The 243,793-nt window shown below is 38.5% G+C and overlaps 6 protein-coding genes and 1 non-coding gene across 14 annotated transcripts; 2 read left to right on the top strand and 5 right to left on the bottom strand.

Annotated features, from left to right (window-relative positions):
• Positions 1–16,342: 16,342 nt before the first annotated feature.
• Positions 16,343–18,244, bottom strand: Actl7b (actin like 7B). The gene has a single exon (XM_005329732.5). It carries the CDS (start codon positions 17,597–17,599, stop codon positions 16,343–16,345), a length of 1,257 nt encoding a protein of 418 aa, XP_005329789.1. The 5' UTR covers positions 17,600–18,244.
• Positions 18,245–20,554: 2,310 nt separating this feature from the next.
• Positions 20,555–21,963, top strand: Actl7a (actin like 7A). Its single transcript, XM_005329731.4, has one exon. The coding sequence runs from the start codon at positions 20,555–20,557 to the stop codon at positions 21,875–21,877; it is 1,323 nt and encodes a 440-aa protein (XP_005329788.1). The 3' UTR covers positions 21,878–21,963.
• A 3,328-nt stretch (positions 21,964–25,291) lies between these two features.
• Positions 25,292–82,720, bottom strand: Elp1 (elongator acetyltransferase complex subunit 1). Of its 2 annotated transcripts, none has more exons than XM_005329729.5 (37): positions 82,480–82,720; positions 79,097–79,301; positions 77,993–78,145; positions 76,312–76,393; positions 75,484–75,564; positions 73,307–73,392; positions 70,295–70,391; positions 69,879–69,969; positions 68,464–68,587; positions 67,719–67,812; positions 63,521–63,751; positions 62,265–62,435; positions 60,598–60,697; positions 57,858–58,040; positions 56,956–57,062; positions 56,444–56,547; positions 55,461–55,514; positions 55,269–55,374; positions 54,616–54,731; positions 53,950–54,023; positions 52,989–53,067; positions 52,820–52,899; positions 51,552–51,689; positions 51,360–51,445; positions 50,908–51,056; positions 49,199–49,322; positions 48,267–48,364; positions 46,935–47,136; positions 44,507–44,568; positions 36,574–36,636; positions 36,212–36,272; positions 33,933–34,046; positions 32,808–32,919; positions 31,568–31,695; positions 30,957–31,111; positions 28,986–29,061; positions 25,292–25,920 (listed from the first exon to the last, which is right to left on the bottom strand). In XM_005329729.5, the coding sequence occupies exons 2-37, from the start codon at positions 79,244–79,246 to the stop codon at positions 25,856–25,858; spliced, it is 3,996 nt and encodes a 1,331-aa protein (XP_005329786.1). In that variant the 5' UTR covers positions 79,247–79,301; positions 82,480–82,720; the 3' UTR covers positions 25,292–25,855. The 2 variants fall into 2 exon arrangements, with proteins under 2 accessions (XP_005329786.1, XP_077904042.1); XM_078047916.1 differs by having other exon boundaries at positions 25,896–27,216.
• Positions 35,610–35,743, bottom strand: LOC120890170 (small nucleolar RNA SNORA42/SNORA80 family). The gene has a single exon (XR_005734417.1). It is a non-coding gene; the product is annotated as a small nucleolar RNA SNORA42/SNORA80 family (small nucleolar RNA).
• Positions 82,655–89,839, top strand: Abitram (actin binding transcription modulator). The gene is made up of 6 exons (XM_005329730.5): positions 82,655–83,032; positions 84,484–84,535; positions 85,224–85,353; positions 88,004–88,080; positions 88,195–88,264; positions 88,355–89,839. The coding sequence occupies exons 1-6, from the start codon at positions 82,954–82,956 to the stop codon at positions 88,490–88,492; spliced, it is 546 nt and encodes a 181-aa protein (XP_005329787.1). The 5' UTR covers positions 82,655–82,953; the 3' UTR covers positions 88,493–89,839.
• A 389-nt stretch (positions 89,840–90,228) lies between these two features.
• Ctnnal1 (catenin alpha like 1) lies at positions 90,229–156,754 on the bottom strand. Of its 2 annotated transcripts, XM_078047923.1 has the most exons (19): positions 156,507–156,754; positions 135,913–136,102; positions 129,634–129,821; positions 127,385–127,504; positions 124,562–124,651; positions 123,377–123,547; positions 120,342–120,542; positions 118,314–118,400; positions 114,787–114,945; positions 114,355–114,447; positions 109,977–110,127; positions 104,542–104,579; positions 99,855–99,905; positions 99,611–99,765; positions 95,299–95,347; positions 92,364–92,420; positions 92,106–92,219; positions 91,385–91,468; positions 90,229–91,253 (listed from the first exon to the last, which is right to left on the bottom strand). In XM_078047923.1, the coding sequence occupies exons 1-19, from the start codon at positions 156,636–156,638 to the stop codon at positions 91,188–91,190; spliced, it is 2,196 nt and encodes a 731-aa protein (XP_077904049.1). In that variant the 5' UTR covers positions 156,639–156,754; the 3' UTR covers positions 90,229–91,187. The 2 variants fall into 2 exon arrangements, with proteins under 2 accessions (XP_077904049.1, XP_077904050.1); XM_078047924.1 differs by lacking the exons at positions 90,229–91,253; positions 91,385–91,468; positions 99,611–99,765 and having other exon boundaries at positions 92,136–92,219.
• Positions 156,755–157,957: 1,203 nt separating this feature from the next.
• Positions 157,958–241,761, bottom strand: Tmem245 (transmembrane protein 245). 6 transcript variants are annotated; one of them, XM_078047917.1, is made up of 19 exons: positions 241,118–241,759; positions 233,540–233,657; positions 231,943–232,044; positions 223,840–223,956; positions 221,115–221,351; positions 219,041–219,210; positions 217,603–217,626; positions 213,319–213,423; positions 206,100–206,182; positions 201,942–202,032; positions 194,729–194,827; positions 192,415–192,546; positions 191,374–191,409; positions 186,285–186,407; positions 186,011–186,156; positions 173,258–173,358; positions 171,625–171,799; positions 170,050–170,244; positions 157,958–163,098 (listed from the first exon to the last, which is right to left on the bottom strand). In XM_078047917.1, exons 1-19 carry the CDS (start codon positions 241,697–241,699, stop codon positions 163,053–163,055), a joined length of 2,682 nt encoding a protein of 893 aa, XP_077904043.1. In that variant the 5' UTR covers positions 241,700–241,759; the 3' UTR covers positions 157,958–163,052. The 6 variants fall into 6 exon arrangements, with proteins under 6 accessions (XP_077904043.1, XP_077904044.1, XP_005329785.4 ...); XM_078047918.1 differs by lacking the exon at positions 217,603–217,626; XM_005329728.5 differs by lacking the exon at positions 191,374–191,409.
• Between the last annotated feature and the right edge of the window lie 2,032 nt (positions 241,762–243,793).

Consider the following 243,793-nt stretch of genomic DNA (forward strand, 5'->3'; position numbering starts at 1 on the left):
TACCACACCCAGACAGAGGGTCTGTGACTTCAAACATAAATCCCAGCTCCCACTCCTGCCCCTCCTCTGCTTCCCTTGAGGCTGTGCTGACCTTTCCTGACAGTTTGCATCCCGGGTGGGCCTTGTGTCCCACATATCTGATTTTAGAAAAGTGGGAGGAGTCTGTGAAAAGGAAGAAGTCAGCCCCGGCTGAGGTCTGGCCCTTGGTCCCTCTTCCAGATTGCTGTATCTGTTTTTTCAAAGTGTCAGTTTTATGTTGTTTCCTCTGTAAATAGAGGAACAACAAAAGAACCCCCATACACTACAGTGTAGCTGAAACTAGTGCCCCAAGACTTGCTGAGATGCATCTGAGCAGAGTTTATCTGAAGCACGCGAGTGCCTCACATAACTGGGTGCCCGAGTTCTAGAACCACATCCTGGAGCCATAGCACAGTGACAGTATTCCTCAGGGTAACAGAGTCCCTGAACAGGAAGGTGAACCCAAAGTCCCCCCTCACAGCATCCAACCTGGCAGATCCTGCCACTCCTCCTAGGCATTTTAGATCCTTCCATTCTTCTCTGGATCTTACTATTTTCTGATTTCATCCTTTCATCAAATCATAAGTATACAGTAGTGCAATTTTCCCTTTACTCCACCTACAACCCAGATATTAGTGGGGTCATCCTTTACCCTCTTGGTCATCTCAGCTCAGACCCTACCCTTTAAAGGTAGAGTTTTTGATAGTCTGGATTCTCTCAAGAATTTCTGCTAATTCCCAGGGATTTACATTTTCAGAATGTGCTCTGTCCTCAACTCCAGCTTCTCACCTTACATCAGTCCAGAGGATACAGCCCCACTTCACATTCACCCCCAAAGAGTTCACTTCCAGAGAAAGCACTAATGTACAATACAGCCACCAGAGAAGACACTGTAAAGCTGGTGACAAGGGCGAGAGACAGGCCCTGTCCCCCAGTCCAGCAAAGGACGTCAAAAAAAACCCCCCAGCTGCTGATTTACGCACTCAACTGTTTCCTAACCAAAACAGCCCTTGGCCCAGGGCACCTGATCCTTTCCTACTGTATGATGAGGCTTTGCCAGAACTGGCAGAAAAACTAGGCTTCAACTTGTGCTATTCCCCTCCGTCTATTTTGGCTAGATCCTTCTCTGATGCTGCCTAGCCCCCAGATTTAGATCAGTGCTCCATTGCAGCCTGTACTTCTGTGGCTTGTTCTGTTTTCCCCATTAAGCTAAAAGCCCTGAGAGAGAAGTGTCAGTCATGCCATTCAGCACTACACCCAGTTCCTAGCTCAGAACTTAACGTGCTAGTCATACACTATGCATTTGGGATGTTTGGATGGTTGAATGGATGGACAGGCGAGTTCATTTGAGATGACTGTGGGGCATCTAGGTGAAGCCTTCCAGTAAGGAGATCTATGGATATGGAGCTCAGAAGAGAGGGCTGGACTGGAGATGAGCCAAGTTCAGCCATGTACGTATCAGTGGCTTTCTCCTTGGAGATGTCCCATTGATAAAGTACTTGAATGTCAGGAGTACTGTGCCAGACCCTGGTTTCAAGTGTATTGATCTTCATCCCCTGAGATCACCATCCCAGCCCCTGGTATTCCTGGTCCTGAGCTCACTACAAGCCATGGACTGTTTCCAGCCACTTTATCGTAACATTTTCCTTGAGGTCATTATCCCTACTGTACAGGGGAAGAAGTGGAGGACATGAGGTTTTCCTTCACAGTGATTCACAAGGATCATAATCAGTGTGAGGGAAGCTATGAAATGGCTACTCACTCTGTGTTCCGCCCTCTGCTGGAACTACACTTGTCAGTAACCAGTAGCTACATGTAACTTCAGCATGAAATAATTACTTAAAATTCAGTTCCTGAAATTGGACTAGTCACATTTCAAATGCTCAGTGGTCACATTTGTTTAGAGGTTACTGTACTGGACTGTGCACATAGAGGCCATTTCCCTCAGCATAGAAAGTTCTATTGGACAGTGTGGACCTTGACTGCCTTCCTGTAAGGCAGAGCTTACAAAGCTCAAGCTGTGCTTCCCACAGTCTTTGCAGGCTTACCTGCTCAACATACTTGTATGAGTTTGATGAGGCCAGATGAGTGGGGGTGGCTCTTCTGCAGCTTCCTGGGTGTACAGCTGCGACACTGGCATTGGACTGGCCAGCAGGGGCAGCCATCTCCCAGTTCTCACTTCTTTATCTCTGGTCAGAACTACATTGAAAGGTTCTTGCACTAACACTTGCATGTGGCCGCAAAGGAGGTAGCTTTTCTGGTGGGCCATTCCTGGTGAGCCATTTCTGTCGTATTCTACAGTCACCCCTGGACACCAGAGCCACAGCCAGCTCTCCCACCACACTCTTGGTAAGCAAAATGTGTTAAGATTTCATGTGTTAAAATGTCTTCCTGCTTAAAATAGGCAGAACAGATTCTGTTTTCTGAACCAAATTCTCATTGGTTCGGTGCAGAGAAGACTTACAACATAGCCCTTGTGTTTCCAGATCAATCCCCCGAGTTCCAAACTCTGTAAATACAGTCCTGTCTCCTAGCAATTGGATTGGGTAGCCAAACAGCCAGAACCTTTTGAACTTGTTTCTCCACCTTATTGTCCTTCAACATATTGTTTATGCCTTACCATATTAAACTTAGTCTGTCTGCAAGAAGTAAATGTGGTCAATAAAATAACCTAATTTCCTGGACTAATCCAAGCATGTTTGTGGATCACAAATGCACTGTAATAAAATGCACTGTGTAGAATACAACTCTGTCAAAGTCCACTGTTGTGAGAGGGGTGAATTTTCTCAGATAGGAATATTCCAGTCAGTGTAAATCAGTTCAATGAGATCGCTTATTTCTTCCTACATGGAATGAGCTATACTGAGGGGTTAGAGGATTTGGCTGAAATGAAGAGGAGGTGGCAATCTGAGACCTGGTATGTAGCAACCCAAAGGCAAGGGAGGCCAGAGCACAGGGTGGCATGAGCAGGGGACATCTGGACATCGGAAAATCATAATCTCTACCATGACTCTTTCCTTGCTCTTTGTACCCAGGCCTGAGACTATAAGTCGAGAGGTGTCTTGAGAACTAGTCTGGACATGTGTCACCATGAATCAACGATGATTCTGTGGAATCATGTTGATTCTCTGGCATGGCCAGAGTTCCAAAGAACAGTAATATAAACTGGTCATTTATAAATCGGGTACATTCTGAAATAGTTTCTGCTAACCTCTTCCTGTATGAAACAGCCATGCCCTTTTTATTTATAAGATTAAAATGTTAAAAGCACCTGGCATAGTCAGCACCTGCTCAGATGTGTCCTTACCTGTTGGGAGGGGCACCATGCTGTAAAGCACAGAGCCTGGACTCCAGGGTTGCAGAGACCCAAGGTCAAATCATGGGCCCATCGTTTATTAGTTCAGTGATATGGGATGCATAGCCTCCCCACTATAAATCTCAATTTTCTGAACCTGAAGATGGAAGAAAACTCTGTTCATAGAATTTTCATGGTTATATGAGAAAGTCAAGTTGCTTACTAAGTAAATTTTCAGAAAAGGAAAAGAAGGAATAGTTCTACAGAAAACTTAGCACCCCATCCCATAATTTGCCAAAAGTAAGGGACTTTACCTGCTCTGCCCTAGGATCCTTGGTATTGTGCTAAAAATACCATCCCCTTCCTGTTGTTTGTGACAATTCAGAGTAAATTTCTAATTCCAAAAGCCTCCAAAACTTCTTATAGTCTAAAGAAGGCCTCCAAAACTATTTAGTCTAAAGAAGATGGAGGCTTGTTTTTCTGTCACTAATGGTCCTGAGGACCAGATTGGCACTCTGACTCCACACAATCATTGAGGAACCCAGTTTCCTTCCATCCTATTGCCAGGCCCAGGCATCACCCTTCTCTGCATGATCAAGGCTGGGTCACAGGCACATTCATGTTTCAGCTCAAGAGAAAAGAGAGCTGCTCCAATACAGGAATTTCTTTTATTTGAAGGTGACCCAGCAGTTGCACATAGCACTTCATGCACACCACGTTGACCTCAGTGTCATGTGCCACCCAGAGCTGCAAGGGAGGACAGTAAATGCAGCCAGCTGACATCCATCAGAAAATCCATTACTGCACAGGGGAAGGTTTTACTGGACAGCTGTCAGTCTCAACTATGGCCACCTTCCTGTTTGACCCACCTTCTCAGCTTGTCCTAGCTCTGACCTTTGCCATCAGTTCGGGTCTGTTTTGCCATTACATCTCATGACGAAACAGGATTGGCCATTTAGGTTCTTAACATTGAAGGAAAGAGTGGGGCCCAAAGAAAAATTCCTGGGAGCTTAGGTAAGAACTCACCTGAAATTTGGCCATTTTCTAGAAAGGCAGTTTTGATAGATGAGGCCTTTCCTCCCCTGGCATGGCTTACTGGGTGATCACTGGAGGGGACTCAGACTTGCTCTTTTTAGAGGGAGGACAATCACATTTTTCCTGCAAAGGATGTGCTCCCACCAAGTAACTGGAACCTGCAGCAAGTCTGTTCCCTGTGAGTGTTTTTAAAGAACACACAGTGCAAAGATTCTGGGTGTTCTGCACCACGCAGAACTGAACTAGAAGCTCCAATGGTGTGGAGAGTGTGAGACCAAAAACCAGAACACCTTGATGCTCTTGCTCCTCTACTTACCAGCTGTGTGACCTTGACAGGTTGTCTCCAAGCCCTGGTCTTTGTCCCAGACTCCTGACAATGCACCTCATAAAACCCTTGAAATCTCTGGAGTGCTAAGAATACCTTCCATACACTGGATGACTGTTTGAGGGGTCCTAGATAGCTTCAGAATGGAGCCTGGTTTGCAGACCAAGGCATGATTGGAGGTTTGAAGTTCCTTCTTTCCCATCACTCCTGACCCCCAGGGAGAGGAGAGAAGCTGGAGATTGATCAAATCATTGGCCATTGGTGGTTAAATCAGTCAGGCTTAAGTAATGTATCAAAATTCCTATATGATGAAGGGTGTGTTAGCTGTTCATCACTGTGACAAAAATACCTGACAAAAACAACTTACATGGAGGGAGAGTTTATATTTGGCTCACAGTTTCAGGAATTTCGTCCATGGTGAGCTGATTCTATTGCTTTGGGTCCAAGGTGAGGCAGAACAACATAATGGAAGGGCATGGCAGAGGAGGCTGGAAAGCAGAGAGGCTCACCCCCAGTGACCCTCCTCCTGCCCATCCCACCTGCCTCCAGTTGCCACCCAGTCAGTCCATTCAAAGTAGGATGGACTGACTGGGTTTCAGCTCTCACCATTCTTAATGCAAGAATATTTTGGGGGATACCTCATATCCAAACCCTAACAATGGGGTTCAGAGAGCTTGAGTTGATGAACACATGTAGGCTCAGGGAGAGTAGCATGTAGAGAGGGCAGGACACTCCATACCCTGCTCCCATACTTGTCCTCTGTATCTTTCCCTCTGGCTGTTTCTTCATAATAAACTGGTAATAAACAGTAAGAAAAGCACAGTCCTGATTTTATGAGTCATTATAATTAATTATCAAATCAGTCAGGGATCATGGAACTGCTGGTTCATTTATGGTCACAAAAGCTCAAGAAGAGATCTGGGACTTGCAACTGGCCTCTGGAGTGAGAGGAAGTCTGGTGGGACTGAGTGCTTAATCTCTGGTGGCTGTGCTAACTCCAGGGAGTTAGTATCTCAATTGGATTGGATTAGGACACCCACCTGGTGCCCAGGAATAGGAGAATTAGTTGATGTGAGGAAAAATTTCACATTCAGTGTCAGGAGTTTCACGAGTAGAAGCAGTTCATTTCCATGACCTCCTCTCCTGTCTTGTTTGGAACATTTCAACAGTGACTTTAGGGGAAAGACAGTTTCTCCCTTCTCATTCTGTTTCTTCCATGTCCATTACCAAATGTGGGAAAACCAAAGGTCTCCAAAGCTCCCTCCATCTGCCAGAATAGCAGTTGGCAATGCAAGAGCAACGGTGAAGTAAAAGTTCAAATGCACTTCCTGGGGACCAGAATCCTCAGCTGGCATTTTGGGCCATTCTCAGGTGTCAAAAGGCTGATTATAGTTCCCATGATCCAAGTGCATGAAGGTGGAGATAGCAGGCACAAAAATAAATGAAAAATATGTGCAATCCAAGAAATATCTCCTCCTCAAGCTCAGAGTCTGTAAACACATCCAAAGCATGAGCGAGGATGCCTGAGGCCTAGCTAGTTTCTTGTGTTCAGGAGTGAAAATTACCAAACCCATAGATGTCCATAGAACATTCCAGAGTGACTAACAAGTGAATTGCAAGTGAGGGCCACCTTTTGCAGGCTCTTACACCAATTTACCACATTTTCCAGTTTCTAAATTTTCTATAAAATTTCATTTGAATCCGTCATACATATTTAAGATAAAAACAAAAGCAATTAAAAGGTACATAGCAAAAGTGAGCTTTTCTCCTACCTCAGTCTCTTGGTTCCTCCAGGCCTGCCTTCAAGAGTAGCCCGTGCCCACACAGGCATTTATGCAAGTCTGTAGCTTTTGAGAAGTTCACAGTCTCCCTGGTATTTATGGGATTGCCTTACTGAGTGTGAATATAATTAACTATTAAGAACATCTGAGTTGCAAGTAGAACATCATCAGGATGATGCCCTTAGCAGCTTCCTCGCCCCTCCTTCAGTCTTTGGTCAATTTTTTCTTTTTTTTATACCAGGGATTGAACTCAGGGGCACTTGACCTCTGAGCCACATCCCCAGCCCTTTTGTGTATTTTATTTAGAGACAAGATCTCATTGAGTTGCTTAGCGCCTCACCATTGAACTCTCAATCCTCCTGCCTTAGCCTCTAGAGCCACTGGGATCACAGGCGTGTGCCACTGCACCTGGCTTCTTTTGTCAATTTCACCCACATCCTTGGTTCTCCTTACCTCCATCCTGAAGCCTCCCAGCCTTCCACCTCTGCACCATGTCCCCCATCCACCCCACTTTCTAGAGCCTGTGTGTGCGTTCCAGCCATACTGAACAATACTTTATTGAAAATTCTCTTGAACTCAGCTCACTGCATTGAACAGAAGTCAGGTGTTCTGAGGTTCCTTTTACCTGACTTACTAGCCTTCATCCTTCCTGGGGGTGGGGGGCACCAGCATGTCCCCAGTCCTCCCAGTGTGCCAGGCACAATAACTAAATTCAATAACTAAATTCAACACATCTCTGAGGTTCAGTTTTCTTACCTGAAAACTTTCTTACCCAGTTTTACTTCTAGGCCACCTGTGAAGATTAATTGCCACAAGGGAGGTGTAACTGTGATTTCTAACAGGAAAAAAAATACTATTACTAGTATTAGCAATTCTGATTTAATGATAGGGAAATATACAACCTGTACCTAATTCAATTTTTCAGTAGATTTAAATATTGAAGTCTACTAATTGTTCACTAAGGAACAGCATAGCAGTTGGCAATCTAAGAACAAGGGTGAGGTGAAGGTTCAGACAAGGTGGGGAGCAGGTATTGAGGTGAGACGAGTCGGGGTCCCCTGATAGACAGCAGTGTGCATTGGAGACCGGAGCAGACACTGCCTGGATAGTGCCCTGATAGGTGCCCCTGCACAAACCCCAACCCTCAGGAACCTACTGCCATGCCAGGAAGCTCACTGAAGATTGCCAAATGGTTTTCTATATGTGCCAGCTCCCCAGTATAGGAAAATAAGACCAAGGATGGTGAACACCATGTGTAACTTCTTCAAGGCATAGACATCCTTAAGTTGGGACTGAATCTAGCCATTTCTCAAGATCTGAGCCAGGGGAAAGGCTCCTTCTTTCGGAAGGAAGGAAGGAAGGAGGGAGGGAGGGAAGGGGGGAAGGGGGAAGAAGAAAGAAAAAAAGGGAAGGGACCATAAAAAATATCCTACTCTCTTTTTCGTTATTTCTTCCCCAACCCCTGAAGATGCATTTGGTGAGTTGTCTCCAATTCATTGAGCCAGAACCCAAACAGAGATTAAACTGCATTAAAAAAAAAATGTCCTTTAGAGGTGGAAAGACGGTGGCTAGTCCATGCAAAGCTCCCAATTATTGGAAGACTGTTAAAGAAATATTGCTGGGTAGTCAGCATTGAAGCTGATCCCTGTTCCACATCCACTTGGGAAGCCGAAGACCTTGAATTACTGTCTCTCCTTACACACACACAGTTGGTCAATCAAGTAATTATCTTAACAATCCAAAAAGCATACTAGTTATCCAGATACTCCTAATACATACATCAGATTCTAAACATAAATCCCTTGGTTCTCTGATGTACTTTGAAATGGTGATCCCTCTGGACTTCAGTGTTACAAATGTTGCAATCATTTAATTTACTTTTTTTAACAGAAACACATGAAAAGGTGACAGCCCTTGTCTTTCATGTTGGCATTCTTTTTCTTTCATGAAAACCTGATGCCAGACTCAGCCTTTCCATTTGAATGTGTTTTTAACTATCTTTGTAATGAAACATAGGCACTAAGTGGGATTTAATATTTGCTGATGAGATGACACAAGCCTTAGCTCATTCTTATCCCAGGTGGCCTCTCCCTTCTGGCTTCTTGCTGGGTGTGAATTGTTTGGAAGCCAGGTGCTCTCTTATTTTAATGGCCATTTTTTTCTCTCCTGCACTTAGCTTCACCTCTATCAGCAAAGTGAAGAATTCAGACTATCACCCAGATAATTCAACCAAAATTGCCCTTACAGGAATTTTATTTGTTTCCTAGAAGCAAAAGGGAAGATAGGGGCTTACTTTTAAACCTAAATTACTTTGTCAGCTACCTTTGTTGGGCAAACCCATGTCTGGTAGACTTCTGCTGGAGCAGATCTATTTCTATTCCTAAGGTCAGAAGTGTTATTCTGTTTGTTTCAGGCTCCTCTCTAAGTTCAAAATTCCTGCATTGCTGGCTTGTTGATGCAGTCAAATGAGATAATAAGAATGAAAATTTCTGCATCCAGTAGATATTAAATTGTGAACTGAATTGCATTCTGATGTCATATACAACAAATTAGAATAAATAAAAGAAAAAAACATTTATTGAGTTCATGCAATGAGCTGGACAGCACCAAGCTCTAAGGATGTTCTGTGAATGACACAAAGTCTAGATCATGTTCCTAATGGACATTAAAGTTGTCAAAAAAAGAAAAAAAAAATACTTCTTAAAGATGACCATGTCAACATGAAAAAGTTTTTGGAGCCAAAAACATGACCATTAAGAAATGAGAGAGAGAGAGAGAGAGAGAGAGAGAGAGAGAGAGAGAGAGAGAATGCTAAATGGAATCACATCTGTGATCTTTGGGGTTGACTTTTTCTTCTCAGCATAATTCCAGGTTGCAGCCACCTGTAGTTAATTCTCCCACCACCACCTTGGGGGTCTTCCAGAAAGAACTGAAAAACTTGCTAAACAAATTCCTGAAAGAGCTGCCCCACTAGGTTATTTTTTTACGGGCCAGGTAGTACTCCCTTGCATGGATACACTACAGTTTAACAATTCACCCGCCCAAAGGCATGAGTTGTGCTCTGTTTCTAGCTATAATGAACGAAGCTAAGCTGTTCTAGACATCTGTTGGGGAGGGGGGTTGTGTGAAGACAAACTTTCATTTCTCAGGGACAAACACCCTGCGGCCACTACTGGAGCACATGGCAGCTGCACATTCAGTTTCTCAAGAAACTGCTGAAGTACTTCCTGCAGCAGCTGGACCTGTCACATTCCAGCAGCAATGCAGGGTATTCTGGTTTCTCCTTGTCCTGCCCACTGCTACAGTAGTCACCCCCCCACACACATATACACACACACACACAGATACACAGTGATCAATCTGTGTTTAATGGCCTTCCCTCTTGGTTACTGAGGTGGACTATGTCTTTCCTGTGTTCATCTGCCAACTGTGCATCCTTTGGGGTGCTGTTATGTATTATGTCCAGTTTTAATTGGATTTTAAAAAAACTATTTGGCTTTGAGGGTTTTTTGAAATTTCAAAATACTAGTACTTCACGCAAAACACGGTTTGCAAATGTTTTTATCACACTCTGTAAAGTGTCTTTTTCTAAATTTCATTTTAAAAAATTTTCCTTTGAAGGGTTTTAGATTTACAGAAAAATGGAGCAGACAGTAGGGTTCCCATAAAGCACCCCACCACACACATGTGCACACGCACACCCATACACATACACACACAAACTCACATTAATTCTTGCTTTCCAGGGTACCTTTGTTATAATTAATGAACCAATACTGACACATTATTATGAATCAGAGTCCACGCTTCACATTTAGGTTCACTCTGTGTGATACACTTCTATGGGTTTTGACAGGTACATGCTGTCAGGTATCCACCATTACAGGTCCATACAGGACAGTTTTACCACCTAGAAGTCTCCTTGACATCACCCCTTCATCCCTCCACCCTCTCCCCTAGCATCCACTGATTTTTTTACTGTCTGTATAGTTTTCTCTCTTCCAGAATATCTCATGGCTAGAATCATATATGATGTCGCTTTTCAGGTGGGCTTCTTTCCCTTAGCACAATGTATTTAAGTTTCTTCCACGTCATTTGGCAGTGTGGTAAGTTTTCTTTATGGGCAAACAAAATTCCATTGTTTGGATATACCACAGTTTGTTTATCCATTCACTGACCAAAGGATATTGCAATGTCATCCAGTGTTTGATAATTATGAATAGATTATGTGTGCAGGGTTTTGAGGAGACACAGTTCTCAACTGAGTTGGCTATACAATGGTTGGATCCCAAGCCAAGAACATGTTCAGCATGGTAAGCAACTGCTAAGCTCTCATTTAAGGCAGCTGTGCCATTTTGCATCTTTAATATATGATGTTGACAATCTTTTCATATATTTATTTGCTCCCTCTATGTCTTCTTTGGTAAAGTGTCCAGATTTTTTGCCCATTTTTAAATTGGGTTGTCTCCATACTATTGATTGAGTTTTAAGTATTTTTTGTGTAATTTGGATACAAATCCTTTCTGAAGTTTCAAACCTTTATCTGTTTTCATTTCCAGTCTATTTACAGAACTTCTTTTAAGGATAGGTTTGCTAGCAAAAAACAAAGCAAACAAACAACAACAACAACAACAAAAACAAATAGCTCAATCTTCCTTCATCTTTAGATGCCTTTACCTCTCCATCATTCCTGAAGGATACGGTTTCTGGACATAGGGTTCATAGTTGACAGTTCTTTACTTTGAGTACTTGAAAAATGTTGATCCACTTCTTTCTAGCCTCCATGGTTTCAGGTGAGAAGTCTACTGGTATTCAAATTACTGTCCCCTTATAAGTAAATCATAATCTCTCTCTGCTTTCAAGATTTTCTCTTTAGTTGTCAGAAGTTTAATTCTAATGTATCCTGATATGGAATTATTTGGGTTAACCCTATTTTCAGTTTGCTAATTTCTTTAGTCTTTGTCTTTTGCCACATTTGGAGAGTTCTGGTCATTATCTCTTTGAACGCTCTTTTTGTTCCACTCTTTTCCTCTCTCCTCTCCTTTTGGAACTCTCATGATATGAGTGCTACTTTTATTTGTTTGCTGGTGTTATTGTTGTTGTTGTTGTTATCTCACAGGTCTATGGAACTTGATTTACTTTTTAAATCTATTTTCCCTCCATTTTATTCCTGTTAGGTAAATTATATTGATTTGCCTTCAAGTTCACTCATTCGATGAATTTTAAAATCTTGTAGTTCTATAATTTCCATCTCTATTTTTATAGCTCCTATTTTTTTCCCAAGATTATTTTCTATGCTTTCATGTGTCCCAAGATAATTTGTAATTAATTAGAAATAACTATATGATGCTATTTTAAAATCCTGGTCAGATCCCACTCCTTGCTCATCTCACTGTTGGAACCTACTCACTGTCTTTTCTCATGCTCATTGCAGCTTTCCTGGTTCTTGCTATGACAAGTATGAGAAGTAGACAGCACAGCCCCCAAGCCCACCCTAATTCTGACACCCAGAACAATAATTCCCTTGAAGGATTCCCAGGACTCACTGAAAGCTCTTACGGTTATGGTCCACCACCCTCCCTGTGTGGAGTCAGGGAACATTGTTGTCCTGGCATCAGCATGTGATGATGCATGCAGAGTGTTGCCAGTAAAGCAAGTTTTCCCAAGTCTTGGTGTTCAGAGTTTTTACTGGGGCTTCATTACACAGACCACATGGTTGATCTCAGCCTCGAGGTCAACTGCCACGGTGTGAACTAAAAGCTCCTACCCTAAATTACATTGTTGGTCCATCTGGCATAGTTGGCCTTCACCTAAGATTATTGGGTGTGGTCACCCTTAGCCTAAGATCCAGTGTGGCCACTTCTTCCCTAAACAAAGGCATTTCTATGGGGTATGATATAGATTGCCTCTCAGACACTGAGGGCAAAGGCCAGACATACCCTTGGGCAAGGCCAATTTCTTTACTATAGAATGAATCCCATTGGATTGAATCTTGGACATTTTGCATGACATTCTGAATCCTACTTAATAGTTTTCTCATTGGATACCTCCTCCCCCTTCACTGAGGTACAGTTCAATGGCCAGATGGTCAGGGAAACCCAGCTTGCTACTGTGCCTCACTAATACCTCCAATGCAAAGGTGAGGTGCTGACTCACACTACCTTGTTACAAATGTGTTGTGTGAAAGTTCAGCTTCCCTCACAACTCTGCTAATACTTTCTCAGCAAAAGCCAGTCACTGACTCCCAGTGTTTCATTCTCTCCAAGTGGGAGGGTATAAGATCAGTACCTTAGTGAGCCCCACCATCAGCAGAGGATGGGGGTGGGATATGGCAGAAGCTGAGTGCCAACTAGCCTTACCTCTCATTACCTTGTTCCATCTCATGGGCGCTGGGTGGGGATGAAGGTTTAGCTCATCACTGGACCCACTGATGCTGCCCCACTGGGGGAATCTGAGCATGGCACCTACTCCTATGAATGGGAGAGCGGGGTGCAAGATCAGTTTCTCATACAAGGTTCCCCATTGAAATCACAGTTCTGGCAGGGAAACTGGGCATGTTTTTTCCCACTGGTATTTGGATAGAGAAGAACAGTTACTGCCAATTTTTTTTTCTTCATTGCTCTCAATTTCTCTATCTGCAATTGCTCAAGGGAGATCCCTAAAGCACTGCTTTCCTGCCTGACTCCCAGACTCTATTTATTTTGCTATGACTTATTTGGTTCCTAGTTGTTATTTTACATATTTCTATAAATGCAGAAACCAAGAGGAAGGAAACTCTTTCAAAAGCCCGTGGAATGCTAAAGGATTGGCATCTCAGGAAAATAACACTTTCCTAGGCTGAGAGCTGCCTGATCAGCTGGTGTTTCTGGCTGTGAAAATGAAAGCCCAGGCCCTGAGGCTTCCCTACAGCAGTGGTTCTCAACAGGGCGCTCGGGAGAATTACTTGGGGGCCCTTTAAATCCCACCCATGCTTCTACTCCACCCCAGACATTCTGGTTTAATTCAGGGGAAGCATGAGCACTGAGATTTCTTTAAAAGCTCCCCAGGTGATTCTAACATGCAGCCAGAATTGAAGGGTTGAGAGCTGATACCCTCAGGATCCCGAGAAGTTCTGAGAAGAATGAGCAATAAAAAGCCGAGGACTAGCAAATACAAATTGGTGCCTCAAAGCAATAAATTCAGGGTGCGTTCCCCCAGACCCTTGCCAGGAGCCAGCCTGCACCTGTGCTGCAGAGATGGCCAGACATGGTCTCTGTCCTTTCTGTGGAGGTAAGCAGATGACAGACGCCAAGGCAGACACACCCAGGGTCACAGCAGTATAAAGGGACGCGAGGAGGAAGCCTCTTGCCTGAGCATATCGGGAAGCATGTTCCAAGGGAGCAGAGTTGAGTAGCATTTCGAGCAATGAATGGAGCTTGGACAGGGGCAAAAGGTGTCCCAACACCAAGGAGCAGCATCTCCTGGTACCTTTGGTTTGTCCCACCATCACAGTTCCTTGTTTACTTCTAAACATTCACACTGTGCTGAGCACATGCCACGCACGTTTCTGAGCGATTTGTTTAATAGGAGTGTCTTTTTAGAATTATCTGAGGAACTTTTCTAGTACAGGTTCCTAGTTCCTCTCCAGACCTACTGAACTGCAGTCTAGGGAGGAAGATCCATAAGGGTTGGGTTATGGGTTTTTTTAGAAACTAGCTCCCTAGATGATTCTGAACTTGCCCTGAGATTTCCCGGTTAAGAATGCCAGTGTTTTAGCAAAGGAGGGACATCTTGCCTGAGGTTTCCAGAGACGTGAGCAAGTGTTGGAGTGACCTCGAGTGGTGATGTCCTACTACTTGGATGGGTTGAGAGGCCACTCATTCTCTTTGCCTTTCTAGAGAGTCTGATCTCTCCCTGCTCAATGTTTATTATCAAGATTGCTCTTGTGGGGTTGGGGGTGTAGCTCAGTGGTACAGCCCTTGTCTAGCATGTGCAAGGCCCCAGGTTCCTTGGTGGGTCAGCGTCAAGCTGACATCCTTTTGGGATTAAATGTTGGCCCAGAGTTGTGGGACACAGCCCCGAGCTCACATCAACCTCCCAGAGAGCACGTGTCCCACTCTATGGCAGGATTGAGTTAACCGTTTGCTCTGGAATCAGACATTAGGGCCAGGGAGGTGGCTTGGCCTGACTGGCTTGGCCTACATCGCATGCCCTGTCCGCCCCGCCCTTGGAGCTGAGGGGAGGTCATCCCTGGGCCACATCTGGTCCCCATATAAGAATGGGAGTTGTTGGGAAGAGATAAGGAGAGAGTGGAGACATCACCTCAGGAATGTCAACGAGACCTAAAATGCACTCCCAGGTTGGAGAAGGGGTGTGAGGGCCAGGCAGGGTTCATGATCAGCTCTTCATACATGCCCTCTTCCTCTTCCCTGAACTAGCGCCACCTTGAGAGACTTCAAACATCTTCCTGAGAAACAGTCACATACCAACTGGTACCCTGGGGTGTGGGAGGGGGGCTGTGCTTCCAAACAGAGTGCATTACAGCCCTCCCCCATCCTGTTTCACCTCCATGTCCCTCCCCACTGGGCATTTCCAAGTCCTAAACCTCTGCCCATTCTGCACAACAGGAAGTGTCCTGCAGAGTTCAGGCTGCAGCCTTTCTGCCTTGTTCTTTCCTGAATCCACTCTCCTTCCAGAATCTGGTGGAAATCTCCACTGTCCTCTTCATCTGTAGTGGGACTACACATTTAGTTCCTCTATCATCACTTTACTGGCATCTTAGGAGATGAATGCACATTCATTGGGTCACTGACCCACCCCCAGATTAAACCTCCTGTCATGCCTGTGGCTGGCTTAAGTTCACGTCAAGGGTTGATTTGCTTGGTGCTCTACGTCTCTGCCACACAGGAATGTTTTCAGAGATGACCAAGCAGGAAGAGAACAGAAGCTGTGACCAGACACAGCAGAAGCTGCTGAGGGCGTGGGAAAGGTGAGAGAGGGGTGGGGAGGGGATAGACATAGACATAGACATGGTTTGGGGAGATCTTCATGACAAGTCTGGGGCATATCACTTTCCCCTCTCTGCACCTCATTAGGTTTTTATGATCAGTATTAGTCATTTATGATCAGTACTGAGTGGCAAGAAACAGAAACTAATGCTAGTTATGTTGAAGAAGCAGGTACATACGTATGAAGACATCATTCAGTAGGGACCTCGGCATCGAAGAGAATGAGGGCCCCACTAAAGAATTCACATTTAAGAGGAAACTTTATACACTGTGCCAGCCAAATAAAATGTGTCTATCTTCAGGCTTCCAATCTGCAACATCCCTCTACAAGAAGATTCTGTGCCTGGCACTGAAGTCTGGCCAGAGCTGGATACTCAAATTTCAGGCCAGAAGATGGACCTTGAGTAATAAAGAAGGTCTATTGAGCATGGCTTAGGTAATAATGACTGTTCTGGTTCTTTCCCAAGCTCACAGCCCTGGCACTGGGTCCAGGAACATTAAGACTAATGCCAGGAATCTAAGTCTCCTCCAGTTGCCAATCACCCTCGCGGGCTAGTCCCTTAGCAAAAGCTATTTCCCTCTTGGCTGACAGTTGAGTAAGCAATTCAGAGTCTGTTGAATCCAGTTTGAACCTGGAGGATTTAATGGAGTAGCACACCACACTCTAAGCTATGAGCTGATATCACCTACTGAGAGAAGGAAAAGGGAGGGGCATCCACAGATTGGCCCCCACTTCCCACTCCCATCACCCAGCACCAAAGGTGCAGATCACTTCTAAGCCCAGCTGCCCACACCTTCTATTATCAGATTAGACCAAGAAATTCAGACCAGACAAGAACCATCGCAAGTTAAAATTTTATGTGAAATTCTGTAACTGTATAGTGGCCTGGGGACCCGCCCCTCAGCACTTGCTGTAGATGGCTGCGCTGCCCCGCTCCTCGAACTCTTCCTTGCTGACCCAGAGCTGTTGGAAGGCCTGCAGGGAGGCCAGGATGGAGCCGCCGGTCCACACGGAAGTCTTCCTCTCAGGAGAAGCAGCCACTGTGGGGCTGTCCCCAGGGCACAGGAGGCTCAGCTCCTTCTGGAAGCGCTCAGGGAAACCATCTAGCATGGTGCAGCCGCCACACAGCAGCACGTTGGCGGCCATCTCTTCCTTGAAGCCAGTGTCCTGGCAGCGGCCCAGGCAGGCAGCTGTGAGCGCCGGGAGGCCTGGCTCGTGGCTGCCCATCAGGGAGGGCTTGAAGAGCATCTCGGCACAGCGGAAGCGCTCCTGGCCGATGGTGATGACCTTGCCGTCGGGCAGCTCGTAGTCCACCCGCAGCTCGTTCAGGCCCAGGCTGAGCTCCTGATCCGGCAGCAGAGCCGCGTAGCAGCACTTCTTCTTGATGTGCTCTATGATGTGCAGGTGGTCATCGGTGAACTTGTGGCCAGACTCGTTGAGCAGCTGCATCAGGTAGTTGGTGAGGTCGCTGCCTGCGAAGTCGGCGCAGCTGGTCAGGCCAGGCAGCAAGTCGCCCTCAGAGATGGGCACCACATGCGAGACCCCATGCCCGCTCTCCACCACCAGCCCCGAGGTCTTGCCGTACGAGTAGATGGACAGCAGTGCCTGGGATGTCACATGCATGGCAGGGATGCCAAAGGTCTCGAACATGAGCTCCGCGTACTTCTCCCGGTTGCTGCTGGGGCTGAGCGGAGGGTCGGAGACCAGCACAGCGTGCTCCTCGGGGAGGATCTTCATGGCTGTGTGGAAGATGTACTCCCAGATGCTCTGGACGCAGTCCCAGTCCACCACGATGCCATGCTTGAGTGGGTTAACCAGCTTCAGGGGTGCCTCCATGTTGAGCAGCTCATGGCCTACGTAGGTCTCCTTGCGGGTGTCACCTGCGTCAGCAGCTGCCTCGGGGCTGCGCTTGCCCACAGTAGAGGAGATGAAGTAAGTGGGCCTCGGCTCTCCAGCATAGCCGCACTTACAGTACTGGGAGCCCAGGTCAATGATGAGTGCCTTGATCTTGCGCACCTTCTTGGGCTTCATCTTCAGCTGAGCAGTGGAACCTGAGTCCCGAATGCTGGCATCAGGACCTGGCAGGGTTCCTGCCTCTCCCGGGTCCCCCTGGGCGGTGCCCATGGGCATGGGGCTGGGGTTGTTCTTTGTCGCCATCTGCCTTCCTTTCTCACATCCACATCCTAGAGCTCCCTAGGGAGAAATGAGAGTCCACCTCCAGTAGCGTCTTGGCAACCAGTTAGGATTGTGATGTCACTGGAGCTGGTCCATTCAGGCACTCTTAAGCGGGGGGCCTGGTCTTGTCACCTGCCACCCCTATCCTTCTAACTTTAGTTTGCTCCAGGCGGGAGCTGGTGGCCAGCAGTTTTAGTAATCCAAGCACAGTAGGGCCTCAGATTTCTGCTCCTGTGGGAGGCCATCCTCGCATGTGATTTGAGTTACCTCCCTGGCTGGGTGAGAGGCACTTAAACACAGCTGTGTCTGAGCCTGCCCCACCCTTTCCCAGGTCTGAGGGCTTGTCCATGCAGAGGCGTGTCTGGCTACTGCCCTGAAGACCCAATCGTCATCCTTGACCTTGGGATGCTGCCCCCCTTAACCTTCATTGGATGAGATTTTCCTTGGAATTTTTTGTTCCCCAATAAAAGCTCACTCCCTGGCGTGCTCTCCCTCTCTCGCTAGTCTCTTCTGTAAACCTCGCCACTGCATTAGGTGGCTGGAGGCGAGAGGAGAAGCTGTCTTGGAGCTGATATTAAAGGTAATGAGAGTCTGTGTCTTTAATTTAAAACTCACTAGCAATTTCTTATGAACCGAACCTTCTTTCATGAAGCCCGCTCTGGTTGCGTGGCAGATGCTCCCTCCCCTAACTCCACACCTAACCCCCTGTTCGTTGAGGACCCTCTGCTGAGAATGATAAATATTTTATCTCCTACAGTAAGTCAGGCACTGTACCAGGTACTTTTGTTATCGTTATGCTTATATTTTTCCATATTTTATTGGTATAGTAGAATCATACATAATAGTGGAATTTGTCATTAAATATTTGTACATGCACATGATATTGCAATAGTTTGGTTGATATCATTGCCCTTGTACCAGGTACTTGTTATGTTGCAGAATCCTGGGAGGAAGCAGAGCTGAGTACAGAGGTTCAGAATCCAAATGATGAACCTAAGAGCACACTGCAAATCCAAGTTCATCCAACTCCTACCCACCGAGCCTCCTTAGAAATCTTGAGGGTCCAAGAGTGCTTTCTTTCCGTTTGGCTGTCCCCGTCAGACAGTTACAGAGCTCGTAAGCCTGTCCTTGATCCTTTTCTTCTCACACCTCACAAGGCCAAGAGCACCCCCACGACCTCCTTATAGGGGAAAGTCCATCATTGTAGCGGCTGCCCCCTTAAAGAGCACAGGGCTGGGTGTGAGGTTCAAGGTAAGCAGAAGACTGGATTCTGGGTGCCCAACAGTGGCAGCCTCAGCATCAACACGCCCAGCTTCAGAGAGTGGCTGCCAGGCGGTGTCTGAGCAGCCTGAGACCGTGTTAGGTCTCATTGAGGTGTGTCCAGCGCACCCCAGGGAGGCAGCTGGAGCAGGAGACCTTGGCCTCGCCGGCTGGATACCTTGGTTACCCCCTACACCTTTACGCCTCCATTTCTCATTAATGGGACTCTGGAGAGTCCAATTTCCCTGCTGACCCCATGACCCTGATAAAGGAGAAGGTGTCAAATATTATGTCCAAAGCACTCCTCTTAGGATTGTCCTAAGTGTCTGAAGTGAGGGTCTGAAGTGAGACAGAAGAGCTTGGCACAGTCACCACAGCAACAAAGGCTCCAGCTAAAATGAACCTCAGATGGCATCAGTCCTCTCCTCTCAATTGTCTGGTGTTTTCTCATCTCGCCTGGTCAGGGCCAAAATCCTTGTGATGGCTTACGAGGCTCATGGGAGCTGGTCACCTTCCGCCACCCACTTTCTTCTCCCCTCCCACTGGCTCCTTCCCGCCTCCCTCTACAGGCGGCACTGGTCTGCTGGGGAGGGCCAGACAGTTGGCATTGATTTTCATTCAACTTTTAGGGTCATGCAGCCATGCAGAGGGGCTGGGGTTGTGGCTTAGTGACAGAGCACTTACTCAATGCCTGTGAGGCAGTGGTTTCAATTCTCAGCACCACATAAACAAATAAATAAAAGGCACTGTGGGGCTGGGCTTGTGGTTCAGCAACAGCAGACTCACCTAGCGCTAAATACAGGTATTGTGTCCAACTAAAAAAAAATATCTTTTTTTTAAAAAAGGTACTGTGTTTGTCTACAATAAAAAACTTTCAGACAACCAAATCTGCAGGCTGGACCCGGCTGTGTTCTGATGGCCTCTGCCCCACCTCATTAGCCACATGACAGCCTCAGTCCTCTTTACCTTGTGGCTCTTCCTCCCTCAGATCTTTGCACAACTGCCACCATCTCAGGGCCCCGCCCAGGTCACAATAGCCTTGCCACTCCTTTCTGTACTATCTCTTTTGCTCTGAACACTTTCTAACATGTATTTGTTTTGTTTTAACAAATAGCATTTTGTTTTTTTGTTTGTTTGTTTTTTTAAAGAGAGAGTGAGAAGATCTTTTCAATATTCACTTTTTAGTTTTTCGGCGGACACAACATCTTCGTCTGTATGTGGTGCTGAGGATTGAACCCGGGCCGCACGCACGCCAGGTGAGCGCACCACCGCCCGAGCCATATCCCTAGCCCAGCATTTTGTTTAATACGTAACATTTATTGTCTGTCTCTCCCTCCAACCCCCACCTACAAGAACATAAGCCCTACAGAGGCAGATTTTTCTTTTTTTCCCCACTGCTGTATTCCCAGATGCCTTGCCCAGTGCAGTCCCTCGATAAACATTCATCGATATGAACAATCAGTTCATTACAAAATTTAGAAGGGGTACCATTTCAAAAACAATTCTCCAAAGGTGCTCTAACATGCGACAAAGGTCCCTAGTACCTAGAAAACCCTGGATCACTGGATGATGTCACAATCACCGATGTCATCATTGGGAACATTGCTATGTGGTCCTCTGATTTAAGCCTCTCAGGCCTTGAACCCAGTGGGAGTGAGGGGCTTTCTCAAGAGCAGTATGGCTCTTGACAGTGTGTGGGCTCCTCAGGCAGCAAACATAGGGGATGGGCCTGCCAAGAAAGCAGGGGACCAGGTCTCCATGCAGACTCAGGTCTTACAGACTGCATCCTTAAAGGAAGGCCCCGCGAAGCGGGCAGTGTGGGTTGGCCGTAACAGTGCAGAGCCGGAAGAATCTGTGAAGTCCACGGCGCCCAAGCAGAGGCCCAAGGTAGAGGTGACCAAAGCAGTGGTCGTGGACCTTGGCACTGGCTACTGTAAATGTGGCTTTGCTGGACTGCCAAAGCCCACCCACAAGATCTCCACGACGGTGGGCAAGCCCTACATGGAGACGGCCAAAACTGGGGATAATCGCAAGGAGACCTTTGTGGGGCGGGAGCTCCTCCAATCAGATGTTCGTCTCAAGCTGGTTAACCCTCTGCGGCACGGCATCATCGTGGACTGGGACACAGTGCAGGATATCTGGGAGTATCTCTTCCGACAGGAGATGAAGATCATGCCCGAGGAGCACGCAGTCCTGGTGTCAGATCCACCCTTGAGCCCACACACCAACAGAGAGAAGTATGCCGAGATGCTGTTTGAATTCTTCAACACACCTGCCATGCACATTGCCTACCAGTCCCGCCTGTCCATGTACTCCTACGGAAGGACCTCTGGCCTGGTGGTGGAGGTCGGCCATGGCGTGTCCTACGTGGTCCCTATATACGAGGGTTATCCTTTGCCCAGCATCACTGGAAGGCTAGACTATGCAGGCTCCGACCTGACGGCCTACCTGATGTGCCTGATGAACAACTCGGGGAAGCACTTCACCGAGGACCAGGTGAGCATCGTGGAGGACATCAAGACAAAATGCTGCTTTGTGGCCCTGGACCCCATCGAAGAGAAGAAAATCCCTCCTTCTGAGCATGAGCTTCAGTATACTCTGCCTGACGGGAAGGAGATACACCTGTGCCAGGAAAGGTTCCTCTGCTCAGAGATGTTCTTCAAGCCATCTCTGATCAAGTCCATGCAGTTGGGCCTCCACACTCAGACAGTGTCCTGCCTCAACAAGTGTGACATCGCCCTCAAGCGGGACCTCATGGGGAATATCCTGCTCTGTGGGGGAAGCACCATGCTCAGTGGTTTCCCTAACCGTCTGCAAAAGGAGCTGAGTAGTATGTGTCCCAATGACACCCCACAGGTGAACGTGTTGCCTGAGAGAGACACTGCAGTATGGACTGGTGGATCGATCCTGGCTTCGCTTCAGGGTTTCCAGCCACTGTGGGTCCACCGCTTTGAGTATGAGGAGCACGGGCCTTTCTTCCTCTACAGAAGGTGCTTCTGAACTAAGGAGGCACTACTTCAGCTCTGCTGGGCAAGCACCTACCTTACTTTCAGGAGCTGAGCCAACATGTTCATCACTGTTTCATTAAACACCCCTCATATTCCCCTCCAGAGCTTGTCTATTTCCTGACAACTTCACAGATGCAGAATTGGCCTTAAGATGTGCATTTGCCAAAATAAAAGCAGGGGTGGGGGAAGGATGAATGAAATAGGCATTATATGTTGACTGGTTAAACACTTTACTTTCTTGGGAGAAACCAGACCTAAAATTAATGTGTCCCTTATGGTGCGTTCTCCCACTTTGGGAGCTACTTCACTGTTTAAGCCAGCTTTGGAAGGGGCTATGGAAAACTCTTTCCATAACACCAGCAGGAAGTATGCTGTAAAAGTACAATCTCCCACAGAGCAGCAGTGTGTATTTCATACCTTGCCAGCAACTCTGAAGACTTGGAAATTGCTGAAGGTAGTGAACCCCTGCTTTAACTATACCTTCTTTCAATTCCCACAGACACTTAAGCCTCAATTCTAGTTCTTATTCACCATTGTGGTGAGTGCCCACGGTGAATATTATCAGCAAGGTATGTGTACATGTCCTAAGGGACCAACTCTTCAGAAAATGAGTGTTGTATATATACACACTCCCTTTTAGTAAGTGGGCAAAGACTTACCTTCAGTTGAGCACTGAGGTCAGGGATGAAAGTCTAGAATATAGTAGGAATTTGGGGTGGATCAGGATGAAAGCTGCAAATTCTGGGGCTGATGGTGTGGGTTTGTGGACAGACAGCTGCTCTATGTTGGTTGTTCTAATCCAGCTTAGGAACCCAAAGGAATTAGCAGATCTTCAGTTGGCAGAGAAGCCTTCCCAAGTCCCAGCAGGCTCTGGGGTATTATTGCAGAGGGAGTTTGTAATTCGAATACACCAAATTGGAAAATCTTTAGGATGGTCCCTAAGGACATTCTTGTCCTGCCTTTAAGATTCATAATCTAAACACTAGCAGGTAGCATAAAACAGTAGAAAGGACAATGGCTTTAGACTGTGAAAATTTGAAACCCTATTATGCTATCTATCTTTTTGAATCTATTTGCTTACCTATAAAACCAAATACCTCACAGAGCTGACATAAAATCAGAAACAAACTCCCGAAAACAAGAATCTGGCTCACAATGTCTAGCCAGAACCTTGCAGATATCCACCTTTTATCTAGAAGCCAAATGTAATCTTCTGCATACTTACAAGTTATCCAAGAGCAATTTTGAAGCCGTTTAAGCCCAGTAATTTGCAACTGGGGGGAAATTTTGACAATATCAAAACTATTTTTGGTGGTTACAATGGGGATGTGAGTGTGCACTACTGATATCTAATTTAGGGAAAAGGCCAGAGAAGTACCTAAACATCCCACCACACACAGGATAGCTACCCCTACTCCCAAAGAAGGTTGTGACAATATTAGAATTTTTGCTGCGAAGTCCTGTTTAGCTGGATGACAGCAAGACTCAGAAGAAACAACTGTGTCCAAGACACCAAGCTGGGTGGACCCAAAGCTCAAACCCTTGCTCTTTCCTTTATGCCATGAGGATACCTACTGTTGTTGATGTTCCTGGTGGTCCTTTAGAGCCAACAGAGTAACTGCAGACACAGGGCACAGAAGCACAGAGCTCAGGACCCAGGCAGGCCTTTAGCACTGCCAAGCAGCACCATGTGGGGTGTGGCTGTCTGTGATCTTGTGGACATCTGTAGTTAGTAAGCTTCTAAGGTTCCCACCCTCACCCTAGGTACTAATAAATAACAAGACAAGGATGGACACTCAAAGAGTCTCAAGGACTTGTGCAGATGGTACTTCCAGAGAAGCCAAAATATTTTACAGACTGGCACAAAAGGAGGGGAAAAAAATCTAATTTTGCTTCCCAAACTTGCAGACTCTTTAAATTACCAAGAATTGTCAGTTTTATTTATTTTCTAAAAACACCTTCTTGTTATGGCTATGACAAATTTCCCGATATGTGTGAATGTTTGTGTATACACACAGACACAGAAACTGATTTTAAAATCTGTGGCAATGCTAAGAAATTACACCTATTTATTCCACAAGGACACAAATTTCTCCTTTCCCCATATACTCAATTTCTTCCCCACAAATTCTTCCTTGGCTTTGCCTTCAACTTAGAAGGTCTGCTCCTGTCTGCTGCTTCTCAAGATGAAGAAATTCAACCCTGCTCAGATGAGATGGTATTGATAGTAATCTGCAATCACACAGATTCTTTCTTGCTGTTTCATTATATTATTTTAAGGAAATTGAGCATTCAAGAAAATTCACACTATTATCAATAAACACATTCACTTCTATTTCTAGTTCAAAGCATGGGTCCTTTACTATTATTCAAAGCAAGAGCACTACAATATATTAAAATGCTATAAAAGTTACCATGTTCATTTATCCATGCTAAAGAGGAATCACAAAATATAGCCCCTCAAAGGTGAACTGCGACTTGTAAACCTCTTATGCCAACACCATCTAATTATAGTAAATCCATTATGAGTTTTGAAAAGTAGATTTCCTGTGGCACACAACTGTTATTCCAATAGCTCAGGAGGCTGAGGCAAGAGGATCACGAGTTCAAAGCCAGCCTCAACAAAATCGAGGTGCTAAGCAACTCAGTGAGACCGTCTCTAAATAAAATACAAAACAAGGCTGGGGTTGTACAGCTCAGTGGCTGAGTGCCCCTGAGTTCAATCCCCAGTACTGCCCCCGCCCCAAAGCAAAGTATATATCTTTTCTTTTTTTCTATTTTATGAAAAATTTCAAATACACAATAAAATTAAGTTATACAGCGAATACCTCTGGACTCTATAATTAGCATTATACTATAGTAAAGAATTTCTTCTGAAATGACAGTTTGGAATAGATCTATAGTCTGATAACCAAAAGCAGCATTTCCTATTATTCATATATAGAAATAAGGGTCTGGTTTTGGTATTAAAAACTTTTTTTTTAAAACTTCACCCAAGGATTAGCCACAAAACTGTTGTCAAAATAAACCAGCCTTTTTCTAGACTTGCCAAAAAGAGAAAACATTTTCATTTTTCCAAAGAAAATAAAAGTTCTTTTGAGAAACTGAATAAAACAGAGGTCAGTTAAAAACCATAAAATAATAAATAAATAAAATGGCCTAGACATTGAGATAAACATTTCAGTTAAAGGAAGCAGTATCTAGAGAACAAAGAATAATTTTCAGTCACGCATGCCAGACACCGTGCACTCACCCAAACCAAAGGTACATGATACTGTTTTAGAAATTCTGATGCATTCCAGCTCTAACATTGCTGACTCTCTAGCAGAATAAACATGGGCAATGAAACAGTCCCTAACAGTGTAACTATAGGAGGCACAGCCCAATTAAAACTCAATCACATGACTTAGATGACACATTTGATTTTTATTTTGCTTTAAAGTGAAGCCAGTTAAGTGTCTACATCTGACTGCTGGTAGCACTACTAGTCTTTGTTTATATATAGTGCTCTCTTCCAGTAACATAAAACAAGTAAGTAACATTACTTGTCTTCACATTTTTGAGGTAGAAGCCATGAAACATCATTCTCTATTAACAGATAAGAACAGAGGTACAAATCAATTGCGTGACATGTCCAAAGTCCCTATATAAATCAGACTTGTAGCTGGAAATGAGACCTAATCTCATGATTACCATAAATAATAATGCTCTCAAACAGCATTAAGTACAAGAGCAGAGATTCTTTAAGAAATTATGATATATTGGCTACAGCTCAAAGTTTTGCTAATGACTAAGATGTATCCTCTCCAAGGGAAATAAAAATAGAATTGCCTGGTGTCTGCTGAGGTCTGTGACTATAGCAGCTCTCGGCAACACTAGACAGATCAGAACACTTCCAGTTCTCCAATGCCAGGCCTCAGGAACATAGGGTGGAAGGAGTCTTCTCTGCTGGGGACTTCCTAATGGTCAGTCACTCTAGCAAGCTCAGTTTCCACTGGGTTCTGTCCATCTTTGGTGGTATAAAAATTTCAGCATCTAAAAGAAAGGAAGCGAAATTGTGATAGACTTATAGTCACTTGCTGGTGGGAAATGAGCCAGTATCTCTTCCCTAAACAAACTGGGTGACTAGGTTTTACAACAACAAGAAAGCATCACAGCCTTAGTAAATGTGTCTGCTACCCTTGTACCCTCTCTCCTGATCAGGAAAAACAACCTGGAGGGCCTTCCCTGAGAAGAGGGACTACATCCAACTTCAAGAATGCTTACCAAGTGATCCAAAGTAGGAGATTTTCTATTATTTCAACTCGGAGGGGCTGGAAGTGGTTGCATGGCAGTATATACATTTATTAAAACTTAAATTATATACCAAGATTGGCATATTTTATTATATATAAAATTTACCACTGTTTTTAAAGAGTTAAAAAACAAAAGCAAAAGTGTGGTAGAATGTAAAGAACATGCTGATTCACTAAGATGCCCTGCTAAAAAAGAAAACTAACAAAATGTATGGGGGGATGCCATCAGAGGGAAAAACCTGTCCCTGTAACAAAGACTCTCAGGTACTCTTTCATTTAGATCTGTGGAGTCCTTTCTATCTAGGAATCATATGTAGAAAGCAAATACAAAAAAATATGTATATAAGAATGTTATTGCTCAGCAATTTTGATGATATTAAACTTTCAGCAGTATATGGGCAAATATGCATATGCAGATATTAAAAATGGTTTTCAAAGAACATTTAACAATGAGAAAAATCTCAAGATTTTCTTAAAAAGCATAATGATTTTCATATTATATATAAACACATGCATAAACACACATACCATATGATTAAAAACCATCACATTTTACTTTTCTTTGACATACTTTACAATGCAGATTTTCTTCAATGATCATGTCAGTTTTATAATTACACATGCAACTATTACTCTCCACCCTCCCGATGTACAAAAGAACTATATAAACAAAAGTCCACCAGAGATTTTGTTTGGTCATATATTAACTGTGAAAAAAAGACTATATAAATAAATTCATGGTTAACAGCATCCATAAATTTCATAAATAGTGATTAAAGTTTGTATATAATCTACCTTATTTTAAAAATTAGACATAACTATAATTATATTTGAGTCTAGACTTAACTAAGAATAAATATCAGGTGTTGGCTTTTTGGTAGAAAAGTAAAAATTCTGACAAACTGTTATGATAGCAAGGTGTGATGGCTTTCACATTTCCATTATGGAATGAAGAGTCATTTAAAAATAAGGGGCTGGGGCTGGGGCTCAGCAATAGAGCACTCACCTAGCACATGCAAGGCCCTTGGGTTTGATCCTCAGCACCACATAAAAAAAATAAATGAAAAATAAAGGTATTGTGTTCAACTACAACTAAAAAATTATTAAAAAAAAAAAAAAAAAAAACAACCTTAAGGGCTTTTTAATTTTTCCAAGGACCTCAATTGTAACAAACCCAGCCTAGCTATGATTTAAGCACTTTTCTAATATCAGTTTAATGCATTTTATACCTTACATATTTGCAAGACTTGCAACTGCCCTGCATGACCATGCACCCACTGAAACATGACACCACCACAGAAAATGACCCAGCAAGTTGCTAATCCCACAGGGGATTGAGAATCCATTTAACCATGCTGGCTGGGGAAGGGCAGTTTAGGAATATTTGAGTGGGACTAATTTTGCAAACAGTTTATCAAGGCCTGTTTTTAGATAATAAGAACCTCCCTCTTCCTACCCGAGCCACAGGGCACTGTTCCCAAATACTAAGATGATAAGGGGCCCTCAAGAGTCTTTAAGGGTTAGTTGGAAAATAGAAGTGCTCTTTGATGTGGAAAACCAGTTAGAACACCCCGGGAATGGTGTGTCTGGACCTGTCCTGAAGGTCATTCTCAGCTTTGCATCAAGAATCGAGGGATGGAAGGGTCTGGGGGTTAGAGTACAAACTAAACAATTACCAAATCGCCTCAGGTCCAAAATGAATTTTTAGCACCCAGAAATAAGTGTGTGTTGAAGCTGCCACCGAAAGCAGCCCTGCAAACTCGAGGAGGAAGGGGAGCCAGGCTGCAAGTGCTGCTGGGCAACGGCATGAGCTCCACTGGGCAAGAGTGAGCCCAGCCCGAGAGTCAAATGAATCTGAAGCCCCAAAGGCCACATGCCATCAAAATGCTATTATAGTGTAGCATTTAAATGAAAAATCTCAGATGTTGCCCGTCACATGCTAGAAAATGCAAATTAGAGTAGTAAAAACTGCCAAATGTTCTCAAAGGGATCACCAAATTTTCAAAGAGTACGCTTAAGTGATCCACCTGAAGAGCAAATGCTCAGGCACCAAATTTATCTATCAAAAGTTTCTAGCCAACTTTCAAAACAAAGCCTTTACGGCTTGTAACTCTTAAGAATACATAAACTAATTGAGAACCATCTCCCCAAACAATCAAAACATTTTAAGTATAATAACTAATTTCAAAATGCAGATAAAATGCTAATATTCTTTAGTTTTGCCTTCGAATTATATTTTCATAAAGGTGATAAAAAGGTCCAATGCATAAAGAAGGATTATGAACTTGTCCCCAAGGAGCTGGGGCTGTGGCTCAGCAGCAGAGCGCTTGCCTAGCACATGCAAGGCCCTGGGTTCAATCCTCAGCACTACATACAAAATAAATAAAATAAGGTATTTTTTTCCAACTACAACTAAAAAAATAAATATTAAAAAAAAAAAAAAAGAAAATGTCTCCAAGATGTAATGTATAACTGCCAAGCTAAAAATGATGATTTGGAAGAATCTTCCAAATATATGTGTAAATGTAGACTGTTCAAATTGTAACTGTGAGGTGCATGAACAAGAGTATTTTAGTGTTGCTAATTTTTTTTTAAAAAAGTTAAACATTTATTATCATGTTGGATTTTCCCTTACCAGGGCTTGCCACAAGAAGCACTAAAGTAATCTTACTAAAGATGAAGTCTCAGAATGGAGGGGGAATTTAGTTAATACCCAATCTCTCTTTGTACTGCTGACCTTCAAAGCACTTATGATGGATAATCCTTTTGCTCAATATTTTCAGAATTCATAGGGAAGGTACTAACCAAGAACAGGAACTGGTGTCTTCTGCTGTTGGTAAGAGGCCATGATGCTATTTGCAGTGGAATTGGGACCTAGAACCTAAAGAGAAAATAGAGTGTATAAGCAAAGGTTGACTTATTCTTCTGATTTCTGCAAAAATTGAAGGCTCAAATTCTTATAGCAATAAACAACCTAACATTTTTTATTAGTATTGCATTGACACAGTAATTCTCTTTTTCTATGTGATTTTTTTTTTTTTTTTGGATACCAGGGATTTAACTTGGGGCACTCGACCAATGAGCCATAATCCCAGCCCTATTTTGTATTTTTATTTAGAGGCAGGATCTCATTGAGTTGCTTAGTGCCTTGCTTTTGCTGAGGCTGGCTTTGAACTCATGATCCTCTTGCCTTAGCCTCCAGAGCTGCTGGGATCATGGGTTTATAACAATGCGCCCAGCTTCAATGTGGTTTTAATTTGCCAGACCTTCAAATCTCCTTCCTCCTAGAAGAATAAAGTAATAATGGGGGGGGGGGCGCGGGGGGGACTTTACAATGATATATACCTGACTTTTTCCAAATGAGCAAGCCATATCCCAACACAAGGGAAAAATATCAGAAACTATATAATACAGAATAACATTTATACTTAGTCATGGGAAACAGTCATTTTAATATTAAATACAAATATGTGTATCTTACAAGTGGAACACAAACTCCACACCCATGTTAAAGCATAAGACTTCACAGGAGTTTCAGGACTTCAACAAGCCTCTGGTTTGCTCTCATCTCACCATGCAGTCCCTGAGAAGAACATTTTTAGAAGTAATCCATGCACTCAAAAGCTTGTGGCTCAGGATATCCCAAACGTGTCTCATTCATTATACTTTTACTAACCAAAACAAAAGCACAGATTTCTGAAATGACTGCAACCTCCTCACTGAAAGAAAGAACCCCATTCTTATGCAATGCTTGTGAAGCTGGGGCTGGGGCCTAAAAGCACAGTCCTCTCTGTCAGCTGACTCCTTATTATGCTCCACCAATAGGGGACACCAGAGGGACAGTGCAAGGCTGGAGGAAGAAGGGATTTGCTTGCTTTCACCCCAGCAGCAGCTGTTCATAGTTTCCATTTATTTCAGTACATTTAGAACCAGCCTTGTCACACCCCCCAGAAATATCAGATTGAGCTGACCAGAACCCTCTTCTGTACGTTCAAGAACCCAGGCTGTGGGGCGGTGGTTCAGGGGGAGAGTGCCTGCCCAGTATATGCCAGGCCTCTAAATTATAATAATCTCTGAAACTCTTCTACTCTTCCCTTTGTTCTCCAGCTTTAGGAGTAGCAAATGTTATCCTCTATCCTCTAGTTACTATCTCAGTGTCCCTCCGTCTTCTGTGGTCCCCTCTTGCCTTTTCAGTTCCCCAACATTTTTTCACCAATCCATGTATTAAATTCTCTGTGAGGAAGTAACAATTGTGGTTTTTATTTTCCTTACTGGACCCTAAAAGACGGGCCTTTCTGAATCCAAACCAAAACTTTTTACAACAAACCTCAAGGGTCAGAGTGAGCAGAGGTATTCTCAAAAAACAGATGACTGTACATGAAAAATCCTGATGAGACATGAAGCTGCTTCAGTCCCAACCATGACTTCTCAACTGGGAGATGAAAGGTCAATTCTGATCCTACTTTCTCCTCTCCCCACTCCATCCTCTATGCTCAGGGAAAAAATTTCCAAATTCTCAATGAAAGTTACTTATACCCAGAAAGGAGAAAGAATATCTCACTTAACCTCTGCCTATGTGCACTAGCCACTGAATGGGCAAAAGTAAAATCTTCTTACTGACAGCCTAAACAACAATCTAAGATAATTTAAGGAGGGCATATGGTATTTTAAGAACAGTAAATTTCTTAAGTGCTTTGACTTTTAAGGGATTGTGTGAATGTAATGACCTATGAATATGATGAAAGAAAACTGCACACTGCCTTGGAGAAAACTTACAGGTGTGGTGGAATTCTGCTGATAGGCGAGAGTCCAAATTTCTGGCAGTGACCTTTCCATCAGCTGCAGAGCACCCTCAAAGGCCGTCTGTAATTCCCTTCCTTGCTCATCAAACTCAAAGAGAAAGAGCATCTTTAAAAGATGATGTACTTCATCTAGAGAAGAAATTTGAGTGAGTGGCAAGCTGTGTCCCCATCTCCACAGAATCAGACCACAGTTTCTTTCTCAAGCAGAAAATTTCTACAAAATTTCACATTACAGTTGCTTTCTCTCACATTTACTTCTTTCCTCCCAAATGCTGAAGTAATTAAACACATCTACTGCAAAAGGAAAAACACTGGGGCCATGCAGGAAGCAGGGCCACACAGTCCTTTGTCCTGGCTTAAGTGCTCACCTCTCATAGTTGGGTGAGGTGGCCCCAATGGAGGAAGGCGTGCAGGCTGCTGCTGAGCAGGGCCGTCACAGCAGCAGCCCTTCCTGCTGAAAAAATTTCTTCTTCTCTCAAATTGGGGAAATAGTATTCACTGAAAATTGTCATCTATGGAACTAGGTTGGGTGCCCATTTACTAATTTTTTGTGATCAAGAATCATCATCAATGTTAAGACTATACCTTTTAATTTTTCTGTGCTTTGTACCACTTCACTCAATGCCTCCAACAGGGCCAGATCCTCCTGTGGACTCCCTTCTTTGAGGCTGTGCTTCTTCCGCTCTGCCTTGCGGCGATTCTTAGATGATCTCCTGTCAGAAATTAAAGAAATGTTTAACAGGTGCTCTGCCTGTGCTGAGTGGACTGAAATGAATGCCCACTGGCCACCGATGTTCTGGGAAACCAGAGTCTACAGATGTCCACGTATTCTGGCAGAAGTGGTATTAAGGTGTTAAAGCTACATGTTAACACATAAAAGGGGGCTGTGCGTGAGTGTTGGAATAAAGAAGATATAGGGAAAATCCTATTCAAGGATATAACCCTTACATAAGATATAAGAAAGTATCTAAAGAGTGGTATTTTTCCTTAAAGTTTTGATTAAAATACAGAGTGAAATGAAGCTATATTTTATACCATCCTGTAATAATGAGCAGATCAACCAACTTGAATTTTACACTAGCTAAATAAATGTGAAAGCAACAAAATAAAATTTAAACAAGGAGATATGACACGCCAGTTTGATATATAACAGAAGACACATGAATTCCATTTCTTCCTGATGCAGGGCTTTAATCATGTTATTTGGTTTTTCTAGAACTTTTTCTCTCTGACTCTTAAAAAGTCCATTCAAGTTGTCTTGTTCCAGTTTTTAATCACTCAACAGACCTCTGCTATGAATAAGTTCACTTTGAACAAAAAATCTTGTTTTGTGTCTTCCAAGCAGGACTCCAAGATCTTATGATTCAAATCTCCTTGTAAGTATTTGGTAGTCACTGCACTGACATTCAATACTTGTGACAAACTGACACCAAGTCAAAGTGTAATGCCTTATTTTATATTCACAACCTCTTCCAATCTGGATTCTAAAGAAACCTGGAATTTTTGTGTTTTGTTTTGTTTTTTCAAAATATTTTCATTGTAGTCACTCATTCTTTGTTAAACCAATACAATCAGATGTTATATAAATTGACTAGCCAGTGAAGTACCTCCTGGGCACTAGGCAACTCATAGGCCATGAAGCTGCAGAGAACAGTTCAGTGCCAAGTCTAAGCTCACAAATACATCACACAGGTTCTTGCACAACTTCCACTTGGCCTGGAAGAACATTCCTACTGAACTGTAATAGTAGAAAACCAACTTATGTGCTTCTACTTTCTCCATTTACACAGGGGATGATCAATGTACTGAGCAGAGTGATACGTACGCTGATATTCTGGAGTTACTGTGGGAGTACCTGCCACTCATCTCACTGCCGCTCACAACACTGCTGGTTTCAGAGAAGAGGTCTGACTCTTGACCATGGGTTACCTCTTCCTCTAGAAAAGAAGAACCACATGCAGATGAAAAATTCCCTGCTAACACAGACTTACCTTCAATGGGATAAATGGATTACAACCAACTAGTAAGTATGACAGATGAAAATTATTATAGTCAATCTCAAATAAGTGAGATATTGAACACAAATTATTACTACTGTGAATCAGTAGTGTACCAAACATTTTTCCTTTTCTTCTTTGAAATGAGGAAAACTTATTTTGTGAAACAGAAACAAGTCACTGCTGGTTGGATGGGGATGGGGGGGGATACTTGGCATAGCTCTTGTGTTTCATGCTTGGTTCTGACCCCAAGACCTTCTCTAAGACTCAGAAATACAGACATACATAGCTCCTCAGGGGCCTCAGACTCCACATGGTACAGTTAAAAAAAAAAAAAAAAACCGCTATGGTTTGAATATAGCTTGGTCCAATTCAATAACTTATTTTGAGACTTAATTTCTCAAAGGGACAGTACTGAGACCTAAAGTGGTAATGAATTTAAGAGACTAATGCTTTTCTTGCAGGAGTGAGTTCTTGTTCCCATGAGACTAAATTGGTTGCTGTGATACTGAGCTGTTATAAAGTGCACCTGGCATAGCTCCTCACTTTCCTGCACACATGTATTTCTTTGCAGATGTCCACTTCCCTTTCTGTCATGAGGCCCTCACCAAAAGCTAGGGGCTGGGGGTGTGGCTCAGCGGTAGAATGCTCACCTCGCACATGTGAGGCACTGGGTTGGATCCTCAGCACCATATAAAAATAAATAAATAAAATAAAGGTATTGTGTACAACTACAACTAAAAATATATATATATATAAAAAAAAGCCAGGTAAATGCTGGTGCCATGCTAGAACTCTGACCCAATAAATCTCTTTTCTTTATAAGTTACACAGCCTAAGGTATTCTATTATAGCAATAGAAAATGGACTGACAGACACTAAGCAGCTTAGACAATGTGCAGTGGTGCTAGGCCCATCCCACAAGTATTGACAGGCTTCATGCAGGCACTCACCCAGATGCGCCTGTGGCGCTTGCTCCTTGAGCTCTCGAACCACCAGCAAGCGATTTTTATGGCGACTGAATATGGCTGTTTCAGAGTCCAAAAATGCCATGTAATTTTTCTGGGCTGAGGATGCAGAATGGAAAATAATTGGAATGTGATGTTTAAGCAAAGAGAAAAAACTAAGGGGAATGGAAAAGCAGTCAGGAAGAATTAAAATTCAACAAAAAGAGAAGATGGGAGGGGAGGGGAGCGGGGATAGTAGGGGATAGGAAAGGTAGCAGAATACAACAATTACTAATAGGGCATTATGTAAAATTGTGGATATGTAACTGACGGGATTCTGCAATCTGCATTTGGGGTGAAATTGGGAGTTCATAACCCACTTCAATCTAATGTATGAAATATGATATGTCAAAAGCTTTGTAATGTTGTGAACAACCAATAAAAAAATAAAATTATTAAAAAAAAGTAAAACAATTAAGAAATTAAAAAAAAAATTCAACAAAAAGAGATGACAAATTTTTCCAGCAGGATTTTTTTCCTTAATGAGCATTAATGAACTGGAGACTTGAGATTCCAGATCTGAGTTCATCAGTATCATTCCAGCATACCTACCACTACACTGTAAAATCCTCTGAACAAAGACTTGGAATCTATCCAAAAGATTGGCAAATAAAGGGAGAGTACAGGAAGCTATTAACAAAAATAAGAAGAAAGTTACTTGAATGTTTCTTCCTAAACATAGATCAAAATGCCTAGGGGTATAGAATAAATGAACCTAAGGATTTTTGAAAATTATCTTCCAATGAAAAATAATAAAAGAAAAAAATGTCACTAGCCGAATATATGAAAAAAAATCAAAATGGTCCTATCCAAGGACCAATGTTATTAATAGGTATTAGGCTTGTGCAGAGGAATTATTAACATATTTTTATGTTCTCATTAGTCATGTAGATCCAGGTAAGAGCTGGCTAAATGAATTGTTACAGTACCAGGAAGGATGCTTCGTGTATCCAGTTAGGGACAATTAAAGCGAATAGTGCAAAAAGTACCCCAACAACAGTTCCGGTGAGGATGGGGACAGGAGGAGCAGGAAGGCAGAGAATGTAAATAAATGCAAATGTCAGAAAGGTCAGACGTCCTTATGAGACAGACTGCTTAAAAAGTAAGAGATTAAAACCAATGTGCACTCCTAAGATTTCTAGAAGTCAAATTGATTTTGTTTTCTCCCATCTTGTTAAAGGATCCCAGTGGCTATCGGAATATTCTAGACTTCTAATATTCACTTATTCTCTAGGAACCATACATAAACATCATGTACAAAGGTTCTTTTTATTTATTTTTTATTTCTAGTTTTATAAAAATCACAATAGTTTGACACATACATCCTTCACATAGATTTACCAATTGTTAACATTTTGCCTATTTTCTGCCTGTTTCTCTGTGCATGTGTGTTCCTGTGTACACATATGTGCATCACACACACACAGCTATAGAACTTTCAGATATTATCTTTCATTCCCAAATACTTCAGCATTTATCTCTTAAGAATAATGAGGATATTATCTTATAAAGCCACAAGATCAAATGTAGAAAATTTATCACTGATATAATACTATTACCTAATGTAGTTCATACTCAAATTTACCAACTATTCCCCCAAACAATGATTCCTTTTTCTCCCCTTACTGGGCAACTTACTTCAGTACTAGCAGCCCACAAACACAGAGGCCAAACAATGGTGTGCAACCTGAGTTTGCTCTGGCAGAGGACCTATGACATGCTCAGTGACCCAGGCCTGCCATAATCCAAACCCATACATTACAAAGATTTGTGGGTTTTTGTTTTTTAAATACATAGGCACTTGACCACTGAGCTATATCCCCAGTCATTTTTATTTTGAGACAGGGCCTTACAAAGTGACCAGGACTGGCCTTAGACTTGTGATCCTCCTGCTTTACCCTCCTGAGTCACTGGGATCACAGGTGTGTACCAGTCTGGCACAAAAATTCTGAATTGTGTTTTATCATAGTTACACTTAAAAGATTTAAAACATTAGAACCTAATAGTTCAGCATAGTTTTAAAAATTATGATTGAGTATATATAACATATGCTTTTAAAATGCAGTCACAGGGCTGGGGATGTGTCTCAGTGGTAAAGTGTCCCTGGGTTAAATCCCTGATACCAAAACAAAACAAAAAAGAGTAACAAGAGTATCCCTGCATCTTTCTTCTCCCCTTCTCTATACTTCCAAACAGGAGAATGCTATCTACAATGTAACCCTCACCTTCTAAAATGGAAGGCTTTATGTTGGTCTCTATAATATCCAGTCTGTTATATTTGTATACCTAAGAGGAAAAAAAAATAACAGTTTTAGGCAAGAAAACTTCCTGTGTACACATACACGTGCATCACACACATACACTTGTTGATACATTCACTGAACTTTTTAAAATTTTAATTTAGGTATTATCCTTCACTCCCAAATACTTCAGCATATCAAGGATAGTTTCCTGAAGAGCAGGGATCCTCCCTAGCAGCCAAGAAATTCAACTCACTTTAATAAAAAGCAGTCAAACTTTATTTTGTCTCCCTTGCTGCTCTCTCTCATTAGCACCCAACATAGGAAGATTTCAGAATTTCTCTTACCAATCTCAGAGCCTCTTCCCAGGCAGCTCCTTCTAACAGTAAGAGCACAGCTTCTTCATAATCCTGGCAAGGAAGACAAGCAGCGAAGGGAGTAAGTGTGTCAGATGAAGCCTCACCCAACCACAAAACTTTCCTGAGCTGCCTTCACATCCCTGGCCTACCTCGCCACTCAGACCCCTCAGAGTCACAGCTCGCAGGTTCCTGACATGCTAAGACACTCTGGTTTTACTCTCTGTAAGCACTGGTACAAAAGACAAAGGAGGGGTGGTGCTCCTCAACATGATGACAAAACACAGGTAAATATGACCTCTTTACGTTTCGTGATATCAACACCACCAGGCAGGTCTGTTAGCAATGCCCATTTCCCCAGCTTCACCACCAAAGTTATTTCAGCAAAGACACCACACTCCAAAAAACAACAGACCAGAACTACTAATCTTAAAGTCTTTTTGCTCTTTTCAACATTTATTTTTTTTCTCCAATATTTTCTTTCAAAAAATTTCAAACCTTTAGAAAACTGAAAATGACTAATGATAGTAAACATCTTTTCATGTGCTGGTCATTTATATATCTTCTTTGGAAAAACAATCTATTCAAATCCTCATTTTAAAAGGGTTTTTGTTATTGTTGTTGAATTTTAAGAGTTCTTTATATATTCTGGATATTAAACATTTATCAGATATGATTTAAAATATTTTATTTCATTCTAGAGATTGTTTTTTCACCGTCTTGATAATGTCTATAAATATAAAAATTCTTAATTCTTATGAAACCCAAATTATGAACTTTTCTTTTGTTCCTTGTGCTTTTTGTGTTAATTTTAAGAATCCATTGCACCAAATACAAGGTCAAGAAGGTTTACCCTATGTTTCCTTCTGAGAGTCTTAGAATTTTAACTCTTAAATTTAAGTTGTTGATCCATTTTGAGTAGCCTGAAGTTTTGTTTTATTTTATTTTTTAGTCATCAATGAACCTTTATTTTATTTATTTATATATGGTGCTGAGAAGTGAACCCAGTGCCTCACACATGCTAGGCAAGCATTCTACACTGAGCCACAAACCCAGCCCCTTACCTGAAGTTTTTGAAAACTTAGGGAATGTCAAAGAAAAATTTATATTTCTAACTTCTCTTGAAAGAGAAGAAATAATAAAAGATGCTTTTGGCTTATACTGAAATATTCTTAAACAATAACTAATCATAACAATAATAATTATTACAGAGTTTATCATATGTGTAGAATTAAAATGTGAATTATACAAAGGATAAGAGTGGGGAATGTAAGTATATTCTTGTAAGGTTCTTACATTATACATAAAGTGGTATATTATTAGCTGAATATATACTATGATAAATGATTATGGTATATACTGTAACTCCTTGAATAACCACTAAAATATTCAAAGCCAGTAATGGAGATAAAATGGATTTATGAAAAAATACTAGATCCAAGAGGGAAGAAAAGAGATAAAAAGAAAAAAAAAAGATCAATTAGACAAAACAAAACAAAAAAACCAGTGAGACAATAGGTTTAAACCCAATTATACTGGTAATCTCTTTAAAAGCAAATGGTCTAAACACTCCAATTAAAAGACAGCAAATGAGCCTGGATGTGGTGGCACATGCCTGCAACCCCAACTGCTTGGGAATCTGAGATCAGCGTGGCATAGTCTCAAAAAATAATAAAAAGGAGCAGTGAGGCTGAAGTTGTGGCTCAGCAGTGGAATGCAGCGCTTGCCTAGCACATGCAAGGCGCTGGGTTAGATCCTCAGCACCACATAAAAATAAATAAAATAAAGATATTGTGTAGGGATGTAGGTTAGTGGTAAAGCACCCCTGGGTCCAATCCCTAGTGCTGGGAAAACTAAAATAGAAATAAAAACAGCAAAGATTGTCAAATTATATTAAAAAACAACTACTACTACACGTTGTCAACAAGAAGCCTACCTTAAACATAAAGACCAAATACAGAAACATTAAAAATAAAAGAATGGAAAAAATACACCATAAAAAGAGTAGTTAAAAGAAAGCTGAAAGGGCTACCTTAATAACACAAAGTGAATTTCAGAATAAGAAATATTAACAATGATAAAGAATAATCCTTCAAAATTAATTCATCAAGGACAGGCATGATGGAGACACTGGCAGAATGGAAGGAGAAACAGAAAAATACACCACTGCAGATGAGGATTTAAACATTTTCTCTTCCAGCACTGATAAAGTGGTGAAAAAAAAATCAATGATGACAAAAAAACCAGAGCACAATCAATCAACCTAATCTAATGAACATGATAGAACACCTCATCCCATCACAGATGTCATATTCCCAGGCACACAGTATTCTTTAAAACAGACCACACTGGGTTATAAATGAGGACTGAATTAACAAAAAGTGTGCTCTCTAATCATAACAGAATTAAAGTAAGAATCAATAACAGAAAGATGGCTGGAAAATCTCCAAATACTGCAAGCTAACCAACACTTCAAAATAACTCACAGGTCAGTAAAGAATCACAAGGGAAATTAGAAAATGAAGATACAATATGTCAAAAATTGTAGGTTGTAGCTAAAACAGAGCCCAGGGAAATCATGGCAACATGTGCTTAAACTACTAAGGAGGGAAAGGTCTCAAATCAGTAATTTTTAAGCCAACACCTTAAGAAAATAGAAAAATAAAAAACAAATTTAACCCAAAGCAAGCAATAAAGAAATAATAAATTAATGAAATAGAGCGTGGAGAAAAACACTGAAATAGCTAATTTTTTAAAAAGATCAATAAAATTCATCAGCCCCTAGCCAATAACAACAACAACAACAAAACCAAAGACACAAGTAAACAATATCTTTCTGGACTGAAAGATAGGACATCGCTATGGGCCCTACGGACAATAAAAGAGTAAGACAACATTATGCATGACTTTATGTAAATAAATCTGACAATTTAGATGAATTTCTTGAAGGATCCAAACTACCAAAGCTCACTCCAGAAGAAACAGATAACTCTAACAGGCATATGTCTACTAAAGAAACGTACAGTAAGACATTTACAGCAAAGAAAACTTTAGGCCCAGATGGCTTTACTGATAAGTTCTACCAACCAAACATTTGAGGGGAAAAGTATGTCAAAAGCTGAGCAGGGAGAGAGAGATGTGCTGCCAAGTGTCAGAGGAGCTGGCCAGAGTACCAAGCCCAAATGAAAGCTAAGCCTGGGATAAGCAAGAGGCTAACCCCAGAGAAACCACCAGCTCCTCTTCATTCTCTCCCAGGGAACACCAGAGCACACGGGTCCAGGTCACCTGGCCCAGCACAGATGTGCGGGTTCTATCACTAATGAGGGAGCCCAGAACAAAAAGCTTCAACAGTATTTTATGGACCTTGGCAGAGGACAGAAAGGGGGAAATGGCTAGCAGTAGAAAAGTACTGGCTAGCCATATGCTTGGGGGAAAGTGTCTTTAAGTGTCACCTCTCCTTCACTGCACCGCAGAGGCCAAGGAAGGGGTGCCTAGAGATGAACTTGGCCCAAGGCCTCAGATAAATAGACCTAGAAATGAAAGCACCAGGGCTAGGAACGCACAAATGGGAAGAACAAGACCGCTAGGGGCCGGATCCTTGGCTGCACCCCCTTTAGCACGGGCAGTGCACCAGGCAGGGTGTGGGAGGGGCTGCTTCTCCTTCGAGGCTCCTACAATTGCTCAGTCAGGTCTGAAAACTCACACAGGAGTCTTTAACCAGGAGCCAGATTCCTAACATAATTATACACAAACTCTTCCAGAAAAAAAAAAAAAGGAATAAGGAACACTTCCCCTCATTTTATAAGAACAGCATCATCCTAATACCGAAACGAGACAAAAACTTAAAAAACGCTCACGAGCACAACTACAAATCCTCAAGCAATCCTCTAATCCACCAATATAGGAAAAGGATAAGAAATGATAGCTGAGTGGTTTAACCTAGAATGCCATATTGGTTTAATAACTGAGAATCAAGCAGCGTAATTTATTATCATCATTGGACTAAACAACAACAACAACAACAAAAAACAGATCATAGTTGAAAACACACTGGACAAAATTCAACACCCAGTCATGATAAAAACAACAAAATTGCTCAGAACTAGGATTAGAAGGGATTTCCTTAATCCAAGAAAGCAAAAATTGCCATATTTTTCCTGTTTAAAGGCTAACAAGTAAATATTTTTGGCTCTGTGGGCCAGACTATCTCTGTCACAACTCCTTAGCTGTTATTGGATTTTCAAAGCTGCCTAGACAAAATGTAAACAAATGGGATGGCTGTACTGCTTTATTTACAAAAACAGGTGGCAAGCTGGATTCACCCCGTGGAAGAGATAACACTACAAAAAGAAAAAAATAAATCCCATATTTAATGACAGGTGGGCTTATACTTATTGCTTTACTATGCAAGTCTTAAATGAGTCATTTAAAATACTCACATAGCAATTTACTATTCTTTGCATTCCTAGGGATTAATCAGTACAGAATATTAAAGGCCCTGATGTTCAGATCCAGAATGTACATGATAAGGAAATGCCAATTCTTCATGATAAGTATGTTTTTTAAACTTCCTCTCATCAGTCCAAGTAATAGTGATACCCCTATAGGATTTCACAGAAACAAATAATTCATGACATTATAGATCTGTCTACTGTGTCCTACTCCACTCTCACTGCCTAGAAGACAGAAACAAAAAATATTGCTCTAGAACACATCACTTTGTTCCCCTCCTAAAGAACTCAGTTTGTTACTGAATATGTATGTGTGTATGTGTGTATATGTATAAATATATATATTTATATATATATATGTATGTATTTATATACATTTATCTTAACAGTTGAAGCTGACCCAAAAATGTAATAAATACCATAGGAGTATAGACTCAAGGAGGTATTTTCTAAAATCAGTTTTCATTCAATTACTTTCTACTCCCATTATTGAATCTGGTTATCTCCTAAAATGTGAAAAAATCAATTACTACTAATGATAAGCCATTTGCTCATTTAAATGTGAGGTTCAACAAGTAATATGTTATTAATTCAAGTGAGATAATAAGCCCTTATTGTTTCAAGCAGCTGAATTCTGAGGTAGACTGTTACATGGCCATAGACAATCCTCCCAGTAGTGGCAGCTGAAGGTAACACACCTGGTGTTGCTGTACTACACATCATTGGTGGGAACACAACCAATCAGAGAAGTCCTTCAGCTCCTTATAAAGTCAAACACTGAATAACCACAGGATCCAGCATTTCTACTCTTATCCCCACAGACACATGTACTAAAATGTTCAAAGCTGTTTTATGCTTCTTCTTCTTCTTCTTATTATTATTATTACTATTATTTTGTAGTTGTAGATGGACAGAATACCCTTATTTTATTTCTTTATTTTTATGTGGTGCTAAGGACTGAACCCAGTGCCTTACGCATGCTAAGCAAGCGCTCTGCCGCTGAATTACAGCCCCAATCCATGTTTTATTCTTTTTCTAAAATAAATTTACTTATTTATCTTAATTAGGTCTATATGACAGCAGAATGCATTTTTATTCATTGTACACAACTGCAGCAGAACTTTTCATTTCTATGACTGTACACGATGTAGCATCACACCATATGTGCAGTCATATATGTACCTAGAATAATACGGTCCATCGAATTCCACCATCTTTCCTGCCCCTATACTCCCTCCTTTCCTTTCCTTCCCCTTTGCCCCATTAAAGTTCCTCCATTTTTCTCATGCCTTCCCCCATTATGGAATCAGCATCCATTATCAGGGAGAACTTTCAGCCTTTGGTTTTTTGGCATTGGCTTACTTCACTCAGCATGACATTCTCCAACTCCAATCATTTACCTGCAAATGCCATGATTTTAATCTCTTTTAATGCTGAGTAATATTCCATTGTGTGTATATACCAAAGTTTCTCTATCCATTTATCTATTGAAGGGCATCTGGGTTGGTTCCAAAATTTAGCTATTGTGAATTGTGCTGCTATAAACATTGATGTGGATGTATCCCTGTAATATGCTGTTTTTAAGTCCTTTGGGTATAGACCAAAGAGTGGGATAGCTGGGTCAAATGGTGGTTCCATTCCAAGTTTTCCAAGGAATCTCCATACTGCTTTCCAGAGTGGTTGCACCAATTTGCAGTCCCACCAGCAATGTATGAATGTGCCTTTTACCCAACATCCTCACCAAAGCTTATTATTGTTTATATTCTTGATAACTACCATTCTGACTGGCATGAGATGAAATCTTAGTTTTGATTTGCATTTCTCTAATTACTAGAGATGGTGAACATTTTTTTCATATATTTGTTGATCGATTATGTATCTTTTTCTGAGAAGTGTCTGTTCAGCTCCTTAGCCCATTTATTGATTGGATTATTTGGTTTTCTTACTGTTAAGTTTTTTGAGCTCTTTGTATGTCCTGGAGATTAGTGCTCTATCTGATGTGCGTGTAGTGAAGATGTTCTCCCGCTCTGTGTCACATAATTGATTACTTCTTTTGTTAAAAGTCAGGATCTAATCTGACATGAAGTTTGGGCCTACTTTTTCCTCTATTAGGCACAGGGTCTCTGGTCTAATTCTGGGTCCTTGATCTACTTTGAGTTTTGTGCATGGTGAGAGATAGAAGTTTAGTTTCATTTTGCTGTATATGGATTTCCAGTTTTCCCAGCACCATTTATTGAAGAAGTTATTTTTTCTCCAATGTATGTTTTCGGTTCCTTTGTCCAATATGAGATAACTATCATTATGTAGGTTTGTCTCTGTGTCTTCTATTCTGCACCAATGGTCTATGTGTCTAATTTGGTGCCAAGACTATGCCATTTTTGTTACTATAGCTCAAAACTGCTTTATTCTTTAAACCCCAGAATGAAAACAATCTAAGTGTACGTCACAGTGAACAGGTCCACAAATTTTGATACAGCCATACAATGGAATACTACTCCACAATAACAAGTAAGAAGCTACTAATTAGGCTACAACATGAATGAATCTCAAAAACATTACAATAGATAGTCCATTTTTAGCCAGACTAAAAATGGACTATCTATTCCAAAAGGCAGAAATCCCTGGCATCAACTGGGTATCTGTGTCCTATTAGTTCTTGGCCAGTGTCAATGTACACTTTTATTATTTTTACAAAAAATTCTACAATTCTAGCAAAAGCTCATATGGGTACTTATAATATGCTGTATAAGTGAACTCCTTAAACTGCCAGAGGCAAAAAGAAACATTTCCAACAGAGAGAATGGTAAGAAAAGCCAAAAGCGTATCTAAAGTTGAATTACTTTGTTATATAATGATCCTTTTCTCACTGTTTCTACTTTGGTAAAGTCAACATAAAAAGCACAACTACCTTGAGATGAATTTAGTACTTTTTACCAAGATCAGATTACTAGCATGTATTATACTAGAGCTCTAAAGGATTCTAACCCACAAAATTTGAAATTATATCTTGAGAATCCCTTATGTGAAGGGCTTAGAATCTGAGTATTTTGGATTTCTTCAGGTTTTGGAATATTTACATATACACAAAGTGATATTTTGGGGATATCATTGATACTTGTATACAGATTATACATGTCCTGAAAGTAATTTCATACAGTATTTTTGGTGTGCCTGCATTTTGACTGCAACCTATCATATGAGGTCAGGTGTGGAATTTTCCACCTGTGCATCATATTGGCACTTGAAAAGTTTCATATTTTGAAGTTTTTAAGATTTGGAATTGGGATACTCAATCTGTATTTAGAGATGTATTAAACTGAATTTCTAGGTCAAGACAGCAAGATAGAAGACCCTCCCACTATCTTAGGACCTAATGATTACTCACAGTTCCTTTAATTTTCACTATCAGTAAAGTGCAACCAGCAAGCCCCTTCTTGCTGACTGGGGCTCTACAGGGAAAACAGTAAGCTCACCTGGGCATACTGTTCCAGAACTATGGCCGCATCACTGTACTTCCTCTGCTCCACGAGCTTTCCTGCAAAGATAATATTTCACAATATTATCTTATGCACTTTGTAAGTCTCTATGAAGGGAGTAAGTTCACATACCATGGAGTCCTATCTTAAACAGCAGTTAAAAAATCTAGTAAAGAATTTGAAAATCATATAGTCAAAATTAACCTTCAAAATGCATGCATATGGGAATTAACAGGAAGAGGCTGCTGTTTCTTTGGTTGAGCACTAGATGGAGGTAGATGGCTTATGTTTGGGGGTCATACAGTGTCCTTAGCTCCTAGAATCAATCAGCCCAGATGAGATAAATCGCCCTATGAGGGGCATATGTAACCTACATCTTACTAAGAGGCAGGCTTATCTCCTATCTCATGCTCACTCCAGGGCATATTATCACTTAAAACAAAAAAAAGGTAGGATCATCTCCACTATTTAAATCGTTTTCTTTTTTCTGTTAGTTTGTGTAAACTGCCTCAGGTAAATGGGCACATAAAGTGACCCTACTGTACAACAATGCTCAAGACCTCTGCCCACGGCTCAGCACACCTTTCATCTCAGAGAGTCAGGTATGCTCCATCACAGACATGGTAAACAGTAGGCTAAGAGTTGTAAAGAATATCAGAGAAGCTACTAGATCCTCCAAGAACAGAGCTCAAAGGTATGAACTACCAATAGTGTAATTTCTAAAAAAGTAATGATAAAGCCAGAATAATAAAAATGCCCAAAATAACTGTCAACATTTGTAAAAAGAGGGATTATAGAGAAGCCTACAGATCTTAATAATCAGAATAAGAAAAATGATAATCTCACACATTTTCTAATCCCACAGAAAAAGGAATAATACAAATAACAAAAGAGAATATGTATATAAATTCAATAAGCTATAATTAGGAATTTTTTCAGGACAGCTTATTTTCTTTTGAAACCATAACAGTGTTTACAAGGCTTTTTGAATATGGTTTATCCCCTCAGAATCTCATGTTGGAGTTTAATCCCCATTGTAAGGTTAAGAGTGTGAAAATTTAATCCAACTATGGCATTTAGAGGTGGGACTTTGGGGACTTATTAGAATTAGATGAGTCATCAGTGTGGATTTCATGATTGAATATTAGTGGTGTAATAAGAAGTGGGAGAGAGATCAGAAAACACAAGCGCGCGCGCCTGCACGCACGCACACACACTCACAATTTTTTGTTTGTTTGTTTGGTACCAGGGATGGAACCCAGAGACATTAGATTTTTATTTTGAGGCAGGGTCTTACTAAACTGCTGAGAGTCTCATTAAGGCACTGGGTCTGGCCTTAAACTTGTGATCCTCCTGCTTCAGCCTCTGCAACTGCTGGGATTTACAGGTGTGTGCCACTGCACCTGGCTTCATTAACACCCTTGGAAGCACACTCAATCTCTCAATGTGACAGATGCGTATACCCCCTCAGTACTGCCAACAAGAAGGCCATCAGCAAATGCGGGCCCTTGATCCTGAACCAGAACTATGAGCCAAAAAAACCTCTTTTCTTTACAACCTAGTCTACAGGTAAGTGATACTGTTCTATTAGCAACAGAAAATGGACTAGGAGAGAAAGGCAGGGAATAATATACCAGTCATTCCTTTATTTCAATCACTGCTGGGAAGGCCAGGGCCCTACTCATCTCCTCTCACAGACCTCCTCACCCTCTCCTCCACTCAAAGAAATGAGACCCTGGTACTAACCCTAATCCCTAGACCCCAAAGCCAGCAACCTGCCTCCACTCTTTCAGGCTGCTTATACATTTGGCCTTTTCCTACACTCCATTCTTAGAAATTTCTATTATGGACTCCAACAATCAACGTCTATGCCAGAATGCCTCCATCCCAAAATTCATCTTTACCTTTTTACAAAGCACATGGCCACCCAGCTACACTGTTAGGTGTGGCCACAGATAGATGTTTGGTAAATGATAGAGTAGAACTAACCGTGTAACTTCTAGGTCATTTCCAAATTAAAAATAAATGTCTTCCTATTACTCTCCGCCATTTCCTCAAGAACTGGAATATTAGATGGAAAGAGAACCAAGCTGTAACCATCTAAGAAACTGACAGGCTCACAGAGGAAAGATCTATGTACCAGTCCTTACATGAAGAGAAACTACCAAACTGCCTCCACTTTCAACAAGAGTCCCAATACATAGCATTCTAAAGAAACTACTTTCTTTAGAATGCTATATTTTGGGACTCTTGTTGTAGTAGTTTAACCTTTACCCTGCTTTACAATAGAACATTCTAAATTAACTTTTGTCAGTGAATATGAGACTGACTCAATGTATGCTGCCTCAAATTTATTTGCAAAATTTCCAAACCAAACAATAGAAAAAACCTTTTAGAGAAGTAGAAAATAAATGACTATGCTCACCTGCCAGAGTTCTACCAAGGTCAGCCAGCTGGTCTTTGGTCAAATCAAGCTGAGCTGCCACACAGAGGGCTTGCTGCCAGCTGCCACAAGTCAGAAAGGCTGAGAGCGCTTTAGAGTGGGCACCACAACGGGCAAACACAAGCCCCGCTGGCTCATGCAGCTGCTCCTGCACCAGGTGTTCCCCATAAGCAATGCTGATAGCCTGTGACAGGAGATAAGATGGTAAGGAAATGTGACAATTTCTTCAAGCTTCATAGTAGGCTGCCTTAAGTACTAATAATTGAGTCTCAGGAATCACTTGGGAAAACCCTATGGTTGACAAGTTAATTCAATCATTTTCCATGCAAAACCTTACTGGAGATGTACCATTTATTTATTCAACGATTACTAGATACCTACATATGCACTACTCTAGCCAGTGAACACAGCTATGCAAAAAATAAAACCAAACAAATGATAAAACAAATAAGAACTGCCACCAAGTTCCTGCTCTTATGGCAACAGAGAATGAATTGCCAGATAAGAATAGGGTCCTCTGGGAGATCAGTGTTTGACATCTAATAAACAATTGCTTTCTAGAGAAGACAATTTCTACAAAAATTCCTTCACATGAAGGAAGGGCAGGGCAGAGTGCTGGCAGAGGCACTGTTACAGAGTGTAATATCTGTAGAACTATTTCCAAGTAACAGGGACTGTGGAGAGTGGAAGAAGCTGGTGCTACCAAAACTAGCAGGAGAGGCATGTGTGTAATCTGCGAATGAAGAGAAAATCCCGACAGCAGCATGCTGGTTAATCATGCTGCTGATTAATCGCAGGGACCTGGAGGTCAGCCTGGGCCCCATATCCCAGGTCTGCTACTTTGTAGCTATAGCAGATTGTGTCCTCATGTGTAAGTTGTCCACAACACCCTACCAGGTTATGAGGATCACATAATACATTGAGTTTATAAGCAAAGTTGTTTGGAATATAAAGAATAGCTAAATACTTATTTAAAAAAAAAAAACAAAAAAAAACTCCCACCAAACCGACTCCCTTTCTCCTGAAATTAACAGGAAAGATGTGTATTTTTCAAACGGATCATCATACAGCATGAGGCCAGACCAGAGAAGGGCAGGAGGGAAGCAGCTATGATGTTCTAGGTGAGCAGTCAGGGTCAACCCCTTGGTCTCTGCCCCGAGTGATTCTTCATGACAGGTCGGGCCATCTCCCTAGATGAGAAGTTCAAGATGAAGCTAACTAGTGTCGGGACAAAACTGGAAACCAAGGACATTATGGTCTCAGGACCCTCACTCACCCCTTTCCAACCAAAGCACAAAGCCTTATTTCACACACCTGGTACTGCTGGGAGTTTGGCGGATATAACTTCAGAGCTTCCTTATACAAATTTTTATCTTTTATTAAATTTAGGCATTCTGGGAAGTACTCAGGTCCTGCAGGAATAAGATTCACACAAACAAGGTTTAAGATTTTGGAAGCAAAATGGATTTCATTTCTACCAACAGTCCCCAAACAAAATTAATGTGGGACCTTTTTAAGACTTTACATAAACTAAGTACCTGGAGAAGGACTTAAGGAATTTTTAATGAGCACCATTGCAGATTCTGAGGCAGGAGAAGCACTGATTGGGACCAGCATTCTACTAGGAATTCTTCCCACACTGTTCACCTGGGGAGCTTATTAAACATATACCTTGGTCCTCCTTTAGACCAGCTGAATTAGTCTCTCCAAATAAGCCCAGAGCTGAATGCTTAACAAGCACCCTAGGAGATTCTTCCTTGTCCCCAGGTCAGACCTCAGTATAGAATCCCAACTGCTCCAGCACAGGTCATGGACCAGGTGAAGGAGATCAATAGGCACTGCTCTTTTTCTACTCTGTCATTACCAATTAAAACTGTGTCTTCTCAGGGCACTAGACAGGGCCCTGCCACCCACTCCAGACATGTCAGGGTTCCTTCCCATGGGGCCAACACTACCAGAAGGGTAGTATAGTGCTTTGATTGAGGTACTGAACTTAGGAGGTGCTCATAACCCAAAAAGGATCTGATCTACATTCCTGGGTAGGAAGAACCTCCTAGCCAATTTGGTGTACCCTCAGCCTTTCAGAAAATAAGGCAAAATAAGGTGAGTAGATAACATGGTTACAGGTTTCAGGAGTGGAAACTGAAATCAAATCAGTCTCTTTCTAAAATAACCTTTAATTCATACCTTGCCTGGTTCCAAAGAAGATTTGAAGCAAAAATAAACATACTAATCCTCAAGCTTACCACACTTGCTGAGGTGGCCAATGGCCTTTTCAAACCGTTTCAAGTGTTTATCTATAGTGAACCGCTGGTAATTAGTTTCCATTTTCTTAAGTGTATTAAGAAATGGAAGATATTCTTTGGGATCCTAAAAAAATAAATGAGAATATTATTACTTTTGATATTTACATATGAAAATAGATATATAACATTTAACCATAGCAATAAACTCAGAGCAATATGATTTTAAATACATTAGTGCACTATTGTGTTAATTATATATTATATAATTACCTAAAATCAAACTACATTGAAGAAGTTTTTGGTAAAAATGCTTTCCCATATAGTGTTATTAGTTCATATATGGAATACTAATGACTACTCCTTAACTACGTCTCAGAAAAGCCACTCACCTCACAGGTTTAGGAAAACAAGGTTGTACTATATAAGTGAGGCAACTAAGGCACCCAAGTTTCTCCTAACAGTGCACGGCACTGCTCTTGGTACTGTTTTCATGACATTCTGTGTCCCCCATTTACAAAGAGCACAGGTAAAACAAAGGTAAACCATACTGAGTTGACACAAAACTTAGAGGCCCTACAGACCTAGCATTTATTGGCACTACCATCTTCATATCATTTCTAACCCTGTGCCATGCCCTAGAAGTCAATTGTTTTTCTTCCTAAAGAAGAAATGCTTTCTGTTCATAAAACAAATGGATGAATACATGTAACAATATTGGGGGAAAAATGGAAATAATTAAATGCTCATGACTGTGATCTGGAAGTAACTTGGGCCAAATTATTTCATAAATAAATATTTATTAAATATTGGATAAGTACAAAAAATGAAACATAGCCCTTCACTTCAGGAAACAGCCACTGTAGGAGACTATGCTATGCAGGGATAGGCCCTGGGTGTCCCAGAAGAGCATCTCACCCAGTCCTTGAACAGGGGCAGGGCAGGAAGGGTTTACTAGGAGAGAACTAGCCAGGCTACCAGGGTAGCGGCAGTAGAAGCCTACGCCCAGGTGGCAGACACAATGCTACCTAAACAAAGGCAAGTGGCAGTGTGCAGTGGGGGAGGATAACAAAGCACTGCCTCTCCTCCATGAGCGAAGAACAAGATGTGCTGAGAAGAGAACAGAGAGGTACACAGATTGCAGATTGCGGGAGGGTTCGAAAGCAATGTGTTGACTCCTAAATCACATCCGAGTGGAAATAAAGAGCTCATGAAGAATTTTAAGCAGAGAAATGAAGGACCAGAGTTTCCTTTTTGGAAAGAACAGTTCTAGGAAGAGCAAAGAACAAATTAATAGGGGAAGAAACGAAGACTTAAAAGAAAAACTTAAAAAAAAAAAAAAAAAGTGGGGCTCAAACTTTTTGACTGTAGCGTATACACAAAGGTGGAAAAGAGAACTGCAGTGGAATATGAAGTACTCAGAACATTTCCTTTACAAGATAATAGTTCACACATTTGCGTATAATATATCTTAGAAATAATGACATATTTTTATTTCACCTCCTCAACCCCAGAATCAAAACACTTTGATAAGCACAGAACTACGTCAGAGGATGAGGCTAAGTGGGTGGGCTCTAGAGACTCACAGATCAGCCTCAGCCCTGTACCCATAGCTTATCGACAAGACGCTATACTCCCAGAAGCTGGGGTTCACACTCTTATGATTGTACAAACAAGACCCCAAATGATGCAAAAGCAGTAACTCCACATACCTTTTGTGACTTTTCAGCTACCATGAGGACCAAGTCAAAGTCATAGGTTCCAAGGGAATGATCATATAATTCATTAACATCCACCAGAAGCAGTAAGTATTTTAAGGCCTCCTCTGCACTTACAGCATCAGGAACAGATGGAGCATTTTCTGTTGGTGTTTCAGAAAACAAAACAGATCAAAACCTGGGGACAAAACCCCACAGACCTAAAAACATGACCAAAAACATGGAGTAATAAGTTTTCTGACAATTGGATACCAGATGAATATATATTTTTGACTGTTTTGTCATGTTTTGCAAGGCACCACTCAAAAACAACAACAGGTCTTAAAATGGTAACCAAAAGGCCATATGTTACTCTGGGATGTGACAATTATGAGGTGATGGTCATCTCAGAAGACTAGTGACTAGTGAGGCCATGTTAAACCCTCTATCTATGAGCAGGTCTCTACCTTGAAGTTCGTGTACCTTCTGCAGGACAATTTCCAATTCTGGGGTAGTTTTCTTCACATGAGATGTGAGTATGGATAGGCAGTACCTGAGGTAACAAGTGAAGAACACCAGAATGAGAGATGAATAAGCTGGACAAGGACAACTACACATCTCCATTATTCAAAAGATGCCAATAATGACAGCACCCATACTTGTGAGGGTTTATGTTCTCCATGGCTGCTCGCATAGCATCACAGATAAGGTCAAGTTTTTTCTCACTGGTATCCCTGGACAGTTGGATGCTGCTGTTGACTGGTGGAGGGTACATAGTCTTTGTGACATCTTCTTCCCTAAGAAAAAGTGAGTATAACCAGGTCACTAACTTAACACATGGCCCAGTGATCAAACTACTAATGTGTATCCAGCATACTTATAAGAAAAAAAGAAATGGCTTTGGAAAACAGTTTAATTATTAAAATATTGAAAAATGAAACGTCCACAAAAGACTTGTATAGTTACATTCATAGATTTATATTTATATTAGCTCCAATGAGGGTGCTCCAAAGAGGGTGCTCCAGGTGTCCAGTAATAGGAATAAATAAATGGTACTACATTAACACAATGGCATATTGCTGAGCAATAAAAAGAATGAACTAATGATACATGAACACAGATGAACTTCAAGACAATATGCTGAGTGAAAATAAACTCTGTCTACACAGGAAAAGTACATACTATTTGGCTCCATTTATATGAGGTTATTGAACAAGTGAACTGATTCCCAGTGAAACACTTGGAACAGGGATGGGACGTGAGGACTGACTGAGAAGGAATTCGAGGGAATTTTCTAAGAAGGAAATGCTAACTTGCCAGGGGCTCAGGTTACAGAAAGTATACATTTGCTGAAACTTGTGCCTTTCACTGCAGAAAAATTTGACCTTTAAAAAAAGACCAAAACCAGCCGATACTCAAAGAATATACTCTAATAACACTATGCAAGGTGAAATCCTAGGAGGCAAAGAACTGATGTCTAAAGTCTGATATGTGTCCAAAACAAGATGAATAATAAATGGGCAGATTATAGATAAAGCACATACAGGAAAATATAAACTGGACAATCTGAGTGATGGTACAGGACACTTTCTAGACAACTCTTTCAGTTTTTCCATGTTTAAATTATTTCATTAAGATCTTACAAAAAAGGTCATTGCAGAGAAATACAACATTTGATTTTAATCTCCTAAGAATAAACAGTTTTATATGTAGACCTACAAATCCAGTCAAATAATTCTGAATGACAGCTTATCAAGTCTCATAGCCTTAAGTAGGCTGTTCTTAAAACAACAAAAAAAACTTACTGGCATCTAAGAGTCATGGGAAATTTTGAAAACTCAACAATCTTTTTCTTCTCTATTTGTTTGATTTCATTAACAAGAAAAAAGTTATGGAAATGATACTTGGGAATTGTCAAAATACTTACTTCAATTCTGTGAAAAACAAATTTATATGATTTACAGAATCTATCTGTCTTATGAAGGTTTCCACGTTTTCAAGAAACACCTACCAAAAAAAATGGACAATATTTTAGTTCAGATCATATTAGTAAAAGTAATTAAGTAAGCCAGGGTCAAGGTCAGATTTAGAGTTACCTTGGGGTTATGATCATGAATCAGGTTGAGATTAATTCTTAGTTTTCTCATGCATTCAAATGCTTCTTTGAACATAAGTCTGTAAGGATACAGAAAATGGATAGGGTATTTCACAGAAATTTTTATTTAAACCAATTATAATGAGATTATGGCCTAATTGTCAAAAACAACTACTAGTTGATTTGTACTCTGAAATTACAGAATGAAAAAATGAGGGCTGGGGATGTGGCTCAAGCAGTAGCGTGCTCGCCTGGCATGCATGAAGCCCGGGTTTGATCCTCAGCACCAAATACAAACAAAGATGTTGTGTCTGCTGAAAACTAAAAAATAAATATTAAAATTCTCTCTCTCTCTTTAAAAAAAAAAAGAAAAACAAAAAATGAGGTACCAGATTATTTGTCTTCTTAAAGGTGTGACTGAGTCGTCATGACACTCTTAAGGACCTGTAATGCCCCTACATACTGCAGAAAATCATCAGAGAACTGAGATCTACTATTTTAACAAAAGATTAATATAATATAAACTTTCAAAATACAAAATTTGCTCCAAACAGATTCAGAAATTCCATCATTTCCTTCATGACAGTGACTCAGGCTTTCTGGATCAGTGGCCCAACTGTAACCCTGTAGAGAGCTTTGGCTTTCTACCTGGATGAACACATATGGACATCTGGTGCACAATTTCCCGGGGTTTACAAGCCACCTACACCCATGGTTAAGCCCAGACATCCCCTGGAGTTAGGAGGAGCCCCTTTGTGTGATAAACTTCATGATCCTTCTGCTAAATATCTATTAAAATCTGAAAGTTAAAAAAAAAAAATGTAGGGGGAAAAAAACACAAAAGCTTGAGAAATCTGACTGAAGATATCGATAGTGAAAGTTTCCCATACACCTAAATTTAAAGTACTTGTTGTCTACACACAATGTACGAGGAGCTAACTAGTCAAACACATGGCACTTACTTGTCCAGCCACTTCCGAATCTGAGTTAAAACAAGGGCTCGATGATGAACAACTTCTAAGTTTCCCCTTGGCATCTTAAAATAAACAAATTAAAACAAACAGCATTATGAATTTAATGAAGTAGAAAACATTTAAATTGCCAATTTTACCTATTCTTCAAAAAAAAAAAAAAACTACTATAATTCTATAAAATAAGAATGCTAGTGGTAGATTCTAGTTGTGCTCAATATGTATCTTGATTTAGGGGGAAAGCTTCCCTTTGAGCCTTTCTGGTCAGAACCTGTATTTACACTCTCTTTTTTTGGGGGGGCAGGGGGATTACCAGGGGGGGAATTACTCAGGGGCACTCAGCCACTGAGTCACATTCCCAGGCCTATTTTGTATTTTATTTAGAGACAGGATCTCACTGAGTGGCTTAGTGCCTCACTTTTGCTGAGACTGACTTTGAATTTGCGATATTCCTGCCTCAGCCTGGAGAGCTGCTGGGATTACATGTGTGCGCCACTGCGCCCAGCTTTAACACTTTTTTGTATAAAGTTACAGACAACCTAGCCAGAAAGGTTTATGATAAATGATTAAAAATGATAAGAGAGCCAAAAATACAATCTGCAAGACTAGTTTGGTACTGACTAAAGGAGAATCAGCAAACCTAAAACATCAGCTTACCTGTAATATAAGCTTTGTGTCCTGGGGCACAACTGTGACAATCCGTGAACCCCTCTCCACCTTCCGTAGAACTTCCCCATTAGATGTGTGATTACTGCACAGACCTGCCTGTAATGCTAAAAACAGCACTGGCCTTAAAAAAATTCTCCTAACAAGCCACTTTGTATCAATTGCACTTGAATCTGCACATGTTATCTAAGAGTAATTAACCATGTTCCTCTGCTCTCTCATTCAACTCCAAGTTCATCAGCCCTTTTATAAACAATTTCATTCTGTGGTGGCCCACCCTCACCCAGAATCATCATATATATTCACATATATAACTTCTCAAATAATTTGGAAAAATGCAGGGTGACTGGGACAGCCTTTCTATTTTTTAGCATTACTACTATAGTCTAAGCACCATCAGTGGAAGGAAGTCCCAGTTTGCTAGTAGCAAAGAAAATAAACCAACTTTTCAAATAAGGAAAACACACACACACACACACACACACACACACACACACACACCCCTCTAGTCTAGGACTCCATGATAAAAAACTAAAGTAAGTGAAGAATTTAAAAGTGATCAAGACTCCAAAAAACAAAAAGATACTGGAAAAGGGGCTGTCATACACTAAATGACATACCCATTTCATACACTAAAAACTTACTTTTAAGTGAAGCATCCCTCAGGGGAAAACACTGGCATGTATGGGAATGGGTTGTCAACAATAAAAAATCATCATATACTGCAAATGATGTGATATTTGATGCAACCTGCAATGAGGCAAGGGAAAAAGCTAGCTTTAGTTCTTGGAGCCAACACTAGGAAGAGGATCCAGCACCAAATCAAGCCTTGATACCTCAGTGTCATTGATGAAAAAGCGACACCGATCAGTCAGACCAAGGACACATTCCTGCAAAGAAATAAAGTTGAAATAAGCAAGTTTATTTCAAACTCATTAAGCCTAACTTCTTTACTACATAGTTTTACTGCACTATGATTCTATATCTATGTCTTTGTAATCAGGGCTAAATGTATGTGAGACATGAATGTCCAATGAAAAATGGAGTACAATGCCATCCTGCCATCAGCAGCCACGTCTCCTCTACCTCAAATACATGTCCTTTCTCCTCCCACGGACTCCACTCCAATAGTCTCTGTGTTGATTCCCCATTCCATCTCATCCTTCCCACCTACTCTTCTAGGAAGCCAAAATCATCCATGAAGCAGAACATATTATTCTGGGATTAAAAATCATGAATAAGTTTCTAACCTTTATTGAAAAAATCCAAACTCTTTCCAATGGAGTCTCCCTCAGCTCCAGCCAAGATCTTACCAAGCTCAGGGTATCTCTATTTCCTTCTCCCTGAAACTCTTTGTTTCTAAGCAGAGCTTTCTTTACATCTCAGCACATGCACCAGAGCAGGGATTAACTCAGTTGTCTCATTTTGTAATCAGTATAACCTTCCATTCACCCCAATTACAGACATTCTAGTATATATATACAGACTAATATTTGTTGAATGACAACCTACTTAAGACTAATTTTGAGACTGCATTTGTGCTTTCCTCAAGAGATATTTAATAAAATAACTTTGAATATTCTGTAAACTAAGGATAAAATTTGCAAATTACATACATTATCTCATTTAATTCTCCCCAGGCCCCTGAAAGACATTGATTTTTCCCTTTTCATTGATGAAAGAGGTGTGACTTGGGAAAGGAAGTTAACTTCCCAATGATGACCTGGGATTTAGGAGACGCATGTCTAACTCCAAAGTCCACATTTGACTCTGAATAACTTTTTTAAGTGGTAAATATTCCCACCCTATGTTCACTTACCTCTCCTCCTATCATGGCCAATTCTATCTGTGTACATGGATAAGGAAACTGAACAGGAAATCCACCAGGGTTCTTCCATGGTTCAACAGTCAGAGAAGGTGACTCTATAAGATTGGCAGGTTTGGTTTATAATCACTTACTACTCTTAAAACAACAACAATAAAAAAAAAAATACCACCACCAAACATGTTGTATTTGGGATATCATTAGGATATTATGTTCATTACAAGAGAAAACAGTAATAGAATACACCTGCCACTTCTGGTCTGCAGCTTAAAAGTTTTCCAGGGTAGTTAAAAGACCTCTAACAATTGAGTTGAGGGATGTCGCTCAGAGGTAGAGCATTTGCCTAGTATGTGTGAAGCTCTGGGTTCAATCCACAATAATGCAAGGGGAAAAAAAGAAACCCTAACAACAACATTATACTGACAATCTACTCCCAAGTACATGTTCTCAGAAACTGAAAATTTACATAAGTCATAAACATACTTTCCTAAAACTTTGATACTCACCCCAAAGGTACTTCAGTATCTGGCCATCAACCAGCTGCACTGCTACTGATTTAGTCTTGGGACTGCAACACATACTGATTATGATCCCATCCACTGTCACAGAAGAACTGAAGAAGGTTAAAAAAAAAAGGGGGGGGGGGAGTTTAGAGGGATAAACAGCCATTATTCTCAAAAGTACTGACATCTTACTGATTTTGCAAATCAGAAAGAGAAATAAGCATTGCATATTTAAATAAGCCCTTTGATGCTGCACTGATTCAATACAACATACACATACACACATACATTTATGGAAACAGAGAGATGCGAAATAAACTATTCTAAGTCTAAACCTAGATAAAGCAGTTACTTGTTACTTAGCTCTATTTTCCATAAAACCAATCACCTAATTGTCTACATTATAAAGTTACCACTTCCTTATTTATTGGTAGTTGTCCTACTTTTCACTGCTTCTGATATATTTTAAAACATTTTTTCAGTTGTAGATGGACACAATATCTTTATTTTTATTTATTTATTTTTATGTGGCGGGAGGATTGGACCCAGGGCCTCATGCATGCGAGGCAAGTGCTCTACCACTAAGCTAACCCCAGCCCATGTTTCTGATATATCTATTAATCTGTTTTTTTTTTTTGACATGACTCAAAACTTGACTTATTCCTATTTATTTATTTATTTAGTGCTGGGGATTAAGCTTAGAAACTCACATATGCTAGACAAGAATGCTACCACTAAGCTTATACCCTAAGCCAAGACTTAACCCACTCACTAAATCTAACAAGAAAGCTATTGCTTCTCAGCCTTGCTCACTAGAAGTTAAAAAGAGATGTACCTTCATAAAAGACAAAAGCATAACTGCATTTGCTTATTTAATGTATGAAACACAGGAAGTACTGCAATACCTGACATTGAGCTGTCCTTGCTCCTCATCCATCTCAGAAGGGACCATAGTCAAATGGTGAATGACAGATTGTGAGCTGGACTGACTATGACTTATGGCCAGGAAAATGTCTTCTTCAATCCAGGTGAGAAGGCTGAACTTCAGTGGGTTTACTTCTTGGTCTTCACTATTCTCAAACTGAATTCTGGTTCAAACATTGAAGAATATCCAAGACATGAATAAAACTAACTTTAAATCTTTCCTGAATGAACCATCTCATATATAGGCAAGTCCTAATTATTTGGAGGAACAAAACCTGAGCTAATACCAAATAGAAAATCCAAAAATAATATGTCTGGCTTAAGAATCTGGGTTTGCATTTATTCTAAATTAGATTCGAAGAGAACACTTCAAGAAACTGGCTGTATAAGAATACTAACTGTCCCAGTGTTATACTAATGAGTCCCAGGGCTGTCCCACTTCCCAGCATTCAAAGACACCAGCAGATGATACCTGGGTCTCCACCGAATAGTATTTTTCTAAGCATCTCATGTCAAAATGACTTATTAGCTTGGGAGATGGTTTCCCTGCCTCTCATACCTATAAAGCTGACCAGGACTCTGTCTTTGCCACTTCTCATAGGAATCCATAAAAGCTACATCCAGCTGTTTAGGTCGTGGCAACTCTCAGCTCTCACTTAAGAGGCTGGTTGCTATGGTGATCTTCCTCTTCAACCAGCTCTTCCTGGACTCTGTCTCTCCACTGCATTCAGCTTAGGCGTTCTCTCTATACAAGATCACTCTCTGATTCTCACTGACACTCTCCCAGTCCTTTGCCAACCCCAAACCAAACCATTCCTCCAGGATTGAGATACGAATTCATGTTCTTCATGAACCCTTTTCTGAATGCCTTGGCTGTTATCCACCTAATTATTATTATTTTTTTAATAAAACTGTTTTCTCAACTGTCTCACCCTTTCTAATTTTCCTTACATCTCTATCCTCAGGTAGTTTCAGCTCTCTGTGCTAACACTGGGATCTAGAATGATCTTCAAAGGCCCATGTGTTAAAGGCCTGGTTCCCAGGGAGTGACACTTGGGAAGTGGTGGAACATTTAAGAAGTGGGACCTAGTGGGAGATTTTTGGTCATTGAGGACATGCTCTCAGAACTCTTGGACCCTGGTCTCTTCTTTTTTTTATACCCAGCCATTAAGTGGTCAAGCCTCTTCTACCACACTCTATTGTCATGATATTATGAGCTGCCATAAACTCAAAGCAAGAAAGCCAATTGGTCATGGATTGAAACCTACAAAACTGTGAGCCAAAATAAATCTTTCCTTTTTCAAGTTGAATTAGCTCAGGTTTCTGTTACAATAATGAAAACACACTATAAAGTAAAATAAGTATGTAAATGTTCTTTAAAAATGACTAAGCATTTACTTGCAAATGCCATTTTATTCTTTTATTGCTGAGTAATATTCCATTATGTATATATGCTGCATTTTTTTTATCCATTCATCTACTAAAGGGCATCTAGGTTGATTCCACAGTTTAGCTATTGTGAATAGTGCTGCAAATGGCTGTGTCCCTGCTGTTTTTAAGTCCTTTGCGTATACTGAGAAGTGGGATAGCTGAATAAAATCATGGCATTTGCAGGCAAATGGATGAAGTTGGAGAATATAATGCTAAGTGAAGTTAGCAAATCCCCAAATACCAAATGCCAAATGTTTTCTCCAATATAAGGAGGCTGATTCATAGTGGGGTTGGGAGATGGAGCAAGGGAGGATTAGACAAACTCTAGATAGGGCAAAGGGATGGGAGGGGAAGGGAGGGGGTATGGGGTTAGGAAAGACAGTGGAATGAGATGGACATCATTACCCTAAGTACATGTATGAAGAATGGTACATGTATGAAGAATGGTGTGCATATACTTTGTGTACAACCAGGAAAAAAAATTACTTATACCTATTAAGTTCAATGGATGTTTATAAAACCTGTTATTTATTACATTCTATTATTTACTATGCTAAATTTTTGGTTTATTTAGTAACAGATACTACCAAGAGACAGACTAGGTCAGTAATGAAGAACACTGGACTTATCAAATAGAACAAAATTAAATCCTGGATTCTCCAATTATCAGATCTATGATCTTGGACAATTACCTATCCTCTAACTTCGTCTTCTTATCTGTAAGTACTCACCATACAAAATGTTTTTCAAAAAAGGTTTTCTCATAGAAGTGATATTATCATTTGGCTTTTGGGTCATTTTGTAAATCCTATACTGGACGTAAGGTACTCAATCATGCCCAGTTGTTTTTAATACTGTTTCAGTAGGAAAATACATTCTGATTTAACCCTGAGAGCCTCAAAATACAATACCCAGAAGTTCAGGAGTCTGGGATGAGGCAAAGAGAGAACTGCACTGGGTCATCCATCTGTCAACAGGAAAATGTAAATGTGCCTTATTATCTTCACCTTCATCTTTCCTATGTGATTTTTCCCTGGAAAACCAAGGGCTGTTGTAAGGAGTGAGCTCTGGGCCAGCTTATGATTCCCATTGCTTGCCATCCATTGAAATGTAATGCACTCAAATAAATAAAGTGACGATCCCCTCCAACTGGCCTGAAAAACCAGAGGCTGGCTATTCCATCTACTCTTGTTCCAATGAGCAACAGGCAGTAAATAATACTAGGCTACATTTAAGACAAAATGCTCCCTGATTCTGTTCCCCAGAGGCCCAAGATAATTAAGAACCTACGTGTATCTCTTTTCCAGATGAGGTGTTCTAAGGGCAACTTTAAATCCATTTCCACCCACAGCTCCTAGTTTCACTGTGGGGTCCACACTTGGACTATCACCTAGGAAACAAAATTACAAACATTATCATTTGTAAACTATAAATATTTCTCCTAATAGTACTGGAATAGATTCTCACAGTTATTGAGTTCTATAAGGCAAATGAATTAAACTAGAAAATAATTACATTCCAACCTCTTTTTCTTAAACTCCTTCAGGTTTACCCAAAACCTGCTGTCCCATAATACCATGTCAGACATGATCTTCACCAATGAAGGCCACATCTCAGCAAGACCAGGTAGACATTTTTTCATTCTTTTTTTTTTTTTTAATGTTTTTATTAGCTATTGATGGACCTTAGTGCCTCACATATGCTAGGCGAGCGCTCTACCACTGAGCCACAACCCCCACGATTTTTCCATTCTTGACCCAGTTTATTCACCACACAGCAGCCAATACAATCCTTAAAAAACCCAGTCAGGACATTGCATCCTCTGTTCCAACCCCTACAACTCAGAGCAAAAGCCTTTAACGATCTGCGAGAGCTGCTGCCATCACTCTATGCCTCCTTGGCTCTGCCGCAGTCCCTTGGACCTCCGGGCTAGTTCCCACACAGCAGGAGTCATCACAGTTGCTCTCACTTGGCCTGGGATGCTCTCACTCCACAGGTTTGCATGGTTCCCACTCTGATTCTTACCATGTCGCCTTCACAGAGAGGACTTCCCTGCTCACCCTAAAAACAAAAGCTCCCTTCCTCCAACAAGCCCCTAACTCAAGCCCTCCCTATATCACATCTTGCTTAATTTTTCTCCATAGCACTTGCCACCCAACAGATCATATGGCCTTGATAATGAACACACTTACATTATTTTATAAAAGATATTTAAAGCACTAAAGAGGAACCATAATAGCATTTTACAGAGTAAAACTAAAATCAGAGGAACTGATACATTCAAATAGGATTTATATAAACAGCAAGCTGTTGATTTAACAGGAAAGCTGAACTGAAGGTTTCCTACCTTCAGAATGAATTAATCAGTTTTTATTATTCTCTTCAGCAGCTATCTAGGCTTTTCGTAGCTGATAATCTAGAAGATACTGCAAACAAGGCTACCACTACTGTATGCCCATTTACTCTGACACTACCACAGAACTCACAGATAAAAACAAAATTTCAGGTTTTCCAATACGTCAGGAAAACAAGGAACTGACGCAGCAGAACTGTGGAAAGACAACTGGAGTAGAAGCTGGAACACATGCACTAAGGTCCCTGCCCGTTCTTGCTCAAGTAACTGCAAACCCTCTGGCACTAGCACCATCTGTGACACAGTTCCTTGGAGATGTATGCACAGTCACCAAAAACACTAAAGCATGTTAAAGATGTAATAAGACACTATGTTATTCCCAGAGTTGGAGATTATTCTTAACTGACTCTTCAAGTCAGTAAGGCAAAGGAAATGCTCTCATAAACTAAAGTAGAATTTAGGAAAAATAACAAAACACAAGCCAATGAAATTTCATAATAATGATGAAATAACTTCAAAATTTTCTGAAACATCTAATTAGAATTTCGTGCAGGTGTAGGGGGCACTTGATTCAGAATATTCTGCGAACAGTCTTTTAACATACCACATTTATAAACAGAAATCTGGTTACTGGCATCTAGAACAGCAAGGTCGTTACTCTTTGTAGGGTGTGCAAAGAACATGACTTGATTCGCTGGGTGAGGAAGCAGCAGTCGGTAGGTGCACATGGGAGGTGGAATTACAGTCTGCCGGAAGACTGTCACCAATACCCTGTCTACACATGAAAAACAAAGAAAAAGATTAGACGTGAGATAGTCATTCTGAAAACAAAGCATCTGAACATAACTATACCTCTAAGAAATAATGGTGGCAGAAAAAAAAACAGCAATTCTTGAAAACAACTTATGGTGTTTCTTTCATGAATAAGTTTAAAAACATCATGGGGGTGAGGGTAAGTGTCACAAGCTCTGTCTGTATCTGGTTATTTTCACCTCCAGGCCTACAATAGTCCATCTCTGAACCTGGAAGTTTCAGATATCAGAAACTAAGGCAAAAAGGCTGAGATATCAGAGTTTTGGCTTTAAACCTCTTATCTGGGCCTGTAGCTAAGCCAGCCCAAACCAACAGCTTCAAAATCTTTGATGTATTTTCCTATGCGTGTATTTGATGATAAAGTAGAACTAAGAACTGATTAAGAAACCATGTGTTCTCAATAAACAGAATACATGATTATAAAATCAATATTAGACCACTACATAGAACATGAATTATATACCAACTCAGGTTACCATCTTATAAGCAAGAGTGCCTGTATGACATCAACAATAAGTAAACTATCAACTATGTGACTCATCAATTCAGTTACCCCAAAATCCTCTCCACCTAATTAATTATAAAATACTAATCTCATCCTCATACTAGACAGATGTCTATGACCTAAACTGAAAGAAAAGGGATATAATTTGCAGATGTTTATGTCAGGAAACAAAGCAACATAGGTCAAGGGGAGCCAGAGTCAACATTGAGTCTTTGTCAGGGCAGACAAGACACAACTAACACAGCCACTCCCACAAGACTCTGTTATCTTTTCTACAAAGGTCAAAATTTGCAAAGTCTTCAAAAGCCAAACAAATCAACTATGAAAGCCAGGTATACAGAACAAGAGGGAAGGGGTTGGGAGAGGGGAACTACAGTTCTCAAGAGAGCACATACCCCACCAAATGGCATTCAAACAGACAAATGAGTAAATAAAAAGCAGACAACCCAAACAAAAAATTCTCTACAATTCTGGTCAAGCCACCACATCTGCAGGGCCTGGGATCCCCTGCAGACTCATGGCCACACTTCCCAACAGCTTACTTCCATCAATGACAGCCACATTTGCCAGGTCACTTGAATTATCTCCTGAGCTCCGGTCAGTGGTCCAGTGCCAGTCATAGCAGAGGTAATGCCAGCCCTGACAGAGAACATGCAGCCGGTATGGAGTCACCGGGTCCCACATAAGAGACACGATCTTACTCTTCCCACTGGTGCTGAAGGGCAGACTCTGTTTGAGATACCAGTGATAGTTTCCAACGGTCCAGAGCTGAACTGCAAAGGAAAACGAAAGGAAGGCTTTTAGACAGGGAACCAGACTCATGTAAGTCTGGTTTTTTTTTCTTCTTTAAATAATCCTCCCTGCTCAGTCTCTTCATTAAAATAATACTTTAATAATTGTTAAAAGACAGTTATTGATGGAGAAATTGTCAAGCATTAATAAAATCAGAAGTACAAAAAAAAAAAAAAAAGATAAGAAGTACACATTCTATTTTAATACACCTCTATCTTCAAACTCCAAGATCAGGAAAGAAGGCTACTAGAACAAGGCAGTGTTTTAGTAAGTGTTCTCCATGAAGAGTTGAGAAAAAGATAATCTGGAATCATAAAAGTACAGTCATGTGTCACTTAACAATAGGGATATATTCTGAGAAATGCACCATAAGGAAATGTCACTGATGCACAGCATCAGAAAGTACAGTTAAAAAATAAGATGGTTATAGTGTCCCTGAGTGATACACTCTCATGGGACCACTGCTGAATATGTGGCCCATCCTTGATGGAAATGCCCATTATGTGGCATATAACAATACTAACTAAAATATCCAACCTAAGGTCTGGACTAGCATCACTGTGTTGAATTAGTCTTTAGATGATTATTTTCTTATCAGTGTTTGCTGCAATTGTGTCCCAGACTGTTTTTAACAATGATTTAGCTGCCCAAAGACGAGCATGCTCGAAATTATCATTTTCTAACAGGTATTAAAAGTACAGATCATGCCCAAACTAACACCTTTACTAAAAGATGAAGCATACAAATTAAAATCTTCATTAGATTAAGAAATGTATTTTCTTAACCTGCCTGCTCACTAATTCTTAACTTTGTGATACCAGCATATAGAACCCAGCTCTCTAATCATTCCACTACAAGACCTCCACAGAGCCATGAGTTAGCAAATCAGATCACAGGTTCATGCTCCATGATGACAAATGTAGCTTTTCCCATGCAACATTTTTATCCTGAGCACAACATAATGCTGTTCACTGCTAACCTGGTTAATCAGTGGTTCTTAACTATAGTGACTGTGTTAAAAATCACTTGAAAGTTTGTCTTTATTTTTCATTTTTCAAGGCCTTGTTTTACAGTGCCAAAAGGAAAGAATTAATTAATTAATTACTGAGATAGAGTCCCTATCCCAGTGCACCAAATCCAATTCTGAAATGACAACTGGATGTCATTTTTTTTTCAAAATGTGCCATCAAGATTGAGAACTACTTGTTGAATGATAAGTGAATTATTGAATAAATAAATGAATTTCCTAATGACATTTCAGTTTAAAAAGTTCTACTTACAATTATCTTATATTAGACAAAGGCGCCAAAAACATGCATTGGAGAAAAGACAACCTCTTCAACAAATGGTGCTGGGAAAACTGGAAATCCATATGCAACAAAGTGAAATTAAACCCCTCTCTCTCACCATGCACAAAACTCAACTCAAAATGGATGAAGAATCTAGGAATAAAACCAGAGACCCTGCATCTAATAGAAGAAAAAGTAGGCCCTAATCTCTATCTTGTGGGATTAGGCCCCAACTTCCTTAATAAGACTCCTTTGGTGTAAGAATTAAAATCAAAAATCAATAAATGGGATGGAATCAAACTAAAAAGTTTCTTCTCAGCAAAAGAAACAATCTGTGAGGTGAACAGAGAGCCTACATCTTGGGAGCAAATCTTTACCCCACACACATTAGATAGAGCACTAATCTCTAAGGTATATAAAGTACTCAAAGAGCTGAGCACCAAAAAAAATAAATAACCCAATGGATAAATGGGCAAAGGACCTGAACAGACATTTCTAAGAATATGATATACACTCAATCAACATATATATATGGGAAAATGTTCATCATTGCTAACAATTAGAGAAATGCAAAACTACTCTAAGATTTCATCTCACTCCAGTCAGAATGGCAGCTATTATGAAGACAAACAACAGTAAGTGTTGGCGAGGATGTGGGGGAAAGGCACACTCATACATTGCTGATGGGACTGCAAATTGGTGCAGCCAATCTGGAAAGCAGTATAGAGATTCCTTGGAAATCTGGGAATGGAACCACCATTTGACCCAGCTATCCCTCTCCTTGATCTATACCCAAACGACTTAAAAACAGCATGCTACAGGGGACACAGCCACATCAATGTTTATAGCAGCACAATTCACAATAGCTAAACTGTGGAGCCAACCTAGATGCCCTTCAGTAGATGAATGGATTAAAAAATATGTGGCATATATACACAATGAAATATTACTCAGCAATAAAAGAGAATAAAATCATGGCATTTGCAGGTAAACGGATGGAGTTTGAAAAGATAATGCTAAGTGAAGTTAGCCAATCCCAGAAAGCCAAATGCCAAATGTTTTCTCTGAAATAAGGAGGCTGATTCATAGTGGGGTAGAAAAGGGGAGCATGGGAAGAACAGACAAACTCTAGATAGGGCAGATGGGTGGGAGGGGAAGGAAGGAAGTATAGGGTTAGAAATGCTAGTGGAATGTGATGGACATTATTATCCAAAGTACATGAATAAAGACATGAATATACTTTGGTATGAATATACTTTGTATACAACCAAAGATATGGAAAATTGTGCTCTATATGTGTAATAAGAATTGTAATTCCGCTATCATATATAAATAAAAAAATAATTAAAAAGTTCTACTTACTAAAAAGCTTAAAAATACTTAGGCAAAAAGATTAATAAAAACATTTCAATATCTTGCTGTTCACAATAATGAGAAATTAAACTAAACGTCTAACAACAAGCAATTTAATAACTGGCACAAAATACTATACAGAAATTTAAAACCATGCAAATCTACACCAGCAATGGAAACAAGCTTGTGATACATTATCCAAACTAGTCATAAAATGGCATGCATGATATTTATACTTTTAACAAAAATAAAATCATAGCTCTACTGAGATACTCAGGCAAAGAAATCTAGAGAACAAGAAAATTTTAATAGTGCTCATTACTCAGTATTAGAGGATTTTCTTCCGCATCTTTATTTTCTAATGTTCTTATATATTATTTAATGTTTAAAAACACATATTTTAAAATTCTAAAAAAGATCATTACTTATATCCAATCTAAATCCTTTCAATCCTATAGTGTTCCTTTGGTTAGTGTTTCATTCTTGTTTTGTTGTTTGGGTTTTTTTTTTTTTTTTTTTTTGCAGTACTAGGGATTGAACCCAAGGGTGCTCTATCACTGAGCCATATCCCCAGACCTTTTTACTGTTTGACACAGAGTCTTGCTAAGTTGCCCAAGATGGTCTCAAACTTGCAATCCTCCTGCCTCAGCCTCCAGAATCACTGGGATTACAGGTGTGCACACTGTGCCAGGCTTGGTTAGTGTTTTGACTGTCTGCAGCAATGCCACTTGAGAAAGCCCTGATGATTTATATGTCACCTTGGCTATGGCGCCCTGATTGAATAGTGGTCTAGATGTTGCTGAAAAGGTTATTTTGTAGATCTGAATAACATTTACAAGCAGTTAACTTTAAATAAAGCAGATTTCCCACAACAATATGGATGGCTCATTCAATGAGTTGAAGACCTTTTTTAAAAGCAAAGACTGAGGTTTCCCAGAAAAGGAATTCTGCCATAACATGATAACACAGAAACCCTACCTGAGTTTTTAGGCTGTCAGGCTCCTCTACAAATTTCAAACTTGCTATCCCCTTCCTAGTGCATGAGCCAATTCCTTACAATAAACCCACCTATCTCTCTCTGTTTTCCACACTCCACCCCTCTCCTATTGTTTGTTTCTCTAGAGAACCCCAACTGATACACCAGTGAAATCCCTAGGATTAAAACCCAACCTCTCCCCTATCTCTTATTACTTTAGCTTTTTTGATCCCACTAAGGGACCAAACAGAAGGGATGAAGGAAAATTCACACCCTCTACTTTCAACTACATTTTATGAAACATAAGCCAAGATACACCAACTGTCCTACCATAGGTTTTCAAAGCAGAATGTTCTTCTCTCTGAAGGTCTTCTAGCCAAACAGCAAGCACAGAGGAGTCTGCATTCCAGAGTAAGTCATTTACCTAGTAAGGAAAAAAAGGTCACTGGCCTTTAGCTACACATTTACCTCAAAATCTTTCCAACAGCTAAATTCCCTGCTCTCACACACCAACTCATCCCATACTACTTGAACTAATCCCCAGCTGTAAATTATCAACCAACACTACAGAGTGCTTAAACAAATCTGTGAGATGTCATTAGATATAAAGGACTTAAAAATAAATGCATTATGCTTAAAGATAAAATGTTAATTGTGGAATTATGGTTATGTAATGAAAAATATTCTTAATGTTTAAAACTTTACATAATTAAAGATTACCATTTGATGTGTTTCTGCTTTAACAGGATTTTACTAGCATACAAACTGCTTAAGGTTTAAATGTTACAAATGATTACTGGAAAAATTATGGTTTTATCAAAAATAAAAAACAGCATTTCTATTTCCTTTCTGTGTTTTATATAGGAGCAGAAATGCTCTTCTTTTTTGCAAAGTCTCCTTGGAAAAACAATCTCTCTTTCATTTAAACAAAACAAAACAAATCAGTCACAGAAACCACTGCTTCTATTCCTATCTACTCTGGATGGAGCTTCCGTTTATACACTCCAATCAAATATAAGCTCCTCGACAGCTGAGGAGAGTCCTCTAAATTTAATTGGAAACAACTGACACCTACCTTGACCTCATCTTTGAAGAAAGGAAGTGTAAAATGTCCATGAAGAAGTCCATTTTTCTCAAAAAACACAACATCCTGCTGGTTGGGTTTATCTTGTGTAGATGCAATCAAACTACCTGAGGGTCTTAAACCAAATCCAAGTGTCAGCATATCCAAGCTCAGCCAGCAGGCTCAAAACAAGATGACTTCAGACAAGAGAATTTTTTCAGTAAAAATCAATCAACAAAAATCCTCATATGTTAAATCCCTTGTGTCTCTTGTCTCTTTGCAAGTGAGTTACTCCAGTGTGGGGCTGCACCTGCCCAGGGAAAGGATACCTCTTCCTCATTTGCTCAAAGGCTCCATCTGCCTCCAAGCTTTACAGATTTAAATTGCACTTAGATGACATTCTTAATAACCAGTAAATTTTCTAAACCACTCCAAGTATACTGTCCTAAAAACTGTCATCTATTTTCTCCTTCAATGATGACGTCAGTAAATATTCTGTGCTTAGGCAGGTATTTCTTAAGACTTACAAACCAAAAACACCCCTTGTCTTATTCACATTTGTTTTAATTCAACAACACTTCTCTCTTGCTCTATTATCCAACACCACTCAAATATTGACTAAAAAAACATGATGTCTGAAACCCAAAGATCTAGCGGTTTTGCAGTAACAGAATGTCCTGAGAGATGCAGTATTTCTTTTACCTACAATTTACATGCAGCTGCATAGGACAAGCAAGAAGTGATGTGCACAACAGCACTGGTCCGAGGAAGTAAACAGAAGGAAGGAGCCCAGACCCAGCCTGCAAGTTTTTCAGCAAAAAGATCCCTTGCTGTAGGAATCTGCACCAAGGAGCTCTCTTCCTAGTTTTCATAAAAGCTCCATTTGCCCCACAGAACCAAGCAGGACTTCTCTTCTAGGCCCAATTTTGTTTTCTACAATGGCTTCACAGAGGCCCTAACCATAACCTTTTAGGAAGTAGGAAGGCAAAATGCATGGGGCTTTCGAGTGATGAAACCTGTGAAGAGGCCAGAATCTATCAATCATATCAGATTCAAAGCCAGGCAAGGTGCAAGCCTATAATTCCAGCTATTTGAGAAGCTGAGACAGAAGGATTGCAAGTTTAAGGCCAGTCTTGGAACCTTAGCGAGACCCTGTCCCAAAATAAAAAATAAAAGAGGGCTGTGGATTTTGCTCAGTAGTGGAGTACTCCTGGGTTCAATCCTCAGTACTACAGAAACAAAAACAAAAAGAAAATTGGACTTAATGGAAGAAAAGAAAAGAAGAAAACTAGATAGAGGTTTACAGGTAAATGAACAAAAGGCAAATATCCTTCTATGTCACAGAAACAACACTCAGTGGCATCACCAAGCCTATGTTTCTAAGAAAATCTCTAAGAAAAAGTCCCGAGGTTTCTTCTCCCACTCACTTCCAGGCCAAAGCTGGTCCCAGTCCTGCCACAGGCTCACTGGTTGACTGCAAAGCAAACTCTCGGTTCCACACTCTGACCTTGCGCGCCCCTGTGCGGGAAGGAAGTGGAGTCAAACACACTTAAAACATGAAGACAACGCTGACAAGTCACAACTTTTCACTTTCTTATAAATTAAGCTGTTGTGGTTTTATAAAGCAAATTAGGTTAATCTTATTAAAATTTTTTATCTAACAGGTAGGAGGCTGGCCAAGAAGGCCACAGAGGACTCTTCTAATTCTTAACTCTAAATTCATTTAACACCTATAGCAGCATATTTTTATCTCTTCTGTAAGACTAAAGGAAAAGGAAGACAAATTTCTATAATCTAAATACAGTTTTAAAAAAATGTTGTTAAATTGAATTTATTTCCATACCTGTTTCTGGGCAAACAACACTCACAGCAAAAAACTGCCCATCTCCACGCCAGGTGACACGTGGTCTGTGGTCATCCCAGGGCAGCGCAGACTCATGCTAATAAACAGAGGAAGAAACACCACTATTACTGAGGGACTTTTGCAGGGCCTAGAATGAAACAACCTTCTGCCATTAGATATAAACCTTTCATATGAGTTGCAGCTATCTAGAAAAACAGCTTCAGGGAATCCTCAGGAAATTTTCTAGAAAGCTTTTAGACCCAGAAATCAACAAGAAAATACTGAATTCAAAAACAAAACAAAACCCTTCTTTGGGCATTAATAGTTATAGATCTAGATAATAAAAGCAATAAACTAAGGAACCTATCAGAAGACTATGCAAGGAAACAAATGCTGTTTGTCTAAATTTAACAGGGTAGAGTTTGGCTTCATTATGGTGTGAGCTTTACAACAGGGCACAGAGAGTAAAGAAGGTGAGAGGAAGGTGGGCAGGCAAGAGCCACAGAGGTGGTAAAAGCAGCAACAAACAAGGAAGAAAACATTCTATGCTCTGCAACAGGAGGAAGAAAGGCCTCCAACGCCACAGGCATCTCACAGCAGCCCTTCTGAGTTAGTGCTACTGGGCACTAGGAGAGCAAGGCAGGGAACACACTGCGGGCTGGAGTAACACAACACAAAACCAAGCCATTCCCAGGAGTACTTGTATCTGACTAGTACACGGTTGGTTGGTTGGTTGGTTGGTTGGTTGGGTTTTTTCCCTTAAGATGGGGTTTCACTATGTTGCCCAGGCTGCCCTCAAACTTCTGAGTACATGTGATCCTCCCACCTCAGCCTCTCAAAGTAGCTGGACAACAGGCACATACCACCACACCCAGCAAAATCCATGTATTTTGTTTTGTTTTCCGAAAGTTGGCTGTGAACTTTCAAACCAAGTTAAGTCCCTAGAAAGTCTTTAGAAACAATTCAGGAACAAAAGTTAGAGCTCTTGAACAGTATGTCAAATATTAGAATCCATTCTGGGTTTTTTCCTCTTATTATCTGAATCATTTTATGTCATTAATAAAACCTAATTTTGGCATTTTTAGGCAACTCTTGGTATCGTGGGTACCAAAAGTAAAATGTTTTCTACAGAATTTAACAGAGTATGGAAAGCTGCCTTATTCTGAATACTCTATTAATGTGCAAGGTTCAAAGTTTTTAAATGTATTTTAGGAGTTGAGTAATCATTACCATAATCTAAATTTTGAATATTTTCATCACCCCAGAAAAGAAATCGCATGCTCATTTGTAGTCATTTTTTTCCCTGCCCCCACAACTCCCGGTTCCTGGCAACCACTTATCTACTTTCTGACTACAGATTGATCTATTCTTAGCATTTATATATAAGTGGAACTATACAATATGTGGTCTCGTGACTGGCTTCTTGCACTTAGCCTATTTAAGAGGTTCATTCATGTAGTGGTATACATCAGTAAGATTATTTTTAAATCTAAAATATATGATCTTAGAAAATTATAGCATGTTTACTTGTTGCTAAGAGGAAAAAAACACACAAATGAGCAAGAACTATTTCTTTGGTTAAGTTCCTTCAACCCCTGATCCCTGCCCATTTTAGTCCTTCTGCAACATAATAACAATAACAACTAAAAAAAAAAAACAAAAAAAAACAGGGTAACATAAAAACTAGTTGTCCTGATTTGGGTAACTGTAGATGTTTATCCTAAGGACACAGGTTGTACTTCTGACCTTTAATAAACCTTCACTGATTCTAATGGATCAGCAGAGTTTTCAGAATGCTAAAGTAGATCCACCACTCACACTTTGCTTACAACTACTGTTCTGAAATAAAACTTATGCTTTTAAGCATAAATAAGGACAATAACTATTATCTCAGTACCTAATATCTGTCCTGTGCCATTTCACATACACTACTGCTTCCCAAACACAACCCATAAGGGATGTCCTTATGTCCATTTTACAAATAAGAATACCAATTATCAGAAATGTTTGAAAACTTGCCAAGGTCACATAGCTACTCAATGTCTAATAAAGACATATGCTACCTGTGGGGGTACCTGACAATATGCCTTAATATACACAGGGTATATCTTCTTGGCACATTGATTTTACTCAGTGGTAATATTTTAAAATTAATGCTCTTAAAAGTGTTTATATTGTACAAGTTTCTAAAACAAAATAGTTTCTAAAACCCTAATGTGATAGCAGGCTCTGAGGCTACTTCTCCAGGTGCCCCCAGCATGTACTATGTTCACATATGTTCTCTGATGGTCTCTACACTAGAAGATTGAAATGCAATGTTTGGGGCCATTAAGACACCAGTGTGTGAGCTTAAGAATGTTCTATTCCATTAAAAAGGAAAAAAGAGGGCTGGAGATGTGGCTCAAGCGGTAGCGCACTCGCCTGGCATGCGGGCGGCCCGGGTTCGATCCTCAGCACCACATACCAACAAAGATGTTGTGTCCGCCGAGAACTAAAAAATAAATATTAAAAAATTCTCTCTCTCTCTCTCTGTCCTCTCTCACTCTCTCTTAAAAAAAAAAAAGAAAAAAAAAAAAAGGAAAAAAGAGTTTCATCCAACAGGAAAAATACCTAGAAAAAGAACAAGAAAGAAAGAAGAAAAAATATCAACATCTAGAGGAAAAGTATGAATACACACATGTGAATGATCAATAGTTAGTGAGGGATATCAGTCTCTCTGGAGAGGATGGGGAAGGCATCAGGAAAAGCTACCGAGGTGGCTTCATTTCTATTTGTCAGGTTCCTATACTTAAAAAAATCATACAAAACAGCTGGCAACATGGGGGTGGGGGGGGAAGGATCTTTATAAAGAGACTCACTCCATGAGGGTTCTGAACAGCTACAGGTTCACTACAACAACAAAGAGATCAGCCCATTTATTGGCCTGTAACTGGTGATTTGGGAGTTTTTGCTGGGCAGTAAAACTTCAATTTATTCCAATCAAGGTTCTTTAAACCATCAGATCAACCTTACCAATTGCATCTGAAAGGCTGCTTGCCTGCCTTCTGATCCATGGAACTGTGTCTCCTTCTTGCCCCATCCAACAGTGACAAACTTGCCTGCAGAACAATTTGTTCAGAACATGCAAGACAACCAATAAGATGAATGAAATAAAATAAAAGCAATTTATCATTCTTCACAAAGTTAGCTTCTGATAATTACTTGGATCCTCTAAGACCTCTCAATAAACTGACCAGCAATCAATACTGGAAAAAACCCGTGTTCCATTCATATACAGTGATGATTTGTAGAAATTTGAAAGCTATTATTTTGGAAAGCATTTAACTATCACCTTATACACTCTAAGTTCGCTTTATGACACAAGACAACAACCTCACCCTCACTTAACACATAAGAAAAATGAAATATGAAGAATTTATACAATATGTCCATGGGAAACAAATCAAAAAAACCCTCAAGAGCTGAGAATAAAATTCTAAATTCCAGCTTTAAAGTAACAAATGTATCCAACCTTCCTTCTGGTGGAAAAGGGTACTACAGATCTCAAATCCAGTTCCTCATACAGACTTAAAGACTGAGATCCCCTTATGGCAAAGCCAAAAATCAGAACACAAGTGTCTGCCATCCGGTGGGGTTCTTTCTAAATATAGTTTCTTTTATATAAAATATAAAGTCAGAATTGCTGAAACAAAGCAGCTCTTCTGTTTCTAGAAGTGTGATCCAGAATCCATCTACAAGAGGTAGTATGATGACGGACCTGAAAGCATCAGCCAGCTGCAGGACCCAATACTTCCCTCCTGCTGTTGATTCTGATTCTGATGAAGCAGGACTGTTCATAATTTCTGCAAATGATTGGTGAACATGACCGTTTCCTGTCTGCTTTGCATGGGCTTGTTCCAGCACTACAGTCATCAAAACACACCCTGGTGCCGTGTGCAAAGATCAGTACTTATCCTAGTGCACACCCGTGGGCTTCTATCTGCAAGTTTCCACAGAGAAGTAAAGGACCAAGGAGTAAAGCAAGAGAACTTTCCCAACGGGATCAGACAACAAGAGATGGGATTACAGCAGGGACCTGCAAGTTACAGCCTAACACCTGCATCACAGACAAACTACTGGGACACAGCTGCACTTTATTTTTGTCCACCACTGCTTTTACATTGCAACAAAAAGAGTTGAATAGTTGCAACAGATTGTAAAACCTGCAAAGCTAAAAACATGCTAACTCTTGATAAAACAAGTTTGTCACCCCCTGGATAAGAGGGGTTAGAATTTTATTCTCTTCCCTTCCTTCTGCTATCCTAACACCTACACACAATATCAACACTCCTTACTCATTTTTAATTATCCATAGCATCAAACACATTGTTGGATTCATACTACCTACTAAAAAGTTGTTTCTGAACATACTGTTTTTTGAATAACTAAATAAGTAGCAGTTGTCTAAATATTTCTCAACTTGATGGAGCAAGAAGGAATGAGGTTAGACCTAAGCAACAGTTGAAATGCCTTCTCCCCCAAAACCTCTTGTCAACTGGGCTCCTTCCAGTAGGCCAGAGCTTCTTTTACTCAATACGCATCTCCTCTCACCTCCCTCCTACAATAGTCACACAGCCTCAAAACCTAAATTAGCTTGGCCAGATCTTTGCAAGAAAACAATCTGATTGTGTTCATGAAGTTGTAAATACAGATCTAGTAAAAACAAAAATTTAAATCTTCTCTATTTAAATCTTCTTTGATTACCTCATTAGTTGTCAAATCTTTAACATCAAAATGAGTTTTAGTATCGCTAATACTAGGGTAATAATACCAGCTTACAAGTATCCCACCTCTCTTGTTTTTTTCTCCCCAAAACTGTACTCTAGAAATGCTCTCCTTTTTCTAGCTTTAGACAGACCCTTTCAGCTTAAGCCTTTCCTAGGGTTAGAGCAACAATTATCTAGGTGACCTTAGGCACAGATTTCCATCTCCTGGATTATCAACAAGGCCAACCCTCAGACCTGGAGAGGCACCACAGTCAGCCTTTTAAGATCTGAGATGTGTTGAAGGAACAAGGCTTAGATCTTCACTTTGTTGAAGATCTAAGCTGTACAGTTTTCCAGGCTTATGATGTGGCTATTAGTGTAAAAGTAAATGACTAAAACTGAGGAGGAACTTTAGGTCACAAAATGTTCCCAAGTTGTACTCACTTTCACCAAAATCATCCTGGTGGATTTGCTGCTCCATGATTGGTTCAAAGTCTCTTGTCATCATAATCAAGGTCTGTTGACCTTAGAGGGGAACAAACAAGAATGATTTTGTTTTCATGTAACAAATTGTCATTACAGAGGCATCTGTGGCACTGTACGCTAAACCAAAATGGAGGAGGAGTTATAGTCAGAAGCAGGCAGAGAGAATGCCTACAAAAGTTTTTGACTAACAAAAAAAAGCTTATCAGTCACCTGGTGCTTATCCACAGATATTCATGTTTGTAAAACTGAATAAAAAAGTCCACACAACCCCCGCCACTGATTTCAACGTTCCCAGCTTCCACTCTTCACTATCTACCTCAGCAGTTGACACTGCTTTGCCATGCTCATCTGGAACAAAGAGATTCAAGGAAAAAACCAGGAGCAAAAAGGGGTTTTTAGACTCCATTTACACCAACTCTTACTCATGGAGTAGATTAAAATAAATAATGTTGAGGGCTGGGGTTGTGGCTCAGCGGTAGAGCGGTCGCCTAGCATATGCGAGGCCCTGAGTTAGATCCTCAGCACCACATAAAAAAATAAATGTATTGTGTCCAACTACAATTTAAAAAAATAAAAATAAAATAAATGTTGAAATTTTTAACTGCAACTGTGGACTCGGTAGCCACCACAGGCTTCATGACTTGTTTTCTATTCCTAAAGACCAAAAAAAGTTATTTTAAACATCTTTTTATAACTATACAGAGATAAAACTTAAGTCAAAAAAACATTCACTCCACACTATAACACAGGCATCACTGTTCAGATGGGCACCAAGGACCAACTCACCTGTGGCAAGAAGCACCAACTCTTGGTCAGGACTCCAGCTCATGACAGAGATGCCACTGGCCACACTCCCAACACATTCCAACTGCCAAGAGGAAAATTAAAAAGGGAAGTTAGAACACTAGGTTTGTTGGATAAATTTTCCTTCATATGCTTGTTTTTTGTTTTGATTGAGGCCATAGTAGGGACACTAGATGAAGGAAAATTTATCCAACAAACATGTCTTCAGCAACCAGAATGATATTAGGCACAGGAGTTAAAGTGGACACCCCTCTTCCCCAGAGCTGTCTCAGGAGGGGGAGAACACCATGACTCTAGGTCTCTAGGAAGCAAAGTGGGTGTCTCAGAAGGAATGACAAGCAGCTCAAAAGAGTCCAGCAAAGTTTTTTGTGAAGTTCAGAGTGACAACAAAAGGAGAAGAGAAAGATCAGGAGGAAAAACACAGTGTTGAGACACAAAGGCATAAAGGGCAGTCAAAAATCAACAGTTCCCAGAGCCTAAGGTCCACATCTACATAGGAATCAGGGAGGCATGAAGGTCAAAGGCAGCATGGGGATCAGGGAATTAAAGATATTATAAGGCAATGACAAACACAGACTCAACTTACAGATAATCAAAAAGTCACAAAGGGACATGAAAGGCCCCACTAAGTGGAGATAAACGGAGGCTAGTTATCAGGAAAAACTATACAAACCATTTTGAATGTTAACACCCACATTTTAAATATGAGAAATATAAAACTGTGATAGCTTTTGATACTTTTCACCATGAACTAAACATAAAGCTTATTAATAATGTTCTAAATGCAGTGATGATTAAAAATAAAGATGCCATATTTAGACTGCAAGGGTTCAAATTCCAGTGTGATCACTATGTGATCGTAGCCTCCTTATGAAGTTCTCTGTGCCTCAATTTCTTCTTCTGAAGACTAGGAAACAACAATCTACCCCAGAAGGCCAGAGTAAGAACAAATAAAGTTTTACATGAAAAGCACTTGAAAAAGTGCTTTTTTTTTTTTTTTTTTGCAATTGCACATTGCAAATATTTAATATGTATAAGCTGGTATTATTACCCTAGTATTAGCAATACTAAAACTCATCTCAATGTTAAAGAGATAACAACTAATGAGGTAATCAACAATTTTAAAAGATTGTAATTAGAATCCTTGTAGTTAAAAGGTTAAAATGGAAATTCAGAAATTTGACTTCATGGTAGAGAAAGAAGCAACTGGTTTAAATCTATCTCTGCTGGTAGTCTTAAAATATACCTGCAGTGACAGTATATCACTATAGTGCTTGTAGTTCAGGGACTCTACAGATAGTCCACCAAAATTTATAACAGAAAATATTTCAGTCTTCCTAAACTGGGAAATAAAAATTAGAACCCAGGATGAAATTCCGACCACAGAATTTCAACAATACACCATACAAGAATGGTCAGTTTTTATGTATTTAAGTTCTAATTCAGAATGACCCAATTGTTTTGATCAATAGATGCAGTAGACAAAACTGAATTTTTTAAAAATCCTGAAATATAGCAAAAGCCTTTCCTTATACAAAAAAATACACAATGGGAAGATTCTAATTTGCAAAAGCTTAAATATTATCACTATGGATTGAAAACCTCAACACAAGTAACTCAGTTGGGGATGCTTGTGATTTCCTCCTCACTGGACTCTTCTCACCTGGTGTGTGCCGAGATTGCAGAGTATGACGTCTCCAGAGGCTGTTGCCACACACACAGATTCCTGATCCAGCAAGTCCTGAATACCAACAATGCAGCCACTTCCATCCTCAGGAAGAAAGCCTTCTGCCACCAGAGGAATTTCATTTTTCACCTTTCACCAAAGCAAACACATAAGCAAATTAACATAGTCTACTCTGGAGAACAATCATAAGTGCCAGAAATAAAATATTTTCTAATGCTTCTTTCATAACATAAAAGTTTTAAAAATTTATCTCTAGATTAAAGCCCAAACTTTCATTTGAGAAATATTATAACTCTATCACCTTTAACAAGAAAAACAGGCAATACGGCCTTCTTGTCAAACACAAAACAAACGAAAATAAGAAATATGGTCTCTTTTAACATGTCTAATAAAACACCAAACCAAATACTGTGGCTTTTCTCTTCTGGTATTAGGAATAAAACTCAGGGCCTTTGTGCATGAACTGGGCTTTATCCCCAGCTCCATAACTCTGGTTTTCTAAGACTTCTATAATAAGGGGGAAAAGCAATACAATGTAATTTCCCAAAACACATAAATAGCAAAATATAACAAGGGAATATATCAAAACTAACTCACGCAACCTTCAGAAAGTTATACAGTAAAACTCAGCACTGAAGATTGGGATTCAGCTGGCCCAAACATATTTTCAAAAAGCACCATAGACAGGGCCTAGGAGTATTGCTCAGCGGCAGAGTGAGTGCTTAGCATGCAGAGGCCCAGGGTTCAACCCCAGCACCACAGAATAATAAATAAATAAAATTAAAAAGTTCAAATTTTCCTGTTCATTCTTAGATGAAAACCACTGCTATAATAGTTCTCACACAGTAGAAAGGGTAAAAGGGAGGCAGCCCATGTAAAATATAAAGTAGCTTAAAATAGTAGCAGAGGTTACTATTTAAGTTATATCTAGTATGCTATCTATAAAAAACAAATAGAATGTTTATTAAGGAAGATGTAAATTCATTAAGATATAAAAGAAGACTATTTGGGGGGAAAAAGTCTGAAAGAAAACAAATTAAAGATCATATCAAATGCTAGCATTTTCCATCAATAACTTACTTCTCTTGTGACAGGATCTACTTCTATCAGTCCGCGTTCTGAGCCAATGAGCACTGTTCCTTGCTCGGTTCGGAGAGAGAAGCACTGAGGTTTCCCTGGTGCTTGAATATCCCTGAACTCCAGACTCCGAAGCAACTTTAGATTTCGCATGATGAAGCAATGCTCAAGAGGAAAATACAAACTTCCCTTGATGAAGCATTAATTCCTAAAAGAGAAAGGAACAGCTTAACAATGGCAAATGTTCACACTCACAAAGTCTAATGATTCCGGTGAGGTAGAGAAATAGTAGAAAGAACAAGCAAGAGAGAACTTCTCTGAACATGCATCTCTGTGCAGATGTGGGGCAGCAAGCTTACTGCAGGGCTCTGGTCTACAAACTGGGGGATTCTGAAACCTATTTTCTGCTCTCACTCTGTAGGAAGGCCAAGAGTCTCAACTTCAGTTTTTTTCTTGAAAAAAATATTTAAATATCATTTACTCCTAAGGAAAGTGGAAAAACACAAAATAAATGGGAAAACATTTTATTTTTGCATATAGAATATATTTATAACCTGACAGATTTATGAAGTTATAAGGAAAAAAAGATATCCCGTTGATAAGAACTATATAAAAATCTATGTATGAGGGCTGGAGATATAGCTCAGTTGGTAGAGTGCTTGCCTTGCAAGCACAAGGACCTGGGTTCAATCCCCAGCCCCCCCCACACACACACACACAGACACACACATATACAAACTATGTATGTATACTGGCAATTGAAAGGAATCTGTAATAAAACAACTTTCATATTCACCAAGACACATTTACTAGTAAACTGCTTTATATACACAAAAAATAAAAATTTAAATAAAAGCATTTACTGCTTTCGAGTAGAAAAGAAAATATTGTGAAATGACAATTTGCTTAAAAATGATGACCAACATCTTGAAACATTTGATGGCCTGATGGAAATACTTAAAGAAACTTCATTTTCCTGGCCAAGCTTTTACCAATGCAACAGAAAAGATGAGAAAAGCATGCTAAATATGACATCTACTTTGTCTGGCAAAATCAGACTTTCTTTAACTCAACATTATTTAAGTAGGGAAAAAATATTAATGTGCTGGGTATTTATGCTTCAATCCCTTTAAGGGTTATGACTGAAGTCTGTACATGTTAAGGATGGCAATTACACAGGTCACACTGGCCTGTCACCTTAATCCAAGGTGAATTCTCCCATTTGGCATCTCATGCATATGACACTGCAAGAATAAAGATGAATCAATCCTTATGGTATTAGGCAGATGTCAAGTGTAACAGGAATAATATAATATATGAGGATTAAGAGAAAGCAAGATCATATATGGTGAGAACCAAAGCAAATAATGGCTTTATTACATTTTGGTGACGTTATATTCAAGAACTTCTGAAAATTACTTGAACCAAATGATACCATGCAGGTTTTTCATTTAAACATAATTACATAGGGTATGGGTTTTTCCAATCATAAAAATCACATCTTTTATCTTTCAAGATGGTCACTGGCATACAACTGAAAAGCGGATGTGAGAAAAGAGAATGCATGGCAAAGGAAGTAAGCCAGGTACAGAGAGCAGATAAGGACAGGCAACAGAGGCCACTGTGCAGTGTCCTAGTGGGTTTTCACACTGGTTTATCTGATACTCATGCTGTCACCTCTTAAATGGGAAGTTAAAGCAAAAGAAAATGACCGATTTTTTCCTATTATCTTGTAGTTCCTGTCACTTTCACCCCAGTAATGGGCCCTCACCCTTGCAGGGGCCTTCTATCCCCCTCCCCATCTCTAGCACTCCCAGAATCAGCCTCATCAATTCCAGCCCCAGAGGCAGAAGCATCCCTCAGGCAGGCCTCACCCACCTCCAGGCCTCTGAAATCCAAACCAGGGGCATCTCCTTGGAGTTACTGAGTTAGACACCTCAAGTCTGAGGCTTTGCAGTGCCTTTGTGCCAAGGTTTAGGACCTGATGTCTCCAGCACTGTCCCTTGTTTTGACCCCCGACCTAGCTGCTTCATTCAGCTTACCTTTTGTCACTGCGCTGCTAATGTTACTTTTGGTTCCTCCAGCAAGCATTTAACCAATTCTTCACATTCAATGCTCCTGAAATACTGTCTGGTTTCTACTTTTCTGACTGAACCCTGACAAACACAGCAAACAACTAGGGTTCTGTGATCACCATGTTTTCAAAATCAGTGAGTTCACAGCTAGCCAAAGCAAGCTCATCAATCCCCTCCACCCTAATCCCTTTAGTCTGAAAACAAACTTTCTGAAATTTCCCACCCATCATCCTACTCCCTTACTTTTCAGAGGAAGACATAACCCCTGTTCTTTTAAGACTAGGAAAGGCACAACCTCCAAATGCCCCAGGACCTTAGCATGTTAGTACTCTTTGACATCTGCAACCTCCAACTCCCCTGCCTCCACAGATTCAACTTATTCCAGCCCTTCAAACTGCTAATGATCCTTCCACAGCACTGATCAACCCTGGATCTCCGAATTTTCTGAAAGCTCCTTCATTTTCTTCCTTTGCCCTTCACCTACCAATCTCTGGGCTAATCACATTGTACCCATGACTACAAGTACTAAGTAGATCGCTACTATGATGATCAGATAGACTAAATACCTAGTCCTGACTGAACTTGTCTCAATTTCTTGAAACCCACATTGTTAAGCCCATGTTGTTATCACAAGCATATCAAAAGCAATGTGAAAAACGAAGGGCTTGCTATTCTTCCACAAAACAATTCATCCTATTTTGGGAATTAGCGTTTTTGCCCTGTCCCCATGCTAAAATACCTTATGCTACGATCCGGGTTTGTGACATCAAAACCCTCTAAGTGCTAGGATGTGAAGATAAAGATTACAGTCACTTCCATAACTGTTTAGCGGGAAAAGGGGGAGTAAGCCACATAGTACACCACACTGGATGGAGAAGCACAGGAGACACTACTTACACTTACACACACACACACACACACACACACACACACACAAGAAAATCTCAGACGCGAGAAGAGGACCCGCAGCACAATTCCCGAACCTCCAGTAACCACTGCCTTCCACCGAAGATCAATCAATTCACCTTGGGCAGTTATTATCTACTCCCTGCAAAGAATCCGCAGGCTGGGTTGAGCGCAACAGAACAGCAGCAAGTCCCGCCCAGGCTGCAACGCCCCGAAGCGCCCCAGAAGGCCGCGGGGGGGGGGGGAAGCCTGCAAGAGAATTCAAGGCTCGAAGGAAGAGGTAGCCCACGCCACACTCGGCTCCTAGTCTGCAGCGGGCCTCGACGTGCACAGCACCGGGAAGCCTCGGGGCGGACAGGGCCCGGTCCCATGCCGCAACTCCAGATACCGCGCTCGAACGCTCACCTACGCGGCGTTCCGAGGCCCGCAGTGTGCGCACGCCCTCCGTCCGGGCAACCGAGCTCTCGCGGCGCACGCTGACCCTCTCTCAGTGATCACCCGACCTCAGGTGTAGACGCTATAACGTGGCTGAGCAGCAAACAGTGCGACCGAGACTCAGGAGCATGGCGGCGCGGGAGTGACGTCACGCAGCGCAAGGGGCGTGGCCATGCTGGGGGGCGGCGCCCCGGATCAATACCCGCGGCCTTCTCTGAAGGAGTTGGAGCATTTCCGCTGGCTTCCTTCCTCCTGTACCTTCTGTTTTACTAGATCCCCAACTTGACAATGGAACCCACGCACGGTAATTGACAGTGGGCGGAGACCGTGGGCTAGGGAGCAGCGCACGTGCGCATCAGGCGAGCCGCGCGCCGGAAGGACTTCTCTGGCCCAGACCTGCGGAGAGGAGCCTCAGGGCGGGGGGCCACGACGCGGGAGGTCGCCATGGCTACAGAGCCCGCGACTTCGGAGCCCGCGGTGCCGTCGCTCGTGGATCGTTACTTCACTCGCTGGTACAAAGCGGGTAAGTGCGGGAAGAGAGCGATCTCCGCTGCGCCACTTCGGCCTGATGCTGCGGGGACTACTGCGACACATCGTAAATCACGCGCGCGTCCTGGCGCTTCCTCCCAGCATCCGAAGGAGCCGGACGTTAGTGCTCCCCTCTAGCCCGGGGCAATGACATTTGCAAAGACTTGGAAGCCTGAAATACAGCCGGGCGCGTTCTAGGTTAGGCTCAGTGGGTTGCTTGTTAGACAACGCGCAGGCTAAACAGGTACTCCAGGCTGTTAAACTCCTTGAGTGCCAGGGGAACTTGAGGGGCTATAGAAAAATAGATTCTGTAGATCTTATAGAAAGTAGCCAGTTCCTTAAAATTAGCAGTAGAGGCAGAGGGATGCAAACATGCAGAATCTACAGTTTTGTTGTCCACTGGTATTGTCCATTTTGCCATACAGAAGCAGGCATTCTTGTGGTAGTGCTTTGTGTAACCTGTAAATACCAGTGGGAGGAGCATCACTGGGGACTCTAACCTAATCCCTACTTTCTCCCTTTCAGTCAGGAATAATGGGTGTCCTCATTTATATTGTAAAGGTCCGGGGAGCATTGGAGGAAGAGACCACCAAGAGATTGTCTCATGCAACAGCAAAGAGTTTATTGGGGGTCCAGCATGCTGGGGCTCAGAGCTCACTTGAATAGAGCAAAGAGAGAGAGCCCTGAGAACAGCTTAAGCAGAGCTTATATACTTTTCTTGGAGAGGGCAGGGAGGGAAGTTCATTGATGGGTCAGAGCATGGGTTGCACCAAGTGAGGGAGTGCATTCTGCAGTTTGGCAGTTGGGGACAGCACATTCTGGGAACAAGATTAGCAAACAGTTCTCAAGATTTCAACGGTGTTTTGTTAAGCATACAGAAAAACGGAGTGACAAGTACCTATTTTATTAACCTTTCAATATTATAGCATGTTTTTCCATTGGTCAAATTTAGGGTAAACAGCCATCCTGGTCCACACAGTATTGAGGGATTTCCTGGAATGTGAGACTTTCTCTGCTAACATCAGGATAGTTTCAGAAATCACCATCAAAAAAAATAAAACAAACAAACAAACAAAAGGCCAATGTAGGATAAGGAATGTGACACTAATTGTATTTCTTTAACAGAAATAATGGGTATAATCATTTTAAAGTGAGGACAAAAGCTAGAGAAGCAGGGGTTTATCACCTTAACATTAAATAAGTGATCCTCAGCACCACATACAAACAGAGATGTTGTGTCTGCCGAAAACTAAAAAAAATTAAATAAATAAACATTAAATAAGTGATTCTTGTGGGTCTGGTTCCATTTAAATACTTTTTTTTAAAAAAAACTTTATATTTTTTAATTGATTATCTTCATAATTAATTTATCTCAGTGAAACAAAAAAAATATGTAATGGTAGTAAATACTGATTTAGCAACCAACAAACTTTTTTACTCTTCTAGATGTCAAAGGAAAACCCTGTGAAGATCACTGTATACTACAGCACTCTAACCGGTAAGCCAGTCAAAAATTATAAATTATCAGACATTTTCTTTTTTCCTGGTATTTAATTGTATGGTCTTGGATTAAAGAGCTTATTAGGCTGGGGCTCAGTGGTAGAGCTCTCACCTAGTACGTGTGAGGCTTTGAGTTCAATCCTCAGCACCACATATAAATAAAGGTATTGTGTGCAACTACAACTAAAAATAAAATAATTTTTTTTAAAAAAAGCTTATTAAATGAACATCACCAAATTACCTTCCACTGTGTGTTGAAATGGTATTATTATAGGAGTTTGGTTGGCAGAAATTGAACATATAATTTTGATTAACTAAACACTCAAATGGAATACATCTTCAGTTATCTGCTACCTAAAGTAGCCGCTGCCAGAGCCCATGGAGACCATCACAGTAGAGGCATGTGTGGTATCCTGTATACTTTCCTCTCTTCTACTCCAGTGCTACCTAAATCCCTGTGCTACTGTTCACTTTCCTAGAAAGAAAATTCAAATCCACTCTCTCATCTATTATTGAATTTCCCATACTGTAGTTAGGCTCTAATAATAGCCAAAGGAAAAAGCAGGGGAATGATAGTTTTACTAAACAAATGTCAGTTCATATAGATTAGTGCAGGTGGGAACACTGTTACAGGAGAAATAATTATACCAAGAATTAACACAAAATCATTTTTTTTCTTCCTGTAGAATATGTGTCATCACATTGGCAGAATCTCATCCAGTTCTTCAAAGTGGAAAAACAATTAAAAGCATTTCCTATCAGATCAGTACCAATTGTAGCAGACTTCAGAACAAGGTCTCTGGGAAATTTAAGCGGGTATGTCCCTATAATTCTCTGATTATTACCAACCAAAATCCTCTATATTCATGATATAATAGATCTAGTCTACCTTAGGATCCAGATATGTATGCTCAGGAATGTGTGTATCCATTCTTTTCTGGAAGTTCAGGGTGTTGATTTTAAGATACTCCAACCATAAAGAAATTCTCTCAACAACAACAAAAAAATAGGTATTTCAGGAGGTGTGGTATCTATCATGTTAGGTTCTGTATCACCACTCCTCTTGTCCCAACTCTAATACCAAAATAACAAGATATTTTGTCTTTTCTAGACTTATTAAACTAGTATCTCAAGTTATATAAAATTTAAGTGATTATTCTATACCATGTTTTCACATGTAAATTAAAAGAAAAAATCCTGAAACAGTAGGAAAAAAATCAGTCTGAGAAAATAATGTGGTGTTTTTTCCACACTAAAACATTACCAGTCAACACCTATTTACCCATGTCTTTCACCTCCACTACCACCCAGTGCTCAGACTCTACAACTCTAGGCAAAACAAACTCTCTAATAAAAGGATATCATGCCGAGTACAATTTAGTTACATATTCAAGTGTCCTAACAAACCCATCGGATTGGGAAAGTTTCTCAAATTATGCTTACTGTCCAGGACACTGTAATAGCATACTTTATAATTCCTGACTTTTCAACCAGAAACAAATGGACATTAAAAAGCATATACCTTTCTTAAAAGAAAAAACTCTACAAATACATATAATAGTTAATGCTTATGGATCTCTTCTCAGTGTCCAAAATAGCAACAATACTGTTATTAACAAAGAACAAAGGACCTGCATATTGAACCCAGTACAGATAAGTTTTAATTGTATATCAACTGCTAATCATTTATTCTCTCAAGGGAGGTGATAAGAATGGGTCAAAGCACTTCTCTTTTGATACAAGCCCAATTGTAGACAAGCCCTCTGGAACAAGTTCCCACTTCCTACTTCCCCAAAGTGGAGAGTTACAGTGACACCTGTATTTTGAAATGAAGCCCCCCCCCCAAGCAGAGGGGTGAAACCAATGTAGTAATAGTCTCTGAATACAATCCTGTAATGTTTTGAGAGGTAAATTAAAAAGTCATAAAGAACAGTATCTTAAATGCCTGTTTGCTACAGGAAAAGATCCTGAAAATAGGGCAGCACATGAGATGTGCCTGCCTTGACTCCCATGAGCCTTCTTGTAGGTATTTGTCAGACCTCCTCAGATTCCTCCATCTAATGGGAGTACGTGCAACAGTAATCTTGACATCACAAACAGATGTACCAAAATGTGGTATTAATTTAGGGGTTACAGGATAATAGGTAAATCATTTTCATGTGGCTAATTAAAACTCTTTTCTGCATTTCTCTTAAATGGCATATTTTAAAATTTTATTTGTTTTTAACTTTTTGCAAGACTGGAGATGGAACCCAGGAATGCTCTACTACTAAGCTAAATCCCCAGCCCTTTTAATTTTGAGACAGTCTCACTAAATTGCCCAAACTGACCTTGTAGGAACTTGTAGTCCTCCTGTCTCAACCACTTGAGTTGCTGGGATTACAGCACACTCAGCTTGTTTATTTTTTTAAATTAGAAAAATCCCCTCTTCAGAAAGTCTGAGTGATTAACCCTGATAAAGGTTTCTTTAAGTTCTAATGTTTTTACAATAGGTAGGAATCTTTTTTTAATATTTATTTTTTAGTCTTAGTTGGACACAATACCTTTATTTTGTTTATTTTTATGTGGTGCTATGGATCGAACCCAGGGTCTTGCACGTGCTAGGCGAGTGCTCTACTACCGAGCCACAACCCCAGCCCCTAGGTAGGAATCTTAATGAAATTAACTTTTTACACTATGGCTATCATACCCTGTCATGTTGAATTTTATATTATTATTTGTGGTAGATTTTCCCACATTTTGAAATCTTAACACATGACTATTTGTAACTTTCTCATTTACAGTTGAGAAAATATATTATTAGTCTTGTTTTAGTCAGCTTTTTTACTGCTATGATCAAAAGACCTGATAAGAATAATTTTAAAGGAAGAAAAGTTTATTGGGGGCTCATGTTTTCCAGAGTCTCAGTCCATAGATGACTGATTTTGATGCTCTGGACCATGGCAGAAGAGTATAAAGGAGGAGAGCAGCTCAGGACATGGCCAACAGGAAGCAGAAAGAGTCCACCAGAGACAAAATATATACCCCAAAGGCATGTCCCCAGTGATCCACCTCCTCCAGCCACATCCTATCTGCCTGCAGTTACCACTAAGATCCCCATCAGCAGATTAATGCACTGATTAGGTTAAAGTTGTCACAACCCAATCATTTCACCTCTCAACTTTCTTGCATTGTCTGACACAATCTTTTCCAGGACATCCAATATCTAAAGAGTAACAAGTTTATAACTAAATTACGTATTATCACATAGCTTAGTCAACTGTTTAGTGTAAGATTGGTTCCAAGCACATAGTAGGCACTTAGTATGTAAATGTTTGAATACATGAATGGTTTCCATGTATTTAAGTGATTTTTATTTAAATTAACACCAGTTTCAGATGTAGATTGTATTTTAACACTGAGGGCTGCCTCTCAAAGGAAAGTGGAATGTATATCAATTAATCACCTCGCCCTTCTCATTTCCTAGGGGGCACAATTTCTAACAGAACTTGCACCTCTGTGTAAGATTTACTGCTCAGATGGAGAGGAATATACCATATCTAGGTGAGTAACTTTTTAACCACAATTTAGGGGAAAAGCCACAAATACCGTCATTTACTTAAGGAGAAGTAACTATAAAAATTTGTTGTTTCTTAAAAATAATTCTTTTTTAAACAGTTGTGTTAGAGGACGGTTGATGGAAGTGAATGAGAACATTCTCCATAAACCATCTATTCTTCAGGAAAAGGTAAAAAGAGGAGGAAAATATCCCATTCATGTACCTTTCTTCAGCCCTTTGAATCATTTGACAGTATTAAATATTCTGTTTCTTTTCCAGCCATCTACTGAAGGCTACATTGCAGTTGTGTTACCCAAATTTGAGGAGAGCAAAAGCGTAACAGAAGGGTTACTGACACAAAAACAATACGAGGAGGTCGTGGTGAAACGCATTAATGCCACAACAGCTACATCATGAGGATTGAGATGGAGTGAAATGTGCTGTAGGACACTTACCCACCCTGGCCTCAAAACGTCAGTGCACTAAAGGAGGAAACCCAGAGTATGTGAAGCATACTCAGCACCCGCCATCAGCTAGGGAGGCCTAATCCTTCCTGTCACCTAGTTTCCCTTTTGTCTTCATCCTTCAAGATCTGTCCTGCCTGGGGACTCACTGTGTTGTGTCTATCAACTGACAAGCAAGGGATGTTTTTCTGATTAAAAACAACAAATCTCTTTCAGGAAAATTGGAAAATGGAAAAATTTTAGGTAACCAAGTAAAAGCAATTTATCTACCGTATCTATGACATAGAGGAATACATGCCATGTATTTATCATTATTGCCTGAGTTTTCTGTCAGTTTAATATTTTTATTTTAGTTGTAGGTGGACACAATATCTTTATTTCATTTTTATGTCTCACACATACTAGGCGAGCACTGCACCACTGAGCCACAGCCCCAGCCCTCAGTTTAATATTTTGAAAAAAGGTACCCAGCCTTTCTTCAGTAACATTACCAAAAAGTCTCATCCCATCCCTTTTGCTTCAACTCCTCTGCCTTTAGGTTGTAGAGAAAAAACTGAAGTGCTAAGTATATCTTCTTGGCTCCCTATGGAGATGGGCCTCCCCTCTACAAGGAATGAGATCTCTAAAACCGATTTCTTAAATTGCAGATACAAAAAAGGCTTTGCTGGAGCTTTCCTAGCAAATGGAAATAGGACAGTGTTCATCTGGTTCTTGCAATACGTAGGTTGTAGTTCACTCAGTCTCACACATTTTAGGTACAGTTAATGTCTAGCACAGAAATGACAGAATAGTTCACCCAAAGGCATAGATGCAAGAACTTCACATCTTATTTAAGGTATGCAACACATACATAGATATATAAAGGGAAAGAAAATCACTTGATGTGTAGGTTCCGTTGGTTCTTTATCCTCTGATGCTGTTGAAATCATGCTGTCCCTTTCCCATCCCCACTCACTTCCATGAGAATATTCTCAGGTATCTAAAAGAGTATTTTGTAAATAAAACTTTAAAATTATTTTTAGTTCATAAGAAAAATGTCTTTAAACCTGAATGTCAACATGATTGTCCTCTATATATGACCCCCGACAGGTAGCAACTCCTACAGTGATTGTGCTGAGCTGAATATATAAGCCCAAGCCAGGAGATCCCCACCTCAGCATAAACACTGATTCTTGAAGTCTTCATACAGCAATACTAGAGACAGGAACACTGGGTGTCTTATTTTACAAATAACATTATATTGTTCAATTTTTATTGTAATTTGAGACTTTTGATTTCACAGAATAAAAATCATGTTTGATGACTTGATTATTTATTTAAATAGATATTTTATGAAGGTCATTAACAGCTGAGTGCATCCCATCCGCCCCCCCAAGACTACAGTAAAAATATTTGACAAATACCAACTAGCTAGTTGGTGACAAAATGATTTTTTAGAATCTTTTGTGAACATGGATTGTGTTCACTGACACAGATAAAGATCATGATCATCAGACCAGCTCATATCTACTGCCTTTTGCAATTGATGACATGACTGATTTCAAAATGAATTTCAAAGTGTTGGGGTATAAGCTGACACCATTCCAAAACAGTGTTAACTGTACAGTATCACAGGGAGAAAACCCATAAACCAGATCCTTCAATCAAAGATCCATCCCACAAAAACAGAAAAAGCTTCAAACACTAAAATTAAAAATACTCAAAAAGATGTTTATTTGTTTTATGATGAACATTACCATGCCACATATATAAAATATATTATTATTCAGAATTTAAACAGTTCATTGGTTCCAGTGTCCTTTTTACCTGCCATTCCGCCAACTAATAAGAAGAGTAGTTAGAAATTGTTTTATAAGCCAGTAAAAAAGACTGAGGATTCCACCTAGTAGGGCACATTGACCAACTATGCTAGAACTAGAACCAAAAGAGTTACCTTTGGCTGGGAGTGTAGCTCAGTGATGAAAGCTTACCTAGCATGCACAAAGCCCTGGTTTTGAGCCCCAGCACTGCAAAAAAATTTAAAATCCATCTCCTCCAGGAGTTGCTCCAGGGTTTTGTGAGTGACTTCCATTACCTGCCTTAGAGAAGGGACACATGGCCTAATAACCCTTACACTGAAATGCTTGTTAGAAAACAACTGCCACTAGCATGGGGGGTCTGCTGGGGCATCCAAGGGGCCCCTGTCATACCTGGACAGGGAATGAAGGAAGAGTCCAAAGGTTAAAGGAAAGCCCTGTGTTCACCCAGGTTACTGTATATTTTCTCCTGAAATTGGGGTTCTAGAGAATAAGCTTAAATAAAATAGTTAAGGTACAATATGCCAAAGTTGAGCCCTTATTCAAAATAGCTTCTTTGGATTGGATTCAACTGTCATTAAGACAGTCGGGGATATTTGGTTTAATGTTTAAAGAACATTATTAATGCAATGTCACATTTTAAAATCATACTGCAGTTAGAATTCTAGCAACTACCATGGCATTTATTAGTTGTCAGAAAGCATCACAATCTGAAGATCAGAAAATAAAGCAAGATTTCAGTGCTGCTTTCATTATAAAACTGTTGAATTTCTGAAAATATAAAGAGTCGTTTGCTTCTTAAAAATGTCAGCTTTGCCACATGATGTTCCAGAAATCTGGCCCCAGAGCTTCTCAATTTTTTATGTCCACAGCGTCTTTATTTGTAACCGAGACCCATCTGTTATTTTCCATCTGAAGCTGGAAAAGTTAAGACAATTAGTTTCTGCTTTACTTGAAACAAAAAACTTAAAATTAAGTAGTAACTATTATTTTCTTTTGCATTTTCCTTTAAGCTAATAAAGTGAGTTTAATATAGAAAACTGCCTCACCTTCTTCAGCAATTTGTAGCAAAGTGAGAGAAGGTGGACCAAGAGAGCCATCATGGATCTTGTCTTTGTAATATACTTATCAACCTACAGTGACAGAAAGCATGCAAATTAGATTCCAAAACTGGTACTTCTAAAACTTTTATCATTTATTTGGTTTTAAAGTGATAACATTTTTCCACTGTGGAAATCTAACAGATTGAGAAAGGTATAAATGTATGATCAGACTTGAAGTGCAGAACATAGGGCAGGGTTTGTTGCCCAGATCTCATGCCTGTTTCATGAACCCCAGGAAGAATGGGTGGAAAAGCAATTCATTTACCTCCAGCTCTTTAGGAATTTTTTAAAGAGCTCTAAGTAGGGGCAGGGAATCCCCCACTTTATAATTCCTCCTGCTCTGCTCTGTGGACATAAGCCTACATTTTCTCAAATAATTTATGGGAGCCCAGACTCAGGCGTTTGTGTCTTATGTGAGGCCTAGGGTAGCTGCTCTGTGTTATGGAATTAATCTATGTCCAAAAAGCTAATTTAATTGGTTAGCCTGTTCCTTAGGGTCAGTTATAACAGCAGATAATAAATGAGTTTTTTCAGTCAAGGAATGAAAAATGGAAATTAGCCTTCTATATCCTACTTTATTTTTAAAAAAAGGGTCTGGAGTAACTTGATGAAGAACAGGTGTGCAAGTTTCTCAAGTGTCTCCCTGAGTAATCCCCCTCTCTTTTACCTTTAGAAACATTTTATTCTGCAAAGATGCTTTAGTTACTGTCTGGAGCTGGTGGCATAGAGGAATTAACTTGTTTATTTCCAGAAGAAGCATAAGCTTGTCATCATCTTTCAGCTGAAATATAATTTAGGAAGTTACAATAACCCCAACAAAACTGCATCTTCTAATACTTTAAATACCTTTATATCTTAATATATTCCCAAAGTGGGTATACATGATACCACCACCAGTACTAGACAGGGAGAAGGCAGGTGTTACCTGTTTTGAAAAAGCTTGTACACTTGAAGTAAGCTTTAAACCCTCTGCAGCAAAAACCTGGTAGAATGAAAACAATCACTATTTTAGATCGATGTCTTATGGGTTGGTAAGAAATATACACATTAATATTTTCATATAGTTTGAAAAATACGACCTATACATTAAAAGCAAGTCACAGAACTCCTACATTTTTTGTGTACCCAGGAAACGGGTTTACCTGAATTCAGAAGTTTTCCTGGACCTGATACAAACTAATCACTGGAGAGGCTCCTCTGTAGCTGGATACTTTCAATTATTCTGAAGGGTTACACACATCTGTGATACTCAAATTATGTCTGGTTTTGGGAGGGACCCTGAGCTCAACTCATAAAATCCCCAATCATAAAAAGGTGATGAATCTTGGTGCATGAGGTCAAAAGGGCTAGAACTTTCTTACTTACATTTAACCAAGATTAAATGTGTCACCTATACACTTTCCATCACCCAGCCACTTGAGAGGATCGACTCAGTTGTTGGTTTTGTTATTGTTTTCTGACGGCCTCTTCACCATGCATTTTATTTACAATTTAGTGAGCAGGAAGAAGAACATGAAAAATAGGATTGGACAAGTAAGACAGGAATATTCAGGACATCATATTAAAATGGTGTGAGAGGTACTGTGGACTTAAAGGGACGAAAACTGTTTTAGGTGGCAGCAGAAATAAAGGAGAGAATGGAGCAAATATGAAAGTTATTTATAAATAAAAATAACAGATCTTTGTAATAAACTAGATTAAAAAATAATGAGGAGGAGACTAATCCAAAGTTAACTTTCACCCTTTATTCAACAGCCTTGACACCTTGCTGCTGTTGGTGAAGTGGTCTCAAGGATAAGAGTCCTTGTTTCCTTCCCTGCCCTTTGAAAGGGAAACCACAAACTACATCCAGAGTCTAACTGAATGTCTCACTTCCCTGGGTGCTCCTCACCATTCCACATTACCACTCTCTTCTGTATATCTTCTCTTTCCTTTTCAGTCTGTAAACTCCTTGGGGTCAAGATCCTTGCCCATCTTACAGAATAACATGGTTTTAAAACCACCTTAAAGCTGATAATGGAGAGGTGCTCTCTCCATTCCTGAACTACCCTGGCACTAGCCCTGTATATTCTACTTGGCAGTTATAGTTAACATGAGCAAAACAAAATGCTTGATTTCCACCTTCTAAATCTGATGTTCTCCTTCAGTGTTCCCTTGCTTAGTAAATGACACTATCATTTACCATGTTGGCCAAGCCAAAACCTTTAGATTTAAGTCAGATGATGCTACTGCTTCTGAAAACCCTCGGTGGATTTACCATCATGCTTCACCACTTTCCTCTGACTCATTCCACTCCATCCAACATTGTTCCCTTATTCTTCTTCAGACATATGTAGCCCTACCCTTACACTTCAGGGCCTTTGCACTGGTTCTGCCCATCTGAAATACTCTACCCCCACTTATCCATCCAAGTCACTCTCTTGCTTCATTAATGTCTCTATTCAGATGTTACTACCTCCTTAGAGAAGTCTCTTCTATCCTATCACCTTGATATTCTTGTCCTACATGATTTTATCTACAAGTACTTATATATGTGCATTACATACTAAACTTCCTAATGTCTATTTCCTGACACTAAGATATAAGCCTTATGGGAGCAAGGGATTTTCTTGTTTCACTCTTCTCCCCAGAGTTCTTACCCACCATCTGACATGTAGCTCAATAAATATTTGTTGTGTGAAACATGCCATTTTATGTTCATCTTAGTTTAGAGACAAAACTTAGTTTAGACACAGGTTTAATGCATATGCTCACACAGAAGGTGAGTAATAAGCAGTATAGAATAGAATGAACACAGGCCAAAGAGAACAGAATGAATCCAGAATTTATTGCAGTTGTGTTAAGGGGGAAAGTTCATTTTTAAATCTAATTTATAGAAAAATCCAGAAAAAAAAATATGTGCTATGATTCTTCTTTGTTGACAATCACGCCTTTTAGCTGAAATCCTTTTCCTGAAGTGGTGCAAGCAGAAGGATAGGTATGCCAAAGGAAACTATGTGAGAGTGAAACAGTGATAGAAATTTCAGATTTCAATGTAGGAATTCTCTTGGAAAACAGGCTAACATAGGGAGGGTAAAATAGGAAAGGAGGAGTGGTGTGGTGATGGTATGTGTCTGGAGTCCCAGCTACTTGGGAGGCTGTGATGGGAAGATTGCTTGAGGCCAGGAGTTCCAGACCAGCGTGGGCAACATAGCAATACCCCACCTCAAAAAAATGAAGAAAAGAAAATAGGAAAGAAATTTTACAACACACTTGCCAACCTAAAGTTTCTAACCAGAGGAAAGATAAATGGAGACAGGTTTACATGGAATTCCATTAGACACAGGACAAAAGGGTGGTACCAAAATACCTCTCTCCCTAAATTCCCTAAACTATCATGAACATGGAAGAAAAGAAGGAAACTAACAAGTACTGAGTACCTTCTAGTGGTCTTCAGTCTATTACTTCTGAAATTTTTTTATGTGTTACCTCATTAAATCAATATCATTCATCCAATGCAATTATGAAGAGGCCAAAGAACTTTTCTAGAACTCTGGAAGATATAAGGGATTTGCATCTGCTTTCAGGATATTTTCATCTACTTGGGACTTGCATCTGTTTCAAGTTTGCAACATTGCATCTGTTGACTACCAATCAAGCCTATTCTGCTTTATCCCTATAATATTTTGGTTTCTAATGAGATAACCAAGAAAGCTTGACAAAACATTATGCAAGCCCTCTTTCTTTCTACTTGTCTGCTGTTCTCTAAAGCACAGGTATATACATGTGCAAGTACACAATATACTAAATCACTAAGAACCCCGTTAGAATCCACTTTTAGCCCAACATTAAAACAGTATAAAGTAAAAAATAAAACATACCTCTAGATGATGAATTAAGTCCTGGGAAGTTTTCAGTGGCCCTTCTCCTCTAAAATAAAATGAATTATTAGTAAGGTTAAAAAATTGTTGGCTGAAATTGACTGCAAAATATAATTTCAGAACATTCTGTGTATTGACAGATCCCAGGAACAGACCAATAATATTGGAACATTTAATCTTTATAACTTTATAATCTTTATAACTTCTTTGTGCACTTTTTTTTGTCCATGCAAACATTATATATGTTGATTTTATAATGTAAAGACATTTAAAATTAGAAAGTTATATTTGAGTTCTATTTGTCCTTTTTAATCTTTTTTTGTGTTGCTTCATGAATTAAATATATGAGATTTATAATATCTTAACAAAAAGTTCTTTGTTATATAATGAAAACAGAATCAGATCAAAGTCAGAAGATTCTATTTCTAATTTCAACTCTGGTAGGAACTCAGTTATTCATTTTTAAAAAGGCATATTATTGGGGCTGGGAATGTGGCTCAGGCAGTAGCGCGCTCGTCTGGCATGCGTACGGCCCGGGTTCGATCCTCAGCACCACATACCAACAAAGATGTTGTGTCCACCGAAAACTAAAAAATAAAATATTAAAATTCTCTCTCTCTCTCTCTCTCAAAAAAAAAAGGCATATTATTTAAGTTTCAACTTTGAATGCATAAGATAATCATGATAATTCTTGTGCTACCAGTCTTACCAAGAAATTGGGAAATATCAAATTCAAAACTACCAAAAAAAATTAACAACTCTAAAAGATGAAAAGTAGATTGCAACAAAGAAAATAACAGAAAGAACATAAGACCAGCAATATACTAGACATAAAACAGAAAATCTGTACTCTAGTAGCAACCAGTACTTCCACTTAATAGCTTTGTGACCAAATCATTCCTGATCCCTAATAAATTGTTGATTCTCTAAAGAAATCATAAAGCAAAAAATGTGTTAAAAACCAAAAGGCACAGCACTAAAAAATGACAAAATCATGGAATTTACAGGGAAATGGATGGCACTAGAGCAGATTATGCTTAGTGAAGCTAGCCAATCCCTAAAAAACAAATACCAAATGTCTTCTTTGATATAATGAGAACAACTAAGAACAGAGCAGGGAGGAAGAGCAGGAAGAAAAGATGAACATTAAACAGATACATTAGGTGGGAGGGAAAGGGAGAGAAAAGGGAAATTGCAGGGTAATGGAGGGAGACCCTCATTGTTATACAAAATTACACATAAGAGGTTGTGAGGGGAACGGGAAAATAAACAAGGAGAGAAATGAATTACAGTAGATGGGGTAGAGAGAGAAGATGGGAGGGGAGGGGAGGGGGGATAGTAGAGGATAGGAAAGGTAGCAGAATACAACTGTTACTAATAGGGCATTATGTAAAAATGTGGATGTGTAACCGATGTGATTCTGCAATCTGTATTTGGGGTAAAATTGGGAGTTCATAATCAACTTGAATCTAATGTATGAAATATGATATGTCAAGAGCTTTGTAATGTTTTGAACAACCAATTAAAAAAAGGCACTGGTACATTTGAAATGTTTTCAAACTAATAGGCATTAGAAAATTTTAAACATATAAATTAAGAAATATAAATTATTGCTTATAACTTATTAGGAAACCATATACATTATTATAAGAAAGTTCAACAACAGCCTGAGGAGAGGTTTGAAACTGCCTGAGAAAATTTCAAAGCTAAACACTGTGAAGATTCACAGTCAGAAACAAGGACATAGATGAAGTTGGCAAACCACAGGTCTTAAGGGAAAATAGAGACAACTATTGAGGAAACAGGCAAACAGTGTGGGTACAAAACAAAACCAACCTAGGATGTTATTACAAGGAGGTAATTGAATTACCAAGATTTGTTTAAATGATACAAGGTGTTTCTCCATTACAGAAAATCCATCTTCTTGTCTTAAACTTCATTTCTGTCAAATAACCATATTCTAGCAACAAGTCCCATTCCACGGAGTTTTTGTTTTATTTGGGAACTGGGGATTGAACCCAGGGGTGGTTAATCACCGAGCCATATCCTCAACCTTTTTTATTTTTTATTTTGAGACAGGGTTTCACTAAGTTGCTTAGGGCCTCCTAATTTGCTGAGCCTGGCCTTGAATTTGTGATCCTTCTGCCTTAGCCTTCTATTTTGCTGAGATGAGCACCATCATGACCAGCTCCATTCCACAGTTTTAGGAATTCCTACCACTGATGGGACAGCCCCTTCACTTCCCAGTCTTGTTGGGATGGACTCTGTCCATATCCAAATCCACTATTCTGACTTAATAACAAAAAATCCTTATCATATTTTCCTGACATATTCTGAAATAACAAAGAGCAGATATATCTTTTAAAAAATCGGATAAACATTTTGGGAATGTTTACATACTACATTCATTAAATTAATAATGTATTTCTCTAACTTTTATTAGCCAAAAACTTTTTTAAAAAAGCATGATCTTCGTGCTAGTTAGAGATAAGTAGCATGATTCAGCCAAAGGTTGAGATTTCAGTTTCAGCAATCTATAGAAATTGGTTGTTGTGTGAACACAGGAGTTCATTTTTTATGTTCCTTTGTGTGTGAAGCGGGGGAAAGGGAGACTAGGAATTGAATACAGGGGTGCTCTACCAATGAGCTACATCCCCAGCCCTTTTTATTTTGTTCAGGCTGGCCTCAAACTTATGATCCTCCTGCTTCTGCCCCCTAGGTAGCTGGGATTATAAGTGTGTGTCACAACAATCAGTCCCATTTTATGTTTTTTTGTAGACTTAAGCCATCAAATTTTTTAAAAAAGTAAGAACTAAGCAAGAAGATCAAAATTATTGCTGGGAAGACTCAATTGAGAAGAAGCTCACTAAACACAATTAAAAACTAAGAAAGGAAACCACCAAAGAGGAATGGTATCTAATGATGGAAAATACGGTAAGGTATTAACAAGAGATTATTAGTTAGCAGAAAAATTTCACAGAAGACTCCTATCATTTCACAGAAGACATCATCAAGAGGCAATTGAAGCCTCTTCCCTGTGGAATGCTTTGCGACCTCTCCTGGTCTTCCTTCCACATGAAGGAACTCCACAAACATAACATCCCTCACCTCTGTCTGCCATGTCATTTATTCTACCCCATAAGATGGGCAGACACTCATCTTTTCAGTCTTTGTGGAGACCCTGAAAAACTCAGTTGGAATTACAGCCTTTCCCTCTCTCCTTTTTCCCTGGGAGTGAAATGCCTTTGGGAGCCACTTGCACTTCCATGTGTTTTAGAGAACATCCTGCCCCAGGAGGCAAGACTGCTTCATTCTGGGGATCATTTTTAAAGCCCTACTTGCCTGCACTCTTCAATTCTACTTTATTAATCTTTTCAAAGCCAACATGAGTAGGAAAGGAGCTACCTAGGAGATACTCAAGTATCAAAACCTGATTTTCCAAATTTCTGAAAAAGAAAATTTCAGAAAGTGAATAAAAGTTTGAAGTCATTCCTTGAGGAAAAAAATCTAGAACAGATTATTAAGCAGATAACTGGTTTTAGCTAAGCAGAATGTGTATGATTTAATATAGCAAAAGACTGGAATATGATCAAAATTGACATGAATAAGGCATTTGATCAAGAGCCTTATAACATGGATAAGACAGAGAATACAGAAAAAGTAATACTAAAGTTAGGGAAAGTCTCCTCTCCATAATGAGAGGTGACTCATGGAGATTTGGCAATCAATAGAGATAGGTCTTCATAGATCTATTCATTAATCTTTGTCTAATCATTACTTGTATAAAGATATAAAAGGTACATTATCTAAATATACTGGTGTTGGCTGAGAGATATGATATATAGGTTGACAAAAAGCAGAATGTAAATTATTTCAAAATTCTGGAAAGAATAGGATACAAAACTAGAAAAAGATCACTTTTACATCTAACTCTCAATTAAATAGATGTGTCTTCTTCTTGTACCTGCTGAAGTAAATTGTCATAGTAAGTACTTCCAGTCTTGTGGGGGGGGGCGGGGGTGTAAGCATACAAGGGATCAAACTCGGGTCTTCACACATACTATTCACTGAGCTTCATCCCTGCCATTGGGGACAAAGTCATCCAGGTTGGCCTTGAACTTGTGATCCTCCTACCTCAATCTCCTGAGTCCCTAGGATTAGAGATGTGTACCACTGCACATGGTTTAACTACTTCCTGTCTTTTTACCATGCCTTTGCTAGAGACTTTAACCTCATAATGATTTTACATGGCACTTTTTCTTTATACCAAGTATCAGACTAATTTTAAAAGATCAAAATGTAACCACATTACCTAGTAAATAAATATAGAGAATAGGCCATCCTGGACATGTTCCGTCCATATTGAACAATCTCATTGTCCTGATCCTCCCACTTCTCAATTTCGCAGTCAGCATCAGAGGTGAGCAAACCCAACTTAAGTCCAAGCTTTGCTATCTTGGCTTGCTCCTACAAACATATATTTTAATCACAACTTGGTCATTGTTGATGCAAAAGGAAGAATAGATGTAAGATTATTACAAAAGAAAAGGCTTTACCTCAGAGTCAGGCTTGTCCAGCTTTAATGATTTCAGGTTTGCATTATTCTTCTGTGACAATAAAAAAATTGAGATTTCTTAAAGGCAATACATTTAATTGTGAGGAAATATAATAGTAATAATGTAACAAAGTCTAATTTTAACATATCTAGTATATAGCTAAATCATATTAAGTATTTTAAACTAAACAAACAATTGCTGAATTGCATGCAGCTTTGAACAGGTCGTTGGTTTGCAACCTGGAGCTAGGGAAAGCAGGTGAGTGTCCTGTTTCACAGTGTCCTCTGTGTCTGCAGTTGCTCTCCTCTTTGCATAAGGGTTTTGGGGACCTCTCAAGACACTTCTGCAATATCCTTGGGAAACAATAATAATGTCCCTCAAACCTCTCTGGCTTATCTATTGCAACAAGATTATTATATGCTTGAATTATTCTTATGAAATGATGTATTAAAAATAACCACTGGGCTGGGGTTGTGGCTCAGTGACAGAGCACTTGCCTAGCATGTGTGAGGCACTGGGTTCAATTCTCAGCACTGTATAAAAATAAATAAAATAAAGGTACATTGAAAACTAAAAAAAAAAAAAATTTAAAAAATCACCTGTAAGTACTTCATACTTTCCCAATGGTTATGACTCCAGAATTAAATTCCTTTAAATAATGTGCCTTTAGAAGGCTAAATTTCAATACCTTTGTTCCATTGTCATCACAACTGTTCAGACTGTATCCCAGGTTATAAAGATTACATTTAGAATTTAAGATTTAATATGTAAACCAATGTTCAATGGTTTCCTATTTTTGAAAGAGCAAGTTTGTTTTTACATAAATTATTTGGAACTCAGAATATATTTCTTCTAGAAGGGGAGAGATCTCTACCAGTTAGATCTATACAAGTTCACAGATAACTACTCATTTGAAGAACAGGGTACCAGGATAGACCCTATAGTACTAACAACCATGTTTCTCCAATACCTTTAAGATGTATATATAGATGCCCCTCAACTTACAAGGGGATTATGTCCTGATAAACCCATCATAAACTGAAAATATCAAAAGTCAAAAATGTATTTAACATACTTAACATACTGAGTCTCATAGTTTATCAACATATATATGGTAGAGTATCAGCTGCTCCCCTCATGATCACCTACCTGGCTCACTGGAAGCTTCGGCCCACTGCCACTGCCCAACCAGCATTGTACTACTTACAGCAAGCTTGGTAAAGATCAACAATAATGTATGCTTTCTACTGAATGGGTATCACTTTTGCACCACTGTAAAGTGATAAGATCACATAGTCAAGGACCATCTGTGTGTGTGTGTGTGTGTGTGCGTGCGCGCACATGCATGTGTGTACATATCATGCTCCGTGTAACATTTGGGTTAACTAAATAATGCATATACGATGGGGGTTCCAGTAGATTATATCACCTAGCAATGTCATAGTCATCTTAGTTCAAGTACACTGTGATATTATTATAACCATGAAATCACTTAATAACATATTCCTCAGAATATGCTCCCCACTGTCAAGTGATAGGGGTCTGTGTGTGCGTGCGTGCGTGCGTGCGTGCATGTGTGTGTTTCGGGCTCCTTTTTTGTTTCCCTTGTTACAACCTGACTTGTTACTTCTGTGTGTGTGTGTGTGTGTGTGTGTGTGTTTCCGGCTCCTTTTTTGTTTCCCTTGTTACAACCTGACTTGTTACTTCTGTTACCAATTTCACTTCAGAACAAAACTGTTCCCTTCTTTTCCTATTCCATAGTTTAGATGCACTCATTGAACATAGCCATTCTGAGATTTTTTAAATTATGTTTATTTTAAACACATAAATGAGGTAAAAGGACATGAAATAAATATGCATAGAGGAACTACAAAATTATACACATACATGAACACATGCAAATGCAAGCTGGCTCTTGTGCTTATTAGAAAACAAACAGACATGATCAATGATCTCTAGCTTCTCCTTCGATAGTCATATCATCTTTATTTCCTTCTAGCAATCTATAAATCAAATCATAAAGCAATTGAGAAAGTTAAGAATATTCTCAAGACTTTTCGGCCTTATTTTAGTTAGAATTTTTACATCCCACTGTATTCTTTGACATTAGCTGTATTTATTTATTATGTTTTTAATTTTACAAATTGTTATTAAAGAGTTTAACAAAGACTACAAGAGAATTGACCTATTCTTTTCATCTTACTAATGTGACCTCGCTTGCCATCTAGTGGATACTATTTTAAAATGCAGTCAGGTGCAATAGTTTGAATTGCTTAAGGCTGAAGACTTTGAGCCTCTGAAAAGAGAGCTACAAATTTCTAGGAATACAATTAGCTATGTTATCCTCAAATAAGAAGATGGTTTGTGATTCTGAAATTATTTCTTCCTAAAGATAACGCTATTTAGTCCAATAAAATCTTTGCTACATTCCACCTATTAAAAGCTGTATGATGACTGGGGCTGAGGTTATGGCTCAGAGGTAGAGCCCTTGCCTAGCATGTGTGAGGCACTGGGTTCGATCCCTGGCACCACATAAAAAATAAAGACAAATAAAATAAAGGTATTGTGTCCATCTAGAACTAAAAAAAGTAAAAAAAAAAAATTTAAAAAGCTCTATGATGTCTCTTCTAACCTCAAAAAAATATTTTGTAATAATCCTAAGTTATAGGAGTTGAAAAAAAAATTCAAGCTATCCCTATTTGCTTAAACCCAATAGGATATTAACTATAATATAAACTAGTAGAGTTAAGTAGGGTTAAAAAAAACAACAAAAAAAATAGACAAATTTCTATCTACGCCCTGAGGATAGTTAAGGCATAGAAGCTCTTTTCAAACACACACACACACACACACACACAAAAAAAAAAAAAAAAATTATTTTGCAGTGTTATATTTGCTTCTGCACCAGCTACATTGTTTTCAAATACTAATTTTCAATATTTTTTATTTATTTTTTTTTTTAGTTTTAGATGGACACATTACCTTTGTTTTGTTTATTTATCCATTTTTATGTGGTGCTAAGGATCGAATCCAGTGCCCCACATGTGAGGCAAGCGCTCTGACACTAAGCCACAACCCCAGCCTCTGATTTTCAATATTAAATGCCGGTTTTCTTTTTAAAATAAACTAATTAAGTATATGCCATTTTTTAAATCTGGGGGTTTGCTTAATCATTTGCACTTCCCCTACACCAACAACCATTCCCACTGTTACTTCTACATCCCAAACATGGGCACTTTACTCTCTCTCTCTCTTCATTGCCAGTTCTCTCTTCTGATACTCACCATCTGTTCTTCTTGATAATCATTCACATAAATTCTCTTTCCTCTCTATTCATTTTATTTTTCTGTGAGTTTAAACCTGTACTCTCCAATAGAGTTAGCCACATGTTGCCATTGAACACTTGAAATATGGCCTGTCTGAATTAAGATGTGCTGTGTAAAATACACACCAGGCTTTAAAGACTTAGGCTGACAGGAATACTTCAAAAAGGTTCTATAGTTACATGTTAATTATATGTTGAAATGATAATATTTGGGATATACCAGATTAAATATAATATGAAATTTCACAATTTTCTTTTTAAAAATATGACCACTTAAAATTTTTAATTACGTGTATGCCTTGAATCATATTTCTACTGGACAAGTCCAAGCTAGGCTGGCTGAAACCAGCCTGCCTTTTTCATTGACTAAATTATTGCATTATTTTCTAAGTGACATACTTATATAGGCAGTTCTAGGAAAACGGAAAACTGCACTTAACAAAATGTCTTTAAAATCCCCACCTGCAGAATATATATTTTAGCATCTTTTTCATCATTACTGCACCAGTGCCTAGCCTACTGCCCAGCAAACAGAAGATGGCTAAGGAGTATTTAGTGGTTGAACAGATGAACAGATGAATTTTTTTTGTCTCACACGAAACATTGACCTGTTATAAGAACTTTTAGCTGTAAAAATTACCCTTCTTTGTGACTAGGGAACTGGGTATAATTTTATGTGGGGAATAATTTACCATTCTTTTATTTTCTCATTTGCCATTGTTTTCCCTCTATTTCTGAAGTCAGAATTATTAGGACACTTGATGATTCTAGAAAAATATCCTTTTTGATAAATGATTTTTTGTTACTATAATCTCTGCTTTTCATACCTTGCATTTTATTCAAAACTATAAATTTCTATAGAATGATCTCTATAAACAAATTGCTCTGGTCCTCAAAACATCACCTGGGTTACATGACCGATGTTAAAATGCTATCAGCCAGAAGACAGGAATTGGTCATTCCCAAAATGGACCTTAGGACCAGTGCCCAGCTCAGTTACCCCTCTGTATCTTTCCCAAACACATGGTATGTTTTCATCTAGGTAGAAAGTGTATTAAAAATTTTAATTTACAGAAAATGAATCCAACAAAACCTAGCAAATTAGACCTTAATTTGACTTCTGACCTTAGATTAGGGTTTATTAATCACAAATTCTGTTACCCATCCTCTCAAATCCTCAAACCCAACACAAATATTCAGAGTATGGGCCACATGTAGATTGCTACCAAGAATAACAACTCTGAACAAAGTCTAGTATCCTAACCTTTTTCTTTAGGGAAGGAAAGTAGCTGCCGTAGGCAACAAGAACACAATCTAGATTCTATATAAAAAAAAATCTGAAATGTACATAATTCTACTTACCGCTGGCTTTGGAAGTGAAAGGTAGCCATACTTCTCTCCTACAAATAACATATATAACTTAAAAATTTTTTTCTAATAATACATTTATATTATACACATTTAACTTTTACCAAAGATTAAATGAACAAGAATGTTAGTACATTCATTTTGATAGCCTATTAATTACATGTCATTCAGAAATCAGATCATAATTTGGTAGGCAAAGGTGAAGACTGCAAACACCTGCATCCCTTAAGGCACTGGAGACGTCTGGTCTCTCCCAACTCAAAAGGGAGAAAAGCAAAATGCCTGACCACATTGACTTTCACTTACAATTAGCTCCATTCATTCAGTGCTCCTCTTACCACAGCCTGCCTCTACTAAAACCAAAGTCCTCTTTTAGTAGCACCAGTATCAGTACTTCTTCCTTTTCTGCAAGTACCAGACCAAATCATTTACAACTAACCTCATAATGTATTCTCAGTCAGGGAAGAAGACAACCTCAGTGTACAAGATAGAAAGATGATTTTTTTTTTTTTTTTTTGTGGTGCTGGACATTGAACCCAGGGCATTGTACATGCTAAGCAAATGCTCTACCATTGAGCCACATCCCCAGCCCAGGAAAATGAAATAAAGCAAACAACAGAGTTTTTTGGCTGTGAATTGACATATGGCATGAAGCATAATAACTCAGGAAAGGAAGGAAACAGGCAATGTCCTCTTCATCATGGTCTTATTATTTTCTAGCTCCCAGATCATGTACAGACTTGGTTACAATAAATAATAAATGATTTTTCAAAACTAGTTTGTGGCTTCTGGTGTAAGAATTTAAGATGAAATTTGAATAGTATTGCTTTTTGAAGGAAAACAAGTGTATTCAGCTATAATATATCAAGTTGAGCCAAATTAAAGTGTTATCATATACAAACACTTGGAAACTACAAAACAAATTTCATATAGTCTAACCTTATAAAAGAAAACATAAGAGCCCTTAATCACTCATTTTCTTATAGAATGACTATTATATGAACAAAGCACACCTGTTGGTCTCAGAATAGTTTATACAAATATTAAAAGTTTCATCTAGAATTGCCCTAGTGAGTATGGAATCAACTAGCCACAAGTGACTATGGAGCACTTGAAACATGGCTAGTCTGAATTGATATGTGCTGTAAATGTAAAACACCAGATTTTAAAGACAGTACAAAGGGGGAAGAAGGATGTAAAATATCTTCTTACTAATTTTAAAATATTGATTATGCACTGAAATAATACTTTGAAAATACTAAGTTAAATAAAACCTATTATTAAAACAAATTTCACCTGTTTTTTTTAATTTTTCTTGTGTTTTCTTGAAAATTTTAAATTATATATGTGGGCTGCATTCTATTTTTATTGGACAGAGCTGATCTACAAAATGAATTATTGCATGGCATATATACACAATGGAGTTTTATTCAGCTATAAGAGGAATGAAATTATGTCATTTGCAGGAAAATAGATGGAACTTGAGAACATTATGTTAAGTAAAATAAGCCAAACTCAAAGTAACTGGTCATGTTTTCTCTTATATGTGAAAGCTAGAGAGGAAAAAGGAAAAGAAAGGTATATGTGTGTAGGTGGTGTCATGAAAATCAAAAGGAGAATAGTAAAGGAAAGGGACCAGGGAGAGGGAGAAGGGGAGGGACAGGGTACATACTGAGGAATGGTATTCATGAAATTATATTGGTATATGTGTGTAAGTATGAGTATATAATAACAAATCCTACCATTGTATACAACTATAATGTACCAATAAGAAATATGGAAAAGAAAAAAATGAATTATTGCTAAGGGTCAGCCAGTGGTATTTCAAAATAATTTGATTTAAATAATTTCTCTGTAATATCAGAATTGTAAGAGAACTTTATTAGTAGTTTTTTGAACTCAGAATTGTTAAGGGATCCAGGTGTGGTGGCACACCACATGGTGGCTTGGGAGGCTGAGACAGGAGGATCAAGAGTTCAAAGCTAGCCTCAGCAAAAGTGAGGTGCTAAACAACTCAGTGAGACCCTGTCTCTAAATAAAATACAAAATAGGACTGGGGATGTGGCTCAGTGGTTGAATGCCCCTGAGTTCAATCCCTGGTACCAGGAGGAAAAAAAAAAAGAATTGTTAAGGGAAAACCCCTTAAATGGGAGGCTATTTTCATGTCTTATAGCCAGGCTCTAATATAAAAAGTGCCTGACTTAGCTGCACGAAGACTAACAGAAAATAATGTTCAGGTCACTTCAAATGTCAAAATTTACCACCTAGCTAATTCAAAGTCTGAATATTATCCATAAGATCTCTAAAATGGGGCCTTAATAAGCTATGAAAAGGAGGGCACAATCATTACTTAAGGATAACTAGCTCAGGCAAGGAATCTTGTATTATCCAGGCTTGACGTTCCATAATGCCCAGACCATGAAATGGTCACATCTATTCTCCAAAAGGGGAGGCAATTATATAATCTGGCTAGCTACCATTACCACCAGCTAGTCATATTTATCACAGGGAAGTTCCAATCCCTGTAGTCTGCTTTTAAGTACCTGTTTGTTTTGCCCTCTATTCCTATCCAGCTTAAAAGTAAAAAAAACCACAGTGAACATGTGGTCCAAAACAAGCACAAGATTCTTCCTGTTTCAGTTCTGTTCTATCCACAGTGAATGGTAGAGTACTGTGTAGAGAAAGAACGGAGGTCCATGTAATAAGCTCAGTGTGAGAAAAATTCAAGATCAATCTGCAGTATTTGTCATGGGACAAGAATGAGGAGTGGCACTCATTCTGTACATACTCGTGCTGTACATCTGCCTACTCTGATCTAGTCTAATGCCCTTATTATTTGAATATAGAGGATTGAACCCAGGGTGCTTAACTACCAAGTTACATCACCAGCACTTTTTATTTTTTGAGACAGGGTCTCACTAAGTTGTTCAGGGCCTTGCTAAATTGCCGAGGCTGGGGGCTGGGGATGTGGCTCAAGCGGTAGCGAGCTAGCCTGGCATGTGTGCAGCCTGGGTTCAATCCTCAGCACCACATACAAATAAAGATGTTGTGTCCGCTAAAAAAAAAAAAAAATTAAAAAAATTCTCTCTCTCTTAAAAAAAAAAATTAAAATAAATAAATAAATTGCAGAAGCTGGCCTTGAACTTGCAATCCTCCTGCCTCAGCCTCCAGAGTCACTGAGATTACAGGTGAATGCCATCATACCCAGCTAAGGCCCTTAAAGATGGGAACCTGAGAAACAGAGGTTAAAGGACTTCTTTGAGGTCACCTAATGGTAAAAACAGAAGAACACATTACTTGCCATTTATATATTGCAAGTACCATGACAAATTATTTCATTTATGGCCATAAAGAAACTGAAAATAAGGCTGGGATCACGACTCAGTAGTACAGCACTTGCCTAGCACATGTGAGGCACTGGATTCAAGTCTCAGCACCAAATAAATAAATAAATAGATAGATAGATAAATAAATGTATTGTGTCCATCTATAATTTAAAAAAAGAAAAGAAAAAAAAGAAACTAAAAATCAAAGGGCCAGGTAATGTGCCTAGGCTGCCATTACTAATATACTATATACCCAATCATATCTTCTATAATTTAGACGGCCCCATCATCAGCTAATAAGTAGCAGACTAAAACAAAGATCCAGTCTTCTGGCCCTCAACTGCTTGCTCCTTGCTCTAAAGGTTCAGAGCAAGGACTATAACACCATCTTTGGGATCTCCCAGCCATTTCTGGAAAAAATTCAAAGACAAGAGTAAAACCCTGCATGGCAGTTGTGGGCATTTTTCACAGAATCAGTTCATTCCTATCGTGATAAGAGTGGATGAGTGGTTGATAATATTTATCTTTGGCTTCATTTAGATGAAGCACAACTCCAGGCCTCTGTAGCTTCTTCACTGTGGGACACTGACATTACTTCTTCAAACCTCAGTTTTATCATAAATAAAATATGGAAATATAATCTTATAGAGTCACTGAGAAGATGAAATGAGATAATGCACGTCTAGCACTTATCAAAGAACCTGGCACACAGTAATTTCTCAGTATTTCATTTGTATGTTTATATTATTATGATTTATATGCCTCCAAATATAAATATAAATATCATATTTATAATGTTACCCACACAGACACTAGTAGCTTGTGGTTTTATTTTTCATGGAATCTCATTCGCTCAAAGCTCAAAAGGATATCAACTTCATGGAGCACTCACAAAAGACTTTTAGAATTGGCAGAGCTTCTGAAACCGCTCAGCTGATGGCCTTCGTCACTGAGCTGAGGACACTCACAGCCAGGGCAAGAAGTGCTTGCCTGAGTCCAGCTAGAGAAGGAGCTGGGCTTAGAGGTGCTCTGGCTCTCCCAGACCAGGTGTCCTTTCACCACACCAAGCCACTTCTCTTCATTTCCTAGCAATCCCTATGGCTAAGTGATACTTCCTTAAATGTGGACCTAACCTTTTAACATACAAAACTTGCCTCACATAAAGATCCCTGTAACTATAAATCCTTTAGCAAAGCTTCAAAGTGATATACCATCCACACTAGCTATTGCAGAAATCTTTAAATATAGAAGCACAGTAAATATTTATTATACTTTACAAATGTTGTTATAACTAGAAGGTCTATCATTCCCTGATTTCTAAGCAAATAACATTCATTTTGAATGGGTCTTTCTAATGAGGTGTTTAAATATTCATCTTCAGTGAAAGTAAACATGTAATTTGATATTATAACTTTAAATGACATTTTATTTTTTTAAATCATGCTTTGACACTAACAGAAATCATTCAAAGGGAAAAAAATATATGTATATATACATAAAAATGCATAAACAAATAACAGAACACACAATACAATGGAAAAATAAAATTCCCAGTAGTTATGAAAATAATGAGCAAAAATGATGCCTTCCTATACAATGTATGGTACTAGTCTATATGTTGTAGAAATACCAATGAACTTACCCACCACAGGCAATATTCCAAGTTTATGTAGTCATCAAGGAAAGAGATTCCATCCAAGTGGAAGGAAAGCAATTCAAAAATCAAATAACTACATTCATTTCATTATGAAGTTAGTAGAATTAAATCAGAAAATCTCTGTATTATAGAAGAGCTTTTGTACTAAAATTAAAAATGATTTAGAAGAAATTTTAAAAATAATATTTCAATAGGAAAGCTAGAATGTTAATTCAGAGAAACCTACTACGTTATAATACCACAAATTGTACTGTTTAGACACTAAAAATAAAGACAAAATATTTTTATCATTTTTCTGTGGCAGATATTCAAGAAATTATTCAGCTGAGTTATAACATGATAATTCATTTTGCATCTGAGGCTTCCAATTAAAAAACTTATGGAGATATATTAAAATAATAAAACATAAAGGAGAAAAATCATAAAATATGTGGATAGTTTCTCACCTCGTCTTCCTTCAAACACATCATTGATTTCTCTCAGCAGTGTTGACATGTCACTAATCTGAGATTCCCAAGCTTCACAAAATACATCAAGGTTTTCTTTAGCAATTTTACTAGATGGATGCAATGTCAGTGTTTCGGCAGCAGAAATTATCTAAAGAAACACAACATACACAGGCATGGATTTTTAAATCTTAGCCCTCAGAATCACATTGGAAACCAAACTTTAGTCTGTACTGTTCAATTCAATTCAAAAAACAACTATTAAATAATTTCTACAAGCCCTATGTTGAGTAATATAGAGATACACAATAGAATAAGACGTGGTGTTTCTTAAATCCGACTTACAGATACATTATTGCCCCTACATTCAGGGGGCAATTATCTTTATTCAAGGAAGACTATTTCAACAAAGTTATTTCTGTAGCACAATTCAAAGACATACACTCTGACTACAAATAGTGTACTGTATATGGTAGTAGAAGAGAAAGTAATAGTGGTGAAGCAGCAGGAGTAATGGTAGGTAGACCGTAGTACTGGTAGTAGTAACATGTACACACACCTGTGAGTACATAGTAGATAATAACATGCTCGAAACACTGTGTCTTATAAATGTTTGATGTACATTAATCCTCAAAAACACACAAAATATTACCCTTCTCAAATAAGCATTATTCCCATTTTATAGCTAAAGAAATTGAAGCTCAGAGATGCAAAGTAACTTTTCCAAGGACCTGTATCTAGTATATGCCGAGCTGATGAGTGAACTCAGATCTACCTGACCCACAGTCCAGACTCTTTCCACCACATCATCCTGCCTCTCACAAAACAGTAAAATGGGCAAGAATCTGCCTCATACTTTTACATACCACCATATGGGCTAAATAAATGTGTGAATAATTTAAAGAATTATTGTAGAGACAGTTATGTTTTCATCAAAATCTTGTTACCACCCTGCTCCCGACACAAAGCAAGATTATATTTCCCAGGCTCCCTAATAGAGGGGTATCATGAGCAAGCTGTATCATTAACAGAGACCAAACGTGTGTCTTTCCACAATGTCACAATTTCTTGAATAACATTATATTCATTTTCATTAATGGATGAATACTTGCAAGTCACTTGATAGTCATAAACTGGGCAAACACAAGTTCTGTTATTCCAGCCTTAATTTCAAACAGCTAATACATTCAAGTCACATATCACACCTTACACAATTATATGTATAATTTACATAAAGGCTAAGAAAAGGTTAAGAAAGCCACAGGGGTTCAAGAGGCTGAACTGAGAGCAGCAAACAGAAAGGTAACGAGTCACTGTATGTGGTCAGATGAGATTGGGAACCAGACAAAAAGCTTGTTCAGGGGACAGAGTTATCAAAGCATAGGATTTTATTTTAGGTCAAGATCCTGCAAGAGGATAAGTTTCAGAGTGTCAGCTAGGAATGGTCTTTGCATGGTCATAACAGGCAGGAGAAACTACCCTCTGCTGAAGTCCAAGGAAGAGATTTGGAAGTTCACTGCTGTGGAGATTTTCTTGGGCAAGAGTCACAACAAGGGATTTTTTTTTTATTAATAGTTGTTCAAAACATTACATAGCTCTTACATATCATATTTCATACATTTGATTCAAGTGGATTATGAACTTCCATTTTTACCCCGTATACAGATTGCAGAATCACACTGGTTACACATCCACTTTTTTACATACTGCTAAACTAGTGTATGTTGTATTCTGCTGCCTTTCCTATCCTCTACTATCCCCCCTCCCCTCCCCTCCCCTCCCCTCCCATCTTCTCTCTCTACCCCATCTACTATAATTCATTTCTCTCTTGTTTTTTTTTTCCCTTTCCCCTCACTGATTCTTGAAGTCACAGTGTGGCTATGTCTAATGTGAGGAAGTCAGAGTGTGGCTGTGTCTAGAGTTGGGGTGCTCCTCCTTTTATGGGTCTTAAGCAAAGGGATAGCTTCATTTGGTGGTCTAAAATGTTCAATGGGCCTGGTTTTTCCAGTATGAGTGTGATACACCCATGCATTCATGTGCTTCTGACTAATTCAATAAGTCACAGGTGGTCATTTTTGTTACCACAATTAATTTATTTAACAGTTTGTGCCTTATCACTGTACTAAGCAGATGGTAGTTGTTAACTTGTCAAAATTAAGTATAGAGTCACTCCACCACAGCAGTGAACTTCCAAATCTCTTCCTTGGACTTCAGCAGAGGGTAGTTTCTCCCGTCTGTTATAACCATACAAAGACCACTCCACCTCAGCACTTAAAACTCAAAATGGCTTATGGTAAAACTACTGCTTTATAAAATGGAGTAACATAGATTTAGGCACAGTCTGAGAACTACTGGTCTATACATGGTGGAGTAATTCAGCAGGATAGCCTGCTCTCCACAAGGGGTATGGCCATTGACTAAATTCTATTCACTTTAGCCTGGGCCACCACTTCCATGCCTGGCCCATTCAAACCTCTCTCATGCGCCTCAGTGCTCTCTCCCTGCCCCATATGAAGGTTCAGTGCACTGGACCCAGCAGGGAGTCTGAGGTCCTGCAGGCTAGCAAGTCACAAGATGAAGCCTAGGTTGCCAAGAGGAGGAAAGCCATGCCACCAATCAGGACTATCAATAGGGAGCAGCCGATTGCTTTAAGCCACTGTTATTTGGGTATTTCATGTTTGATCTTGTATTAGTTGCTACATGAATGAATTAATGAAACAGCTAATATTTTATCTTTCATGTAATAATCACTCTCTAAACAAAGTACTTAAGAAATGCTATTTATAACATAGGCAGAAAACGGATGGCAAATAAAGCCTGAGGATAGGAACAAGAACTGATTGCACATGGCAAGAAAGCCAAACACTCCAGTTCAAAAATATATTAGTTACCAAGGCAAGTGGGCTGACCCTCATGTGTACAGACAGATATTAAAGCCTTGGTTTCACCCGCTAAGCAGAGATGCCCTGTTTGTAATAGTATTCTGCATATATACGATCATTACGGAAGCTGACTCAGGTAGCTCCTACTTCCATGATAAGCTTTTGACACAGATCTCTAGAGGAGGCATGTAATCTCCCTCTAGCATCCAACACGCTAGAGGACTACAACTTAACTGTCTCTAGGTTACTTTTACTGTTATTGGATATAACTCAAATATTCAGAAACTTGACATCCATCATTCAAAATTGCAATTTAAGAGCAAGTTCTTTCAGTTGACCATGATAAATTAAATAAGAACATCTGGAAAACTATTTTAGAGCTTGGGCTCAAAAAAAAAAAGAAGAATTTTTTTTTGTCTTTAGGTTATAAAATTTGACAGAGACAATATTAAATGGAATATCTGGCTGAGTGCAGTGGCACATGCCTGTAATCCCAGTGATTTGGAAGGTTGAGGCAAGAGGATCACAAGTTCAAAGCCAGCTTGGCAACTTAGCAAGATCCTAAGCAACTTAGTGTGACTCTGTCTCAAAATAAAATATAAGGAGTCTGGTGATACAGCTCAGTTGGTAGAGTGTCTGCCTTGCATGCACAAGACCCTGAGTTCAATCCCCAGCAGAACAAAAAATAAATAAATTAAATAAAATATAAAAAGGGCTCGGGATATGGCTCAGTGGTTGAGTGCTCCTGAGTTCAAGCCCGAGTATAAACAAATGGGATATCAGTTTTTAAAAGGCTTTTTAAATTATAAAGAATAAGTAACACTAATAGAAAATTTAGAAAAATAACTCGTAATCTAAATAGGGAGAATTTTAATTTCTGCATATTCCCATGTAATCATTTTCACGGGTATGTACATTTTGTATAGTAGCAATTATAGAATATACACAAATCTGTGTACCACTTCTTTTAACTTTGTAACAAAATATTTTGATGTTGCTAATTCTGATTATCATATTATTATTTTAACATTATAATATATTACAATTTAATATTTTCAAATATTTTGCCTAATTTAAGAATAGTTATTGTTTCAATTGAATTTTATTATAAATAATGTAACAAGAATTGTTTTGTTTTTTAAATCCCCCTATACCTTTAGGAATTATTAGGTTGAAATGTGAGATTATTCTTATGGTTCGTTACATAATGGTAGTTTACTTCCAAACATGTTATAGCATTATAAACAGCTTCATTTAGAATAGATATAAACTAGAATTTCAGGGTGCCAATCTTCAATTTGACAGACAACTATATAATCCAATGGAATGTCAGCCATATTTCCAGCATTTTACCAATGAAGAGTCCATTATCTTGCTTTCTCTTAGTAGATCTGGCCTCTAGTTATGCAGAACCCTTTACACCTTCCTTCCTCAAAATTCGTTATAGCAATCAGATAAGACATAATATGGAGGAAAGAATCTGCTATTAAGCCTACCTGTTGGCCAGTCACTTGAAATGTCTCCTCTGCATGTATACAGGTTATTTCAAGAGGTTCTGTCCCAGATACATGTCTCAATAATCGACAGGTCTACAAGAAAACAAGTCTATAGTTCAACTTCCATACTCATATCCTTCACAATTACACTTCATAATTATTACTTCATAATTATAAAGAAAGTTAAATTTTACAAATAAAATTTATTAAAATCTATAAGAATACATTTGCATATTACCAAAATTATTAAAAAACTATATTGTTTACCAACAGACTCTCTAGGGTCAAAGTGGGAACAAATTAAAGCATAGCATATTATCTCTACTTCCAATCTGATCAGGACTTTAACCAAAAACTGTACTCAACATTTTCTCCTGTTTAGCTGTTGTATCATAAACTACAATTTCTTTAGCAAGCAAACCTATTACTCACCTCAACAAGCTGTTCTTTCTGTTCAGAGAGTTTACAGGCATATTCAGCCAAAGCTTCTAAATTTCCTTCTACTCCAGTAAGTTTTAATGCTTTTAAAACCACGTGGTCAGCATGGTATTTTAACAGATCTGCTGCCAGCTGCATTGCTGTACTGTGAAGCTGCAGATGTTGGGTGTGAAGGGCAATGAAGGAAAGGAAAAAAAATACATTTTGTCACCAATCACCTGACAAGCACTTAGAACTACAGAACAAAAGCCCCAAAGCAGTCCCATTTGATGGGCTGAGGTAACAGAAGTTGTGGAGCCCTGGAGAATGTAGTCCCTCCCAAGGACCAGGTGAGGTCTTTTCCTTTTGCAGCTCCTGGGGCTGGTGATACTGCTGTCTGGGGAAGGTGACCTGGCCATCCAGTGCAGAGCAGCCAGGGCTCTTTTCATCCTATCACCAATCAGCTCTTTCCCACACAGCTTCTCTCTTGGTCAACAGTGTTTTTGCTACTCTTAAGAGTTAGTGAGGAATTCACAGTATTGAAAGTATTATAGTCAGAGTGCTAAGAGGAAAAATCAAATGGCAGTTCATGATCACCAAGAAGTCTTTTAGCACACTTTTGAAGAAGTGTCAATGTTAGATTCAATTAAATATTTAATGAAATGTTATTAAATACCCATATTGTGGCAGGCACTGCCCTGGAGGCTAGACATGCATGACAAGTAGGACCCAGTCCCTGCTCTCAGTGGTGTACAGTAAATGATGGTTGCTATCCAGAATTTTACTTTCTTCTCTAATAATAAAGTGGATCCCGATGGAAATAACAGATACAAAGGTATCCCAAACTCTAAAGCAATGATTGACTTTGTGGGGGAATGGATTTTAAGCATGGCTCACTATCTGAATATTTCTGAACACTATTAACTCTAAAAATGTTTTCTTCTTATCTTACCTCTTTTTTTAAATAATGTAACAGGTGATTTGTTGTCCTGAAAGAGATTATTTTTCATAAAAATATCATTCTAAGGAAAATTCGACTTGAATTAAGCCTATTTAAATGAAGCAATTTCTTTTTTCCTGGAAATAATCCAACGTTAATTCAAATTACAGGACTTTCTACAAAATTAACAATAGGATTGTCTGCATTCAGCAACCAAGTGAGAATAATAATAGCAAGAAACAAAGACATTAAGATCTGTTTTCCTTTAAAAACTAAAGCCATGTAAGAATTGTATAAGGTTTTGTTTAACCAGCAGGGCTTCAGAGAAGCCTTTATTTTGCCAACCCTTTATTTTTCTGACTATGAAACAGGTCCATAGAGATTGAGTTACTTGCCAAGGTCACATAACTCTTACAAATGGTTCTGGGGACAAGCCATTAACAACCATTGGGAAGAAAAAGAAAAAGAGACAAACATGCTCTGTGCCATGTCCTGAAAGCAGCTTTATATACTTCAGCTCCCTTAATCCTTATAGGTTGATGTGGTTATGTCCATCTAAGAGCTAAGAAAATGAAACCTATGAAAAGTCCCTCAGTCTATCACCAAAGGATTTCACGCTGCATTGAGAGTACAGGATTTCAACAATAGTTTAGCTAAAATTGAATAGGATGAAATAGTATGGGTAGGCTTTGTTTTAAGGCATAGAAAACCATGACCTTCTTCTAAGTTCAATGAGGGGTTTGAATGGAGGTTTCAACAGAGGTGTCAGAACCAAGTTGAAATGTGAAACAGATCATCATGCACATAATTTACATAAGAAACATCCAAAACCCAATTTAAGCCTTTGACTCACTTCAAAAAACATAAAAGAATTATGAAAACAGAGATAAGGGAGAAATTTTTATGAGGAGGATCTCTCTGAAGAGCTTAAGTGCTTATTATGAGGCCCTCTTAAAGCACCCTTCAGAGTAGAGAGAGTAATAAGACTTGGCAGTTATAGTGTTGAGGAGAACCTCTGAGGGACACACACAAGCATCCATGAGACAGAGTCTGCTTCAAGGGTCTACTAAGGCCAAAGCCGTCTTACAGCGGAACTAGTCCTTAAGAACTTTCTGCCTCATCTTTCTCTTTTCTCTCCCTGTGCCACAACCTGCAAAAATCAGTAACAGCAGCTACACTGTGGAGGATGAGGGGAGTGGAAAAGAGAAGAGAACACATCTCTCCCAAAAGCTCTGCCAGGGGCTGGGAGCAGCAGTGAAGTCCTACCACTGAATGAAGACTGGAGTGAACCTTCTGATTTCTGAACTGAGATTGTGCTTTAACACTGAAAGTAAGGATTGGCACACATTTTCTATAAATGGGCAGATAGTAACTATTTTAGGCTTTACAGGCCACACAGGCTTCATTTCACTCTCCACTGTGCTATTACAGAAAGAAAACAGTAGATAGCCTTCACACAAAGTGGGCAGAATTTTGTCCCAAAACACTACTTAGGAAAACAGACAATCCAGAGGTAGTTTGTGAACAAATCCCTGTCTTCAAGTAACCACAGAACTTCCAATTACCTGAGTGATCCAATAAGTCATGAGTTGACCAAGTTTTTATTTAAGAACAGGGAAATCTCTAGTGAGGTTTATTTAAATATATCCAACTTAAAGGTACAGTTTTATGAGTTTTTTTATTTTTAAATTTTTTTTCGTTGTTATGGACCTTTATTTTATTCGTATGTAGTGCTAAGAATCAAACCCAGCCCCACATATGCTAGGCAAGCACTCTACCACTGAGCCACAACTCCAACCCAGATTTATAAGTTTTGCAAACACATAAGCCATATAACCCTACTATGACCAATATTATATTATTAGTTTATTACTCTATAGAGGCTTCCTATGCCCCTTTGTAGTAAATATCCCCAGTTTCTTTTCTTTTCTTTTTTGTTTTTGTTGTATGTTGTAGTAGTACTGGGAATTGAACACAGGGGCCCTTAGCCAATGAGCTACATCCCCTAGCCTTTATGTATTTTGATTTTTTTTTTTTTTTTACTCTTTGAGATGGGGTCTACTAAGTTGCCAAAGCTGATCTTGAACTTGAGATCCTCCTGCCTCACCTCCCAAATCACTGGGATTAGTCTTGCACCATTGCATCGGTTAACATCCCTCAATTTCTGACTTCAGGCAGCCACTAATCTTGATTTCTGTCATTAAAAAATAGTTTTTCCTTGTCTAGAACTTTTTTTCACAATGTAAACATACACACTTTTGTGCCTGGCTCTTCTTCCCTTTAATATAGTGTTTTAGTGATTCATCTAGATTGCTACATACTATTCCTTTAAGTTGCCAAGTACTACTTGGTAGAGTTACAGAAAAAGTCATTTATCAATTCCCTTGTTGTGGAAATTTAGGTTGCTTCCAGTTTGGGGCCATTAAAAATGAAGTTGCTGTGAGTATTCATGTATAAGCTTTGAGAATGATAACACATATAAATGGTTGCTTCAAACTATGTCAAAGGGAAAAATTTTATCCATTTTCTAGTCACACATTAATACACATGGATTTCATTCATACTGAAAATTAAAAGAGGCTAAATTTCAAACCATACTTACTTCTTTCTTAAGTTCATTGAGACTGTGACTGATTTTCAAAACAGTAAGTTCCAATTCTTCAGCAATACTTTTTGTTTTGATGCTTTGCTAAAAATTTTAAGAAGTACATGTATATAATGTTATGTCATCTTTTAAATCTAGCATTCAAATTTCATTTAAATTGTAAATTATAATAATTTATATCTTTTGATATAATAAAGTATATTGTTAAAACGTACCTGCTTATGGTTAAAATGGAAAATAAAATTTTAGTTATTTTTCCATACTAATTATAAACACGTGAATTTTTAAAAACCCATTTTCTTTAATAAACTCGTGTCTAAACTAATCTCTTTCTATCTGGAATGTTCATCCCCTTCACTCTTAACCTAGTTAAAAATCAAAGTACTATAAGACCTTACATAAATGTCACTTTCTCAAAAAGCCTTCTCAGGTTATTTCCCAATCTAGATATGAACCTCTTTCAAATGCACTCTAAATTTTTCTCTAAGAAATCATTCCAGTTCACAATTATATATTTCATTTTTAAAAGCTCTCTTCACCATTAGGCTTATGAAAGTTCCACAAAGACTAAGATCACCACTGAATCCATAGTACCTGGCACAGTACATGGCAGGTCTGAGGTGTTCAATTCTTTAAATAAATAAATCAAAGTAAAATGTCAGTGCTTTCATGAAGTCTTCTTGATTCCTCTTGCTAAGCACAAACTTATCCTATTGCAAACCCTCTAAACACATGTTCTTACAAAAGATTTTTTTTAGAGGTATCTTATTCTTCTTTAAGTTTCTGGTGCCTGGCATATAAAAGGCACTCAGTAAGAACTGCTTAAAAAAAAGAAGTATATCTGGTACAGAATTGGAGCTCTGAGTGCTTGTGAAATATGTGAAGGGTGTTAATCGCAAATATAAGAATTGGTAGAATCGGGTTTCTAACAGAGCATTTCAACACAAGAAGCTCTTTATAATGTTTAATTTAAAATTTAACAGTAATCTACAGTGTTAAATGTCACATAGATAATTCAAACTAAATACAAAATATTGCTTGAGTCTTTTATACCACTCTACGGTAAGATTCCTCCTTAATGAGCATCTGCTCTGTTGTGATACCAATAAAATATCTGAAAAATCTGTAATTCATATCTACTCTTCATTAATAAATCAATTCAGTTACCATAAAGTAGATGGCTGCTTCGTTTTTCATGATCTCAACCATATTCACCTTCCTTCATCTTTACAGCCAAAGCTTTTGTTTGTGACTCTGGATTAGTTCTGTTTCTGCTGTGTGTTATATGTCATGTGAAATACTTTTCTGACATACCCTAGGTCTAAGAAAAAACATATAAATGGTGCCAACGACATGCCTCAAGCCTGTCCCTCCATTTTGCAATCCACTGCTAAGAAAGATGGAGAACACACTTGCTGTTCTCTTTACCAGTCATGCCCAAAGAGCCTCCCATATTTTAAGCACACTAATAACCTATTTGAGGTCCACTAAACAGCTGCCAATGGATTTAGACCAGGAATCTGTCTAAGAATGAAAGATTTTTACTTGCTAGAGGGATCTACCCTTGTCTTCATTGCATCTAAACCTCAGCAAATGTCCTATAGCACTGTGTCTATCAATCAGCTGTCCTCGGAGTTAAGAACTGTACACATCTGCATGGCTCCAGCAGTAAGAGTCAGATACCAAGAACCTCTAGGTAGGAATCTACCCCTCTGTGCTTCACTCTGAAGAAGCATTCTGGGAAGAAATTTTGTAGAGGTGAGTTTGGTGGAAGAGTGGAAACAACAGGGCAAACTAAACATGGTGACAGTAGCAGAGTCCGGACTGGCCTGGAAAATGTCACATACTGTGAATGCTGGGTGGGAAAGATGTTTTGGCCAACTAGGAGGGAGAAAAGAGATGGGACATCCTCATTTCATGTTGACCAAATTCATCTTCCTGGTGATTATGTTAGCCTCCACATGTCTCAAAACATTACTGAAAAGCTACTATATAAGATTTACTTTGATGGAAAAAAGTTCTTACAGCTTGAATCCACACAGAAATGAACTGCTGCAGTTCCATTCTCGCCTGAGTTGACAGTTCCAAGATGCGTTCCCTATGCTCATGGCTGGTGTAAGCAGAATCCGTGAAATCCTCCGTGCGCTCCAAGATGACTTCCAATGTTGCAGAAAGGTTCTCTTTGGACTGAAAATAAGGGTTCTCCCGTACAGCTTCAATATTCATCTGAGAATAAAAAGAATATACATTCCTGTGAATCAATATTCCCACCTGATAAAAATGGGCTAAACACTATCAATTTCTTTCCCAGCTGAGAGGAAATATAGCCTACAGTGATAACTATACTTTTCACTACCCCAGGAGAACACATTGTTCAAGAGTCATCAGGGACATGCATAGCCTCATTCCTAGAGTTGTTAATATAATGACATTCCCAGGAGATCAGTGACTGCTAAGACAAAAAGAGCAACATCACATAGCAACTGGCAGGAAAAAAATGAAACAGCCTCCACTTTAAAGTCCTGTCACAAATATTGCAAGTTAATCCTACGTAAGACCCATTTTAATATGAACCATGAAAATACAAAAGTTTGGGAAAATCAAGAGATTATATGGGAGTACCAAAATTCAGTAAATCATTCCATTCTAGGTATACAGGATTTTTTTCTTTTAAGCTAAGAAAGAACATGGATTATAGTGAGGTATGGAATCAATCGTGAGCTTCTGAATTTAAGAACTTAACTAATTAAAATTTAACTAATTTACATCTGAGAAAATGCCTAAGCAAAGTTCTGTAAGATATGTTACACCCAAACATGAATATGTACTGAGCCCGGGGGATAGTTGTGGAGGGTAAGAGAGACTGGGAAAAACATCAATTTTCCTTTATTAATTCATAAAAAAACTTTCCTAGTCATCTAATTGGTCTCCCTACACTTTGTTTTATGTCTCCAATAGACCTCAATGATTCAGATAACCTCAATCAGAGGGGCTACATAATCTTTCCAAAAACATAAGCCCTCTTCTATTGCCATATAACCAAAATTCAGTAAATCACTCATTCTTAGGTTTACAGGATTTTTTTCTTTTAAGCTAAGAAAGAACATGGATTATAGTGAGGTATAGAATCAACTGTGAGCATCAGAATTTAAGAATTTAACTAAAACATAAAAAATAGTCATGTTGATCTCACATTGTTTATAATAAGGTTTTTACTTTCCTTTTCAAGAGAACATGTATATTTTTAGACAGCAACTTAGTAGAGTTTGGTAGAACTTTTTGAAGGCTAGTGATTTATGTTTCCATAAGATTTGTCCATTTATACATAATACCAAATACAGAAAAGTACCCAATTTCCCTGTACAGATTATATTCCCCATCAGAAAAAAAAAAAAAATGCCAAAAGGAAGCCACTGACAATGAGCCTCTGCCCTCTGAAGTGCCTTATCCTGAAAGGGTCAGCAGCAAGGGCAGTCAGCAGCAGAGGCAGGCAAGCACTGTTCCGGCTTACTCTAAAACCAGAAACGAAGAAGCAAGGCTTAGATCTCCTTCTAAGCCCACTTGTTTCCCTAGTTAGCCTTCGATGCTTGGCAACAGATCTCCTCCCTCGGCACTTGTAAGAAGAGGGAATCAGAAAACTAATCTCTCAGATTTGGCAACAACATTTCTAACTGGTCCTTGCAGCTTCTGTCCCCTCAGGAAGAGATGCAGGAGTAGGACTGGCATCAGAGAAAGAAAGAAACCTAGAGGTGTAAGCTGAAAGTTCAAATTTGAGAACTAGAGTATCTGGGATCTACAGAAGGTCCCACTTCCCTTCTTTACCATTCATTAGCTTTCTTCCTAAAAAAGGGGGTGGGGACATAAATACATCCACCCAAAAAAGGCAGTGGGGGATTAAATACAATATTTATAAAGAACATGGCCTCTGCTGGGCATGGTGGTTCATGCCAATAATCCCAGCAGCTAGGGAAATTGAGGCAGGAGGATCATGAGTTCAAAGCCAGCCATAACAACTTAGTGAGGCCCTAAGCAACTCAGCGAGATCCTGTCTCTAAGTAAAGTATAAAAAAAGGGTTGGGGATGTGGCTCAGTGGTTAAGCATCCCTGGGTTCAATCCTAAGTACCAAATAAATAAATAAATAAATAAATAAATAAATAAATAAATAAATAAATAAATAAATAAAATATTCTGCTACTTTCTCTACTTCATACAATTTTAAGTATAGTAAGCTAGAAAGAACACCATTCCTGTCTCAGCCCTGTTTATGAGGGGTGGCGTAACTCTCAGCATGTTGGAAAACTTCTCAGGGCCTTGGTTTTTGCATCTGCTAAATGAGAGCACTGTACTAGATGTGTTCCTGGGGCCCTCCTGGCTCAGACACTGCCCATGCCCAGAGAACACCTTTATCTTTCAGACTTTCCACAATAAGTCAGACTGCCTGGAACCACACTTCCTAGCTTCAAATCCCAACTCTAGTACTTTCTAGCTAGTTAGTTAATCTCATCTGTGTCTAAGTATCCTCAGCCATACAATGGGGGACAATGACAACAGTTCCTGTGATGCATATAAGTTCACACATTTAAAGCACTCAGACCAGGACTGGCACAGAGTAAGAACTCAATAACTTTTAGTATTATTGCTTATTTTAAATTTTAATTGTTAATACTATTATAATATTACAATCTCAAATATTAGCCTTATGGCACAAGGAAGAGCAGAGATCCTAGCAGAAATGATTTGCTGACTGTTATCACCATGGATGGTATGGAATTGCTCAAAAAAGGGGGGAAAGATCATTCTTCTAAACAGGAGGCTATGACTAAACCATACAGCTCAACAGGGCCAGAGCAGCTACTATAAGCAAAGACCATTATCTTTTGTAAATAAAATACTAAGCCAAATGTTACTGAATATTAGGTTTGTATATAGTAATGCTGCTATAAAGAAATAAATTTGCTTTTGTGAAGCATCACTATAAATCTTTACACAAAAATATGGTACCTTACATAACAATACTTCCTTAAAATGAAAGAAAAAAATATACTTTCTTTATTCTTACCTTGAATTCTTTAATTCCAGTAAAAATACTGATAGATGAAATATCAGACTCTCCATTTGGTTTACAGTCAGTCACAATTTCAACGACCTTATCCAATGCCACTTTCATTCGATCAAACACTCCTTCTTTGTTTTTATGAGCTGATTCGCAGTTGGGGTGCCTGAGACATGTCTTCAAATAATAGAAAATCTTAATATGTGACCCATTCATGACCCACAAAATCTTACAGAGAACATGTCATGCTAATAAAAATGGTTCTTTACCCAAGTCTCCTGGGTCCCTGGCTCCCCCAGCTGCCTCTCCTCACTAGAGTGGAAGCAGGATGAGTAAAAAGCGATAGCAAGGTTAAGTGAAAAACGCAGAGTGCAAAACTGTATCTGTACACTTCAACAATAAGCTTGCCTGAAATTCTTTGGGGTAAATAAAACTATTTCTGCATTATGATTAAAACCATTTTTAAATGTTGCCTTACACATGCAAGAACTAAAAAAAGAATGAAGAAAAATAAACAAGATGATACATGACTACAGCTACAACTTGGACTTTCAAAAAATGATGTGTGTGAAAAACTAATCAAGGGCCTAAATATGAATGGAGCTGTCTGGATGGGCTTCATTAAGTCTCTGTTTTTGTGGCCTCACTGATCCCAGCATAGAGTAAGTACTCTAGCAGAGAGGTGGTGCTAAAAAAAAAACTGCTAATGAGACACTTGCTAGTTCATTCTTGAATTGTACCAATTTGCGGGCCAACTGCTATTTGGAAATACAAGCTCCTGATTGTTAATTTTGTAAAAAGGAGATAAAGGAATTAGAGGTATGAATTTACAGAATAAACAAACTAAGGGCCGATTCACATTGCACTGTTACTTGACCAATCCTAACTTGCCCAGCGTTTTTCTAGAGCACATGGGCTGGCTCCCTGCAGGAGCAAGCATGTCTGGCAGCCCTTGACTCACACTACCCTCTCCACCTAGCTGCTCCTCCAAGGCTGACACGCAGATTAATCACTGTTTGGAGCTGGAACAGAAAGTCAGCATTCTTGCAAATAACTGAGATTTGACTATTCAAGGCCTAGTTTCTAAGTCACCACTTTAATCTTTATAAAGACATGAAATAGATAAATTAGATGTACTTAATGGGTTTTCTGAATACAATTTATAACACAGTAAAACAAAAACCTTCTTACCTTTGAAGCTGTGAGAAGCATCATTGTACACTTTTCAAGAACTGCCCTAGCTGCTGCCATTTTTGCCTTTTTCTTTTCATCTTTCAAATCCTAAAGATGAAATAATATCACTGAACCGTTTAAGATCATATAAACAAACCCATTTCTGAAAAGTCATTTATTCAACATTACTTAAAAATTCAGTAACATTGGGGGGGGGGGGCCGCGGGGGAAGAAACAAAGAAAGAAAAAGAAAAAGAACCCCGGACAAAGTTTTATGAACTGTTATGGTCTCCTTCTAAACACAGTAGTCCCCACACCCATATCCACAGTTCCATTCTCCAAGGTTTTAGTTAACAGTTGTCAATTTTTGTTTTACCATCTCTTCCCATTCTCACTAAAATGTAAGCTCCAAAAATAATAATAAATAATGAAGAGTACGTGGATAAAAAAGAACACACTTACACTGTTGGTGGGACTGTAAATTGGTACAACCACTATAGAAATCAGTATGGAGGTTCCTCAAAAGACCAGGCATGGAACTACCATATGACTCCTTGATACTTATGCTGAAGAATTAAAGTCACCACACTATAGCAATACAGGAGGAGCTATGTTTATAGCAAGCACAATTCACAATAGTTAAACTATGGAACCAACCTTGTCCATCAACAGATGAATGGATAAAGAAAAGGTGGTAGGTGTTTACACACACACACACACACACACACACACACATTGTAAAGTTTTATTCAGCCAAAAGAAAAAGGAGGGGCTGGGGATATGGCTTAAGTGGTAGCACACTCGCCTGGCATGAGTGAGGCACTAGGTTCAATCCTCAGCCCACATAAAAATAAAATAAAGATACTGAACCACCTAAAACTAAAAAATAAATTAAAAATAAACTAAAAAAATAGAAAAATTAAATTATGTTATCTATAAGAAAATAGATGGAACTTGAGACAATTTTGTTAGGCAAAATAAGCCAAACTCAGAAGGTCAAGAGTTGTATGTTTTCACTCACAGATGGAAGCTAGAGAAGAAAAAGGGAAAAAAAAGTTGGGGGAGGGGTGATTTTATGAACATCAAAGGGCAATCCATGGGGAAAGGAGGAAAGAAGAAAAAGGAGAAATATTGGGGAATGATATTGGCCAAATTATATTGTTACAGTATGTGTAATGTATGAATATGGAATGACAAATCCCATCATTATGTGCAACAATAAAAAATATGGAGGAAAATAATTGACTTTAATAAACTAATTTTTTGTAAAAAAAATAAATAAATAAAATAAAATCTAAGCTCTGTGAGGGAAGAGGGGTTTTTTTAAATCTCTTTTATTTACTATTATATCCCCAATACCTAAAGTAAAACCTGATTCAGAGTAAGCAGCTAATGAATACCTGCTAAGTGAATTGAATGAATGAATCTGACCAACATCTATTTTCAACATATTCTAACTATACTAAGGGAGAAAGCATTTTTACCCTGGACATATTCCATGAAAGTGATCCAGAGATAACACTTATCAATCACAAAGATGCCAAAATTTCTGCTAATAAGTTTTAGAGGTCCCGCATCTGAAGAGTTAAATTTTAAAACAGATACTTCAGTTAAGGCCCTCGACCCTTTTAAAACATTGGATCATATTCTTAATAGTCTTAGGAAAAAATATACATTCTCCATACCAAATTTCTAACTACAAATTAAAATAATGGTTAATTTTCCATATACATCCAGATGCCAAAGATCCAGCAAAAAGCATAACTGAACAGAGGTGGCTTTGAAACCTAAAAATCACACCATGCTTGCATCGAGAAAATGTTAGATAATATATAATTATCATAACAATACTCATGCTAATAATTTTATGGGGAAGAGGAAGATGAAGAAGATGGAGAGAGAGAAAAAGAAATAAAAGCAAAAAATGTTTTATAAAAACAGAGACAGAGGAACAGAAAATGAAGCAGTAAGGTACCTATATAAAGAGCTTGATTAGAGCCTAACACCACTGTCCAGCCTGCTCTTTCCAAGCCACCACTCATCTCCCAACTCTGCGGCAACCAGGAAAGTTCACATCCAAAACTAAGGAAGTGACCTATATGGCCATTCCTAGAAGCATCTCAAGAATCTGCAGACAGATGCACAAATTCCCCAACAAGGAAAAGCCAGTCCCGAATATAATATGGGTGTCCACATCCCCAAATTTAGGAGATTATGGTCTGAATTGGGAAACAAATCCATGAAAAACAGATATTATGTTGTAGTTTGAGAATGGCAGGCTTTAAAATCAGATTTAACTGAGTTCATCTGTCAGCAGAGTGACCTTGAGAAAGCATTATCATCTCAGGTTCAGTCCCCTCCTGTGTAAGACAATAATAGCAATACCTACCTCATAAGAATGTCTTGAGAATTAAATGAGATCATGTGTATTAAGGACCAAGCATATAACAGAGCCAGTGCAAATAAATAATGGGTTATTACCATTAACCTAATGTGCTAAGAAAAACAGAAATATATAAGAAAATACTCTAAGAATATGAATGATGGCTCCGTTTGTTTATCTGAGCCCTGGTAGAGGAGTCATTAGAAAGCTTCACAAAAGAGAAAGTACTCGAGTTGGGCCTTGCAGGCACGTATGAGTGTTCCTAGTGAGAATAAATTTAATGGTTACATGTGTCCAATAATGATATGCTGGCCAACTAACTACACCCTGGCTCATTTATGAGGTGTTTTTAAGACCAAGGTTATAGATTAATAAGCAAGGGATTTCAAAGACCACACCTTATCCAAACGAAAAATTATGCCTTTATCTAAAGATTCTGAAGTGTAGTAGATACCTACATTTTGTCTGTCTCCAGTTAAATGTGCAAACTCCACCATTTCATTTCCAAACTGACTGAATATCTGGACAAACTCTTGAAAGCTATTAACTTTCTCTAGTCTTTCCATAGTTGCGAGAACCTGCAAAACAGAATATTTTATTATTAGATAATAGATATAAAAGAGACTGAGACTGTCAAGGCTGAGGAGAGTGAAGAAAAAAGGAAGATTCTAAATTCTAGAGGGACGCTGAGGAGGAGGAACCAGAAAAGAAGACAGGAAAGAAAGTGCTCAGAGAGGCTGGTTCAAAAGTCATGATCTCTTAGGAAATGGCGTGGTTTGAGGATGAGGAGACTTGGGCTTACTTGAAAATTAAAAGGAAAAAATTTCTAGATGACTAGATTTACAGCGGAAAGATCATTTATGTAGCCAACAGCAAAGGCGAGAATGGGGTGGACTGTGGTCGCTGCTACAGCCTGGATGTGGTTTCAGTGTGTCCTAAGCTGAAAGGACAATTTCTAGAGTGTCAATGTAAGAGGTGGTGGAACCTTTAAAAGGTGGGCTTACTAGAAGGTGGTTAGGTCACTGGGGATGCTTCCCTGGGAAGGGATAAATTCATTCCTCACAAGATGCCTTTCCTTGAGAGCGGGTTGTTTTGAAGACAAGACAGGGCCCCTCCGTGGTCTCTGGCTTCCTGTCTTGCCATGTGATTCTTCTGCACATTCTTCCACCATTGTAATGCCAGCCACCAGGAAGCTCTCACCAAAGGCTGAACAAATGGGTCTGCCTGATTGTGTAACTTCAGCTCCAAAACTGAGCTAAGTAAACCTTTCTCTTTATAAAGTACCAAGCCTCAGATATTTTATTATAGTGGCAGAAAATGGACTAATACAGTAATCAAATCTGAGAACTAAGAATGTAGTGAAGATAAAAGACAACACAGAAGCTGTATGGTTCACTGAACCAGAACTGGAGGAATCCCAATCATGTCAGTAAAATGGAAGGAAGGTCATCAGCAGAATGAGGAATAGAAAAGGAAGTTCAGGATTTATGAGCAGGAAAAAAGTTTAGATTAGTCAAGAATTATCAATGTTAAATAAATTCATTGCCTAGAACCTTCAGAGATCAGGAGTGAATAGAGACATGTGAATCTATAGCAGAGCCACAGATAATGTATTTTCTTGATGTAAGAAATGATGTAAATAGATGTGAAACATATTTTCAAATATATTTCTTTAAAATAACAGCACTGAGTTAGCTTTAGTCAGACCTAGAGAGGTTAAGAAAACACAGATATCCTGTGTTTACTTATTTTTAATGAGAATATGATGGATATTTGTCATGTTAAGCTGCCCTAGCAGCTCAGGAAGCACAGGAAACTAATAGAGATAAGGAAGATTTCCACACCAAGCAGAGCCTCCATCTTTCAAAGAGAAGACAGTTGATTCTGATCCTCTAGCACTGCTTGATCCACCTCTCCAATTTCTTATTCTCTTTAAAGTTATACTTTCTGATTTACTCAATACTCATCAGGTGGTTTTGTCTTCAGACTGTACTGGGACAGTCCCTTCCCTGGCTGACTGCCCTCCTTCTTGGCTAGGGAACCATCCAAGGAAAGAAATTATCATATATGCCCCAGGTTCCTAGATGACCAAGAAGTATAACCATCAACTAAGACACTGGAAGAGTTTTGTAATTATTCAGGAATGTTTAGGGATGCTACACACAGAAAATTTTATTACTGTGGATGATTATAGTCTCGGATGATTTAATTTTGTCTTAAGCTTATAAATTGTTACATTCTGACTTAGAAAAAACATACTAAAGAATTCAGCATTTTTACCAACTAGGTTTCTACTACATTTTGCCAGTAATCCTTAGCAAGCAGACAATGATTTTCAGAGAAGAAACTATATTTGCATTCAAAAGTTTAGGCCTTGTTCACACATTACTTAGAAATGACAGGCAAGGACAGAAGAAACAGGGCTGGGGTTGTGGCTCAGTGGTAGAGTACTTTCCTAGCATTCATGAGGCAGTGGTTTGAACCCCAGCACCACATAAAAATAAACAAATAAAATAAAGGTATTGTGTCCATCTACAACTAAAAAAAAAAATTATTTAAAAAAAAGGACAGAAGAAACACTACTCTTTAAACTGTACACAATTAGTACTATTAATGATTATAATAGAAAAGTACTGCCGAATTATATGTAATTAACCCAGAGAAACACTTTTAAACAAAAGTATTATAATATCAGAAAAGCAAGTACCTTATTTCTTGATGCTATTATCTGTTTGATAACTACTCGGTCTGCCAGCAGCAACACTTTTGTTACAGAAGAGAGAAGTAATCTTGCTGCCTTTATAACTCCTGTTTTGTCTGTAAAAATCATGATCTGGCCTTCAGATTCTGGATGATTCAAGGTGGTCACATCTGTAAGCGCTGCAATTGTTTCTCCTAAGAAAAGTGGGGGAGGAGTTACATTGGGAACGAGACACTTAAGTAAAAATCCAAACTGTTTTCTGATCTTGGATGTCACGCATGACAGAGGAAAAGTTGACTCTGCAGCATTAGTTCAAGAACAAGACATGGTTTCTCTTGATGATTGGAGAAATTATCAAATGAAACTTTCTAATAACAAAATAACAGCACACTCTTTAGAACTGTGACAAACTTAACTGACAAACTTTTGCTTCCACCCCATTTACAAAACAGAATTTTTGTTTCTAGTAGTATGTCCAACTCTACAATTTAACAGCCTCCTTCTCTGCAAGACAGTAAAATAAGTCATACGAGACCAAAACCAAAGAACCTAAATCCAGAATAGAAAGCAGAAGCTTGGCCTGAAATTGCTTAGGTTTATACAGTCATCCAAGGAGAGCAGAATGACAAGGCTTTGGGCCCCAAGGGTTGATATCGTCAATGAGAAGTGAAGACTGTCTGCTCATCAGCCTGGACTTGGGGTGGGGAAAGCAAACAAAGAAAAAACCTCCCCCTCCGCTCTCCCCATAAGACTTCAAATCCTGGGCTGACCCTCTCTCTTAGGCTTTCAGGTGGAGTTCACACTTCCTGTGGTGCCCAGTGCACATCACTCTACCAAACAGATAAACTTCCAACCCTCTAGAAAAATTCTCTTATAGGCCAGGTGAAGTGACATAATCCTAATAAACAAAATAACAACAACAATTTTGGGAAGCAGGAGGATCCCAAGTTTGAGGCCAGCCTTAGTAACTTAGCGAGGCTCTGACTTGAAAAAAGGCCTAGGGATGAAGGTCAATAGCAAAGCACCCCTGGATTCAATCCCCAGTACCAAGAAAAAAAAAACAAAAAAGAAAAATTGTATTCATTGGTATCATCAAATAGTTTGGTTTCTATTTACTTAGTGACACAAGGATTGAAGCCAGGGGTGTTCTACCAGGGGTGTTCTCCCAGCTCCCACACCATTCATTTTGGTTCTTTCTTTTTTGCTTTCGGCTTTTTGTTTTTCTGAGACAGGATCTCATTAAATTGCCCAACATGGCCTTGAACTTGCAACCCTCCTACCTCAGCCTTAATCCTCATGCCTCACTCCCAAGTCACTGGAATGACAGTCATAAACCACTATGCTTAGCTCTATTTCATTTCTATAAAGCAATATTCATCAAAAACAACACAAATGTTTATTCTCCTCAAAGACAAAACCTAGAGTAACCTCCAAAACTTCTTGCTATTAAAGTCAACAAGATTTTTAAAATATTGAATTATCATCTTGTAGTCTTCAAGATAATTTTTAAGTTCTAAATAAACCTGTGTATCTAGTGATCGATTTTCATAAATGCTCTCCTGTCAATTTTACTCCATACATGCAATAATGTCTCAGCCAATAGGCTAAGGATCTTGCAAAAGTACTAGATAGAACCTTAAAGGACAGATCACAAGCATAAAACAAAGTCAGTATTTAGAAAGGCATATCTGGTGGGAGCACATAAAATGGACTGGAAGTGAGAGACTCAACACTAGACTACCACTGTAATCATGGTGGTAAGGACTTTTGAAATGACAGCCACAGGAACAGAAAGAAGACGGTTTGAGAGAGACTGAGAAAAGAAAATATAAAATTAGTACCTGGCCAGTGATAAAAAAGAAAGGAATAGTGAAAAATGGCTTCAAGGTTGTGAACCTTAGTCACTTAAAGAAAATCAGAAGGGCATGGAAAGGAGATGATCAATTTAGTTTCAGAAAACATGAGTTTTAAATGATACAGGAATACACAAAACATAAGCCCCCAAATGCAGACTAGTCAGCAGATTTGAAAGTGACAGTATAATTGCAATAGCTGAAGCTTTACCAACAGATAAAGCCTATGGTAGCCAGTCTCCAACATGGCCCCTAAGGATCCCCAACTACTAGTATTTACATCCTCATGTAGCTCCCTCTCTCATCCAAGCAGGGCTGGTGTAAAAGAAATGATGGTCACTTCTGATGTTAGGCTATTAAAAAATTAGAGACAATAATCTTGTTCCCTCTCTGAGGGAAGCCAGCTGTCATATCATAAGCAGCCCTCACCACAGCAACACCTGCACAGTGAGAAACAGGCAGCAAATACAGCCAATCCATGATCTAGTCAAGGAGCCTGGAAGCAGATCTTGCAGTCTCATTCAACTGTCCCAAATGACAACTTGATTGCAACCTGGTAAGACCAGTGACCCAAAACCCCTGCCCCACCAGAAATCCTGAATTCCTGACTCTTAGAAATTGAGGGAGAGCCAGGCTTTGTGGTGCATGCCTGTAATCCCAGCAGCTCAAGAGGCTGAAGGGGGATCATGAGTTCAAAGTCAGTCTCAGCAACTAAGCAAGGCCCCAAGCAACTCAGCAGGACTGTCTCTAAATAAAATATTAAAAAGGGCTAGGGATGTGGCTCAGTGATTGAGTACCCCTGGGAGGAGAAGAAGGAGGAGGAGGAGGAAAAAGAAGAAGAAAGAAGAAGAAACTGACAGAGATGATACTATTTTCAACTTTATGTTGCTACCTTTGAGCTAATTTGTTTTACAGCAATACAAAGTTTTTATTAAACAGTTTTTATGGCAAAATAAACAAAGCACTTAGAATCAAACCCAAATGAACACAGAAAGGGACAGGAAGAGAAGTATCAGTTTGTATACTACCAGCAATAGCTGAAAAAATAAAAACATTTCCTCTGTTTCTCTGGAAAAAATTTATCCTGTTAATCTCAATCACCAAAGATATCACGTAAGCTTACACATATGTATTATTTTAACCCTTCCTTTTTTCTGACTGAGCCCCAGGTGTTCAACTCGTAAATACATGAGATAGTAACATTTGATCAACTCCCAACATAGTCAAATACTTCCTTAATGTTGTTCAGAGTTCAGAGTAGCCTATTCAGAAATTAGTTCTCTGAAAAAGCACAAAGCTATCTTACAGCTTCATGGTTGTAGTTTCTTTTACTATGCAACCAGTATTCTGTCTTAAAGTGAAAATCCAAAGCCACTCAAACATTTAAATTAATTGATCCTCCATATAAAATATAAACCTTGCCCAGTAGCCAAGGAAAAAGTAAAAATACAACGCAAGAGTTCAACACAGTGAAAGAATAAAAACTAATTATAATGACACTAATATTTATTGAACATTATTATGTGTCAAATGCATATATGCACTACAGTAAGATAACTCTATAAACAATAATAGCACTATTTTAATTTTTTTTCCAGTATTGGGGATTGATCGCAGATTCTTATACATTCTAGGCAAGTGTTTTACCACTGAGCTACATCCTTTGTCTTTATTTTATTATTTTGTTATTTTATTATTTTACTTTTTCATTATTTTGAAATAGTATCTTGGTAAATTGTCAAGGCTGTCCTCAAACTTGCAATCCTCCAGCCTCAGACTCCCTAGTAGGTGCAATTATAGGTGCATAACATCACCCCCTGCTAAAAGCCCCATTTTACAGATGATGACACTAATTAGTAGCTTGTGACCCACAATGGGGAGGAGGCATGGGGACAATGGAGGAACTTTGATTGAGCAAAGCAGGGAGGGACGGGGATAGGACAGATGGTAGAATGAGGTGAACATCATTACCCAAGGTACATGTATGACTGCACATGTGATGTAACTCTATATCATGTTAAACCAGAGAAATGAAAAGTTGTGCTCCATTTTTGTCCAATGAATTGAAATATACTCTGTTATCATGTGTAACTAATTAAAACAAATAAAAAATCAAAAAAATTAGTAGCTTGCCCAAAGTCTCTCTGCTAGCATTGGGAAGAGTGGGATTGGCACATGGGCAATCTGACACTCAGCTCTTGTGCTCTATCACCACTTTCATTATTCCCCTCAGACGAATGCTGAGTTGTCCAGAGGAGAAAATGGTTCATATGTACTAACTGGGTCAGAAACATTTCAGTGATGTAAGTCTTAAATCTACACACATTAAACAAACAAACAAAAATGTGGAGGTTCCATTCTCATTCTCTTACTTGAGTGACAAAGTGACTATGAGAGAAAAGGGCACCTTGAATAAGAAGAGATGATGTGTGGCATCCATGACATCTGGTGGCTTCCAAAAGATTCCAGCTAAGCAGCTGCCTGAGCTTACAGTACTTGCAGAGAACTATACTCCACCAGAGCTTGTCACCATTTCCTGTCCTCCTTTGTGCTTGCCCTATCCTAAGCACAATGGCACACCACAAAGCCAATAAAGATAGAACTCCGGACACCCTTTCATTATAGGGCTTCACTCCTGCTTTTATCAATAGTTGTTACAAGAAACAATATGAAGAATGGCTCTGCATTTTCTGTGCATTTTCCCCCGTCTTATGTAATGGCTTTTATAAGTGCCCACATAATAATTTAGTGCCAGGAAAAAATTGTCTCTCTCCTCTCACAAGCTGGTTTGTTTCCTTTTAGCAAACAATAAGAATTATATAACCCTTTGTTACTCACATTTTTGTTTTGTCTTTCAGGAAGTACAAAGATAAATTTCATGCTTAATTAAAATAATCATGTTTGCCAAAGTTTGTGTTTTTTTTTATTATAAGCTATTTCAAATCCTTTTTTAAAGTAGGAAACATAAATTATGAATAGAATAAGTCTCTCTCTCCTGCCTCTCACATAAGACCTATTCTGTAATCCAGCAAATAGCCAGAAGCCGAAAGTCAAACCAGATCTTCCCTTTCCTTTAGTCAAAAATCTGGTTCCATCGATCCAACAACCTTCATGAGTATTTTGTGCCCTCTCTCCGCTCTTTATAACCCTATTACACTGTCTTGGTCTGGCTGTTTTTATTGTAAAGTTTCCATTTTAATCTCTCTGCTTTCCTTCTCTCTTATATGCATCTACCATCACAAAGATTTCTAACAGTCTCTCTCATCTGGTTCAAAATTCCTCAATGACTCCCTATTACTGATAGAAGACTATATTACATCATTCATATACCATGTATGAACTGGCCCTCTATATTTACTTAGTCTTATTATACCTTTCCCCTAAAGACCCTCCCAAAATACCTGCTCCTCTCTCAGGGTTGTTCACCTCAGGAACTGGCCATTCACCAGCTGTCCATACCCCAAACCTTGCAGTATGCACATCTCCTCTTTCTGTCACATTCTATCCAAAACATCAGCAAGTTCTATCTGCTTCACCTGACAACATAGTCAGATGCTACTGCCTTGCACCACCTCAAATGCATTCACCTAACCTAGCTCACCATTATCTGTCACCTGGACCACTGCAACAGCCTTCTGACTGACTTCTCTGATTCTACCATCAGACCCCCTAAAATGTACTCTCTTTACCAAAACCACTAGTTGCCTTTTAAGATACTTAAGATCTTTTTTGTGTGTGTGTGGTGCAGAGGATTTAACCCAGGACCTTGCATGCAAGGCAAGCACTCCACCAACTGAGGTATATCCCCAACCCTATATTTACTCATATTTACAAGCTCCTTGAGGGCAGACTTTTGTACATGGATATACCCCTACAGCCTAGAATAATGCTTGGCTATTGCCAGCACTCAGTAGATACTTATTGAAAGAATAAAGACATAAATGATAGTTTAACAAAACTGAACTATTTGTAGCCCTCAAAACACCCCGGGTTCTGAAATGCTTCTGGACTACGAGCTATATAGAGAACTATAACAATATAAGATCTGAAGCCATGATGATTTGTCTGTCATAGGTATGGACACACACTCATGTTGTAACATTTCCTACATGGCAGGAGGTAGGCCACCCTACTCCTTGAGGACAGAGCCCAGGCTTCACACTTTGCATCTCTCTCATCTCAATAGCTGATGGTGAGGATGACATGTCACCAGTGTGACCAGTGAAAGAGTCCTATGTTTCAGATTTAGAACTTGAGCCAAGAAAAGCTCAATATTCCTGGAAGCTAATCCAGGTCCTCAATGTCCTGGGCATCTATTATCAGAAGGCCCAAAATCGGTATACATTTTTACTCATAATAAAACAGTAGTCTGTCGTCATATCCAAAGCAATAAAACTGGTATAAATAGACTTCAAAATCAATATTCACATACCTGCTTGTTTAGCTTCAATACAGGCAATACTTATTTCTTCTTTCAAATCCCAGTTTTCATTGGCTATAGCTTCCCCCACTTTAACAAATCTTCCAACTGCCAGGTTGACGGCTTGTCCCACACGCTGAATTGCTTGCAGAGTTTTATCAGACTTTTTGGTGTTATCTTTATGATTAATAAGTGTGGTAATCTAAAAAGATAAATGCAACTAGCTTTAATTTTTTTTTCTTTGAGACATAATATTTGTATTTATTTTTGAGATAGAGCAGAACAATTCAAGACACAGACATGAAGACCAAACCAGGCTAACAAGCATGTTTATCTCCTCAAACATCATCATTTCTATGTGACAGGTATGTTGTTAAAAGTTTATGCATGAGACCAGACTTTTTTCTCTTTGTTCTTTTTAGTTATACATGACAATAGAATATATTTTGACATATTATACATACATGAAGTATAAACTTCCCATTCTTGTGGTTGTACATGATGTGGAGTTACACTGGTGATATATTCACATATGAACACAGAAAAGTTATGTCTTGTTCATTCTACTGTCTTTCCTGTTTCATGACCCTCCCTTCCACTCATCCCCTTTGTCTAAAATCCAAAGTACTTCTATTATTCCCTATAACCCGCCCCCCCCACCCGTTGTGTGTTAGTATTCAAATATTAGAGAGAACATTTAGCCTTTGGTTTTGGGGGATTGGCTTATTTAGCTTAGGAAAATTGTCTCCATTTACCCATCCATTTATGGGTAAATGCCATAATTTCATTCTTCTTTATGGCTGAGTAATATTGCATTGTGCATATGTGCCATATTTTCTTTATTCATTCATCTGTTAAAGGGCACCTAGGTTGATTGTATAACTTAGCTATTGTGAATTGAGCTGCTATAAACATTGATGTGGCCTCGTCACTACAGTATGTTGACTTGAAGTCCTTGAGTATATATCCAGGGTGGGATAACTGGGTCAAACGGTGGTTCCATTCCAAGTTTTTTGAGAAATCTCCATACTACTTTCAGAGTGGTTACACCAATCTGCAGTCCCACCACCAATATATGGAGAGTGTACCTTTTTCCCCACATCCTCACCAACACTTATTGTTATTTGTATTCTTAATAAATGCCATTCTGAATGGAGTGAGATGAAATCTCAATGCAGTTTTAATCTGCTTTTCTCTAATTAAACTAGCTTTAATTTTATCTCAACTTTTTAAGATGTATCACATAAGAAAATCAAGCATAGCAGTGGACTAGCCAAATAGATTAAATCAATATATTAATAATTTTAGATATTTCAACCCAGGGACAACCAGCAAAGTATCTTGCATCATTCCTCAGAACAATACTTCCATTAATTACGATTCCAAGTGCACCTGAGGGCAATTATCTGGGGCACACAGTTCTAGCAGCTCTCCAGATCGTTCAATAAAATCTTAGGCAGGAGAAAAGAAGGAGAGGCTAAATCATTACATTCACAGAACTCACAGAAAACCAAGTACTTCAGGTCTAGCTTCCTCTGCCACATCCTGAGCCACTGTGAAGGTGAAGCCACCTCTCCACTGCAGTCCACACCATGGCCTACCATAGTACATGGGTTGTACCAAGTAGTACACGTGCCACATGTAGTTACAGAATTAATTAAATATTTAGCATGACCAGTGTACTCTATGTTTTGTTCTCTCTCAATTTTGTTGCACCAGTCTCAAAGTAAAATAAATACCAAGGGTTTTAACACTTGGTCTCAGGTCCCCAAATTTAAAAAAAAAAAAAAAAAGATAACAAGTTCAGATCACTGAAACATATTTTTTAAAAAATATTCAGAAAACTAATACATGAACCATGTGAAGTATGAAAAATATTTATTAAAGAACATTGCATGAGGGTTGGGGGTAAAGTTCAGTGGCAGGGTATATACCTAGCATGGATAAGGCCCTGAGTTCCATCCCCAGGTTCATGAAAAGAAAGGTACATGAAAAACATAGATTCTAACTATTAATGTATGCAGAATTTAACTTTGAAATTATTTATATAGCACATTAACAAAGACCACAATAGAGAATTAAGAGAAGAGAAAGGGAATCACTCTTATCCTTGTATGTCAGGTATTAAGAATTTAGAATAGAAAGGCCTCGATTTGAATCTTTTCTCTGCCATTATCTAAATGACCTAGCAAAATATCCTTAATCTCTTTAAATTTCCACATCTACAATGTTTCGCAACATAGTTTTAGTATCTACTAGTTGCCCTGAGGGGGCATGGGTAAGACTCATAGGATCCTGCTTCCATTAGGTTTACAGTATAGAAGCCCAATAATTCCATCACACATAATGTATTTGCTGCACACTATCATATGCCAAGTAAAATTTTAGGCAATGATGAACAGTGATGAAGAAAACAAAGCCACTGCTTTCATGGAATTGGCGTTCTAATGGAGGAGGTGGGGAGATACAATAATTACATAAAGGGGTCACCAAAAATTTTAATGCCACCTTGAGGCCCTAAGCAACTCAGTGAGACCCTGTCTCTAGGTAAAATACAAAAAAGAACTGGGGATGTGCCTCAGAATGCCCAAGTTCAATCTCCAGTATACCCCACCCCCCAAAAAAATGTATAGAGGAGGTATGTACAGACTTAAGTAGCCCAACTTCAACTTTTGAAAACATATTCATTTATTTTTAGGAAATGATTTATTTTAATAGAAATCTGTAAAATGAAATAAAAGTTGAAAAAAATAAGCTCATATGTTAAATGTTAAACCCTTTAATCCACTAAGACCAAGCTAGTAAATGCAAAGACTAAGAACAGAGAAAGCACAATCATCAGCAGTGAGCCGTTGATTGGTATCCCTTTATTGGAAAGCAAGTTGACGATTTGTGTTAAATGTGTTCATAACTCTTCACACAAAAATTCCATTTTGGAAAATATTGATAAATAAAATAATATAAAGTATGGAAATAATAAAACAATGGGAAATGAAAAAAACTTTAATGTAAATGCTATGGAAAATGTTTAAATAGAATAATATGATTTAAAGAATCTGTGTAGCTGCTTGAGATTGTTTGTCTTCCTTCTGTGAGGAAAAGAAATTTAAGCAGAGATCTAAATAATAGCAGGTAGCCAGGCTGGTGAACACCAGGGAATAAAGCGTTCTAGGGAGCAGGAACAGTCAGGGAATGAAGGGTAGGAATGAAGAGCAGGGGTAGGAATGAAGGTCAGAGGTGGTCAAAGCACATTGAGCAAGGAGGCAAGTGTAAAACCGATGTCCAAGACAAGCAATGGTAAGAACTAGCCATGGAAGGCTGGAAATTGGAGTCAAGAATCTGTTTGATTCTATGCATCACAGGAAGCTACTGAAATGTTTTTAAGTGGTATGATCTCTGTAGTGGTATTAAAATGTCTTCATAAATTCTCTCATACTTTTCCCTTGAAAACGTGGAGCCTCATCTCTCTCCCCTAGAGTGTGGGCTCATCTCAAATAACAGACCAGAATGGAAGCAATGGGGTACTTCTGAGGAAAGGTCACAGAACACACCCCGACTTCCACCTCACCTGTCCACTCTTTAGGATCAATCACAGTAGGAAAAAAAACAACAAAACTGCCATCTCATGGAGGCACTCAAACAAATCCATGGAGAGCCCCACAAGGTGAGGACTTTGGACAACAGGAAGGAAAGGACTGAGGTCTCCTGCCAACAGCCAGATGAGCAAACCGGGGAGCATATTTCCAGGCTCAGTCAAGCCTTTGAACTGCTACAGGCCCAGCCAAACATCTTTATTGCAGTTTCAGGGCAGACTTGAATCCAGAACCACCAAGTAAATAACTCCAGAATTCTTGGCCTACAGCAACTGTAAGATAATTATTATTTTGAGGCATTAAGTTTGGGGGAATTTGTTTCATGTCAATATACAACTAATACCAATTTTGGAACCTGGTTTGAAGTAACTCGATAACAAAACCTAATATGTAAAAGTAGCTTTGAAATTGGTATGTGGAAGTTGAATGGACATTAAGGAGTGAGTCAAAGCACCAAATGTCCATGGTGGATGTAGTTCAGTAGTAGAGCACTTGTCTGGCATGCAAGAGGCCCCGGGTTTAATTCTCTGAATAATTTCTTAAAAAGCTAGAAGATTGTTGAAGAAATTTTGTAGAGCACAGTAATTTGTGCTCTACAAATCTGCACACAACAAAATATCTTACACTGGGTAATTTATGAACACCAGAAATTCATTACATAAGAGTTTTGGAGGCCAAGAAGTTCAAAATTAGGGCTCCATAAGACTCAGTGTTTGGTAAGGGCCAGCTCTTGGTGGATGGTGTCTTGGCATGGTAGGAGGGGGAAATAGGCTCCTTCGGCCTCTTTTATATTAGTCTCATTCATGACCTAATCACCTCCCAAAAGTTGATAATAGCACCAGGGCAGTTACAAAATATCAGTTGTGGGAAGAAATCAAATCATTATAGACGTTATAAGAGAAAGCTTAATGAAAAGTGAGAAAAATCTCAATAGAAAACAGAAAAGGGGATCCTTCTTATGTAGTATAGAAAGAAGAGAGTGTATCTAATGAACTCAGTGATCTAGCTAAGGAGATGTCAAAGAAGACTTGGAGGGTGCTACCAGGCTTTTTCCTACTGATTACAGTAAAATCCAAGAGAAGAGAAAAGTTAAAGGAAACACTGTGAAATAAAAGCAAGAGCTGGCTCAGAGGTAGAGCACTCGCCTACCATGTGTGAGGCACCAGGTTCAATCCTCAGCACCTTATAAAAATAAAATAAAGATATTGCATCCACCTATAACTAAAAAATAAATATTTTTTAAAAAGCATGCCAGAACTTACTCATTTTGAAAATTTATAGCCAAATAGTACAACATGCTAAAATTAAGAAGGGCTTCTAGGCAAAAATCTGTCAAGAAAGCACGATCTAAAGACAAAGGTAAGGATATAACTATAAATCTTATGCTACAATCTCAGTATGAGCCAAAGAAACAAGTTTCCTAAGACACTTAGAGGTTTTGTTTCTAAGCAGTTCCAGCAGAAGCCCAGTTAGAGAAGAGCTTATCTCAAAGAGACTTGTGGATATGGCTTTTGTCTAATTAATACACTGAGTCCAATATGACTCAGAGACCAACATCATAAATATAATTATATTGGCAAAAACATCATCAACTTGAATAGAACAAAAAAAAGATTGATACAAAATGAAAGGAAGCTTTTATACCTCCAAGCTTCCATGAACAAGCAGCAAGCTGAGAAAACTATCAACTGCAAACAAGGGCTACCTTTCATGAAAGAGGACAATGCCAACAGGATGGCAAAAGGAGAAGGCAATGCCAAGAGTGATGAAACATTATTCTTAGGACTTGAGTCAAAACCAAGGAACTATCAGTCTGTGCCCAGGGGGATTTCAGAATGCTATAAACCAAATAGCACACCAAGCTAAAATTAAGAATGGCTTCTAGGCAAAAATACAATACCTATTCTCTCAACTTCTATTTGCCCTCTAAAAAAAAGAGAGAGAGAGTCTATAGTGGTTATCTTATAGAACAACTACATAAATAAGATGCCTCATCTCACCAAGCACAGTGGTGCACACCTGTAATCCCAGCAACTCTGGAGGCTGAGGCAGGAGGTTTGCAAGTTCAAAGCCAGCCTCAGCAACTTACAAGATGCTGTCTCAAAAACAAAAAGGGCTGGGGGTGTGGCTTAGTGGTTGACTCTGTGTTCAATCCTCAGTACCAAAGAAAAAAAGGAGGAGGAGGAAGAGGAAGAGAAGGAGAGAGGTAAGGAGGAAGAAGGGAAGGGAGGAGCAGAAGAAAGAAGAGAAGCAGCAACAATAGCAGCTATCACCCCCTTGTTTGGACCAGATCTAGATGCCAATATCCTGGATTTCTAGTTGATGCCATAGCTTTGGGGAGGGCTAGGACAGGAAGAGGCAGTTAGCAGATGGGATGAAAGTAAATAATGTATAACAGAAGTTGGAGTATGGAATCTCTAAAATATGTCCAGAGTCTCATGCTCCTCTTCCTGACTGCAGGCTGAACTTAGCCACTTGTTTCTAACTAAAAGAATAAAGCAGAAGTTACAGTGTACCCCATCCCATGAAGATCAGCCACAAAGTCACCGGCAGCTCCCTTTTTGTCTCTAAAGTTATTCCCTCAGGGGAAATTAGTTCCTATGTCATCAATACACTTGACCAGCCCAAGGGGAAGGCTCCTGGTAAGGAAATGAGGTTTCTGCCAATAGCTACCAAGACTCTGAGACCCCATTTAACAGACACGAGTGATCCAGAACAACCCAAATAAGCCACTCACACATTCCTAACTCAGAGAAACTGAGATAACAACTGGTTGGTGTTTTAAACCGTTATGTTTGGCAGGGGTTGGGGGTACTTTGTTATGCAACAGTTAACAACCAACACAATATTAAATGTAGGGTTTTTTTACTTTTTAAATTAATTTATTGGGGGGGGGGGTGTGCCTTGCATTGAACCCAGAGGTATTTAACCACTAAGCCATATGTCCATCCTTTTTATTTTTTATTTTTGATACAGGGACTTGCTAAATTGCTTAAGCCCTTGCTAAATTGCTGAAGCTGGCTTTGAACTTGAAATCTTCCTGCCTCACCCTCCTAAACTGATGGGATTTAGGCATGCCTCACCACACCCAGCTCAAATGCAAGTGTTTTAAAAGAACTCTCTGGGGGCTGGGGATGTGGCTCAAGCGGTAGCGCGCTCGTCTGGCATGCGTGCGGCCCGGGTTCGATCCTCAGTACCACGTACCAACAAAGATGTTGTGTCCGCTGAGAACTAAAAAAACAAATAAATATTAAAAAATTCTCTCTCTCTCTCTCCTCTCTCTCCTCTCTCACTCTCTCTTTAAAAAAAAAAAAAAAAAAGCTACCAGAGAAAAGAGACATTCAGGGGTAAACCAATTAGGTTAACGACTGATTTCTCAGCACAGACTTTGAAAGCGAGAAGATCCTGGAACAATGTATTTCAAACGCTGAAAAATAATGGATTTCAACCAAGAATACTGTATCCAGCAAAATTGAGCTTCAGATTTGACAACGAAATTAAAATCTTTCACGATAAACAAAAGCTAAAAGAATTTGCAGCAAGAAAACCAGCACTGCAAAGCATTCTGAGCAATATACTACAAGAAGAGGAATTGAAAAATAGTGCCCAAAACTAACAACAAGAGGTATCTCAGTAAAGGAGGAGGAAAATAACCAAAAAAGTAAAACTAGCCAAACTAAAATAAATAAATAAAGAAGCATGACTGGAAGTACAAATCATATCTCAATTGTAACTTTAAATGTTAATGGCCTAAACTCACCAATCAAGAGACATAGGCTAGCAACCTGGATCAAAAAAACAAGTCCAACAATATGCTGCCTTCAGGAGACTCATATGATAGGAAAAGACATACACAGGCTGAAGGTAAAAGGTTGGGAAAAATCATACCACTCACATGGCCCTCGGAAGCAAGCAGGAGTGGCCATACTCATATCAAATAAAATCAACTTCAAACCTAAGTTAATTAAGAAGGATAAAGAAGGACACTATATACTGTTAAAAGGGACCATCCACCAACAAGACATAACAATTATCAATTTGTATGCACCAAACAATGGAGCTGCAATCTACATAAAACAAACGCTCCTCAAGTTCAAGAGTCAAATAGACCATAACACAATAATTACGGGTGACTTCAACACACCGCTCTCGCCATTAGACAGATCCTCTAGACAAAAGCTGAATAAAGAAACTATAGAACTCAACAGCACAATCAATAACCTAGACCTAACTGACATATATAGAATATACCAACCATCATCAAGTGGATACACGTTCTTCTCAGCAGCACATGGATCCTACTCAAAAATAGACCATATATTATGCCATAAGGCAAATCTTAGTAAATATAAAAGTGTGGAGATAATACCATGCACCATATCTGACCATAATGGAATGAAATTGGAAATCAATGATAAAAAAAGGAAGGAAAAATCCTACACCACATGGAAAATGAACAATATGTTATTGAATGATCAATGGGTTACAGAAGACATAAAGGAAGAGATAAAAAAATTCTTAGAGTCAAATGATAATACAGACACAACATACCGGAATCTATGGGACACAATGAAAGCAGTTTTAAGAGGGAAATTCATATCCTGGAGTTCTTTCATCAAAAAAAGAAAAAACCAACAAATAAATGAACTCACACTACACCTCAAAAACCTAGAAAAGGAAGAACAAAACAACAGCAATTGTAGTAGAAGACAAGAAATAATTAAAATTAGAGCAGAAATAAACGAAATTGAAACAAAAAAAACCATTGAAAAAATTGATAAAACTAAAAGTTGGTTCTTTGAAAAAATAAATAAGATAGACAAGCCCTTAGCTATGCTAACAAAAAGAAGAAGAGAGAGAACTCAAATTACTAATATACGGGATGAAAAAGGCAATATCACAACAGACACTACAGAAATACAGAAGATAATTAGAAAGTATTTTGAAACCCTATATTCTAATAAAATAGAAGATAGCGAGGATATCGATAAATTTCTTAAGGCATATGATTTGCCCAGATTGAGACAGGAAGACACACACAATTTAAACAGACCAATAACAAAGGAAGAAATAGAAGAAGCCATCCAAAGTCTACCAACCAAGAAAAGCCCTGGACCTGATGGGTATACAGCGGAGTTCTACAAAACCTTCAAAGAAGAACTAATACCAATACTTTTCAAACTATTTCAAGAAATAGAAAAAGAAGGAGCTCTTCCAAATTCATTCTATGAGGCCAACATCACCCTGATCCCAAAACCAGACAAAGACACTTCAAAGAAAGAAAACTACAGACCAATATCTCTAATGAACTTGGATGCAAAAATTCTCAATAAAATTCTGGCGAATCGAATACAAAAACATATCAGAAAACTTGTGCACCATGATCAAGTAGGATTCATCCCTGGGATGCAAGGCTGGTTCAATATACGGAAATCAATACATGCTATTCACCACATCAATAGGCTTAAAGACAAGAACCATATGATCATCTCGATAGATGCAGAAAAAGCATTTGACAAAATACAACATCCCTTTATGTTCAAAACATTAGAAAAACTAGGGATATCAGGAACTTACCTCAACATTGTAAAAGCTATATATGCTAAACCTCAGGCTAGCATCATCCTAAACGGAGAAAAACTGAAGGCATTCCCTCTAAAATCTGGAACAAGACAGGGATGTCCTCTATCACCACTTCTATTCAATTTAGTTCTCGAAGTACTAGCCAGAGCAATTAGACAGACAAAAGAAATTAAAGGCATAAAAATAGGAAAAGAAGAAATTAAATTATCGCTATTTGCAGATGACATGATAATTTACTTAACAGACCCAAAAGGATCCACAAAGAAGCTGCTAGAGTTAATAAATGAATTCAGCAAAGTGGCAGGATATAAAATCAACACGCACAAATCAAAGGCATTCCTGTATATCAGCAACAAAACCTCTGAAATGGAAATAAGGAAAACCACTCCATTCACAATATCCTCAAAGAAAATAAGATACTTGGGAATCAACCTAACAAAAGAGGTGAAAGATTTATACAATGAAAACTACAGAACCTTAAAGAGAGAGATAGAAGAAGATCTCAGAAGATGGAAAAATGTACCCTGTTCATGGATAGGCAGAACTAACATCATCAAAATGGCAATATTACCCAAAGTTCTCTACAGGTTTAATGCGATGCCAATCAGAATCCCAAAGACATTTCTTGTAGAAATAGATAAAGCAATCATGAAATTCATATGGAAAAACAAAAGACCCAGAATAGCAAAAGCAATTCTAAGCAGGAAGTGTGAATCTGGAGGTATAGCGATACCAGAGCTCAAACTGTACTACAAAGCAATAGTAACAAAAACAGCATGGTACTGGTACCAAAACAGGCAGGTGGACCAATGGTACAGAATAGAGGACACAGAGACTAATCCACAAAGTTACAACTATCTTATATTTGATAAAGGGGCTAAAAACATGCAATGGAGGAAGGATAGCATCTTCAACAAATGGTGCTGGGAAAATTGGAAATCCATATGCAACAAAATGAAATTGAATCCCTTTCTCTCGCCAGCCACAAAAGTTAACTCAAAATGGATCAAGGAGCTAGATATAAAAACAGAGACACTGCGTCTGATAGAAGGAAAAGTTGGCTACGATCTACATATTGTGGGGTCGGGCTCCAAATTCCTTAATAGAACGCCCGTAGCCCAAGAGTTAATGACAAGAATAAACAAATGGGACCTACTTAAACTAAAAAGTTTTTTCTCAGCAAGAGAAACAGTAAAAGAGGTAAATAGAAAGCCTACATCCTGGGAACAAATTTTTACCCCTCACACCTCAGACAGAGCCCTAATATCCAGAATGTACAAAGAACTCAAAAAATTAAACAATAAGATAACAAATAATCCAATCAACAAATGGGCCAAGGACCTGAACAGACACTTCTCAGAGGAGGACATACAATCAATCCACAAGCACATGAGAAAATGCTCAACATCTCTAGCAATCAGAGAAATGCAAATCAAAACCACCCTAAGATACCATTTCACTCCTGTAAGATTGGCAGCCATTATGAAGTCAAACAACAATAAGTGTTGGCGAGGATGTGGGGAAAAGGGCACACTTGTTCACTGCTGGTGGGACTGCAAAATGGTGAGGCCAATTTGGAAAGCAGTATGGAGATTCCTGGGAAAGCTGGGAATGGATCCACCATTTGACCCAGCTATTGCCCTTCTTGGACTATTCCCTGAGGACCTTAAAAGAGCACACTATACGGATACGGCCACATCAATGATTATAGCAGCACAATTCACAATAGCTAGACTGTGGAACCAACCTAGATGCCCTTCAATAGATGAGTGGATAAAAAAATTGTGGCAGCTATACACAATGGAGTATTATGCAGCACTAAGAAACGACAAAATCATAGAATTTGCAGGGAAATGGATGGCATTAGAGCAGATTATGCTAAGTGAAGCTAGCCAAGCCCTAAAAAACAAATGTCAAATGTCTTCTTTGATATAAAGAGAGCCACTAAGAATAGAACAGGAAGGAAGAGCATGAGGAAAAGACTAACAGTAAACTAAGACGAATGGGGGGAGAGAAAGGAAGAGAGAAGGGAAAACATATGGAAATGGTAGGAGACCTTCAGTGATACACAAAATAATAAGAGGTTATGAGGGGCAAGGGGGTGGGGGGAAAAAAGGGGAGAGAATTGAACAACAGCAGAGGAGGTAGAGAGGGATGTTGGGAGGGGAGGGGAGGGGAGGGGGGATAGTAGGGGATAGGAAAGGTAGCAGAATACAACAGTCACTAATATGCCATTATGTAAAAATGTGAGTATGTAACAGAAGTGAGTCTGTATTATGTATTTGGGGAGTTCAAAACCCAATTGAGTCAAATGTATGAAAGATGATATGTCTTGAGCTCTGTAATGTTTTGAACAACCAATAAAAAAAAAAAAAAAAAAAAAAAAAAACTCTCTGGCTCCTAAGATTAGATTAGATTAGTTAGAGAGCTGTTGCAATAGTTCAAGCAAAAGATGATGGTAGTGTGAAATAAAGTGACAATAGTCAAGGGGAAGGAAAACCGGTGAACTGGGGAATATCTTGATGGATTCAATTGGTTTGTATCAAAGATGACCCCTAAATTGTGGTATGAGAAACAGACTAGATGGAGTAACACTAACATCTCTATGTGGCAGGCGCATGAAAGTATCTAATTTAACCCTCATAATAATCTTAGGACATAGGTACTGTGTCCTTTATACAAATAAGGAAAGTGATGCTAAAATGTGCTTATTTAAAGTCACACAGTTAATAAGGGATGGAGTTGGAATTTGGAATCAGGTTGACTCCAGAGACTGTACTCTTGAACACACTACCCTGTAAAGTTGCACAATGACTCAATGAAAGGAGTACTATTATTGTCCCCACTTTACAAATGAGGAAACTGGACATCAAGGAGATTAGAAGAGTTAGGAATTATATACAGATATTCTACTTGCAGAGCCCAGTTTTAACTACTGAGCTACACTCCCTTCTCTGCCTTAATGTTAACAGGATTTAATGCAGTGATGAAAGCATGGGGTATAACTTACTACCCAATGCATGGTAAGCATTCAAAGGCATACTGTGTTTTTTCTCTTTGATCCTTATATATTATTAAAGAAAACAGGCTGAGTAAAATCAAGCACTTGGCTTACACAACTAATAAGTAGACTAGAATATGAACCCAGGTTAATCTGACACCAGAACCATCCAGTACTCTTTCCTTTATTGGAGATTTTCAATTTTTATTATTAGTAGTATTATTATTGAAATAGAATCCTTTCTTCCAAATAAACTAAGAAACAGGAAATAAAATAAAAAGTTACCTAAAAGCCCACTATGTAATCACATCAAAGAAGAATTGTTACAGTTCATTTTTGTGGATGACTGTGGGTCATGGTGCTGGGAAGCAGGATACAATTACGAAACGTATTGGCACCACCTATGCCATTCTCCACACCTGGTGAGTTTTACCACCACTGACTATTTTAACCTACCACCTTGGAAGATTCTGGAGTGAAAAGGAGTGGAAGTTGTTGCTTGGACTGAATATGTCCCCTCAAAATTCACATACTGAAATCCGATGCCCCACTGCTCAGGCATTAAGAGGTGGGGCTTTGGGAGGTGATTGGGTCATGAGTATGGAGCTCTCAAGAATGGCTTTAGTGCCCTTATAAAATAGTCTCCAGAAAAAACCTTGCCCTTTAAGGACAGTGAAAAGACTCCTGTCTGTGATCCAGAAAGCAGGCCTCACCAGACACAGAGTCTGCCAGCATCTTGAGATTAGACTTCTCAGAACTGTGAGAAATAAATTGCTTCAAATGGGGTAATATGTCAAGATCATTGTAATGTTTTGAGCAACTAATAAAAAAATTTAAATAAATAAATAAATTGCTATTGTTTAAGATACCTAGTCTATGGTCTTTTTCTTATAGCAGCCCAAAGTATGAGAGTTGTGTTCATTAAATCTTTTATTTACATAAAGTTTTAAATTTTCAATGATAAAGGAAAGATCCTGCAATCAGGCTAAAATACCAACCATTGTTCAGTTCCCAAGCACACACTTGGCTTTCACTGCAAGCATCCTCCCCAGTGCATTATTAGGTGTGGCTGTCTTCCTCTTACTCAAAGCAGTGTGGATAATGTTTGATCTAAATACAGATATGACATTTAGGGGAGCTAAGTTGACTCAATACATTACTTATTAAAAGAACTACATTTGCCAGGTGCCATAGCTCACATAGTCAATTCCACCCACTTGGAGGCTGAGGCAGGAGGATCACAAAATCAAGGCCAATCTGGGCAACTTAGCAAGACTCTGTTTCAAAATAGGAAATAAATAAAAAGTGGTGCTGGGACTGTGGCTCAGTGGTAGAGCATTTGTGTAGCATGTGCAAGGCCCTGGGTTCAATCCCCAAAACCACCAAGAAAAAAAAAAAATCTTCTTATTTCCTAAAATTATTTTCAATCTTGTATAAAAAGGGAGTTTTAAAAGTTATACATGATTTCATTCAAAAGAGAAAATAAAAAATATAGGAAAACTTCAGGAAATAAAAATCACTAATAATCCTATAACATTGTGAGCATTTTGGCATAATTCTTTCCAGTCTTGTCAGTCTTGCTTTATAAATATACAAACTTAAATATATAGTTTTATAAAATTTAAATTAAACTTCAATTTCCTTAAGCAAAAAATAAAACTAGCTAATATTTATTAAGCACAACAGTACCAGGCACTAGACAATAGATTTTAAGGCTTATATCTCTAATGTCTAATAGGTACATAATACTACTACCCTCATTTTACAGATAAAGAACATGAAATTTGAAGAGATTAAGAATTTGCCCAAGGTCACAAAGCCAGGAAGCTGTCTCTCTTACCTACAAGGATCAAGGGGGAAACAGCTATGAGAGTGCTTTGAAAAATCATATAAAATAAAATTTCAGCTATTACACTTGAAAAATAGGCAGCATATTAAATTGAGAGTCACAAGTTGGAGTTTCCTGACAAATCCTAAAAATGTTCCAGAAAGAACATCTAAATGAGCCAGAAAAGAGGGCAGAAAAGGCATCCCATGGAGAAAGAAAGAGGATCTGATGTATTAAACTTTGCAATGGAAGAAAAGAATAAGAAATAGGGCTTACTTGATACCTTCTGACAAAGTGTGTCATGAAGTACAAATTACAAGAAAGTATATGCTAGCAGTTAAAAGCATGGACTCTGCCTGGGTTTGAATCCTGGCTCTGCCTCATGACCATGCAGCTAGTTCTTTCTGGGACTGTTGTCATCTTTAAAAATGGGAATACTAATAGCATCCATCCCATGAGGTTATTGTGTGGAAAAAATAAATGAGTAAATGTAAAAGACTGTATTTAAAATAGTGCTTGTTATACAATAAGCGCAACCTAATTGTTATACATCATTACACTGGTTAGATTTCTAGAATCTCTTCTTTACTCATTTTTGTGACGTTTTTAATTTGTAGGAAAACTGACGGCAAATCCTAGATTTAAAAGGACTTTTTTAGTTTATTTACTTACTTGTGGGGAGTCAAGAAAGCAAATTAAGGAAAAAAAGAACAAAGCCAATTTACTGTTTGGCTTTTTTTATCTTTGCAATTAAAAACACTTATATCTACATACATAAATTGGCAAACAGCAGAGAAGACCCCTCATCTACTTTCTGAAAAAAGGATTCTAAGTGTTTCCATGGTGATACAGAGAGAAAAGGGAAAATGAAATGAGCTACCTTAGAAATGTAAAGGGTCTAGAAATGGTGAATGCAGGACATCTATCACAGACAGGAAAAGACCAGTAAGTAGTAGAATAACATTCCGCACTAGGGTGGAGCTCTGTGGCAGATATCCTTCTTCCCTTCCTTGGATAAAAACATTTTAAGACCTGGAATGTGAGTTTTGATAGGAATAAAGTGATTATTAAAGGAGGTGGGTAGTTGCTGTGCAGAACATATTTTTGGTTCTTAGCCTGGGGCTTTTCAAAATGTGTTTGAATTTTAAAATATGCAACAGACAAGTACATGTAATATAAATATGCACAGTTTAAAAACATGAAAGGAAGACCCAAGTACCCACCACCTAGTTTAAGGGGGAAATGCCAATACCTCTGAGAGCCCATGTGTCTGTCCTGCAGGCTCCTCCCTGTCTATATCACTGTCCTCTCTCACCCCAGAAGATACCACCTGATGTAGCATTCATTACTCCCCTAAAACTGTTGCACATACAGTGCAGCCTTAAAGGATGTATGATTTAATTTCACCTGGCTTTGAACCCTAATTTTTTTTCACTCAACATTATTTCATCCCTATTGATAATTACAGCTGTGGTTCATTTTACTGGCACAAAGTATCCCCACTGGATGAACACTGCACGATTTACTCAGATATTTACTGTTAAAAGACATCTGGGTGGCTTCCAGTTTGGGGTTATTACAAGTAAAAAATGCTATCCCTATTCCTAGAAATTTTTCTAATATGTATGCAGGGGTTTCTCTGGAGGTAAAGACTTGGAAGTGGAGTTACTGGGCCATTGGTAACACCAACTTTTATATTAAGTTTACATTTATTTTTGGTTTATTTTTTATAGTGCTGGGAGTCAAACCCAGGACCTTACCCATGCTAAGCACACTAAGCACACCAAGCTACATCCTCAACCTCTACCTTCAATTTTAATAGATTACACCAAAATGTTTTCCAAAATGGTTCTGACATTAATGTTTCCACCATCTCCACTTTCCCCACCAACACTTGTTCTCATTGTGGTTCATATTTCTAATGAAATTGAATTTCTTTGTAATTATCTTTTATCCATTTGTTTCCTCTTCTGTAAGATAACCATTGGTTTTAACAGCTTTCAACATCTAATCTTTTTATTTTTGCTTCATTGGAGTATTTTATTCTGGACTACTAATCATTTCTTGGCTATCTGTGTCGCAATCATATTCTCCCACTTTATGGCTTATCTTTTCACATTCATAACGTCTCTAAGTTTTCATTTTTGAGTTATGGGGATTAAACCCAGGGCTTCCGACATGTTAGGCAAGCACTCTACCACTAAGCCTTGTCCCTCACCCTTTTTGTTTTATTTTTAAGACAGGTCTCTCTAATTCAGTTGCCCAGACTGGCCTCAAACTTGCAATCTTCCCACCTGAGACTCCCAAATAGCTAGGATTACACAAGTGGCGTATAATGATTATACCTGGCTTGTCATGTCTTTTGATAAACAGAGGTTCTTCATTTTAAAGGAATCAAATTAATTAATCTTCTCTTAGTTTGTACTTTTGGTGTAGTAAGAAATCATTTCCCATGATAACATAATAATGATATTGCCCTATTTTTCTGTTTATAAGTCTTTACTTTCATATTTATATACTTGTGGTTTTTTTGCTTTTTCTTTGTTTCTTAGAATTTTTTTTAACATAGTGCAAGACAGAGACCCAATTTCATGTATTTCTATTTAGATAAATTATCACAATCTCATTTTTTACAGTTCTTCCTTTCCCCACTGATCAGAAACTGTCATTTACCAAGTCTCCATGCAGGTCAAGATCTGTTCCAGGTATCTCTACTATAGTTTTTTTCTAGTTTGTCCTCTTTGTTCCTCTTTTCACATTATAGCTTTATAATGTCTTGAAATCTGGTAGAGCAAGTCCACCCAACTTGTTTCATTTCTCACTATTCTTGGTCCTTTGTTATGTAAAATTTTAGAACTGTTTAAATCAAATTCTACCCAAAAATCCTAATAAATTTTTCATTGGGATTGCATTAAATTTGTAGGTCAATGAAGGAAACTGAAATATGTCTATAACTTCATGTCAATCTAGTCATGAATACAGTATTTTTCTCTCATTTATTTAACTCTACTTTGGCTTTTGATAAAAGTTTTAAATTTTCTTCATAAAGTTTGATATCACTCTTTTGAGACACACATTTTTCCCCTAGGAACCTCATATTTTGTTCTGTTGTTACTATATCTGGCTTTAGAAGTATTTTTCTGTTAATTATTAATGTAGAGGAATAAAATTGATTATAGTACTCCATATTCTGTGAAGTTGCTGAACATTTCTAATTTTTATCATTTATTCATAGCCTCTTTTAAGCTTTCTATGTAGATAATATCACAATGACATTTTTTATTTTTCCTTTCCTATCTCTATACCTTTTATTTCTTCTCCTTGTCTTATTGTACCAGCTAGGGTTTCAAGTACAGTGTGCTAGTCAATAGTTGATTATAGTTTTAATAGAAATGTTTGTTTTAAATCTGATTGTTGCTATATTACTGTAACTTTTCTGTAGATGCTCTGTTAGGTGAAAGAAACGTTTTGTTTTTTTTCTACTAAAGCTTGTTAGGTATTCTTGATCATGATTAGAAGCTGCATATAACTAAATGCTTTGTCTGAATATTGTTAGGAACATATATTTTTTCTAGTCTGTTAAGACAGAAACTGTACACATTTTTCTAATACTGATACCATCTTGCATTTCTAGAATAAGACCTATAACTAAGAGAGTCAAAACAGTAAGACAAAACCAAAATAGAAACTCTCTATTAAACTGTACAGTGCTAATAATATTTATTTACCCCAAGATCTTGTCTCTTCCAAAGCATCGTTCCTGATGCATCCATGGCTTTCTATTTTTTCTTTTGAGACAGGGTCTGACTAAGTTGCCTAGACTGGTCTGGAACTTTTGATCCTCCTGCCTCAGCCACCACTCCACCCCGCAGGTATCTGGGATTATTGGTGTGCACCATCACTCCCAGATATCTGTGCCTTAGAAGTTCTCAGAGCACTTAACATTTGATGATGTTCATTTGATACTTGGAATGGGATAGTCTATACATGTCCTATTTACCAACTAAAATGTATGCCCTTAAAGAGCAGCAACTAGTAAGTAAGCACATAATAAATCCTTGCTTACAATTACTTAAAATAGCCCGGCATAGTGGTGCATGCCTGAAATCCCAGGAGCCCAAGAGGCTAAGGCAGGAGAATCTTGAGTTCAAAGCCAGCCTCAGCAAAATCAAGGTGCTAAGCAACTCAGTGAGACCCCTGTCTCTAAATACAAAATAGGACTGGGAATGTGGCACAGTAATCAAATGCCCCTGAGTTCAGCCCCTGGTACCCAATTTAAAAAGAAAAAAAACAAGTACTTACAATATCCTTGTGTGGATATTTTAAAAAATAGATAATAATGCAACATCCTTAGAAAAATAAAACTTCTAGATATGTTTTTTAGAGAACTGAAGTTTTAATCTCCTAACACTCACTGAAACTATCAAACTGTTCTAAATTATACTTCACACTTTCCTACTCACCTTTTTTACAGAGTTTTCTACCCATGCTTCATACTTTTTTTTATATTAAGTGAAACAATTTTTTCTTATTGAGGAGAATTATTAGGAATATCAGTTACAGTATTGCGATAGAGAAACAGCTGTGCATAATGTGTGGGATGCAGAAACTAAGCCATTGCCCTGACTTTGACAGGAGGAGGGAAAAAAAACAGGTATTTTTCCACTGTGGCACTGACCTCTAATTAACTCTCAGCTGCTATTCACTTTTGCTCCTCTTTCTCCCCACCCTTTCACCCCAGAATTATACAATGTATCTCCTAGGACTCAGGTTTTTAGCAGTGATACTATAAAAAGTTATCATTTCTACAGATAACCTGTAAAAAAATTGGTTTTTTCCACTGTTGACTCTTCTCTGTACATGACAGCTGACTTCATCACTGCTTCCACTCTCTAGAGGGGACACAGCATACAGTAGTAGCTAAACACACAGCTCTGGAGTGATGCTGCCTGGGTGCAAACCTCACTTTAGCACTTGGGAGTTGACAGTCCTAATGACAAGTTACTTGATTTTTCTCTTCTTTAATTTCCTTCTCAGTATCATGAAAATATACATTTATCTACCTCACAGAATTGTTCTAAGAATGAATGTTCTATTTCCAAAGTGCTTACACCATAGCCTAGCATATAATATTATTAAATAAATGAATAACATAGTATAAACTCCATTGCTCTCCTGTCTCTTAAAACTGTTTCAGTGTTTCTCACTCAGTGTTTCAGTGTTTCTCACTCTCAATCAGTTGGTGATTGTCCTGGTGGTGGTGGTGGTGTTTTAGGGGAAGGAAAGATACAGACACTACTAAGGACAGAAAGTAGCAGACACTACTAAGGGATCCCAGCACTTCATCCCACTGGTCAGTGCCTCCATCAGATAGGAAGGAGAGGAGGCCCAGGGAGGGTCACTGCTCCATTAGCCATGTGAAACAGGTGAAGAAAATGGGCTGCATATTTAAATAATCAGCATAACAATAATTTAGGGACAAGGAAGACTGCTGTTTTCAAATGTTTACAAGGCTGGGATGGAGAAAAGGGAGCATTTAAAATTCTACAAACAGCTTCAGTCTCCCCATCACTGAACATGGTTAATCAGGGAATACTGGTGGCCAGGTATCAAGGATGCTGTAAAAGAGAATTTTTTTTTTAATGCAGAGTTGGATAATTTAATATTTCTTCTTTCTTTAAAATCTTGATAATCCTGTATGAGTCACCAAGATGTTACAATCTAGGTATGAGTCACGCATCATCAATGCGCTGCTTAAGAAGGCACATAATTCTTCAGTCCCCACAGTGCTTGGCACAGTACCACAGATCTAAGTGAGGAATTCTAGCCCTCGGGCTATGTATACCTCAGCTCAGAGTTACAAAATCTCTAACACTAAGTGCACCAGCTAGCTGATTCCGGACTTCAGTTAGGACCGACAAATACAACAACGCATCCTGAAGTGGGATTTGGCCCAGAGGTGTGCGTCCCGATTAACTCTGAGGCAGTCCTTCCCGTCACCCTTCCAACACGCCGGACAAACGCAGGCAGAAGGGGGCAGACATGTCGAGGGGATAGGGCTGGGCGAGCCCACACACGGCAGGGGAAGGGGACAAAGGCCTCTGGAGAGCACGCTGGACTGGGAGGCTGGTAGGAAGGACCTATTTCCAGCAAACCGCCGGGGCTCCGGTCTGGCATGCAAGCTGATGACCGCAACTGGCCGCCCAACGGCCACTAACCAGGTCCTAGGGTGCCGGGGGCCCCGCGGTGGTCCTCTCTACCCGCGGGCTGGGCCGAGGGCCCGCAGAGCCGCAACCGCGAGGCGGGCCCCGGGGCACAGGCGGGGCGGCACCTGCGAGGCTCCGCACCGCGGTCCCGCAGCCTCGCTGCTCAGCGCGCTGTGCCGGGCCGCCGGACTCGGGGCCGTCGAGTCCCGGGCCGTCACGGCCTCGGCCAGCCCGCGACCCCACTCAGGGGGTGGACCCCGGCCGCAGCGCGCGCGCGGAATGTGGGGCAGCGGCTGCCTCCCGCCCCGCCTGGTCCGCCCGGGTCGCGCGAGCTGCCGCCGCCATCGCGGACCGCGCGGGAGGGAGAAGAGGGACCGCTCCGGGCGCCGCTTTACCTGAGAAACCAGCGGGAGCAGCGTCTGCTCCACCGACCGAGTTTTGATCTCGAGTTCCGAGTCGAAGGCGAAGCCTGACGGGCCAGCGGCGTGGACTGCTCCAGTACCGGCGGGGCCGGGACAGGCAGCCATGACCCCGCGTAGGTCTTGCAGCCCGCTCTCCGCGCCGCTGCGGGCCCGCGGCCCACAGCCAGTCAGCCCGCGGCTCTGCGGCCGCCGCACTGCACCCGCGCAGCCCGCGGCCCCGCCCCCCGCAGGCCCCGCCCCGCGCCCCACCTACTCCAGTCGGCTCTCCCAGCCCCGCCCCCTCTCCCGGCCCCGCCCCCTTCCCTCGGCGGCGGGTTCCCCAACTCTCCGCAAACCAGAAGCACGACAGCTGAGAGCCTCCCAGGAGGACAAGGTCCCTGGCAAAGTTTCCCGTCTTTCCAATAGATAACGTCCGAAATCAATTCCAAACCCCCGCAAAAGTTTCCGGAAGGGGCGCTGGATTGAAACTGCTAAAGCAAAACCAGAATCAAGTCAGGGGGCGGGGCCTTTCGTCTTTGAGCCCCTTGGGAAGGTCCCTTTTCCACCCTTATTTTATGCCTGTATTTCTAGTACTTGGGTTGAAAATGAAAACAGTTGATGACGCGATAGGGAATATCTGGGTACTCGGCAAGAAGATGGTATATCTTTCGGGCTGTTTATTCTCCAAAACAAAATTATGCATGAAAAAGCGTTGTCTATTGTCCAATCCTATTACTTTTTAAACTTAAACTTTCAAAATTAATTTTTCTCCAGGGACAGAGTGGTTTCTTAACAGGTCAATGCAAAGATTATCGTTGTGTATTTCTGACCATAGTCACTGGCAAGCCCAAATTTTACTTACACAGAGCCCAGGTGATAGGAGGGAATGTGGAACACCCCTTTCTTTTCCAGAAGGAAAGCCAAACGGAGGCTGTCAAAAGCATTCACCCTGTGAAGAAGTTCTAGACTTGAGCAACTGACTTAATGAGCTGGGTACCATCAATCTGAGTGAGGTGCTGGGCGCTGTTCTCCAAGCACTGTTGAAATGTGTTTAGCAGTGCTTCCATTTTTGGTCCAGCTTCCTCTCCCAGAGCTACACAGGTATCTTAGGCATTGATGATAGCCAAGTTTAGACAAAGTACAGTTCCTTAATTCAACTCTCTTCCAGTTCCAATTCCTACAGCTCAGCCATGCACCTCACCATTTCTTTATCACAAAACCATTTCCCCAGTGCAATGAGGGATTCGGCCACAGCTGGGGACCCTTAGCATCTTTTCAAAGTGCCCTACATCCACTCTCCAGACGTACCTCCCTCATCCAAGTTGATCAAATTTCATAAAAATTCAGTGGTCACTGGTGCCAAAAAGAGAAGTTAGGAGATAAGGCCTGAGAGATGGATGTAGTACAACTAAAGGTCAAATTTCTCAAGAAACAAGAGGCAAAGGTTACCATTCAACAGCAGTAATTTTATTTCAAAATATAAATATTTTACATTTTACAAAGAGGTTACATCAGTAGTTGTCAGAGCAAGTTAAAGCTAAGAAACAGCATTTGTGTAAGAATAAAGAATATTTGTCATAATTGACTATGTTTACTTTCAAGCTCGCTCTCTTTTGCCTGAGAATGTGGAGATGATACATTTTCAAAGAATACATGAGTAATTACAACTATGTCCAATCTTAGTTTCACAACCAAATGGTATTTGAAATACACTCCAGTCACCTCAACAACTGGCACTGCAAAGGACAAAGAAGGGTTTTCTCTGGAATAGCCACAATGAGAGTTCACATCTGGGTCACTGCTGTACAAAAGAATTGGTATTTCATAATAAGCTAAAATGATGTTACTCGAAGATTTGCTTCCATACATTTCACTGTAAAATCTAAACTTAGAAGCATAAGTGAGCAGGTGTGGAGAAAAGAACTCTGGACTTGGAGTCAGAAGTTCTGCAAATAAATTCTGGCTCCATTCTTTTGTGGTCTAAACTTAGAGGGAAATTCTAAAAAAAAAAAAAAAAAAAAAAAAAAAAAAAAACAACAACCTTTCAGAGCCTCCAGTGCCTCATTTGCAATGATTATAATACTACCTAGCTCACAGGGTTGTTCCAAAGGTGTCTAAAAACCATAAAGTGCCATACAAAACATTATTAAAATGTAATATCTATATCACTGTGTTTGCACATTACTTGATCCTTGAAAAACTTGCAAAATCAAACACAAATACTGATTTTACATACCATCAGTGAAAAAGAACCTCTATACTTTAAAGTATAGCTCTGAATGGCAAATATGCTTGCTTTCTAGTATCTCACTAAAGTGTGAGATTTATAAATGATTGCAGGATATCACATTCACCATTCAGTATAACCACTAGGGATGTAAACTTCAACAAGAGCTGTATTTCCCAAGAGACAGTAGTCCTTTGAAATGCTCAGAGAAAAGGAGGGGAGGGGGGCACAATCTAAAGTCAAACAGTAATTGTCTCCTCTTATAAATTCACAATGTTATCATAGCATGTTAAGAACTCTTAGAAATCCCAAGGAAAAGAAGCTCAGCATTTCTCAATGTTACTTGAGCATGGTGCTCGCATGCGCGCGTGCACACACACACACACACACACACACACACACACTTTTTCCTCTTATAACATCAACATATCTTGGAACTATCGCTATTAAGAAAAACACTTTGCCAAAAGCTGCTTAACTATGAGAAAAAAGGAAGAGAAATAGAACATGGACTGAGAGAAACAGGAACTGTATTCCATTCTGAATTCCATGACTTGACTGTGTGTATGCACATGTCAGACAAACTACTTTCACCCAGGCATTTGTTTCCTTCTCTAGAAAATTACAGGATCACCTAATTATATGCAACCCATTCTAGCAGAGAATTTCTATCACTCTAGTAACTAGACAGGACATCTTGATTTACAATTCTTTTAAGTTTAAACTATCAAAAAAAAACTGTGTAGTGGCCTCAGATACTTTCTTCAGATTCTCAATAATCAATGTTAATGAAATGAATATATTTTGATGGTAAAATGTATAAATACAAGAGATTGATAAAATTAAAATGTATCCTTAACTCAAAGTAGCATTTGGAAGCATGTTGCCAGAAGCTATTTCAACTGTGAAAAGGGTATTCTCAGCCCTACTGTAGTATTCTTTAAGGGTCCTGGGAGAGTTCAGAGAGGACTGAAGGTCAAGACTGGAATGTGCAGTCTTGAGCATTTTACACATAAACACTTAGGATGAAAGTTCTAGATAGCTTACCTAAATCAGTGTACTCTAATCTAACCCCTCATGGCCTGAATTTCTGAGTAGTCTAGCCCAGCAGTGACACATTCCTGAAGTACTAACATAAGCAAGGTGGCAACTAGAGGTACTAGATAGTCCTGATAAGTCACAATGGATTCATGTTAGGACCAAGGTTAGTCAGAAAACCTCACCTGCAAGCTCTATAGCAGGCCTTTAACTGGAATAAACAGCTGCCAATTCCAAAAGCTACAGAGTTTGTTTAAATACAGGGTCTCAATATAATGTGATTTACAAATGTTTCCACAGTTAAGAGTCAATCCACACTAGTCTCTGAGACCAAGAAAAAAACTGCTCATTAACCGCCTCTCATGGAAGAGGGGGTTAGAATATCTTGCAATTTTAACAATATCCAGACTAGCATCTAAGGCAGTCAAACAGAAATTGTCCAGGAACAGAATGTGGATTCAAAAAGGATTTACAGGATGTGGAATTTATGTTGAAAATCCTATTCCCTGTTATTGCTTGGAAAGATAGGAGCATTTCTGTGTGCAAAGAGTGTATCTTCCCCAACCCCCATACCATTCAGTGTACAACTAATAGTGAACCTGAAAGTAATTTTTAATAAATCTATACAACACAAGACACTTGGACAGATTTCTGTACTCGGTTTTTACTGAAGCTACATCTACTTTGTTGCTACATTGTCTATTCCTAGGGAAACTTTCTCTTTCTGTGTTAAATTCTGAAGGAGATTCTTTGGGACAAGTTATCTTTGATACCTGCCTTGTCATACCCACCTGATCTCTAACTACATCCTGTGGAAATTCTATAAAACCTTCTCCCTGTACCTAAGGACACATGCTGGGGTGCTTCTCTCAGGTTCAGATTTCCCCAGCTGATGGACTGAACCAGTCCTTACGCTGTCACTGTAGCAACAGAGCAGTTCAAGTTTCCTGATCAGGACTGTGTAACTCTCTGGGGCACCTCTTCTCCTGATATTTCAGGGTGGTATTACATCACTGTTGCTAATTTTGGCAGCTTGAAACTATTCTCTCACAGCTCAGAGTTCCTCTCTAAGAACCTGATACTCATACTAATAATTATCCCAGCAACAGTCATATATTAGCTCAAGTTTAGTCTTTTGCAATATCACCTTACACAGCTAAAAGCATTTTGGAGGAACATAATTTGTATACACACATTTATTCACTGTGTATAGTATTTCCCTATTATGAACGTGTGCTAATTATACCTATAAACTTACCAGTATATAGTTAAGGAAAACAAACTTGATTTTTTTTTAACCCTTTTAATACAAAATTTTTAATTTAATATTACACATGATCTGGCTAAGATTTAAGGTGAGAGCGCTTCCTTATATGAGTTATCACACCACCCTGTAAAGTCCCTGGCATGGAACCTAGAGTTAGCAAACTCTTGAAAAATGTGCTAATGAACAAATGCATCACTGAATAAATGACTAAAGAGGAGAATAAGCTATTTAGTGGTCAAATCTAACACTTAATGGAATAACACATTATAAATTTTGAAGGATTTATAATACAAATAATAGATCTACAGGTAGTCTACTACAGAACAACAGTTGAAAGACATCTTGGGCTGGGGATGTGGCTCGGGCGGTAGCATGCTCGCCTGGCATGCGTGGGGCGCTGGGTTCAATCCTCAACATCACATAAAAAGATAAAATAAAAAATAAAGATATTATACCCACCTAAAAAACTAAAAAAATAAATATTTTAAAAAAAAGAAAGACTTCTTGGTAACCTTTTCTAGATGGGTTTTTTTGTTTAAGGAGTATAAGAATAAAGTTAAGCAAATAAATTATCAATTTTTAGTGAGATGTTTTAGAAAAAAAAAAAACTTCTACTTTTAAATGTGTTCTAAAAAAGTAAACCTTCAACATTATAAACTCCTTCTACTCTATATTCCTTTGAGAGAAAAGGATGGGACTGATGATTATTCTAAAAGGTAGAAAGGGTACAAAGCACAGGGCAGGGCCTCAGTCCCAGCACTGTGATTAACGGCAGAGCAAGTCTGCAGTCTGCCAACACCCATTCTGGCTCACAGGACTGGGGAACCTGCAAAAGATAGAGAAAGAACACTCCCTAGTACAACAGAGTATGTAGACCTAAGGAGTCAGAAAGAGCTGAGGCCAAATCTCACTAAACTATGTGACTACAATGGTCACTTTTCAGAACCTTACCTTCCCCATCAGTGTAAAATGTTGTAAAATAATAAAAAGCTACATGAATGCTAATGTGAAGTGGTTGCAAAATAATATGTGTAAAAGGACTGTATAAAATGTAAAGCACTATGCTGGTTAATGTAATATCTGAGATATTTAAGAAGTTACAATTCAGTTCAGCAAGCATTCATTCATCTAGAGTCATTATGTGCAAGGCACTGTGCTAAGTGACAAGATAGAAATATAAAATTATACTGCTAAATAACTACCAGGCAGAGTTCCAAATAATAGGGAATACATTTAGAAATCAGTACCGCTACACCTGAGTTTTCACTTAAGCATTTAAAAGAAAAAACTTAATGAGCATGAATTCCTTCATATTGTTTAACATTCATAGCAGCTTCATATGTATTTAAATTTAATGTGGGCAGCCAAGTTTTAATTTTGGTAACACTGTAATGAGGGACAGAGGGAGAAGGAAGAGCCTCAGACTTTCTGTATCTCCTCTGGTTGCAACATTCAGCAGAACATCAAATATGCTTCCCTACCCATGCACTTAAGATTTGTTCTTTTCTCAAAGAGGAAACAGTACATTGTTCAAGAAGGGTAATCTTGCTCACATAACTACATACTCAAAAGTGAAAGCCCTCTTCACTGAAAAGTGACTGTCATAGAAAAGTTTATGAACTGATTTCTTAAAATAAGAGAAAATGTCATTGTATGTATTTTAACAGCAGGTAGTTTCAAATTCTTAAAATAAATTTATAAATACATATTACTATAATCAAAGTGGGAAAAATTCAAGCCACGGTGTCAATGTATAAACGGAAACTTCAAGCCATCTTAGCAACAGTTAAGTGAGCAAACACATTTCTGAAGTCTCAACTCTATGTTTTAAAATGCAAAGCAGCCCTCAGTTGAGTTTCTCTTGTCCAGGTGTTCTGTATGGAAGGCCAGGAGGCTTCTTTTCTTGGCTCTGCCTTCTAGGCACAGCTGAAAGGACACAAGGCCTCAGCTCAGCTGAACTCACTGTCAAGGTGAAATTTCCTAGAGAAACCACTGCAGTGAAACCAAGTCAGTCTACTGAAGATTTCAAATCTTCAGAGATGTCACGGAAAGTCCTAAAAGAAGAAAAGACAGAATGTTTAGTTTTGCTTTTGGAAAAGAGGGTAGAGGCAACAAAGTCACATTGGAGGAAGCATCTAAACAGTCACCAGACAACAGTACTTTATAAACTTGAGAGCCTTGATGAGATTATACAGCCACTATTTTTTTTCTTAACATTTTCACTGAAATTGTTTCAAAGTCTGTTTGTTGTCCCTCATTCTTTACTAACAAGAATCCAGTTTCTTGATGAGTCTTTTATCTCCCATTCAAAAGACTATTTCCCCAGATTTCCTCCAGACTACACACGACTGACCAACTGACCAAGTTTTGACTCATGGGATGTAAGTCGAAGTGTTATGCCACTTGGGGTGTTACACCAATTTTTTAAAAGAGAAGAAAAATCTCCCTCAACTCCTTGACCTTTTTACTTGCTGGAAAGAGAATATGATAACACTGAAGAGAAAAACAGAGATCAAAGATTAAACACTGAATGGATAAGTTTTATTAGAAAACAGTAAAGTGATCCAACAGAATCCAAGCTCTGAAGGATGAGGTTCAGGAATGGGGCAAACCTTTTAATCCAATGATTTGTACAGCTCTGACCACATCAGACGTGTTAAGTGAATGCTGCTAACTGGAAGGCGATATCTGGACAGGATGGAGGTGGTCTTCTGTATACTTCAGCCTTCCCCAAGACAGCGGTAAGCTGACTTTTGTTGTTATTGTTACTGGAGCTTGAACCCAGGGGTTCAAGCAACCACTGAGCTATATCCCAGACCTTTTTTGGAGGGGCGGGGGCAGGGATCAGGGATTGAGCTCAGGGGCAGTAGACTTTATTTACAGACAGGGTCTCAGTGAGTTGTTTAGTGCCTCGCCATTGCTGATGCTGGCTTTGAACTCTCCATCCTCCTGCCTCAGCCTCCCAAGTCACTGGTACTACAGGCATGTACCACCACTGCACCAGCTCTGCTAACTTGCCTTTAATACAAAATTTACATGTCTACGCTGTAAATGTCACCCAGTCAGGTTTCTATCTGTATTGGCAGCCTAATGGCCAGGCCAGGGTTTATCAAAAAACATGAGTTCCAGCATCCATCTTAGACAAGAGCCTCAAGTCACAACTGGCAGCACTTCAGAATGAAGAGAAGCTGGGCCCAGATGTTTACAAAATAGTCATACTGGCCCTGGACTCCCTCTGGACATTTTACCCCAGCAAGATATGAGTATTTTAGCTGAAGTCACTGGTACTTTGCATTCCACTGATAGTGGGTTGGTTTTGGGGTTACATACAAGCAAATCTCTTACGTGATATAGTCATGAAGGACAGTTTATTCCCATCCTTTTACATAAAATTTCTTTGCTCCTTTATTAACAATACCACCAATTAGGAGTGTAAAAAAGAATAACCTTAAAATGCCTACACTTTTTCAAAAGAATTTTAATGTCTTCTAATTATATTGGTTTGTGGCCACATCACTATAGCATATTGTTCATTTTTAGATTTTTTTCCCTAATAGTCAAATAAAGCTAATATTATTTTCATACCAATAACCAAGTATTGATTATTAAAAACAAACTGCTCAACATTTTCATTAAAAATAAAGCTGAAGTAGAAGACAAGGTTAAGCATTCCACCTTCAGGGAATGGCTCACAACTGCAGAAATAAGAGACGGCAAACATTTTTCATTAGATACAATCACCTAAAAACTTACAGAGCAGGGCCTGAGGTTGTGGCTTAGCGGTAGAGTGCTTGCCTACCATGTGCGAGGCCCTGGGTTCTATCCTCAGTATCCTCAGAACCACATAAAAGTAAATAAATAAAGTAAAGGCATGGTGTCCAACTACAACTTAAAAAAAAAAAATTAGGAAATTATCTGAACTTCAAATACAATTCTGCAATCATGCTACCTCCCTGACTCCTTTTGTCTTCTTGATTTTCAGTCCAACAAACAGGGTTAGACAGGCAAGCCAGAGATAAACAGAAGACTAAACTTTTAACACAAAGTAGAAAGTACTTCAAGGTCAAGAGGAACACAAGTAAAATGTCACAAAAGAGAAAGCACATTCAAGGATGCTCAGTTACCCCAAGGCTCTTTCAAGGACGGTGACCTAAGCTCTTGCACCTCTGAAGCATGACTCTCAGTGGCAGAGCTCTTCTTAAAAGAATAGCCTTAAGAAACAGGTAAGCTTCCTGGCTATGCCTCCTGAGCTTTTATGACATAACTAAACTCACCATGTTAAAAAAGTATGCTGACAGGTCTAAGAATTGGAATGAATGTTGTTTCCTTAAATATTTTCATGTTCTGAAAAGCATGTCCAAAAATAAAGATTTACACATAATAGTGACACTGTTGATATCTTTGTGCCATACAGGATGTTTGAAAGGCAGCACTGCTAGCCTCTATCCAGAGTTCTGACAATGTCTCCAGACATGGCCAGATGCCTAAGGGAAAAGTCACCCCTCCCCCCACCCCCACCAGAATCATTGCTCTAGATTCCTATTTGTATGTCTAATTTTCAGAGTTTCATCCAAATTTGTGTTTTTACACTTCTATATATGCAAATCTGATAGCAAGCTCTTTCTGACAATAGGAATTTCAGGTAGCACTCAATGCTGTGAAGACCTGGAAAATTTTTTACAATCAATAACCCAAAGCTGGCCAATAACATGAAGCATTTTCCAATACCCAATAAGTTTCTTAAGTCATCCTTCTACATCTTTTAAAAATTCTAAGATATCTGGAAGCTTGAGTCGTAAGTACTCATTTCCTCTAAATTATGAATGAAAATTTCTGCCTCTGGGCAAAGATGCATGAAATAAGATTAAGACTGTGGTTATCCTAGTGACTGCTTTCTGTTGACAAGAAGGCTTAGCTGTAACCCTGAAATTCATACCTATTATTCAGAGCTGACTCTAGGCCAAGAAAGCCTGGAGAAGCATTCAAAAGAGAAAAAAAAAAAAAAAGTCAAACAAGCTTAGAAAATAGATAATAAACATTTTCCATCTCAATGTAATCTCTGGTATACAGGATGTCATGTTGATCGTGGAGGGCATATAAAATCCAACTGAGGTAACACTGATTTTGAGCAAACCTCAAATTATACAGGAAGACAAAATCTATAACCTACTTGTTTCTGGCCTATCCAAGAGGTATTGCTTTAATCGGCAAGGTCTAAAAAACTGTAACTCTCTAGATTAGGAAGAAACAAAGGGATAAGCACTGCATTGATGCTATTTCTAAAAACACTGGGCTGGGGATGTGCTCAGAGGTAGACAGCTTGCCTAGCACGCAAGAGGCCTGAGTTCAATACCTCGCACTATAATGTCCTACCTAGACCTTCTACATACAGCATTCTTTTCCAAACCATAAGGATTATTGTGCTCCTAAGAACCACAGTTGCATGATTCCTCATCTGAAAACAAGCAGTCCAGAACAGGACCATATGAGGCTAGGGATTTGAGCAGAGGAATGTTAACATTTTATACCTCCTCTAAGAGCAACAGGGATTTTGCCCTGTAATTTCTCACTTACCATCTCTTGCTCTTTGAAAACATTTCAAGAATTGTTTCCTTTTAAGTTTCAATGAGACTTCTACAAATTCCTCTCCCACGGAAATGTTTAAATGTTTTTTGATTTAACAACAAGATTTGTTGATTCCCAGTCTCCCAGAAATGCAGAGTGAAATTTAAACATATAAAAATAAAAAGCTTTAACAGACTAACTTAACTTAGTTGTTTCTGCACAGCCAAGGGTACAACCCTTGTGACAGAGCATCACAGTTATTCATATCCCTTGCCTTCCAAATACTTGGAATGAAATTCTAAAGTTGGGCTTTATTATATCTCATCCTTTTTTTTTTTTTAATCAGACTTATGTGACCTTAAGATAAAAAAAATCTTTTTTTATCTGATCTGTTTTTGGTTTCATGAGTCTATTAATTAGACTTTCAAAAGTGAGGCAGGCCTGGGCCAGCTCACACAGGGCAGCTCTGAGAACCACATCAAGCATGTTATCTTTCTCCTAAAACCACTGAGGCCATTTTTGGTAAGACAATTTCGTGATTAGACATGCTCGCATTTTGAAAAGACCACATTAGCCGTAGTATGAAAAACAAACTAAAGAACAGTTAGAATAGTCACTGAGAGATGAGCCAGGACACCAACAGGGCTGCAGCAGATCCATAAGAAGCACCAGCTCAGAACAGTGGTGGCACTGGGGGACAAGGCACAAGGGCAAACTTGAGGTAATACTGCCAGGATGGAGTAAAGACAGTGAATGAGGACATAGGAAGTAATAAGGACAACTAAACATGACATAGGAAAGTGAGGGGACAGTTACTGAGCTAGTAAACCGGAGAATACTGCATTTCTCCTGGTACCCCAAAGTGTTTAGGGAAGGAAAGGCAGAAAAACAGCAGAAGCTGAAATACACCAGCCTGTGGGCTTCCCAGGGGTGTGAATGCAGGCAAGTTACCCTCTTGAAACCTGATTTCCTCATCGACAAACATGGCATACAAAAATACGGCATAGACTAAGAAAAATAAGACAATCCGTGTAAAATTTTTATCACAAAACTTAGCACACAGTAAGTTCCAATGTTAGAAAAGTTATGCTTGTTACTATTTAAGAAGTCATTTAAACTTCCTATTAACTTTGAAGGAAAAAAAAAACCCAAAAAACAATGAAGCCTATGTGGTCCTCACACTGCCTTCTTCAAACCCCCATGCCAGCTGCTTACTTTCAGAAGAGGAAGTAGGGAACAGGTCTTTTGCTTTTTGAACTATTCATATTAGTTTCTTCTGCTTCAGCTAAAAATTAATTATTGCTGTACTAACTTAGAATCATTAACAAGCTTTTTCAAATGTAACAGCAAAACACCAATGAATGTTGCTTTTTTATACTTGTTCAGTAAGCCCAAAGAATAGGTCTCAACTTAGCAAGGGCTCTCTGTTACTTTCAATTTACAGTCTGTTGGCATCTCTGGTTCCCAAGAAAGTCTTTGTTCTCAGAGGTAAAGGCAGAAGAAGATATCCTAGTGTCATCACATCCCAAGTGGTAAGGTCTTTGTCAAAACCTCGTAGGTCCCCCTCTATCTATTCTTGCTGAGGAAGCCAATTTTTCCTTGTCACCTTGTGAGAGTACTGCATTAGCTCAAATGGACCTCTGACCAACCAACTCTAACTCAGAAACTACTTCACTTATTCCGAGTTAAAAGGATCATGTCTTGCCAAGTGTGGAGGTATACATCTGTAATCCCAATGACGAGGCTGAGGCAGGAGGATTCCAAGTTCAAGGCCAGCCTCAGCAACTTAGCAAGAATCTGTCTCAAAAAATAAAAAAGGCTGGGGTGTAGCTCAATGGTAGAGCACCCCAGGACTCAATCCCCAGTATCAAAAAATAAAATTTAAAAAAAAAAGACCATGTCTCTTTAACACTTAGAAGAAGTATATATATATAAGAATTATATACAAGAATTGTATATAATAATATAAAATGGTTATTAAGTACATGGTCAGAAGCAACTTGTCAATGACTCCTCAATTACACTAGAATAACCCAAGGCAGAGAAACTGTGTTTTCCAGTTGAGGATAATAAGAATGATGCAATAAAGACTCTGGAAAGTTACAATCTATTCTTACACTGTCCCTCTTACTTTTGTTGTTATGAATGTAATTTCTGGTATTCCACATAGAAAATTGTTTTGCAAGAGTCTATTAACATTAAACCAGATGTATACCCATATGTTCCACTTTGTCATAGCATCTCGATTTATAACAGCTATTAATGGAAATTACCAAATGTCTGTCAATACTACACTGAATAAATGAGATTGTAGTATATTCATATACTCGAATCCTAGATAACAGTCGGAAAAAATGAACAATGGGGAAAAAAGTGCAACAAGAATGGTAGACCCCAGAGACAGAATGTACATCAAAAGAGGTCTCCCTTAAGAGTTTACACATTGATGACATTCAAACACAGAACTAAAGTGACTCAGTCAGAATATTAGCAGGCAGAGGGGCCTAACTGAAGAAGCATATGGAAGGCGTCCAGAATAATGGGAACGTTCTGTATCTTGATATGGGTGGTAGTTACGTGAATATAAATATATAACAAAGATCATTAGCATAAGTCTTAATATATTGAGGATTTGTATATCACTGTAAGATATGCCTAAATAAAATATTATAACAAAATTATGAAATAATTGGGAAATATTTTAAACATTATAATTTACTTTATGAAATTCTGGTGATAACAGATGAGAACAATTATTATTTTAATACCTGTACTGTGTATGTAGAAATATTTAACAACAAACTATAATGCAACAATGAAAACTTGGGTTGGGGGAGGGCCAGGAATCCATAAGACTTCATCTAGATTCACCAGTGTTTTATTACAGTCCTTTCTCTTTCCTTCTCCCTCCCTCCTCGCCCCCCACTCTGTTTTGGCTGAACTGTATGAAAATAGGTTTTTAAAAATCATGGCATGTTATCCCTAAAGGACATTCCCCCATATAGCCAAAAGAAACCATCATCAAATCTAAGAAATTTAACAGTGACTTTATATTATGGAAAATACAGTCCTTCGTTAATCTTCCCTATTGTTCCATTAATGTTCTTTTTAAGTTCTGCTCATCCTCAATCCAGAAACCTAGCATGGATTCATGTGCTGCATTTGGTTGTCCAATTTCTTGAGTCTCCCCCTACAATCTCTCTTAAATTTACTTATTTTTGGTCTTTTGTGACATTAACAATTCTGATCTAATATAGTTTTAAATTTTTCCTGCCATAAGAAACCCAATCTGAAAACAATTTGTTTCTTTAGAGTCTTTTTCACAGCATTAGTATTCAAACACCCTTATCCTGACAAGTCTGGATAATTTATTTACCAAATACAGAGACAAGACAGTTCAATGTTCACATGTGGTTTATGATCATTCTGCATGAACTCACCGCTGAGTCTGAGTAGGCCATGGGGTCTGGTTTGGCGTGGGTACTGAATTCGTGGGACTCACTAGCATGGCACTATAAATATTGGAAGCAACCACAAGGATGCAGAGAAGTATGGGCCCAATGATTGCCCCTTCCAGGCCAAGGTAGTAAGCACCACCAGCTACTGCCAAGCCTGTCAGGTAAGGATGGCCACCTCTGGAAAAAAAGAGCACAGGGATTAGCTTGTGAATCAAGAAACAAACCTCACACAACTCTGAAAAATCTTTCTAACACAATGTCCGTTCTTCAGTACACTGGGCTTTTTAATCTATTGCAGGCTTTCTTTAAATTCCTCCATGAAGATAACTGATCACTGATGGTAAGAAAATCAAGATATAAGACTTTACTTGCCCATGCACCAGTGTGTGACATCTGCCTCTTTACAACTGAAATAGCACTGTTAACAAATATTCTGTACCCAGTGCAGGTGGGTCCCTGCAGATTAATGCTGACTTAGAACTGTTTACCTCAATATAAAATATATAGCAAAATTTAAATAAATGAAAACACTTATTCCTAGTGTTCAAACTCATCTATTAAACTAGTTACCCACATCCTGATGTTCTCCTTTAATTTTCTCTCTCAAATTTTAGGCATACCAGTTCCCTAAGGCTGGCTTATAGAGTTGCTTGTCTCTTTTTGCTCTGGAACTTTGGGACTTCAGAGTTCTTACACATAAGTTATTTTTTACTCTAACTTACTAAAAAGAGAAAACAAGGTAGTATACAATTACTCTCTACATAATTTAACTGAAGAGTACTACTTCTGGAAACACTGACCCTGTCTACTCTACCTTTTATTTTATTTAAAAATTCAGTGTACTAGACAGTTTGAGTAGGCCATAAACTTTTGGTCACAACCTAAATTCTAATAAGCAATGTGAATCTGAATATATGACTAACTGACAATTGGCTTGATTTACTTAATGCAATTCTTAAAAAGCTATCAAAACCAAAAAAAAATGGCTGGCTCAGAAGCCACACACCTCCAATCCCAGCAATTCAGAAAAGGAGGACTGAAAGTTTGAAGCCTGTCTTAGCAATTTAGTGAGGCCCTAATAAGCAACTTACTGAGACTCTGTCTCAAAATAAAAAATAAAAAGGATTGGAGAGAGAGTTCAGTGGAAGGCATCCCTGGATTCAAACCCAGTACCAAACAACAACAACAAAAAAAAAGCAAAATGAAAAGATACTTGTTATATGACCAAGGTTTTGATTTAAATTTAGCCTGTATTCATCACTGAATCATACTGTCTTCTGTGTGTGTATGTATGGTACTGGGGACTGAACCCAAGGGTGCTCAAACACTGAGCCATATCCTTTTTGTCTTTGTTTTTGAGATAAAATGTACCTTACAAAATATAAAATAACATACCTTATAAACAATGTTATTTAAATTAAACTTTAAAAGACTACTTTATTGAAAATTCCTTTTATCAGCTCTTTCCCCAAACCCCATTCCCCTCAAAATACAAAACTGCTTCAAAAAACCAATACATACTGCTCGATCATTCACCAGTAATTTCAGACTACTCACCCTGAAATATCAGAATAAATTGCAGTATCTACAAAGTATGTTGGCAAGAGATGAAAAACCAACAACAAAATGGCCTTGCATCCTAAGCCTTGTGTCAGCCACAGGTCTAGAACCGCGGGTATTGCTGCCCAATATGTCCCAAGGAATGGCACTGCTCCAAGTATTGCTGCTAAGGCTAATAAAACACAAAAAAAGAAAAGATATTCAAGGTTCTCACAAAATAATCACAATGCAGCAAAAACTAATCTCTTCCTATTTAAAAATATCCACCAAAACTCACAAACTCTAATTTTAAGAGACTGATAAGCCCTATTTAACTGAATTTTTCAGTTAAATAAGAGTCTAATACCTTAAAATTTGTCATTAAAAATCTTTATAATGTGTGTGTCTACTTTGTAAATTTGTTCGTCAGTGATAAAATCTTAGTGTTCTGCAGGTGTTACTCTGAATGGGTAATTAAAATACAGTCCTATAAAAGGGTAGCACATTTATCAACATTCTTATTGAGTGCAAAAGCTAATTAAATATTAGTCTCTAGGCCTGGGGTGTGGCTCAGTGGTAGAATACTGGCCTGAAGGTACAAGGCCCTGAATTCCATCCCCGGCTCAGAAAGAGAGAGGAGGGAAAAGAAATCAGTTTCTAATACCCAGATATAAATGTATATTCTTTACTTTGCTTCAAATAAAAATGAAATGTAGTCAGGCACAGTAGCACATGCCTATAATCCCAGCAGTGCCGGAGGCTGAGGCAGGAGGATCTTGAGTTCAAAGCCAGCCTCAGCAAAAGAAAGGCACTAAGCAAATAAATGAGGAATGGCACTGCTCTAAAGGAGGAATGGCTCCTATCTCTAAATAACATACAAAACAGGCCTGGGGATGTGGCTCAGTGGTCGGTCGGTGTGACTGTCTGTCTCTCTCTGGCACCATTAAACACATGTGTGACCTTGGGAAACCTTGGTTTCTCATCTAGACAACATGAACATCACCACTCTGACTGCCTCTCAGGGTGATTATGGAATAAGAACCCTCACATGCTCTCAGAGTGCTTGTACATCACAGTGTGGGTTTGTGGACACCAAGAAGGAAAGAAGGTAAAGAAGGAGGGGAGAGAGAAAAGTGGAAGAGATGAAGATAGAGGTAATGTGGAATGCAGAAATATTTAGGAAAACAGGGAGTAACAGAAATAAAGGAAGAAAAAGCCAAAGGACAGGAACAGAGATTATATAAAGGAAAAAAGCACAAGAAGGTCATTAAACCACCTGGTACTTATGGAATGAGACATTACCAGAACAGATCCTGACAGGTTTAGATTCAGCCTATGTGCTCCCAGATGCAGTCATCCTCTCCCTGGGGCAGGACAAAGCTATTTTAGGTCAGTTGATATACTGAGCACCAGTTACATGTTAGGTGTTTGATAAGTGCTAAAACGTGCTGGGTGTGGTTCTAGCCACTGGGAAAATAGTAACAAAAAAAAAAAAGGATAATACAAGCCATATTTCTGCTCCTAATCTGGACTAGATTAGATCTCAAATTACAAAATTTATTCTAAACTTAAAGAAAATGACATTTCCTAACATATGTCAAATAGTCTAACTTTTCTTAGAGGGCAGTGTAAGTGACGATATGGTTGTTACCTGATGGTATGAAGACAATATTGATGCCAAATATAGTATGAGTCAGCCAGGTATACAATCCATAAAAGCCAGCCATTTTGAGGGAAGCATCAAATACCCCTCTAGAATGTCCAAAGATAAAAAGAAAAAGTAAATAAATACAGCATCATGCAGGGGTTCTGAAAAATCAATACTTCTAGGCTTCTGGTCACTTCATTCCAAATCTGGTCAAAGTTTCAATTTTTATACTAACCTGAGAATGTTGTTTCATTTTATTGCAAAGAAATATAAAGACTTTATATTTTAAAATCCTAACATGTTTATAGAGCTATTGTTTAAATTTCTCTCTGATGAAAAGATCAACAGAACACTAAAATACCCTACCCACTGAAATAATTCATCAACTTTACACTTCTAAAGCAGTTAACTCATTTGCAATGACTATTTCCTGACTATATTTCCTAAGTGTGAATAGCATGAGTCCAAGGTTAGAAACCCATCTATGGCCAGCCCTTCTCTTCAAAAAAAGCAAATGAGCCAGGCATGGGAGGCTGAGACAGGGCGATTGCAAGTTCATTAAAAATAAAAAAGGGTTGGGAATGTGGCTCAGATGATTAAATAACCCTGGGTTCAATCACTGGTAAAAAAAAAAAAAAGAGGGGCTGGGGATGTGGCTCAAGCGGTAGCGCGCTTGCTTGGCATGCGTGCGGCCCAGGTTTGATCCTCAGCACCACATACCAACAAAGATGTTGTGTCCGCCGAGAACTAAAAAATAAATATTAAAATTCTCTCTCTCTCTCTCTGTTTAAGATAAAAAATTCTCTCTCTCTCACTAAAAAAAAAATGTTTAAAAAAAAAGAAAAGAAAAGAAAGAAATAAGGAAAGGAAAGGAAAGGAGGAAGAAAAGAAGCAAATTAGGCTGGGCATATATTTCAGTGAGCACATGCTTAGCATGCTCTAGACCCCGGATACAATCCCAACCTTCAATCTTTCTTTTCTTGTTAACAAACTTCCCCATAGTTCTTTAACTGAGCAACCAAGTCTACAAAGTAACTTCTGCTATAAGGGTTATCAATAAGGCAGGTCATGGGGATTTGGGGGGGAATGAACAACAACAAAATTAGCCCCAAAGTAAAATCAGAGAGCAAAACACAAGGAAGCTAACACACACATATTTAATGATTAATATAGGAATTTAGCACATGAATTCTGTTTATAGAGCTGTTCTTTCAATTTCTCTCTGATGAAAAGAGAGTATCAGGCACTTTCTTTTTGCATTTTGGATGGAAGATTAGTAACACAAGACTGCATAAAGAGAAGGAAAACCTGACTAGAGACAGCACAAAAGCAGAAACCTGAAATAATCTCAAGAGTATCACAAACTATAAAAGCCTGGGCTTTGCAGGGAACAAGGGAGCACTGGTGTATTCATGAGGTGGGAAAGCTGTAACTGAAAAAGCAGAGGCTACGGCAGCAAAGGGGAAACTGTACACACAAGGAAACTGTTCTGCAAAGGGAACCACAAGGTGTACTCTCCAAGGAAGTCAGGCTCTGAAATCTGGTGATTCAGCCACCTAACAGGGCTCTGAGGCATGGATTTTGTAACACAGTGGCTCCCCAAGTGTACAAACCTGTCATCCTTACCAAAAGCTTTCACTTGAGAATATCTTAAAGGTGTCATGAGACGCTGACAACAAGGATCCAGACTAAAGCGGCATCAAAAAGACCAAAAAGGGGAGAGACTCTGCAGGAAATAGAATCTGAAAAGTAACTGAGTAGAGGAGTCAGAGGAAAGAGAAAATGGCAGAGCTTCAGACCTTAACCCTAAGGGGAAGAGTGGCAGTGTCTCAAAGATGTGGAGAAGGACACAATGGAAGAGGAATAGAAGAAAAGGGATTAAGTTTAGTTTGGGCAATGGTAAGTCAGGAAATGGAAGCCAGGTCACAAACACCTGTAATCCCAGCAACTAGAAAGGCTGAGACAGCAGAATCACAAGTTCAAGGCCAGGCTCAGCAACTTAGTGAGAACTTATCTCAAAATAAAAACAGGCCAGGTATGTGGTTCAGTGGTAAAGTGCCTCTGGGTTCAGTCTCTTAGAACCACAAAACAAAATGGCCTGTGGAAACATCCTAAAGGAAGCTGAAATGAGAGGTGAGGTTTAATGAGAGCTTAGAACAAGAGATCTGAGGTGCTTCAGAGTAGATTATTATAGGAGAGGACAAGATATTCCTGAGAGGCAAGTGTAGAGGAAACCAAGCAATTGGCTATGCTCTCATAAGGGACCTAAGGACAAAGACATACCAGCCAGAAGGAATGAAAGTATTTCTGTAATGGGAGCAAAATTAACAGAGTGCCATATTCCCAGAGAGCACAAAAGAAGGATGCTATTGAGAGGGAGGGAATAACAACGTTGAGAGAGAAAGAATGGAATTTGCCTAGAATTAGAGAAACATCAAGGTGAAAAGATACTGATGTGATCTTACCCTACATATGTAGAAATGTCTAAGACAAATATAAGTTGACACCAAGTTACAACAAAATATTACGAATGAGGGCTGGAGTTGTGGCTCAGTGGTAGAGTGCTCACCTAGCATGGGTGAGGCACTGGGCTCCATAAACCACAGAAAAATAAGTAAATTAAAGACATTGTGTCCACCTATAACTAAAAAAAAATTTTTTTTAAACAATGTTGCAAATGAATCACCCCTCTGGTAGTAAGCAAGCAAAGCTCATTCCAAAAGGAACCACAAGTAGGAAATAACAACCTGTCTCCTTTCTTCTACATCTGGGAATGCTGATTGTGATATTCTTGTTAAGGCAACTTTTAAATAATTCTGTGGATCCTAAATGCACTATATATTGTTTGTAGCTACTAAACATATGGAACCTGATGAGGGATGAAAAAACAATATATTCCCCTTTACTGCATTACTTAGGATCTTATGCACAACCTTTAGAAAATAGCAAAGTAAAATCCTAAGACATTGAATTTTCAACACCCTCAAATTCCTAACCATGTTTTCTTCTCTTTTTGTGCTTTAGTGAACGATAATTTACAAATAATAAAATTGCCAACTTTAAGTGTGCAATTAAGTTTTGACTTAAGTTACACAACACTATATTTAGAATGTTTCCATCACCCCAAAAAGTTTCCTCATGTGCTTTGTAGTCAGTCCCTCCCAGCCCCTGACCTCTAACAGCCATTAGATACGTTTTCTTTCATTATAAATTTTACCTTTTCTAGAATTTCATATAAACAGAATCATATGTTATATAGCATTTTTTTAAAAGTGGTAAAATAGGAATAATATAACATTTGTCATCATTTTAAGTGTGTAATTCAGCAGTACATTACATTGATTATGTGGCTTTTGGTGTTTGGTTTCTTTCACCTAATGCTTTTGGGCTTCATCTAAATTGTTGAGTGGAATAGTAGTCCGTCATTTGACTGCTGGGTAGTGTTCCATTATATAGATAAACCAAAAATTGTTTATCTACTTACCAGATGATGAGCATTTGGTCAGTTTCCAGTTTTAAAGCTATCATGAATAAAGCTGCTATGAATATTAAAGTATATATCTTTGTGTAAACATACACTATCAACATTTTTCTTTGATAAATATCTAGGAGTAGACCCTGGGTTACACAATGTCTATTTATTTTCCTTTATAAAAGAAGCACTAACAATTATTCTGATCTCCCAATTCAGAAAAAATCTGTAGTCCATGGACATCATCCCAGAAGTCAACACCTCCACCACAAGGTATCTCCTCTTTGTGATATCAAAATTCATAATGAACAGCTTTATGGGAGTTGATACTGGCAGAAAAAGCAATTCAGCTCATGAAAAGCTAAAAGGCAGTGCACCTAAAGCCTCTAGTAACTGACCCCATGCACAGCAGGTGCTCACCAGACAGCAGCTATTACTGATGTATTCTGATCAGAGTTTGTAAGATGTGTATACTTGACCAACACCCAAGGGATTCTGATGAAAACTCTAGAAGTCTGAACTCCCAGAGCCTTGCATACTAGAAAAGGGAAGTTCAAGAGAAATTAACATTTACTTTTAAGTATACATGTGGTAACATGAACAATGGCCCCACAATAATATCTACATCTTTTCCCCAGAACCTGTGATACTGTCACCTCACAAGACAGAAGGAACTTGATAAATGTGATTAAGAATCTTGAGATAGATTATCTTGAATTACCTAGTTATACCAATGTAATTACTAAAATCCTAAAGAATGACATGGAGCTTTATTTTCATATCATATATAAAAATAACTCAAAATAGATTTAAGACTTAAGATATCTTAAGACATGAAACTGTAAAATTACAAGAAGAAAACAGAGGGAAAAACTCCCTGACCTTGGTGTAAGCTATGAGTTTTTAACATATGACCTACACCCCCAAAACACAGGCTGCAAAAATAGTCAAAATGGCATTTCATCTAACTAAAAAGCTTCTGCAAAGGTAAATATCCACAGAATGAAAAGACAATCTCAGTCTGGGAGAAAATATTTGCAAAATATGTATCTGATACAGGTTTATATTCAAATAAGTCAGTAGGATAAAATAACTCAATTTAAAAATGGACAAAGTGGGACTGATGATATAGCTCAGTTGGTAGCATGCTTGCCTTGCATGCACACAGCCCTGGGTTCAATCCCCAGCACCATCAAAAAAAAAAAAAAAAAAAAAAAAAAGGCAAAGTTGGTGAGTATGTAGACAAAGGGAACTGCTGGGGGAAATGTAAATTAGTAGAGTCAAATGGAAAATAATGGCATTTATAGAGTTTTCTCAAAAAACTAGCAATCCCACCTCTGGGTATATATCCAAATGAACTGAAATGATTATGTGGAAGAGTTATCTTACTTCCATGATTTCTGGTTTTGTTTGCAGTGCTGGAGATCACACCCAAAGGCTCATACATGCTTTACCACTGAGCTTCACGCCCAGCCCTATGTTCCTAATGCAGCACCATTCACAACAGCCAAGATATGCAACCAACCTAGGTGTCCATCAACAGATGAGTGGATAAAAAAAAATGTGAAGACACAGGTTCAAGGCCACATTATTTAGTATCAAAAAGGAAGGAAATTCTATCATTTTCAACAATATGGACAAAGCTGAAAGACATTATGCTAAGTGAAATACGCCGGGCACAGAAAGCCAAATGCCACATGATCTCACTCATGTGGAATATAAAAACTGAACTCAAAGAAGCAGAAAACAGAAAGGTGGTTGCCAGAGGCTGGGAGTAGGGGGTTAGAGAGTTGGTCAAAAGGTCAAATACGTAGGCACAGGATGAGGAAGTCCAGATGATTTACTGTACAGCATGGTGGCTATTCTTAATAATAATGTACACATGAAATTTGCTAAAAGAGTAGATCTTAAGTGTTCTCACAACAAAACTAACAAATGTATGAGATGACCAATATATTAGCTTGATTTAATCATTTCACAATTTATGCACTATATCAAAACATTTAATTATACACAGAAAATATATATTTTTATCAACTGTACATTATTTTTTAAAAAAAGAAAAATGTTTTTTAAAAAGTCCTTATATAGTAAGGCGGTGTAGAATTAGTGGCACTGGTTGTACAAACAGTGAATGAACTACAAACCTTTGAATTACATATATACTTTAAAGTAGTTAAAATATTGAGTTTAATATGGATTTTATCTCAATTAAAAAAAAAATTCTAGGAATGGTGGCATATGCCTGTAATCCCAGCAGCTCGGGAGTCTGCTGAAGCAGGAAAATCATGAGTTCAAAGTGAGCCTCAGCAACTTAGCAAGGCTGTAAGCAACTCAGTGAGACCATGTCTCTAAAAATTTTTTTAAAAGGACTACGGATGTGGCTTAGTGGTTGAGTGGCCCTGGGTTCAACCCTGGTACCAAAAAAAAAAAAAAAAAAATTTAACATAAAGAGGGAGGCAAAGAGTGAGAGTCAGGGAATGAGACATTAGGACAGAAGTAGAGCTCAGACAGGGAGATCAGAAATCCTATGCTTGGCCTTGAAGCTGGAGGGAGGAGCCATAATTCAAGGTATGAAGGAAGCCTCTAGAAACTAGAAAAGACAAAACAAATTCTCCCTTACATCCTACAGAAAAAGCACAACCCTCCTGATTTTTAGGACTTCTAACCTCCCAACTAAAAAAATAAAAAGTATATGTTATTAAAGCCACTAAGTTTTTGCCAACTTGTTATAGCAGCAATGGGAAACTAATACAATGCAAGTAGCATGCCAGCAAGTTTTGTTTAGCTGAACAGTAGAATACAGATGAAGCTATAAAAGCAATAACCTATAATACTCATCTCTGGGTCCTCTGGAACCTAAAATTCAGAGACTGGAAGCTGGGGATATAGCTCAGTGGTAGATAGAATGCTTGCCTACCACATGCGAGGCCCTAGTTTGATAATCAGAATCATGCACATACTCAAAAAAAAAATCGTTTTTATGTGCCTATAATTAATGACCTGTGGTACTCACCAATGAATAGACAAATCATAAGATAAAAGAATACAAAGTCCAGATAAAACAAATTGTATGTGGACATTTAATATAAAATAAAGCATGCATTTCAAACCACAGGTACAAAGATGGACTTTTTGCGGGGAGTACGGGATATAGCTCAGTGGCATAGCACCTGCCAGTATGGGCAAGGCTCTGGGTTAGAGACTGCAAAATCATTGGGGAAATGCAAAATAAAATCAATAAGAGATATCACCTAACACCCATTAAATTTACCCTCATAGTCAACTAAAACTTTATCTGGCATATAACTAACAATGTGCATAATATAGTTTAAAGGGATTACCAGAAATTATTAGTTTAATCAATGCAAGAATATTTCTTACAATCATACCAATGAAAGACAATTCCTTCATTTCATTCACTCATTGGTATCAACTGATTAATCAACACTTTTTTGGATATTCAAATTCAGTGAAAACTTTCCCTGCCTTGCTGTCAACAAAAAACATTATGACACACTTTGTCAAATCTCTTGCAAAAATCCCAGTAGAGTCAGAACTTGTGACATTCCCTCTGGGTGGCTGTGTGAATTTGTGGTGCCATGAAGCATTGCCCTTTCCCCCTTTACAACTGCTAACAACCATATGATCAAGCACATACTGTAGAATCAGACTGAAAACCTAAATCAGGTTCATCACTCCAATGTTTATATAACATATGATCCTATTCCACCCGCGACCCTTTCTTTGGGGGGTGGGAGAAAGAGCATTGACTATGTTCTGTCTTATGGGTCCCTTCTTTTTTTTTTTAAATATTTTTTTTTATTGCAGATGGACACAATACCTTTATTTTATTTTTATGTGGTGCTGAGGATCAAACCCAGTGCCTTCCACATGCAAGGCAAGCACTCTACCACTGAGCAACAACCCCAGCCCTTTGGATCCCTTCTTTACAAGTGATTCTTCAAAGATGACTGACAGTTGTTCTTTAACCACATCTTTAAGCTCTCCAGTAATCAGCAACTGATGAGAATCAAACTCAGAATATTCTGGAAACTCTTTCTCTCCTCTCTTTTGGTAGCTCAGCAGGACTGATTTAGCACAACAGAAGAAAAAACTGACATTAGCCACCGAGCTGGAGGCTCCCCCTTTTCAACACGGTCACTGCCCACACTTATTACACATATATTCCCTTGTCCCACACTGTGGTAGACCATTCCAGGGAAGGGCACCTCTCCAATAGAAGGCAGGCCATAGTGCTCCAATCCAGCAATGCCTCACCTAAGGTAAGAATTGGATCAGAAGACCTGCTTTTCATGAAATAAGATTCTGAAGCAAGTCCTGGGGTTGGGAGAATTACAACCAGTCAAGAACCTCTGTGCATTTGGAAGTACACAGGGCCATACATTGTGGCCACATAAGAAGCACATGTCTAAGGAAGAATCAGCAAGGAAGCAAAGAGTCCAAAAATCACATTCTGTCTACTCTACAATATTTCTGTACACTGGTCCCACCCTAAAGCAGACAGACTACTAGATTCTTATTTCCCAGGACAACCAACAGCTATCAGTATCAGCCTTACCAGTATTCTCCCAGCACTGCAACAGTGTGCCTCAAGCAAGAGGTGAGCTATCAAAGGAAAACAGTGAGCTCTCAGAGACACTGCATATAAAACTCCAATTGGGAAAAGTACCCTCCTGCTCCCTTTATTATACTTTGCTTCATTGTACTTCAGATATTGTAAAGCAATTTTTTTTAACAAATTGAACATTTGTGTCAACTATGTTGAGTAAGTCTATGAAACCCATTTTTCCAACAGTTCAGATAATTATTAGCCTTTTTCAAAAATAAGATATTTTTAAATTAAGTTACAAAAGTGTTTTCAGATAGAATGCTATTACCCACTTAATAGGTTATAGTATTGGGTATATATAATTTTTATGTGCAATGGAAAACCAAAAAAAATTCACATAACTCACTTTATTGCAATGATCTAAAACTAAACCTGCATTATCTCCAGGGTTTGTCTCTACACCTAACCTCTCCTGAGAAAGTACATCCCTCTTTCCCATTCGTGGCTCATTTGGCCCAGAGACTCAGCTCCACAGTACAAAGCACTGAAACCTGGTTGACAATGGATTCTCAGTGTAAGCGGAATGGTCATGATGTGCACTCAGGCCCAGAAAACTGGCTGAGGGGTACAGGAAAGAGCCATTTGTACAGAAAGCTTCCATTCCCACAAAAACAGTTCTGAGTCTGTCACAGGCAGAAGCACACAACACTGTCATTCAGTAAATCATCTGGAGATGCTGGCAGTAGCAATATTAATTATTTTTATACCACTAATACATGTTTTGTGTCCTTAACAGTGCCTGTAGATCATGGAAGCTTACTCTATCCTAAAAATATAACAGGTTGTTTCAATTACCAAGACAAATTGTAAACATTCATATCTCAAAACTAGTTCTATTACAAGCCCATTAAAATAAATGTAGCAATTTTTAAACCATCACAGTGAGAAATTACACATAAGACAAAGATTTTTAGGTGACTTTCATTGGAAATTAAAAAAAAGATAAAGGTTCAGGTATTTCAGACCCAATCTTTAATCAAGTAGGTTAAAAGGCAGGTATTTATTTTCTTGATTATTTTTTAAGAACTCCAGTTCATTTAAATTTCTCATATATGCAGAATCAATTCTCCCTCTTTAATTCAATGTTAGGGGATCTCAAATAAATGAAAATACTTTTTTAAAGCTTTAAACTCTTCTTTATACAATTTAAACAAATGCTATTCATACCCTTAAATGCATGAAAGTTTCTTTCCAATGCTTAATTTGCTCAAAGTAAAAAACAGAAATGCTGATTTTTTTTAAAAAATTCTCCAAAATTGGGGTGTCAAAGTGGAAGTATGTTCACTTTCCAACTCAAAGTCTTACAGTACACACATTCTCCCATCTAATTCACCAGTAGGACTTCCACCCACCAGCATTCAAAGTTGTAATACCAGCAAGCAAGAGCCATACCCGTGTGCATGCACTCATGTGAAAATATCACACACACTAAATTGCATTGAGGCCGTGACAACATGCAACTTAGTAATGTGCAATATCTCCACCAGAGCAAGCAGAATGGGAGCATCGGGGAAGAAGGGTGTGATGTGTACATTCAGGAGACAACATGCTGCTAAAGGGAGGAAAATGGTCGAGGGATAAAGGATGCATGCCACTAACTCAAAAATCCATGAAATGAAAACCTAACCACAAAAGTGTTCAATTTAGGAGAATACTGACTCAGTAATAATTAAGGTTCAAAAATTCAATGGCACAGTGATCATACAGGAGACACATAAATCAGAAGGCAAAGCTTCAGGAACAGATACTTTCACTGTCTGGTCATGCAGTTAGCCTCCAGTTTCATTCCACTTTTAACACATTAACGGATCAAATAAAACAAGTTTAATGACTTCCACTTAATTACAACACTGATGATGATTAATGACTGCTGCTTATGAAACTTGTTATTGAAAATTTACAGACCAAGCTGCACTTTAAAAACAATATTTTCATAATCATTTGTATGTTTTCCCTCTTAAAAATCTCTCACAATGAAGAAATATTTCTACTTGAACACAATCCTTCAGAATGAAAAAATCTAACAAGAGTTCTTAGAAATAACTCACTGTTATCCTAAAGGCTCTTGAGAGGAATCCATTGTAAGACTTACACAGACTGCAAAAAAATCATCTTGAATTACAATCTTTACATAACTTGATATAGCTTTGGTCCAAAAGACAGCTCAAGTCTTAACACTTTTTCTAGTCTATACAGATTTATCAGACTCACAAAAATCAATCAGTTTTGAGTACCAACAGTTGGGTACTGAAAACTGTTGAATTTTTATTCTGTATTAAAAATGGTATGATAAAAAATGAAATGGTTTTTGTCTTAATATACTTTGGAACCATTCATGGGCTACTGGCATACTGCATAATTAGTGTACAGCAAGAAAAGGCCAAACTAATTTGTAAAAAAACACATTTCTTCATATATCTGAAGATTACAGCACTCTTCCTAATCTCAAAGTCTCCCTGAGCTAAAGGCCCGAATACAGCTGCCAGCTGCGTGTGTCTACATAAATGGTCTAAACAATACTGCAAATTTAATTCATGATCTTCTACCCCAACCAGCTTCTTCTGGAAGACGTATCATGGAATAACAGGATACGCACTTTTGATCAATTGGATATAGGTGCAAATTACAGCTGTACTTACCATGACCACAGATCTATTAGCAGCCAAGACTTAAAAAATTAAATTCCAAAGAAAGGAGGCAGCAATATTTGATGTCCAAAAGATAAAAATAAGAAAAAAAAAAAAAAAAGAGTGACTCCATAACAGACATTTTAGAGGACAGCTAGAAAGTGGTATACTTTAAGAAAATAAGAGAAAACTCAAGAATTGTGATTTGAAAACAGAAAAAAACTTTTGTGAAGAGTCAGTGCCAAAGAAGGTTACTTTAGGGAAATGAAGTACCATCTTTCCTAAAGCTCTTTATAGGCAAGGTACATGTTCCTCTGTATGGCTTGCTAAGTCACATGGACAAGAGGACTGCTGCCAGTCTCTGATATGGCTGGGTCAACATCCTTTTCCTTTTGGAAAGAAAGAAATACTCCATTTGGTAGAGTATTTGCATATGCTTTTTTTGATTTAGAAAAATACCTGAGATAAACAACAAACAAAAACCCTACTGTTGCAATTTCCATTATTTACCCAAAGGTAAGGATGATGCCCCAGGCTCACATAGACTTAGGTGGGATACTAAAGCTAATAATACATTCTTAAAGACAGCATCACTCTGATAGCTCCTGTTGGATAACACACTCCCACATCTGGAATCTTTATATGGATGACCCCATGTAGATACTCCAGGGCACCATATGAGTACTAAGAGCTTTTTTTAAAAAAATCTCACTAGTATCGGTGAAGATTTTACCCATGCCTTGTTAGCAGGACTAAAAGAGAAAACCTAGAAACTGAGGAAGTTTCCAGAAATAATATATTCTCCCTACCTGTTACATGTGAAAAGTAAGCTAAGATTAGTGAGTCAGGATTATCAGGTCAAATCAAGATTTCTGTGATGGCTAATTCCAAACAATACTTTGTGGTTGATTCATCAATATTTTTGTTTTTGTTTATGGTACTGGAGATTAAACCCAGGACCTCAAAAATACAAATGCTAGGCAAGTGCAGCAAGCACCACAGAGCCACATCCCCAGCCCTTTCTATTTTATTTTTTTGATAGGTTCTCACTAAGTTGCCAAGGCTGGCCTAAAACTTGCAATCCTCATGAATAGCTGGGAATAGCTGAATAGTACCACCACATCCAGCCAAATATTGCTATTTTTAAAATGTATATGGAAAACAGAAATGCCTAAGATTTACTATTCAACAAAGCTTAAGACCACCTGACTACTAACTTACTAGAGTTACTGGTAACTAGAAAGAAGAATTACTAGAAAGAAGAGTTCTAATGGATGATATTAGGGTTTAACTTGAGTAAAAAAATATAGTCATATTAATAAGTAATAAGAGGAAGTGAGTGGGGGATGAGTTGAGAGAGATCTATACTGCAAAAAGCATCTCCCTACCAGGCATGGTGAAGAGAAGAAAGAAATGGGGTCTAGAAGCCAGTGGCTTTGAAAAAGCTATGGAGTGTACAAGTTGAAAAAGAACCTCATTCGCAGAGCAAGCCTGCCATACAAGGACCTCAGAGGCATGAGGGAATTTTCTGGACAGAATCTACTATGCACACAGAGCTTCTGACTTGAACTAAAGACTGCATTTCCAGTATCCAACCTGTCCCTGCAGAGGGCACAGCCTGGCTGCAGTGGGAGACAGAAAGAAACATGAAGGCCATCTACTGCCCTCCCAGATCTAAACTAGAATTCCTGAGAACAGAGGAAGGTTCTGAGGAAGTGAAGTGGTGGAAGAAGGGGGTTCTCCCATGCAAGTGGCATGACAACAAGAATTAGACTATGAGCTGCTGATGGACAGCAGGCCATGGCATCTTTGGAAATCACAAACTCTAGCTTTTTTTGTTTGTTTGTTTGTTATTAACATATGTACTACTTATAGCATCTTCTCAAAATGAGATGAAAATCTTGAGAATACCAGAGTCTTTCACTGATTTAGTGATGAATATTACTAGGAAGTTCAAGACAGACAAGAGGCTCTCATGGAAAGCAATTGGTGACGAGAACAAAAGCATAAATCTTACCCCTTACCTGATAGCTTCTTCCACAGACTGGCCGATAATATTAGAAGACGGGCCTGGCTGAGATAGTGGTGTCAGGCTTATCACCCACTTCACTGGTTTGTAGTACTCATCACTGGAACTTAACAGATAAAATAGTGTGGTCAGGAAAATTATCTGCAAAAAAAAGGATAGTATTTCCTAAAAAATCACATTTGGGAAACTACAGACATCCACAAATGCAAACAGAACCAAGAAAATGCTTCAGTGGAGAATGTGACAAGTACTTATCTAGACAGACATACCAGAGAGAGTACAAAATTGAGAAGGGCAGTGCCACTGTAGAAAAGAATGGTCAGGAGCGTGGTGACAGTGGTAAACAGCAGGCTCACATTCCGGCTCATAACTATCCACAGGGACTCCAAGATCTGTCAAGGAGGGAAAGTTGGATGTCAAAACTCATCCTCATGAAAGGAGCTTCTACAGCCATCTAGTTTGCTTTGAATACAGTGTCTTACTACCATAATCGAAAGACAAGAACTATGAGCTTCTTAAGAGGGCGGAAGGGCGGCTGGTGGGGGGGGGTGTCAATCTAAAACATCTACATGTTCAATGATAAGGAAAATGGTTACAAGATTATGATGAATCCACTTCAAGTAATAGCAAGTAGTTATTAGAAACATTTCTATTATAATAGGAAAATATGATTATAATAACACTAAGTTTTAAAAGCAGAATACAAAAAATTTTATATATAGTATGGTTATAACTATGTAAAAATAGAATGCACATAAAAATGTCTACAGGAGAATATGTCAGAATACATCCTATGTACATATTTATCTTGTAGGATCAAAAGTACAGGCCATGAAGTTCTAACACTTATTGTATTATCGGCTTCATTCCATTCTTGCCATCTTAGATTCAACTACAAATATAAAATATACCGCAGGAACAGCCATTAAAATCACTAGGGTCAAGGGCAAAATCTTTCCTGAGATAGACCATGATTATTATATTGAGACTTACTGACTTAAGTTCATGTATTCCCTGCAAATTCACTAAAACATTATATCAAGATGATAGCTATTATATGTTAAATATGCCAAGAAATGAACAGTGTCTACAGCCCACCTCCATGCTTTTAATGCCTTGCTTTTCATGAACTTCAATTACTATGGTAGTGTCTGCTCTATTCTTCCCAAGGAGACTATCCTCCCTCGTAATGAAAAACATGGAAGCAAAATATGTAGTCAGGAAAACACCTTCCATTAATTAACATTTTTCAAGATATTTCTACAAACCTCATAACAGTGCTATCAGGGAAGAAATGGAGATGATATCATCTTTGTTTTATAGACTGAAGCTCAGGTTTTTAAAAACTTGCCCAAGGGCACAGAACTAAGGAGGAAAAACAGGGCTGGGGCAAGAACTCAGTGGGCCTGGTTGTTATTCTGGTGCCCTTTCTGAAAACAGCAGATCTGTTTTTTGTCATATATTCATGTTAGACCATCTGTTCTATGAAAGGCCCATCCATTCCTTTCCTACCGCAAATATATCATTTATAAAAGCATGTTTTGTTGCCCTCAGCATTTCTTGCAAATCTCAGCTCAATCTTCATAAGAGAACTTCAGCAGGCTGGCTTCATTTACAAAAACTCCTTATATAAAATCTTGAGAGTGTTTCACAATGCCTACAAAAATATGCATGATTGACTGTTTGACCTGGTGGGATAAAGAATGAATGAACAATGCCACTGATTCCAAGAAACAAACCAACAAGGCCTTTGTGATTTTGACAAGCCTCTTTTGGGGGCTCAGTCTTTCTGGAATTTTTAACCAAAAAAAATTTTTAAATAGTTTTTGGGTCACACTTATGGAAAATACCCTGTGGTAATTTTAAGAAATTAGTTGAAAATATTAATGGTACTAAAGTAATTCAAGTAACTTTCCTTATTTGAAAAAAAAAAAAGGAAATAAGCTGGAGAAAACAAGAAAGGACATTCCTAGAAACTTAAATAAATCTTAAGGTAAAAAGCAGTTCTAGGGCTGGGGATGTGGCTCAAGCGGTAGCGCGCTTGCCTGGCATGCGTGCGGCCCGAGTTCGATCCTCAGCACCACATACCAACAAAGATGTTGTGTCCGCCGAGAACTAAAAAATAAATATTAAAAATTCTCTCTCTCTCTCCTCTCACACACTCTCTCTCTCTTTAAAAAAAAAAAAAAAAAGCAGTTCTAGTTTATATGTCAGTCTTAAACAGAGGAAATTAGTAAAGGCAGAAATAGTACCAAAGCCCCTGAACCTGAAAATGAAACAGATTTATGTAAATAAATATATCTCAGGTCAAAAGCAGAAAACGTGAGCCAGGTTTACTATTGATTTAGTCAAGGATACAAACGTAACTCAAAAAATGTCAAGAACAGAGTAGTTGGTCCTGAAACACTTACAAAAAACCCAGGAGATACCTAAGCCATAAAGCAGCATATTCATGAAAGGTGGTCTATGCTGTGGGTAAGAAATGACCAAGGAGGCCTCACCGTCCTCTAGCTGTTCTGCATCCCTACACCCCGAGTCCACTGCTCACCACATAACCTCTGGTTATTAATATGACTTCCCAGCTATTTACTGAGAGTCCTTAGCACACCTTCTATGGAACTCATGAAGACTCAAAAGAAGCAGTTTAGAAAAAGACTAAAACAGAACATTATAGGGATGCAGAGGTCAAAATAAAAAAAAAAAAATGTAGGGGAACCTCAATGTGTTCTGAAATCACTAGGAAGAGTCCACAAACACGACTGGCTCTAAGTTGCCTATGGATTACAAGATCAGAAAGCAAATAAAAGCATAAAGGAATAAGACTATGAAAAGCAGAGTCTTCTAGAGTATGAAATAGGTTTGAAAGATATTGCAGTATTATGGCAAGTATGGTCTCTGGAACCAATGAAAGAAGAACTGAATCTGAATATCTACTGTTATTTTTAATGCCACTATCCTATCAAAATGAAAGCAATTATCTTGGATTTACAGAAGTTTTATGAAAATTAAATTTTAGAAAATATTTTAAAGAACTTAGCACAATATTTGTCATAAAATATTTTATATAAAAAACACAAAATAATCTGTTTCCTGAACTCCTACTCAATATTTAAATGTGTTTAGACATAAGAATTGTGTCCTTTTTTAGGGGGGGAGAGGGACTTCATGGCTAAATTGTTTTAATTTCAAAAAACTGCCCATTTGTTTTCTTTCCATAAAAATTTATAAAATTTAAATAATTCTTTTGTATCATCTATCTTAATTTGATTCAGTAACAGCACTTCATCTGTCAGTAATAGATCCTTTAAAATTCAACTATTACAGGCTCAAAGTAAGACAAAAAAAGGATTCAATAACTTCTTGTTAACACACCTGAATTTTGGGGGAAACAAACATTCAAATGTATTTATTATTAGACAATAAGTTATCCTGGATATGCACTGGCATGAAAAAGTTGCCTTTCACCTCAAAGGTGAAAGGTGAGAATCAGAACAAACAGAGGGCAACTTTTATTAGTAATATTCTCAAAGAAATAACAAAGGAAGGCTTGGTATATAAGAAAGAGCTGTTGGAAATTACAAGTATGATAGCAGAAATAGGAATTCAATCAAGATTTCAAGAGTAAAGTTGAAGCCACTTGGGAAGGGGTGGTGGGCGGGAGTACTAAAAAGGGAAACAAAAGATGTTTATAAAATTAAGCAATCCGACACTTGACTAAAAGGCACTTTAGAAAGCCGGTAAATGATGCTTACAATATGGCTCCTGGACAACCCACGCCCCCAAGGTGCTTCTGAGGTTATGTGAAGCCAAAGCTATTTTCTTAATAATAATCATGCCGTGCTTTACTTCACGTTCGCCTCTCCACTGGTGGTATAAAGACAATCAATGATGGGCAGAGCTGCTGGGGACACGGCAGGAATCAAGGCAGTGGGCACAAGACTGTTCTAGAATTTATTGCATTCACCGCCACACAGCTGGCACCAGCTTCACTTAAGCATATACTCTATGCAGCAGGAAAAGTCATTAATTCAATTTAGTATCAATCTTTGAATACTTACCTTTTTTTTTTTTTTTTTTTTTAACATTCTGTGTGAGGAAAGGGGAAGTAAGCAAAACACACTCCTGCCACTCACTGACTTAAGTTCAACAGTCCTCTGAGGAAGGGCACTTGTGTGACTGACCTGGGAACAGAACTAGCTGAACTTCTCACTGAATACCATTTCCACGTGAATTCAAAATGAATAAAGTTCATTTACAACTGAATAAAGTGTTACTTAAAAAAAAATCACCCAGTGTTTGTGGTCAACAACAAAATTTGAGCTTTTGAGAAAAAAAGTTAATTTTGGAAATTTTTATCAGGTGTTGAGGCCTTGATAACTAAAGAACATAATTTTTTAATACTACAAAGTATCAATATTTTGAAGATGTACAGATACCAGTGAATTGATATTCCAAATGATCAGTGTATAGTACAGATACCAGTGAACTGATATTCCAAATGATCAGTGTATACTACCAAAGCACACAAGGCTGAAACACTCCCAACCAAGATGGACCAAAAGACTTTAATACACAAGAATACAAAAAGATCAAGGATACGATTTTAAATTTCACCCTGCAACTAACCTTTTAAAAGTTAATTGAGTTTTGATGTAGTATCAAAGAATAGCCACAATAAAAATCTATTAAAAGATTTCTCTCTTTTCTATCTAGACACCTGTGTGAGACTGGATGATCTTCCTATACTTCAACCAAATAAACAATCCCAACAGACTGGAAGCAGAGTAGACTTAAGAATGCAGATGTTTAACAGACTGAAAAATTTAAAGAAAGCCACTCTTCCCAGTACTTCTTTTTTCATTTTAGAAAACAGTATTTTTCACAAACTAAAAGCATACTCTATATATTAACACATAATGTTGTTATTTAATAAAGGGATAAATATGCACTTTGGAATCTTTAGATCAAAAGTTTGACAATCACTGGACTAGAGGAAACATAGGGAAAGGATTATCAAAAACATAAGCGCCTAGTGAGGTATGTCACACCTGTAGCCCCAGCTACTAGGAAGACTAAGGCAGGAGAATAGCTGGAGCCCAGGAGCTTGAGGCCAGTCTGGGCAATACGAGCCCCTTTAAAAAAAAAAAAAAAAAAAAAAAAAAAAAACCCTATAAAATAAAAACTGAAGGACATGATTTATAGACTTAACTCTAAACTGTTACAGCAATCAGGGAGGAGTGAGAGGAAGGGAATCAATTTCTGTGATTGCAGGTACAGGGAGCAAGAGGAAGAATCATAGAAAAATCACAAGAGAGGTATTAGAAGGCATTGAAGGACTTGAAGAAGTCACATCTTTACCTTCATCTTCCATATTTGGAAGCCAAAAGATAATACCTAAAATAGCAAAAACAAAAAAGGGCAGTGTAAGCATTATTTTAGAAATCCAGAGGTAAACACCCAGGGAAAGCTGCTTCTGGAACAGAAAGTAACTCTGGAAGTTGTCTCTGGGAAGCAAAGAACAAGGCATTACTTCTTTTTAATAAAAATCTTAAAGCACTGACTTTTCAACTATATTATTACTTAGATTAAGCTTCAATTTTTAAAAATTTATAATTATTACTTAGATAAAGCTTCAATTTTTAAAAATTTAATTTTTGTTAATTTACTGGAATCCACTAGTCTATTCACAGGAACATTCTCATCTCTGTGACTAACCACATGCCAAGACACCCCACAAAGTCTACTCCAGAATGATGCAGAGTAGACGTTAAGACTCAGCAATGCTATAAGGCTGCAGAAGTGGATGGTACATGACAGAAAAGTCGGGGGGAAGACAACAAGCTAAGTCCTCACATATTCAATTTCTGTAATGTAATGAATGAGTCATATTTCCATATATCAAGGGCTTCGCCCACTAGAAAAAGAGATCTCTCTAATGTCCAGCTGGGAACATTCTGGTCAGCCTGGGTGACAAGGATTCCTGAGAACATGGGAGCCCACGGCTTCACTCACTTGCTGCAGGATTCAGCATCTTATAAGTGCGTTTCAACAGGGCAAGGCAGGGGATGAACATCTGAAGAAAACTGCTTTTGGATATCTTTCTAGTACAGGAAGAGTTCTCCAGCCTTGGGATGGGGTTGTGCCTCAGTGGCAGAGGGCTTGCCTCACATGTATGAGGTGCTGGGTTCAATCCTCAGCACCACATAAAAAAGTAAATGAGCAAAATTAAGTTGTTGTGTCTATCTACAACTAAAAAAAAAAAAAGAGTTCTCTAGCCTATAAATGTCATGGCATTAAAAACGGAGTAACTGAAGGCTTCTTACTGTGTAAAGAAAACCTGGAACTAGAGTTCTGTTTTTAATCTGTAAGTCCACCATAACTATAAACACTATTCCTTACCGAAAGAAATGTCTCAATGTTCTCGTGAACAAAGGAGGCGATGTCCTGCCAGTCCAGAATGTCTCCCAGCCAGCTGTTCTGACGACTTACATGCATCTTATGTCCTTTGTGCCTTCCAGAATGTGTTACATTCTATGAGACAAAACAGTTCAAACGTGAAACTTCCATCTTAACCTAGAGTGAAAAGTATAAATGTCCCATTCTGCTTTAGGTCCACTGTGTACCTCAGGAATTACTCAAAGGTGAAAAACCTTTATATTATTTAAGAAATCAAGTAAAGACATCTAAAGAAATGAAATGTAACACTTTTCCATTTACAGTTTAGGTACCATGTCTAAGCCTAGCTCAAGAACTTCTTTCCATGGGGCTGGGGATGTGGCTCAAGCAGTAGCGCGCTCGCCTGGCATGAGTGCGGCCCAGGTTCGATCCTCAGCACCACATACCAACAAAGATGTTGTGTCCGCCGAGAACTAAAAAATAAATATTAAAAATTCTCTCTCTTTCTCTCTCCTCTCTCATTCTCTCTTTTAAAAAAAAAAAACATTTAAAAAAAAAAAAAAGAACTTCTTTCCTAAATACATTTTTGAAACACTCAATATATACAACAGAATTCTAAAACACCACTCACTTTCACCTTTTTCTTCTTAGTTCCTCCACCTTTTTCTTGGTCTTCTACCTTTGTTTATTCCTCCTTCCTCATCTCCGTTATTAACCTTCTATACAAAAGCCAGCACAGTAATAATGTGCCTATATCCCAGCCATCCAAGATGAGGCAGGAGGATAGCCTGAACCCAGGAGCTTGAGATCAACTGGGCAACACAGTGAGCCAGTCTCAAAAAGGAAGAAGGAAAAATGTCTTTTGTACAAGATAAAAGGAGGAGCAAAGTGACTATAACAAAGAATCAAGGATAAGAGGGAAAATGCAATTCATCTATCAGGAAGGGAACAACACTGGTAGGGATGCCACCATAATTATATTTGAAAAAAAATGTGAATAAACAAAGTGAGGTTAAAATTCAGGGTGAAGTTCTTAATATTTTGCATGTGCTTCCATTCTCTCGTTTTTGCAAATAAAACACTGATATTAATATCCATTACACAATGCAGAGACTCAGGTCCTGGTGAAAGAGGTTAAAAAAAAAGAAAGAAAGAAAGACAGTATACTATTTATAGATCTATACTAAAAGGGTGAGGCACAGGAAACTCTGTTAAGAAGCCCCAGAGTTGGCAAAGGACATAGATATGACCTTTATAATTACCTGGTTCTTCAGCAATCAGAATGAAATATGATATTCAAACTAATATGCCATTAAAAGTCTTAACTCCCAGTCTGTGAAAGGTAAGAAAACCAGTACCATATTCCCTCAACTCGTACAAAGGCAAGAGAATACATTCAAAACAGGTCAGTAAGTCACAAATTCAGGTTTAAAGACAGTTCCCCTAGCTTCCACTCCAGGTTAAGAAATTTACAGCTGCTCCTCCTTTCCTTACATCAACCTGGGAAAGAACCAATGCTTCTGCCCTTCAGTATGCAGAGCTCAGCTCCTGACAGCCACTGGACCTGGTATGGAGCACAGCTCAGCAGAACACGCTGCTTTCTAATCCATCATTTTTATACTCGGTGAAAAACTGCATTACTTTCCATCACAAATTCTGAAGTAAAAGTACATAAATATAAACAGTACACAAGGTTGATTTAAAATAAAGGTCTCTAAACTTTTAGTACTATTTCCACTTTCTCAGAGAAAAGTTCTTAAATAGGTAGAAGTGCACTGTCCAAAACAGGAACAACTAGCCACATGTGGTTACTAAAAGCTTAAAATGTAGGTAGCCCCAAAATAGATGTGTTATTTGGTATAAAATGCCCACTAAATTTCAAAAGCTTAGGATTAAAAAAAGAATATAAAATATCACATGCAGCTTGCAAGGGCTGGAGACACAGCTCAATAGAAGAACACATGCTTAACATTCACAAGACCCTGGGTATAATGCCTAGCACCAAAAAAAAACCCCAAACATATGGCTCACATTACATTTCCACTGCATAGAGCTAGTCTGGAGGACAAGATGCCATCTATAACAAGTAGAGGACAGAATAATGATACAACAGATAACCCAAATTAACAAGTTCTGCCAGGAGACAAACCATTGACATAAGATGACTTTTAGTGACCTGAGGCTTAAGATCCTGCTATTTAAGAATTTCAATAAATGAAATTCCAATGTGAATACAATCCTATGTAGTCAATGAATGTATAAATTACATTAAAAGGACTTCAATTTACAATGAATATCCTTTGCTAAGATAACTTACCTTTACAAACCAAGAATGATACAGTCTGTCCCAAAGTTCTAGTACTTGCTTCTCAATTACAGCTGTATTATTCATCTTATCTCCTAGAATTTTATGAAGCTAGGAAAAAATACAGATATAATCTGATTTAATAATTCAGGTAACAACTCAATACAGGCTGGGTCTTCATTTGTCCAAACCAAACTAAAATGTTCCAGACTATTTAGTTAAGGCTAGCCTCATTGTGTTATTTTCTTATATTCTATTTCTCAATGTTCCCAGTAAATTCCCTTTCCTTTCTCATGTTTTTGCTTCTTTTTTCTTTCCTCTGTTCCCAGGTCTCTAAGAGATACATAAGAAAATAGTACAAATGAAGCCATGCTTATTGACCTCTCTGGGCTCATGTACCCAGAGAAAAATCTTAACCCTATGACCCCAGTGCATATGTATCATATATATGTATGCATATGTATCATAAATATATGTATATTTATACAGTGCCTATGTACCATATATGTTTATATAAATATTTACATATATATACACACACATCATAATACAATGTATCATTGTATATATAATATATACAATGTACCATATTATAATCATAGAGATACATATCTCTATTATTAAGAATTTTCACAGAAATTTAAGTAAAATTTTAGGACCTTAGCAATAAACACAAATCCTCCCTCAGTTTGTACATTGAGACAACTATACCTCAGACAACTATGACTGATCAGACTAAAACCATATTGCAATATTAAAGACAATTTTAAAACACACTGATTTGTAATTCCATTCCCTTAATATAACTATTTGCATTTTTCCTTTTCCTCTGCAATTTTCTACTTATTTACAGAAATCTATGTGGTCTTTTGCATCATAAACATTTCATCTTTGACATTTATCATCTTTATTTTTAATATTTTTATATTATACCATTAAGTTCTAATCATTACCCACTCATAGATTATATAGGTGGCTCCCAATTTTTAATGTCATAAATAAATCTTTATATATAGCTGTTTTTTTCTTACCACTAACAGTAAATAAATGAATAGGAATCAAAGAAAACAATGGCTCTGACTATGCATTGATAAACAGTCTTCTAAAAGGATTGTATCAATTAATACTTTCAAACATCATATGGATATAACAATTTCCCAGAAGTCTATGGATTAACTGAAAACTTTCAGATAATTTAGTAGGTGATCATTTTTCCATTCTGGTTTACACTGTATATTAATTCACCTTTAGTCCATTTGATGTTGGTCTCATAGATTTTGGTGCCAGTTTTTAGACTTAGCTGATGTAAATATAAGCCTCTGTATTGAACTGATTTATTCATAAACCAGACACAAACTAGTGAATATAATAAAAGCCATCTATCTCTATATAGCTTAAATTTACAAATGTATTTTCACCTACATCAGATGATCTTTACAACAATCCCAAAAGATAGAAAATGGTTTTGATCAGCTGGGAGAGTGTTTGCCTAGCATGCACAAGACCCTGGGTTCAATGACCACCACCAGGAAAAGAAAAAGAGGAGGTGTGTGGGGGGGAGGGTAACGAAGCTAAATAGCAGTCAGGATAAAAACTCTAATGTTATATCAACTACAGTATATATAACCTATGAACAAAGAACACCTCCTCGAGCAAATTACTCAAAATGATTAAAATCCACAAGTGCCCATAATCTAATTTCCTTTAGTTACTTTAGTCTTGTATATATCGTTACTGTCAGACACTAACTTCCTACCAATTCTCCCATCAGTTTCTGAGCTCTCCCTCACCAGAAAAACCCTAAAATTGTTAGTTGGCATCAATCTAGGTCGTGCACACACAGTGGCCTTTTACAAAGTAAAGCACTATTTTAAGCGGGCATCTCTTTAGAAGTCTCACTCTCAGCACAACAGCTAAATACCACAACCATTAAAGGACAAAATGGCATAATTTTACAAACATATTATAAAACACTCTTTCCAAAATCCTGGTAATATCCACCATAGCAGAATATTATAGACCCAGAACGCTGTCCTGCTCATTTAAATACACAGTGCAAGTCACAAGGAAGACTGGGCTAGAGAACAGAGTCTGATGGACTTAACATTGCTATCCCCGAAGAATGAATGAAAGGCACATATCGTTTGTAGTATATGACATGCTCTCTATATGTGAAAGGCAAGAAAGCATTAAAAGCCATCAGAAAATTACTTGAGAAGGCAAACATCCTCATGTCTAAAATGGGAATGATAAAGTCAGGGGGCAATTCTCTGTACTCATCCGGCTTGAAATCTCAGCATTTGCCAGTCTGAGGAGGTCTTTGTTGACACACCTTCTTCTCTAGGCTTCCGGGCTGCACAGGTTGCTTTCATTCTACCTCAGGACTATGCCTCAGTCCACGGGCTCCTTCTCTGACCTCCAAAACCTCAAGTGCTCCGGGAGTCTACCTATGATCCTCTTCTACCTGCCCTCTCTACTTAGGCCATGTTATAAGCTGTACTGTGTCCACACCAAAATTAACATGCTGAAGTCCTAACCACCAATTCTTCAGAATGTGACTGTATTTGGGAGAGTCTCTCAAGAGGTAATGAAGTTAAAATGAGGCCATTGGCATAGGTCCTAATCCAATATATCTGGTATCCTTACAGGAAAAGATTGGGACACAGTCTCACACACAGGGGAAGAGGATGTGAAGAAACAGGAAGATGATGACATCTAGAAGCCAAAGGAGAGAGGCCTCAGGAAAACCAACCCTGCCCACACTTGAATCTCACTTAGCCTCTAGAACTGTGAGAAAATAAATTTCCATGGTTTACATCAACCAGTCTGTGGCACTTTGTTATGTCATCCCTTGCAAATTAATAGAGGCCACTTCTTCCAATCTCATGGGTACCATCTAATAATTCTTTTTTCTTTTTTCACCTTTTGTATTTTCCTCATTCCAATTTCATAGTGACCATTAGAGTCAACGAATAATTTTCTGGCAAAATCACACAAAGTCCATCCATCAACCATCTAACACAGGAACTGAGTGGATTATGCCTGTATCAATAAGAGGGACATTATATATAATTTCTTGTTTCAATGCTTTTTCTAAATCAAAAATAATTTCAATTTACTAACAAACTAAAAAATCAGCACAAAACTCAAAAGGGGGAAAAAAAATTCAAAGAAATAATATTCTGACTTACCCAGATTATCTATTCTATGTTATTTTATTTCCTTTAGAATAATTTATTCTCCTTTGCCAAAATCAATCATGCATAACATGAATTAAATGGCTGACTTCCCCAGCAGAGTCAAAGTTCTATAAGGGCAGGGTCCACATGTCATGTTCCATTAATCTCAGGGCCTCTGGAAAGGAATCTTTTAAATGTATCTGTGAATCCACTTTAAAAGGTATAAACATCTACTCTTTTTGCATGAAATAAATGTGTGAATACTTCAATCAAAATGTCTGGAAGATAATATATGAAGGCTTTCTTCAACACACTTGAAGTGATCTGACTTAGCAAATGTCTTCTAACTTCAAAATTTTAATATTACATGACATAGAACATTCATCTTCATCTACTTTCCAAGACTCTGTAGTCATATAGAATAAATCTTCTCAATGAATTGGTTTTCCTATAGCCTGAATACCCCACAAAGTAAAGCTTGGACCTGACATTTGGGTAGATCAGGCCTTAGGGCTCCGCATTCACCCCCAGTGACACAGCAGAAGCCCCATCTGATGACTCCTAAGCTGCCATCTATTCCCTTGAACTCCAACTCTGTATGTCCACCTGCCTTCACAGCAGTCCTATCCAGATATTTAATAGGTAACTCAAACTAACTATGCCTCAAATTTAATTACTGATCCACCCACGTCACCTAAACCCTATTATCACCTCCACATCTTTTCCATCAGAGCTATTCTTCTAGTTAAATAACCAAAACTTCCTTTCCTTACGGTTTGTGTCCAATCTATGAGAAATTCCTCTTACCACAAACAAAAAAACAGAAAGAAAGAAAATCCTAAATCTGACCAATTCTTCCATTTTATATTTCTACAACCCTGGTCCAAGTAGTTAACATCTCTCAAATGGTCTATCAGAATAACCTTTCTTTTTAAATCTAATTTATTTTTTTTTTTTAGTTGTAGGTGGACACAATGCCTTTATTTATTTATTTTTTTTAATGTGGTGCTGAGGATCGAACACAGTGCCTCACCCGCGCTAGGCGGGTGCTCTACCACTGAGCCACAAACCTAGTTGCCATTAGAATAATCTTTTATCTGGCCTCTCTGTCTTCTCCTTTTCTTGCCCCCTTCTCCATAAAGCAGCCAAAATAAGGTCCAACATCCTAAATCAGGTCACATCCCCTTCTATGTAATTTGCATAATGCCTAAAAATTTATAACTAAAATAAAACCCCCACATTCTTTGTCCTGACCTAGGCTTGCCTTGCTGCCTCAGCTTGACCCAATCTTCTACTAATCCTTTGCCAACTGCCTTCTCCTCATCATTAAGTCTTAATGGAAATGTCACCTTCTCAGAGACCCTCTCTAGAGTTCTAGCTAAAGCATCATGCTCAGTCACTCCACCACATTACTCAATAAGGCAGTACTTATTAGCACCTGAGTTTTTTCATTTGTCTGCATGCTTGATGACGGTCTCCTCTCACTGGAGTGTAATCCCTGGGAGAGTGGAAACTCTGTAATTTACCATTTCCACCTAACACCTAGCACAGTGTGGGGCCTGTTTATGGCTGACTGGAATCTTCTTCATTCCGATCATGGAAGGAGGGACAGAGTAAACATTATTTATTCTCTTGCTATCCCAGATTTTTATTAAAGACATAAAAAGCAGAAAGGGTAGTTCAAGCAAGAATGCTGAGTGAAGAAAGCCAACTGGAAGGTCCACGTATGACCCAAACAATATGAAGGGACACAGGAGATGAGGCTGACAACACAAGCTGGGGACAGGCAAACCAGACACACACCCTGAAAAACTCTTCTGGGAATGATGTTTTCCCCTATTTCAGGCCTCTCTGGACTTTAGCTCTTACAACCCAATTCTTCTTATATGATTTTTAGTTAGATAAGACTTTTAGCTCTTAGAAAGTTACATCTGCAGTTTTTTAAAAATAATTTTATTGATATATAACTCATAGGACTTATAATTCACGTAAGTACCCAATTCAACGATTCTTAGTATATTCACAGCATGCAACCATTATCATATATCATTTCAAAACATTTTCATCATCCCAAAAAGAAATCCCATTCACATTAACAGTTACTCCCTCATTCTTCCCCAGCCCAACCACTCCTGGAAATCATTACTCTATTTTCTGTCTCTATAAATTTGCCTTCTCTGGACATTTCATATAAATGAAATCTTACATTCTTTTATGACTGCTTCTTTCACTTAACATAATGTTTTCAAGAATAATCTATGCTGTAACACTCATCATTACTTCATCCCTTTATATGGTTAAAATATATCCCATTTTATGAACATTCAATGTTTTTAGATATTATTCCTCAATCTTTTAAATCAAGATCACACATATTTTATAATTTTTGTTATCAAATGCCCATCATCTTCATTTTAGAAGGTTTTATATCTATTTTTCTCTAAGTAACTTGAAATCTATTTCTTTAAAATCTAAGGTCCATGTCTCTGGCTACCCAAAATTCCCTCTACTTTATACTCTTCCCAGAAAGATAAGGATTCTAGAATAAAAATTTCTCCCAGATATATTAATAAAGAATAAAATGCCATGATTTAAGCAAAATAACATGTCCTAGAAAGCTGAAAATCTTCTGCAATGGCTGGATTTTCCTCTTATGACAGTTCTAAGATAAGTAAAAGATAAATTTGTGGATGCTTATCTCATATAAAATAAATAAATATATGCATGTATACTTTTTTTTTTTTTAAAGAAGGAACATGTAATGACTAACTTATCAGGGACAGGCACAACTTTCTCTCAATTTTTTTTTTTTTTTTTTTTTTGGTGGGGTTGGGGGGTAACAGGGATTGAAATCAGGGACTCTCAACCACTGAGCCACATCCCCAGCCCTATTTTGTATTTTATTTAGAGACAGGGTCTCACTGAGTGACTTAGAGCCTTGCTGAGGCTGGCTTCCAACTCATAATCCTCCTGTCTCAGCCTCTCAAGCCACTGGGATTACAGGTGTGCACTATAACCTGTGGCTCTCTCAACTTTTAATCAGACTTGTTTCATCTTTAGGTTAATAGATTACCATACATATATATATATATATATATCTTCCATAATTCTGGGGAGGGAGGAGGAGATTTGCTTTCAAACAAGAAATCATATACTGATATAATTTTCCAGCCACTAGTCTCACTGCAAAAAAACTTGTCACCATATGATTCTAATTACTTCAGTATATTAAAACTTTACTCCCATGGGCAACAGTAGGAGAGAAAAAAAGAATATCCCAAACCCATACTGAAGAAGCTAATCTCTAACTGTGGCAACTATGTCTTTCCTTCCCCTTCAGTCAAGGTCATCTCCTCAAGAACACTCCTGTCTCTGCTTCTTTGCTCACATTAACTACCCTTCCTAAAATACACTCTTCCTTGATCTGCCCTTCCTCCAAAGTTTATCTCAAGTGCCATATGAAAGCACTTTCTCCAGTTCCAGGCACACACCACTACCACACTATGGCAGAAAGAACAAGGATTTGGAGCTGGTCATTAGCCTGAAGCCGATTTCCTATATGACCAACGGGGATCTACCCAGCCTACTCATTGCTTTGCAGATGAGTATGTTTCCTCATCTGCAAAGCAAGCAAAATAATTCAGACTCCTGTAGCTTTCTTGAAAAGATTAAATGAACCTAATCGGAAACTGCCAAGCACTGTTACAGGCAGATAAGAGGATGGCTTATTACCTTTTTCTCCTCCTTTGATCCTATTTGACCATCCAAGGTTAGGGATCATTCTGTCCTAAAATATAATAACAATCAGATCCACCTCAAGAAGAAAGTAAATGAGTAACCTCTTAGATTGTTGAGGCTACTAGCACTGTTTGGTGTGATTATCTAGAGCTTTAATTTCATTTTTTGTTGCTTGTCAACCTGTAGATTTAAGCTTATTTCAAAAATGGAAAACATTCCAAACAGAATCTCTATGCTTTCTCGAAGCAAGTAGTCACTACCAACGGAGACCCTGCAAAGAGGAAGCCACAGAGAGGCTCTTTCCTTACCTTGTGGGTTATCCATTCTCGCCCATACTGATAGACATTGTTAGCTGCAGAATTCAGGGCTCTTTGGACCACCTGAGCCTCAGGAAGCCAACTAATTTAAAATAAAAAATGAAAAAAAAAAAAAAAAAAAGGATATTTTTAGTGTACCATTCCAAAAACACTTTAAACATGATGTGTTACTTTAGGAAGCAATAATGCCAATCAGTCATTAATACACAGATGTGCATCACAAGCAAGGATTGTTGACATCTGGGCCTGACTGGCCTAATTGTTACACTCAAAATTTCCCTTTGATCTTTCTTTAGCATTTAGACCCACTTTTCATCCTTCATTCCACTTTGCCCTGTTTCTCTGTTCACATATAATCTGGGTCATTTGCCTATTTCAGCACCAGTAGTAGTTCTGGAACACTGGGATAGTCAAAATCTGGAACAAAGTTCTCAAAGTGCAATTCATGAACCAGCAGCACCAAAACTGCTTGAAAACCTGTTAGAAAAATGAAAATGTGGGCTGGGGATATAGCTCAGTTGGTAGAGTGCCTGCCTCGCATGCATAAGGCCCTGGGTTCATCCCCAGCACATAAAAAAAAGAAAAAGAAAAATGCTTGGGGCCAACCGGACCTACTGAAAAATCAAGACTCACTGATCTAAGGAAGTGAAAAACTGAGAAAGAATTCAGAAAATTAACAGGGTAAATAATTATTTTCAATTTATTATCCACTAAAGATCTTTTTAAGATGTAAGGAACTCCTGAATAAACACACACACATACAGTGCATGTAAAACCAGTAAAGTCCAAAGACAATATGTTGCACCAATGCAAATTTTCTGGTTTTTTTACTGTCCTATAGTTGTGGACAATGACAACACTGGAGCGGGTGGAATCAAGAGAATAGGGGACCTCCCTATACATGTCTTGCAACTTCATGTGACTTCAAAAGTTAAACCAAATAAACAAAACACTAGTCTACAACAACCTGATCTAGGGCTGCTCCAACTACTGTGCTTTCAAAATAGCAATAGAGGTGGCGCTATTACAATTTAAAACCAGTATGAAAGAACTTGGGTTTATTTGCCTTATAGAAGAATGACTGCCAAAGAATAGGAATCCTTTATAATACTGAGACTAGCCCTAGAGGACAACACCTGGGAGAAGGCTTGCCTGGATCAGGTGGCTCTTTCCTAAACCCTAATAGATGGATCATGTTGATTCCTTGCTTTCTCATTTCAAAATATTTTATGTTAAAAGAACATAAAGGGCATAGAGGACAGATGATCTCACTTCTTACCTCAAAGGCATACTGCCCTAATTTTCCACTTTCCCCATTCCAATCCACGAAACTCAAGGGTTTATATTCATATCTATTCTGATCTGCTTTCCTCAATTTGTGCTGTGGATTCATCCCCTGCTTCATCCTCAGAGACATGTCCCAAGAATTACCCCTCTCCTAATATTTTCAATTCCTTCTACCCTAATAATTTCTTCCCTTCAGCAAATAAATGAGATTCCTCCATCTTAATTTTTTTAAATTTGCTCTTCACCTCCCTTCAACCATCAGCTGCTCTTTCACAGATAAACATGGGAAAGATAAGCCCACACTTACTTTCTCTACTTTCTCTCTTCCCCATAATTTAACACAAAGTAATCTAATCAGGTTCTGCTCTGCTAACTGAATGCACTGTAGTTACTACATCCAATCTCACTCTTACTTTTACTGAAGCCTTTTTTGGGGGGAGGGGCAATAATGAGGACTGAACCCCAAACCTCGTTCATACTCAGCATGACTCTCTCTCTACCACTAAGCATGTGCCCCAGCCCCTCTGCAGCAATCTGACATCTGCTATCCACTACTGCTTTCTTAAAATTTTCTCTGCCCTTGGCTTTCCTCCTGTTTCTCTCATTCTCCTTTGCCACCTATGGTTTTCTTTTCAGTCTTAAAGGCCAGAGATAATCCAGAGGGCATATACCCAGGATCCTCTGTGTGCATCACATACATTCTTTCTTAATACACTTTAATGCAACCCAGACCTCTAATTCTGGACTCACACCAACTGCTAATTCCTTCCCTTTATCCTTGATTTCTCTCCTGCACTGCATACCCACCTAGCCTCCTGGATGCCTCCACCTATCCTTCCTGCAAATACCTAAAACTTAACAGGTTAAATTTAAAAAAAAAGTGAATTTTCCCCACCAAACTTCTCTTCCATTTCCTGTCTTACTGAATCCACCATCATATATTAATTTCTCAAGCCAGAAGCAAGTCACACTAGATTTCTTCTTCCTATATCTAGTTCACAACCAACAAATCTCCTTAAGATTGTACAACTCTATCCCTCCTGCCCACTTCCACTAGACCTGTCCACAGTCCAGGACTTTACAACCTCTTATCAGGTTTTACTCTGATTCTCAGCTGGTCTCAAGGGGTACATCTTTCATCCCACAATGCAGATAGGAAAACTGTTCTAGAATGAAATCTGATAACACTTCCACTTCTTACATCTTTTTTTCTAATATTTATTTTTTAGTTGTAGTTGGACACAAGACCTTTATTTTATTTATTTATAAGTGGTGCTGAGGATCGAACCCAGGGCCTCACATGTGCTAGGCGAGCACTTTACCGATGAACCACAACCCCAGCCCCCGCTTCTTATATCTTAGTCAAGAAAATAAACATCCTTGCACCCCTCTTTCACCCACTCTGGAGCCCACCCTACCCCAATGTGTAATCCTTCTGTCACTACAAATTGCAGAGTTTGCTTTCTCTGGAAGTTTACATAAATAAAATCATACACTATATAGTCTTTTTTTTTTGCCTGATGTCTTTCACTCAGCATGCTCATATTGCATGTTGGTACGTGTACTATTAGTTCAATTGTATTTAACGCTGAATAATACCCCACTATGATATGCCACAATTTTAAACTAACGAGAAGCACTGAGGACAAGTAACTTGGATATACTCTAGGTAATATGGTAAGCATTTAGAAATACATTTTCAAAGGAATTCTTTTAAGAATATTCAAATGTGATGTTAAAGAAAGTTCAAGCAATACCCAAAGCAGGCTTTATATTAAGAAATCAAAGGAGAAAAATCAACATAAATTTCAATTTAAAATCCTAAAATCAGATTATTACCTGACTTAATTAGTGACTAAAAAGGGTAACAGAGCAGGCCATGCCATTTGTAATGAAGTATAAAATAGGTAAACAGCATAACTCTGCTACCATTCCCCACAAAGACCTAAAACCCTTTTTACACAAGTCAAATTAAGCAAGTATACAGAACTCCTTGAGGTAGGAGATCAGTAAACTTTCTCTGTGCAGGGCTAAAGAATAAAAACCTTAGGCTCTGCCGATGTGGCTCTCTGTGCCACAACTACTCAAGTCTGAATGCTCAAAGTCCCAAATCAGTGAGAGGCAATAAGTAAATGAATGGGCAGAGCTGTGCTTAAAAAAAAAAAAAAAATTCATAAAAACAGGCAGATGGATTTGATCCTGGCCAAGTTTGCCTATCCTCCCCCCAAATTATTACAAATATGAAACTATTTCAAGAATTACATAGACAGTTGAGGAGTTACACATATAGTGCATGGTTCCTTTCAGCTGGATAGACACATTGGTTCTAAGTACTGATTGCCACTGGAGAATTACTATCCCAAGTTGTTAAACTATAATCCTGGTCCTTCACCTCTAAAAAGAGAGTAATTTCTTCAATCTACCTCGGTCACTATGCAAACAACTGACATCAGGTAGATGAAATTATAAACATGATATAAATATATAAATCTCAATTCAAACATAAGGTATGGAGCTGGCACAGTGGTGCACGCCTATAATTTCAGCTACTGGAGAAGCTAAGGCTGCAGGATCATGAGTTCAAGGCCAGCCTGGGCAATAAAGCAAGATCCCATCTTAAAAAAAAAAAAAAGTCATTTATCATACATTAGTCCTAAAATTTTAAGCACTTGTCCCTCCTCTTCCCATATTACATGCCATTCTTGCAAAAAAAAAAATATATTATTTATCAAAGCTTTGGCAAACCCTATCTTTTAATCTTCTAATGTAGCTATAATGGTAAAGATCATTTCATGCCAACAGATGTTGAAATTAGGTCATCCATCACTACTTTTTTTTTTTCCCCCAAAACAATATTCTTACTTTGCCCACTCAGGGTGATTTGCTAGGGTTTCATTAATCAAATTACTTGTGACTTCAATCATGTGTACACTCTCTTGATGTACCTGTATTATGGATAAAGAAAAAAGAATCTCAGTAATTAATAAAACTAATTTAAAATTTAACTTTCTACTCTAACTGGAGCAATGCTTTTAGAGTCATATAATTACGCATCTTGGTTTTAATTAATTTATAATATGCACTGAAAAGTTGCTTTACATTCCCCATGAAACACACTATAAGAAATAAAAAATACATGACAGTTCCCTGTCCTCAGGAAGCTCAACAATTTACTTGAGGAAAAAAAACACATAAACAGGTATGTATTTTACTTAAAATACAAGGATATGTATTTTAATACATATACAAAACGTTTAGTTTGCATATATACGTGTGTGGATACATATTGTAACTACATATGCAACATGACACTCTATTATCTAACAATTATACTGCTAGGTGAGATGTACAAGCAAATAAGCAACTGAGGAAATACCAAAAAGCCAACTGAGGGCTGGGGTTGTGGCTCAGAGGTAGAGCGCTCGCCTACCATGTGTGAGGCACTGGGTTGGACCCTCAGCACCACATAAAAATAAAATAAAGATGTTGTGTCCATCTATATCTAAAAAATAAACAAATATTAAAAAAAAAAAAAAGGCCAACTGAAACTGCACCTCTAACTTTGCCTTGCCTGATAACCAAGGAAATGAGGGGAATAAAAAAGAAATGCACCAGATGAGGAAAAGTTTGTCTGTGACACCAAAACAAGGAAAGAAACAATTCAGTGCCACTTGGAATACAGTATCAGGTAAAGAAACAGAACTGTATGGAGCACAAGAGGCCTGACAGCTCATTCCTAAGTAAGTGACTCCCACACCCAGAGCTGACAAACCCTTAAGATTCACATGTAGCACACAAATCTGCCGAAAGAAAACCAAATCCTTATCCTTTTCTGACTGAAGAGGTCAGAAGCCACAGTAGAGAAGAAACGGATAAATCACAGGAAAAAGATCAACGGTGCTGCCTCACCATACCCTCTTCTCCTCACCTCTCCCTCTCCGTGAAGTTCAAGAACATGTAAGGAACTAAAGAAACCTTGTAAAGACGAGGGCAGTTTCCCACAGGGATGTGTATGACCTCAGCCAAGTGGCAAAAAATGCTAGAACAAATCACATGACAAAATGTGGAGCAGAACAGAGTGCACCTGCACTAACAGCCACTGAAGCAGTCACTGCAACCCACTTCCAATTCTATCAGGCCCCAGCAAAAGTGGGAAGAACACCAAAAGACAACTGTAGCTTGAAAAGGAAGACAAACTTCAAACACAATGAGGAGAGAATCAACCCACAGAGAATGCCTGAAAAAAGCCCCAGACCAAGTAAGGCCTTATAAGTTCTTAAGAAGTGTTTAACTTTCATTTGGTGGGACTTAACGCCTAGAAGTAACATGTTACTTAAAGTTTTTAAAGTAAATCTAGATGCTGCATACAGAACAGAGTAAATAATGAAGCAGGAAGCTCTATTGGGAGGGTACTGAACTAACTCAATCAAGGCTGGTGATAGATTTGAGCAGGGCAGTGGTGGAGAGGAAAGCAGGGACTGCATTTGGGATACAGCTTTCATTAATCGACTGTTTTGAGTTAGACCAAGTTTGTATTCCTGAAATGAACCTCATGGTTATAGTATATCATCCTCAATATATAGCTAGACTTAAACTCTTGTTTATTATGGATTTTTGCATCTGTTGAAATATTGATCTGTAGTTTTCTTTCCATGAATGTCTTTGACTAGTGTCTGGGCAACAATGGACTCATAAAATGAGCTGGAAAATGGTATTTTTTCCTCTGATAGGTGAAAAGTGTTTTGTAGAACAGGTAATATCCTTCATTAAATGTTTGATAAAATTTTTAATAAAATTTATCAGCAAAATCATCTGGGCCAAAACTCTTCTTTGTAGAAGGATTTGCAGGCAGTAATTCAATTTCTAAGTATACAACTATTCAATTTTTCTATTTTTTCAATTCTGTTCCATTTCTTCCTCACAGGAATTTCTTCATTTAATCAAAATTATCAAATTTGGTGGCCCATATTTGTTCACTATATTCCCTTATTTTCTTTTTAACGTCTATGAGACATGCAGAGATATTTCCTCTTTGATACTTGTTATTGTTATCTATTTTTCCCTTGATAAGTCTGGATAAAAGGCTATCAATTTTCTTTATATTTTTCAAAGAAATTGTTTGTTATCTTAATGTTGTTTCCTGTTCTCTACTTCCAATTTCATTGATTTGCATTTGACCTTTATCATTTCCTTTCATTTACTTTGGATTCAATTTGCTGTTCCTTGCTACCTTCTTAAGGTAAAAGCTTAGATCACCAATTTCTTATTTCCTAATTTAAGAACTTAATGCTATAAATTTCCCTCTAAGGAATGTTTTAAATGCATCTCATGAACTGAGACATGCAGCAGTTTCATTTACATCTACTTTAAAGTATTCTCCAATTTCCTTTGCAATTCCATCTTCAATACAGATTATTTTTGTGTTGCTCAATTTCTAAGTATTTGGGGGATTTCCTAGATTTCTGTGACTGATTTCTAATTTAGTTCTGCTATGTCCAAGAACATGCTCTAGAATTTTAAGATTTCCAAGTTTATTAAGTATTGTTTATCCTAGTATTTCATATTTATAAATATGAAAATAATCCTATTTTCAGAGAATATAATAATTATTTATAATGTAATTCTATTTGTCAATTAATGTAATAATGTAATTCTATTTGTCAATTAAGTTGAGGTGGTTGACAGTGTTTTAGAAGACTTCTAAATATCCTTACTAATTTTCTATCTCATTATTATTAGGAGTATTTAATGCCAAACTAAATCATAGATTTGAGCTGGGCATGGAGGTGCATGACTATAATCCTCGTAACTTCAGAGACTGAGGCAGGAAATGCCAAGTTCAAGGTCAGCCTCAGCAACTTCGTGGGCCCCTCAGCAATTCAGTTAGAAAAAAGACTAGGGGTGTAGCTCAACGTAAAGCATTCCTGGATTCAATCCTCAGTACAAAAAAAAAAAAACTTAAAAATTTTAAAATCATAGATGTGTCTATTTCTCCTTTTAACTATGGATGTTTTTATTTTAGAGCTCTGATATCAGGAGCATACATACTTATAACTTACTGCAACATCATATTATAAAAAGTCCTTATTTTTCTCATAATATTTCTTTTTTAAATATTTTTACAGTAGATGGACAATACCCTCATTTTTTAAAATGTTTTGTGTATATATAAATTTTTGTGTATGTATATGTGTGTGTGTGTATATATATATATTATGTATATTATATAGTATATAGTATATATATTATATATGTATTATATATTATATATTATATATTATATATTATATATTATATATTATATATTATATATTATATATTATATATTATATATTATATATTATATATTATATATTATATATATATATAAGTTGTTGATGGACTTTTATTTATTTGTGGTGCTGAGACTCAAACCCAGTGCCTAACACATGCTAGGCAAGTGCTATATCAACTGAGCTATAACCCCAGCCCTAATAATATTTCTTAATGATTTTTTTAGTTATTTTACTCTCTACTTTCTATTTGACCTATCTCTACTGTTCCTTTGTTCATCCTTTACTGCCTTTTATGTTCAGCAAATATTTTTAGCTTATCATTTTAGTTTTCTTAAACTTCACACTATTTACTGGTTGTTATTTATCTAAAATGTTCACATTTAACTGATCAAAATCTACTTCAAGTTAATGACTTATATCCACAAAAATATTTACAACTTCACATCAGAATAGTTCTAGTTCCCAGCTCTCTTCTTTATATTACATGTAAAAATACTACTTATAAATAGTTCATTTATATATGTTATAGAGCCCACAGTAGGGTATTACATTTTTCTAAATAATCACGTTATTTAAACAAATTAAAAGAGAGGGAAGCTGGACACAGTGGCACATGCCTGTAATCCCAGCTACTTAGGAGGCTAAGGAAGGAGGACTGCAAATTTGAGGCTAGCTCAGGCAACTCATCTCAAAAGTAAAAAAAAACAAGGGCCAACAGATGTAGCTCAGTAGTCAAGCATTTGTTTAGTATGTGCAAGGCCCACCAAAAAAACCAACAATTTCAAAAAAAAGAGAAGGAAAACTTAAGGACATATATTTACCCACATACCGACCAAGTGCTCTTTATTCATTCCCCTGGGTCCAAATTATTTCTGAAGTATAAAGGAATTTCTTTTGCATGCCTTAAAGCACAGGTCTACTATCAACACACTCTATCGGTTTTGGTTTATCTAGAAATGTTTTTATTTCGTCTTTACTCAAGTTTCCCTTAATATAAAATTCTTGGTTGACAGGTTTCCTTCTCCATGACTTTAGATGTTGCTCCCACGTCTTTTGGTGTTCCCTGTTGTAAAAACTGTCATGAACTGGATTGCTGCACCCTTGTATGTAATTTGCTTGCTTCCTTTGAGCTTTTTTCTTTATCTTTGGCTCTGAGCAGTTTCACTGCAATGTGTCTGGGCATCTTTGTGTATTTTACTGAGAAATTGTTGAAATTCTTGGATCTGTTAATATTTTTCACCAAATATAGGAAGTTTTCAACCATTTTCAGCAATTTTTTTTTTCAAAATTTGTTTCTATTTTTTCTTTCTCTTCTCATCTTCTGGGATGCTAATTACATGTCTATTAGAACACCTGGTATTACCCCACAAATCTCTGAGGTGCTGCTCACCTCCAATTGGCTTAGCAAAGACAAGAGCAAATAATGGCAAACAGGACTACCCCAAATTTACACATTCCCATGTATCAAAGGACACCTCCCTCAGGAAAAACTAACAGAAAAACTGTGGGGTTTTGCTGCCTACACAAGGCAGCATACAAATAGCACCAAGCTATTAGCTAACCCTCCCCCAGTTGTTCCTAGATGGTTATTTTCCAATGCCTTTATATGATGTTGTTAATAATTTTAAAGATTTTTATTCTTATTTTCCATGGAAAGAAAGACCTGACATCCTTATCCTATTATCCCAGGATATATTAGTAAGATTGAGCCCAAAAGCATTTTCTAACAAAATACATGTGGATATAAAACAAAAAAAGTAGTCAAGGATGATCCTGAGAGTATTCTGAGCAAGCAGAAGAATGAAGTTGTCACCTACTGAAATGGGAAGACCAGATACCTGAGAGAAGGTCTAGAATTCAGTTTTTGATGTTTCATTTGAGATCTATTAGACATTGAAGAGGATGTTGTCACTGTGTTGTGTAGAATGACATCTTTACTAGAGGGAGAATAAACTAGACAGAATAAGGCTCCCTCGGGCTGGGGATGTGGCTCAAGCAGTAGCGCGCTCGCCTGGCATGCGTGCGGCCCGGGTTCGATCCTCAGCACCACATACCAACAAAAATGTTGTGTCCGCCGAAAAATAAAGATAAATATATATAAAAAAAAAAAAAGGCTCCCTCAAAAATTCAGTTTGCATAAATCCCAAACAAGAAAGAAAGAAATTCAGTAAGACCTATTATGGGGGTTCAGGGAAGCAAAAGTACAGGATGGAAAAAAAAAAAAGTTGAAAGAGCATAACTGAGACGGACAGGCAAGAAGACCACATGCAAAGGGAGGAGAAGCCCAATCAAAGAGCAGGAGCTGGGCCGGGGTGGTGGCTCAGTGGTACGGCGTTTGCCTAGCATGCATGAGGCATTGGGTTCGATCCCCGGAACCACTTAAAATTAAAAAATAAAGGTATTATGTCCATCTACAACTAAAAAATTTTAAAAATATTTAAAGAAAGAGCAAGAGCGAAAAGAACAATGAAATGCTCAACTGATGAAAGGTTTCTCCAAGAACTAGAATGGAAGACTGCAATAATAGCAGGTTGAGGTAAAACATGACAAAAATAAAGTCTATGAAATCTGTACAGTAAATTCAAGTGAGTATATATGATCGACACCCAAAGAACAGATAGGAACTGCACAGCTTAAACAGGAGTCCTGAGAGAGCAAGTGTCTACGAATAAATGATAGATAAATGTGAGGATATAAGAGGCTTCGAATGTCTGAGAACAGGACTTGTAAGAGGACACACCACCTGACAAGATACAATTCTTTTGTAGGGGTTTGGGGTTGTGGCTTAGTGGCAGAGTGCTTGTGGCGCATGTATGAGACACTGGGTTCGAACCTCAGCACCACATGAGATAGATAGATAAATAAAACAAAGGTATTTGTCCATCTACAATTTAAAAAAAAGAAAAACAATTCTTTAGAAAACTGCTGCTTATCAGGTTATCCTGTTAGTAACACTTACAAACATATCTCTAACAAGACTATAAGAAAAATTTTTATATTCACGATTTCATGTAAGCTTTACAATCCCTTGAAAACAACAAACCAAAATCTAGGAGTTCAGATGATTAAAATGCACAGTAAAAGGGGGGGGGGGGGAACCTGAAGTAAATAAAAGATATCATTGTAGAAAAAAATTTTAGCTGTGCTTTGGGAAATGGATTTCTTTGAAGAGATGAAAGGGGAGAATGGAAATACAATCTGGAAAGAAAGAAATAAAGACCTTATGGGATTTCAGCAAAAAGACCAACGAGACAAAAAAGGAAGGAGCTACTCAAGAAATTTTGAAGCCAGGTCCTGTGGTATGTGTCTGCAGTCCCAGCTAGCAGAGAGACTGAGGCAGAACTGTCTGAGCCCCGGAGTTTGGGGCCAGCCTGGGCAACACAGCAAGGCCTCATCACAACAAAGGAAAGGAGGGAAGGGAAGGAAGAAAGGAGGGAGTGAGGAAGGAAAGAATTCAGATCTAGTGAAAAGATTAGGAATCTTGAGAATAGTCCATAATCCTCCTGAAAGAGGGGAAAAAAAAAAAAACAGCATTTGTTCTTCAGTATGTTATTTTTTTATCTGCATTTCCTCCTGAGGATTTTGATGATAAAATAAAATGCACATAAAAGAGATTTAAAAAGAAAACATGCTAGGCAAATTCATTGCAAAATCATTAATATACACATCATAAATAGGTTTAGTTGTTATGTATATACTTATTAGTCAAGTAACATGTTCCACGTCTCTTCTGCTGGCTTATCATCTACACCATGATTCTAACAATTATGAATTTATTAGTGGGAATAGTAATTGTTGTGCTTTACCTTTGCAGTCAGGAGAAGAGCTAAAAGAAGGGTTCCTATTACTAGCAAAAATATGATGAAAATGCTAATTATTTTATCTAACATCTTCTCCAACCAGATGATCATCTGCACAGAAACGAAAAAGAGAATTATCTTTAAAATACAACTTAATAAAAGCACTTATGTATTAAAGTATCATGAACACAAATATAAATCTCAACATTGCAAAGCAAACTATGGTACACTAATTAAAGCAATAAAAGCTGTAAGTAACTTTAGAAAGTAAACTATTACTTACTACTGTGTGTTATGGGAAGAGTATATTACAGTCATCGCTAAGAAAAGGCAGTCAACTGGCAAATAACCCCATATCTATGTTTGAATTTCGTACTGTGGTATACCTACAATTCAAATTATAATTTATCATCTGGTAAATGTTCCAACAAAACAATGAAAATCCATTAGTTGACCTAAAAAAATCTCATGAAGTTGACTATTAATCAGGAGACATAGGTGACTTTAGAAAAATTATGGTTCTTATACTACAGGTATGCCCTAAATTACACAGATAAAATAGGAGTAAAGTAAAAATCGCAGTAACATTTGAAATGTTTTTCCCTTTATTTAGGGTTATAAAGATAGTAAAAATAAAAAAATGTAATATTCAAGCAAAAATAAATAGCAAATTCAAGATAGCAGTTACAGGGAGTGGATAGGAGGATTGGGAGGTAGATGCACAAATTGGTAATTATTTAGGTAGTGTTATCAAACTGGGGGTTAGGTAAATTAAGTATTCTCTAAATCGTTCTACATTTGAAAGATTTTATAATAAAGTGCTCTTAAAAGACTGTTATTCCATTTGAAGTAAATATTCTTTTGAAAACATAAGCTTTGTGACATTATAATTAATCAAATGTAAATCAATGTAATGGTCATTCCTTCATCAATAATTAAAATTATGCTCTTCCCCTAAATGCTACTTCTGATATGTTGACCATGAGTTCCCTCATCTTTCACAACCACAAATAATCCTACATGTTAAACAATTTCTGGCTGCAGAATATATAACAATTCCATAGATTTCAAAAACTCCTGCCGTGCAAAGCTACCACTTAACATTTTAAAATTTAATGAGAATAACAATTACTAAGATATTACATTATACTCCTCCATCCAACATGAACTATAGCATTACTAAGAAAGTTATTCTCAATTTAAATCTGAATTACATGCTCTCTGAACAGTAAGTTAGAAGAGCAAAGAATATTTGCTAAAAAATCACCACGTCTCCTACATTTATTTTCTACGCCATGCTTATAAGCTGGTTGTCCTCTTATCTGTTATTTCGTGAAGGACACTGTCATTAAGTGATCGATGCTAAGGTGAACTAAAAGATAAAAAGTTAATCTGTAATCTGGACAGTTAGAGCTTCAAACAGAAGAGTTAATTTTCAGTGCATGCTTCCAAAGCTTCAAAGACAATGCAGAGATTAAAAAAAAAATAACAAGTTTCTAAGATATGGAAGGTCAGATGTCTTATTTTGAAGGTAAATTCTAAAATCAATGAAATGAAAAGTGCACAATCAGCAACCAGCTGAACACCCAGTTCTTCGGATAACTTCCTGAAGAAAGGGCTAGTGTTTCATCCATTACTCCTCTTTGTATCTCCAAAATCTAACAGTACCAAGCATACGGCAAGCATTCAATTAACAGATAGCTGAGAAAGCAAGCATATAGTAATTTGAGAATTATAACTAGATTCATATCCACTAATAAGATAGGAGCTTCTGTTTTTTTTTCTTTAGAAAAGTCATATCCCAAAATGTATTTTTAAATGAAAATTAAGTTCTATTTAGAAAGTATAGAAATCTAAATTTATAGCTGGGTATGTAACATATAAAACAGAAAATCCAGAAACATATTATGTATACAAAGATTACAAAATCAAACTTCATATTTTTAAGCTATGGTAGAATTTTCCCAATTCCAATTTTGTCAGAAATTAAGCATAAAGTACTTGTTGAAGGTTTTGGATGCCCCTGGTATAACTAACATGCCCTATATCCAGGTTGTCTAAATAAAAATTTATGCCCAAGGGATAACAGGATATTTAGCTGTTTCATGAAAAATTAAAATAAAATTATTTAAGATGCAACACATAAGCTATTTTTTTTTTAATTCACATTATGGTCAACCAAAATTAAACTGAGAACGGAGTGATAAGGGAGACAGTGAAACAGAGAATACAGACAGGAGAAGACAGAAAAAGACTTATTAAAGAATAAAAAGGCATAGAAAAAGTTATTAGAAAAGAAATAAATGTGGGCATGGGAGTTGGTACATAAATAACTAAGGACCATAAGAGCAGAAAAAAACAAAAGGATAGAAAACTCAGGGGGGGGGAGGACAACACACCCCTGATAAAGTGAATAGAACAAGACCCACAAATAAACAGAATCTCAGAGACAGAACAAGAGACGTGGACACAGGAAGCAATGCAGATGGCTCCAGAGAACAGAATTCCTAAAGACGTGCCAGACATGCCATCCCAGGAAGCTGACCCTGTCCCATGCTCTGCTGTGGGCAGTGAACACCAGACCACCCAGCACCCTGCCTGGCTCATGGAAACTGCAGGGCCTCAAGCAATAATCCCCCAGTGCTTCCAGGCTGTGACCAATTACTTTAACTTGTGAGGCTTTTTGTTGTTGTTGTTGTTTATTTTTTAAGGGGAAGGGGATAATTTTAAAATAAGATAAATGTCTGTAATTTATACCTACACCAAAAGCCATTCAAAAAACCTCTAACCTGACTTCATCAAGCACTACTGAGTTTCTCTTCTATTTCCGAACCCCAGGCCCATGTTTTGCTTTATTTCTTTAACCAGCTCCTACTTGAGTCTTAGTGTGAATAGTATTAATAAATAAAACAAATAAGCCCTGAGAAACAGATCACATTTCACTCAACCATAAGATGGATGCTCTTGCCCTGTCCTCTTGATTGAATCAGTTTCCTAATTCACTCCACTTGAACATTTTATGTATCAAAATTACCCAAGGTTGCCATTTTCTGACCTTGGCTGTAATGCAGTAAAACAGCCTTCATTTATGTGCTTTCCTGGAACACACTCAGAATTTCAAGCAGTTACTCTAACTCCACAACAATCCTTCACACATGCTACATGGAACCATCCAAGAAAAGGGAAGTTCCTGATGGCTGAGGTAATAGGACTCTTTTTAACTAATCTAATTATGCAGTTTAGAATCAAGTTCTTGAATCAAGGTTATCTAACTCATTAGTCTACTGACAATAGATCAAATTTAACCTAATGAAGTCAGTTTTCCTTTCTCACTTTCCTTGGGAGCAATTTTCATTTCTTCAGGACAAACTGGGAAAATATACAAAATCATCTACCTTGATCAAAATAAGAAAACGTGACTTTCTGCACATCACTTGCTGTGGATTAAACTCATCTACTCATGCTAGTTTTATAAGGAATGGGCAAGTATACAACATATATGTGTGCGACTGGGGAAGTCTATTTCATACATTGCTTGTTTTCAATCCAAAGTTGAAATTTATGCATTGCCAAAGTCTTCCTTTTCCTCCTTTTGACAGGAAAAAAAATCCTAACCACTACATTTGCAAGTCTAATTTTGGCTTATTGCAAAGAAGTACCATATCTTTCTTATGACTTGCTATAAAATATTCACCGAAGACTTTTTAGAGTCTTACACAACTCTATGCCTTGGGAACATAAAAAAATTAGATGTCACAGGCCATGACTACAATCTGTTTTAAGCTAAAAATCAAATTTTGAAATACTAGTTCTTTTGTGTGTGTGTGTGTGTGTGTGTGTACACGCACCTATGTGTATGCGGATAAAATGACTAACCAAGGAATCATACAAATATATCAGACTTGTCATTTTTAAGAATTCCTGTGTTATTTATAGAAAAAGTAACAAAGCTCTTTCTTTGTAACTGCCACCTCATGTGCTGGCATACATCAGAGGAGACTAGAGGAGCCCCATCACAGTGCTGGAAAGGCATGGAAATCAAAGACCACAAGACAGACCTTCTCACAAGCACTGGAGCAAGGAGATACCCTCCATATCCTAAACAGTCTTTGTTGAGGTTTTAGCAAATTGAACTGTGACGGTATTCATGCTTCACGACCTTCCATAGCTTATATAAGTAGAAGCTTAGTTTGACATATGGACAGAGACACAGAGAGAGAAGGGAGATACTGGGGGAGGAGCGGGTTATAGAATTCAATAGTAAAAACCAACATCTGTGTATTCATTTACCTTCTTATTTAGCCAGTGCCAGAGCTTGAGGATAGGGGGAAGGTGAGAAAGAGAAGATAAGAACAGTGGAACATCATTAGAGAATGCAATAACAGTATGAAAAGAAAAGAAAGTCACTGAGAGCATGAGAAGGAAATTGTCAGGAAAAACTAAGAGAAAACCATAACACATTTAAGAAGCTTCAAATCAAGAGAATGTAGCATTCCTCTATGACCAACAAGGACTGGGATGATGAGAGCTGTAAGCACTCTTGGTAATCCAACAAATAAAATGCATAAAGCAACCTGAATGCTGCAGGCTTAGTGTCTGCCTTTGCGCTGCTCCATCTACCTGCTCTTACTGCCGCGTCTACTACCTATCTTTTTCTTGGGGGGAGGGGTGCTGAGGGCTGAACCCAGGAGTACTGTACCACTGAGCTACTCCCCAGTCCTTGTTTTTTTGTTTGTTTTTGAGACAGATTCTCAGGAAGTAGTGCTAAGGCTGGCCTTGAACTTGGAATTCTCCTGTCTCTGAATCTAAATGGCTGAGATTTCAGGCAAGTGCCACCATGCTGGCTCTACCCTATGCGATTGCCAGATCTACCTAATGAACTCCTACTTCAAAACTTGCTCTGTGCTTCAAAACTTGCCCTGCCATCACATCTTCTGCAAAACTTCCCTTTCCCACTTCCTTATCAACAGAAGTCATTTCTTGCTTGGTGCTACCACTGAATCCTGTACTTAGTATATAAAGTAAATTAGATAACACTTACATAGAGCTTAATGAGTACCAGGCACTGACATAGGGTTGACATTAACTCACTTAACCTTCACAATGATTCTATGATGTAGGTGCTATTATACCCATTTTATTGATATGAAAACCAAGACACCAAAAAGTTAAAGATACCTGTTCAAGGTCACAAGGCTACTAAGCAGCAGAAGTGGGATCTGAAACCAGAGTTTGGATGCAGAGTCCACATTCTTTAACCCACTAAACCTTGGGTTTTCATGAATTGTTGTTTATCTCCACTAAATGAGCTACTGTATCTGGTTTTCCATGATTCACCTGACCTTCCCTGAGATTAGCACAATATTTGACAAACAGGAATTACTCCAAAAATACTCACTGATCTGAGCCATTACCTAGTTATATAATTTTAGGCAGATCACTTAACATTTCTGGATTTCAGTTTAGTCCTAAAAAAGTGAAAGAGTTGAAGTAGGTACTCCATTAAATCCTTTTCTCCCTTATTTAAGAGGAAAACCACATAATACTTATTTAAAATAAATCCATTCTATCCTTATACGAACCATAATACCAAATTTCAGAATTTCATCATTGAATTAGATGTTAAATGTATCATCAACAGTTATGAAAAAACACTAAATACCGTGGGATGAAACATTTCAAACCATGAAACATATAAACTCTGGACCAAGCTCTTAAAATATGATACCTTGCTATCAACTTTTAACAAGAATTTCCCAAGCCCAATGATTGGCCACGGTGCTAAAGCCTCCTGTCGCTCCTTCAGGAAATGCTCCATGACCTGCCACCAAACCCGGCAGCGCTTCTCCAGGAAGTCCACAACACCAAAGTGAATAACAAGCTTTTTGATGATCCACACTATAAAATACATATGCAAACAAAATACAGATCAGAAAGGTATAATATGAAAAGACTCCTTAATTTCCTTTCTAAAACACTAAAACTATTATTAAAATAAAGATCAATGCTAAAAAGGGAGAAGTGGAAGAATTCAAGTTCTAAACAGATGAACTTGGCCAGGTAACTTTTCACACAGTCCCCGCCACCCACATACTATCTTCTTTGTGACGTCTGAATCCTCGGAGGAGTCAGGGATTATTTTACAGCTCACATAAATACAAGATATTCTTTTTTTTTTTTAAATATTTATTTTTTCTTAGTTCTCGGCAGACACAACATCTTTGTTGGTATGTGGTGCTGAGGATCGAACCCGGGCCGCACGCACGCTAGGCGAGCGCACTACCGCTCGAGCCACATCCCCAGCCCCAATACAAGATATTCTTTTCATGCAGGTTTCAGTAACTATAACAGTCCCCATACTCTTCCCCTTCCTAAGTAAAGAAAACTAACCCCTGATATTTTCTCATCTCTCTAGCTATTACAGTTGTTCTTTCAGAACTTGGTTCTTTTCCTTAGATGTTTTGACATTTAGCAACCAGAAAAATATAAGGTATTTCACACACATCATGATTTTATGCCACTGCAGGGTAACAAGTGTGTTCCCATTTCCTCATTTGATGCTGCTGTGCACATCTGAGCAGATGCCAGGGCTGAGCAAAGAAGTCAGCTGAGTGCAAGCAGCCCTCAGAAAGCACTGCACAATTTCAGTGGGGACCTCAGGAAACCACAATGGGAATGTTGACTCCCCCTGGAGTTAGGCAGTGCAGTGGCCCTTCAAGCAGTTAAGCCCCCTAATAAAGACAACTCAGAAGGTAGAGGGCCCAGAAGGCAGTGTTACAGATCTGTGGGGCCTGCCTTGAAGGATAAACCTGGATAACTGCTCCCATCCACTATAATTTCCCTAACTCCAGGGATTTGTGTGCTTAGCCCTGACCTTATAACCAGAGGATCCATTTCCTATTTTGAACCATGAGCTCTGTACTGCATACCAGTTCAACAATTCCTTCATTAGCATTTTTAAATCCCTAGAAAAGCTCTATATCTATGTGATATCATGATATCTCCATGATATGACAGGCTGTAGAAAGCATTTGAGGGACCACCTTAGTTACAGCCTGCCCTCCCAAGACCATATCAAATTCCTTTGATGACCAGAAGGTTCAGATATGTCCAGGAGAAACTCCTGGTAACAAACCTTAATAAAAAGGGAGTTCTAACAACCCCAACACATGATTTGCCAGCACAAGAAAATCATCAGGCAGAACCAAATAAGGATGGAACAATCTAGAATAGTAATTTAAACCACATTTCACTAAGCATTTCTATAATTGCCCTAAGAAGCAGAGCCATAGTATGTTCTCGGTGACTTGCTTAATTTAACTGCATCTTGTTCTAAGTGCCTACCAGAAGTTCTCTTGAGGACATAAGAAACAGAAATTTCAACTATTTATACTGTATGTTCCCTCAGGACAGCACTCTACAGTGTTTGGTCAAAATAAACGTTTAATATAATGGCTAAGATTTAATTACCTGACCAATACAATGAGAATAAGAAGTGGTGAAAACTAGTGATCCAAAAGGCATACAGGAAAATAAATTTAGGCTTTTGGATATAGTAGAAAACAGATTTCCAATCAATGAGAAGCTAAGTATATATCTGCTTAAGGGTGAAATATTAATGAAATATCAAAGTAACAAATTTCCAGAATAACATTTGTTCCATGACTTAAATGCAAATATACAACTGTTTTAAAGTGACAATAAAATTTTATCAAATGCTAAAATCCAAAGTCAAAAAAGAAAAAAGGGGGGAAAAAATATCTTTGGAGACAAGAGCAGATTTTAATTAACCAGATAATGACCTGCAATAGGCACGGGCAACAACTGCACAATCCACAGGTTCAACCAGATCTGGACAACAACGATGGCCCAAACAAGAGACACAAAGTAGATGTCACTAGTTTTCTTCTTTCTAAGAAATGTTCCGATTTCAGGTCTTTGTCTGCCCAGGGTGGGTGAAGGGGAGGAGGGTGAGGAGGAGGAGGACGGTGAGGAAGAGACAGACAGCATTGGAGGGGGTTCTTCCTTGTCTGTGGCTTCTGAAAAGGGGGGAAAAAATCACAGACCATATTAGTCCACTTTAAGAAACAGTAACAGAGCAATCTGTTAGTCTGCCCTATATTATTAAATGTACTCTGACAGAATATATAATATCATTATGTCTAAAAAGACAAAAAGATTTGTATGTGTTTACAAATCTTTTTATACACACTGAAAAACTTGTGGAGAATTATACTACTGACAGAGGTCAAATCTAAGGAAATTGTTGGGAAATATTGTTGGAAGATGAAATGTTTTTTATAACTAATATACACATATTATTTACATAAACTAGAGAAAATACATGACAATGTAGCTGAGTATAATAATAATCAAAAATTATTCAAATCACATAAAGCAACAAATACATATATAAGAATTTCTATATATAGGAATTCTTCCTTTCTTATATTTTTGCTTTTGCAGTCTTGAGGATCAATCCCAGGACCTCACACATGCTAGGAAAATACTCCACTACTGAGCTACAACACCAGCCCTCTTCCTCTTTCAATAGAAATTTAGATTAGATGTATTGACATGCTTCTGACATAATGTGACTCTTTTAGTGTCATTTCTCCTAAAATTGAACCAATTGCTATTAAAAGAACCCAGGACTTTCAAATTTGTCTTTTCTTTGAATGAGATATAAAACAAAGAGAGATTGTGGGTTGAGAAATTTTCAAATAAAGGAAACTACACAGGATTGTTTCACATAAGGCACTCTTCTTTCCTAATGATGTAACAATTGCTACATTTTACTATAAATTGTTTCTGCTTCCTAGTTTTGACAAGACATACCATATACACCAGAAATCATACAAATTTTAATACAATATTAGTCCATATACCTCAATCTTAGTCCATATACCTCATCTTGCCTCCCATTAAAAAAATATTAATTACAAAAGTAAATCATATTTTGGAAAGTCTTAAAAAAAAAACAACACAGAAATGAACACCTATAATCAACCTATTTGCCCCAGTCTTTGTTGTTTTTTTTATTTTTTGTTGGTTTTCTTTTGTTACCAGAGATTGAACCCAGGGGTGTTTAATCACTGAGCTACATTCCCCATCCCTTATATTTTTGTTGTGAAACAGGGTCTCACTAAGTTGCTGAGGTGCCCTAGTCTTTTACACAGCTTCACCTGGTTATATCATATTCCACTTATCTTTTTCCATTTTCTCACTTCAGAACAAAGTCAGCCAGAGGGCAAAGACCTTGTCTATCTTGTTCTTCCTCCACTGAATTCCTAGCACACAGAAAAGTATCTGACCTGCTGTAGGTAGGTGCTCATTAAATATGTGTTGAGTGAATAATTCCCTGTTATGTCATCATTTTTATAAGCAGCCAGAGTATCCAGCTGAATGTTCTATCATAATTTCCTCAGTGCTTATTTTAATGTTAAATGTTTAGCTGTGAATAAACTTTACTGCTGAGATACTTTGTACCACAGTAAGTCAGCTCACCTCACTAAGACTAACATTCTATCCTGAGGTAAGGGCTAGGAGCCAAGCTAGTTATAGCATGATTTTGTTTGACTTTGCTCTCTTATTATCTTTCTAGTTTGGAAACACTATGTTGGTGGGTATATTAGATATCTGGAGGAATAACCACTTCATAACCCATCATCTTCTTTCCACTTTAGAACATGATTCAATGTGTAAAAATATATATATATAAGTGTTCCTACTACTCTTGGTTCTTTTCTCTGTATGATTGCTTCCTTCCACTTGTGTCTAAAGTCAGTTCCTCACCAACAGCTCACTATAAATATTCCCGAACTCCAAATGGCTCCAGCTCAGAAAGGTGTCTCAGCACAGACCAAGGTGGCTTTCCACATTCTCAAGCTCTGGGAGGGCACAGTAACATATTCAGATGTAAATCTACCAGGAGCATCTCACAGGAGCTTGTGACTCCAAGAGCCAGGCCACAGAAAATAAGTAGGGGGGTCAGTTCAGGGATCAGTCAACATACACAGCATAAAGCAAGCAAACCAAACTTTTATAAAGAAAGAATGCCAGAGAAATGAATGAAAACATACCCCTCCCCTGCAAAAAAAGAATGTAAACTGAGAAAAGGAAGCAAAAGAAAAAGTAACAAAGAAATAGAACAAAATAAATCAATGCAAGAGAAGTGACAGCTATAAAGAAATGGGAGATGAGAAACAGCCTAAGGTAGAGAGGCCTGTGGAAAAGGTAAATAAGACACCAAGAAAAGAAAAATCAAAGTGACAAAGAACAAAAGAAAAAAAAAGCATTTCTAAAAAGGGAGTGATAGAAGAGCCAAGATAAGAAACTCAAGAAGGTAAACAATGAAATGTATGAAAAAGTGACATGAGGACAAAGTCAGGTGGCCTTGAATGGTGTAAGAATGGTCATTAGAGAGAAAAAATGAAGGACCAGCAAGACAAGCAGCACTCTTCTTAACTCCATCCTCTATTTAGATCTCATTTTCCAGAACTTTGAACGCCTCAGGACCTCAATCACCTGCAGGCTGAGTGGAGGGCTGGTCTTCACTGCTAGACTCATAACCCGTTATGGAGATGGCCAAGTTGGCTAGAGTAGACGCTGCCATGGAGATTACTTGCCCTGGTAACTCTGCCCCTGTAAAAGAAGCACACGTTCTTAAAGTGTTTGAAGCAAATGAACAAAGCAGGAAATAAAGGTTGCAAATTTAAACACAATCCTAAATTTTCAAAAACAGTAAAACAAAATGGTTATTTCTGACCCAATGGACCAATGTTCTTCACTGAGGAAGAATGCTTGAAAATCACAAGACAATTTGCTAAAAGCTCAAGTCTTTCTCATTTAGAGACGATGCTGGTGGGTGTGAGAGATACTGCATATATAAATTTGAAGTTTGGAGCTTATATTTAACTTTACAAGTTGATTTTAATACACACTTCTATGAAAAAAACACTGCCACACCAAGTTTAAAAGCTCTCTGTTTAAACTGTCTTACCCTTTGTATTACTAGGTTCTAGCACAGACACCCCACAATTGGTGTTCTCAGTAATACATTTCCTAAATGAACATGCAAATACATGGATATTATGCAAAAACCACACAATTCAGCACAGGCAAAATCCACCACTCTGAAAATCTATAAAAACATCATGACCTCATTTCATGTTATATATTCCTGTGTTAACTTCCTAATAGTACCAAGTCTAATCACTTACATTAAGCTCAAATAATATACTTATAACAAACAAGGTCTGTCTGCAATGATCTGCCATGGCAGATGACTAGTTCACAAAACATGAGGTATTAGTGTGCTTTCTTGCACACTAGAGGCTGGAAAGCAAAGAATAAGTATTTCTTAAACTCCTTGAAATGAAAATCTCACGTGTAATGCAGTTTCTAACAAGCCAGTACACCTATGCAAGGCTTGGAAGACAGAGTGTCACTCAGTAATTGAGAAGCCACATAGCTTTCACATCAAATTGTCATGGAGGCATATAATTTTCTGCAGCAATTCAGCAAAAGTTGCAGGAGTTCTGCTATCTGATTTCTAATGGCCAGCAGGAGCAGCCATGCCTTCTGTATGAATTGTCCTTTGGTGTTACTGAGCGGCTCTCCTGGTTGCAGTGCTCCTGCCTTTGTTGGAGCCAAGCCTAGTTTCCAAAAATTGCACATGCTGAAATTTCTAAATTCTAACCAACAATTCTTACTATTTATATCATCTAGAATGGATTCTACTGTCCACAATCGAAGAATACAGGCCATTTTAGTCACCAAATCATACAACCACACTCATACATCTATGACCTTACCTTTGATAGACCAATATTCAGTGTGACAACAGAGAATTCTGCCAAGCAAGTGAAAAGAACCACAACCCTTCAGAAGGCTGTGACTTTTAGCTCCAAATTAGCTCTGCATAACCAACAATTTCAAGGCTGGCCATCTGCCAGAAATAAGCAAGCCAGAGCCCAAAAAGGCTCTGATATAGTCAGACATCAGGATCAAAAGCATTCACCTACCTCAAGCCTATCCCTCCACCAATACGTATTGCAGGGCAGGAAAGAAGTCTACTTTCAGGCAATTGGAAAGAAATTAAACTCACAGTCTGAGAAGAAAGTTTAAGTTATATATTTGGATTGGGACCTTATTCACCTATCCTTCCAAGTTCCTTCCAAGATGACAATTAGGAGGGCAAGGGCTGGTGTCCCAAGATGATACTATGGCTATCATGTATAACTAATTAGAACAAATTTTTTAAAAAGAGGGCAAAGGCTTATGTACTCATTACTTGTTATAATGTGTGTGAGGGATAAAGACAAAGACCCAGCCTCCAGGAGCCTAATGCAAGAGACATATGTGAATTAACCACACAAAAAAAGTGTATGTTGATAAATTGCAAAGCTATTGAGGACTGGTTATTTTGTAAGCTTCAAAAGAAAAAACCTGACTTATGGAGACAACTGGAGCAGGAGCACAGGTGAGGAACCAAAATGGCCCAAGTTCAAATCCCAGGTCTAGTCCTTACTACCTGGATGACCATGGTCAAGTTCTTACACATCAGTCTCCTCATGTGTAAAATGGGGCTCATATAAATTCCTACTTCACATGTGAATCAAGTGAAACTGTGTGTGTGTGTGTCTGTCTGTCTGTCTATCTGAATAAAACGCTTGGAATGATGCCTGGTATACAGGAAATGCCCAATAAATCTAATTATCACCATCATCTATACCAAAACTGTTGGCTTTGATGGCATCAAATATAAGCACAAGTCCTATCACTTCCACAATATTTCTCTGTACCACTCACCCCTTAGCATCACAGGATAGCCATTTCCCTAAGTCTCTTCCCCTTAGTAGAGGTTTTTAGCTCTCCCACAGTGATAAGTATCTTACATAGCACTGAAAGACTTGAGGAAAACTAAAGGAAATTAAATCCTCAAAACTGTGACTTAAGAATAACTCTCCAACTTGTTGATGTCAGTAAAATATGCAATAAACATTCAATAACTCTTAGCTACATCCATGAGAATTATGTGATTATCATTCTATTAACATACGAATGGTTCAGCCAATTTTTAGAACACCTCATACTTTAAAAAAACATGAAAGTAGCACACAGAAAAATCAACAAAGACCATTTGAAAACTATGGCTATAAGACATTAACTGCTCCTATCAAACACACATGTATCTTAATAACTTCTATCCTAGTGGTGTCCTTCAGCACTTCAAAACCCAAGGGTCTGAACAGAAGTATGCTAGGACTGAGATTCTAGTCAAGGTCGTGGTATTAGATAAAAATTCCCAGCTAAAAATAGGCACATAAACAAGGGAACACATTCTTGGGACTCAAGGTCTAAAAACAAAAAAGAAAAGAGCATCCAAGGTTTCAAGCGTCAGTCTCCACAGGGATGAGGGCAGTATGCAGTGAGACCTCTACACAAGTTCAAATAAGCAGTCACCAATCAGGACAGAAAAAACAAAGTCAGATTAAAATCTATTAATATGACTAACTCAACAATGGGTACCTCAATGTTAAATAATCATAGGAAAATATATTCTGAAAACAATCTCAATGAGGAGATACCTCTTGATTTACTTTGTTCTTTTTCACAAAATAGTGGCAGTTGCCAGAAATATATCCAAAGATGCTTGTTGGAGGAGGCACAGCATACCAAATAAAGCCTCCTAGCTTGCAAAGTCTCCTTGAGTAGGCTTCTGTCTCCATTACCAATGTGAAAGATACATCTCCCTCTAGATCACTTCTAGCATCACTTCAGAAGGACCGGGATGTGGACCAGAAGTTTCTCAGCACCTGCCTAAATGGTAATAATCATAATCAGGGAGCAAGAGATGAGCATAAGAAACTTAGTTCTCTCCTTTCCTTTTCTGATTTGAGCTTACCTGGGCCAAAGTTGTTCATTCATATTACATATTATCCCAAACAACTTAGGTAACTATCCTTTCCTCCCTGAAAAGGTACTTCTGGTCACAATTACCAATGTCAGGAAGAGCAGGAGACAGCTGTGTTCAGTACTCTCAGGATGGGTACCCAGGCTACTAAAGATACACCTGATGCTTATTTCCCTTACTTTCCAAGAAATCTCTCAGAGCAAATGGCTCACTGAGTCTGTTTCTTCGTCTGTAAAATAACTATAATACCAATCTCACCCACTTGCTAAGATGGCATGTTTGAAGAGGCAACAGAACCTCATTGGTGAGATAGGAATAATGTTAAAGTTTCTCTTCTCTCACAGGCCAAGAGGACACAGGTGCTATGGTTTGTTCCTTCCAAAACTCATGCTGAAATTTAAACACCATGTAACAGTATCAAGAGGTACTATAGGATAGAGACCAACAGTATTGAGTTGCCATGTGGGGCCTCAACAAGCAGACCCTCAACAGATGCTAGCACCTTGGTATCAGACTTCCCAGCCTCCAGAACTTGGAGCAATAAATTCCTGTTCAGGATACCAGCCTGTGCTATTCTGTTATAGCAATACAAAATGGACTAAGAAACCAAGTTTCTGATTGAGATTTGTGGAATCCAGGAGGCAGAGAAGCTAAGTCCTATGGCTACGGTACACCAACAGGGCCAACATGAAGAATGAAGGAGTTGACAACTACAACTAGTGCAAGAAGGATCAGTAGCTGTTAATTTTTTTTACTAAAAACTGTCATTTACTGAAAGAACCAGGGAAAGGGAAAGAACACTGGGCTTAGGATCAAGAACACTGGTTTTAAATCTTAGCTTCATCTCTGTGACTGTGGGCACATCGGTTAACCTTTGAAATTAAATGTCTCCATGAACAAATTTTACAAAGTTTTACAAAGTTTATTTGCTTATTTTTTGTTTGGTTGGTTTGGGGGTTTTGGCTGGTAGGTTAGTTGGTTGGTGGATTTACAAAGAGCACACTTAAAAACAGAATTCTCAGCCCATAATAGTCACTGAAACATTTTCCCTACATTTTACCTTGGATTTCCAGGAAATACAATGAAAAAGCTCCCCAGGTCCAAGAGAAAGCCACTGAGAAACTACTGAAACTAACTCAGCAATGACGGTAAGAATTTTCTGGATCTAGGAACTAAACAAACTCATGCTTTGAATTTTAATGAAATCGAGAGAACTAATTTTGTGAATCTAGTGAACCACAGACTACAAAAGCTTCTACAGCAGCAAAAGATTCAAAGCTCAGAAAACATAAAGAAGGATATCCACACAGGAGACTGGCGCACAAGAGCAAGGCCAGGCCAGACCAGGAAGCAATCCTGTACCTAACTGTATCCACACAAGGGAAGGAAACAGCAGCCCCACTATGGACAAGAGAGACTTAAGTTCTGATTCATAAAGAAACAAGGTTCTAAGAGCATGAGGAAAAATATTTAGAAATTCAGAAAAAAAAATATTTTATAGATTTATTTTATGATGAGCATTAAGACCAGAAGACCATGAAAGAATTCCAGATCAAGAAGCAGGCTAGAGTTGTGGCTCAGTGGTAGAGCATTTGCCTGGCATGTGTGAAGCCCTGGGTTCAATCCTCAGCACTACATATAAATAAATAAAAGATCCATTGACAACTAAAAAATATTTTTAAAAAGGGGGTGGGTAGAATGAGAGTAAAACAAAACAAGAAAAACCAACATTTCCAAATCTGCTCTCAACATCTACTCTGCAACGATGTAATTTCCTTCATTGTCATAGTCAAGAACACAAATACCATAAATCTAACCTGCATGCCAACACACCACCATTCCAGGTTTGTGGCTGACAATAATAACTGACCTGGTCTTCTTTTTCCCCATGGTTTTAGAATTCTTGTTCTCACAGTTCTTTAGGCTATCATTACCAGATGACTAGAATTTATACTCTATTAAAAAAAAAAAAAAAACAGCTGAAACCCTTGTTTTAATCCTGCATTTAATCCTGCATATTCTTGGATTAAGGTACAGCTGTCCCTTGATATCAGAAGGGATGAGTTGCAGAACCTCCATAAAAGTAAACTGTGAGGATGCTCAAATTCCTTACATGATTTCCATATATATATACAAATCCTCTGATACACATTAAATCATCTTTGAATTCCTTATAATACTGGTAGAATATAAATGCTATGTAAATAGCTGTTATTCTGTATTTTCTTGGCAATAATAACAAGAAAAAAATCTGTTAATGTTAAATACAGATGTCATTTTTTTCCCAGATATTTATGATAATCAGTTGGTTGAATCCAAAGGTACAGAACCTACAAAGAGCTGACCCTACTCAATCAGCCCTGGGCAAAAGCAATCAAAAGAGAAAGCCACCCCAGGTGAGAGGTAAAGAGCAAGTAGAGCTGTCTGAATGACCCACAACTAGGGGAAAGGAAGAAAGATAAAACTAACCTGAGGAACAAGCAAAACTACCAAGCTTTCTACACGAGATGCCCAGACAGGAAATTTATTTCCATTGGTCTGATATATAATCACAGAATCTAACAGATTCTGAACAGGAATACAGGCTGAAAATAGAAAACTTAAAAAAATGGCAAAATAGAAAATAAAATATTCCCTATTTTCCACTGTCAAAATATGTAATTAAGGTTTCTTTGTTTCAGATAAGGGTTTGAAACATACATTTATGGATACAAGCTATCTTATAATTATCAGGCATTATTCATTTACCAAATAAAACAAAGCAATTTAATTTTTTAAAACACCTTTATAAGGAAGCTGTACAAACACACCAGTGTGTTTAAAATAAAATGTGATTAAAATAAAATGAAGATGCTAAAAACAATGCTGTAGAAGCATATTCACTGACAGAGAAAGATGTTATGACATAAGTATAAAATGTGGATTACAGACAGGTACAGATACACCAGGTATTTGGGAGGCTAAAGCAGGAAGACTACAAATTTGCAGCCAGCCTGGGAAATATTTTAAAAAGGATGAAGGTATTGCTCAGTTGCAGAGCATTTGCCCAGCATGCAAGAGGCTCTGGGTTAAATCCCCAAAACCCCAACAACAACAAAAAATTAATTTGAAATGCATCAATGGCCTACATATAAGATAAAAACATAAAATTCTTATTAGAAAACTTAGGGGTAAATATTCATGACCTTGGAGGGCAAAGCACAGGCAACAATAGGAAAAATGGAAAAATTAGATATCAAAAATTAAAATGTCTGCACATCAATAGAGACTATCAAGAGGATAAAACAACCCCAAAATGGAAGAAAATACTTTCATATCATATATCTAGGAAGTATCCAGACCATATAAAGAACTCCTGAAATCCAACCGCAAAAAGTTAAACAACCTTAAGGGCAAAGAATCTAAATAGACATTTCTCCAAAAAGATAAGCAAATAAAGAACAAGCACATGAAAAATTGCTCACCATCATTAGCTATCAGAAATCCACACCACAAGATACCACTTCATATCCACTATACTAGCCATTATAAAAAATGGAAAATAACAAGGATATAGAGAAACTGGAACGCTCATGTTTGCTGGTGGGATACAAAATGGTGCAGCTGCTATGGAAAATAGCTTGGCAATTCTTGGAAAAGTTAAACATGGAACTACATATAACCTGGTAATTTCACTCTTACATATATACCTTAATAAAGAACTGAAAAGGGCATACATGTATCAAAACACTGCATGATACCTAGTTTATACACACAATTTTTATGTATTTGTTAAAAAAATAAAATTAAAATTAAAAATTTTTAAAAAGGAATTTTAAAAAGTTGAAAATGAGCCAGGTGCAGTGGTGCATGCCTATAATACCAGTGGTTCTGGATGCTGAAGCAGGAGGATCTCAAGTTCAAAGCCAGCCTCAGCAAAAGCAAGGCGCTAAACAAATCAGTGAGACCCAGTCTCTAAATACAAAATAGAGCTGAGGAGTGACTCAGTGGTCAAATGTCCCTGAGTTCAATCCCCCATTACCTCAAAAAATAAAAAAATTAAAAAGTTGAAAATGACTATTCAAACATAGCAGCACCATTCAGAACAGAAAAAAAGATGGAAACAACCCAAACATCCAGCAACTCATGAATGGATAAACAATATATGGTATATCCATATGATGGAATATTATCCAACTATAAAAAGAAATGAAGTCCTAATGTATGTGTAGGGGTTTCCTTTTGGGATGACAAAAATGTCTTGGAATTAGGAGAGCTAAGGGTTGCCCAATAATTTTGTAAATATCCTCAATGTCATTAAATGGTTGACAGTATATTGTATATTATACGAATTATATCTCAATAAAAAATACAAAAAGAAGAGCTGGGTGTGGCTGGCAGACCTGTAGTCTCAGGAGGATCACAAATCTGAAGCCATCCTCAGCTACTTATCAAGATCCTGTCTCAAAATAAAAAAATAAAAAGGGCTGGGGATATAGCTCTGTGGTAAAAGCTTCCCTGGGTTTAATCCCCAGTACTGGAGAAAGGGTGTACAAAAAGAAGATGATAGTCTAAAAACCAAATAAAATTTAAATAAATTTATTTTCTGTTTAGAAACCACTACAGGTTTTTTTAAGTAGATTTAAAACTACTTCATCATAGCATTTTTTTAATAAAAGTTATTCTCCAAAATTCTTCTAAGAACAATATTCACAGAATGCACTATTTCTTACCAGCAGACTCCCTTCCATTCTGTTTTTCGTACAGGGTGCCCACAGACATCAGGAAAACAATAACCAGGAACACTGGAATTCTCCATGAGCCAGCCAGGGATGCTGAAAATCATTAAGAATTAACATTTTTAGTTAAATCAAAACCTAGTACATGTTCATAAAGAAACAGTTTTGTTGACTGACAAAATAATTTAGTAAATATGCTAACTACAAAATTATTTCACAGGGAAAAAAAGCTTTTTAAAGGCCATAAACAGAACACCGCCATTCCCTGCTCTCAAAGGCTCCGCTCAGGGCCGTGCCAGCCTGCCCTTAATGGGCTTGTACTGCCTAAGGAATCTAGTCCATTCTAAAGATCAACTCAAACTCAACCACCCACCTGACCCCAAAATGAGCAGACTCAGGAACAGACCCTGAAGTCATGGAACCTGACTAGATTCTCTGAAAATACCCACGGGGTGTGAACCTCTCTTTCAGGAGAGAACCTAATGGCCCAAAAGGACACGGCAAAAGCTTCAACGTATGCTCCTCAGTAGTAAAGTGTTAACAGGTTGCTATGGGTTAGGTCAATGTCTCTAACCACTTCCACCTGCCTGAGTCCATCAGAGCCACATGGACATACTGGCATGCCTCCCTCCTCTCCCTTCCCCAAGGTCAAAAGGAGTCTGTAAGACCATCGATCTTACAGATAAACTGAAGTACTCCAACTCAACAAAGCTAGAGAAAGAAGGCTGCTTTGTGCAGCATCTGACTCTAAGCAGAGACATTTTCAATTGACTTGTTTTTTGTTGTTGCTTATAACAATAGCTCTAAAACTTAATTTAGAAGATGATAGTCTAAAAACCAAAAAAAATTAAATAAATTTATTTTCTGTTTAGAAACCACTGAATTTTGTTTTTTAAATTAGAACTTATTATTCCCATCAACTCAGACTTGGAAATAAAAAGTCCCAACCATATGCATCATGCTGAAAAAAAAAAAAAAAAAATCACTCAACCACATCCTAGCAGCCCCCCAGATGACAGTGGGGGGTTTCACACAACAGGGAACTCATTACTCAGAGCAGCTGGGACACCTGACAGTCTCTATGGGGAACAAGGACTTTCTCTGAAGCTACCCATGACTACAGAGATCTGCTTAAACCACTCTTTCACAGGACAGAAAGCCTTCCACTATTAGAAACCGGCCTTCACATTTTATATCTCTTTCTCCACCTCCTCCCAGCCCCACTGGCTCAGCTCTCCCCTCTTATCTTCAGTCCTTTTAACTGCGTGATATACAGGGGCCTCTCCCAGTCCTTGAATGCGTATCCATATGCCAAGCAGGACGGTCAACAAGATGCCACGAATGATAGTCATGGATGTTCTACTTTTTAAGATATATTTACTTTTAAAGGACTTTACTGAAATAATTAAAAGATATTTTAAAAGAATATCATTTTCATTCAAGATTAATAAAAAACTAAAGCATAACATTTTCTAAAAATTAAAAAGAATTTTAAATGCAACACAGCACTTAAAAGAATCCATTTTCATTCATAGTCAGTCTCTACCGAACTTAACTCAGACTTTTTTTTTTCCAAAAAGAAGGGACCCACCTAAATGAAAAAGCAATATAATCCAGACAGGAATTGAAATTGCTCTCAAGTAGCGTTCAGTGCTTGTATTCCACTTGAATGAAACAGTCAACACATAGCCAACTACCAACGTCCAGATCTTAAATAAATGAAATATAGACAAAGCTGTAAAATACATACACATGAAAAAGAGCAAACAATTATATAACATTTGTAAGCATCAGTATCCCAACAGTGCTCTGCACACAGCAGAGAAGATTCATGCCTAGGTCCTCCTCCCCTGTTTAGATAAATTATTTTGAGATAAACAGGCATTTGAAATTTCATGTAGCAATATTTAAATATTCAAAACAAAAACTATATTGTTTAAACTTAAGACATTAAAGTTCAAAACCCATTTTATGTATAAAAATACTTAAAGTGAAATATTCAATAAATAAACCATGGATTTAAATTGTAACCCAAATCTTGTGGAATTTCTGTTTAACATCGATTAATGTTTAGGGAAAAAAATGAAAAGGAGAAAAAAGATATCTAAAAAGATTCTATTTCAGTCCGTGCTGATTTTTTTTTTTTTAAAGGTCATCAAACAGATGTCACTGTAAAAGAAATTAGGCAGTTAGCTGAGGTGTGACCCTCTGAGATAAAGCTGAAGTAATGCACATGAAAACATTACTAGTGAAAGAAATGGCAAGACTTGAAAACAGAAGAACCACCCTCTCTCTCTAAAGCTGAAGAAGCATCACGGTACACCAGTGTAGCCTACAGAACTTGTATTTCATAGAGCATTTATAAAAGATGGAAGAAATACACACTCTTTGAACACCAAGAACTCCGTCCAAGAATGAAAAATTTAAGTTTGACATGAACCTGGAAAAAAAAAATTAAAACAAAAAAGATATAATTCAGAACATAAAGAAAAAAATATTACAAGGAAATTAAAGGACTTTACTGAAATAGTTAAGTAAAAAATAAATAAATAAAAATTATTTTACTTAAAATAATTAAGTATAAAAAATAAATAAATAAAAAATATTTTACTTAAAATAATTAAGTAAAAAAATAAATTAAGCATTATTACAAGGAAAAAGAACCCATCTCCTACATTACTGTGGTCATATCTATCAATAAAAACAATCTTTAAGTCTTAAAATGGTTCGTAGCTTCTGACTATTTATTAAGGACCATATTAGTATCAGGGAAAGTGACTGTCTCGATGAATTCTGCACTATCAAACTGCATGAACAATAAAATCAGGCTGAGAAAGAAAATGAAAATTATAGCATATGTGATACACATATAGCTGGGAAAGAAAAGCAGCTTAGAAAAGAAAATAGAATATCAAGGTTGATAGTGTCTTCAAATAGCTGGAAAAATGTCACATGGAAGAGGTCTAAAACTTAATTTTCTGGGGTTCTGAAGCAGAAATAATAAATGGAAATTAGGAAGCAACAAATTTCAGCTCAATATGAAAATAAAGTTTTCTAACAAATGATAGTACTCTGAAAATAGAATAAGCTACATTTGAACAATTGCTGGCCATAATTTGGGGATGACAAGGTAGGAAAGTCTGCCCTCAGCAGACTTTAAACACTGATTCTACAATTATTTAAAATGTTTATCAGAATATTCTTATACAGGGCTGGGGATGTGGCTCAAGCGGTAGCGCGCTCGCCTGGCATGCGTGCGGCCCGGGTTCCATCCTCAGCACCACATACCAACAAAATGTTGTGTCCGCCGAGAACTAAAAATAATAAATATTAAAAATTCTCTCTCTCTCTCTCCCTCTCTCCTCTCTCACTCTCTCTAAAAAAATAAAATAATAAAAATTTCATTAAAAAAAAAAAGAATATTCTTATACAAACTCAGAACTAAGATAATCTGTCAGAAACACTTTCTAAAAGCCATGGGGGGGCAGGCACATCTACTACAGCAGTATTAAAAAGAAATAAGTCTATATAGGCACCAAAGAGGAAGAAGTCTACAATACAAGGATAAATGAAGAAAGTGCAGAAATACATGTATGAAATCCATTTAAAAAAATTTTTTTAAAGACTGTACATCAGCCAACAATAGCAACATCTATACTGGGGACAGTGGCAAAGAAAAGGGATCATTTACAAATAAACTTCTAGGCTACTTAAATCGTTTTTTATATCATGAGCACATTTTATAAGAGTCAAGTTTTTAAATTATTAAATATTTTCTTTAAATAACAGTGAAAATGAGTATATTTTCACATTTGATACACAATTCTTTTTCATTATTCTTGCAGTACTAGGGTCTACCCAGTACCTCTGTACATGTCAGGCCAAGCCTAGCATGAGAAACCTTCCCAGTCTCCATATAGTTCCTAGTCTCAGGCCCCTATGAAGTTTTTTATTCTTAAACCTTCACTAACACAGAAGCCAGAGGTCAACAAGTCAACTTTAGATATATTTAGCCTGCAAGCAAATCTGTTCATGTGTGAATTCTCACCTACACATAAACTGATGAAGCAATGAGATAAGAGGGAACACGTTCCCAAATTTATTTTCTTCAAATACCAACCATGTCTCCTTTTCAAAGTACATAGTCCATAGTCATTTTCTAATGTGCAGATACTACCTAAGCTGCATAAAAGTTAACAAAATTTACTTAGCACTGCAAGTAAAGTAAACTAATCAACAATTACATTTTCCTTTCATTTGTAATGATAAACCACATGATCCTGGCTAAACAACATATTAAGTTCATAAAACATTAAGTAGAGATTCCTTTTAGACTATGCCTTCATGCTATTTATTGTCATCTGGACATCAACTGGAAAAACCTGGCTTGCTTCAGTAGTGTATTTTTGCAGAACATTTCCTAAGTCTTTTTCAGAGAGAAGAAAACAAGTCTCAAATTATGGTACCCAAGCCCTAATAGAGCCAGAATCAGCAATTGCTTCAAGTATTTCATTCTCCTTTAAAATAGCTTAATTCTAATTTGTGAATTCTTTTTGTCATATGGAAACTTAAGAGTCAAGAATTTTTTATAATTAAGGTCTTTAACTGAAAGAACTAAGCTCTGGAAACTTCTTCACTGCTACCAGGTAACCAGGAACAAACTTAAGCAGTGTTTAGAAGTAGAATGGAGCAAACCCAACAGCAGAAACTTAAGATACCAGCCAAGCCCATGGTCACTTTACACAACCAGGACTGAGTGGCCAAGAATAGGGTCTTGTCTGTCTCAGATCACAAGGCAAGTCCATCTCCTGATTTTTTTGTTGTTGTTGTTGTTTGCTTTGTTGTTATTGTTGTTTTTTAATTAAGATGAAAACAATAGGAACAGAAACTATGAAGAAAAGAAATCTATTACTATTGCAAAACTATAAATGGGACCGGGGATTAAACTCAGAGGAATTCTACCACTCTTTTTGAGATAGGGGCTAGCTAAACTGCTTAAAGCCAAAGTTGCTGAAGTTGGCCTCAAAATTGTGATCCTTATGTCTCCGTCTCTCAAACTGCTGGGATTACAGGCATGCGCCACTGGGTCCAGCTCAGTCTTCAAATTTTCTATTAAGTTTGAACTAAGGGGGAGAGATGGGAACAAAGCCAACCTCAGCAATTTAATGACGTCCTAAAGCAACTTGCAAAAAAATGGGCTGAGGAAGTAACCCAATGGTTAAGTGCCCCTGGATTCAATCCCAGTACCAAAAACAAACAACAGTAACAAAAAATGTGAAGCAAGAGAGGTCATCAGTTTTTCAGATTTATCATGCACAACTCCACAACATGAGGAGAGGTCAAGCTGAATCACATGTCTGCTTGGTGCAACGAAAACTCTGGGGGGGGCGGGGGGCTGGGGGAATATGTGCTGAGAACCCAGGGCCTTGCACATCCTAAACAAGTGCTCTACCACTGAGCTACCATATTTACCACATAATTTACCACATATATTTATAAATATTCCATGCATCCTAATTTGCAGCAAAGAGTGTTTAGTAATAAATTATTTTTAAATAATACCAACAAAAATTTTTTAAAGAAAAACTTCAAATAAAGGTCATACCCCACTTTTTGCCAAAAAGCTTGGCATAAAATCTGCGAGGATTATGCAATAAAATACAGTATATCCCCAGCCCAATTTTTTTTTAAGCATTATGAAATCAGTGTCAGGACAATATTCTAATTTAAGATTTTTATTTTATTTATTGAAAGGAATTACTCATAACATAATGAATTAATTAGTCTTTTACCTATAAGCATAATGGAGGGTTAGGAGGAAACTGGAGACAAGAGTTGAAGTGATCCAAAGTGACATCAAGAGGAACTACAAAGGGGGCTGGAGTTGTGGCTCAATGGTAGAGCACTCTCCTAGCATGTGCAAGGCCCTGGGTTGGATCCTCAGACCACATACAAATAGAGGTATTGTGTGCAACTACAACTAAAAAATAAATATTTTTTTTAAAAAAAGAGGAATTACAAAGATAAACTGTGACAAAGAAAAGCACAGGCACTCAGGACACTACAAAGGAAAACTGGAGAGGACCTGCAAAAACTGCATAGATAAAGGGACACAACAGAGAAAGAATGACTAAGGTTTCTAGGTAACTAGAATCCAGGGATCTTTGGGAGAACAGTTGTGGTTAGTCCAATCCTATTTTTCCTGATAACTAAAGTCAATTGACATTTTTAAAAATCAAACTAAAAACTTTTTTTAAACATAAGCCAATGGGAACAACATTTTAAAATCCTTACTGAAGGTTACTAGAGTTTTGGTGACAGCAAGACTTCACTTGCTGGTAGGTCCAATGAAGGCCACTAACTGATAGCATGCACAGATCAACCTCTAAATTAGTTTTCTCAGATATGAAATTCCTTCCTCCCATTTCACAGGACTGAGAACAAAATTACATTCATGAAAAAACCTAATCCAGTGCCTGGCACATGGTAAATGTTCAACCCTTGGATATTAAATGTATGAAATGTCAGTTCACCAAAATGTGGATTACCCAAATGTAATTTTTCTCTCTACCTCTCTTACCTATCCCTCTTTTCGGCAGCAGGCTCACATTTACAAGATGTCTAGAAAGCATAAAGACTGCTGTTCTGTACCAGGCAACCCTGCTTAGGCTCAAAAAACAAAACTGCTGTGGACAATGAGAATTACAAAGAGGGCCCCTGGCGATCACACAGCCATTTTGCTGCAGGTCAGGCCTTAATCAGCACTTTCCACAGAGGGCTAAGGACTCTGTTTTCCAAGTATACTTTACCCCAACTCAACTACCCAGCCCTAAGCACTACTTCAGCAAAACTCTAAGCCTGCTTCTCTCAAATTCAGGTAATGCAGAGTCCCTATTCTCAAATGTAGAGCTTTTACCACTCCCTACTCACTTCTAGCTCATTTATAAGTTTCCGGTTTTTAAGCCCCTTCTCCTTTGCTCCCATCACTGTGGACCAACAGCTGACTTATGTAGCTCAGTGGCTGAGCACATGCTTAGCATACAAAGGCCCTGGTTCAATCTTCATTGCCACCACAACCACCACCACAAAAAAAAAAAAAAATTAAGTTTGAGCCTTTTCCCTCCAACCCCCAGTAATCTATCTGGCCCTTCCTTGCCACTCACCATCTACAACCCACACAAGAAAAAGGAAACATGAGGGTTTATTTTCAGTATAAAGATATTCAAAGCTACACACACTGAACTGCAGATACTTCTTCCCAGGTACCCACTTCCTCAACTCTTTCCACTGAGTTGAGCATCTGAAGAGGGACTGGCAGAGTTGCTTCTCTTTCCCCTAACTGTCCGCCTAACCTACAAACTCATTTTGCTCCAGATGAAAATACTTACTAGTCATACATGACAGATCTTTCTGTTCCTAATTTCCTACAGTTTGACTATGCTACTCGGGCAGTATCAACAGTCAGAAATGTTAGCAGAATCTGTAAATGTGTCTGATTTTGACAATATTAATTTCTTGAGGATAACACGCATGTCGTTCTTCTTATGGGCACACAGTAGCCTGCCTTCTATGAGGCATTCATTCCACTTAAGTAAACCATGATACAAGGTAAGAGCACTGTGCTCTGTAAAAATGAACCACAGAGTGGGTTGTGTAGCTCAGTGGTAGAGCAGTAGCATGCTCAAGGCCCTGGGCTCACTTCCCAGCATTTAAAAAAAAAAAAAATTGTGACTTCTGAGCCTGTGGCTCATAACTGGTGGGTAATGAACATTTATCTGCATATCAGATAAATGTCTGATATGCAGATAATTGTCTCCATTAGAATAGGCTCACATAAGGGGGGACCAAAGTAGAACACACATTTAATATGCATGAAGCCCTGGGTTCAATCCACAACAAAAAAAAGAGAGATAAATCTCACATAAGACTATATATGCACCTTGAAGACACAGCTTGCATCTTAGCATTTTTTTAAATTCCTCACAAAGGTCCTAACATCATATTTGACCAACTTTAAATCTGAACTGAAAAGTGGAACTGAGAGATGGTATCCATAAGCATGAGAAGACGGGAGTTCTGGGATTAACCACCCTACCAATTACCTCAGGCAATTCAAAACCAGATAAGGGGAATTATTTCACAACTTAATTAGGTTAAGTAACACTAAACTTTATTTCGACAAGAGTGAACCAAATTATTTAAATGGGTTGGTGGGGGGCGCTTTTGTTGTTCCTTGGGGGGCTGGGGACAGAACCCAGGAGCCTCCAACATGTAAGCACACTTTACCACTGAGCTATACCCCCAGCCCCTGTAGTTCTGATCAACATTCTTAACATTCTTAAGCTCAACTATCCACTTGTTTTCAATAGTTCCCAGTAAGTATGTGGATAAACCGGCCCACAAAAGACCGAGCTGGAAAGTGTGTTAAAAGGTTATCTTTGAAATTCCAATTCTAAGGCTCCCTGGTTTTGTCAGAGTAAACTCGTGAAGATCCCAGCATCACAAATCTACCTCCTTCACCCAGCAGGACGCTATAATCCAGGCAGGAAGGGATGTGTGCCTTGATCACCACACAACAAAAGTAGTTCCCCAGAAGTAGAGTGTGGGCGCTCAGCACCCAGGGCCTCGCACACACTCTCTATTAAAGACCTGAATTGAGAGGCAATACCTGACTGTGAAGAAAGTTTTGTTTAGGACTTGCGGAAGCTGAATTAGCCAGTCTTTTCTTTGTCCTTAACTCGTCCTGGCCTGGTAGTAAGTCACCTCTCCTATCCGTAGGATAGCAAACTGAACTCTAGGATCCCATCCTGCTCTGGCACCCAGATCTACATAACTAAAGAGTGGCCAAGGCAGCCCTCCCTCTCCAACCCGGAGTAAAACTAATCACTCCCTCTCTGGGGCCTCTGCCCGCAAAGTGCAACAGGCCTTCTCAGCCAGGGCACTTGTTGCCCTGGGATGTTGCAAATCGCACCCGCCTCAAATTGGAAGATAGTAAGCCAAGTTTCCAGGTGTAGGTAGGCAGGAGGTGCCGACCCTCACTGCAGCACAGGTGAGGACCTTTGGTCGCCCTTTCCCAACAAGTCGGAACTGCACGGTAGCGCCCCAACACGCCAGGGTGCGCGGAGGGGCAAGCCGCCTAGGGGGCCCGGCCCGCCACTCGCTCACTCACCCACAGGCTGCTGAAGTAGTCCAGCCCCTGGCAGATGAGCGCGCCCGCGTGGGCCAGCAGCACCTGCACGCCCAGGTAGCTGCCAAGGCAGTAGAGGCCATAGAGCAGCGGGCCGCCCGCGCCCAGCAGCAGCAGCAGGCGGCGGCGGCGCAGCGCCTGCTCGCCCAGGGCCTCCACGCCGTAGTCGGCGAAGCAGAGCGGCAGCAGCAGCGCGGCCAGCACGATGGGGGTGTGCGCGCGGTGCAGCCGCTGCAGCCAGTGGCGGCCCAGGCGCGTCAGCGAGCTCTTGAAGGGGTGCAGGAAGGTGCCGCACAGCACGGCCCACAGCAGCGGCCGCAGGAAGGCCTCGAGGATGAAGTAGACCAGCACGGCGGCGCCGCAGCACAGGCAGACGAACAACACGGCCCCGGTGTTGTAGAAGGCCTGCTTGATGGGCTTGTCGAAGCGCAGCGCCAGCGCCGCGGTGCGCGGGGTCTCGCCAACTCCACCGCCGCCCGGCCCGGCCGCGCGTGGGGCCCGGTGGTCCGGACGCGGGGAGCTCCGCGAGCCGGTCGCCTCGGCAGGGCAGCCGCGGTCGGCCATCTCGCCGCTGTCCCCCCGGCGGAGAGGCTGAGCCGAGAGCAGGCGGGCAGCGGGGGAGGGGACGGGGGTGGCGCCGCGCGGCCTTATGGGAGTTGTAGTTCCGGCTGGGCCATTGGCGCGCTCCTGGGAAACTACGAGTCCCAGGGCACCCCGCGAGCGCTCCGCCCCGCGCGCGTGGGTCGTCGCAGATCCCGAGAATGAGTTTCCCAAATCCCAGGGAAAAAAATAAGAAGCTCTCTTCCCTCTTCAGTTGATGTCAACTGAGGAGGCAGGGTCCCAGAAAAGGAGCTATTATGTACAGAGACAGAAAACCTGCGGGGAGTACTTGCACAAGACCGCTGCCCAGACTGCTTTACTGATTTAATAAACGCCGTTTTTACTCTAATGTATTCGACGAGATCTTACATAGCGATTATCGTGTGGCAGACCCTGTTCTAAGTGCCTCACTACTACTAACTCTTTTTATCCTTAAAATAACCCTAAAAAAAAGAAGATGTTATACTCATTCTACAAATAGAAAAACGAGGGGACAGTCAAGCACCTGGCTAATGTCGCCGCTACCAAGCAGCAGAGGCGGCATTCAAACTCTGGCTCCCGCATCTGTAACCCTTATCTTCCATGCTAGTTGGTCTGACCACGGAATACTGTGGCAGTTTTTAAAGCTCCTCAAAGCACTGTAATATGCAATCCTTGTTGACAACCACGTGTGCTCGTGTCCGTGCTACCAAACACTAGAATCTTTTAACTTCATGAGAATGGAAATGAAATCAAGCCCATCAAGCCAATATGCCATCAAGCCTCTTATTGGGGTTTCCATTTAGGAAGGGAGACAGCCCCTAAAAGGAGATGTAAGATTGGCTCCTTGAACAAAAGGGAGCTCTTTTTATTGGTTGTTTGCAGGGGTGGGCATGTTAATTGGCCATAGGTATACTCAACTCAAGCATTTTGCCCAATGCTAAAAACAAATTACTGCAGCTGTTCAGGAGAACATGTACAAGGCACACTGACCTTAGAAGCAAAACTGACACTGGTTGAAGATGGCACACATCAAGCCTTCTACGGGCTGCTGTGTGGCCATGAGACAAGGTCTGGAAGTGCATTTATCCTTTGTCCCTTTGGTGTTTCCGGTCTCATCAGTCTGGGAGCAATCCAAACTTCAAAGTGCCCTCCATCAGAGTCTTAAACTGCCACTGTTTCTTTTTGGGTGTCGGGGTATTAATACTCCAACCTCAATGTCTCTTCTGTCATGTGGGAATGATAATAATAGAAGCTCTTGCCTCAGGGATGTTGTGGACAAGAGGAAGCTCTGGGCAGTGCAGGGTGCTTCTGCTCTGTTGGAAAAGCGCTGGAATCCAAACCTTCTATCTACAAAAATACACTAAAAATAGTGCTTTTATCTTTAGAGTTTAGCAACGGAAAGCCTTTACTGAACAATCAATATGTGAATGCTCAAACCCTGCAAGTTATTCCTTTCCTGTTTTCAACACACCTTTATATTAACTTTAACAGAAGTTTTGTCTCTCTTCTAAAGTAAACAGTTTTCAGACGAATAAACTTGCTAAGTCTTGGAGACAAAGGGATTTGGTAAATGAAGTGAAAAATAAAGAAATTCCTTAGTATCTCATTTACCACTTTCAGGTCACAGTTTTTCTGGTGGCCTTTGGAGTTTGACTCAATTAATGCTTCCTTCAGTTGCTCTTGCATTTTGCTTTGCTGCTTAGCTTCTGAGATCATAATCATAAATTATGGTCACATTAGCTTTCAGTCCCCAATTTCACTGACTAAAGATCCTATTTATATAAGAAGGTTTCAACCTCCCTCCCAAAAATTCCTGAGTCACTTCTAAGGGGTCCCACAAGAAATGCCTCATATGGGATCAGAGACAGGAATCACCACTAACCTTTTGTGTCGCCCTGCTGCCCAATGGAGCTCGCCGAGTTCAGTGCCCATTCTAGATTGCAGTGTTCTGTATCACTGTTCCCAAACTCTAATCTACAGAGCCAGATTCCATTCAGAGTTGAAGAATTCCTTCTCCCTAACTGCCAAATCAGTACACTTTTGTCACCCAAACCATAACCCAAGTCTCTTGTGCCC

This window comes from Ictidomys tridecemlineatus, chromosome 4 (genome assembly GCF_052094955.1).
Source record: "Ictidomys tridecemlineatus isolate mIctTri1 chromosome 4, mIctTri1.hap1, whole genome shotgun sequence".
Lineage (NCBI taxonomy): Eukaryota > Metazoa > Chordata > Mammalia > Rodentia > Sciuridae > Ictidomys > Ictidomys tridecemlineatus.

What these genes read in the sequence shown, in the direction of transcription:
- Tmem245 (XM_078047917.1), bottom strand. Translation starts at nt 241,699, where the DNA reads ATGGCCGACCGCGGCTGCCCTGCCGAGGCGACCGGCTCGCGGAGCTCC. An exon ending in ACTACTTCAGCAGCCTGTGG is followed by an intron (nt 233,658 to 241,117) that starts GTGAGTGAGCGA and finishes CATTTATTTAAG; the next exon opens with ATCTGGACGTTGGTAGTTGG. An exon ending in TGTTAAAAGTTGATAGCAAG is followed by an intron (nt 217,627 to 219,040) that starts GTATCATATTTT and finishes CCTATCCTCAAG; the next exon opens with CTCTGGCACTGGCTAAATAA.
- Abitram (XM_005329730.5), top strand. Translation starts at nt 82,954, where the DNA reads ATGGCTACAGAGCCCGCGACTTCGGAGCCCGCGGTGCCGTCGCTCGTG. An exon ending in TCTCTGGGAAATTTAAGCGG is followed by an intron (nt 85,354 to 88,003) that starts GTATGTCCCTAT and finishes CTCATTTCCTAG; the next exon opens with GGGGCACAATTTCTAACAGA. An exon ending in CATCTATTCTTCAGGAAAAG is followed by an intron (nt 88,265 to 88,354) that starts GTAAAAAGAGGA and finishes TTTCTTTTCCAG; the next exon opens with CCATCTACTGAAGGCTACAT.
- Ctnnal1 (XM_078047923.1), bottom strand. Translation starts at nt 156,638, where the DNA reads ATGGCTGCCTGTCCCGGCCCCGCCGGTACTGGAGCAGTCCACGCCGCT. An exon ending in TACAAGCTTTTTCAAAACAG is followed by an intron (nt 92,220 to 92,363) that starts GTAACACCTGCC and finishes ATTATATTTCAG; the next exon opens with CTGAAAGATGATGACAAGCT. An exon ending in GCTACAAATTGCTGAAGAAG is followed by an intron (nt 91,254 to 91,384) that starts GTGAGGCAGTTT and finishes TAACTTTTCCAG; the next exon opens with CTTCAGATGGAAAATAACAG.
- Elp1 (XM_078047916.1), bottom strand. Translation starts at nt 79,246, where the DNA reads ATGCGAAATCTAAAGTTGCTTCGGAGTCTGGAGTTCAGGGATATTCAA. An exon ending in GCAATCTCGGCACACACCAG is followed by an intron (nt 76,394 to 77,992) that starts GTGAGAAGAGTC and finishes TCCTCTTGGCAG; the next exon opens with TTGGAATGTGTTGGGAGTGT. An exon ending in TGGCCATGATAGGAGGAGAG is followed by an intron (nt 55,515 to 56,443) that starts GTAAGTGAACAT and finishes ATTTCTTTGCAG; the next exon opens with GAATGTGTCCTTGGTCTGAC.
- Actl7a (XM_005329731.4), top strand. Translation starts at nt 20,555, where the DNA reads ATGGCTCTTGACAGTGTGTGGGCTCCTCAGGCAGCAAACATAGGGGAT.
- Actl7b (XM_005329732.5), bottom strand. Translation starts at nt 17,599, where the DNA reads ATGGCGACAAAGAACAACCCCAGCCCCATGCCCATGGGCACCGCCCAG.